We start from the raw sequence: 256254 nt of genomic DNA, 5'->3' as shown, positions 1-256254 counted from the left end.
TCAGTACCACACAGACCAACAGCTGCTTCTGTACTCAGAACTAAAACATCACCACTGGCTCAAATGTGCAGTGCCAGGAGAGGTGCAGTGGCTCACTGTGAATCTCACTGCAATCTCCTGTCCTGCACATTCCACAATCCAATTTTGTTATAAGGGATTTCAGAACCATTTCCTCCAGCACTGACAGCTGTTACCCTCTCCTTCCTGTCTCAAATGAAAGCTTTGGGACAAAACCAGTAAAAATAGAAAAAGGTTATGCCTTCAGTGATCTTGGGAAACAAGTTGCTACATTTAGAGAGTTAAAATTCTCATTTAGTTGTGACAAAATGGAGCTGCACCATCAGAAGTGGTGCAGCAGCCTCAGCTCCCTGTGCAGCAGCTCTGGGAAAGCAGCAGGACAGCAGTGAACAATTCACCTGACACTTTCACATCACCTTAAAATCTACTTCTGCTCTTTAATTTGCAACATCCAGCAAGGAACTGACTCTTCTCACATTAATCTTAAGAAAACATAACAAAGACTTCTGAACTACAAATGAAAACTTGAGTGGATTACTCAGTAATCCAGCAGTAATTTATACCCCACTTTGATATGCAAAACTCCTGAAATCAATACTGGTTAAGAAAAAAATGTTTCCCAGGAAGGTCAAAGCCCTGGCACTGCCCTGGGGAGAAGCTACAGCTGTGGACAGAGTTCTGGGTGTTGCCCAAATGCCACTGCTCTGCTGCAGCAACCACAGCCTGATAAACAGGTAAAAAATAATCTAAAGAACAGGGATAAAAACATTCCCACCTGTGTGAAGTGTGGCATCAACGTTACCAACACAGTCCTTTGTGTTCCAGTGCCTGGCCAGGTTTGAAGAAGCTGCTTATCTGGCAGGAAGAATGAAGCAGAAATTGAAAAAAGATGTCTGTGTGTGTGAAACACGTTCTGGAGAAACACCCTGGATTTCCCCCCTTCATTTCAGTGCTCAGCAATGATTTTCTTAGCACACTTCTGCTGGGTTGAGTTAGGAAACAGCCACTTTGGCAGGAATTGCAGGAATGAGAATTCTTTAACCACATCTTTTTTTCCCTCAGAGCAGGAGGAACCACACAGAATGAAAAACTCCAAGAACACATTTAGCAACAGGAGACACACAAACCTGTATTTTGGGATTTGAGGCAGAATGCTACAATCCACTGTGTTCATTTTCCAGTCCATTGTTCTGACCACAGGTCCAGGTTGTTAGAGATGAATTATGAGGCTGATTCTCCTGAATTTGGAAGCCTTTCCCTGGGCCAGATGCAAACACACCCCTCCAGGGAGCACAGCACAACACCCGCTCACTCCGCCAGGCGATGATGAAGGGAAAATTCCAAAGATAATTAAATGTATTTTTCAACACAAAACTGACTCAAAACCAGCACAAACAAAAACCATGGAGGGGCTGCCAACACCGAAACCGTTTCCAGTAAAGCTTTATCAGAGATAATTCAGCATATTTCCATTATTTTATACTAAAATATATCAGGTCCTCCATAACATTTTCATAACATGAAAAATCCATTATGTTTACATATTTATTATAATCTACATATTTTTCATAGCAGCTTTTTCACAATAAGATTAAATATATGCACCAAATAATCAGTTAAGTCCAATAAAAAGACTTGTTATAAGATTAAATAAATGAATTTATTTATGGTACTGCAGATCTTATATTGCCAACGACAGAGCAACCAAATCCTACAAATCCTAAACAGATGCACAAGTGCTGATCAGGGTCCCTTAGGGCAGAGGAGGAATCAAAGAAGGCAACAGGGAGAAGAAGTTTGATCTCCCAACACACAGATCCATTAATAACCCTCCTTTATCCATCAGGCTTTTTCATAAACCCCCTTAATAAACACTTCATCTCTAAATGGGAACGCTCCCAAATCAACCAAATAATCACCCTTTATTTCAGTTTTACATGTCTTAATTCCAATCCCAATGGTAGGATGGCTGATTAAAAGCCCTTGTTGACTTTTTAGCACAGGGTTATTAAGTCTGCAAAGAAGCCTTTAAATCCAGACATTTTGGGTGTAACAGTGTGGATTTGCACACCACACAAGTCTCTATTCCCTCCAACTCACAGGCACTATAAAATGAAGTAAAAAATTGCGTCCGTCCCGCTGGACTCTGTTCCAGAGGAGAACCTGGAGACTGTGTGACATTTGTGGGTGATGGAATACATGGAATCTGATAGGAGCACTCTAAGTGGATTGTGAAAAGAGTTAATCAAGTTCTTAAAAAGGTATTTCAGTGCTAAGGCTTGAATTTATTGGCTTATGATATGACAGGTGGAAAAGTGCTGTTGAAAGAGCAGAAAAAATCTGTGATCTGGGAAGCTGCAGTATCAAAGCCACTGCAGATTTCAGCTTTGTTTACAAACAACAGGGTTCTTTTTGCCTGTCCAGACCAAGAAAAAGCTTTCCCCCCCACAGATAATGGCAAATAACATTTATATCACTATTCATACAGTCAGCTCTTTGCTAGGAGTTATGTCTAACACCTTTTCCTCAGCTATAAACCACCATTATTTTCATTTCGAATCAACAGTTTAGATCATTTCCTTCTTACCTGCACTATCAGAATAACCTCACCTAAATTACAGTATAGGCTTTGTAAACTGCTTAAAGATCTTTCTGATGCCAGCCAAAATGAGAGTGTGTGCACCCAAAAGATTCCTTCAGGTGAATTCATGTTTGGTCACTTTTCAGATGACTGAACACTTGAGTAAACAGCTGCTGAGACACTGTGCTCCCTTTTTACACAGTGGGACTTTGTTAGTCCCTTTAAAGCCACAAGAAATCTTATGATCTCCCTCAGAGGATACTTTTATATTCATGTTCTGTACAAAAAGTGAATGGAAACCCCCTTTTTTTTTGTTAACTTTGAGGAATTTGTGTGAAGCACAGTTTTCACAGCATGAATTATGCAGAAATAACTAAAATCTCAACCAGGAGTTAAGAAGAATTACAGAACATGTATTTAGTAGTAAAGCAACCTGAAGGCTTAAAGCTGCAGTATTCATCTCTCAGGGTGAAATTCAGTACTGGGCTGGGATTAGAGGGAAAAGCCTTCCTGCTGAGCTTCCACACAAGGCAAACTTAATCCTCTCCCTCTCCCCAGCCAGCACCAAACCTCCCCAGCACTGCTGAGCACTGGAACTCTTCCTCCAGTTCTGGTTAAACATCCCACGGGCACTTACCTTGCAGTGAGAAAGGGAATTAAAGACAAACAAATCCCACCAAATTTAACCCAAAGGAAGGTGAACAGCAGGGGAGGAGAAACACTGCAGCTTGAGCCCAAGCCCAGTGTCAGTGTCTACCACCAGAAGCTGCAGACATCATGCTGACAGCCCCAGCCACGAGCAGGCTGTGCAAGTCTGATGCTTCCCCCAGTCACTTCTCCTTGGCTGGGAGGAGGGAAGGTGGTGATGAGGTTTAGCAGAGTCCAGGGGGAAGCAGCCATCAATGGAAAGCGTAGAGGAGCAGCAGGATGGTGCAGACGCCGATGACGCCGCCCAGAATGAAGGAATCCCGTCGCTTCCGGAGGTTGATCCTTTGGATCAGGCTGTTCACTGCTGGAAAACGGTCTTGGAGGGCTCTGAGTCAAGGTCATAGCACAAGGAGGGATTCACCAACAAGCCCCAAAGCCTGGATGGGGAAATGTCAACACTGGAACTACTCCCAAGCTGGAGGAAGCAGGAGCAGTAAACGCTGATGGACAGGGAGCAGGATTACAGCTGCACTTCACTGATTGCAGACCAGCAGAGAAAAGGGAACAGAATTCACCACCTGATCACCTCAATTACCAGCATTTTAATCTCCAGTATGTGAGGCTTAGTTACTTTTACTAATTGTGTTTAAATGAGAATGAAAAAAAAAAAAAATGGGGTGGTTATATAAAATATCTGTGGAATTTCTTCAGTGGGATTCTATTACCAGTGAAGAGAACAACCAAAGGCATTTGACTGAGAAAATCCTGCACATTGCATGACCCACACACTGTGCAAAGTCTGTAAAACCACAAGGGTGTAAATCTATCTCTTAATGTACAAAATACAACTGCCAACAAGACAATCAGCTTCAGAGCTTCATGTCTTCGGAATCCAATCTTCTTAAGGCCAAAGTTTATTGAAATGTTATTGGAATGTTCTTGCCAAATGCTAAGAACTGTAATGAAGTTTCTGGGTTACCAAGATGCATCTTTCCATGTCATGTGTCTGGTCAAACAGTGCTGACATTGTCCATTGACAGAAGGGAAGGAATAAGTGGGAAAACAACAAACGTGCCTGACTCGACAACGTGGCACAATCTTTAGCCCCGAGACAGAAATGCACAGAAACCAAAAGCCAAAATCTTACAAGAGTGTGACAGACAGGATACTCAGGCCCTGACTACTAAACCACAGAGAGCAGTGATGAACACCAAGCTTCAGCTTTTCTGAAAGCAAAAAGCAGGACCTGAAATGAAATTGTGCTTCTATAAAAACATACAGCAGGGAAGGGCATGAAACGCTGTTGCAGACCTCTACCTGAAAATTAAATTCTCTTAATTTATATGCAGTGTCCAAATTTGACCAAACCCAACTTGCTCACCACATTTACAATTAAGATGCTTCAGTCAGGTTATCAGGTGAGCCTGATAAAAACCTGTTTGTCACTGCTGACAGTACATGTCACAGAGCCACTGACACTGCTGATGACAGAGTGACAAATTGTACCATAACTCTTCTTAGGCACAGGCAGCACCGATTTTTAGGAAAAAGGATACTTGCCAAGGTATTCATCTTGCTTTGTATTGACTTCAACATCCCTCTCTGTGAAGTCATATTTTCTTTTGTTGCCATGGCAATGCTGGGGAAAGAAAGAAGATCAAGTTGTTGGTGCTAAGAATAATCCACAGCTCACACAAGAGGAGAACAAGCAGGCAACGCTTCTTCAGAGGACAATGAATGGGGTGAAGCAACATGAATGAAACCACAATTTTCTCATTAATCTCTCTCTTTTACAGTCAAATGATTTCAGTTTCATATAAAGTGATAACCGTGTGTAACACTGAGATTTCTTGAAACAGGCAGGGCTTGACTTTTCTCCTCCAGCCTCAATGAAAACTGGTTTTACTGGTATTATAAGCAACCTAAGAATTATGCTCTCATGGCTTAAGCTTTAAATTTAGAAGTTTGTATCATCTCAAATGATGCTTCTATCACAGCACAGAAAAAATCAGTTTCTGAGATCTGGTCCTAATTAATATCCCCTAATATCCCCCATGGTATGTAAGTTTTCATTTTCTTTGTTTCTTTACCAATACAAAACTGAATTTCCCATTTAAAATTTAATAAGTTTTGGAGGTCAGAAAAAAAGCAGCTCTGATCTTAAAAACAAGATATTAAATGAAGATGATGAAGAATTGCTCAGTTGACAAAGCTTGAAGACACAGTGCCTGAGAAAGAAAAATATGGCATATACTGCTCTCCTTGCTGGCACATGTTTCAAAAACACATAAAGCAGGACAGAAATACAATAAGGCTGCATAATAACTCAGAAAAGTCACCTTTACTGCTGTTGACTTCATCTACAGGAATAACAATGATTAAAATAAGTTCTTGGATGAGTTTATGAGCCTTAAATATGGAGGGGAAATGTTCTGGAGGAGTAAAAGTTAAGAGGAAAAACATAAAAGGAAACTAAAGCTGTCATTTCAGAGGTAGGAAAATGTGAAATGCTGCTTTTAACTGATACAAACATACAATTTTTCAATGCAGGTATTTTAGTCCTCTAAAGTAAAAAACAACAAACTCACAAAGCCACTAAAAATTCGCTGTTAAGAAAACACTCAGGGAATCTTGAATTACTAAGAATCAAGTTAGAAAAGAAAAAAATTCCTATCTGTACACAGGAAATTTTGTTCAGTAACCTACAGAATCCCATCTCCCACCCCCACACTGACTTGGTATTTGTCCAGATGAGTTTTTAATACAGTGTCTCTCTAAGTACTTCTGAATTAAGTCCCATATTTTTGTAAGATGCATCCAATGACTCATTAAAACATCCATTCATTTACAGAAGTGAAAACACAAGATGATTGCCAGTATATATAAAGTGTTCCTGAGCCACCTCCAAAATGCCTTTAGAAAGAATTATTCACAGAACACAAGGTTCCTGTTTTAACATCTGGGGAGTGGAACTGTCCATTTCATATAAAAAGGCAGGATATAAAGGGTTAAGAGATTGAAGCCAATTTAATTTTTTTTTTAATCCAGTATTTTCAAGAATTTAGCTCAAAGGGCTGGGTTTTACTGGAGAACTTTGAAGGAAAAAAACTGGGGTAATTACCATTTTTAATATGATACAGTCTAGTAATGAAACACAATTGTGATATTCATGAACAAGAGTTTAACTGGATTCCAGCTACTACTAACAAATCAGAATTCAAGCAAAAAGCCATGTTGCTCACGTATAATTTGATTATTCAACCTTTGAGCTGGTTTATCTGAGCCTTCAGATCTGTAAAGGAGATTATTAAATTTAAGAAGCAGCAGAAAACAGAGTTCCTGGGGATCAACCCAGAGACTGGTCTTGGATCTTGAGCACTGCAGCTTCCTCATATCCTTCATCCGACGATTTTGGTTTCATTCCCATCCCTGACATATGTTCATTGACTTGCTGCTGCCATTGCCTGACTGACAAATGCATATTTTAAAAAATTAATCACATTCTTCCCATTCACAATATTGGCCCCATTTAGTCACTCCCCACCACGGGCTCCCCAGGGCAGCAGGACCCAGCTCCGACGTTCCGGAACCCGCGCGCGACCTTTACGATAAAAGATGAAACATTTCTTCCTGGAATGGAGATGACCCCGATTCCACATTTCACTTGGAAACCAGCAGGAACTATTCTCAGTGCTGCACTGGCTGGAACTACCAGAGCTGGGTGTAAACCAAGTTTCTAAAACCAGATGGTATCTGGCCTGCTCTCTATATTTAATATTAAAGCCCTGCTCAAGCACAATGCTCAGCATTGCTGCACTACTGGAGAAATTTCTCCCAGCTAAGCCCGAGGTCACAGCCATAAAACACCCACCTACCTCTTCTCCAGAGCAGCAGGAGAATCTCAAATTCCTGTGCTTGCAGCCATATTTCCCTCAAAAGTTCTGCCACATTCCAAGTTTGCCCTTGATTGTTCAGCAGTGCCGTGGGTATGCGAGTGGCCAAATTTCCCCCCAAAGCAAACCCAACTGATATTTGTACTTTGTTTGCTCTTTTCACTGGCATAAAACCCTCAGGGTAATAAACACTTCCAGGCATTTATCCTAGATGGATAAGTCTAGCATGCAGAGATACACATTTAATGCTGCCTGACTTGGAAGCAAAGAGTTTTGACTTAAGTAAATGTTTAAGCTGTTATTTCACCCCATACTGCAGCTACATCCATCCAGTGTCAATGAGGGAAATGTACCAAAAAATCAACTGCTGCCTTCACCCGTTGAGACGCATCAGTCAAATCTACACTGCTGGAGAACTAAAACAAAACCCTAAAGAAAGAAGTTGTGTTATTAAAAATCAAATAATTCACGTATTACTGGAACTTCTGCTTCATTTTGCATGCCATGAATCATACCTCCTCATTGAAATTCATGACAAGGTCTATGATTAGGGAATGGACTCTGTGACTGTGCATAGAAATGAAAGCTCTAGGTTTAAATTGGTAAAAATTATGACTGCATCACTTATTCTTTGTCTGAAGATACATTTCTGTATTTGTGTCTCTAAATATACACATATGTGCATGTATCACTGCATACCTACACTACAGCCTGGTAAATTCCTTTATAGATTCCTTTATTCCTTTATTTATTCCATTGTTTCCTTTGATGAAGCCTGAGATGAAAACATAAGAAACATCTCCCCAGGAATGCAAGTGATTTTGCATGGACACTCTGGCAAGGTGGTTGTGAAATGAGAGAATTCTCAAAATGTGGCTCATGCCTTTAAAAATCAACACTAAATGAAGATGAATTTTTCTCTTTTTTAAAATCCTAATTATTACCTAAAGAGATAGCCCAAATACATAAGCAGACAATTAAAAAAAACCCAAAAAACTATGGCTTTGCTCTGGCTTCAGTCCAATCTGCTAATATACAAACACTGATGGATCAGGCCTCAGAAAGAGAATTACAATAAAATCCTAAAAACCTGTCATACTGTACAGGCAAAACTATAAAAAATACTCCAACTGAGCCAACATAAAAACACAAGTTGTTAGAAAACAAGAAATAAATGGTCTGTTATTTTGGAGAAGTGATAATGTTTGAAAATGAAAACCTGAGAACTCCAAACATATTAAGCAAAATCTCTGCTTATATTTAAATCTGGCCAAGAGAAGTGAGTGCTGTTCCAAAAGAGCTGCAGTACAAAGTAGCACATCCCACTCGCTTCTGGAGAGAAATATGCTGCAGTAAGAACTCATGGCATGTAATTCATTTAAAAATTGATTAAAAGTTTAGTAATAACGACACATCTGGAGTGACAGCCCTGCTCACTGCTGTGGTTACTGAGCCACTGCAGCTCAGTGCCCATGAATTCCCTGGCACGGATGTTTGCTCGTGGAGGACCAGGCAAAGGCAGAGGCACACTCCTCACTTCTCTTCCTGACAGAAAATCAGAGCAAGGGCTCACAATTAGTGGCTGTAGCTCATCAACAAAAGCCTCTGCAGACACAAAAATATGCTTTCCAGTGTTTGGAATCAGTGCTTAGTAACAAGCCCTGAGGAAATAGAAGTGTGAAGGAAATAAAACGTGATTTCCTGACTTGCTTAATTAAAAAATGAGTAATGAACTGCAGTAGATGTAAACCTTGAAGACAGAGCAGTAGCCAGAAAAAGCTAATTACATCTCAAGGAATCTCTCATCGAATAGCTTCTTCTGCACAATTCCCTCTTTTATTTGAGTTACAATAGATAAAACAATTGATGAGTTGGGTAAACTCCCATCTGGTAAATCCACTTAGAAGGCAGCAGGATTTACCATCAATTAATGTCACACCCAAACACTACTGGGGACCACAAGGAAAAAAGTGTTCAACAAAAAATTCACCCTGGTTTTAACACAGGCAGAATTCAACTCAGATACAAGTGGAATTACATTTCCTATTCCATGTTGTTACTAAACCAGCTCTTTTTGTACCAAAAAAAAAAAAGTAGAACATTTTTGGCAACAACTCAAGCAAGAATTTACTACAGATAACAAATTGTGCAAGGTTGAGAGCTCTGAGCTCCTCTGATGACACAGAATCGAGAAGCCAGGTCAATGATATAATTAAAAATAATTACATGTAATTTTGCAGGATATTAAGAGTAATAAATCACCATATGCTGCTTAATCTTCTGCTTACTTGGAGTGGCAGCAAAGAAGAAATTCACCAAACACTGAGCACTTTTGAGATGGAAATGTAGGGTTACAAGCATGGCAATAAAGGAGAGGTTTTTACTCAGGAAAGGACTAGAACCCAAAACAAATACAGCTGGAGAAATATTTCTGTGAGGCTGTGGTGAAATTGCAGCCACATTTTCAGGTATTATTGCACTGATCACTTCTGGTTCATCACTGCACACTGATGTGGTTTAACACATTCTTCCTCCATGTTAATTATCCTGAGCCCACTGTGTGTACTTAAGCCAGCCCTTAATGGACACAGCCTTGCTGCACCTCTAATTGTTCTTTTTGGTCATTTATGTCAGCACATGCATTGTCTGAAAGCATATCTTACTTGCTTTCTTACCTTTTTTTTTTCCCCTTTTGTTTTAAAGCAATAATCTAAGATTTCAAACCATTAAATTGGGCATTATTACAGTTTGAGTTATTGGACTGCAAAAGGTTGGCTTGGCAAGGGCACAGATAATAAAATTCGTGTTGCTACAGTTCTAGAATGTCTAGATCAGTTGGAGGAGGTATCATTTAAGTATCCAAACCATGTAAGAACCGCAAAAAATAAATAAATGTACAACAGCAATAACCTTTCAAGCAGTTCTGGTGAAAGCCCTTACCTATATCAGCTGCACACTGGGTGCTGAATATTCTGAACACATTGAAAGGTTACAGAAAACAGGTTTTAGAGAAGTGTCACTGTGAGAAGAAACATCTTGACTACTGGAACAGCCCTCAACAGCTCAGCCTGAGATTCACTCTGCTCCAAAGCTGATTCACCTTTGAGCAGAAACCCATATTTTCTAAGCTAGGGTGAATAAAATATTTAAGCAACATTCTTATGTCAATATTGAATAGAAAAAACCCAAACCAAACCCACCAGCAATTCCCTGTAATACTGCCAAGGAGCTGGAAACAACAGAGTTACTGTATAAATATAGTGACTGATATATTTAGAAACAATTTAATGGACATGCTGATTGTATGGAAAATAATGAAAATTTTTACATTCATTCCTACCTTATTGTTTCTTCTATCAGTCGATCTGAGCTGAAAGCCAAAAGAAAAAAAAAAATCAAGTTAAAGAAAGTAACAAGCACTAAGTACTACTTTAGATCACTAATCAATGATCCCCATCATCATCCTAATAAATTTGCTCTTAGAATGTTTTATTTCTGGATGTTGTCATATTTTGCTACTACACAGGTTTGGTTTACATAGACTTTGGAGAAGAAGCACTGGAGTATCCTCTGGAGCAGCATTCCCTAAGTGTAGCAAGAGCAGCTGCTCAGGAAAACACATAAAACACTGAGAAGACAAGAAAATGGGAACTGCACTGTGATTTATGGAGGACTGTTTGGAAAGGAGTGTTAGAGAAAGGAGTAGCTAATTTTATTGCTTTTTAATCCTGCCCACCCCTTCAAAAAATGTCATTAATGATTAAGAAGCTGAGACTTGGGTCCACCTCAGAGCCCTGCTCAGGATTAGCTCCCCAAGCACTGCTTGATGCTGGCAGAGTCCTGTTGAAATCTGTGATATTTAAATGATTCTGAGATTGTAGAAAGCCTCTGTCTGTCAGCCCCCTGCCAAAGCAGAAGCCATAATTGGTCTGTGCTGGTTTCCAGGTTGTTTATTCTGTTTATCTCTCACATGTTCTGCTGCCCTGCCCAGCTCTGTCCTGCAGGGCAGCGTGTGGGGCTCTGCCCTCAGTGGGATGTGACAAACATTCAATACCAGAAACTCCCTGGGCTGGATTTACAATAACGTGCCAATATCTGTCACCTACGTTGGACAGTGTGTCCCCAGCCTGAACCAACAGAAAAATGCCAACACCACAGTGAAACATGGAGGGCATGAAGAAGGAGAAAAAGGACAAGGCACAATTTCCTCCCTCTTGCCTCCTTTGAACCCTTTATCTAGAATCCTAAAATTTTACTTTTTCACCCGTGCCACACTTAATTATTACTTATATCTAATACTCAGAGCTTGTAATTCATCCTGTAAGATTGAAAACTTTTGCATGGACAGAGATCACAGCCAGTGTCTCTGGGGGCTCTGTACAGAGACACTGTCTGTGATCTCTGTCCATGGATTCCTGACCAGGGCAGCCAGAGAGAAGCTCTGGATTCCCACAGGGTCCAGGAGCTGATGGAACACAACACTCACCATGTGGCACAGAAAAAGGCAAAGGGACACGTGGCCCTGCCCTGCCCTGCCTGCCACACATTGATCCAGCTCTGTGCAGCATCCCTGGGAAAAGGGCAGCCTCCAGCACAGCCCACAGAGGATATTTCATTTAAAAACCCAACACACACCATTAAAGAGAGTAATGAGATCCTTGGATGGGTGCAGCTATTTCTCATTTTCTGTGCTCAGTTTTCACACGGGGTTTTCATCACTGCTTTGCAGGCAGTTGTGAAATGCCAGAAAAACACCTCACGTTACAGCAATCAATATTTCCAATGCAACCCTGACATGGAACAGGTGCCTGCATCATTCCCACAGTGCAGAACCAGCAATGCACCCCTACAACTGCTCTGTTCATCCCACAGATCCACACAAATTCTTGGAGAATAACTGCAAAAAATATTGAATTTGCAATATGAGGAGGAAATCAGCCTGACAGAAAAGTAATTTTATGTTGTACTGGCTACTGCTTTCAGTATTAAATCAGAATTTATTGCTTCCAAGCTCAAAGATGCCAACAGGGCACGGCCATCTCCATCCTCCACCCTCCTCATTCCAAGTGTTTTGCCAGCCCCCAGAGCAGCACAGCTCTGCCTCTGACTCAGCCAGAGCTGCCTGATTTGGAACTTTTCTCCTTCCCACAGGAATTCTGGAGATCCCCCCACAGCTCCAGCTGGAGGAGCGTGCTGGGCCACGTGTGTGACCTGCTGGGGAGGGGGAGAGGCAAACACAATGACTTTATTTCTCTGTGAAGACAAGTGAAAACACCAAGGTTGCTATTTCAGGCTATCCATGGCTTGAAATATAGACACAGAACAGAGCACTAAAAATATTTTGCTCAATTTTAAGCTGCCAGGGACTCAACTGGGGCAGCAAACAGAGCTACGCTCTCTAAGATTCACATCAGCTGTGAGCACGTTGGTTTAAGCAAATAAAACCAGTTTTATTCACTGTGTGGTATTTATTACACAGGCACAGAGAAGGGAAACACCCTAGCTGTGTACACAGAGCAGTCTCACAGCATTTCCAATGACCCCAAGGCTGGCAGAACAGGGAAGCAAAGCATTACAGATTTCTGCAATTGCTGAGTCGCCAAGAGAAACAATCCAGCTGAGAATGTGCCTTTCAAAGACAGTCTCTAACAGACAAGTGTGTTATGTGGGCAAGGCATAATCAGAATGAACTGAAAAACCATTAGAAAACAGCCTCAAAAGCAAGAGCAGTGCACAACAATGAATCATTTCAGAAAAGGTTCAATTATTTTAAAAGAATTTATCAATGAAAAGGTATTAAAAACCTTGCTGGTAACAGGTTACACTTAAAAAAATTCTGTGGAAGAAAATGGTAGAACAGCCCTATTAAAAACCTACCTTAGAAAAATCATTACCAGCTCTTTGTCCATTTAACTGATAAAATTATAGAATTTTTATGCTGATGAACTGAAGATGACAGAGAAGCTGAACACTTTTACAGACCTCAAGTGAACTAGGATGTCATCCAAGGCTTTTAGAGCACCAAAATTAGGCTTGCCAGTTTGCAGCAGGGACACTCACTGCTTTTTATGTCAGAGAAAGCTGTAGATGGGCAATTTTATTACTTAGACACATAAACACAAGAAGTGACTTAAAAGCTTCAATTACATTACACTGCTTTATTTTTCTATGTGTGTTTATGTTTATACACACACAAAAATAAACTCTGGGAAGGTGGCTACCTGTAAAATGATGACAGAAGGTCATAAAAGTGTATAAACCATTAAAAAACCAGTTCTGAACACCAACACACACAGGCATGAGCTGCAAATGCCACCACAGTACATTTAGCAGGCATCTGAAGCCTCAAGTTCAAATGTTTCTCAACTTATGTGGAATCACCTCAAATATTTAAAACAGGCATTTGCTTCAGAATGAAGATGTGTAGGTAAGGGCAGCCTAAAGGAAGCACAGATTTATTAGCACAGCTTCCAGTGTGTTCTTCCCAGCCCAAGAAGAATCAGGTCTTGAGAGGATTTCCAAACTCGTCTCTCCTTGCAAGGTGAGCAAACTCCACAGGAATGGCCATGACATTCCCTGACATTCTGGTAAAGGCAGGCAGGAACATTTCAGGGATTCTGATGTGCAGCTTTGGATTCCTTGGCAAATACAGATTGTAAAGTTCACTCACAGTGACACCCAAACAGAAGCATCTGTTTCATTCATTTTACAGCTCCTAACCATAAAAATAAGTCAGATTTAAGGAAGCTCAAGAACACAAAGTACAACAGGGCCCAGAGACACAAGGGAAGTTTGCAGATCTCTGACTATTAATAACCTGTTCTCCAGAAATAGAAGCTGTTCTCACAATTAAAAATAATGTTCATTTCAACCGTTTCCCAGAATAAGAAATTAACATTGAACGAGGCAATTGTGCTTAACTCACATATTCAAAACACTACAAAAAGAAGCTCTTAAATTAAAATCTATCGACTTTGTTCTTCTGCTGTCCAAGCAAAGACAACAAATCCAGTGAACATTTCCTTATGAACATCCAAGCAAAAGATGGTTCTGGGCATTATTAATCTGACTTGCCATCTATTTCAATAAACTCTGCATTTTCACCTGTCCAGACAGACAAAGCTTTTTAAAAATACTACAGGAAAGAAAGGCTGGAAGCTGCTGAGGCAATCACCTCCTGTAAAGAATGGCACGAGCCCAGCAGCAGCAGCCATGCATATGAAATACCCAGGCCTCTGTGCAACTGCTGCCTGCAGAAGATGGCACAGCTTGTGCTTTAAATATGCAGACAGGTAAATTAATCTGAAGGAGAAATTAAGTGAAATATTGCCTCCTTGATAGAAAAGAGTCCTGCTCACCACATCAGGTTTTTAGAATTAAAAGAAAGCATTTTGTGTTGTTTGTAAGGCAAATCTCTGTGTCTGTACTGAAATAAAATTCATTAATACAGATGAATACTTAGCTGAGGACTGGGCTTCTCCCATATCCATAGATTTTGCTGCTGATACCCAAACTAAGTGGAGAAGAGCAGTAAAACTCATCTGCACACAACTCATCCCACAACATGCTTTAAACCCTTCAGATGAAATTAAGGACAATATCATCACATAGAATAATTTAAAAGGAACAGGGAAAACCCTGTAGAATAAACTAATATAGCACTTGAAAACTATTTTCTTCCTTTCAGAAAGAATAACTTCAGAAATAATAATTTTACTTTGTTCTTTCTCTAACTGCAAGATAAATCACTAAGTCTTTGCTCTCTCAAACTGCCTCCAATAAACTTTTCATATTTTCACAGTCCTGGATCACCAGGCAATGTGGAGCTTCCAGGAATGCAAATACTGCAAAACACACTCTAATACAAACATACAGGTATAAGGCAAATCTGATTTATACACTCAGTTATCTCCATCTTCATAATAACAGAATAATAATGAAAAAAACACTGTGCACACACACAGAGAAAAACCTCCATCTCCAAACTCATTTTTTCTTTTTGCCATCAACATTCCTTACCATATTAAAAATTCATAAGATCATTAAGCTCTTTAAAAACTTAAGTAGAAGAATGTAAAACAGAAGATTTCCTTCCCCCTTCCTGTGATAACAAGATATTCCAGATTTTATAAGACTTGTCCCAAGTTTGATTCAATTTCAAAGTTGCTGAAGACAAGAATTGGTGTAGAAGTGTATCTACTGACTGATATATTTGACCATGAAGCATACATCTTCCACTTCCAGCATGAGAAAACCTGGCTGGCCTAAAACAAAGGCAGGAGGCATTTTCAGGGATGAAGAGTTTCCCCACAGAAACCACTCTAAAAGCAAAGAAAGGTTCAAATACTGATCCAACTGCTCTCTTTTGTTGGTTTTCTTTGAGTGTTAATTCAAGCACAAATCAGGATTCTAAGGAAATGCAATTTTGTCACATTGCCTGTTGCAGAAGGCAATAATCAAACACAAAACCCAGCACAAATGTGAGCATTAATCAATGTATAAATTTGCTCAGCATCATCTCGCCTACAATCTCTGAACACCTCAGCAAGCTTATTTCTGCACATCTCCGAAATAATTTCCAGTAAGAATGAGGAATAGTTGCAAAATTGGAAAAGAAAAAAGTACAATATCATGCCACTTTTCATCAATGCAAGCAATTTGTTAAATCCTGAATGCAAGGCACTGGAACAGAATCCATTGCTCTAGGCAAGAGTAAACCAACGTTGTCTGGTGCTGAATTTCTTTCCAGATGGAAAGAAATTGTACATGAGGGCAAAAAATACACAGAAGGCATCTCTTTTCACTGTAGGGAAAAATCTGCCAAAGGATTTCCAGGAAAAGAATCTGGTGAAACCTCCTCCCTCCAACTGCAATCCTGGAACACAAATTCAGCTAAAAATCCAACTACTAGCTACATCACTAAGTAAATACCTCAACAGCTCATCAATTCCAGCCATTTGGACTTTAGGTACACTAAGAAAAGCACTTTGCAGCTACCACCTATAAACACATCTACTTGTAAAACATGACCAATAAAAAGATTAGTTGCTCTAACTCAGTTTAAAGAGGCAAACAAATACCAAGGGATTTTCTCCCTTAAAACAGGGATCCACCTTCACAGGTTTGAACACCAACAGCTGTTTCTCCTGGATTTCCAAAGGGTTTAGCCTGCTCCTCCACTGAACTCCATGGATTTGCCTGGGAATTACAGAGTGGAAGAACTGTTTCTCTAAAAGAGGAGTTAGCCAAGAAAGCTCTTTGGCATGCAGACGACTGGGAAAGTGCCTGAGAGCCCCAAGAGGGTGAGCAGCAGCAATACTTCTTCCCTTAGAGCAAATCTATAAGGGAATAAGAGCTTCTCAATAACCTGCAGTGCTCAGTCCACCCAAAGAACTCGGGTAAGAACTTTAAAAATGAGAACAGCTCCTGCTGTCCACGTGAAGTGCAGCAGCTGGGTGAGCACAAACCAGTGCCAGGGTGGCACCACCAGGCCTCAAGTCATGCTTGGGAGAAGTTCCTGGAGAGACTGACCCCCATATAATTGCTCCATATTACCCATAGGAACAAAGGGAAATGGACTGAGGAGGGCAGGCCTTACTGTAAGTCATTATCAGCAACCACAACTGTCAGAACAATTCCAGTAACTTCCTAATGGACTCTATAGGCATTTCCTCAAATTCTACATCTGCACGCTCTGCCAGCAGCCAGGGGCAGGGCTGCCTGCATTATTGCTCCTGGTTTAAAACGTGGAATTTGGATGGGACCTTTAACTAAAGGGAAAACCCCTCAAAACCAAGCAGCACAGGCTCTGCTATCTGACACTGACCTCTCCCAGGATAACCTGTCACGGCTGATTTGTTGGGCACACACAGACAGGAGATGCTCAGCTTACAACAAACACAAGCTGTTTGTAATCTGTGCTGTAACAAAATAAGATTGTATCACTTTTCTAGCTCAGTGTTTTTTGACTAAAGCTTGGCAAAGCTAAAGAGCCATTCTATTACTCACACACTCCTAAGTAACCAGGGGAACGTCTTCTGCAAGAGCCCCGTCACAAACAACTTTATAATTAATATCTTTTTAATTTCCAGTCCAGCTAACACAGAAATGAAGTGAGAGTTATCCTTAGGATGACAACCCAACTTTTTAATGTAGTATGAAACCCTAAAATCCACACAGACATGTGCTCTGCTCCCTAACTGCATTTTCACCTGCTGTGGTTTTGAGGGTTTTTTTGGGAGAAGCTCTGTGGCTTTCATGCAGGACTTGGCTGAGGTACCTGATTTACAACTCTCTACCTGCCTGTTAATTAAGTTGCAGAAAATGATTTTTGAAGCTGCATAGTTAATGATGCAACATAACAAACACTTGTGGTTCAAAATGTAAAGTGCATTTCAACCATCCACAAGCCAAACCCAGGATGCAATTCATTAATGGTTAAAGATCTCAGCATTTTCCTTCTGACCCAATTTCCCAGTGTTCTTAGGGCTTTTTATCTGAGGCTGAACAAGATGCATTCTTCCACAAGTGCAAATAAACTTGATATAAACAAGTCTCTCAAGTGAGAGGAAAACACTCTGCATCTTTCAAACCAAAACAGAACTAAGGTCCTTGAAAAGTTCTAAACAGAACTCTATTATTAGGATAAAATAGGGATGCTTTAAGGGTAATTTGGATCTAGTTCTGCTTAGTATCGTGGATTTGATAGAACACAAAGGAATCTGCACAGCAATCATTCAGCAGCCAAGAATGAGAACCTAATTTTGATGCATTAGGAGAGGTTGAAATTAAATAAAACTCAAGAATGACATTTATGCAGTAGTGTGGTAACTTTCCCAGAGATACACTCTGTATATGAGGAAATGGAAATAATCACTATTTAACATATCCATACACATCAAATTGAGTTCAACAGCTTGTTTTTACTGGAGGATCCAATAGCAAATAATGAGCAAGCACTCCTGGCCCTAAAGAATAATGAAGTACACAGCCACACTGACAAAAAAATGACATGCTGCATTAGAATATAAAAGTGATTCTCAGAATGCACAAAGGAATTCTATAAAACTCCACAACTGTTGATTCTGTTGAAAAGCTGCACCTGCTTTTCAGAACCAACCCATGCAGGAAGGATTTCAGCACTCCTGAAAGCCCTGATTTCAATACAGACCTTGGTGGGGGGAAGCTGTCCTAGTTAAGAAACAATGTTGAAAGGAAAGCTAAAAACAAATAAAACATGCATCAGCGACTTGTTTATTTCTGAAAGGAGGAAAAAAACTTCAGAAGAAACCACAGAGCCCTGAAGTTTGAAGTGTGGTTTTATATCCTTCCCCTTCCCCAGATTAAGAGCCAAGTGCTGTTTATAAGGGGAAGCTCAGAATCAAGAACCAAAGCAGAGTTTTTGTCCCAGACACTTTTTTCTTCCTATTATAAATGCAGGTAATCTTTCACTCTGTGAGGGTTTGCTCTTTAGCTTCTGCAGACATTCATAAAGATCTACAAGAGTTTCCACAGCCACTTTCCCTGAGGTACATGGAATTTCATCCATAAGCCTTCAATGAAAAGCAAACAATGAGCTTGAAGCTCATTAATGACAACGTGGCTACAACCTTTGTCACCTGGATAATTCAGTTTTGTACTGGGAGTTACACTGGAAATTCCCAAACTAAGTTTTGTGCTGTGTGGGTTTGATGGTTTTGTCTTTATTTTTCATTTGGTGTCCCCATCACTTCAGACACATTTAGATACAAAAATGTCACAACAGTCATCAGTGTCAGTGAAATTACTGATAACAGTATTGTTAAAGCAAGCCAACTATCAGGAAAGTAGGCAAATAAACATTGAGACATAGAAGCTTTAGTGGTTTGGGGTAGAGGGTTTTTTTAAGCTCTAAATACAGCACAGGAAGATTAAAAGAAATAGTTGATTTTACCCTAATGAAGCTCAAACTATTTTTAGAGGGGAAAAAACCTTCTTAAATCCTGAACTGCTTGGCTGATTTTCATGACCTTTTATTAAGTTATTTATAAATAATAACAATACCCAAGAGAGCATCTTCCTTCATTGCCTGGAAGCTTTGAACCTCCCCAAATTCTCATTAAACTACTTCAATAACTTGCTCATACAGTCATATAATTATATATAGTGAAGTTTCTCCTTTCCCAGAAGACATAAATTGTCTCCCTCTCTAAACATTATTTACTATTAAATAAGCAAACAGCAAATTATTCCCAGCCTGGTGCTGCAGCTGAGTCGATGATGTGCCCAAGTGTCATATTCAGTCTGGGACTGGGACAGGAGAAGCTGATCCAGCCACTTCCAGTGGCCTCGTGTCCCTCTGCCAGGAGTCTTTCAGGAGACAGAGGTTCTGCCAGCAGCCTTGGAGGTAAAACCCATTCAAGCCCAGACAGAGATAAGGCTAAAGGCAAGAATCACTGATGCAATCAAGAAAACTCTGCAGCAATAGAATAGGAGACAGCAGAAAGACAGACTAGAATTGTATTTTGAAACAGGATTACAGGACAAACTGTTGTGCATCCTTAAGTAAGCCTTTGCAACACCAAAAATCCTCCTTTGCTCAAATCCTTTCTTTGAAAAACATTTGCTTTGTGCTGCTGCTCAGACAGAGCACAGAGCCCTGCCCCAAAAGTCTGAGTTATTCACTGCTAAGGCAGTGAGGTGATTACCACAGCCATCCAGCACTGGCACACACTTTTAATGCAGCAATTTCCCAAACTTCCTTATTCCAGAAACAAAGAAAACAAGCCAACAGTGTTTGGGAAAACAGCAGCACACCATTGCCAGAGCTCTTGCAATTAATGGCCAGCAGAGAGATGTTTTAACCTAGATTCCCCAATCCCTCCTTGCACTGTAACTTCCAGTTCAATGGGCAAAGTGCTGCAGCCCTTCTCCAGCAGGGCTGCACCAAACAGCACCAGATGCAAACCCCCAAAGCAGGGCCATGCAGAGCTCCTCTGTCCTCCCAGGCCACAGCTGCTTGGGTTTTTCTCATAACTGCTACAGAGCAAAGATTATTCATTCCCAAGTGCTGCTTCAGTTAAAATCTGCATTCAAATTAAGAGAATGGAACCACAAGAACACTGCATTCTGCTCTGACACGAACAAAAAAAACAGTTTAATTAAGAGGCAAGTTTGGTAATTAAAAAAAAAAAACAAAACAAACAAACAAACAAAAAAAAAAACCACAAACCCTTACTGGGCCTGAGTAAAGTGGAGCTCAGCAGTTCTGAGGCTGCAGAGCAGGCAGGCAGCAGGCACCCAGGGAAGGGCTCATCACTTTCCTCCCTCCCTGCTGCTTCCCCAGCCACCTTGGGATGGAAAAAGGACTTGGTGAATTAGCTGGTTTTTCTGCATTCTCTGTTCCCAAGAGAAGATGAAGAAGATGCAGTGGTAAATTGTGTGTCAGCTGGAACAGTTCCTGCCCAGGCAACTGTGTGTCCTCTGCAACTGGAAATTGGTGAGGAGATGGGAAGGGAGGCAACCTCAGCTCTCTGGTCTTAATCCAACCCTCAAGTTCCACTGAAATCCACAGGAACCTGAGCAGAACTGCACAGTGAATGGAAACCAGGGCATGCAGAACAGAGAACAGGGACAACAAAAGAAAAAGAAATTCTATTCAGGTAGAAAACTGGCAGCTTTCTCCCAAAAGATCACATCGCCTGTAATCAAAAACGCTGCAAGGTGTCTCTGCATTTTGTTGAGTTGATTTCTCTCTGCAGATTAGTGCTGAAGTGAAAATTTGTCAGGAAAGAAAATATTTAGAGGAAGAACAGTCAGTAAGTCTCTCCCTCCATTAAGATCTTGCCTGTACCACCAACAAAGTTTGTAAGCAGTTTTCCTGGTGATTATTCTCTACTCAGTGTGCCCTTTTCTGCCCAAACAACAGCAGGAAATTTGAAACAGTTCTGCTGATAACCAAATACCATAATGAGAGCAATAAAAGTGTTTACTACTCCAGAGTACTCCACATACATGAAGCACTGCACAAACATTAATTTCTCCTCATCATCTCAGGTATGTATTATTAATTAGCACCATTACACAGCTGCTGCAGGTTCCTGTTATTTCTTTTGCTCACTTCTTTTATTCCTCTTTTCTCTTTCCCATGCAGCACACTTCCCTCTGATTTGTTTGCTCTCCTCTTTTTCCTCCTTCAAAAAAAGTTCCTTACCCACCTACTCTGGCAGCCTGGCCCTCTCTGTGCCAGTTTTGAACATTTTAACACACACAGGGGTGTCTGAACACTTGCAGCAGGTTCATCTCACCTAACTGCACCACTCACACACGAGACTCCAACTAGGAGGATTTATAAAAAAATTTACTGGATAGATTCACAGGCTGCATAGCAACACTCAGCAGAAACATGCAGCCACCTGACAACAATTAAAAACACAGCTAATGATATCTGCACCACACAGGCACCTGCTTCACCACCAGCCACTTCTTTTAGAAAGGGAAAAATGACTAATTTTGGAGTGCTGGAGCTGAGTAATAAAGTAATAATCACACAGTTGCCCCACAATGACAGGATTGGTGTGTTTTCACCTCGTTTTACAAGGAATTCATCATAGGTAATAAAATCTGTAATCTAAACTTCTGAAGATTTCAACAATTTTCACACAAACTCACCAGTACCCCCTGGTATCACTCACCTACAAGACAAGGGAGATATTCACTAGTACACACACACAATATAGCAAATTTAATCAAGGACATTAGTTCCTTTTTTGCTGATTTAGACTATAACTCATCAATAACTGCAGAATTTCTCAGGGCAGACTCTAAGTTAACAACAGAATTGTTTCCTCTGAGGCAGCACTTTTCAGAGCAGTTTTTAAAATGCTAAGCTAGAGCTATTCATCAAAATTGTTTTCTTTAGATGGAAAACAGCATTAGAAGAAAAAGGATGACTTGTTTGTACCTCTGGCCAAAAGCACAGAAGATTAAATACCTTTATGGAATGGCAGAGACACAAGAAAACAAGATTTCAGAAATGGACAGCAAACATGACCACGCTAGATTGGGTATTTCTTTAAGCATGTGACATGCCAAGAAATCTGAGGTATCAGGCATCAATGCTCAACAACATCTGTCTGCCAATTTTATTTTAATTAATAGGGTTATTTTTTTATTAAAAAGATAGGTGCTATGGTTCATTTCTCCAGTGGTTGGTAAAGCTATTCTTGAATTACCTGTCTATAACTTAGACAGGAAACTGAGAGACTTGGGAACTTCATGCCTCTTATCCACAGCCAGCAGAATTTCTAGACAAATCTCCTTTCCCAACAAAGAGCTGCTTTATAAAATGGACTGAGCAGCAGTGAAGCTTTTGAGGGGAAAGGAATAGAATGTGTTCTGTCTCACCCTCAGCACAGTGCCCCCTCCCCGAGGGCTGCCCCAGCTCCATGGGGATTCCAAGGTGGGAATCCCCAGTGCTGCCAGCAGCACTGACACAGCAGCCAGCCCCACCCTGCCAAAGGGAGGCCAAATGGATCCAGGATCCTCGTGGCTTAATGGAAAGCCAGGCACAGGCAGGGTTTGCACAGTGCTTTTTGTCACTCCCTTCTGCCTAATGTGTGTTGGAACCTTTCATGCATCAGGATCTGAATGAAAATCACAGATTTCTCATTTCCTCTCCTTTTTGAGGATTACCTACATGTGCAGCATTAAGAGGATCTTCTTTGTGGTGTTCACAATGTGACACAAAAATTAAAGAGGCAGATTGAGGCAAAAAGCAGAAGTTTCTTGTTTCTCTTGTTGCTCCCCAGTGAGATACCCCACAAACAATCCCAAACTGCAGCTTTTTGAAGAGCAAACCCCAGTTTGTGTTAACATCCACTTCAGATTTATGCTGCTGCCTCAGGTCCAGCCTAAGATATCTGGAGAGGTTTTAATTGTTGCAGGTATTTTTTGGAAAGAAATCTGACAAGTTTTTTGTCATCTTGAGATATTTAAAAACATTTTGAGAACGAGATCACAGAGTCACTAAAAGATCTTTATAACCATGTTATTACCTGCTAATAAATGTTTAGAATTTATCCTGTTTCACATGGTTGTGCATGAAGGAAAAGGCTGACAGAAGAGTCTGGCACTCAGCAGTGGGGTAGCAGTTCACACATTCTGTTATCAGACCATGCAATAAATATGTAATAGATTAATATAATAATATATGTAATATATTAAATTAAGCAGGGTCAAGACCAAGTAAATGCGCCAATATCTGACATGAATATGTAAATCCTGTGGCTTTATTACACTGCTTTGGAGAATATATACATGATAAAGTTTATATTCCTGTGTGTGTTTTTCAAGCTTTTTTCATAGATTATACTCCATTGAAAACATTTGGATTTTTACTCCTGTGTCTTCATGTAAATATATTCATCATCTGCTTCTGTCAATTAGTCTGGCACCAGGATTTACTGCACTACAAATATTCAGCATCATGACTCACACAAAGCTTGTCAGTTTATCCTAGGAGCATATTTGGTGTAATTTGCCAGCTCCTGGTGATTTCTTGGGACCCTTTCTTAGCTTTTGCAGCTTTTTGGCATGAATAGCTCATCAACTGCTTTCTCTGAAGACAAATATGTTGAAAGTCTCTAATAATTTCCTCTGCCAGTATCTTTTTCTGAGCTTACTGATTCTCAATTCAAAAGTTTTTCAAGCTTTGATTTCTTGCCAGTGTTGTCTTCTTCTTTTACACTGGATTTTTTCACAGTCCTTCCAGTTATCTCCACCTTGCAGAGTATCCCATGATTAGTTTTGGCCCTTTTTACTAAAGATCCCCAACTCACACTTATTTCTGGTTTTCTTTTCCTCAGTGTTGTGGTGGGTTTTTCTCAAGTCTTAACATTTTCAAATAATCACCCAGATGGTTTTAAACTATTTCTAAAACTGCCTTAACTTTATTTTTCATGCATTTTAATCCTGTAAACATACTGCAGAGTTTAGTATATTTAAAAAACCAAATAATCAATGCTTCAATAAATGTTAGGCTCAAATTCTGAAGACATCAGCCAGAAAATATTTACAAAATGCATAAAGTTTTCTGCTCTTAATTTTTGCAAACTTTTTAAAGTAATGGACTCAGGGTAATATAAGTTTCTTAGAAGGGTATTTTACAACTCCAGAAATATTTAACCATTCTATTTCAAGATCATACTTAATAGAAGTCCTAATTCAAGCTTTCAATCAATTAAGTTTTAAATATATTACAGAAAACTGAGGATAAACCACAACTGAAAAAAAATTATTTAATTTCCTGTAAAAGTCTTTTGTGCTGTTTTGGCTGTAAGTTTCATCATAAGAAAGCCACATGTAATTATTTATTTATTTGGTTTTTTTAAATGCAAGCCTGCCCTCTCGTGTGAGCCTGAGATTTAGCACAACTACAGGCAAGGAGAGAGGCAGGAAGACCAGAGCTATCTCCTGACTCTAAAATCCACAAACCCTCCAGTTCTTGCTCTCACCTGTGCTGTTTTTGCTGAACAAGGACACACAAAGCAGCTACTCAGAACTTTATGCCCTCTCTGCAACAGGAAAAGCAACAAAGTGCTTTCTATTTGGCATGTTATCTGCTAGATAACCTAGAATTAATTTGCAAATATTCAAGTGCATAGGTAATTTAGGAATTAATCTCTTCCATCACTTTTTGTACACATTCAGTAGAGACAAAAGGAGAAAAGGTTTTTCTCTGTCTGAGTGACAAAAGAAAAGGAGAGGGAAACCCAGCCAAATCATGGGAGTTTCTTAGTTTAGTTTCTTAAGCTTTACCCCAGTTAGAGTGAAAGGCATCCACTCCCTTGGGAGGAGGAGGTCTGAGCCACAAGTGATTTGCAAAAGCCCCTGGAAACAACACAAAACTGTCACTGCCAAGATCCTAAAGTCCCAGTCACTGACACTACGATGACTATTACCTACCCCACACAGCTCACACTCAGCACAAGCCATTTAACCAGCTGCATGAAATTCAGATGTTTCACCCCCCAGGAAAGTCAGGCAGCTCCAACACAAGCAAAGGGGAAACAACACCTACTTCCGAAGGTGCTCGTGCTCCTTCAGGAACAGCTCTGTTCTTCTGTTGTTCACGCCTGAGCCGCTTTTGTACGACCTAAAACCCAACAGAGCAGAACCTCAATGAGAACTGTGGATTCAAGGAACTTTTGCTTTATTCAGAGCACAGACACGTGAGCTATGCCAAGCATTCTCTGCACCTTCTCCCTCTGAGGACAGTCCCACACCTTTGCTGTAGCAAACACAACTTACTCAATGTCTTTCCGTACTGATCCCAGCAGATTCTCCCTTTCTCGTATTGCCAAGAAGTTTGCTTTGGTTTTGTGGAATTCGTGTGTGTAATCCTGTAATAATAAACAGTTATCCCAAAATTAGGGACCTGAGGTCAACAGAGCAACACAGTACCCCCACAGGAGATCCACCCACCTTTAAAACTGTCAGCTGTTCTCTCATACAAAATGCAAGACCAACTCAGGAATTTAACATCAAAAATGCTGCAAATTAATCCAAAGTATTCTTAAAACTCACTGCTCTTAGAGTAGTTGCTAAATTTGATGGCTGCAGCTACAGCTGTGGAGGGAAATCCATTGCAATTCCTTCTCCCAGTTTCAGATATCCTCACCTTTCTGATGAATTGGTTTGTGTTGAAATTTCTCATCAGAAGCCCTAATAAAACCTCCTTCTTTGGTGTGGTGAAGACGTTCTTAAGTTTATTCTGTTGTTACACCAGATTAATAAAAAAAGTATTTTCTGAACAATAAAGATGACTGCTATTTTTAAGATGCAATTTTACATTTTAAACCATTTCAGGCAGGTGGTACTTCTCAAAACACAATTTAACTGGCAGCTGGTGTGCATCAAAGCCATTGTAACCATCCATACAATGGTTGCTATTGCTTTTCACAGAGTATGGATTGCACAGATACCAAACAGAAATCAAACGGTACACAACCATGCATTTTAATAGGAGTATACCATGAAACCATGGTTAATTTATAGCACTGACTGGTAGCTTTAACCATCACATTTCCTTCATCTCCCTTGAGAACATTAGGAGCTTTTACAATCATGTTTTCTGAAGTGTGATGTTCCCTTGCACATTGTTACATGACAAGCCACACAGACAAGGTAATTCACTACATTTCCCCTTTTGCTATATAAAACCCACCCACATAAGGCAGCACCCTTTATTGTTCTTTCTCAGCTAAGTTCTAGTCAGCAATGACACAAAAAGCTCAATTTTCTTCAACTCAGAGTTCAGCAGGTGCCTGGAGAGAAGGAAAGCGAGATGGAACCAGTGGCATTCACACCTCCTGGTGAGACACTCCAGCATGCTGTGATACCAGCACAGATAATAATAATTATTTTAGCCCAAGAAAGAACCCAAAGGCAGGGAGGAGGCCCCTTTGTTACCTGCAGGATGTCCCTGTGGCGCTGCAGCGTGTGCATCAGCGCCGCGTTCAGCGATGGCACGCCCGCGCTGTTGGTGTACTCTGCCATCTTGTCATTTATCCCAGTCAGCTGCAGGAGGAAAAAACACCCCAGAAAATGTCAAATGGCTTATTCTTGCAAGAAAACTACAATGCACGAGCTGAAGGAGGCAGCTAGACATGCACACCTTGTCTAACAGCCGCACTGGGATTGCCTAGCATCCGCTGCAGAAATCCGGATTGGGATACTGCCTAAATGCTGCAATAAACCCAAAGTAACTCGAGTTACCTTTCCCAGAAGTTGCTCAATCTCCACAGCCATGGTCTCAAACATTCTGTCCTGGCTTGATCCATTTAATAGAGGAGTTGTGTCAGAGCTAAGGAGAAGAGGACGAGCAGTTACTGAAAAGTTGCATCATTTCATGAGTGCCAGAAATAACACTAGTGACAGGGGTTGGAAAGCTCCACTATACCCAGCTTTGCTAGAGATTAAATAAACTCTGAAAAAACTACATTTTCTGATTCTGTATGCCTTTATCTGAACAGATGATACAGCATCACCTACAGGAAATACCACCTCTCCTGGGAATAAATGCCTGACACTACACACCTGTGTGGTACCAGTGTCCTCCTCCCCCCAACTTTTAAGGTTGATTTATTTATTTACTGACAGGAGAAAGCACTGCACTCTTAGCATGTTACTCCAGCAATATAATCACAGCTTAGTAAAACAGTGTTAGGACAACCCTGTGACCTATTCAGCAATCAATGTCCTACAGAGCAACACAGGCCACACCACTTATCACAATTAGTTTCACACACCTTCCCTATTTGCTTCTAAATTGAAACCACAAGGAAAATCACATGTCAGCCCCGCCTGCAGAACTGTGGCAACTAACACCCCTCAGAGACTACTCAGGGCTCTGGTAATTTGCTTTGAGTAAGAGAAGTAAGCTTGGCACAGGACAGCAAAAATAATGGAAACGATTACATGACAAGTAACAGCACAGAGGCAGAAACAAAAGTGAAATTAGGGATGTTCAGGAGTAACATGATTATTGCTGAGGTGCTCTTAGGCTTCCAGAACTGCCAACTGAGGGAGAGGTACAAAATGGATTCAGTTATTAAATTAAATAAAATAGAAAAATATCCACACATATACCTAAAGCAGCAACATGCACAACGAATGCAGTTAATAAGCAAAGAAAAGTCTGTAAATGGACAGAGAGCTGTGGAACTGCAGGGAAAAGCTCACAAATAGCACACCAGCCCACCTGGGAGGTGTAAAGCTAAATTCAATTCCCCTAGTACTGAAGTCCCTGAAAACCTCCTGTTAGTTTAATACAAGAAAAACTCAAAATGAAGCCAGCATAAAAAGCTCACTGATCCCACACAGAACGAAGTTTAAATCCAGCTTTCCCCAGTGACCTGTCACCCCCAGCCTGACTCACACGCTGACATCACATCAGGAGCAACACCAGCAGCAAGAAGCGCTGAGAGCTTCCCAAGGAGCCAAACCTAAAGAGCCACAGGTGGGAGCAGCACGCAGCAAAAGATAAAACCACACCAAGCACCCCAGGCAGCATTTAAAATATAAAGAAACGGGCTAGTACCTATACCTGTCGCGCCTTCCGTCCCGGCTGCTGCTGTAGCTGGTGCAGAGCTTGCTGAAGGACACCAGCTTCAGGTCCAGCTCGTTCTCCAGCTGCCTCGCCTGCTTCCTGAGATCTGCAGGGCAGGGACAGTTACAGACCCGCACAGGGACCCCGCACCGCCGGGGCGCTTCCCACACAGAGACACCCACAGGGGAGAGGGAACCCCCGTGGCTGGGGTGATTTATTAAAAAATATGGATATTGATCTAGTATCGATATCCAATGACGGACAAAAGCTCTCTAGCAGTTTAAAGTTAGAAAGTGTGTGTGGGATACCTCCCAAATACACACCGCAGCTTCCAGGTGATTACAGAGCCCTTTTATCCATACAAGCATTGAATACCCAAAATACAAATACATGTTCATCATTTTGGTACGTCCCATTCCCTGCTTCGTATGCTGATCATTTCAAAAGCTATTAAGCATGTGTGGTTTGTTCTTTGAAATGGGTCGGTGTCGCTTTCATGGGGAGGGGTCCCAAAATGAGGAAGTCAATGAAGTCATCCTCGTTCTGACCTTTCTGCCTTTTCAATGCAAATATGACAAATGAACTCTTGGTAGAACTCCCATTCCTTGTCTTCAGTTGGTTTCAGAACAGAGGAGGCCCACAATGGTCTTATGTTCCTAAAAGCTATTTGTCAGTTTCTATATTCTTCATTATAAACCCAGCTAACTAAACATTGTGCTGACGAGCAATCAATTATTAGTTAACTACTAACTCTTAACTTCATCAAGGCCTACTCATTTAATTAACTCTAGTATGCCTTATCTCTAACTAAAATCTTAGCTCCCCTAAAATCCCTAAATTTCTCAAAATTCGCGTTTCAGGGGAAGCCCCCACGCCGATGGGAGGGACACCCACAGCCCCTCACCCGCGGCCCCGGGAGGTCCGGCGGGGCCGCGGGGTTCATTCAGCGGGCACCGCTGCCTCACGGCTGACAGGCCGGCGCCGCCCGGGAGAGAGCAGAGGGGTCCCGGCGGCGGTGCCGCCGTGCCGAGCCCGGGCCGTGCCCCGGAGGGCCCCGCACGCCCCGAGCCCGCCGCCCCCCGCCCCACTCGCCTTCCCAGTAGTTGCTGCTCCCCGCCGCCATCTTTGTTGTCCAACGTCAGCGCGGCCCGGGCGGGGCAGAGCGGCCGGGGCGAGCGGGGCAGCCGGGCCGCGCGGGCCTCCCGCGGCAGCGCCGCGCAGCGGCCGGGCGGGGAAACGCCGCTGCCGCTCCCCGTCCCGAGCCCGCTCCCCCAGCCCCGACCCCGACCGCGATCCTGATGCCAGTCCCGCCCCTCCAGCCCCGATCCCCATCCCAATCCCGCTCCTAAAGCCCCGATCCCCATCCAAAACCCGCTCCCCCAGCCCCGATCCCCATCCCAATCCCGCTCCCCCAGCCCCGATCCCCATCCCAATCCCGCCCCTCCAGCCCCGATCCCCATCCCAATCCCGCTCCTCCAGCCCCGATCCCCATCCCAAATCCCGCTCCTCCAGCCCCGATCCCCATCCCAATCCCGCTCCTCCAGCCCCGATCCCCATCCCAATCCCGCTCCTCCAGCCCCGACTGCGATCCCCATCCGAATCCCGCTCTTAAAGCCCCGACCGCGATCCCATCCCAAATCCCGCTCTTCCAGCCCTGCTCCAGATCCCAAACCTCCCTCCTCCAGCCCTACTCCCCAGCCCAATCCCGATCCCGCTCCCCCAGCCCTGATCCCCATCCCAATCCCGCCCCTCTAGCCCCGATCCCCATCCCAATCCCGCTCCTCCAGCCCTGACTGCGATCCCCATCCGAATCCCGCTCCTAAAGCCCCGACCGCGATCCCCATCCCAAATCCCGCTCCTAAAGCCCCGATCCCCATCCCAATCCCGCTCTTCCAGCCCAGCTCCAGATCCCAAATCTCCCTCCTCCAGTCCTACTCCCCATCCCAATCCCGATCCCGCTCCTCCAGCCCCGACCCCGATCCCCATCCAAAACCCGCTCCCCCAGCCCTGATCCCCATCCCAATCCCGCTCCCCCAGCCCCGACTGCGATCCCCATCCGAATCCCGCTCCCCCAGCCCCGATCCCCATCCCAATCCCGCTCCCCCAGCCCCGATCCCCATCCCAATCCCGCTCCTCCAGCCCCGATCCCCATCCCAATCCCGCTCCCCCAGCCCTGATCCCAATCCCAATCCCAATCCCGCTCCCCCAGCCCCGACCCCGGTTCCGACCCCGCTCTCTCGGTCCCGCCCTCCCCGTTGTAAGGAAGAACGGGAGAACCGCACGTGGACATCAAAATAGTTTTATACAGATTATTGATCTCGGTATACAGGTAAAAAACAGGCGGCGCGGCTGAGGGCAGAGCCAGGCGCAGCCCCGCGCCGCCCCCGCCCCTCCCGCTGCCAGCGAACGGCGATTCAAGTCCCTTGGAAAATGTACATTTATTTGAAGGCACAAGTGCACGGAGCGACAGCGACAGCGCCCAGGGGACCGGCTCCTCTCGGCCCGGGGCACGGATGGACGGACAGACGGACGGAGCGTGGGCACGGGAGCCGCTCCTGCCTTCCCAAGTGCCCAGGAACAGCCCCAGGGCTGGCCAAGCTCCAGGCACAGATCTGGAGCCAGAGCCAGGCACCTCCCTTGGTCCTGCTGTGTAGAAAAGTCTCACACGTTTGCAAAATATTTCAAATCCACTCACCTTAAATATACACACCTACTCCCACAGCTAATTCCAAAATGCATTCTGAGGGAAAGGGCCAGTTCCTAACAGGACTTATTGCTACAGGGACAAAGCAGGGCCAGCTCTGTCCATTACCTGCTGCCAGAGCAAAACAAAGCCCAAACACAGCCCTAAGAGCCATTTGCAAACTCGACTTTAAATAAAACCTGTGTTTCTTGTTAAAGGAGGAACAGTTCAGAGATGAGGCAGGATTAATGCTACTGTGTGCTGGTGCCCTGCAGCCCATTGCACGTGGAAAAGGGACAAAAAGGGACAAAAGCCCATTTCTTGCTCAGCACAATGAGCTGGGAACAGGCACAGAGATGTTCATGGCTCCTGCACAAGGCAACCAGAGCAGTTCCTTCACAGCAGATGTGGGACAGGAGCACGGGGAGTGCTCAGCATCATCTCCCAGCTCCCAGACCACCTCCCCAGCCACACCTTGTGTTTCCTGCAATGGAATTCCCTGTGGAACAGGGAAGGTGTCTGAGGGCTCTCTCTGTCCCTGCACAGAACCAGTTGAGATGATGGCCATGGCAGCACAGGTGCAGCCATGTGGTTCTGGAAGGGCATTTCCACAGGTAGGGGTGAAGAACAGCTTCTGGCCCAGGTGACAAGGCCCATGAGACTTCAGTGGGGCTGTTCCCCCAGAGGAGACCAGGTCAGAGCCCTGCAGAGAAGACTCCAAATAGAATTTTGGGTGCAACTCCTCCACCCACAGACACCACGTGCAGGTTTCACCAGTGGACAGCCCCACGTCTCTGGAGGACAGAGCAGCTCAGGGCAAACTCGAGGCCTAAGGCTCCTGCACCCCAAAAATCGGGTCAGTAGGGAAAAAAAATAAAGAAAATGAGCAAGAAAGGTAGTGCCTATTCTAACCCCAGCCTTCTACTTCTGCAGAAAGCACAGGAACATCAGAGATACATAAAGGCTTTGGAAATCAAACATTTCAACCATTCTCTCCTTCTGGACATCCCTTCTATTCCCCACAAATCCCACATGTCCTGGGAATGTGTGCTGCAGCTCCTCTTTCCAACCTCCTGCCAAGTGCAACACAACAAAATTTGGCTGCTTTTCCCTTCTCCCTCAGCACAGCTCAGCCCTTCCTCACTCCCTGCACCACAGCTACAGCCACACACACAGGTGGAGCTCCTGCTCCACACCCAAGGGATGCTGCAGGAGCAGAACGGAGCCAAGTCAGCAGAAAATTTGCTGCCTGCCATCACCAGAGCTCGGTGATTAAATGGTACTAGGTGGACAGTGGCAAATGGTGCAGGTTTTCTTCAGAATTTAGCACCAAAGTTGGGCCATGGATAGTCCCATGACCTCTCCCTGCTGCTCCAGAAATGCTCAAATATAAAGCAGTGGTCAGATTTCACTGTTTCTTCCTGAACAGTAGTGGATTTGAGCAAAATTGATCAGGTTTTCTACAAATCAGTGAATCAATTTGCTTAGAACAACCTTCCAGCTGCTCTTTCAGGCACTGAGCTATTGGAACATGAACATAAGACCCCAAAGCCAAGCCTATGACACAAACAAAACACAACCAGGGTGATGGGGATAAAGCTTCTTTGCTCCCCAGAAGTGAGGAACAGCAGCATGGCAGAGCTGGCAGGCAGTGGAGCTCTGTCAGAGCTCACTGCAGCTCTGACTCTCTCCAGCTCACATCAAGAGCCATGTCATCTCCCCCAGCCTCCAGGAGGCCAAGTCACTCCCTGAAAGCAGTGACACATTAGAGGTGCTCCACAAGCACTGCAGGTCACAGCAACCCATGGTGGGAAAAGGTCCAAGGAAAGAGCAGAGAATCAAAGGCTTTTTTTTTTTTTTTTTTTGGCTTTTCTGAGGGCTGCTCTGCAGAGTGTGGAGTCATGTGAAGGATCTGGCTTCCCCCCAAGCATGTAGTGGAAAACATGAAATCAAAACAGGTAGAGAGACCTTTTTTGGAGTGTTGTGACCATGACCCCATGCAGGTCTTGGGGCACTTCCCCACCATCTGCTCCCTATGCTGAGATGCTGGGGAAATGCTAAGAGCTCTGCTGGCCACCCTGTTAAAACTGTCTTTCAAACCACATCATATAAACCTCCAGATCTTGACCCAGAAATGTAACAAACCACATCCCTATCTCAGAAACAGCCTCCAACACCCACTGAATGCCTGTACACAGGAACAGAGCAAACAGAGGGAAGCTGGGAGCTGCCACCCACCCCTCTGGAGGACACATCCTGAAGCTAACATTTCAAAACTGAACCACAGGGATCGCCCCCCACCACCGAGTCTGGTCCATGGGAACCTCCTTTCCTGCCCTGGAGGTGTCAGTGTTTGCTGGAGTACAGTGTTTCTTCCTCAGTGTCTGTTTCATCCTGGAATTCGTGGCTCAGGAGGGATTTCTTGGAGCCAGTGGACATCATGCGGATTTCGTCCTCGTAGTCGTCCTGGTGCTGCCGGAGGCGGTGGAAGCCATCCTTGTGTCTGTTGGACTTGATGGAGCACACACACCAGATGATGCAGGCAGTGAGCACCAGGGCAGACATGCTGGCACCTGCCAGAGAGAGGACACCAAAGTTAATGCCATGTTCCCCCCATGCCAGAGGCTCCCAGGCTTGCCAGCATCTCTCCTCCCCCTCCTGCAGTCATAACCACTTTCTTCACTTCTTTGTGACCCTGCTCTTTCCTCCTAGGCCATGGAGGACAGGAGAGCTGCTTCCAGAACAGGACACACTCGATTTTCTGTGCTTGAAATCTAGGAGATTATCACCAAGCTCCACTACAGACCACTGGGTCTAAACTCCCACACACCCCTCCCCAGCAGCTGCCACCTTGAGAAAATAATCTCTTCATGCTTACCTGATGTCACAACCCCTAAAAAAGCCTTGAAGAAGCAAGATCTCCTATGCACACAAGCTCTCCCCATTCCAGATATCTGAAAGTACATTTTGGACCCTCCAAATCCCTGCAAAACACTCTACTTCTTCCCTCCCTCCTACAAGCAGAACCAAGGGCTGTTGGACAAGTTTGCAAGGACAAGAGTGTGCTCAGAAGGGAAAACTGGAGATGGCTTAGGCCTGCAGGCTGCTTTCCCAGTTCAGTGGAGGGTCAGCATGAACTGGTACAGAAAGCACAGCTCAAAGCTTTGATAAAAAGTATCACTGTACCTGCCACAGTTATAACCAGCTCTCTTGGCAGTCCAAAAATCCTGTTTTCTGTGTCAAACACTATGAACACAGAGCTGGGTGCATCATCACGTACAAAGACCTGCAGAAAGACATGAGAGGTTAGATCATCTCAGAGCTTAGGGATCCAGACAAAAGAAACATTTGTCATCTGCCTGGTCCTGCCCTGATCAAAGAAAAGTGCCATGAAAAGAAAAGGTACTCCCAAAATCGCCCCGCTGTGCTGGAAAGTTGTTCGCCATCCATTCTGTCAAGGCAGAAAACAGCTCCTGATTTCACCTAATCAGCAGCTAAACACAGGCACAACCAGGCAGAGCCCAAACAGGGAAGATTTGATGTGACAGGGAATGGGGGAACGTCTCCAACATGGACATTCATGTACCTTGACATGTTTCTGCTGGTACCCGCTGGCTGTTGCATCAATGCTGTGAAAACCTGGAGCCAGGAGCACGTGGAAATAGCCACCTTCTTTAGTGTACACCCTCAAGCCTTCATTCAGAACAATGACAGCTTTAGAAATTGCCCTGCCACTCTTGTCTTGGACAATGCCATGAACTCCTTTGTGCACCTGAAACAAAGCATTTTGAACACTTCACGTTCAGATATGAGCTTACAGTGCATTTGTAACTAAAATGAAATCTCTAAAATACAGCCCACTTGCCATCCCTGACCCTCATAATAAATAACAGTGCAAGGCAACACGGCACAGATGTTTAATTCTTGTGTCAACATGTGCCCTGGTCACTTGCTGCCTTCCTCATACAGCCTAAGTCATGAACATCTGTAATTACACAGCACCAACAAAACCACAAAGACTCTCCATGCTGTTCTCTTCCTGTCCCCCTCTCCACCACTTCACTCCCTGCCAGATTTTCCTCCCACAGACTGCAGCTCACCTCCACAAGCATGCTAAGGAGAGATTTCCTGTGGTCTGCCCACAGGCCAGGAAGCTGTCCAGCACTGGGGAAGTAGCAGCAGCCCGTATAAACAGTGATCTCAGGACACTGACCAAATGTCACACTGAAATCCTGCAAAAAATAAAACCACAGTTACAAGGAAAGAAGTAATAAAAAATCTTTGCAAAGTGCAGCTGGAGGGGGAGAAGCTTTGCCCAGACATCAGGACAAACATGCTTTTTATTGGTTGTTTAGCAGAGATGAGAAGCTTTGTGCCATGTAGCAGTACCTTCATACTTCCGAGGTGACTGTGCCATTCGGAGCCACGGATCACTCCACCAGGAATATTCTCATCTGTGAGAGCAAAAACACAGCTGTCAGCCAGAGCCTGCCCAGCAGAGTCTGCCACAAGCTGACAGGAGGGTTAAAGGACTCAACCAAACATACCTGACTTATTTGGACAGCCTGGCTGACCCAAATGCATCACTGGGTGGTTGTTTGCATACACAGATGCCAAATGCTTTAGTGTTTCTTTGTTCTCCACTGCAACGGGAAAAGTGAGACTTTGAACATGCAACTCTCGTTTCCTGCATGGGCAAATTCCCATTTTAACCCCATAATTCTGTACTAAACAGAGACACATACTGTTTCAGGAGCATTCCTATTTCCTCTAACAGTAAGGGGCATAATCAAAAGCAGATTTTATATTGGTTCTGGCAGAGCAAAGGTTGAAATATTGATGTAGGCATAGAAATTGTAAATGTTCTGATCCCTAGCTGAACCCTGTGAGGTTTTATAGACTTACAGACTGTCAACTCCGCACACAAAGGGTTGAACACAAAGGAGGCTACAGAACACCATGAGCACAAAAAGCCCTTACAGCAGCACGTGGTCACATGAGCCTCTGCAGAGGCAGCCTGAGGGGAACCAGGCAGTTGGTCACACCTGACTGTGTTGGCTTGTCATAGGGATAAGTGACAAGCAGAGATCCTCCATCCAGAGCAACAGAGAGGCTGAAATCATGTTTCAGTATCAAGTTCTCCACGATGGCTTTGGTCTCAGGCTCTCGTGCTGCTGAGTACCGGGTGTAATTGCCTATAAATCAGAACAACAAATAGAAAAAGAGAACTAAGAACAGTTTCCTCTGCTGTTTGAGAGGCCAGAAGTACATCCTTTATGTCTGAAATTAAGTCTGCTGCAGGTATGAAAAGGCCTCTGTTAGACCTCAGCAGATGCAGCTGACTGATCAAGTAAAGCACCCAGACCACACCATGCACGGGGGAGGTTTATCTGCAAAGTTAAACAAATGTGCAACATCACAATTTCCCCAAGCTATTTCCTTTTGTGTTGCAGAAGGTATTTCATGTGTGTCTGCTCACAACAATGTCACAGAATTGATATTTTCTTAAGGAAGGAGTTAGGATGATCCCAGCCAAACTCGGGCAGAGAATATTTCCTCCTCAGGAAGGGTGGGCTGATACAGTGCTATGGATACAGTTACATGGAAACCAGAAAAACATGAATAAAGGAGACTTTCTGGAGAGCATGAACAGAGGGCATTTTTTCAGAGATCAAAGAAATCCATTAATTGTAAGAATACATCAGGTATTATCTGACCTCTCCTATTCCTGAATAACTCTGCTTTGTCTCTTGCAAATAAGAGACTGCAAATTGCTGTCTGTAAAGAAGATCCAAGCTCTGGAAGCTTCCCAGCAGCTGTGCTGCCTGGAGGACTGCCTTCTTTACAGGCAGACCCTGTAACCCAGCAACTCCATCCAACCATGGGGCAGTTTTATAAGGGCTTTACTTGTGAAATCTGTGTCCAGATCTCTGCCATGAGCGTTGGTCTGGCCTATCTTCGAGGTGCAGCCTCTCTCCTGGGCGATCTCGCGTCCATCTGGGTTCAGGGAAGGCACAATCACAATTCGTGTCCGGTCAATCAGCTGTGCAAAAGGAGAAACAGCACAAAGTGCAATCAGTAGGGTTCACTTCCCTGGATCTTAAGCTAGGAGTTGCAGTTTCGGGTTCTTGTCCTGTAGATCTCACACCTCCCCATTACACACGGAATTACCGCAAAGCCCCAAGCCAGTTTTGGCAGAAAGAGTCTCCTCCAGTGAGCATTGTCATCTCAGGCTACAGCTGGAAGGCTCCAAGGAGGTCTTTGGATTAGACTCTCACCTTTGTGATAGCATCATTCTTCTTGTAGTTCATGCAAAGAAATTCTGCCAGTGTCAGAAGCAGCTCTGTCCCAACGGGAGCATTTCCGTGAATCCCGGCAACAAAGCGGATCTTGGGCTCCTCGGGCTCGGACTCGTTGGGCTTGTTGGAGATTTCAAGGGACCAGATCTGGCGGAACTCCACACTCTGACCCAAACTGCCAAGAGATGGGAAATGGAAGTGTCAGCTCAGCAAGAGAGCTGCAACTCCAGCCTGACCTCATGGAGAAATCCCAGTGTGGAAAGGAACTGCTGCCAGCCTCCAGCGGGAGGCTGCAAAGGCAAGAGAAACACATCCAGATCATGGGGGCAGATTTGCAGCAGCACTGAACAGAATTCACACTGAACATCAGTTTGAACACCAGCATCTGGGTAAGGGTGTATCCACATCCACATGCACAGAATATCCAATGCTCCATTACAGCCTAGGAGTTCACAGTGAACATGGAACTGCTGGATCCTCTGTACTGCCAGTGGTGGTTTTTGTTTTCTTTTTTCCCTTCAGAGCAGGATACATCTGGACATCAAACTAATTTATAAAGCAGGACAAAAGAGGCCTGTTCACAGCAATGCAGGAGCTGTTGCTACAGCCATGCTGCTAAGTTGGCAAACTGAGTGCAGGGAAAGCAGGGAACAGGCTCAGGGCTGATGCAACTGCAGGGACAATAGAGGCTACAGATCAGCAAAGCAGCCTTGGCACCAGCAGGGACAGCACATGAGCACATTGTGCCTGGTTACAACAAGCAAATGAGGCCCTGGGACAAAGGGATTTGTGCTTTCTAAAGCTGACAGAGGGTAAGCGTTACCAGTCACAAAGGAAAGCAGAGCATGGCAGCAGCTGGTCTCCTGCAGGAGGGCACAGACCTTGGCCCAGGGCAAGCTCACACAAAAGTGTCTTGCACTACTGAAATAAAATCTGGAGGCAGACAATGAAAAAAAGGCCATCTAAGATTTTAAGTCAAATCTGGTCATTTTTGCTGGTGACTCTTCAGCAGGGTGGATGTTAGAAAGGATTTAAAGAACAGACAAAATACTAAGGAACAGAGATATTTGCACAAGTCTGGGATATCAGTGCTGGGAATATTGCCAGTCCCAAGCATCCCTGGGGAACAAAGTCAGGGAAAAGCACATGGCTGCATCTGTGAGGCCCAGCAGCCATTGCTCTGCTGCCATGTCCTTACAGGTGGGGTTCCCTCTGTCTCAGAGAACACAGGGAAGGGAGAGGCAAGCTCCCCATCTCTGCACTGTGCTCATGACTAACAACATCACAACATCCCTAGCCCAGGTTGCTCCTCTGTTTTCACCTGGTGAGATTTGTGATGTGTGGGTAGTTGAGGTAGAGGCCTCGGAGGAACTCGGAGAGGTCCTTGTAGGGCCGGTATCTGTAGGGAGTCACATCCCTGGAGGAGGTGAGCAGGAGCCGCTCCAGACCATTCTCAGCAGAGAGATCTTTGATCAGAGTCTCAAACTCCTTCTCATTGGGGTTGGTGGTGTCTGGGGTGTTCAAGACCAGCATCTTCCCCTCTTCCACTTTGCTGTCTGTCCGTGAAAGAGTGAAGTTGACCTGCACCCCACCTTTGCTGTCAACTTCCACCATCTTACTGAGTGGATCGTACCTGCCCAGGGAAGAGAAGGTACAAGAAAACATCAGGCATTTGAAACCTTGGACAACAAGCCAGCCCAGTTCCTGACTACACACCCACATGGGACTGCTACTGCTGCCCTGCCCTCAGTGAGAGGTATAGAAATGAGGAGCAAGAACAGCTCAAAGGGATGTGGGAATGGCAGGAGGACAGGAAACAACTCAGGCCCCAACATGGCATTGAGCTGCTTTTGGCTCAGGTGTTGCAGGGTTACATGGCAGACTGGCAAGACAACAAGTCAGGCTGTTTTAACGTACAATTTTGGCAGCACTGAAGCAATCAAGACACTTCTGTGATCAGCTGCCCGGAGAAGAATTTCTCCTAAAGACACCAAAGTTATCCACTCCTAACAAGGGAAGATTGGGATTCTACCCCAGTGCCAGGTGAGCAGTCTGACACCAGAGCAGTCTCACACTGCTATCTCTGCACAGGTCAGAGGGCAGGAGAAACACCCATGCCTATGTGTGCTGCAGGCAGGCAGAGGTGATGGAATACTCCTGAGTGGGAAGTCAGTCATGAAGCTGCTTGCTCCTTGTCTGGGGCTTGCTCACCCTCGGGCAGATGCTGTGATTTTGTACGTCCCTGGGACCAGGAGGCGCCAGAAGTCTCCATCCTTGTAGGTGGTCACCGGGTGGTTGATGTCAGCCACGCTGATGGTGGCATTGAGGATGCCCCTCTTGTCCACAGCATCCAGCACAAAGCCCCAGACACCCTGGTGAACCTGCACAAAGGAGCTCTGCTGAGTGCCAGCCCTCGCTCTGCCTCCCACCCCTCATGTTTTCAGCATTCCCAGAAAAGCAAAATGTTGGAAAAGGGTTCAGGTTGGACTGGCCAGCAGCTGGCGTAGACAAAGATCACCTGATGAGTACAATGAGCAATTGTTTGGCTCAGGGTGTCAGCACGGCACTTTCTGTTCCACACCTTTGTTTGCACACCCCAGGTGTGCAGCACCAGCCCCACTCAAATAGGAAGGTAATATAAGGGACATTCCAGCCTCAGGAAACCCAAGGTGGTGGTACATAAAAAGCCCCCACCTGCATCGTCTGGATGCTATTTTCATTCAGATTTTTGGTATGTTAAGAAGAGACAGTAGTTGAGACAGGTTCAGATGGGGCTGATTTCTGTAGAGCAGGTAGCCAGTCTGGCCAGGAAGCTGGCCAGATCACCCTGTTCATTCTGACTTGTCTAAAGCAAACCCCAGAGGGAGCTGACCTTGCCTGAGGTCAAAGCACCTCACCTGTTTCATGAACTGCAGCAGTGAGCGCCGGTTCTGTGCCCAGTACTTTGGCAGCTCCTCAGCCTTTGGGTATTTCACACAGCCCAGCTCAATGGTCACTTCAAAGCAGTTTGTATGTAAGTAATTCCAGTCTTGCATCCCACCTACAACAAAAATGTAAAAGGAGTTTTGACTTCTGAAGTACCACAGCAAAAAAAAAAAAAAAAAATCAGATACCAGAGAAAGATGAAGTACAGACTTGAAGGGAAAAGGCTTTTACACAGGGCAGGATCAAAGGGATGCCAAAAGAGCAGACAAATAACCTTCCTTCTTGTAAATACCTTTCATGATAATAAAGTGCTGTAAAATTTTATGAAACCATTTTGCTAATAGCCAGAGAAACTACACTATAAATTCCTTCCCCCAGGAATAACTTTATTAGGGTACATTATTTAAGAGGTTATAAAAGAAACCTGAGTCCCATTAATCTGAGCTGACCACTGCAGAGTTCCCAACTGATCAGACTAAATTATTTAAGCTGCACATGCATTAACCTGAAGATAAACAGTGCAGGAGATTTAAGGTGTACTTTACCTGGAACATTGTACCACTGAGCCCCATTGGTGATGCCATGTGGGAAGTACTCAGTGGGGTACATATCCTTACAAGGGCTTCCCTGGTACATCTTTGCATTTTCCTATAAAACAAGATGCAACATTTGAAGGTGAGCCTGCACTCCACAGCCATGGGCGCTCTTGCTCTACCCTTAGTCAAGCATTCAGGGTTACCAAACACAGATGTGTATCTATCACTGCAGCACTGACTGCACCCACACCCAATCCCAGCCCAGATATCCTTGCTCACTCCTCCCAGCCCATGAGCAGCATTTTCCACAGTCTTTGAAAGTGCCTGCACAGAACTCTCCTCCCTCACTGCCTGCAGAGAGAGCATGCTGGGCATCACTCATGGAATGGGAGCCTCCAGTAGGATCCTCTTGCTGTGCCTGCAACACCAGGGGCTCAGCCACAGTGCCTGCACCCACCTCTACCAGCTGCTCAGGAGGTTCCCTGGAAGCTGAAGAGGAGTTTCCCACAAGTCAACCTAGCAAGATGTGCCCATTTTCCTGTTAGAGCTTTACCTTGGAGTAGGCAAGTGCCAGCTTCTGGAATACAGCATCATCTGGGGATTTACTGTATATGGCTATTCCTTGTTCATCATCATCGAAGGGGTAATTAACCACCAGGGAACCTGCAGGCAAAACAAGCTTTGGCTCATATTTGTGTGCTTTCCCAGTGATCCCTCAGCATAACAGTGGAAATTTTTCTCCAGCAAGTGCCAAGCCTTCTGTTTCTCAAGACTTGGCATTAAACAAAGCATTAAGGCCAGTGGACAGAAGAGACAGAAGCACAGGAAGAGATAACACCACACCTAGTTAGGAAGGAGAACCAAAGCCACAACAACATCAAAGTTTTGGCTCTTACATGAAGGAGGGCTGAACACAACCACATAATTGCTTCCACAGAGAAGTGGAAGCAAGGGGAAGAATTTCCCAGAACATGCATGATCTTTTGACCCAAATGATGCAGTTTTTCAGCTTTCTGGAGTTTATTGCTGAAGGTTTCCCCAAGGAGGCTGTACTAATAGCACCACAAAACCCCAGACACCACTGCAGCTGGAGACCTGCCAGCCCCCTCACACCCACACATGACACTTCTGCACTACTAACCAAACATGCTGGCAACAAAGCCTCCACCTGCAAATTACCACAGCTACAAGCCAGCTGACAAACTGTCTAGGGAGTAAGCTGTATTACACAGAGAATTAATTTAGAACACTCCAAAAGGATAATTCAATTACTGCAAATTTCATGGTTCCGCCATGTGATTCAAGGCAGGGAACCCTCAGGATTGCATTCACTCTATAAATGCTGTGAAGCCCTGAACAGCCACAGCTCCATACCCCATTCCCAGACCATCTGCTGAGGAACTGCTGACAAGGGAGTCCATCCCCATCTCCCAGATTCTCCCTTCAGAGAAGTGGTTGGGATCTTCCCAGCAGCTGCCTCAACTCCCTATAAATATGTTTGGGGACACAATTTTCACCGTTTCCACTTTCTGCTCCATCTTGTAGCACAACAGCTCCCCAGTGCACACCTAGAACACTGTGGAGATATCCCTGCACACTCCCATCCCACAAAGCCCAGCACAGAGGAAGGAGCTTGGTTTGGATGTGGTACCTCCGTGCAGGTTTGCTGAGAGCACAAACGGGTAAGACTTGAGCCAGGCCATGACAGCATGAGTTTCTGGCTGTGTAGGGTCTGTCACATGGACAAACTGATCTGGAAAGTTCCTGTTCAGGTCGTAGTTGTTGCTGTTGTTTCTGCCAACAGTACCTCCTTTGTCTCCTGAAAATGAAACACAAGTTCAAGCTCATGCTCTGTGAAGAGGTTTCAACCTCTTATTACAGAGTTTCCTAGTAGTAGTTAGTGAAGAGAGCAGAGAGCACAGCAGTGCTGGCCCCCTGCACCCAGAAAGGGGCACCCTCCTCACCAAGTCTGCTCTGTGCAGCAATGCCTGTGGGCCCTTCCAGTGGGTGTTTGCTCAGGCTCTCAGGGCAGATAGACCAGGAGAATGGCACTGGACCATGAAAAATCTCTGCAGCCGGATGTCACGACCACAGAAACCTCAGAGCTCACCTTCTCAAACCAGCCAGACAAGTTCTTGTTAAACCCAAGCAGAGCTCTGCTTCCAGAAAGTGATTCTGGAGAGTCTCTGTTCTGCCAATCTGCAAGAGCCACATAGTTGTAAGACTTCCCTGAAGGATGTTTTTGCCAGTTTCAACCTCATGATAAAAGTCTATGTTATCCTTGGACAAGTGCTCTGCAGACAGCCTGGCTCCCACACTGCATTTACTACGAGAATGGACCAAAGCACAGCAAGTAAGAGCTGTGTCAAAGAAATGTCTTTTTTCCAAAAAAGCCCTGGATTCTGGATTAGCCACAAACCATCAGGGGACCCAAACAGGGGCAGCTCACAGCACTGCTGAAGCATAAGAGCTCTTCCCAACAGCTTCCAGCATCCATCAATCAGGGTCCACCCACTCATCCCACAGCACAAACCAAGTCCCCTCCCAGCCTCCCTGTGTGGAGAGCACTCCTTCTCCAGCAAGGCTTCCAGATTCCCCAGGGATTCCACAAACCCAAAGGCTTGTTCTGAGAGCTAGGAACCCCACAGATTCTGGCACAGACAGCAATACCTTCCTGGGACTTCTCATAGCCATCAGGGTTCATAGATGGCATGATGTGGATCCGTGTGCTCTGGACCAAGTCAGTCACTTCAGGATCTGTGCCAAAGTTCTTGCAGAGGTACTCAATGAGGTTCAGCAGAAGCTCTCGCCCCACAACTTCATTCCCATGCATGTTGCCAATGTACTTGAACTCTGGCTCACCTGCACACACATGGGTACACCACATAGACAATTATAACCACTATGGTACAGCTTGGAGACACCTCACCACCCTGAACATTGCTCTTGCAAGCTCTGCTGGAGGGCATTTATCTAAAATTCACATTTCTGCTCCCACAATCCCAAAAAGGGCAATGTCTCATGGAAGTCTCTTTATCCTTCTTCCCTAGAGCTCCATGACCAGCATAGATGTAGAGCAACACTCTAACACTCACTGCACTCTCACTTTTTACAAAGGATACTACAAGGAGCAGCTCAGTCTCTCAGGAGAGGTGCCAGCTCTGCACGCCTTTCCACTCTGCCTCTCCCAGTGTAAAAGGTCTGTCACACCTTGCTAAAGAGGATTTCCCACATCACCTGCTTCGTGGACACCGGGGTTGTCAGAGATCTCCATGACGTAGAGCTCCCGCAGCTCCACGGACTTGCCCACGGAGTAGAGGCGGGTGATGCTGGGGTACTCGTTGGCGTAGCGCCGCAGGAAGATCTCCATGTCCGAGAAGTGGTGGTGGCGGAAGTCCACGGGTTGGATGGGTTCATGGACAGAGGTTGGATGTGGGGCCTCAGCCTGCGCAGGGGTGGGGGTGATGGCAGTGACAGGGGTAGGCGCTGCTGTGGGCTGTGTGGCATTAGGAGCTGGCGGCATCACAGTCGGCTGCAAGGAGAAGTTCACTTCTGTTGCATCTCCCTCCTTCACCTCGATGTTCTCTTTGGTCACTGGTGTGTAACTGTGGAATAAACAACTGGCTTCAGCATGAAGGCTCTGAAGAGGAGGGGCCAAAACACCCTGCAGTCTCCATCACTCCAGCCTACTTCCCCCAGCCTAAATGCACCAGGATGTTAATGACCAAGACATTCACATGGACACTGATGGGACTCATCCCACTGCCACCAAACCCAGCCCCACTGCTGTCCTTGCAAGAGTCCACAGGCTCAGCAGGGAAGAAGCCCCAGGTGTGTCACAGAATTAGCCAAGGGGCAAGTTACACATTCACACCCAGGCTTGGGACAACACAAACCCCTGTTGGAGTAACCCTACTCCACTTCCTCCTTTGCACAGAAGTTGCAATTTGATACGAGCAGTCAAACAAAAGTTGACAGAAATTCTGTGCACCCTGCTGCAGGAGCAAACACAGCAGCAGCTCTGAGCTGGAACCATTTACTGCTGCAGCTTCCAGCCAAGCCCTTTAAATACATAAATGGGGGGAAATAAAGAGAAGGAATGGGAGCAGTTGGCAGTGTGGGCACAGGCTGCCACAGACATTACCCCATCACAAAAGCAGTCACATTGTAGGTCCCAGGCACCAGCAGGCGGTGGTAATCACCAAATCTCCCTGCTGTGATGTTATGAGCGATACCGGCAACGGCGATGGTCGCATTGTCCAGGCCAGCTCCTGTGACTGCATCCCTCACAAAGCCCTTCACACCAATGTGCACCTGAGGAAAACAATGCAAGGGCCTGGCTGAAGACAGGCAACATCAGAGGAACCTGACAGGAGATGTCCTAAGGTAAGGATGTCCTCACCCTTCCCCAAACGCAGCAGAGCAGGGCAGCTGCCAGGCAAAGGCACCCAAGGACTCAGTGCTCAGCTAGACAGGAAGGACAGGAATCCCAGCATGGACTGGGAAGGCAGCAGGATCTCAGAACTGACCCTCCCTGACAAACTCTCCAATTCACCAACATGGGCAAATTACAATATGAACATAGCAGGGTTACAGGCTAAATACAGCTGCCTCTGGTCCAAGTCTAAACTGTCACTGACCCAACCCATCCACAGCATCTGGAGACAGCCTGGCAGAGGGCTCTGCAAGCCAGGGTCTCAGTAGTGTTGATGTTTGTGAACATCACTGGAGATTCATGGCACTGAGACCAGCCAGTACTTTACATGACTTAGGGAGACCTGTCCCCTAACACTGTACCCCACAAGAAGCTCTGCTATCATGGGGCATGTGGGAGCTGTGGCAGAAGCACAGAGAAACACAGCAGCTTTGTAGCCACTGCCCTCCAAACAAAGCTGCAGCACCTGCATTACCTCACACAGCAAACAAAGCCACAAGGGCACCTGAACACGGTGCTCCCAGCCCACCATGGACACACAGGCTTCACAGCTGCCATCCCCACACCCAGCCCAGCCCTCACTACCTTCTCAATGAAAGCCAGGAGAGATTCCCGATTGTTCTCCCACTCCTTTGGAAGCTCAGAAGTTGGTGGGTATTTGCAGCAGGACAGCTCCAATGTGATCTCAAAGCAGTTGGCCCACACGTAGTTGTAATCCTGCATCCCACCTGAGGAAAGGAGGCAAAGATGTCCCAAGAGCAATGCACACACACACCACCACAGGATGCTACTTCTCCTTGTCCTTTAGCCCCACACATCTCCCCAGGATGCTGCCCCAGCTCCAGAGCGAGCAGCCTAAGGAGAAAAGTCAGGTCACATTATCAAGACACCCTCTGCTGGAACACTGGGCCATTCAAATCAGCCACAGCCAGCTCAAAGTGACAGCCATTTTGTCTCATTGCGCCATTAGCACAGCTCTTGGGAATTCATACAGGTTCATTTTACATTTCCAGACATGACAAACCCAGTGTGCCAGGGCAGGCACACCAGATTCTGAGCATTCCAGCTGCCAAGTCCTTCCCTGAGCATTCTAAGTTACCTCAAGATTTGTGAGGTCTGCCTGCAAGGGAGGTCAACTTCACTCAAAATAAGTTTGAGGCCTTTGATAGAAAAGAAAAGCAGACTATCAACTTGAGAGCAGGCAGCTCAAATCTGCACACTAGAATCAGTTTCAAGGATAACTGTTCTCCAAAAAGCCTCTTAGCAAATCTACACATCTGTGAAACAGGTGTCAGAATCACCCTGCTAAACTCCACTACATGACAGTAGCCAGATGACCACATGAAAGAATTGCTCCCACTACCCACTCAGGCAGCTGTGTCAGTAAGGAAGACACACAACACTATGTTTCTTGTATGCTGACAAAGTCTTCTGGCTTACACAAACTTATTTAGTTATAACACAGGCAGACTGGTGAGTCACAGCCTTGGCCACCACTTCCTTCCAACCCAACCTGTAGAGCAGCACCTGCAACCAGAGACCTCCACACCAACAGAATGACTCCCAGCAGGGTCACCTGCACACAGGGACCCAGAGTCTCTTCTGGATGAGCTGAGGGAGTTGAACTGACTCTCAAAGTCCCTCTCTCAGAGAACAGCAATGCATGTTCTCCACAGGAGGTAGATGTCAAGTCCAGGAGAAGGAAGGCAGAGAGCAGTGACAGATATCACGGCACCAGCCTGCAGAGCCCCAGCAGGAAGGTCTGTTAGAAATGCAGATTTTGTGCACCCATCCTTTGCTTGGCCCACTGGAGCACTGCATTAGTGCTCTGCCAAAAAACCTCATTTACTTTGGGCAGTTTCCTAATCATTCACAAACTCCTTGAAGTGAGGGGCCCTCTGTGGCCCTGGCCAATTAACCAGCCAAAATGGATCAATATCCTGATGCAAATGCACTGCCTGGCATTGGCAGGGGCTGTGTTAATGCCTGGTCAGGAAGAGGGAAAAACAGCAGCACTTGACCAAGCAGAGGAGGCTTCTACCAGAGGTGGTGGCCCAGAAGGTCACAGTCCACTGCTTTGAATTCAACAGCCCCACTGCAGCTGGGTAAAGCAGGGATGGACTAACAGAATAATCAAGTAGGATTTAGAACAGGTCCTTGGGAAGATGTGTGGGATGTCCCAGTTCCTCTCAGTTCTCCTGGGAGTGTGCTGCGAGGGGAACATGGAGCTTTCATTGTAACAAATCAAATGTCCCTTGCAGCCAGAAGGAGAGCACTGCAGCTTGTGCACGGGCTGACATAAAAACAGGAAAGAGACTTTTCTGTCCCATCACAGGAGGCCACAACGTGCTGGAGGACTTTCTAACTCTCAAATTCAGTTCAAGGGGTTAGAGAAACAAGGGCTGTGGGTCTGATCCACCCTCAGCTTCATTCAGCTCCTGTCACCAGGCTCAGAACAGGCATGCACAGCAGGCTGCTCTCTCACCAGTAAACACCACGCCGAGCGAAACGATTTGCCAGCCCATAGCCATCTGCTCCTAGCAGGACGTTAATGCATTTGAAAACATCCAAAATGTAAACCAGAGCCATTATGCAACATATTTAGTGCTTCATCTGCCATTCAAGCAAATTTAGGACAGATGCTCACCCATAATAGAGCAGTAACGGACTAAATTAGAGCTTGCTACATCAATTCTGGTAAAACTGTCTCTTGGAGAAAGTAGTACACTGCATTCTTGAAAATTTGGATTGTATCCACTGCACAGATTTGGCCTTCACATGGCTCTGTTGCAGAGCAGGACAGTTATTTTTACAGCATGTGGAATTACATATTTTCCCACATACCATCTGCACAGCCTCCCCTGACTATGCAGAGACCCAGAGAGGTAAAGAGAGATCTGTTCTCAGCCTGCCATGAGCAGGGCACTACATTCATGGAGCAGAGCAGAAAATACACAACTGAGGGAGAAAACTGCCAGACTACAGTGCTTCTACTCTGTTTGGGTAATACCTGGGATAACCCGTTGGATTTACTTTAGCATTTTTGTCACAGGGTGTCTTTTAGCCTATACTGTCAAAAGTTTCAGCCTCCATGAAGCACCATTGCCCTTTTTATCAGTGAGCAGCTTAGTGGCACAGCAAGTCAGCCCCTGGCTGGCAGTAGGGCACAGAAATGCTCAGAACAAACTTCCCTCCTGCTCTGACCCACTCCCTGAGCATCAGAACTGTGCTTCAGGCAGGGATCCCAGGTCTCCTGCAGCACAAACACTGCACAACTCACATTGACGGGGGGGCTCTGCTCCCTGCCAAGCTCAAACCAGGAGAATGCAGCTCTCCAGAGTAGAGCCTGAGGATCCAGATACCATAAATACTCCACGTGCCTGGAGAAGCCTGCCAGGCCAGCCAAGAAGGACTCTATTTTCAAACTGCACTATGCAGAAAACTAATTCCAGCTCTCACTGGAACAGACATCAGCAGACAAGGAACCTGCAGCTAAGTTAAAGCAGAGAAATGGTTATGTCTGCTCTGCAGAGGGAGCAGATGGAGCCAAGCAAGCTGGAGAAGTGATTCAATATGTGGCACAAGTTGCTGACTCTGCTGAGAATTGATTATCTCATAGCATGGGACTGAGTGAGCACCAGCTGCAGCACCAAGCAGTCAGAAGAATGTTCTGGTCCACTAGTCTGCAATCATTAAAACTCAGAGGAGGTGAGGTTTGGGCCTCCAAATGCATGACCCAGAGCAGCCCAGCCCAGCAGCCTTTCCTCAAAGACAAGGGCAGAGTCCTTCCAAGAGCTGCACCAGCACAGCATTGCCCAGCAGCTCATGATAGATGTGAAAAGAGGCTTTAAGACATTCAAACAACCAAGCCAATACTTCTCTGAAGAAAAATAACTGCAGCAAGACTCCCATGAAAATACAAGCACATAAGTGCAGCAAATTGTGCATATTTCCAGAAAGACAAGGCTGAGAGCTTCTACAAGAGCTCACTCTGTGCAAGCACCCTCTGCCATGCCCAGGAAAGAGAGGCCACCACAGTAATGCCACACTGTTCTCAGCACTTATTTTAACTGCACCGAGCTGGATGCCACTGAAAGCTGGTTGGCAACTCAGTTTGGCTGTTAACCACAATCAACACAACCCAGTAAGCACACAGGTAATCAAAATCCACTTTCAACCTAAGAGTCTCCCAGTAGACACCAGAAACATCTCAAAGAGCTGGACATGAGTGAGTAAAAACATCAAGAAAATATATTTTAGAAAGGGACTGCATGTAAAAACAAACCTTCCAAAGCTGCCCACAACATATGCTCATGCTGAATTTAGTTTCTAATCTGAATCTCTTAACAACACAAAGGCAAAGCACATCCTGCCCACAGCTAAGATGAGAGATTCTCAACTCCTATCCATACCCCAGCTCAACTTTGCATGCATTCCCTTGATCTGAACCAGTCACTTGGTAGTTAAAACCCTCAAAGGTTAAAAAGGAAGAGAAAAAGAGCATGCACAGCAGAGATAGCTACTAAAAAGCATCCCAGTCACCAATGTGCTTATCTACAGCAGCTGGAATGCAGGAGCCAAATTCAGCTGTCTGGCAGAGATCCATCTTCCTCTGTGCACACTTGACCTTAGCAATTACTCTCATGGTTTGTACTTGCCACCTCGATCTGACACATGTAAGAGGCTGTTTGCAAACTCAAATGGAAGTTAATGGAGTTTGGCAGGAGCATAAAATTGAACTGGTAACTCTGGGACAATGAATCCCGTGGCAGTTTGCTCTCCAGCATGTTTGATTTCACATGATAAAATGAGGCAGGAAAATTTCCACCTGTTGAAACACTATGTTCTCATTTCTTTGTTTTTCCTGGCTTTAGTTCACTTGGAGCCTGCAGGAGTCTCTCCTGGCACAACCTGATCTGGAGGCCTCAAGCACATGCCCTGCACTGCTCACAGAACCAGGAGCTCTGGTTATCTACCTCTAGAGTTTAGCTCAGGGACTGGGCTTTCCCCAGCCTCATTTCACCATACATTTCAATTCTGCAATCCCCGGGAAAGGCCTCCTGATCCAAGCACAAGCCTCTGCAGTCCTTGGCACAGATCTGAGCAACTCAGATGATTCAAAATAGCGTCTCTGATGGTTTTGCTGCTTCTGTCACACCATTTACAACTGACTCCCCTCTGCCTGCTCTTCGTCCACTACTAAAAATAGACATTAAAACCTGCAACCCCAAAGGGGTGAATTGACACAACATCAAATTACATGCATGGTATTGGCCAGCTCACTCATGCTCTCCCTGGGTTACATTTTACATGAATGCCTTGGCTCTGAGGGAACTGCTGCTGTCACCCTCAGCAATGTTCCAGCCTCAGAGCCCACGTCAGTGCATCCTCCCTGCAATCTCTGCCCATGAGTCGCCTACTGCCATCAGTGCTGAGCCCAAGCCTGTGGCTTGTCTCAGAGAAAGGGTTTCTTCCTGCAGAGACTGGGTGCTGGAGGCTATTGGATAGATATAAACCACAGTGACAGCAGCACAGAGAAGTCTGGTCTGCAGTTCACACCTTTTATTTCCTGTGAAAGGAAAATGATGCCATTTCTTTGTCCGGATGGCAAAGCAAAGGCAGCCTGCAAGGTTCACACATCAGTGCCACAGACACCAACCAGCCTCACAGCCAAGAAGGATGATGAAAAAGGCATCCCTGCAGTGGAAAATGTAGCTCTCTGGGGTCAGGGGAACACAGACCCAAAGCTCAGGAATAACTTTCCTTTCAGAGCACACCCTCCCCACTTCATTACAAGGACAGAAGATCTCAGAGCTACAGTTAAGGAACTTCCCATCTGAGGTATTTGCCAGTAACAACAGCCACCACAACAAGGCAGCACAGCTCATCCAGGATATCCTGCTCCCTCACAAGCCAAGTCACCAGATTACACAAACTTTCCTCCTGCTGGACTTCTCACAGCAGCAGAATGAACCTTGAGCCTGCAAACACCAGGGCTAGTGTGCTCAGCAGGGTAGAGGGAAAGAAACAGCTGGTAGAGAAAGAGATCAAACCACATCTTATTTGAACACAGTATCTTTTTGCCCAGTGATATCCTGGGGGATGATTCAACCACTGCTAGAAATCAAGCCTTCCTCTTCCAGCTCAGAGATGATGTGCTCAGGCCCTATAATGGATCCCTCTCCAGCCTTCCCAGGCAAGCTGGATGCAGAATTAACACAGGACTCTGCTTGCAAAGCCAGTTCCAGAAAGACACTGTCTTCCCAGAAATCATTAAGCTGTAAGCTCTGAAGGATAAACAACATTGGCTGTTACTGCTTGCTCAGCACTTCTGACATCATCCCTCAGCCACAGCAGAAGGGAAAGAAGCAGAGCAGCACAGTAACACAACTTCTTGAGATCATTCCTGCAACTTTTTTGCTGTGTTCTCACCACAGAAGTTCCTGCCCTGCCCGGCGAGGTCGTGGCTGTACAACATCCACCAAGGAGCCACAGCAATGGGGTAATTGGGAGCTCTCTTTCCCATGAGAGCTTCTCCTCACATTAATTATTATTTAAATTTTCAACCAAACCAACACACACAGCAACCCACTGCATGGCTGAGCCAGGCTAGTAACCTCCAGCTGCACAGGCAGAGTGGTGGCACCAGGAGGCAATTTGCTCACTTTGTTCAGCTCACTTCCATGTGCAGCTGCATTATGGAGGGATCAGGAGCTCTCCTAGAAGCTCCTGCAGGGCAAATCTCAGATGCCTTCTAGATCTCCCACACTGGTGGATAAGAACAGGTCATGCAGGTTGTCACCTCCCACACAGGTCTAAGAGCAGAGTAGGCCATGGAAAAGCTGCAAACCCCATTTCCAGCAAGAACTCTTTGGTTAGCTCAGAACATGTATCTAAATTTCACACAGTTTTACAGCAGTTTATTCTATAATCACAAAATTACAAGCTCAGAGGTTAAAAGACCTCACAGAACACTGGCATTTGTTTAATACCGTTACGAATCACTTCCTCCTTCCTGTATCAAAATTTAGCAACTGTCAAGAGACCAAAAAGAATTCACTTGGCAAATGGAGCCTCCCACGTGCAGGACAACCCTCTACTACATAAGGGGGTCAGGGAGAACCCTTCAGTTTGTGACCTCTTCCCTACAAACACCTCCCAAGCTGTTTCTCATCAGCTGGTGTTCCCACAATGCCACCTCCCTTCATTTCAAGCTGCTAGAACACATTCAAGGCTAAAAATATCAGTTAACCCCCAGTCCTCTCCTCTGTGATAATCACCACTGGTCTGGATGGGAGCTCTTAGGTGAGCACAGCTTACCTTCCACATCATACCACTGGGCACCATTGGTGATGCCATCTGGGAAGGTCTCTCCCTCCTCTCCAGGGCAGTTGGGTTTGCCAGTTCTCATGATGGGGTGATGTGAAGCATAAGCTTTTGCCAAATATTTGAAGACTTCATCATCAGCTGATTTGCTGTAAACTCCTGTGAGCCTGTGTGTGGGCGAGTCATCGTAGGGGTAGCTTGCCACCACAGAGCCACCATGGAGATTGCCAGAGAGCAGAAACCTGGGGTTGGGAAGGGAGAAAAAGTCAGACTGGAAACCTTGCATCAGGAAGCTGCTACAGCCAACCAACCAGTTATTCTGCTGCTTCCCCACCCAAATCATGCTCTCTGGAGCTCCCAAACTCTTTTTTGGATTAATGAGGCAAAATGCACATGCTAGAAGTGGAATCAGTTCTGGAGATGGAACAGGTTTTTTTTTTTGCAGCCTAAGACCAAGCCCCAAAACTCACTGACAGACAAAGCAACGTACTCTTGTCAAGCTCTGAGTACACCTGATATGTGCAACAGAATTAATAAACAAATAAATTAATAAACAAATAAAATCCAGATGCGAGACAGATTTTTTAAAATCTCAAGTCAGAAAATATAGCAGGGCATGCCCCATATCCTCCTTCAGTCTGATCACAGGCTGCACAAGCATTTCAATGAATCCCAAAGGTAATTTTGTCTGTTCTCCTCTACCAAACACAGCACTACAGGGAAAAAGAGCTCTCCTGTGTATTTGCTCAAATGGGATTTGGTTTCCAAGCAGAGGTAACATGACCAATACCTCTACCTTGCTTATAATAGTGCACACAAATTGCATTACACCCACTATCTCCCTTTTTAATCAAACAGTTCTGTTTACCCACTCATTTTTCTATCAGCAGTTATGTTAGTCTAACAATTACACCAGTATGAACTGGTGCTGCCAGGCAGAGGGATACACAAAGCACCACGTTCTTCCTGTTTCACCCTGGCTGATAGCAAATCCCACCTCATATACTGAAAGATAAAAATAAAACAAAAAGCTCAAGGCATTTTCAAAATTATATAAAGAATGCACATGAGTTTCTCCAGTATCTAATTTGGAGCTGAACCAAAAAGCACTAAAATCTGGAGGGATTTTAGTGCAAAGTGCTGCACCAGAACTGTCCTAAAGGATTCTTAGGACAAGCAGTTACTTCTGAAGTTTCTGCAGTTCCTCTGGAGTACCATCTCCATGGGCACTGCCATGCACCAAGTTTTAATCATTTGTTCATGTAAATTTGTTTGCTAAACATGAGCAAACCCTATAGGATGCTTAATGTTTTGTGTGTTGGTTGGAGTCAACCAACAGCCTTAGAGTGCACTGTGACCCCCCTCTTTATCTCCTTCTTCCCCAGCTTTAGGAAGAGGGCCATAGCTTGCTGCAGTGCTATAAAACTATTGCTGTTTTCTCTGCACAATTTCCCACAGTTGGTTGCATTGACCTTTGTAATCTGGACCTTATAGAGCTCTCTGAAGAGCACATGGCAAATGAAGAATCAGTGCCCAGCTTGGCCACTGCATTTTCTGGGACTGTCCCAGACCCCCACACCAGAGCTGGGCTTTAAAGGTTCCCATTCCCCCTCCTGGGCTGCTGCACTCCAGGCACAGCAGCTTCCCCCTGGGACTGAGGAGAGGCAAACAGGTCAGCATGGATGCTCGTTGGAAATACTGCTGCACAGAACATTATTGATAAATCCAGGGAATTTCCTATGAACACAAGGATGAGGGGAAGAAGCCCCGTCCAACACAACTTTGTTAGCATGGTTGTACACAGACACTTAAACCCAAATATTTCCAGCATCCCATAGCTTGTGGAGTAAGCATAATCGGCCCTAAGAGCAAGACTCAGAGTGAAGCAGGTGAGAAGTTGCCAGCCACAAACTCGGAGAGATGGGAGACATGCAGGTGCCCCTGGAGGCCAGAACACCTGGGTGTGTGCAGGGCACACGGGGCTGCTGCAGCTCCCTGGCAGCTGCACAAAAACTGGGGCCACCAAATGCTCTCCCCAGCGCAGGATGATCCCGGCTACAGGGAGGCAAGCTGGGGATAAACAGGTGGGAAAATTACTTCTCCATTCCCCCCAGGCCCTGCTGGGAAGCACCGGGGAGGGCTGGAAGCTGGCAGACTCCCTCGGGGAGCGAATCTCAGGGTCTCCCACTGCCCTGAGCGGCGCACCGGCCGGAGCGGACCGGGCAGCACTCACCTGTTGCGGCGCATCCATTCGATGAGCGCCTTCACCTCGGGCACGGGCTCCAGGTTGGGCTCGGCGTCCCCGAACTGGTCGGGGAAGCTGCGGTTGAGGTCGCGGCCGCGGCTGTTCTCCCGCCCGCCCTCGGCGCCGCCGCCGCCGCAATCGCCTTCCTGGGCGCGCTCGAAGCCGTCGGGGTTGAGGCTGGGCAGCAGGTACAGGTCGGTGGTGTTGAGCAGGCGGACGATGCGCTCGTCGCCGCCGGCCCAGCCCAGCAGCAGCTCCCAGGCCAGGCGCAGCAGCAGCGGCCGCGCCAGCGGCTCGTCCCCGTGCATGTTCCCCACGAGCTTCACCTGCGGCCGCCCGGGCAGGGCCGCGCCGCCGGGCGGCTCCTCGGGCCGCTCGGGGCCCAGCCCGGCCGTGAGGCGCAGCACCCACAGCGGCCGCTTCTCCACCGACTGCCCGATGCTGAAGAGCCGCACCAGGCCCGGCGGGGCCGTGGCCTCCAGCGCCCGCAGCGCCTCGCCCAGCTCGGCCGAGTGCAGGTACCGCAGCGCCTCGCCGGGCGCCGCCGCCGCCGCCTCCGCTTTCTTGATGTGGGGGGCACGGGCCGGGCCCTGCAGCGAGGGCAGCGGCAGCAGCAGCGCGCAGAAGAGCGGCAGCAGCCGCGGCATCGCCCGCGGCATCGCCCGCAGCCCCCGCGCCGCGCTCGCCATGGCCCCGCGCACGCCCCGGTCCCGCGGCGCCGCTCCGGGTCCGGGCCGAGGGGGCGGTGGCGCTGCCAGGGGGCGGGACCTGCTCCCGCATTCGCCAATCAGCGGCGGCCGTGGGGGAGGAGCCGCCCGGGCGGGGCGGTGATGGACCAATGAGAAGCGGCGGAGGCGATACGTCACGGGGTGGGTGTTCCCGTGCGCCGCGGCGCCCCCTGCGGGCCCCGGCGCGGGGCTCAGCGGGAGCGGAGCGGGGCCGCTCGGGCTCCGAGGGGCTCCGAGGGCAGCGGGGGTTGTGTCCTCCCCCAGCACGCTGCGGCCTTTCGCTCTTCGCGCTCGCTGCTTGCCCTCACGAACGCCCCTGCATGAGCGCTCACCGCTGCGGGAGAGGCGGATCACCCAACACGGAGTTACTGCGCTCAGGGGCACAAACCCCAGCACCGGGCCATGCCCCGGTGCCTTGGAGGGATCACGACCTCTCCAACGGATAAAGCCAGAACACAAATCAGGAGCTGGAGAGGAAGGACGGGGGTGGCCTTTGCCTGGGCACGGTGACAAGTTGTGGCTCATGGGGCACAAGGTGTTGCTCCTGGTGCCTCTGTCTTCCCCAGCCCTGAGCGAGCTGCATGCTCAGATGGGACCTCTGGGGATTAAATACATTCTAACAGTGTGATTTGCATTGCATGTGGCTGCGACTGCACAGCCATGAGCCTCAGAAGATACATAAACAGTACTTTGAGGCTTCATCAAATTCTGTCTGTGAGGCAGGTTAGATGGTAAGAACTAAAGGCAGGACACCTTACTCTGCAAGCGTCACTTTGCAGTCCATAAAACAATGGCAGTGTCCCTCTCCAACAGCAGTTTCCTGCCAATTCCTGTTTAACTTTCCAGTAGTATCTCATGTACACATCTGCTTCCCAGCTCTGGCATTTCCTGTTGGAGACACAAGCCCCAAGTCTAGCACATAAAACTGATTTTCAGGGGAACCATCAGTGGTGTGACTCCTTCATCTTATGGCATTCCAGCATCCTTTGCGCAAGAGATCAGATGATGCAAACTTGTGCGTGAACCAAGCATGGTACAGCATCAGAAGGGCACCGAGGAAAGGGAGAGTAAATTGGCTTCTCTTTCTTGGGGCTCATCTATTGTGCACAATCATTAGGAGAGGAACAAGCAGGAAACGGGTTATCCATCAAAAAGATACCCCAGATAAAATTAAATTGGAAAAGCCAAAAGACCTCAGTCATCAGGATGTTCTTAAACCAAAAGGGAGAAGGAATGTCAAGAATTTGGCTCTCTTGGAAGTGATCACCATTATATAGCATTATGACCTCAGTCTACAAATGGATTGCTCTAGATTTACCCAGAGTAACTGAGCTCATTTCCCTTTTTAGCTGATAAAAGCCCAGTTGTCTGGAACCCCAGCAGGCCAATTGTAAAAGCAGCATGTGGCAAAGGCTGATGAGTCACCAGCTCATTTGCTCAGCAGCCAGTAACATCAAACTCTTCACATTTCCTTGGGCCAGCCCAGGAGAGCTCTGACTTCCACATCCCTGAGTGAGCAAATACGCAGGACGGGGACTGATCTGCCTCCTCCTTCTCTTCCTTCTCCCTTTCCTCTTCCTCTCCCTCCTCCTCATCATCTCTGCCTTGTGCCAGTGCTGTGGCACTCAAAAAGGTGGTTACTCAGGAGCTGGGGCTTTTGCCTCACCACACTCGACAGTGCTTCCAATCATGGAGCAGGAATGTGATTTTCTCCTGAAGATCGGCAGCAAATGGTCCCCCATGAACTGGAAAGATGGAGCAGCTCAGTCCTTGCAGATTCCTCACAGAGGGAGCGAGGGATGGCCCCACAGCAGGGAAGTTAAAACTGCTAATATTGTTTGGCAGCACTTCACAAGATCCAATCACCACTTGGTTTTCCAGCAGAGAGCACTTCCAAGAAATCCCACTAGTGATGAAAGTTCCTAGGTAGACAAAAATATCTGAAGTCCAGGCTGTAGAGCAGCCACGGCAGAATAGTCTTGAAAGAGAAGGAGCTCTGGGAATTCTGCTCGGGAATGTCCTGTACTTGCCATCAGCATGAAGCAGGCACCAGGTTTAACATCCTCCCCAGTCATGAGCGTGGCTTCAGCTTTCTACAGGATTTTCTGCCTTTGAACTCCTGCCAAGGCGATCACAGGGATCTCAGCCGGTTCCCATTGCTCCCAGGTGACTTTGCTCCCCTCCAGCTTCCATGGGTGGGTACCCAGCAGGTGGCATCCACGTCCAACACTTGTGCTGGAGCCTCACCTTCCTGAGGGCTTCTCTTCCACTTTATTCATCCCAGGATCTGTTTCTTCATTAATGCCTATTTTTCATTTGAATTTATTTTAAAATTTCACAATATTCACTGGTTTAGTGCTTCTTTAACTATTTTTATTCCTTCCCAAGGATAAAGTTCATTCATCATTCCTCTGTGTTCAGTGGCACGGCATGTGAACCTTTATATAAAGATCATCAGAAAATAGATTTACTAAGAAATTTATGAAAAAAATACTTGAGATCTGTCCATCTCATCAGTGAGAAATATGCTGTATCTAGGCTGGGAAAAATCAGGGCACATCACACCTCCATAATGTTTTATAAAAACATTGGAAAAATAGGTTTTGTTGGAGGGAACAGGAGTGCTGAGTAAGTTCAAGCAGCATTCCCGGACAGCCTCAGTTTCCATCCCAGTTATCTGGCAAGGAGAGGCGCTGCATTTGGTGTTACGGTAATCCTCCAACAATGGAAATGTTGCAAAATATGTAGCACCACATATTAAGAAGGGATTAGATGTGGGGAGCCACAAGGAGTAGGAAGACAGGAGCAGCCTTAGAGCAGAGCCTCAGGCACTATTGCAGAAACGTGTTTTCTGGAGGAGGATTACAGCCACGTTACAGCCTTTGTTTGCTTGACAAAACCATAGATACAACCCTGGATTTCCACATGTCTGTGCAGATCCTGCCATGCCCCTGACTCCAAGAGCGACCATCAATCCTCACAACTGCTGAGTATAAATCAAGATCTCATCTGCCAGTGAGAGTGTGGAGGATTAGGAACTGTGCTCCCTGCTCCTGCAGGCACTGAGGAGATCCACGCAGAACCCAACTGCTGGGAAGTTGAAGTTGGAGGTTAAGAGACTCGATGGAAAAAAAAACTTCTGCTCAATCTCTATCATGTTCTAAATCTTCTCTGCTCAGGTTTCTAAGGCTTGGATTACACCCAGGAATAGACCGGTGCTTATTAATTAATTCCTTTGAGGCTGTTCAGAGTCATATTTAACAACAGTCTTATTCTGGGTTTGTTGGTGCAGTGTTGCCATGAGGATGACAAGCAGGAACCGGTGTGGATTACTGACACTAGCCCATGGTCTGTCTGATCCAGCCTTGGCAGTGCAGATCCAAGTACCTCAAATGTGAGGGTTGGATCCCTTGCTTTGGAGAGTTATGGATATCTCGCCTCCCTGAAGAGGTTCCTCCCAGTCTGAGTCATTAGTGACTGCTTTGTATTCTGGAACATGAGGTTTACGTCCCTCCAAAACGTAATGGAAAGGTGGAGAACGCAGCCCACAAAACTCTAGACCTCAGTAATTAGACACCCACAAGATTAATTACACCCTGTATGAAAAGAAAAGTGTAAAAAGCCATTGCGAAAGTAATTCTTACCTGGTCTAAACAGCTGCCTTTCAGTGCCTCTGGCCAGGTAACACCTTGATTTTCCAGTCCCTCTTCCTTCAGCAGATCCTGAGTCCATTGCAAAAGAGGACGCTGCCATTGCTGCAGATGAACCTCAGCTCACCTCACTGCCTGTCATGGACCTGCTGGGACAGAATCTGACCCAGGTCCCAGCTGGTGCTGGGCCTCAAATCATAACAAAGCCCCCCCAGAACAGCTGTTGCCTGGCAATCTTTTCCCCTGCTGTCATTTCTACATTAAAACTCCCAAAACCCACCCTTTCCTTCTATACATCATACTTAGTCCAAGCCACCTCCTTCTTCTCCAGAGTGTCAATCAGTGCAGTGCAGTGACCAGAGGGAGCACAGGATTCACTTTCCTGCCCTTGGCTCACGTTGTGGTGGGAGAATATGAGCCATTTCCCAGTCCATTCCTTTGAATCCTTTTCTATTTCAACTCAGCTTAATTCCAAACCACAGGAATCACTTTACTCCTAGGAAGAGCATTTGGATTAAAATTTGAACTGAATCGTAAGTCAACATTTAATTGAATTCTACAAGGACAGGACAGTTTTCTAGAAGGGAGACTGAGAACTCTCTCTTCAAGGGAGTTTTGTGCACGTATACTTTTTAAACCAAGAATGATTCCCTGTTGGTTTTAAGGGTAAACCAATAAACACAGAAAGAATTCTATTAAGAAACACTCAAAGGTGACCCTTGTTTGAAATAAGCAGTGCTGTGTGCTCCTGTGCTGTGTGTGCAGGCAGCAGCCCCAGAGCAGGAGCCTTCCCTGCCCACCTCTGTGTCACTGAGCTGGGACACGGCGTCCACAGGCCAAGAAAACACCAAGGACACATCCCGGGCTCCTCCTGCTCGTGAAATGCACTTTATGGCTCTGCTGAGCCCATTCCTGATGAGTGATGAGCCTGCAGGGACACTGGCAGCAGTGACAACACGTTTGAAGGCTGCGAGGACCCCGTGCTTTGTGACCACGTCAGTCACCCTGCTGAGGTGCAAACAGCAATCTCAGACAGATTTCCACATAGCCAAACTATGGACACGGCCTGGGCACAGATGTCCCAGCAGAGGGGACAGCTAGGACAGACCCCCTTGCTCTGTGCTGGGGGGTGCCCAGGGCTGAGCTAAGCACAAGAGCAACCTGGGGGTACACATTGGTGAGCTCTCTCCTCTGCCAACATGCAGTTCAAAGTCTGAATCAGTGAATTTTCTCATTTTCCACTCAAAGGAGGAAATGGCAGTGGAGCTTTGGGCAGAAAGGGACAAATGGGAGTCTGCTCCTGCTCTAGGATAATCTAGGATAAAATCCCTGTGGCTTGAAATAGTGCTGTGAACACAAAGAAAGCTGGGGGAAAAAAGGTATTATTTTTGGCTGAAAGTCTTTATGGCTGATGCAGGAACTCTCTCATTAGTTACTCATTGCCTCAGAAAGTCTCATAAAACAGCCAGCAGAGCCCAGCAAATACTTCAGTCTTGTGGGAGCTCAGAAATCCAGGAATTGAACGAGGCCTTGAACCCATTTTATAGGCTCACTTCTTACTGAAAGATCATAAAATATTAAAATTCAGACCCTATAAATAAGGAGGGGAAAGAACTGTGCATTTCCCAGAAGAAACAGCCTCTCCAGGGACTCTTCCCAAGGTAAGTCCAATGCTACCTGATCCAAAGAGGGTTCCCCAAACTGACAGGTGATCAGGGACAACAAACTCATGTAATGGAGATTAGAGACATAAAAACCCCTTGAATCTGCTCTGAACTGAAAAATGCCCTGCAACAATGGACTCAGTTTATTTCCTGGTGACCCTGTGCCCGCTGTGGGGGCTCTCCCTGGGGTGTCTGGTGGCTGCAGGGATTAACCCCTGCGAGCCCTGAGCAGAGGCAGCAGTGCTGTGACCCTCTCTCCAACAGAGCCAGCTCTGCTCCGAGATGGCGCAGAGACGCAGCCTCACCATCCCCTACGGAGCGCCTGTCCTTGCTGTTTCCTTCTTGGCATGTGTGGCCACAGGTAAGCAATGGAAAAATCCATCCTGGCTTCGTTCAAGCCCCATCACACCAATTACTGAAACTGCCCAGGGCTGTGTGAAGTGCCACAGCAGCATTTTGAGTGTTCTGGAGGTCATCCTCACAGGACTGTCTGAAAACTGACCTCTGGTTTGAGAGTAGCAGAGAAAGGAATGGGGAGGCATCAGTGTTTTCCAGCATTATTGCAGCAGGGATGATGAGGCCACAGTTTCCAAGCCTGCTCTAAGCAGTGAGAATTGTGATAGGTTTGGCCACCAGGGAACACCTTCAGACAGGGACCTTCAGACTTCTTTATAGTCACAGGACCTTAATACCTTTATAATCTGAGCTATATTTTTCATTCATTATCCTATGGCCCAAGCTGCAGTAGCGAGTTTAATCCCATTACAATAATTTATTTCCCATACTGGCTGCTCATTTAGTATGTCCTGAGGTTTGTACCTTTGACAAACTGCAGCTCTGCGACAGTCAGGATACAGCTGAGGGGCTGATTAACTCATTTATACTCCCAAGGGCATCCTGCTCCAACTGAAAATCAGAATATCAAACAGTGAGCACGGTGGTGCTGCAGCAGTGATTGGCAGCAGGAGGGTGATGGGATGGGAATGGCCTTTTGTTGGGTGTCCTGGCTTCATTTTGTTGTCCCAGGTCAGGCTTTGGTGTTCTGGCAGTCAGCTGCAAAAGCCTGATTTTTATTTTAAATAACTGTGGAGGGAGCTTTGAGATGAAGACAGGTTCTTGTCTCAAAAACTAACATTCCACCTGAAAATAGCTGTTAAATTGAAACCTGAAAGTCTCATCCCTCCTCCAAGGTGGAGGCCCGGAGAAGTGAGCAGGGCAGATTTTTGTGGGAAGAATATGCCTTAGGATGCTTAAATGTTCTTGTCCTGCTTCTTCTGCAGGTTTGGAACTGTCTGTAAATAACCACGCTGCTGACTTCACCCTGTCTACAGGGCTCAGCCCTGCCATCTCCCTCTCGTGCCTCGTACACAACAGCAGCCAGGCCGAGGAGCTGCTCTGGTACCGCGGAGATGGGCAAGTGGGTCTGAAAGAGGGCAATAAAGTGAACATCAGCAACATCTGCATATCCCCCGTCAACGAGTCTGACAACGGAGTCACCTTCACATGCAGGCTGGCACGGGACAAGTCCGTGAAGGTGTCTGTGATCCTGGATGTGCAGTGTGAGTGGCCGTGGTAGATTCCTGTGTGGAATGCCTGGGGTGGGAGTCGTGGGCCGAGCTGCTCTGTCTGGGCGGTGTTTTGCACCCTTGTACGCTGTCTTCACCCAGAAAAAATGCGTTTAGGAGGAGATAACTCACGTGATAAGACACTCCCTTCCCACAGTGGTGCTTATGGCTGATCTAAGGCCTCTTTTATAGGAGTGGGTGGGCCCTTAAGGAAGATACTCTGGATATGTCCCTGCCTCCACCTAGATTATTTCCCAAGGATACAAGTCAGGGCAGAGGAAATACTGGAGTGACAGTCTCTGCCACTGACTGCCCTCCTCATTCCAAGGGACCAGGAAGGGCTGCACTACTGTGATGTGTTAGACCACTGAACAAGGAGCATGAGGGATGTGTGAAAGGAACTTAAATGTGGGCATTCTATGAGGTTGGAGCAAGGTGGGGTCAGTCTCTTCTCCCAGGTAAAAAGTGGTAAGAGGAAATAGCCTTAAGTTGTACTAGAGGAGGCTTAGATTGGGTATTAAAGAAAATTCCTTTCCTGAAAGAGTCATCAAGTCCTGGCATAGGCTGACCGGGGCAGCAGTGCAGACAGCATCCCTGCAGGGATTTAAAAGATGTGTAGATGTGGCACATGGGGACATGGTTTTGTGGTGGCCCTGGCAGTGCTGGGTTAACAGCTGGACTCAATTTGAGAAGACTTTTCCAACCTAAATGGTTCTGTGATTCTATGAGCAGCATTATTAATGACCCGTTGAACTGCATTCCTGTGCACAGTCCCTCCCCAGCTGAGTGGAGAGGAGACCCTCCACGTGGAAGAAGAGAAAGATGTTACTCTGACCTGCAACTCCAAATCCAACCCTCAAGCCCAAAGCACCTGGTTAAAGGACAACCAGAGCTTGACCCTGCAGCAAAGTCACCACGAGCTGTACCAGACCAGTGAGGTCTTTCAGCTCTCCATCAGAAAAGTGCAGAAGTCTGACAACGGGACCTACACCTGCGTGGTGGAATCACGCCTGGGGAATGGGACAAGGGATTTCCACCTCATAGTTGAAGGTAACAAGGCTGCTGCTGATAAAAAAAGCTTTACAAATAATTCTCTGTTATCTTTTATGACAATCCATTTGTATTACGAAGTGTAAGTGGAGTGTGGTAAATTCCCTGTATGGATTTCTGAGGGCACAGCAACAGCTAGGAGCTCCAGGAAGGGCCTGCCCTGCTCTACCTGTTGTTCAAAAGCATTTGGCAAGTGTGACCCGGGGCAGGCTCATCCCACTGCTGCTCTTTCCACGCTGACAAGGCACATTCAAGTGTGGTTTAAAGCACCTCAGGTCTTGAAGCATTTACTGTGACCACAGGATTCTGTCATGCCCAAAGAGCTGCTTAAGGCAAGAGAAGTTGTGCTCCAGAGGTGGCTACAGGGGCTGAGTGCTCAGGGCTCAGACAGGTGACACTAAATCACCTCTGTCCAGACCCCTTTCATTTCTGTCCTCCTGGCCCAGGGAGGGAAGCAATGTTACCTGTGTCAGTGGTACCTCTGGACAGCCTTATTTCTGAGCACAACAGTGCCTGGGGAATCTTCTTCAGGAGCTGATGTTTCAATCCTTCTTCAGTTCACTAAAATACAGGCTCCCTCTTCTCCAGGGGACTAACACACAGAGTCAGTATGCAGACAGCAGGGAGAGCAACAGTTAACTCAGCAGTGACAGCTGTGGGAAAAGAAATATCTTTCCACAGTCCTGTGAAATATTCTAGGTTATATGACTGCATGAATTTCTCACATATCGAACTTCTTTTTTCCTGACAGATAAAAAACCTGTTTTTCCCAAGGAGGCTGTTATTGCTGCTGTTGTGGTGGTTACAATCACAGTACTTTTTGGAATTGTGGCTCGAAAAGATAAATTTTTTAAGGTATGTAAAGTTCTAATTTCATAGGAAAAAAATAGTATTGTTGGCTGCAGTGACCTGTTTTTTTTCTACCTTTCTATTCTATTTCATAATATTGCTTTTCACTGTTAGAAAACGTCTACAAACTACCTCCTGCTTTAGAATTACCAGTAGATAAATCAAGTGTTAGATATTTCATGTGGAAGGCATTACGTACTTGCAATATTTGTAACAATATCCCCACAGCCAGGAAACATGAACGCTAACAGGACTGCTTTTTTTCTTTTCTTTTCTTTTCTTTTCAGTGCTTCAAGAAATCAAGAGAAACATCTCTGTAAGTATTTGCTTATTCACACTTATTCCAAATGAATTCCATCTTTAAAATTAGCAGAACCTGAAAAAGTTCACTCAGCATGATAAACCTGCCCAGATCTCGCTCTGGCTGGTGAACATCAGCCCACACCTCCTGTCCCAGCAGAGAGGGGACCCTGGGAACATGACAGGACACAGATAAATCCTGCCCTTCCCTGGCCATCCCAGGGCTCTGGCTACCCCTGCATGTAACCACTGGAAGGCAAAGAACCCAGATATCCTATCCTCAGCCTGCTTTCCGGGAGATGAACACAGCCCAGATGAATTCAACTTACTTGTGGTTTTTTTCTTCTAGGAGGTGATTTTTCGTTTCTTCTGTTCATTTTGCTGCAGGTAAAGAACACGCAGAAAATGTAATTTCTAATGGTCAACCAAAGCCATTTTGTGAGATGATGAGATAAAGCACTGAAACAGTTTTTCTGGGATCAAGTTTATATGTTTTTCAAAATATAAGTGGTTCTTTGCATCTGTTGATCCTAAGCTGCTGCTTAGAGGATCAGAACTGTTAGAACTGGTCACTGGGAACCTTTCCTTGGAGCACCATTGAGGCAGGTGGGCTGCATGAGATGATGTCTCCTTTCCCTCCATGCTTATTCCAACAAGGAATGCATGTGCAGTCAGGCATGTGGGTTGTGGATCAGTCTACAGAGGAATCTCTACTGCATTGTGATGCTGATGCACACAAATAAAGTGAGGTGCTGGGCTGACAGCTGCTTTCTGTCCTGCAGTGCCTTTCCACAGGGCATTGGGGTGGTGGCCACTCAACTCTCTGTCCCTTCCCAATGATCCTGTGGGCATCTCAGCTTCTCCTGCCAGGGCAAAAGCTGCCTGGCACTCGGCACTGCTGCTGCACCTCCGGTCTCCATGGCTCACCAGGGCTTGGGGCAGCTCCAAGTGCTCAATGACACACAGTGAAGGTCCAGTGTGATTGCTCCAGCGCCATGATGGGTGGAAAACACCTCCATCCATCCCTTCCCCCAACAAATGTGCCACTCAAGCACTTTTCTCAAGGTCCTGGCAAGCTCTTGAGGCTTCATCATGCCTTGGAATAGTCCATTACTAATACTATCAATAAACACTGTGTGCTGTAAATCAATTTGAGACACCAGTGTTCTTCTCAGAGGAGCGGGCGGCTCCCGAAGAGGAGAATTCTGCAGCCTGATCTGAAGTGTGATCCAGAGCATGTCCTTGACCCACCAGCGCTCAGGGAAGTCCCTCAAGGTGCCATAGTGGTGCCACCTCATGTTCCTGGGCACTTGGTCTCAACACCAGCAGCTGTGGAGAGCTGTCCCAAACCCTCCTGTTGCTCTGCAGCACAGGGAATGCAGATAGAGCTGGGGACAGCAGGATGGGGGTGCTCCGGATGGGTGCCACTCACCCAGGGTGACACCAGAGCCTGTGCCCCTGGCACTGACACGAGCTTGTGCCACAAACAGCCCCTGGCACTGATGCTCCTCGGGGCGGGGGGGGCAAGGACTGCAGACAGAGTGGAATGTTCTGGAGCTGGGGTTGTGTGGGTGTGAGGGGTGTGAGGGGGGAATGTTCTGGAGCCGGGGTTGTGTGGGTGTGAGGGGTCCCTGTGAAGGGCTGGCAAGTGGGGCCGGTGAGAGGGGTTTGTGTGAGGGGCCAGTGTGAGGATCTGTGCAAGAGGTCCCTGTGAGGGGTCCCTGTGAGGGGCCGGTTTAAGGGATCCATGTGAGGGGATCGGTGTGAGGGGCTGCTGAGAGGGATTCTTGTGAGAAGGGTCCATGTGAGGGGTCCCTGTGAAGGGTCCATATGAGGGGATCGGTGTGAGGGCTCTCTGTGAGGGCGTCCGTGTGAGGGGCCGCCGAGAGGGGATTCTGTGAAAGGGGTCCGTGTGAGGGGCTGGATAAGGGGTCCATGTAAAGGGTCCCTGTGAGGGGTCCCTGTGAGGGGCCGGCTTAAGGGGTCCCCGTGAGGGGATCAGTGTGAGGGGCCGCCGAGAGGGGTCCCTGTGAGAAGGGTCCGTGTGAGGGGTCGCTGTCAGGGACTGATGTGAGGCGCCATGGTGAGGGGCTCTCTGTGAGGGGCCGTCCCACCGGCTCCCCCGCACCAAACGTGTCCCTCGCTTCTCGCCGTCCGCCCTCCCGCCGCCGCTCCCCCCCTCGCCCCCGGCCGCGGCCCCGGGCCCCTCTTCCGGCTTCCGGTGCCGGCGCTATAAGAGCCGCTTCCGCCTGGGGATCGTGCTGCCGGTGCCGCCATGAACGCCCGCGGTGAGGGGCGGCCGGGGGGTCCGTCCGTGAGGGCTACGGCGGTACCTCGGATGGGGGGCGGTGACCGGGGAAAGGGGGGTGGTGCTCATCGGTGCCTTAGCAGTGGGTCAGGGGACGGTAATTCCCGGGGTAGGGAGGCGGCTACCGGCCCGTGCGGGGGCTGGGAGATTGGTGGTTACCTCAGCAATAAGTTGGGTAGGGGGGGAATTACTGAGGGGGAGGCGAGGCGTTACCGGGACCTTACGGGGGCTATGGGCAGGGATAACGGGGCGGGACGGGAGCCTCCCCGTTAGCTCCGCGGTGGCTGGCAGCGGCTGTGTGTGTGTCTGTGTGTCTGTGTGTATGTGTGTGTGTCTGTGTGTGTGAGTGCCAGCGGGGTGGGTGGCCGTGCCCCGGCGCTGACCGTGCCCCGCTGTCCCGCAGGGCTGAGCACGGAGAAGGCCGTCGCCTTCACTCGGCGGCTGCGGGCCGAGCCGCAGTTCCTGCTGGCCCAGAACGTGGCGACATGCAACGACCCGCTGGAGGTGTGCCTGCAGCGGCAGGTGGTGCAGGACACCGTGCAGGTGTTCCAGCACGCCGTGCCCGCCGAGGGCAAGCCCGTCACCAACCAGAAGAACTCCGGTAAGAGCAGGGGGGCTGACTCCTAACACTGATGGAGCTCCTGGGAGCTGCTCCACAGCCCTTTGTCCGGGCTTTGGGGAAAAGTCGAATTCCTGCAGCATCCTCCTGAGTTAGCATCGCACATCAGACCTGCAGCGTTTGCGTCTTTTCCCTTCTGCGTGGCGTAACTGAGAGATGTGCTCGCAATAAAAGATTTCAGAACACCTTCAGAGGGTTTTGGTGTTGCAAGAAGCCCAGCCAAAGGCTCGAGGCAGAACTGTGTCATGAATCTCGTGGTAAAAGGAATTGTTGTGCAGCTCCCGAGCACAGGTGTTCCAGTTTAATTCGTGTTCCTTTGATCTCTCAGGGAGATGCTGGATCTTTTCCTGCCTCAACGCAATGCGTCTTCCTTTCATGAAGAAATACAACATTGAAGAGTTTGAGTTCAGCCAGTCCTATCTCTTTTTCTGGGATAAGGTACAGTCATGTAGATTGTTGTAGGGTTGCTTATGCAATCAGGTGTTAGTGTTGGGACAGAGCTTCTTTTAGGCTGCATTGTTTTAGTGTGTGTGAGAAGAAACTTCAAAAGTTCCTTAAAAATGTGTTTTAAATGCAGGTGGTTAAGCAAAGTGGCACTTTCAGCTTGAGAAAAAAGTTTTCAAGATGTTGATGTTTTGGAGCAGTAGAAGTCATTTTTTTTCAAGAGTTCTGTATGTTTCAGAAGTTACCTTTGGGTGCTTCAGGGGAAACATGACTGTAGCTCTGAGGTTTCAGTTGTGCTTGTGACCTGATGGGTGAGCTGTGTGCCTGCTTCTCCCCTCTAAGGGAAATTAAGCATATCTAGTGCTAGTTTGGGTCAGGCTTTATGCATAACTTCTGTTTCCTGTTCCCCTATCCTCAAACTCTTGTGTGAAGTCACTCCTAAACATTTGGTCTAACAAAGAATTTTATAGGGATGCTAGAGGGGAAAATGAGAACTTCATTGTATGAGCAGAAAATTGCTTCATCTGTTCTGTAATTGCAAAGAACTGAATACTCAGCAATTCATGAATGCATAATATATCAGACTTGAAAGGGTTGTGGTTTTTTTGTCTGTGTGTTTCAGGTTGAACGTTGTTACTACTTTTTAAATGCCTTTGTGGAAACAGCTCAGAAAAAGGAGCCAGTGGAAGGAAGACTGGTGCAATTCCTGCTCTCCAACCCCACGAATGATGGTGGACAGTGGGATATGCTGGTCAACATTATTGGTGAGAGAACTGGTCATAAGGAGCCCTTCCTGAAACTGCAGTCTGCTTTGAGAAATGGGGGATGGAATAGAATAAAAAAATTGCTCTTGAGGCCTGGGAAATGGCTAAGGCACATGATGCCATTAACCACCGTATTTTTTTTTATCAAAGACTTTTTGGGAGCCAGATTATAAATATTTGGTTTAAATCTTGTCTGGCATCCCTCCTGCATAGTCCTCTTGATGATAAAAGCTCAGAAGATCAGCAAATAATTAGATAGCCCTGGCTTTCAATTTAATGAAAGGGTTCAATACCCTTTTCCTCCAGTCATCAACTCATCCTCATTTATTTACAGCCATGTACAGTCTTTAGGGCACTGCTGGACCCAGGTGTGTTTACAAAGGAAAACTACTTGGAATTACAGCCTGAAGTTGGTATAAAGATCAGTGAGAAGGAATTGGTGTGGAATGTGGCACTGCTGGTCTTACAAAGCTTAATTACACCAGCACTTGCTCTCATTTGTGTTGTGAAACAATGTGCACCTTTGTAAATCAACAAGGCAATAATACAAATTTAGAATCACAAAAGGAATTTGTTTCTTTGAAGCCTGGAGGTTCCTTTTTTCCTCATCCCATTACTATAAATACTTAATCAGGGCAGAGATTTTTGGCTGCTGCTGGTACATCCAGAGCCTTGCACAGTGAGTGGTACTCTCATGTAGGAAGCCATTAAGCTGCTGCTGGTGTTTTATAAATGTTGAGGAAAGGAGACTGGGAAGTCAGTTTTAACCTTAGATAATTTACATGGTGTGATTCACAGGAGGCCCAGTTCTTTAGAAGGTGTTTCAGGAGATTAATTTTAAAGTAATCAAGGTTTTTTTTTTCCTGGTGAACAGGACTTCCTAAAGCACTAATTAATTCAGAACTTTTAAGTGTTCAGTTAAATAATACTGAGTAGTTCAGGGATTTCACGTTCTGGGATCCCTGTGGAATGCGATCAGAGGTCAAGATTCAGTCACAAATTAAAAAGTAAACTTTGGGTACTTGTAACCATTAAATAAGAGCCTTTCTGTTATAATCTTTGCACAAACCTAAACTCTCTTTATCTTCATATGGGTATGAGCAGTAGGAGCATCTATTGTGTGAAAAAGCCAGTTGTTAACTTGTAGTTTTATTTATTTTAGAGAAGTATGGTGTTGTCCCCAAGAAATACTTCCCAGAGTCTCACACCACAGAGGCTACCAGAAGAATGAACGAGATCTTGAATCATAAGGTAAAATTGATTTAGATGATAAAACTTATGGGAGGGGATGGGAATGACCCTGCTCCAAATGTTTCAAACCACTTTATCCTTATTGACCAAAGTTTTAATTACATCTCAGCAACTTAAATTTATTTACAAGCAGCCTAAAGTCTCAGCAAAGTCTGATGTTAATCTTGAAACATGGAGCAGGAAGGTGAGATTATGGAAGATGTCCATTGTCAGGCTTCAGTAGCTTGAAAGTACCTTTTGTGCTTTTAATAGCAGTTATTCCTAATCCTCAGATTTCCAGAGATTTCTTGGCATGTGGCTGCTTAAATCTGTTTCTGCAAAACCAGCACATGGTGTCTAAGTGTCTCTTTCCCACCCTTTCAGTATCTCTTCTCCCTGTGTGCCAAGGTTTCTAGAGATGACTGCCAAATGTGGTGAAAAAGATGGAGGAAAAAATGTGTTTTAAAAACACTGCATATTAAAAATGAGCTTTCGGTATAGAAGTGCACAGCTTTGTCTGAAGGAAGGTGTTAACTCTCTCCCTGAACTGCAGAAATGAATTAGCCTGGGAAGAGGCTGGCGTAGGTAGCTAGATGAAAGAGGCAATTCAGACATTTTTTACAGTTTGCTACATTTCCAGTTCATATGCTGCATGCTTGGGGAAAACTGCCTCCTGAAATCCACATAAAAAATGCAAAATACGTGGTGGAATGAGCTTGGACATTTTAAATGTTGTTAATGTTCTAATCCTGGGCATGGCAAAGCAGCTGGTCCTGAGGGAGCCCCATCACTATTCTTGGCCTTATGGATGGTGACACTAATGGGAAGCTTGTGCTGCTCTGACTGCAGCTGTGCATGCAGTGGGGAAATGCCCCTTTCTTTTCATCAGCCAAGAGATCAATTATGCATTAGAATTGCAAAATAAAAGTGTCAGTATGAGGAAAGTGTGTTCTGTGAGTCACAGATGTGCTGGTGTGTGTGGATGTTGTGGCATCACTTACGGGACTGAGAGAAATCAAGCTTTAACAGCTTAATGGCTGCAAGCCTCACATCATGGTTGGAAATGGTAATTGAATTGTGACTATTTGTTAATTTTTTGGTTGTATTTTACTTTAACAGCATTCAATTATTGTGTTATTTTTTTAATGACTCAATCTCTAACAAAGCTTCTGGAAGATATTTTCATTTTGAAAACACGTTATGAAGCATAAAATAGATGCTAGAAACAAGCAGGTAGGAAGCCCTGCAAATAATCAGGTGACACCCTTCACACCTTTCATAACAAAGTGGCTTTCTCTTTAAACAGATGAGAGAATACTGTTTGAGGCTAAGAAATATGGTGGAAAGTGGAGGAAGCAAAGGAGAAATTTGTGCTGCCATGGACATGATGATAGAAGAGGTAAATAAACTGGTGTGACATGAAACTTGGAACACAAGGCTGGAACTTACTTTTGTTATGTAGCTGTTAGATCAGCCAAAACAAGTGCCTCTTGTTGCTTAACAAAGTCTTCTTGGAGCTGTTCAAGTGAATTTGTTTTGCAGTGGCTTATTGCTTACTTCATCCTGAGTTTTTCTAAATATTTTGACTCCATAGGTTTCAGAATTATGTTTTACAGATATTTGCTCCTTGCTGTGGGAAAAGCATCATTTTGTCCCTTGAGAGATTAAAAGAGTGGCCTGTCAGGCTCTTAGAAATAACAGGAAAGGTTGAAATTTGCATTCTGATGGCTTTGAATGCAAATCTTGTAGCACAAGTGTTGTGCAAGGATTCCCCACAAGAGAGCAGAAAAGAACCACAGAAGGGAGGTGTCTGCACAAGGCTGAGCCCAGCTGAGGGCTGATCCTGGGGGGCAGCAGAGGAATGAATTACAGCATGGTTTTGGCTGTGAATTGGCTCCATCACTGTCAGTGTATCTGCAGTGCCTGAACCTCCTCCTGCTCACACAAAAACCCACATCATTTGTCTCATCCTGTGCTGCTCATACTTGATTCTTAAACTGCCAAAAATAACTTAAACTGGGGCTGTTTTGGTGTGACTGAGTCCATGCACTTTAGAAAAAATATGTATTTAATTTATTTCTCAAACATATAATGCCAAGTGACCCAGTGGTTAAATGTATGTCTTTAGATGAATCGAGAAATCAAATGTTTTGGTGTTGTGTGTTAGCTTTTTCTGCAATCCACTGAACATCACTTTTAGGCCGAATCTGCCTTGGGCTATCTCTGTAGAGTTTTAGTTCCATATTAAACTGTGTTGGTTTGGGTTTTGGAAATTCATCTTTGCACTTCATGTAAACTTGTGTAGCTTCTTTTTATCCAGTTTTAAGGTTAGGGTAAAAGAAGAAAACTGATTTGTGTTCCTTGGGTTTCATCAAAACTGTTGTGAAATTCATGCCTTAAGAATGCTGTGCTTTGAGCCTACCCCAGAATGTTGTCAATCTGCACTTAGTTCAAAGGTGAATTAATGTAATTTACATGCACTGTGTGTCCAAAAGGCCTTGGGGATTCTGCAGCAAACATCAAAAGCTTCCTAGAGATGGTCATTCTTAGGGCAGGGACACACGGTTCACTGTTAAATGTTTCTTCGTTTATTTAGCGCTTCTTGCCCTCTGACAAGAGATCTGGAACTGACATGAAAGGTTCTTAACTGCAGTTTCTGTTCTGTAAATGGTTCTGCTTAATTCTCCGAGGTAAACACAGCATTTTCTCCTGCAGTAGTAAAGGTGACTTGCATGTGTTTAGATGAGTGTGAGTGGCATTGCCTCTGTATTTTTGTGGCAAAGCAGAGCTTGGTTTTTTCTGGGAGGTTCTATTTGCATAGAAAATCTTGGTTTGCTTCGGCTGGGAGCAGCACTCAAACTGAAATGGGGCAATTGTTGTGGAACATGGGATTAAATATTCACTCCAGAACTGTATAAACATTCTTATCAAAGCAGTGCACAGCGGGTCAGAAGCTGAAATCTGTTGTAGTTCATAGGATTTTTCTTCCTTTGCTGTTCTCCTTTGCAGACTCTTCCTTATCAGGAGTGTCCTCCTTTTCCCCTCCTCATTTATTCTGGGGTTTAGCACAAGCCACTCTATCATTGCTTTATCTTGCTTCTAGTTGTCACTAGGGCAATGTAAATCACCTTTTAGTTTAAATATGCTTATTTTATTTATTAGTAGAGGAAGCTTGTGAGATATGAAGAGAGGGCCTATATTGGGTGTGGTGGCAAAACAATTGAGGGAGGCAATTCCAGGCTCCAGTGCCTCTGTTCACTGGAGACTTCTGTCTCCATCATTTTCCTTCCTCTGGCTGGAGCCCATTTGGTTTCTGCTCTCCTTTTAGGCAAGGAAAGCCTTTTTTTCTCTTTTTTTTTTTTTCCTTAATTTGTGTTCATGTCCTCATCTCTCAGCGCTTGCGGTTATCTGAGGTAATGTGGGTGTAGCCACAGCAAATGGTACCTTTTGTGCAGTCTGTGCAAAATTAAATATTTATAGTAGTTCAGGGGTTTATGTTTGCTTTTTACCATATTTATTGAGAAATGTGTGAGCTCCTGCAGTAGAAGCCTTATGCCCACACCCTTGTTTCAACCTGTAATTAATCTTTTCACTTATTTTCTTAAATTGCTCGAAGCAAGAACACTTTTATTTAGCAGGAGCATTGCACTCCTTTTGCTGCCAGCACAAAGAGCACATTAACATACAGCTAGTTCTTATGGAACCTTAGGATCAGCTCCAGAAAGAGTTAAATCAGCTTTGGGAAAGGTATTGTGTCTACTCCGCTGTGTAAGTGTGAAGTCTGCCAGGCTGGGAAGGCTGGCACAGACCACAGGAGCTGGATCCCAGTGGAGAAGGTGCAGCTCAGATTTTACTCCCTCTCTTATTTTAAATAACCTGATGGTTCCTTGCAAGGAAGAGACCTGTGCTCAGGACATGGACAGAGCTGAAGATCAAAGTCAGCTGAAATAAAACAGATTTGAACCTGTTTAACTGTGATTAAATTCCTTGTCCCCAGAGTACCTGTGACAGGTCCTGCTCTGTATCTTTAAAGACACTCATGTGGTTTCACTGCCAGTGTTGGCACATTTTCTGATAAGCCCTGTGAGAAAGTACAGTAGTGGTTCTGAAATGCAGTTTTATATTCTGACTTGCAGGGAGGCTGATGACTTGAAATCTGGTCAACTTTTTGTGCTAAAAATCCAAAGATAGCTGCCAGCTGCAAAGGATGTCACAGGCAGCAGGCAGGGAGATGGAATGGAATTGCATAAGATGTTGTTAAATGTATTAAAAGAGATGAGGGGGTTATTCTAGGGTTTTGAAAAGAAGCAAAGGCCCATCTTTGAAATCCAAATGAACATTACAATAAAAATGAATTAGTACAGGGGAAACACCACTGGGATAAAATGCCCACATTAAAAGGTTGGTTTGTCTCTGCTTGGGGTAAGCCACCTGGTGCAACAGGTGATGCTGTTCTCAAGCCTTTAGAGAATCATTTTGATAAAGTTTCTCTGGCAGTGTTGGAGGAGCTTCAGAATTACTTATGAAATGTTGTAACAAGGCTGGGAAGTGCCCTGTATTTTGCTTTGGGCTGCTGCATTCCTAGGATAACCTGGAATCAGTGAGTTTCTGTTTTGCCTGAGAACAGGAAGTGTGAGAGTGGAGAAAGAAGCTCTGTTGATTTTCCTGAGGCCTTTCACACTGGTTTTGAACTGCTGAAACACCAAGATTTCAGGAGCTGAATGCAGATAATCGATGTGTGTGTTTCTTCATGTGCTCAAAAGCGACCGTTAAGATCCCATTTCTCCAGCTGGCTCTCATGTGGAGAAATCCATGCTCCAGTGGCATTGCTGTGGTAGGAGAGGCACAGCTGCATGTTCCAGCAGGCTCACAGCTGTTTGCTTCTCTGGGCAGGTATTCAGAATAGTGAGCACTTGCCTGGGCAGCCCTCCGGAGACTTTCTGCTGGGAGTTCCGGGATAAGGAGAAGAACTACCACAAATACGGCCCCATGACCCCGGTGCAGTTCTACAACGAGCATGTGAAGCCTTACTTCAACATGGAGGATAAGGTTGGGGATGCTGAAAACTTTCCAAGGCCTTCTTTTTTGCTGCTAAGCCATTTATTTTCCACTGTTGCCACTATGTGTCTGCTCTGTAGCTGCAGCACCTGGAATGGGCACAGCTGGCCCAAGTCAGAGTGTTTATTCTCCTGTTGTGCTGTTTGTGTTTTACCCTTCAATTATCTGGGATCTTGTGTTGCAGTCCACGGTGGTTTTGTAATGATAAAATATGCAATGACCTAATCAGTTGTAGTAGGTCATAAGGCAGACATCAGAGAAGGAATAACATGCAAAGCTGCTCTGCCACAGTTACGAGGTGAACTTGTAAAAGCAAAGCAAAAAAAGCCCCAACAAACAACCTTAAGAAACCTCTTATTTCAGCCAACTGACTTGTTTGCTAATGGGGCAGACAGCTGGCTGGGAGAAAAGCCATTCCCTGAAATCCTTCTAGTTTCAATCTTCAAAGATTTCAGTTAATATTGCACCTTATTTTATGACATCTTGGTTTTTTGGCAGATTTGTCTAGTGAACGATCCTCGACCCCAGAATCCCTACAACAGGCTCTACACAGTGGAGTACTTGGGCAACATGGCTGGAGGAAGGAAAACTCTCTACAACAACCAGCCTGTGGAGGTCCTGAAGAAATTGGCTGCAGCCTCTATTAAGGATGGCGAGGTGGGTTTGGTTTCTTTTTGTGGGTGGCACAGTGCAGCCCATGCCATGTAAAACTCCTGGGGATTTGGCCCAGACGTGACCCTTCCTTCTCTTTGCAGGCTGTGTGGTTTGGCTGTGATGTGGCAAAGCACTTCTGTGGCAAGCTGGGAATCAATGACCTGAATATGTGAGTAGAGAATCCAAGCAGGCTGTCATTTGGGATACTCAGTGAGGACATGAACAGTCTAGCTGCTCAAAGAACTGATTTGTACATACTTTAGATTATATACCCCAAAAGAGGAAATGTAAGTAATTCAGCAGTAGCAGAATTTTTTTTACTTGTTAGTTTAATCTGAATCCTTTCAAGATACTCTGTGAGTAGTTGTTAAATATTCTTACTTATTTAAATGTTTGATATATGGTGAGAGAGATTCCTAAAGGGATCAGGTTTTGCACTTATTCTGACATTAAAATTGGTTGTGCAGTGGCTCCCAGCACAGGGCAGTCTCCTGATTCCCTTTGTCAGAGCTCCCCCTGCATCCTTTCTCATGTGGCTTATTTGTCTTTCTGCTAGATTTAATCACGAGCTGGTGTTTGGTGTCTCCATCAAGAACATGAACAAAGCAGAACGACTGATCTTTGGAGAATCCCTGATGACCCATGCCATGGTCCTGACGGCTGTCACTGAGAAGGTAGAGTCTCCCTCCTGGAGTTCTGGTGCTGGCAGGCATGTGTTGGAATATCCTGGGAGCTTCTTTGTGTCCTGGGCTCACTCAGAGTGTGCCACAGCCCCCTGGTGCACAAGGCCTGGTTGTTTATTCCCTTTGTGTTGTTTGTGTCTGAGTGTTCAGGACTACAAATATTTAACAAGGAGGGGAGAATTTTAGACATGTCAAAGGACTTTTCCTTTTACCCACAAACTTTGATTGGACAACCACTGCATGGTTAGTCCAGTCTGGCTTAGAGCCTGAAGGTCCTGTTAAAATGCTGGTAGGAGGCATTTTGCAGCAGGATTAACCTCCTGCAGCTCCCTGGCATGTGATCTCTGACCTCTAATTAGAGAAGGGAAATGGTGTCCAGCATAGCTCTGTGGCAAGCAGGCTGAGATGAATCCACAGCTAGATCTGCTCCTGGCACCATAACAAAGCACATAATGACGTAAAAAGAAGCATGCAAAAACTTACAACTCAGGGTTATCTGCAAAGTTGATGTTTCCATTTATTTCCAGAAGCTGTCATTATTAAAGATTCTTTGAAGTGATCTCTTCCTGTCCAGCTTGACCTTGGCTTGAGAAATAACAGCTTGCACAGCACTGAACAAGTTTGCCTGAGCTGTGGAGTTCTGAGACTTGAGATGGAACTGCTGAATCACAAGAATGTTCCGAGTTACTTTTTACAACTCAATATAATTTTTTCCTGTTTTCTGCATTCTGAACTCTTAACACTTTCATTGTATATCAGCTTGCACGAACACTTCCGTAAATATCTAACTGAAAAACAAGGAAAACTTTGTAGTTGGTACTTAGAAATCTTAATCTGAAGGGGCTTTGAGAAACTGAGTTGTAAAATGTAATATTTTGGGTTGACTTTTTTTATAAGAAGGCTTTGAAGATAAAAAAAAATACCATTTTCTAACATCAAAAATTGATGTGGATTAAATGTACCTTTTGGTTAAAAAGTTACTGTATGTGAATGTGCTCTTCCTAGTTTCTCTCTGAGAGCATCCAGAGTTGATATCCTTGATCTGGGAGCTCTCGAGTGTCCCATCTTAAGGACTGTTCTCTCTTTTCAAGGGAGAATAGAAGCATTACAGCAATATTCCATTCAATATTAAAAATGGATTTATGGGGTGTTTTTCAGGTTATTTTTTTGTATTAAAATATTTTAAGTGCACAGCACCAGACTTGGAGCTGTGTCCTTCAGCTGGATTCTTGAAGGGTTTCACTTGCTCTTACCAATGCTGTTCTGAATTCTGACAGTTCCTTGTTCTTTTCCTCTGATTCCCAGTTCAGGCAAGTTGTGCAGGCTGTGTTTAATTTCCCCCATGCCCTGATGTGGGACAGGGACAGCAGCTTAAATTCTGTGAGTCAGTTCAATCCAAACTAGAATTTAGTTAAATTTCAGCTTTCTGATGAAATAAGTATTGATTGCAGACTCTCTTTTTCACCACATTTTATCTAAGTAGGTAGGTGAGTATTTTATAAAATGGCATTTCTCCAGCCATTAGCAAGAAACCTCTGGGACTCTCAGGAGTGGAGCTCTGTGTTTTCCTAGTGCTGGATTTGGATGTGGAAGGGGTTGCCTGCTCAGGCCTCTCCTTCAGCACTGAATGTCATGGGCTTGTTTTGGCACAGGATGGGCAAGAAGATGCATTTGAAAAATGGAGAGTGGAAAACTCCTGGGGTGAAGACCGTGGCAATAAAGGTAATCTATAGTCATGAGAGCAGCAAGCTGAATGTTTGGAAATAAGGATGTGGCAAAGACAAATCAGGCAGATTTTCCTACGGGGAGTGGAGGAGAACTCCATGATTTTTATTATCTCCTGAGTAAGGCCAGATGTGGGCTCAGCCATGGCACAGCCTCAGTGAGAGTGTGCCAGGCCAGACTCTGTCCCCAGGAATAAGTCACTGTAGGCCACATTTTTCTGCTGCACATTAATCCCAAATGTCATGCTTGTAAGATTTGATGTGGCAAAACTTTCCCAGGATGTCTTGGCTTTCTTTTGAGAATAGACTATTTTTGGAGAACTCTGTTTTAGGATGTGGTCTTATTTATAAGCTTTTCAATAACATCAACAACTCAGAGGAAAACATAGAATATTCTTGGAAGTGTCCTAATTTATGTTGTGGTTTCTTGGTCTTGCAGTAGTTTCTGTTCTGAGTTAACTGTATCCATTCACAGCAAAGTATTCCAATAAAAATCTTCAGACTTCACAAAACAATGAAACTGTTGACGCTCAGCCTTCAAGGCTCAGCAATATGTCAGTAGTGAAATGTTCTTTGGAATGTTAGATTAAATAAAGAAGCCAAATCGATGCTGAGGTAACATCAATGGCACAGGGCAGCAGCTGAACCCTGACACTGCTACAAGTGGTGCCTGCTGGGCTGGGACTGAGCTGTGGCACTTGTGTGCTGCAGCATCCAGACCCACACTCTCCTCTCAAGAATGAGCTGTGTAAGAGGAGCTGGTCGTTCCTTTGAAATAAAATGGGAGCCCAGAGTGACTTGAATAAACCCTGCTCTGTCTTGTCCCCATGGCATCTGTGTGGACTTTGCAGGGTGAATCACTGTCCTTTATCTGCCTTGTACCGGGGGACACCACAGTCTCTGGGAAGTCTTGCTCCCTGACTAGGCTTTGTTTTGCTTAGGGAGTTCCCTGGAGAAATGCCTTGACAGAAAATCCCATCAGAATTAGGAAGCTTGACTCTTATTTCAGACTGCTTTTTTATCAGGGAGCTTAAATCCCCGAGTGATTTTCTTGGGTATGACCAAATGAGCTGCTCTGGAGCAAAAGGCAATTGGACATGTCCTCCAGGGCACTGGGGGAGGTAACTGAGAGCCACAGAATCATTTAGGTTGGAAAAACCCTTTTAATTTCCAAAAGAGTCCAACTGTTCACCCAGCACTGCCAAGTCCCCACTGAACCATGGTCCCCAAATGTCCCATCTACACATCACTTAAATCCCTTCAGGGACTGTGACTCAACTTGATGAGGTTTCTTCTCCTTCCTGCCCTTACTTTCCATTCTTCAGTGTCCAGTAGTAGCTGTGTAGGAGGGTGAGGACTCAAGAGTTTGCCTGAGCTGTCTTGCAGTGCCACTGAGTCTGTGTCTCACTGTTGATAAGAGTTAAGATTTTTATCTTATCTGCCTTGTTAAGGAATTGGAAAGCTGTGCTTGGGCAAGTCCAGCACAAGAAACCAGAGTCCACATCAGTGAAGAGTCAGCCAGGAATGATGCTAAACTTGGCACAATCCAGCTGGGTGTGGGGATAGGAGTAAGCCTCAGCTCCCAGGATTTCTTGGACAGGGTGATCGAGGGTCCAGCCTGCAGCAAAACACCAGGGACTGCACTTGAGTCATTAAACAATGAGCAAAGAAATTACTTTCTTGTGAGGAAAGAGCATGTGGGATTCCCTGTTCTTCCAGGTACAGTCCAGGGTGCCAGGTGCCACCTGTTTCCCCTGACAGGAATGGTGCAAGACTGGAAAGACTTGGACTCCTGTTTTGGGAATTATGGGATGGAGTCAGTTATATGTTCACACTCCAGAGTGGGCAGAACTGAAATCTTGTGGTACTGCTTGTCCTGGAGAAAGGGAACCCCTGTGAACCAGCCCAGCTTTGCCTCTCCTAAGTATTTAGGAATTACATTTATATCTCTAGTATAAGTGTTTCTGGAGCCCTGTGTGTTTTTCCTCAAGGAATGAACACAGCTGCTGACAAACACTGTTTGTTTTCTAAGGTAAAAAAGTCACTTCTCAATCAAATATTTCCTCTCTGTTTTATTGGCTCTTTTTCAGCCACGCTGGCAAGTTTTAATGATTGTGAGTAGTCTTTTGTTCTGGGGACACACAGGATGTTATTACCTAACTTTGAACCCAGCTTATCCCATTGGATATCTTTTTTGAAAAGCAAGGAAGAGAGGAGTACTAAATCACACTGTGGAGAGGGGTCCATCTGCTTGTTTTGGCATGAAAGGAGTTTTTTTAGGATGCACCTCCAGCTTGAAGTCAGCAACCTTTGGGCTTTTCATGTCTTGTATTGAGTGTTGCTCTCCTGCAGGAAGGTATTTCAAGGATTTAACTGTAGGCACCCTGTGTCTGTCTGTGCATCTCATCCCAAAAGTGCTCTGGCACAGGGGCACTGTTTGTTTGCTCTCCCCAGGCAGGAGTTACAGCAGAAGCACAATGTGGCTTCTCCAAAGCCCTTGGGGACTTCCAGGGCGCTCCCAGGTGTGTGTAGGGTGTGTGTGTGGGTCTGCACTGCCCAGGCCTCCCCAAACCTGGGTTATTTGCATGTTCTGGAGCCGTGCTCGGCGCTTCCTCCCCGCTCAGACGCCGCGATCCCAATCGGCTCCGAGGGACAGGATGTCAGAGGCAGAGTTCATTAATCCTCTCAAGGGTGCAATTACTTGTTGGCTCTTGGGAGGGAGAGGTTTTTGTGTGTCCCAAGAACTCATATCCTGAAGAGAGGATAATCAAGGCAGCTCCCTTTAGCAGTGTTTCCAAAATGGCTTCTAGCTCGGGTTACAGTTGATAGGGGTTTTAATTTATGGGATTATCTGATCTCTTGCTTTAGAAACAAGATGGTGGCGATAGATGCATTTATTGTCCATATTCTTTGGACATTTTCTTGTTTCATTTGATTGTGTGATGATACAATATAAGGACACAAGGAACTTTATTACATAAAGCCTTCTCATCTCTCTCCTAAATGCTTCCTTTCTCACAGCCACTCTTATTCCTATTTCACCTGGAATAGCTTGTCTCCAGTGGTAGCTCTCTGCTAAAATTCCTGAAGTGACTTCCCTCACTCCCAGTTCAAGGGGTGTTCACTGTTATTTTCACATTAAGGGAGATAATTAGGATTTGCTTCAGCCAAAGTGTGATTTAAATGACTTTGAGGAAAGCAGTGGCTGCCTCTTACTGCAAAAACTAAACCAAGAACATTTTCTTAGAAACCCGAAAAATTCTAAAGCCTCAAATAGATTCAAATAATTTTACACTCTGCCTTAAAGGCTTTGTAATTCCCTTGAATATTCTCAATGCCCATTTTAACAGAGCAAGCATAAATTATGGATCTTCTGGCTCTTGTTTTTCCTGCTGGGCTTCTTGCCTGGCCTTTCAGTGCACACAAAGTACATCCTGTATGTTAACTTCCAGATATTTTTTTGCTGTGTTTTGAGAGATAGCCAGCATGACCAGGACCTGTGTAATGCATCATCCATAGGTGAGGCTTGTCTGTGGCTGCTTTCCTGCAGTGGCTCTGTGCTGTGATGCTGTTTTCCCCCCAGGTTACCTGATCATGACCGATGACTGGTTCTCCGAGTACGTGTACGAGGTGGTGGTGGACAAGAAGCACGTGCCCGAGGAGATCCTGGCCGTGATGCAGCAGGAGCCCATTGTTCTGCCAGCCTGGGACCCCATGGGGGCTTTGGCCAAGTGAAACACGGAGCATTTGCCTCCCCATGGCCATCAGAAGTAGCTGCAATAGAGAATTCCAGTGGTCGGAAGCCATAGCCAAACAATAACGAGACCGAGCCCTCGGCCTGGTCCCTATTCCTGAAATGTAACTTAAGGATCCTTGGGAAATAGCGCTTCACTGATCCCAGCTCTCAGACAGGCTGCTCCAAAACTCAAAGGGAAAAGGAAAAAAACCTCAGAATGAAAGCAGATAAGTGCTGTCAATGGCAGTTTGATTTTTATCTTAAATTTTTAATGCAAATCAACATAGTAATGTGGTAAAATTATCTTAACTGATGTTTTCCCTAGGAAAAAATGGGCATTAAAGGCCCTTTAGAATTTAATAGTTAGGTGATTGTTAGAGCAAACATCTTGAGATAATTAACTAATTATGGTCTGGCTTATCCTATAAAAGAACTCCCCAAAAATATTTTATATATTTACGTTTTTAGTTTTGCTGAAGTTTTGGAGGCGGACATATGAATTAAAACTGTAAAAATGACCTTTAGAAAATTTTCTCTTCCGGCAGAATTGGGGAAGGGGAACGGTTTCCTTGAGGTATCCAGTTCCACTTGGTTTTATTCTTCCATTATTGAGCTGGGACTGGATAACCCCCCAGGGGCCAGTGCTGTCTGTGTGCACAGGAGCGCTATTTTTCAGTTATTTTAGCAAGAACAACCATAAATATGTTCACAGGTGGAGTTAGTGTCATGCTCAACAGAAAAACCAACGTTTTAATTGCTGCATTTTATTTGGTTGTTTTAAAAAACAAGATGGTGCTATGAAGCTTTTGAATAAACACTTTCTAAAGTGACTGGGACATTCTGGTTTCTCTTTTAAAGAGGTGCATGGAGCTGATGGGATGGGAAGATGCTGGTGAGCTGCAGTGAGGGTGTGGTGCCTCCATCACAGACCTCGTACAGAAATGTCAGAAATGGCACTGGTGGAGCTGATCCTCCTTTGAGTAGGGGGATGGAGCAGATGATCCTCCAGGGACCCTTTTGGGGTCTCATGCGCAGCCCCCACTTTGTGCTGTCACCTGAGTGAAGGCAAGCAAACAGTTCTTTTACTCCCTGGTGGCTCTGACACAGAGCCAGATCTCTTGGAAAGCTGTGCTATGCACAATATTTTCATTATGACTAATGCATGGGTTGTTTTGGGGCTTTTTCCTCTTCCAAAAGGTCAGTAATTTTAGTCCTTCAAGATCTTTCTACTTATGACTTTAACACCAGTTCTTCCGTTTCCTCTATGCTATCTATGAGTATGATATCAACCATGGAGAATTAACTTTTTCTCCAGAGTTTGATATTTTTGTTGTTGGTGATAGCACTGATGAGGATTGAGCTTGATAAACTCAAAACTGATTCCAAGCCAGTTTTTGTTGGTTTCAGTATTTTAAAGTATTGTCCAGCCCGTGCTTATCTCCCCAGTTCTTGCCCAGATATTTCCCTGTACACTTTATACAATAGTATTGTGGGGTTTTTTTTTCCCTTCAAATAAGCACAGAAAATCCACATGGCTGAAACACGTTATGGGGAACGAAGCCAATCTGGCAGCAACACTTCTGCCTTCATGCCCTACAATTTTAGAAGTAATGCAGATGCCAAGGTGAGATCAAGGATATTCCTCTGCCTGTGGGGGGACAGCCATGGAAACACTGGGTGAGGATTGGTGCCTGCAGGCTCTTCTTATCCACAAACACCTACAGGTGGCTGGGGTTGTCTTTAATGTTTGAAATGTGGGTAAAATCTGTGGATGCAATGATTCCCTGCTGATGTGACTTTTGCTGGGTCACTGCCATTTTGTCCTGAGGCAGAGCTCTCTGATGAGAACAGCAGCCCTGAGATGAGGCTGGAGAGAGCCGAGTGATGATGGAGCTGCCGTGTGCTCCCTCCTGAGCCTGAGGAAGTTCTCAGGGTCCTGCACCACAGCACGAGGCACAGCTGCATCCAAGGACAGCCTCAGTCTCTCCCCAGGTGTGAGGGAGAGAGTTCACAGCCAGGGATTGCTCCCAAGGAATTGCCCCAGCACTTCTCCTGAGGGTGTGCTGGAGGAACAAGCCACTTAACCCCTGTCAGTTCACAGGAAATTGTTCAGAGATGATAAAAAATTACACTTTCCAAGGGACGGAATGGAAGTCATGTGGGAATAAGCCTGGCTTGCTGATTTGTTGTCACTCAGCAAAGAAAGTTCCATGAAATCTAAATCCAGACTATGAAAAAGTTAACATACAACTGCTAAAAAGATGCTTTGGTTAGAATAAAAGGAAACAATTAGTACCCACTGTCTTTCAATGCTGACTTTTTTCCCCTTACTTTATACATACATACATATATATCTCCTTTGCAAAGCTTGATGTTTAGATTGCTGAGGAACCAGCTGACTTAATAGTTTCCTTTTCCAGTTTGTCAACAAAACCATGCAGTTTTCATGTGAGAATTTAAACACAGTTCCCCTGACAGGTGCCAAATATTGACAGATAATTTTATGAAAGTCAACTCTCAGATTTAATCAAGTGGCAGAAAATAACAATTCCTAATGAAGCAACTGAGGAGAGGTGACGTGTAGTGGTGGTTTGTGGGTTCTAGGAATCAGATTTCTCCATTGGAATGTGCTCTTAAAACAGTGGTAGTGGAAATAACAAAACCTCTCCAAAACTCATCCAACTCCCAGATGTGCTTCCCAGCACAGTGTGGAAAATAGCAGGGAAGTGCAATCAGAATTTCTTTTATCCCAAAGCCAATTGTACTAGCTTCTAAATGTAGTCTGATTGCTAAGTAAGGAAAGATGGGAATAAACAAATATTGCAGGATTTGTTTGGTTTGTGTTATTTGGAAAATTGTTCCAACCCTTTTATTGGCAGTGAATCAGAGCCACTTGCAGAGCCATCACTGATCTCACAGTACAGTTGGTACTGCTTTATGAGGTCATTTAGTGATGATTCCCATCCTTGTGCTGGAATCTGCAGCTGCTTTATCTGTGTGTCTTGTGTAAAGTCCATTTTCTTTCTCTTTTTTTCATACTTTCCCTAAATCATCAGAATTTCACCCACCAATGCCCAGATTTCATGAGATTCTGGAGCTGGCTCAGTTACAGCCCCTGAAAGTTTTTCACTTGTGAGATAAATAAGGTGTTACAAGGTTAAGGGCTTTTGCCTGGAGATCTCCAGTCTGTTATTTCGATTATGTCCCAAAGGCTGCAGACTGTTTGGCAAGAAATTCAAAATGAAAAAACCCAACACAACAAAACCAAACCCAGTAACTGCTGCACAAGATAATGAAAAAAACACCTGAACCAAAAGGCATAAAAGAACCTACTCTAAGCAGAGACTGAGATGGAGAAAAACATCAGACAAAGGTCACAATCCCTCTAAAAATGTTTAAAACCCAACATATAATTATGTAATGAGCAGAGGGGCTTTCAGTAGAGAGAATTTATTTCTTGTAAGAAGATAGGAAAAGTGAATTTGGGAAACCACTTCCAGTTTCCCAGCAGTGGTGAGCTGGAAACCTGTTTGGAAAGTAAAGGTGCAGATTCCTTGTGCCACCCATCCTCCCAAGAAACAAAAATTGCTGCTCTCCAGAGCACAGGGTCTGACCCACAGCTGGATATTTGCACATTAAACGCTGTGCTGTGACCTCCAGAAAGGTTTGGTGGGCGAGGCATGGCAGGATCTGTCCTTGCAAACCTTCTGGAATAGGACAAAACAGAGGAAAGGCTGTGGAGAAAAATCACAGGCAAGGACATGAACTCGTGGGGCTTTCCTGGCTGCAGCCAAGTGGAGGTGAGCACCAATCCTGATTATTTTGGAAAGCAGGACACAGGAGGGAAATCCAGCCCAGCAAACAGGAGGTGAGTATTGCTGTTTGCATGAAAAGATCAATGAATTTCTGCAGCGAGTGAAGGAAAAAAAAGCTCCGTTTGACGAAACAGCCTTAAGGCAGCGGCCAGGGGAGTTAATGGGAAATAAAGCTGATTTCAGTGCGTGTCCCTCGTGTGTGGAGCTGCAGTGCCCGAGCTCTCCTTGAGATGGTGCAGGAGCCTCGCCCTGCCCGCCTGGGCTCCGTCAGGGACCGGGGACAGTCGGTGCTGTCAGAGCAAAGTGCAAATTACAGCTCTTCAGTTTTCAGTTTATTTTCTTTTCAATTGTTTGGAAGAAGTCTCCGAAAACTGGAAACAGCTTAAAGCAAAGCAGCTGCTGCTCCAATAATCAACTACTCTTACTCGCCCCTATTCTGCTTTTTCACCTTTTCTTTTTCCTAAATCTGCCACCTAAACTATGGCATTGACCTGTGATTTATGACCTTTTATAAAAAAGTTGTGGAGTGCAGGAATGAAGAAATCCTGGATGAAAAACACTGGAGAAAAAAAAAACCTGTTAGAAATTGAGTGAGGTATTTGAAGTAGTGGTAGGAAGAAAGGAAATTACTTGTTGAGCTTATTGAGGCAGCAAAATGCTTGTAAAGAATTTGTGCTTCAAGCTTTGAAACAAAACTAAACCATATTTCTTCATTAAAATAATGCAACTATTCAGGATTATTGAAAAGAAATTATTCTTTCCAAGCCCTTTTATTGTGATAATATCCCAGTCCTTCCTATCCTCCTGTAATCTACAGAAATTTATAATTCACTGACTCCCTCAAAACTTTATGTGTTCATCCTCATCCCCATCCTGTTATTTATATTTATAACAACATCCAGCAAAGCTGTCCCTTCCCAGGAAAGCTCCCCTTCCTTCTGCCTCTGCCTTCATTGGATCCTGCTTGCCAGAACACATCCGAGCAGGCGAATGTAGCCACCCACCTCTAGGAGGAAAACTGAGCTGCAGCCCTGGTGAAACATAAAGTTTATTTGACCAAAGTGACGCAAAAATTCTTAAAGAGCTCTTTGGCAGCAGATTATCTGGAAATCAGACCATGTGAGGGGGACTGGTGTACAAAAAGCTCCCCAGGATGCTGAGTTGCCCACAGGCTGAGGTAAATGTGGCTGAAGGGGACTCGAGCTCGGATCTCTCCAAGGGCAGCGCTTCGGACCGACGCCGCACGCAGGTACTTTCTCATTTTGTCTTTGCACAGCGATGTCTGAAGCACTTTTATGAAATTCAGACAGGCACAGAGACAGCTGCTCCTCAAAGCTGCCCCCCTGCAGCAGCAGCAGACGCTGGAGTTTCATTAACTTTCCCTCCTCGTTGCACTTCAGTTATAAAATCTGAAATGCGAGTGACAGGCTAAAATCTGCACCCAAGGTTTTGTTTGTTTTTAAACCAGCTTTAAGGTCTTCGACAATTTCTAAAACTTCTTCCATCTAACAAAGCTTTGGGGGCAAAAAAGATACATTTATTTTAGTTTTAGTTTTCTTTGGGTTTTTAAAACTTTCAGTGCCTTTTATTTCTTTTCTGCTGTTCCATGCTCAGCTCTGTCATGTTCAGGCATTTGTCCAGCAGTTATGAATGTTGGGAGTCAAATGCCTGTAGCAGAACATGTTCTGACAATCTAAACTTGAGAGTTTTGGCAGTCCACATAACTGCATTACAGATGTAAAGTTATTTAAAGCTTACAAAAAAGCATTAAACTATAAGGAAAACTGAAGGAAAGCAGCAGAATCCAAAGGAAAAAGAAGAAAAAATAGGCAATTTAGGTTGTTATTTATTTTGAAAGGGTGAAGTGAGCTTTATTAACCATATTAAGTTATATTTTAAAAGGTAAATGGTTCCAGCACAGTAAATTATTGAACTCAATGGGACAGATTTATTGCAAGTAATAAATCTGAAGAGCATGTCCTATATATTCATAGTCAATCACGTTTACTGAAACCAACTGGCTTGCTGGGTTAGTTCCCTAAGAAATATGGAGTTTAATTAAGGAATGCAATGCAACTGAATATATAAATAGGCAAGGAAAACATGTTTTGATATGTTAAGAAAGCCTGAGGGAAAAGGGATCAGGCATTTAATGGATTTGCATTCTTGAAAATGTTGTGGCATATTTTTAATGTGGGTTGTCAGACATTTACCAGGGAAGGGCTCAAACACTTGGGCTGCATCTTCTGATGATTTTGAAGGTGAATTAACCATAATTTTCTTGGAGAATACCTTGCAAACTTCTCATATAGCAAGTGACTGTTGTGACCATTTTCTAATTGAACAGGGTATGATGAATTTCAGATGGTTAAATTAAGAAAAACTACCCCAAAACTAGAATTTAATAACAACCCAAAATTATTCCCATGTGCAGTGTGTTTCACTCTTTCCTGCTTTCCTCCATGGAAATCTAAATTGCTGAGTTTTTATTAGTAACAGCCTAAAGAAATATTAATTCTGTGTCTTGATCTCCTTCCTGATGCTCATGTTTGATCTCTTTTCCCAGCCTGTGTGTCTGCAGCTCTTATAGAATCTGTATAGCTCTTATAGAATCTTATAGCTCAGTATCTTATAGAACTGACAGCACACAAGGAGCCCTCCCTGTGGCACAAATGTTTCATACAGAACTTGAGTAGAACTTGGAGCCTGAATTCAGTGCTTTAATTTGGAGATAGCCATTAACAAATCCCCTTCAGAGAAACATCATCTGTTACCAAGGGATGTGCTCCATTTATTTAGTGATGTGTTATGACCCTTCCTTCAAGTTTATATAAATAATCGGAGGAAGAATACAAAAGCAATATTATCATCCCCTCCAAGCTTATCTGTTTCCTTGCACTGCACACAGACACTCTCAAACCAAAAAAAAATGCATTTCCCCTCCTCCCTGTTCTTTAAATGACTGACACCAGTTTGGCAGCATTCCCACTACAGCACGGTGCCTTGTCTTCTCAACACAATTTTAAAGGTAAAAATCTCTTTTTCCTGATGACTTTTTAATTTCAGACTGAGACAGGGACACGTGAGGTAGAACTCCCAGTGCAGGATTATATTCCCCAAAAAGTGCTGCTTTCAGAGGCACTCTTCTCTTTCCCCATCTCACCCACGTTCAGCCTTATCTGGGAATACAGGAGTTAACCTCTCCCTGTGCCACTCTTTGGGAAGCAGCCTTTGAGGGCTTTGAGGGCCATTGTCTCACCAGCAGGACTTGCTGAGCTCACCCTGCTTTAGTAGGAACGTGAGGGAGCCCTTGGAGCCCTGCAAATATCCATACAAAAGGTCCTTTTTGTCACCTGCATGCTCAAAGTTTCCTCTTAAAATACTCCCAGGTAACAGTGCTGAGCCAAAGTGCCCAACTTTTGTAACATTTAAAATCATTGGCACTGGGAGCCAACCTGTTACAATTCACTGGTCCATCAATTTCAGTGGGTTTTGATCACTCTTTATTTTGCTTCTCTTGAACTAGAAAAGAATTTCTTAAAAAAATCCCCTGAATAAATCAATTTTCAGTTGTGGAGGGATGGTCTAGATATCAGCTTAGATCTGCTTTACACCTAATGCCCCAATTCTGTGGCTCTCAAGTAGTTTTGATTATTAGGTTTTGAAATCTGAAATACAAATTGTCACACTTGCTAATGAGCTAACTGGAAAGGACACTCTGGGTACTCCTTTTTTAAAGAAATCAGTAAAAATGAACACATTCAACGTCAAAAAGCACTAATTCTTTTTAGCATTATGAAACTAAATATGACTTGTGTATGACACACAGCGGGCAAAATTCATCATTATGGAGAGCAATGCAGTTTAATTGGCTGAAATTTTTATTTTTTAACAAGTCCTCACAGTATGGGGACATCTATTCCGTGATACTTTGATTGAAGGGTTGCTCCTGACCTCTGCAAACTCAGAGGAAAATCATGAAACCTCTCTGGCTCATTTGTGGCTCAGAGATGAGAAGGAGTCCAGGCAAACAGCACAGCCTCTCCTGCCTGGGGTGAGTGATTCTATCTTGTCATACAAACTTCTTGCTTGAAATTGAAGATAAAAGTAATATCCCTGGACTCTTTCCATTTATGCACGACCGCCTGGGTGAGCTGCAAGGTGTCGTGTGAGTCAGGCAGCTGTAACTTTAACCATCTCAAATTCTTTGTGAGAAATGTGAGATTTAGGTCAAGTTAACAGGAATCATCCCAGCGTTTGATTTTCTTTGCCAACACCCTGGGCTGACTCTTCTTGAGGCTCAAAGCGCTTCGATTCCCTGCAAGTGCTGCAGGTGAAGGGGGGGAGGCAGGAGGATGGAGGAGCAGCGGGAGGGAAGGTGGGACCTGAGTGCTCCTGCAGCCCAGCGAGTGCTGCTTCCCCACTTCCATGGAATTAGCACATGAAATAAGAAGATCATTTGTGTGAAGTGATATTTGGACAAGGCGATACATTTTGCGGCTGTGAGGGTTAAAATGGGAGGCACGGGGGGTGGGTGAGGGCTGGGGAAGGCTCTGCAGCCCCACCTCAAACTCGACAACCTCCCTTGCAGCATCTGCTCTTCGCTGCACCTCTGCCCCACTGCTTTGCTCTCCCAGACACACGAAAAGCCAATTCCTCCTTTAAAAAGTGCCGAGAGCAGGAAAATCCCGTTGTTGTGGTGCTGGGAAGAGTTGTTTACTCTGTGGCAGAGCATGAAAGGAGAGGGATTCCCGCACTGCCAGGAGAGGTCACTGCGAGCCTCCAGAAACAAACAGGAGATGCTCCAACACTTGAGCAGCAGGAAGCGGGCTCCAGGCCAGGGATGCTCCTCGAGGATTGCTCTGGTACAGCCGAAAGAGCCGCATTTGTGCATCAAGGAATATGCAGGGATTTTACATCTGCAGTGCTGGTTCAAGTTCATCTCCGTGCGGGAGATAATTTAATTAATGTTTGGCTGATGTGAACTGCGTTGGCGGCTGCGGGAACACGTGTGGGAACACATGTTTTCACTGTCCATCCAAATGTTCTCAGCAAAGCTGGGAGAGCTGTGGAGGACTCCAGGGTCACTCCTCTGTAGTCACCCTTTGCTCAGGGAGGGGGACATTCCCAGGGCTGGCACCTTCCACGTGCTCCTGGAGGGAGCTGCCCTGCAGAACAAGCCCAGCTCAGGGCGCCAGGGCCTCGCAGAGGAACAAAGTCACATCTGCCAGGCACACATCAAAAGGAAACGAAAGCACAGAGCTCTGTCTTCTTCCCTTTTTTATCTCCCCCTTTTCTCCTGCAGCTAGTCAGGGCTGATAAGGAGCCAAGGTGCAGTTATGTAACAGCAACCTTTGGGACAGGTCAGGTTGAGAACAGGTAATAAACTGATATTTCTGAGATCACTGCTGTCATCACTCAACCACCTGAAACAGGGATTTGTGCAGAGAAGAAGTGGTGGCTGAGGTGGGCAAAATCCTTCACCACTGGGGTCATTTTCCCCTGGATATCTTCCCTGGTGTGTGAGCACATTTCCCACCCCAAGAGCTCTCTCTGCAGCTCTTTACACTCTTTATAGTCCTCACAGTGACTTCAATTATTTTTTTTCTTGATTTGTAGCAAAGCAAAGAAAAATGTCCATTCTCCCACAACTTTTTATGGTGTAATGAAATAATCTGAAACTGTTCTGTTTGCATGTGCCAATTGTGCCCCTGTGAACTCCACTGTGTAGCCGTGGACTTCATCACTCCAGAGATTTCCCAGAACAGCTGACGAGCTGTAATTCCTCATTCAGAAAGAAATAGTTATAATTTCAGCTGCAGCCTCTGAAAATTCACATGTAATTTTGCACATTTGAGCTCTAACTACTGAAAATTCAACCAAAGTATTTCAAATAATGTGATTTTTTTTTTTTTTTCTGTGGCGTGCAGAAGAAGAGGAGGAGTTTAGATCTGGATGGACAACAATCCTGGTTGCCACAGATCTTGGAAATCAACAATACACTCCTTGACCTCCCCTTAGTAAAGAAAGCAGCAAAAATATGCAGAAATAAAGTGTTTTACAAACACAGTGAGAATATAAGCCTCAGGTATGGAAAAATCAGTCCCATGAGATAATGAAGTTAAATCAACATCCTTTACTGTGTTCCCATTTATGGGTGGGGTGTAAAGTCCAGAAGGGCTCAGGTTACTTTTCCATATTCCTACCTGGTATTTACCATACTCTGTACAAGGGGAGGACTGGCCGTGGCCTTTCCTTGCATTTCTATGAGGCCACCAGGGCTGTTTCCATCTCCAGAACCTCTCTTGGACATTTGGAAGGTTTTGGACTCCAAAGGCATTCAGGTTTTATAGTCCTGCAGGTAAAAGAGAACCTCCTGTTCTTTGCCCTGGTGTTTTTTCTCTGGAACTCTGAAGATGTTTCAGTCTTTGTGGATGATTAATTAACAGCAGCGAGGCACTTGTAAGGATTCACATTAATGATGCACTGTTTGGTGCATGACAAAAAAGAGACTCTTGGGGTAGAGACAGAATGTAAACCTGGAGAACTAAAGATTTCTGAAAATGATATGCAATATTTTCAAGTGAATTTTATCTCAAAACCATCCTCTTGTTTGCTCTGCAGCTCAATAACTTTTCTTCTCTTTCTGCTTGCACTGAGAAATGTTTAGAAAAGGTTTAACAAACTATCTTTGCAAAAGGTGGAAAGCTGGGAAAAACTTGAGTTTTAATAGTTCTGAAATCAGCAAATTCTAGAAATAAGAAAATCATATCCTTTCTCTGCTATAGTTTTTCTTGCAGCTATAAGTGAAATAATGCTTATTTTTTTCTGCTAGGATGTGACAATGACATTTACTACCATGATAAAATATTTTGAAAGGGAAAAATTAGATGTCATTTTAATAATTTAATATTGGCATGGTGTAGATTGTATGATTCTTTGCTAGCAATAAAAAAAGCATTACTGCCCTGGGGAATTTACAGCACAGGGGATCAGCTCCTGTTCCAAGGTTTTCTTGGGTAAAGGCAGCTGGGTGTTTACCTGAACAAATCAGCAGCAAATAAAACATGACTTGCTCACAGAATCACAACTCCTGTTATTTTTGTTCTGCAGGAAGTTAATTGTGTTATACTTTATTTCAGGATGGTTTATTTCCCCTGGGTTCTGTTTTTAGCACATAAGAAGAGGGCAGAGAAGCCAAGGATCCTCCCAGTGCCTGTTGTTTTTTGCTGGCAGTGGGCAGGAGCACAGGAGCAGTGCCCACCATCCTTCCCAGGGCTGAAACGACAGTGGCAGCAGATCCAAATTGAATGAAAGATGCTTTTATTTTCCCAGGGAGTCAGATAAAACCAGGGACAAGTTTTGTCCTTTAGACTCATATGTTAGTTCTTAATGAGAAGAATAAAATTGAAGTTTTTGACTTCTTCTTCTTGTTATTGGTGTTGACTGAGCCTCAAAAGTTAGTTGATGCAAAATCACTGAGATTTAAATATTTTTCTAAAGTTTCATTTAAGTTTTCCACATATGCTGCTAAACAGAACAGACACTGTGGGATTTTTGAAGAAAGGTTGTCATGAAATGTAATTTTTATATCCATGGTTATCTAATATTTGTTTAATGAATTATTTTCCCTTGATACTGGGTGAATCTAGAATTTGCCACAAGATGAGTGGATGAGTTGCAGGATGAACTTAGGAAAATGAAAATAAAAGTCCCACTAAACTCTGCCCTCAGTTTTCAAACTGGGAGTCCAGCAGTGTTGAGAGGAGAAGGTGATGCCAGAAGACAGCAGGACTGTGACTGGGTGTGAGGTGTCCAGCAATGCACAAAGTGCAGCAGATCCTCCTGAGAGGGTGTGATCCAGGTACACCAGGTTCTGCTGTCCAAGAGGTTGATTTCTTCCTGCCACTCTCTGAACAAAATCCCAGATTATCTGCTCCATGATTCACATTGCATGCTGTGATGGTTAATTACCTCTGTATTTTAATCACAGAATCTGCTGGCTGTAACTTGAAAATTACCAGCACCAGCAAAGCTTGTAATGGATTTTCAACTCTTTTTCATTTCTTAGATGGTGCTTGTGCCTTCAATCTGATGGATTTAAGTATGGAAGAGGAATTCTAAAAGTGCTGGGAATAAAGGTGTGGGAAGACAAACCCCAAAGGGACCCTGTGGTGCTGCCTGTCTGCAAGTAACCAGAACAAATCTCAGCAAAAATGGAAAAAAAGACCACAGGCAATGAGAAAGAGCCCCTGACTTCCAAGAAAGATGTCTCAGACTGTAGCAAAGGAGAAGATTGTAAAGAGAACGGACTTCTGGTCAGGAACCCGAAATCTGCCCTACGGCTGGTGGAGGATGGCAACAAAGTCCACCCGAGCCAGGGGGATAAAGGGGAGGCAGCTCAGATCTCCAATGGTTTTTCAGGGGTTCAGAGCTCAGTGCCCTGCAATGGAGAGGTGGAGGATGCCCAGGGCACGGCCCCAGCAGCCACCACCACCACCACCACCACCACGTCCACCACCTGCGGGGCCGAGGCTCAGCAGCAGCTGATGGAGCTGGAGGACAGGGAGACCTGGAGTAAAAAAATTGACTTTCTCCTCTCTGTCATTGGATACGCAGTGGATCTGGGGAATGTGTGGAGATTTCCTTATATCTGCTATCAGAATGGAGGAGGTCAGTGTCCACTCATGTTCATTGTTCCTTAGTGCTGAATTTCTTGGTTTATAAATGGATGATTTTTAGTGGCTTTTAAAATATTATATGTGACAAAAGATCAAGGAGAAATTATTCACTGAAAAACCCAAATATTGGGCTAGGATAATCACAGAAATGCTGTTTTGCACAGCACAACTAGAAGCTGAGGACCAGGTGGGTTCAGACCCACGCTCCAACACCTCAATCCCTTTCCCAAGGAGCATTTTAAAATCTGATAAACTAACGTGTCTAAACCAACTCGTGAGAAGGCTGGGTCTTTGACCCACTGACGTAAGAGACAAAATACAAATCTAAAATCTAATCAAGGAGATCTTAGAGAGGACTTTCGTCTCTCTGATGTAACAAAGGCATTTAATTGGAGAAATGAATAATTTTATCTGTAGCCCATCTCCCAGCTGTGAGAGTCAGTGGAGTCTTGGTGAATCCTGTGTTGCAGAAATGTGAGAAGTTTGGCCTGAGTGCTGCTTCTTGTTCACACTGCTGAGTAGTTGCTCCTATCAGAAATCCCACAGTAATTCAGTGGTGTGCTGGCTAGGGAGGGAATATGCATTTTCCCCGTGGGATAAAACGAACTCTTGTTTATGGAGTGCTGGTGCTGTTGGAAGAGAAGTCTGTGAAGAGTTGCAATCATCTGTTTTCTGTCTTGCAGGAGCATTCCTCATTCCTTACACAATCATGGCCCTCTTTGGAGGGATTCCTCTCTTCTATATGGAATTAGCACTAGGACAGTACCACAGGAATGGCTGTATTTCCATTTGGAGAAAAATATGTCCTATATTCAAAGGTACCAAAGGGAAATGGAACTTTCTGAATAACTGGAAAATTTTCCTAAAAAGGTGACATTTCAGGGGGAAAAAAGAATATTTCATAAAGCCAAGTAAGACTTGTTCTACACAAGATTTTGGCTTTACAAAGAAAGTTTTCCTAAAATTCCAGGTACACCTGCACATGTGTGTGTATTCTTGTATACACATACAGTATGCAACTCAAATTGATTAGACAGAGGCTCACCAAGCCTAAAATTATAAAGAATGAAAGGAACTGTTCTATATCCTCACTAGCTCTGGCTCCCAGTGCTGTAGATCTGATCTTGTCTTTTTGTTTACTGAGGCTGCAAGGTGCCTATTTCTAAATTGCAGAAGTTTAGGGACACATAGAAAATATCTCTTTATAAGAATGTTCTGTCTTGATTAAGGATGCTTTGCTGGAATCAGAGTATTTCTGAAGTCACAAGAAATGCCAGTGTTGTAAACACTTGGGAGGGTGTGTGTTCCTCGTGCAGAGCTGCCTTAGACAAACAGTTGTTGATGTGATAACTAATTATTTTTCTTTTTTATTTTTTTTTTCCTAAAACTTACACTGACTGAATGCAATTATTTCCTGCCTCTCCAGGAATTGGCTATGCCATCTGTATCATAGATCTTTACGTAGCCTCCTACTACAACACCATCATGGCTTGGGCTTTTTACTACCTCATCTCCTCCTTCACGGGGGAGCTGCCCTGGACCAGCTGCACAAACCCCTGGAACACAGCAAACTGCACCAACTACTTCAGCAAGGACAATGTCAGCTGGTCCCTGCACTCCATCTCTCCTGCAGAAGAATTTTATACGTAAGTGCATGTAAGTGAGGATGGTGGTGGTAGCCAGACTGCTGGAACACCAGCAAGGTTTCCCAGAGGGCAGCAGGGCTGCTTGTTGATGGCACCCTCTTCAAATCACTGGACTTTTGTAGGGGAGTGTAACTTAGGGTGCATCCTCTGTGTTTTAAGATTTTCCCAATCAATATCTGCTGTCACTTACCATCAATGGTGTGCTGTTAATATCAAACCTTTAAGTAAAATAAAATCAATCCGAAATGTCATGACTTTGAAGGCTGCTTGCCAAGATCTCAAGATTCCTTGTAATGATCAGACCACAGTATGGGACTGTTAAATGCACATTTAATGTAAGAATTTGTTTAAAAAGTATCTCTACTGTGTTTTTCTTTCCTCTTGCAGCCGCCAGGTTCTGCAGGTGCACAGGTCCAATGGGCTGGATGACCTGGGGGGCATTAGCTGGCAGCTGACCCTCTGCTTGCTGCTAATCTTCACCATTGTGTACTTCAGCATCTGGAAAGGGGTCAAGACATCTGGCAAGGTGAATGCAAAAGCAAGACACATCAACTTGTCTTGAGACTGTTCTGCCTGAGCCAATTAACTGCCAGGGGATCAGCTCAGGTTGTTTTCATGACAGGATTATGGGCTGAGGTATTTGGGGAGCACTTGCTGTACAGTGACAGCTACCCCAAGCAACAAAGAACAAAAATAAGTGACACCACTGTTCTCTGTTTACAGACCTTCATGTGAAGACGCTATAAATGCTAAGATATACAATATGATTCACTAATTCTTATTATCCCTGCAAACTTTCTCCCCATGGCAAACGCTCTCACCATGTTCCCTCACAGGTGGTTTGGGTGACTGCCACGTTCCCTTACATCATCCTCTTCATCCTGCTCGTGAGAGGTGCAACTTTGCCTGGGGCTTGGAGAGGTGTCCTCTACTACTTGAAACCTGACTGGCAGAAACTGCTGGCCACTGAGGTAAAGAACTTTATAACAGGGAGATTTGCTTTCAGCCTGGCCATGTGTGTATCACCATAGATGCATAGAGCATGACTAAACAGATGTCTTAGCATGGACTTAAAAGCCAGAGTTCATGCTCTTTCCATAATTATAAAGAATTTTAAAGATTAGAGTCCACCCTCAATTTATCTTGAACTATAGGCAGAGCTCCCATACAGTGGTTGAACAGAATGAGTGGTCTGATTAAAAGAAAACAAGTGACCAAACACTTTTTCACTGGGAAAATAGTGACCAGGCTGACACTGAATGAGAAACTGTGAGTGCTCCTACACTGCAACAAAATCCTTCCCCTGTGAGAGTCACACTGAGAAAAGCAAATTTTTTAAACCCTAACAAGTGGTGGAGCTGCAGATTTTTGGCTTAAGGGGATGAGTACAGCCCTACAGGGTCCACAGCTGCCACTATTTAAATAGTGCAGGTTACTGGAGCAGAAACTTCTGTCTCCATCCTGTAACAAGCTTTGGCAGATGAACCCATGGACACCAACTAAACCCTGGGCCAGGAACTCATGTGAGTGCCTGTGGAGGAGGAATAAATCAGTCAGGCCTGCATACACCACCAAAATTTGACAGGAAAGCAGGAATGAAGACAAACTGAGCTAACAAACAAACCCTAGGCCCTCCAGTGTCTGATCCAGCCTTGAACTCTGTGGATGACAAGCAATTCATCAGGCCCAAGGCTGTGCTCACTTCACTACTTGTGAAAGTGTCTGGTGAGGAGGGTGATGGAAAAACCCCAAAGCAATAAATACTACAAACATGAAGATTAAAAATTTCCAATGTTTGCAAGTCTGCTGCTGCCCAGCTGATATGGAGAGTTTTGAATGAAGAGGAAATGAAAAGACACCAGTCTCTGATAAAGCAGCATCTCCAATAAGGAGCCACATCTTCTGAAAAAGCAATAAAGGGCATTGATATTGTATTGGATGTATCTGGAGTGAGGACAGCAGATTGCAATCTGTGTGCTGGGTGATGACAGAGCTCTGTCTGGGTGATACAGGACGGCCTCACATGATGGGAGAGAATATTAGAAATGAGTTGTAATGAACTCCATGTTTCAATCAAAAGAGAATAAATGAATGAGGACTTTCACCTTCAGAAAGAGAGCTGATATTGTACTTTAGAACATTACTCATTAGGGCTGTGGCCACTTTTCAAGTACAACATGCTTTTCATAACAAGATCATCACACTTGCATCTGTCACAGCTACAGCAAAGCTGAATTGAGCCCCAAGAATCAGAACTGCATCCACACAGTCAAATGGATTTTGCATAAATCTAGGAAAAATCTACATAGCCTGGAGAACACATTGCCAAGCACAGGGCTATTCCACAGCACACAGAATTTGGAGGAAGATTTGGAAGGCTTCAAAATCATGGGTATAAAGTTCTCTACACACTGCAAAACTTGTGTTAAATTGATTACAGGCAATTGACTGAATTAATCTAAGATGCTGTCAGAAGTGCAACAGCTACAACAGTTCTACACCAAACATTCATATTTCAACAGCTCTCTCAACAGAGAGAGCAGCTGGTCTGTTAGACCAGGACTAGGACATAGGCAGACCAGTGAAACACCCTTTTGTAGACCTAAGTGATATTGTGAATATGCCAAACTCATTCAATCTGTTTCAAGTAATTTTTTTCTTGGCCTTTTCAGGTTTGGGTGGATGCAGCAGCTCAGATTTTTTTCTCCCTGGGACCAGGTTTTGGGGTCCTGTTGGCTTATTCCAGCTACAACAAATTCCACAACAACTGCTACCAGTGAGTTCTACCTTATTCTATAAGTAAAATGGAGTTAAAAAAATATAACTGTGGGTATTTATGTAAAAGGAACAGGGTATTGGTGAAAGGCACTAAATTGTCAGACCTGTGTACACAGAAATCAGAAGTGTAATAGAGAACCTGCAATCTCAAGCATTTCTCCTCTGTTGCCTACCTTAAAATAAGATAATTTTTACTAATTTTACAGCAAGAGGTCTAAAATGTAGAAACCTGCCACAACAAAATGTACTAAACCCCTGCCAAACCATCACATTGTAGTTATTTGATCTCAGCAGTCAGTTAGGAAATAACTTCATAGTCTCAAGCAGAAAGGCAATTTATGTTTTTTCCTTGTTGCCTGAAAAAAAAATCTATTTCTAACTTCTAAAATAAAATTCTCGATTCTTCAATATTCACATAGTAGTTCCTAGTCTTTTAAAACATCAGGATACAGCCAGCATTCAATCCAGTGTCAGACTGATGTTACAGCACCTGTATGGATTTGAGAAGAAAAAGTAGCCATGGGTTGTTGGGTTTTTTCCCTCTTTCTTTCAGATCTGCTGTTTGTTCTTTCCTTGTACTCCCCTATTTTTCTAGGAGTCTGTCTAGATTGTGCACCAAGGGGTTGTAAACCCTTTCTACAGGTGCAGATTCCCTGATGAGAGTTAGGTCTTCTGTTGCAGAGATGCTCTGGTCACCAGCACCGTGAACTGCTTGACCAGCTTTGTGTCTGGGTTTGTCATCTTCACCGTGCTGGGGTACATGGCTGAGATGAGGAATGAAGATGTCTCAGAGGTTGCCAAGGACACTGGTAGGTTAACATTTCATACACATCTCAAACTGCTTCAAAGATAGAATATATTTGTATATGTACTTCTAGATCGAGAGCAGCCCAAGTGATGAGAAATATTTAGTATATTATTCAGGTTGCTGACTTTATTGGGCACTGTTACACAGTACAGCTAAAAAAAATTAGCCTGTAAATGCCACATATAAAAGCCAGATTGCAGTTTCACAGATGTGGTGGTAGCTGCACATGGCAAAGCAGCCTGGGGGGAGGAGTTTTCCCCTGGGAGACAGCGTGCACAGCATGTCCTAACAGTGATCCCAATTCCTCTGCTCCAGGACCCAGCCTGCTCTTCATCACCTACGCTGAGGCCATTGCCAACATGCCAGCTTCCACCTTCTTTGCCATCATCTTCTTCCTCATGCTGCTCACACTGGGGTTGGACAGCACGGTGAGTAGCCAGCAGGGGACACAGCCTGAGCCCCTCAGGCATCACAGAAATAGAATTACAAACACTGCACTGGCACTGAGGGGTTTGTAATTGCAGTGCCAGGTGCCTTCTGTAAGACAGCAACTGTTACTCCAATTTTTATCTGAATATAATCATTATTTGTCACTTAATCAGTTATTTGTGACAATTAAGACCCTGAAACACAAGCAAAGCACCTGATTTATACATGCCTAGTTGATTGTAGCCTCCAGCTCCTTTCTTGCTTGTAAACTTAGAAAGCAATTATGAAAATCTGGAATTTTTTCACACAATTTGGATTTAAAAGGTGAGAACTGGAGATATGCTAAAAAATTGTCATGTGAGTCTAGTTTTACAGGTGGAGAATCAGCTCCTTCCAGCAGGGCTGAACTCAGCTGATTTCACAGTCTTGGTCCTACTGAACCACCTCTCATTTCTGCACATCCTGGTTCCTGTAGCACAGGACTGCCTTTGGATGACAGTGCATCCCCACAGATACCTGAACACTAAATCCCCACCCTGAAGAGTTTTAAAAAGTAAAGAGGAAAGACTTGTCTAAAAACCTCACACCAACTCTATAGCAGAACAAAGCACCGATGTTTCAATGCTCCTTTAAACACTCAAACGTACTTTCAAGCAGGTAACACTGCCCTCTACTTTCCAGTGATTTTTCCATGCTTTTCAGTTTGCAGGACTAGAGGGAGTGATTACTGGAGTCCTGGATGAATTCCCACACGTCTGGGGCAAACGCAGGGAATTGTTTGTCCTTGGTCTGACCATCGTTTGCTTTTTGGGGTCGCTGGCAACCCTGACATTTGTGAGTATTTCACCCACCCTCAGCCTCCCTCACTGGCATTTTCCTGCCAATGACACCTTGGAGAGCATAGTAATTTTTTGAAGAGAGTTTCAAGAAATCAAATTAAACCTCCAGGCTGTTTTCTTTATGCATTAGAAATCTATTACTTGGAATAAATGTGAATGTTATTTCACTAGGAAATATGTTGCAAAATGATCCTACTGCAACTCATGATGTGCAACACATCGTAAATTATGCTTCTCATCAGTCAGCAGGCAACCAGCCAATTTTTTACATGGTTTACTTCTTGTTCCCAAAAGCTCCATGTTTAAAAATAACATGAATAGTTATTATAATCTTCACAATGTGTAAAATGTATTTTGAATTTAAAAAAATCTAGTAATGGATTTCCTGGATCTTCCTCATTGTTTCAAGGCAGAAATTATCATTAGTCACATCCAATAGTTCCCATGGGGCTTGTAGATTTCATTCCCACAACAAGCAATTTTTGAATAATGAGTGTAATGATCATAAGAGAAATAGAAAAATACTTGGCTTTCCCGTCACGTTTCACTCCACTTGCTCATTTATGCGTAACTTCCTTCTTCTGTGAAGTGTTTGCTGTACAAGGATGCTGAGTTCCTCTGCAAGAGGTCTCCTGCCTCGTGGTTCTAGATCCCAAATGGAAAGAAAGCAAAGTAGCACTTTATTAATTTGCTGTTCAGTAGCTATGATCCCTGGTGGAGAAAGAAGAGGGCGTGCAAAAAGCCATCCTGTAAAATTCCCTTTTTTCACTAAAATCCAGCCAGAAGTGCCAGCAGATTTTAGCTTCTCTTCATGTCAGCCCTCCAGGTGAGGGGTGGCCACAGAGGGTGAGCTGCTCACCTGGGTGTCCCTGGCAGAAACAGCCACAGAGTGACAGAGCTGGGTGAATTCCCCACTCGTGAACGTTCTGCTCCAGCCAAAGGCAGCACCAGCCAGCAGCAGGGCAGGATCCTGGGCACACTGACAGTTTGATCTCTTTTCCAGGGAGGAGCATATGTGGTGAAGCTGTTTGAGGAATATGCCACGGGTCCAGCTGTCCTGACCGTCGTGTTCCTGGAGGCAGTGGCTGTGTCCTGGTTCTATGGTACCTCCAAACACCCCAGTCCAAACTCCTGAGCTCCTGCAGCTCAGCATTGCCTCAGTTGCTGCAGACAAGATCACCCATGTCTCCAGAAAATAAAATTTACAAAAGCTTTTTACAAATTCACTGGTAACTAAAGCAGTGAGAATTAGCGTTAATTGCTCTCTGACAGAAGTACACAAGCACCTAAAAGTAACAGGAGGTATAATTCAGAATAATTAAGGCTTTCGTAAAATTAAAGGTTATAGGAACAAGATAGTCTTCTGGGATAGATTCTGAATTTATTTGCTGGGCATAAAAAAGTGTTGAGCATCTACTTAAGAAAGTCTTAGATCTGCTGTCATCCCTCTCCTCCCATTTATCTCCACAGGCATCACCCAGTTTTGCAACGATGTGAAAGAAATGCTGGGCTCTGCCCCAGGCTGGTACTGGCGAGTTTGCTGGGTTGCAATTAGTCCCCTTTTCCTTCTGGTGAGTTTTCTTTAGAGCTTTTTCTTTCCAGCACCAAGAAAATCACCAATGAACAATGCAGCTCCTTCTAAAAGCTTAATTCCAGAATACTCTTGTGAAGTTCTTTAGTAACAATTTTTCTTAAACTAAAAAGGCTCAATTAGTGAAAAACCCAATACAACGCTGCAAGGTCTTGTAACCAAATTACAGTTTTAAGGATTTTTGTAGTTGAATGAGCTGAATAAGTCTGGATTCTGAATAACTCCCCCTCTGCCCTCTGCTAAACAAATTTACTTTGTTTTGTTGCCTTATGTTTACCTCAGCAAAATGTAGCAATAAAAGTTGATGAAACATACTGTCAGAGGAGGAAAACCAAGATAAGTAAATACACTGTCTCAGCAAGTGCTGATGGACAACTTTAGAATATTCCACTTAAAATTTCCAGCAGTTAATTACAACCATTATAAATCTATAATTCAGAATTGGAAATACTATCCCAGTGTTTGGCTTGGCAGTGTTATTAATAACATTTGAACATAAAGTGTTCATTTCCTGATTCAAAATTAGTCCACGCTATCTTTTATTCTGACTGGCCTTAGTGGGAGCAGAGCAGGTCAAGATGGAGTTTATGAAGCACACAATGTAGATTTAAGACCTACAGAGTGAATTCAAAACACTTGTAATGATGAAGGCATAATTAACAGACTTTGATTTTATTACCCCTAGAAAGAGAAGTCTATAAATTAAAATGTCACAGCACTGTAATTTTTATATTTCTGTCCTCTTTGTAATCCTAAACCAGCAACACAGAGAGGCACAGGCCTCTGGGGATGTGGTTACCAGGCAGAACTGTTTGTATTCCCTGTGGAAACCCACCTTAAATAAGGAAAGCTCAGGATGTGGGATGTCATTTCGGGAAGTTTTGCTGGTAAATCCTGAGCTTCTGATGATACTCTGGAGAAAACAGTCAGAGATCCTTCTCAGGACAGACACAAATACTATTTCTGTAATATTCAACTAAAGTGTTTGTTGTTTCCTAAGGAATTTTACAGTCATGAATGATATGCTCAGGAAAATCATCCAACAGCAGTAACTGAGCTGACATTTTTTCCTTTTCCTGTTCTGACAGAGAGCAGTGTAGAGTGGAGAACTTCTGCTTCGGGAAGGATCATTTTGGTCTTTGTTTTGTAATTTGTTGTTGATTTGTTTTAAATCTACACTCATGTAATTTAGAACTTTTTTCAGTGTCAACACATTTTTAATCTTGAGTCCTACTAATTTTCTCTTTATTTCAGTGCTATGCTGGAACACAGAGCGTGTGCCATGAAAATCCACATATTCACACTTTGCCCTTTTTCTCTTCCAGTTTGTCACTTGCAGCTTTCTGTCCAACCCTCCTGAGCTGAAGCTTTTTGATTATGATTATCCCTACTGGACCACAGTTGTGGGTTACTGCATAGGAACCTCCTCCATCATCTTCATTCCCATCTACATGGTCTATCGCTTGGTCATCACCCCAGGGACACTTAAGGAGGTATCCCTGATGCTCTCTTGCTTCTGTTTGACTGTTAGGAAGGAGGTGATTCCTAGAAATATCATGACTGGCTGTTCTGTTCCCAAATTCTCACAAATCTCCCCAGTTCTTACTGAGGCCGCTGATAATTTTTAATAAAATGTTACAGCAAGTAATTTTTTAAGCTCTGATGAACTGGAGAGTTTTCCCAAAATTCAACCCAGACACTCAAAATCCCCTAGTCAAGCAAATGAGGCAGTGAAAGACTGGTCTCCTGGTATGTATCTGAAAGAAAAACTTGTCTTTCTTTCACACATTTAGTAAGATTTCTCTGCCATAAATCTGTAATGACAATACTGAGATTTCTTCTAAGTTCAAATAAATACCAGTTCATAAAGAATATATTTAATTGGCTCAGGGTATCCCAGTAAACTGCAAAGTCCTAAAGCATTAATATGACACCTGCCAAGCTTTGATTCCAATTGTGTTACAAATTATATTTAAAATACTGCTGTGTACTTCTATAACACTTTCCATCTTCATAGTGCTAACAGAGGCCTGAAACACTCTTAAGTAATTCAAGAGGTGCAACTCAAATAATAATCTCTTTCTAACTGGCTGACATGATATGTATTGTCTCTAAATCAATCAATTTCTAATACCAGTTTCATTCCAACAGCGTATTCTGAAAAGCATTACCCCAGAAACAGCTACAGAAATTCCCTTTGGAGACATCCGCATGAACGCAGTATAAGCTGGCCTGGTTCTGGGGGAGGGCAGAGGAGCACAAAACGTCACTTTCCCCCCCTCTCCCCCAAAGAACCACCTTTCCAGCTGAGACAACAAACAGAGCTTGCCACGGAGGCTGCACCACTGGCACCATTGGGAAAGTGATGCCTCCAGCACATGAATCCAAGCAATTCAATGCCATCTACTGTGCACTTCCAAGCAGGCTGAACGGAGCACTGGCTGTGGAACACGAGGGAATGCCCCTGCTCCGGGAGTGCCTGCAGCAGCCCCTCCAGGACAGGCAAGGCACGGCAGGATTAGGTGTAGACCCCCAGTGTGTGGCAGTGCTCCTGTGTCTCCTCCCTCCGTGTGATCGTTCGTACCGGGCAATGTCGTATTCGCTTCTAAGGTTCTCTACTTGCTTCAACTACATGGGAAAATGCACAAATATTTCTGATAGCCATACATTACTCGAGTAACGCAGGGGTTTATACACTAGGAAAACAAAAACAGGAAGTTCTTTAGGTTTGTGGTGGAGTAGACAGAGGGAGAGGAAAAATGCTGAGCAGCACAGCTCTGCACACATCAGCCAGCAAACACAGCTGGTAGCACCGGACTCATTCTCATTTCCTCTGGTTTGTAGGTGGTAACAATTTCTACTGTTTCTTGCATTAAAAAAAAAATACAAATAATACTTTTTGTGATGTTTGAGGCTTCACTTTCCTTTAGACCCAATCAAGCCACAAAAACTCATCATGAGTTACTTGACAAGCACTTAAGTTGCCAGCACTTACTGTACTGTTTCCATAACCAATCATTGTTCTGGCAGAGCTACAGAAACTACACATGAATCTTTTTGAGTTCTACTGCCAAAAAGTGCAATCTTAGAGATCTCTTTCTCTGCTTCACTTCCCTTTTTTTTACAGTTAATTTCACACCTAAAATTTGCTGGAGCCTGTGGGGTTTTCCTCCTCTTTCCTAGTACAGAAGTAAAATTTAGAATAATTCTTTTGGCTGGCTGACAAAAGTATATTTTCAACTATTCAAACCTACTTTGAAGGTTTAGTAGCTCATACTCTGATGTGACTGCATTGGGTTTTCAAGTTGAAGAAGAAAAGGAGAGGATTTTTTTTTTCTTAGCAAGAAGCTGAGTAGAGTTCAGCAGGATTGATTCTCATCAGAACACTTTATATTAAATTCCAAGGCACTGGCACACAAATTAAACCAACCCCATGTCCATAGTAAGCTCTTTAAATGACATGCACATGCTCCCCAAATGCAGCTACCCTTCAGCCTGGCTGCACCTGCCCTGGCCCTTGGAGGACACGAGTTCTGCAGTGGAAGTACAGACAAACCCAGGAAGGCATCATTCCTGTACAAACTTGCATTGTATTTTTACTCTGGCACACAGATCATGATGAAAATAAAATAAAATAGAGGATAAAAGTCTCCTTTGTATCCCTTTGCTAAAGCTGCCAAGGCTCTCTGTGCAGCCAGAGCAGGGGGCATTAAGGAACCTGTTGGAGTTGATCTGGGTATGAAGCACTTGCCAGGGAGAGGAAAGCAGGGATGCTGTGTTTGCCTTCTGAAAACATTTCCATCACCTCTGCCAAAGTTTTCCACCTTTGTGTACCTGGAGAAAGCCTCTTCCACTTCCTCTTCCACTCTGGATAATGACTTCTGAGTTCATGTAAGTCTCAATCCCAACTTCCAATGAGGAAATAACTTAAGAGGGACAAGGACCATTCTTTCAGAACTAGACTCCTGAGCTATTTTTAAAAAGGGAATATGTTTAATTGCCACTAGAAAAACAAATAAATCTGTCTTACTGGACAGTTACTCATGTGAAAGTTTTGTAGCTTATGCCTCAAGTGTATTTGAAATCTACTTCCAAAAATTAAATTTTCTGAGTTCATTAACTGAAAAAACACACATGAAATGTCAATGTAAGGTGAATGAGGTATTTGCACACATCCAACAGCAAAGTGTGGGAAACAAAGGAGAAAACCCTACCCCGTTTCTTTCCTCTTCAGACAGGGGTTCAGCTAACAAAAAAAAAAAAGTGCAATTTTTAAGACATAGGATAGACATTGGCTCTCTGGGAGGTTTCAGAGAGATTTCCCAAGAAATATCACATTTGCTAGTGAATTAAGTCAGCCAGGAAGCTCTGATAGTAACACAAGCCCTGCAACAGCTGAAATGTGAGACCCATGCGCTCCAAGTCCTGAGACACAGAGGATGAAAAGTCTTAGAATTATTTGAAGATACAAAAAGCAATGTAGATTAAAAAGGCTTTTCTCTTCCTGAATAATACAGAGATAAAATACTTCCATGTTTTCATTCTATAAATGTTGAACTTGAAAGGCAGTTTAGTTATTACTTTTTCCCCATTATTAGCTTTCCTCATTACTTTTTTGTTATATGGTGTACTGGTTCAAATATCTTATTATGGTAAGTTCATTTTTTAGTATTTCTATTTAGCTGAGTGGTTGAATATTAAGAAATTGATTTTCTTATACAATTCATTTTTTCCCCTTTTACATACCCATCTGAAAACATGTAAAGCAACCAATATTTATCAGGTAGCTCAGCAAGTAGCCATACCTTAAACACTGGTTTTGTACAAAAACTACTTATATTGATAACAAATGAACTGCACTGCAGTTACAAAGTGTCTTAAAGCAAAAAAATTCCTTCTCTTCAGCTCATCTTCCACTCATCTACCAGAGTATATCCTACCCTCTGTTCTGAACAGTGAAAAGGAAGTAATGAAACTGGTAAATTAGGACCATCTTTGCCTTTTAAAGAGAATTAAACTGGAGTTTTAGCTGTACAGAACTAAGTATTCCCTCCAACTTGTACATGATGCACCTGTATTAATTTATGCAGCTGTTTAGTTACAAGTGTTGCAAGCTGATTGTAAGTCATCAGTATGTGCCTTGTACTGTAAACTGTTACTGTAATAAATTTAATATTCATAAACCATCGCAGACATCTCTTGTGCTTCTCTCTTCTGGGAAGAGCAAAGATACAAATCTCAATTCTAAGTAATAGCAGAGTATCTAGTCCAGTTTACAATGCTAGCAAGGTCTCTGACAAAAAGCAGAGGATTTCCCTCAGTGTTTGAACCCTGGCCCACTGCTAAACACTTTCATTGCATTCCAACACAAGCACCAAAGCTCATTACAGAACAGCAAAACCAAACTGCTCCACACTGGAGCATGTGCTTAACTACTTGATTAGCTGACACATACAACTGATTCTAAGCCTTTATAAAATGGCATCATTTGCATTTAATTTTACTCACACTTTGTTTCATTGCTCAGTCTGCTGAACAAATCATTAGGGAAACGCCAATCTCAAAACCTTTTTTTTAAATACAGAAGTATGCCTCACTCTAGCATAAAAGTGATAAACTTACAACAAAACAAAAGTCAAAGAAACAATTATAAAAGTGTTGAAAATGTATTCTAAAAGCTATGACCCACTGTCAGACATCCTACTTACCTAGTTGGAAGATAACCTTATTCTTTAATATGAACCTCTGAATGGAAGGTTCATATGACAAATCTAAAATATCACTTAACAAGTTGATACAACTGTAATAAATGAAAACAGACTCAGCTACCTTTTTCCATGCAAAAAAGATGCAGTAAAATAACCTACATATGAAAAAAGACCCACACATTTGATCCAATATGTATCTTACACTTTATTAACTGTTTCTGTACATCAGGTCCCCAGACCAAAACCCACACATAATACAAAATTCATACCTCAATATGCATATATCTTACAAACTCCACTCTACATACAAAAATCTCCAAGATCATTATTGAGGCTGGTTTTCTTGCTTGTCCACCCACTTTTACAGGTTTGCTTCCCATTTTTGAGAGCAGTAGTGGGCAACACATCCTCCTATGGGCTGAGAACACCTTTGTTTCACTGTTTTGGCTACTGAAAGGAGCAGAGGGATGCATTCTCACCTTACATTGTTTAACACTCCCAGGTCTGTCCAAAATCTTCATGTACCAAGGGTACATGTACTGAAGGGCAGGGTGGACAGTCAGCCACATTAACATTTTCATTTACAGACAGACTAAGGGTGTGTGTCAAGAGACCCACTGACCCATTCCAAAAGTTGTTCTCTTAAGGGACACACAACTTCTCAAAGGAAAACCAGGAATAAATAGGTAGGATAACCTTTTCTGTATAAGGATCTGCACAGCAGTGGCCTTTCCTCTTGGCTGACAGCCCAGTGTTTGTGCCCAGCCCAGGGCCATCAATCCTCCTCCTTCTCAATGTAGGGTTTGCTGCTGACCCGGGCCATCTGCCGGGCCAGGTACCGGTCCCGTGCTGACATCACCGTCTCCTCGTTGCTCCTTTTGGCAAATTTGCTCAGGGTCTCAGGTGCTTTCTGTGCTTGTTCCTTCTCATCTTTCTCCCCTTCTTCTCCAGCTTTACGTTTCTGCTCAGACACTCCAGAGCTGGTGCTTCCCTTCTCATCCACCTCTCTGTCTTTTCCCTTTCTCTCTTTTCCCAGATCACTCTCCCCATCTTTTTCTGAAGATGTAGGAGTACTTTCTCTCCTCTCTCTGTATTTCTTTTCCTCACTGCCATATTTCTCTCTCCTCTCCTTTGCATGATCTTCCCTTTCTCTGTATTTCTCTCCCCTCTCCTTCTCTCTGTCATTATATCTATCTTTATCATTTCTTGTTCTTTCTTTCTCTCGTTCCTTCTCTGAGCCCTTCTCCTCTCTCTCCTTTGCCCTCTTCCATTCTCTGGCATGCCCCTCCCTCTCTTTTCTTTCCCCCTCCCTCTCTTTTCTTTCCTTCCCCCTTTGTTTATCATCTTGATCTTCCCTCCTCCTGTAGTGATCTCTATTAGTGTGATCCCCATGCCTGTGTCGCTCTTCCCTTTCCCTCTGGTGATCCTTTTCATGGGTCCTACTTCTCTCATAATCCTTTTCCCTGTACTGTTCATCACTTCCCCTTCTGCTTGGCCTGCTCTCTCCCCTCTGATGACTTGTTTGGGCTTTGGTGCGTGGCTCTTCCTCCACACTGGATGAGCTTGGTGATCTGGAATGCCTCTGGCTTTTGTGATGTTTAACCTCCTCTTCACTGCTCACAGAGTTCTCCCTTCTTTTCTTCTTTTTCAAATTTACTGTACTATGCTTGTGTCTCTTGTCATCATCACTACTATCAGTTCCTAGGTCGGTATCAGCATCTGGATTATTTTCTTTCTTAGAGGGCTTCACTCTTTGTCTTTCCGACAAGCATTTGTTCCTTTCATTGGGTTCATCCTGACTGTCAGGTTTTTCTTCCTTTATCCTACATTTTTTACATTAGAAAAGAAAAGTAACGTTAAAAAGCCTGAAATCTTGGACTTTTCTACAAACTGACTTCTGATCAGGACTTAGGCAAAAGATGCTGCTGAAAAGTCTAAGAAAGCAAATCTGTCTGTGACTCAGGCTCCAGGATTCCAGCACAAGGTATCCAGATCTAGCTCACTGGTGAATGTAAGCTGAGGAATTTATCTAAATGAGTATGACTATGGTAAAGTATGTGCAGCCTCCATCTAAGGGAAAAACACTCATTTGAGTTCCTGTGTAAGCCTGCTGGCAAGTTACAGGTTTTCCAATGTGTTTGGTCCTCTATTCACATCAAATAATTATCCAGAGAAGAAGCAGGTTGTGTGTTTTGTGGACAGAGAGAGGAACATGGGTTTTTTGATCCAGTATTTCTGAAGATCTCACTTCTGGCTAGACAGAAATTAGTAACTTTTTACAGCTCAAATATTCTTACATGCAGCTGACCCATAGATGGGGTTATGCTTTGCCATTCCCTTCAGGCTGATGAGGAAATCCATGTTCACTCACACAAGCCACGTGTCTTCCATTTAATCACAGCTCCAGAACAGCCTGTGGGGCCCTCTCATGAGTCAGCACACCACCAGAGAGATTCTGTGTCTGCTGAATGCTTGAAGGCATGGACAGCCTATGAACAACGACTAAAAATTACACTGAAGTTTGGTAATTTAATGAGTAATCCAACTCAAAGGTGGGACTCACTTCAGGGACACTTCTGTGATCTAAAAATGGAGCTGTTTTCTCTCTGTATCCTGTTGTATCACCATGAATAAGAATAAAATCAAAATATACACTTGAGCTTATTTGCAAGCCTTGCTGGAAACACCATCAACAGGACAATTTCTTTCCCTTGAATTAATTTTATGTGCCACGAAAGGAAATTTCCTTAATTTGCAAGATTAAAAAACCATAATTTCACATGCTCTCTACACAGTACAAAACCACATCACCCTGAAGACTTCATGGAGAATTCCCTTTCTTCAGGCAGCTGAGAAACTTCAGTGATTGCTTTCTTCACTTGGGCTAAGTTACTTTCTAACAATACAATCTCAGATCTAGAAGATCTCTTGATGAAAGCTGTATTTTATTTGTGATAGCAAACACTTAACTAGTGACATCCATGCTTTAAACCTCTATCAAACAAGGTTTAACCTGACTTACTTGTCTCAAATTATCAACTGCTGCATACAAAAAAATATCCCCTTCATCAAATTTATCCACAGGGCAGAATGTCACCATTTTAAATACCTAAATAACTCAGTCTCATTAGTTTGCTTTGGAATGTTCATATATTCGGATTTCAAAATACTCCCACTGGATTTCCCATATATTTGATTAATTTCCTTTTACCACAATATAAACACTCAATTTGGTTTTTATGCAACTAAATGTAGAGTAAGTACAAAGTGAAGAAACACATTCTTTACAGGATATTCATAGCATATTCATTTCCTATGACTTACTGCTATGCTCACTATTTTACCTCTTGTCTTCCTCATGATTCAAAATGTGTAATTTATACAGATTGCTAAATATTATGTGAATCAAAGAAAATGTAGGTTAGAATAATACCAAGAAGGATTAAAATTATAACTGTCCTCTTGATACCTTTCAGACAGCGTCTCTGTCCTGCCTGTTTCATTTTTGTGTCACTGATGATCATTAGTTATTTACCAAGTAATTCAGTTAATCAGCTGTATGAAATTACCAGTTTACCTTACCACTGTTTTAGTGCTCTTTGTCTCATTTTCCAGTGAACACAAAACCACAAACAGCCAGATGCTGGTTTTCATACCTGAAACCCTGTTGGAATCACATCCTACCTGGCTTCACGGAAGCTGCATTTAGGCATCTCTTCTTCCCCCACACGCTGGTTTAAAAGATGTCTGTAGAATCCACTGAGATCCCTCTGTTTGGTCACATCCAGGTACGCTGAGAGAAAGAAAGGGAGGTTGGAATTACGGTGCCACAAATACTCATCACACAACTCACAACTGGTACACACCACCACAACTGCAATTTCCATCCTGGAGGTTTTCAGATACAAAGTGGAAAAAGCTCAGAGTAACCTGACCTGGCCTCCCAGCAGACCATGCTTGGAGCAGGCAGCTGGAACAGATGAATTTCAGAGGCTCACTCCAGCCCAATCTATCTAATGATCCTACATCCTGTGCTTTACATCTACTCCTGATCCTGACCAGAATATCTGAGGTAAGGACTGGAAACATCACTGCACCCCAGGATTACGAGTCTTCCTTCAACAGCTGACCCTCCCTCAAAAATTAAAGCACCAACCCAAGTAGTACCAACACACAAACAGAGGAGCTTCCTCTGTTCCATCTGTAACACGTGCAAAGGAAAGTAACAGACCAATGTTGATCTGATTCAGTATCTGCTGATCTGGTACTCTTTGATTATTTCAAGCCTCACACAGAGACCACCAGATGAATATATTGTAAATCATGTACAAAGCCCTACTTCTTTTTCAGGACAGTTATTTCACTACAAATCTCACCCTCAAGAGCTGATTCTCTTCTTTCTCTCTCCTCCTCCTCAGCTCTTTCTTGCAGCTTCTTCTTGTAAGCTGAAGTCACAAAAGCCTCTTTGTCTGCAAACTCTCCTCCTTCCATTTCACGCTCTTTCTGAATTTTTCTTTCCATTCGTCTTTCTTGTTCCTTCTTTCTAATCTCGGCTGCTTTGAGGATATTGTGGATGTATCTGGGCTGAGGTAGAAGGGAAAAACGTTACCATGCTGAGAGGTAATTGTGGTGGCTGAGAAAACACAAATTGGGATTGATGGAGATGTTGAATTAAGTTGGTAATGAAAGAAAACTGTCAGGAGTTACTCTAATGTGTTCTCCATCTGATTGACAGCTATCCAAAACAAACTGCCATTCCTTTCAGGCCCCTAACACACCACATTTCCCAGTACCAAGAGAGGCTGCTGTACTCAATCAAAACTGTCACCCCATCTTTGTCTAGGAGGATTTTTATTCTAAATGAAAATAAATGTTTTTTTTTTCTTTTTCATCCCTCTGTCTTCTTAAGTGTAACAGCCTTACCCTTCTTTTAAAGAATAGGAGGCTTCCTTTCATCTCCAGAACCTGACAAGGGCCTTCAAATGAACTAGAATAAGTAACAATGGAAGTATCACTCCAGCATGCTTTGTAGTTTACAAGCTAACCAGTCATGGCTACCCCAAGGAGACAGACTTGAACAGACAGGATACATTCTCAGGTATTGACCTTTTTGTCATCATTTCCAGCTAACATTTTGGCACTGCTTTCTTTCTTCTTTTGCTGCATTTCATCGTAAATACTGTCATATTCATATACTGTAGCATCTTCTTCTAAAGCCTTCTGAATCTCCAGTTTAGTCTAAAACAAAAACAGGCAGGAGGAGAAGAAGAAAAGATATCAAAATAATAACAACGAAATCTTTACTATTTTCAAATATTTGATTCCTATATTATAATTTAAACAGATCTATAGTACAAACTTACCCATCAGAATATTGAGAGTAAATTAAAAATAGTCCCTTACCTGTTTCATTGCTTGCTTTTTCAATGCCTCTTTTTGAAGACTCTCCCCAACAGTTGGCTGTAGGAAGGATACATTGCAGAAATGAAATTAATTACATTGACACAAATTCTCATTCTACCATTCTAACAAACAACTATATAATAATCCAATTACACACAGGTGTGATTCAGAAAATACTGACTTCTTCCTATATGTCCATCGAGATGTAGCATTCACAAGAGATACTGATAATCACATAAAAAAAAAAAACCACATTCATAGTTAAATATAAAATTCTGCAAGGATCTGGTATTTATTTTAAGTCTAATATGTATCGTTAGCTGTGTATTTTCAGAAATAAGAACACAGCTAAACAGCATGTACTTCAAATGTTATTGTTTAATTTCTCAAGATTAACATGCTACAAAATAGCAATACTAATCTTTCTAAGAAGAAACAGATCCCTACTGAAAATGTTTTCTAATCATACTGTCTTTTACAAAAATGCTTTTATTTACTTTTTTCTTTTAATTAGTTTTGACCTAAACTAATATCTATCTTTTCTCAACCAATAGATAATAGTGTTTATTTAACAGATCCACTATAATGGCAGGACTTGTATCCTTGTTTATATAATTAAATATCTCTTAATCTTAAAAAGCAGAACTAGGAAGGAAAAATCCTTTTGTGTTTTGGCAGCTTCCCAAGTTTTGCAAGTTTGACTAATACATGCTCTGTGTCACATTTAAAAAAGGCAAAGAGATTCTGTAATTTTGTTGCTAATAAAATACAAAAATGAAAAAATGGAAACCAAGTAGCAGGGAGCTTGGCAGCAGGAACTAAGATCTTCTGAAATCAAACATAATTAGCACCATCTAAATTCAAACAGATCCCCTGCATGAAGGCTTTTAAATTCATTTGATGTTTAAAATAAAATAGTAACATGCTGAATCTAGAGTTACTTAGTACTCCTCCTCGGCACTGGGAAAGACTAAAATCACAAATTCTCATCCATTTCTGTCCCTTTACCCAGCTGGCTTTTTCACAAAGACCACAGGAACACCTGCTATCTTTGGGGCCTCTGTCACCCATCCAAGATGGGACTAATGAACAGGTACAGTCAGTGATCACTTCTAAGGGATTTTTTTCCTGCTATGGAAACCATAAATAATAAAAGTACTTGCAAATTTCTCTGTGGCTTTTATTTATTTATTTATTTTTTTAATGCCAGAAAGGTTGTATCTCAGAGGAGTACTAAGTAACTCTAGATTCAGCAAGAGAAGATGCTAAGGTAACACTGTCATTATTTGGAAGAATACATATGGTATCATACAAGAGAATCCACTGACCTCTAGATACTGTACACCTTTGCTCACCTCCCACAAACACATGACTTTCATAAGTAACACTACAATCAAAACCCCCTGAAACACAGAACATTCAAAATATTTCTTCCTAGCTCACTCAAAGGAAAGGACACACACAAGGAAAAAGGGGAACTAAACAGGACACATACTCCCATTTTTTCTGGTGCTATAATTGCTAAATGCAGACTTCTATTAAATCCATCTCTGCTTTCAAAATGCTAAACCCTGTGGCTAATAAAGAGAAAATGTGATGTGCACTCTATGGAAGAAAAGCCCTGCACTGATTCTGTGCTCATCACTAAGAAGCAGCTGCTTTCTATTACCCAGGTGCAGACAGGCAGGTAAGGAAGCAGCCCAGGCTTCAGGAAGCTGAGCCTGGCAGACATGAGCTGACTCTGGTATCAGCACCCTGCTTGCTGCAGCTTGCTGATTATCTGGACTAGAATTGGACACAGACCCTTATTTATTTATGTAGTTGGTTGCTTGGTTGGTTGACTGGGGGAAGTAGATAGTGGATTATTTAGTTTAAAACATACAAGAATCCTGGCTTCATGCATCTCATGTTTATGTCTGCTTTCAACACTGAAGAACTCTTAAGTTCTGAAGACCTGATGTTCAGAAATAGTTTATAACACTGTACTTAATTTTATGACATACACCTTCTTTTGAAAAGGCTAGAAATGAGTCAGTATAAACCATAAACATCCATTTTAAATTAGCATAGAACACACATCAGCATTACACAGAAAACCTCAATTTCCTCCTGGCTCTTGAGAAAAAAGATAGTTCTTTGACACACTGAGGGTCAGCCTGGAGGTTTCCTCTGTGGGAAACTCTTACACTGGTTTATCAGAAAGGTACCTCAAAAGCGAAGAATCTCCCCTGAACTATTCCAGAAAGCAGGGGCTCAGTGAAAACCAAAACAGATTCTGCAGTCAAATTTACAGAATAAGCTCTATTTCACCAAAATACATGAAACTCTGCTTAGAATGCTTTCCTTGTCTGCCTACATGGAATAAATGCACTGATCTACAAAGATTAAGTAAATACTAACATAATACATAATCCTCATTATTGGACATATGATGGTAAAGAAGTCCATCTGCCATTTCTCCAGAGTGGCAGTAAGTTTACTGAAAACAAACACCTTCCCCAATGGTTTATGGTGGACAATTTCCTGTTGTGCTGTGAGCTCTGACAGATGAGAACTTCCCGTCCTTTTGTATTGTTTTACTTATCAACTGCCCATTTATTAAAGGCCCTATAAGCTCAGCAATCTGTCTCATACTATTTCCCTCCCTCTAGTCAAGCTATTCTTCTGAAGCACAAAGCTTATAGTTCAATATTTTCTGAAAGGAGAAAATGTTTTAACCCTATCCTGTGAAAAGACATAGAATCCATGCAAATCAAGGAATTCTGAGAAATTAGGCTCTCCAGTCTACCACTGCTACCAGACCATGGAAGACAGCTTGTACACAACTGAAAGGTTATTTAAAAAAAAAGAAAAAAAAGCAATTAATTACCCCAATCTGCTAACATTTCTCATGGTTCCCTCCATTTCTTAGCTCCTTCTCACTCTAAAATAAGCTACTTACACCCTCATGTACATGGATTTAGAAGTGAATCTTTATGGCCCATCCTCACAGAGAACTGTACAATGCAAGTACAACCTGTACATGAGACTCCAGGCTTCATGGAGTAAAAAAACAAAAATCACATCAGGCAACAGATTCCTCTCAATTTATACACAATATGAGTCATGGCTACTAGCAGAAGATCAAGAGAATGAACATGGAAAACAAGTCATGTATACAGAATTAGCTTTTCTCAGCACTCCATCCTAGTTTCCAGAAACCAGATCAAGGAACTTCCTGTACTAGAGGAAACACCTGAACTATTACTTGGCACCAAGAGCATCCCTTAATTTGACTAATCCATTTCTGAATTCATGTGTATTTCTGGCCATGCCACAGTATCCTGTGGCAAGGAGTTCCCTTAACTACACAACTTCCTTTTGTTTAGATTAAACCAGTTACTTGGTAATTCCATAACACATACTGCTCATATTATGAGAAATGGCAACGTCACCCTACTTCTCTGAATTATTCTTGATTTTACATACATCATCTTGATTCTTTTCCACTTCTTCATTCTCAGAAAATTCTTTTCTAGGAGCCCTTTTACTCTACCCAGTCTTACTTTGCATGGAAACTGTTGCAAAACCTCTGGTCAGCAACAGCATCAATTACTCAGCAAATCCTTTCAGTCAGACTTTTCCTTTGAAAAGTTGTGAAGAGGATGGAAGGATCCATAAGCAAAGCCAAAAATCTGAGCCTATAAGAATATAAGAGTTTTCTGCTTATTTTCAGCTTCTGCCTGCTTAAACACTTCATTTATCTTTTAGGTGGTCACTGAAAAACCCACCAAATCCAGCTGATACATTCACAGAACCGTTCACACTGGCTCCACAAATTCCCTCCCAAATTTAGCATCTATTGAATGCTAAATGCTAAAAAAGTTTTGTTGTTTTTTTTTTTCATCCTGTATTAACAAATCAGTTTTGAAAGCCTGGTACAGTACAGGAACATACATTGGGTAATACTGGTGCAATCACAAACCAGAAATTTTATCTACTGTACCACAGAGATGATTTCAACTAAACTCCAAAGGTAACAATGAGCATCACACAGACTGACAAGCACCTTTTCCCAGGCAACACTGTATTTCCAGAAAATTTCCACCCCAGATGCTCTGTTCCTTATGAATTAACACAAAGACCATCTTCAGCAACTAACAGCCATTAATGTACTTAATCACAAGGAAGAAAAGTCCAAATTCCTTCAGCAAGAGTAGAGGCAAAATCTGAGTGAAAAATGCATAGTAACATTAAAAAAAACAGGGAGCAAAAGTTTGGTATCTAATATATAATCATAGACAAGTCAGGTCTGCAGATTGCCCAGCACAAACTTTATTAGAGTTCAGTTAAAAATACATAATCTCCAGACATTTGAGATGTAGTTCTGACTGATAAGGCAGCAGACAGGAAATGAAACCCCTCCCAAATGCTGCTCCTTATCTTGAAAAGCTCTGAAATCATTACTGAACTAATAAAGTAATTCTGATTTAAAAAAAAAAAGAAATCTTCTTTGATAAAGGCAGTCATGAGATTATTACTTTTTGCTTGTTATGTACCATACTGATGAGTACAACAACTTTTAAGAGCTTTTATAACAGACTTTGACAGTGAATCTGTCAGCTTTTCTTAAAGGGAGGATGCTTGAGATGTTCAGCTAAAAGCTGGCAGACAGCATCATGTATTATTTTTATTAAAATTACTAACATTCATTCTTTTGTTTCAATGTTTAAGATATTAAGAAAAAATTAAGAAGTGAAAAAATACAAGACAGCCCCTAGGGAGGTTCCCAAACCTACCACACAACATTTAATGACAACAGATTAAATGAAGTTTATTCCTGGAATCTGGAAAATGTGGGGTCAGATCCTTAATGCAGAGATAGACACCAAATCCCATCGAAGAGGGGAAGTGCTCCATAACCATCTCCAGCAGCTGTTTCTAAAGGAAAGCCTCTCTTTACAGCCACAGTGGAGGGATGCACCTCTGAGGATGACAGCTAAGTGAGGAGAGAGATGGGATTTAAAGCACATTAGAGTCCTGTTTCCTGTAAGCTGCACTGAGGCAGTTCCATGCTGAGGGTTGAGTGGACACCACTAAAAAGGTCCTCAGCCCTTTCATGCTCTGTAAAACAGGAGCCCACAAACCTTCAACAGCAACATTCCATATTTTCTAATGGAATCAGGTACACACGGGCTGGGAATTGCTAAATTCAGGCGTTCTGTGACATAAAATTTAACAACTGCTAGTTCATTAAAGTAAAAACAGATTTTAAAAGTAAATATTTGATGAGTCAGAAACTGATCAAAATCATTTCATGCTTTATTAGCACTGTTTTTCTTGACCACACAAAAGAGCAAGTGTAGACTGAAGCTCTAGGGAGGAAAGAACAGATTTGTAGCCCAGGGTTATACAAGGGCCCCATATCCCAGCCTGTTCCTGAACACTTCCCGTGTCTCCAGCAGCACATCCAGGTGGGATTTACACAGCACACAGTGCCCTCTGCTGGGGCAGGTACGGAGAGAGTATTTTGAACCTAATGCTCCAAAAGAAATTAAAAATTAAGGATTATAGAAAACAACACTCTCACACAATATCATACATCTTCTCTTGCTGTAGAACCTTTGGGTTGTACAGCTTTGCTTTTGTTCCCAGTATGAACATCATAAAATCAATTACATCAAATTTGGGCGGAATGAGCTAAAGGATAAAACACACATAACTACCACACTTAGTATTTGAGTGAGAGCTGTTGATTACTACTGGTCTTTCTATTCACAGGCATTCACCAGTGACAGCCAACAAATTTCTTTACAAGCTAGTTAACTCTGGCAAACAGGTTGTCACATGTGCTGAATTTCTGGAAGAGTTGACAGAAAGTAACAAAAAATCATCACTTCCATGTAACATGTACTAAAAAAAATACAGATCATATTTCACACCCAAATCCAAAATGATGACACATATCCTAATGACACTGCCAAAACCTGCTGCAGCCATTAAGGGTTGGACACAAATAAATTCACTGAATACAGGGCAAGTTTCAGAAGAAAATTGTTGAACTGACCTCTTCATCTGATTCATCTGCAAACACCGAGAGCTTCTTTGAAACAAGATTTTTCTGTGGCAACTTTTTGGGCATAATAAGCCCATATCTAGAGGAAAAAAAAAATTACCTTTAGCATCACTTAAAACATAGCACGTTCCAAATAAAAATTCTGCCATTTACCATTTGAGAAGTAAAAAGTGAGAATCAACACAATGTATTTAAATTATATACGAGGAGCCTTTGCAGCAGAGCACACCAGCCAGCTTCTGCCAGAGCTACTGCTGTCTTTTGGTATGCAAAGTTTCTGGATGCAATGATTGTCCTAAATTAGGACACAAATCCCTCTTCAGAGTTTTCCAAGTAATTTTCTTTTCTCTCTCAGAGAAATACGAATTTTTTTTAAATGACAACTGTTTAATCTGAAGGGATTTAGTTTTAGTCTATACCAAGCACTACTCCATGCCTATGTTTGCAGTGCTTTAATTTCATATTTTGCTGGAAATGTAACCACAGGTGCTATGGCAAAGGACAAGTTTTACAGTCAGATTATGTCGCACTGAGACTAATTAACCACACACAAGCAACTCTTGTGCTGACAAAGTCCATCTCTATGCTAAACCCACTTCCTTTTGGTGCTGAGCAACTTCTAAACTGGGGGTTTCTCACCCACGTGCCTTTCCCTGAGTCCATCACTGAGTCAATAGCTCCTCTCAGGGTGTAAGGTTGAACTGCCTGGAACACCCCCATTCTGGGGTACTACAGCATCCCACAGGGTGTATGCACCCCCTGTTCTGGGGTACCACACCATCCCACAGGTGTATGGCTGAACTGCCTGGAACACCCCCATTCTGGGGTACCACAGCATCCCACAGCTGTATGGCTGAATGCTTGGAACACCCCCATTCTAGGGTACCGCACCATCCCACAGGTGTATGCACCCCCTGTTCTGAGGTACCACAGCATCCCACAGGTGTATGGCTGAACTGCCTGGAACACCCCCATTATGGGGTACCACAGCATCCCACAGCTGTATGGCTGAATGCCTGGCACATCCCCGTTCTGGGGTACTACTCCATCCCACAGGCTGAATGCCTGGAACACCCCCATTATGGGGTACCACAGCATCCCACAGCTGTATGGCTGAATGCCTGGCACACCCCCGTTCTGGGGTACCACAGCATCGCACAGGCTGAATGCCTGGCACATCCCTGTTCTGAGGTACCACTCCATCCCACAGGCTGAATGCCTGGCACACCCCCGTTCTGGGGTACCACAGCATCCCACAGCTGTATGGCTGAATGCCTGGCACACCCCCGTTCTGGGGTACCACAGCATCCCTGCGGCCGCCGTTTGTCCCCTGGGCCCTGCACCCGCCCTCGGTCCCGTCCGACCCGGCCGGGAGGCCGAGCAGGAGCCGCGGCTGCCGGGGCCAGTGCCCGAGGGTGGGAGGTGTGAGGGAACATTGAGGAGATTCTCCTCCCTAAGAGTGAAAAACACGCCTGGGCAACACCACCGCACACTTAAGCGCCTGCCCGCTGTTTTGAGTTCTGCTTGTTTTTTAATAAACACTGTGTTAAAGTCAGGCCAACACAGCGAGGCCGTGCGGCGGACACCTGGGACAAGCGAGCCCCTGGGCAGGAGTTTTCCGGCGCTCGCCCCTGCCCTCAGCGCCGGCCCCAAACCCCCCCGAGCGCTGCCCCCGGCCCGGCGGGGCCCGCCCGCCCCGGCCCTGCCGGCACTCACTGCTTGCCCAGCGCCGCCATCTTGTCCGGCCGCCTCCCCGCGCAGCCGCTGCCGTTCCGCGGCCGCGGATTCCTCGCGGCCGAGTCCTCCCCACGCAATTTTCACCGACTCTCACGGCACCGTGCCGCGGTCCCGCTCCGGGGGGGGGAAAGAGGAGACCGGGCGGAGGGGGCTGGAGGCGGCGGGGGATTTTTTAACAGCTCGTTGTCGAGGGGCGAAAGTGCTGATGAGGGAGGGAAGATGGCGGGCGCTCGCTGAGGGCAGCGGCGCGCGGAGCCGGGGGCGCCTCAGGGCAGCGGCGGGAAAGGTCCCTGAGGAGGGAGAGCCCTGAGGGGGAAAAGCCCCGAGACGCTCCCGGGGGCGAGGCTGAGACACGCTGGTACCTCGCCCCCATCACCGGCCTGTCTCTTGTTTCGCACTAAAGACTGAAAGAGGAGTTTTAATTTCCCAAAATGTTATTAAAAAAGTGTTTCTGCCGAAAGGGACGTTATTGGAAAGATTAAATCTCACTGTAGGCAGTGCAGTTGCTGTAATCTCAAGCTTTATCCCAATAAAAAAAAACTTTTTGTGTTTTATTAATAGCGTTGGGCTTTTCTGCAACGTGTCCAGAAGAACGTTACAAAATGCTGATTAACAGCCTTTATTTAAAATTATTCCTAAAAGGTCCTTTAAGGATACAGAACCTTGAAAATTAATGCTGTATCATTTATGAGCCTTGTAGCTTGGGAGTCATAAAGATGTCCCTGCCTCTTGTTTTCCCATCAGAATTAATTTAAAAAACCCATAAAACTTTTATTAAGCCTTTAAAATTCAGTACCTATACTGGCAAAATTCTTCCCTTTAATGTTTCCATTGCTTTTTCTTGGTAATCCTTAACAGACTCCCTATCATCTTAACTAAAAATCCCTAATAGATGTAAGCCATCTTAACAACAAATACTAGTGCCTATGAATAAAAAAGAGAAAATCAACAGTTAATTTAATAAAAGATGTGAAACACCAGAATCACAACGGTTATATGAGAAATTAAGATATTTTAATGGAGGCATATTAGAACTGGATGCCAAAAGGGGCTAAAGATGTTTTTTTCCAGTCTGTTGGCTTTTTGTGATCTCTGCGAGTGCCAGGCAGGTGTGAAGCCACTGGTACAGGTATTGGGCTGGAGCAGAGTCCTGCTGCCACACTGCTGCTTGAGGGACATCTGGAACAAAAAAAAACCCCAAACAAAACAAACAAAAAAACCCAGCTGAAAATACAACAGGGAAAGAGGGAAAGTCAAAACCATGAGCAGTGTTGCCACAAGAACAGAAGATCATCCCCTCAGCAGAGTTTACCCCGAATCCAGTAATTTCAGGAAGGGTGATGGTTTGAAAAGCACAAAGCTACATTGTGACAGTGACCTGTCAGGTGCTGACTTTCCACTATAATTTATCTTATTTTGTGGTGGGTGGACTGTTGTACAAAGTGCTCTGCTATATTTTAATGCTAAACCAGCACTTCTATTTGGAATGTATGGACATTACCTGATGTTAATTTTAAAGGAATTCCCGTAACTGTGGGTTATACCTGCATTCATACCCCTGATGTGACACTGCTCCCTCAGAATAGGTTCCATCCTGGGAAAACAACCTCTCCTAGCACATCTGCAGTTTCTAAAGCTACATTCTTTAATTAATTACATCAGTATCCCTAACTGTTGGAAAACTGGATGCTTTAGGCCTGTTTTGTTCTTTCCAGTGAATTAGTTTAATATATATGAGGAGAACACATAAAAAGGAACTATCACTGCCTCAAGTGTTTTCTCTTTATCAGCAGGCAGGGTACTGTTGATAAATATCCCCAGCTAAAGTAGTAACTCTTGTCCACGTTTGGCTTTTAACAGGCCTCTCAGACTGGTATTAGATCATAAAGAGAGAGATCTCAACAAGAGCAAGTAATTTCTCTTACAAAGATATTGCAAATAATAATAACAGCCTCTTGACTGCTGTGGCACCAAAAAAAACTCACAGACAGACTGACAAAGAGCTCCTGTCTATGGCCTGTGAGTACATTGAGCACTTGGCAGATGGTGTTTATGAAGAGGAGGGCTCAACACTGTGTGTTCCTGTTTGGGGATGGGTCAGTCCTTAGGGCAGGGCACAGGGGTCTGAAGCAGACTTGCTTGCCAAAAGAATCATCATTCTTCATATGCCTTTACATATTACTTGCCAGAAGAACCCTCATTCTTCATGCTTATCAGGAGGTTTACAATGAGATCACTTGTTCTGGAAGGTTTCAAAGCTGATCTGCTCCCCCTTTCCTGAAGGTAGTGAATTCTGAGTCTAAATTTAACAGGTTCATTTCTATTGACCAAAAAAGATTGCTGATATTTAGGACCCATTATCTGTTGTTTAATCTAATGTGAAATCAAAGTTAATTTCTGAAGTAAGGCCTGTAAAAAACACGCAGCTGAACATTGCCATTGACACAGTTTTGTTGTTGAACCATGCCTGGTAACCTCCCAGTGAGTTTATGATATTTACCAGTGATGAGGTCCAGCAGCAGCTCTGCTTGAACTTGCACAGATGAAGCAGTTGGATCAAAGCAATAAATCTCCTGAATCAATTTGTCATCAAGTTTCTGCAATGCGGGAACAAAAAGATTAGGGGTTTGTGAAAATCTTACAGAATTAAAGATAGATGAGAAACATATAGGAAATCTATAGGTAATTAATTATTTCACTGCCATTACCCCCTTGGCTGATCCCACTGTGTCTTTTTAGAGGAGGAAGAATAGAAAACAAACACTCAACAATTTGAATTCTTACCAGTTTACACTGACTCCAGCTCTCAGTCTCCTCTGAGTCCTTCCAGTCTGGATGCAAAAGCAGCAGCACAGCCTTAACTACATCCTGTACCAGAGCTGGGGGCTCTGCACAGCTCTTTATTCTAGCAAAGCTCTCAGCACCGAGTTTCAGGACACACTCACGCAGCTCCTGCAGCATGAACCGGTGGAACAGAATCCATGCATGCCTCCTATTTGTCACACGTTCTGCCTCTGCAATCAAAACCACACCTCTCAAGAAGCTGCTCAGAAACATCTGCTACTCAGGACTTACATTACTGACTAACAGTCTTTGTGCTAGATCCCTGAGGGCAACAAGGTGTCTGCTTCACACCTTTGATTTCAGCAGGATGTACCCTGTGAGCCAGAGTCAAAATCTGCCCATTCTGTTTAACTCCACTCTGCTAAACTCTGAGACTTGCTTGGGAGTAGTTTATATATACCAAGGATTTGTATTTGTCTTTCCATACTTGTAGGAATGATACTTTTAATATAGTTTTTCACCCCAAAAACACATCTCACATCTGTATGCACAATACCCAGCAATTTTGTCGGTTCCCTTTCCTCTAGAAACCTCTGCAGGATCTCTGAGCAGGCAGCTTGGACCATCTTTAGCATTTTCTGCAGGTCTTTCTGTTCCTCAGGTGGTAATTTCTTGTGCTGTCCGATGCTGATATCAAATATGCCGAGAGTTTGTCTTGATAGGTCATGGAGAGGTACTGCAATATGGTGTTCTCCATAGACAGAAGTGAGAGTGACCTCTGAACTGTCTGTGCACTTGAACAGGTAATCTCTGAAATGAAATGTGCTAGGGTTTTCAATCCTGGTTTGTTTTGGTGATTTACTTAGCATAATTAAGGTGCCATTCATCTCTTGTTAAAATAAAAATATTACATTACTAAATCATAGTTTGTTTCCTTGAACTGAAGTTTGCAAAGCTCTAAGTATCATTCATGGCATATACACAAAGGAAAAAATAGCATTGGGACATGATATTTCTTAGTCAAGGTGATTGCTGAAAATCATGAGAATTTAACAAATCTTGCTTTAAAAGCAGTTTGCTGTTTCTAACTGCATTGACTTTTGTTCTAGACAGTTTTATAAAAAGTAAAACCAGCTGCTGGAATAAGCAACATTGAAAACAAGGATGATATGCCTAAAGACAAGTCTGTAAGGATCTTGGCAGTGGAAGGAAGCAGAGAATTGAAGGAAATGAGACTAATGTGGCCAGGAAAAAATACAGATTATTCTAAAGAGCAAAATGGTTCTGTGTAGGCTGCAATCCTGCAAACCTTGGCAGCTCAGCTGGTAAACATTAAATTTTTGCAGCCTAAAGTCAAAGAGAAAACACTTCTCAGCCCTTCACAGTTCAGTGCCCTCTGCATACACACCAGAAGCCTTGATAGTGAGAGAGCTGCAGCCAGACATTCCCAGGGCTGCTCTGCCAGGGGTTTCATGTAATGTGGATCATCCCGATGCAGGTTGAGTCAGGAGCAGAGGGGACCAGTCCCATTGCAGGTGCTGGAGCCTACCTGAGGAGGTTTTCCTCTCTGAAGAGAACAATAGGAGACCTGTGGATTTCCTTTTGTCCTGTGTTATCTGTAGTGATCACCTTGCACAGAACATAGTTCTGCCAGAGAGAAAATAAAGGTTTAGCTGCATCCAAGAAAGAAACAGATATTTTGAGGATTGGAGGGGGAGGAAATGGTTTCTTATAGGAAACTCCCATGTACATTCAAGAGCAATGGGATTGTTTAAAGACATCTCCCAACACTACTTTGTTTTATTCCCAGAGATGGGTGAAGAATGTGCCCTGGACCTCCCTCAGCCAGACTATTTAATCCACCCCAGACTCTACACTGAGGAACACCCACAGGCCTAGATGTTTCCATTCTTTTTTCCATCGTCTTGCAGTCCTTTCTCATGTCATGTTTGTGTCAGTGTGTCTTAACACATAGAAAGCACAGAGGGGAGTGACTGACCTGGCTATCAGCAGTTAACAAGGGAACAGTGCTGAGCCTGGAATGACAACAGAACACTGCCAACATAAACCATGCTTATCAGAGGAAGCAGATGAATTATGACTGCAGCAGATGTCATACAGACTTTGGGATGACACGGGATCAGTCCTAAATATTGCATATAGTTTTTGTCTTCTCAGCTCACTAGTACACGAAGTGACAAGCTTCCCAGGGCCCAAGTGCCTGCTGCACAACTGGAAATGATCTGCATGGAGCAGGGCTGCCTTTGCAAGCTGGCTAATTGTGAACCAGTCACTTCCTGAGATGTATTTACATCTTGGCTGCTGACATAAGTTCAGAACAAAGAGCTAATATATTAACTGTAACATTCTCTTATTAAATACCATAATTTTGACATGCAGAGGATCTCCAAAGAGAAGCATTTCCCTTAGTGGAAGTCCCAGATAGCAAAGCTATGGATGGATAGATGATGGGATGGATGGGTATGGGGTTCTGCTCTATTGGTTGCAGCAGTGAGCACTAAAGTAGGAGAATACTCCCTTTTCATATGGAGAAAGGGTTATGCTAGCAATGCTCTTGAATTCTTTTACATGGGAGGATGAAAAAACTGAAGAGGGGTCTCCTTTACAGAGGGAGTCTTGCCTCTCTACCTTTTGTTGCAGCAGGCACAAGAATCTTGTGCAGGCTTCAGCTTTAATGATAAAACCACTGGAAAAATACAGGGAGCTGGAGATGGCACTTCCTCTTTGAAGCAGCCTTTCAGCCCCTGATGATTACAGACCTTTTCTCTGCAGTACCTTGTCTTTGCCAGGTGCCACCAGATAGGTTGTGACAGCATGGATGCTGGGTGTCCTGGGATACAACCAGTCCAGAGCAGTGACAGCCACTTGTAGGACATTTTCCCGCATGCAGATGTGGTGGTAGGCTTTGCTGAATGCATGACAAACTCCCTGTGAAAGCAGAATCCTCCAAGTGAGCCAGACAATTTCACACAATTTTGGAGAAAAAAGCTGGAGAAATATTCGTGTTGTAACAAATTGCTTTAATCAGAATTTGTAAAGCAGAAAAGTAGCTGTGAAATGTCCCTTATCAAATAATGCCCTGAAGTACTCAGTACCCAGTCACGGCCAAGTCCTTAAACAGACAGAGCTGATTTTTAGTGGAAATAGCCAAATGGACCGGTAAGGTTGGCTTGCTGCGCTCCCTGCTGCCCAGATTATGCATCCACAGTGAGCCTAATCCCAAAGAGCATCCCAAAGAAATTCGGACAGCTGTCACTTTTAATTATTCCACCATGTAAAAAAGTACAGTTTTTAATGGAAATTAACAGAAATATGAGATGGAAAGCTTCAAGAAATAAAAGCTGATTTCTTTGGACTTTGCACAAAAGGTCAATTAACATTCTAGTCAGGAGAAGATTAAATAAATTATTGATGAAGTGATACCTCATAATAAATTTCAGATAAGATACCAATCAGGAGGATACTGATAAGGTGCTCTCCTCACACCACTTTCACCATATACTGCAGAAGGGGACCCACAGATACTTTTTTAGTTGCGCATCTTACATTTACTCAGAACAAACATGTAAAATTCACAAGTTTTTTGGCAGCTGAAGTAACAAACTATGTTCTGATGGTGCTCACCTCGTAGAAAGTGATCTCATGTGTCAGGAAGATGGATTTGTGACTCTGATCCCGAAGAGTGTCAAGTCCTAGAATGCCAAAAACTTTCCAATGAGCATCATACAGAGGCAGCACCAGAAGTGAACCTTTCTTCTCCTCCACAGGGTCGTCAGAGTTCCAGAAGTGAATGTTTCCATGGTGCTGAACTCTTGGAACATAGATTGGCTTTCCCTGGTCAATGGCTGCAAAGCTGAAATATAAATTTATGACGAGGTTTGTCAGGAGGAGCAAAAAACCTGTAGCTAACAGTAAATACTGCAGCTTTGGTCTCTTCCTGTTTTCTGGCATCAGAGAATGAAGGTGTGAGCTCCATACCCTGACCACACTCAGCAATACCACATTTACCACTTGCATCCCAAAGGCAGTGGTAATACAGAGGCACTTTTCATCCTTAGGACATTTAAAAACATCAGCTAATGAATGGAATGAAAAGGATTACAGAAGCAAGCAGCAGTTACATTTACTAGGTTAGAGGCAGGAATGTTTAAAGAGACAAATATGTCTGGCTTTTGGAAATGACAAGTGAAGAAGCATGAAAGCTGTTTATAGCATAAACACTAGGGAAGGAAAGACATTGTTCTCAAAAATATCCTGTGGATGTAAACTGGCATAAGGGAATTAATTTTTAAAGAAGGAAATGTAGGCCCAATGCCATAGACATTTGCTAAAGGATGAGATTTATTAGACTGTGAGCTAATCTCCCCAGGGAGAGGAGTGAAATCCCAAACAGAGCAGTTCTAAACAGACCATATGGAGTATAAGGACATGTATGGGATATTGGATCATCCCACAACAGTCTCTCTCAGTTTCCAGAGCATCCCAAACACTGCCCCATACATTCCAAGCAGTTTAGAGGAAAAGGAACAGGTATTTGCAGCTTTTCTTACCTGACCCCTTTCATGTCTCTGTGCAGTACTCGGTTTAGGAGGTAGGGAGCATCGTCTGGGGTACAGGCCATGTAGCGCAGGAGGACCTGGCCCTGCTCTGGGGAGAGCTGGTTCTCTTCCAAAAGGGCAATATATGCACTGATCCTCTTGTTATTCCCATGGGCTTCCATGTCCTAGCAACCAAATGTTCCCCATCACAGTCTGTACATTAGCCACTGGCACTTAATTAATGGACTTAGCACTTGTTTAATTTTTGCTGAGATGATGCTCTGGGTCACCGAGTTTGTGTGTCACCAACCCCATGACGTGGCTGTGTGTCTCTGCCCAGTGCACTCCGTGACAAGCACAAACACTTGGTATTTTGATTGGCAAGTGAAACTGATTTCCTTTTTCCTGTTGCTAATGGGGAGGAATAAATAGAAAAATAATCCCTAACTATAATCTGTGCCTAAGAAAAAGTCCTAAAAATTTCTTCTTGAATAGGAGATTCCTTTAAGAAAACAAACAAACAAACAAACAACAACAACAAAAAAAAAAAATTAAAAAAAACCAGAAAAACCCCAACAAGTACCAGAGTTGCCATATTTACAAACCTAGACAATACTGCAAGAACACTTCAGCTACACTGAGAGAAGTTTGGCTTTGAGGAGGGCTTTAATAGTGAGGAAAAACAGCTGAAGTTGCAGCTGTAAATTAAAAATGAAACTCTTTCCACTACAAATTAACCATCTTTGTCCCAAACCGATTCTGGTGTGTTTCATTTCATAAGCTACAAAACTATAACTATGGATCTCCAGCTCTGACCTGAGTCAGCTTTTCCATAAGTGAGGCAAAATAATCCCTGACATTCCTTCGGTACTGGCAGAGCAAAGATGCCTACCTCAGACAGGGCCTTGATCACTGCTCTGTACACTGGTTCCATGTTTGTTCCACTGGTCTCAGCTGCTTTTTGGATATCCTGCAGCCATTTCCTCCTGGTTGAGCTCTGCAAGCTCTTGGTGTGACTTTTTTCCACACTTGTGGTCAGGAATCTCACCAAGTTATCAATTGTTTCATCCTCATTGCCAGTGAAGTAGGAAGCAATTAACTCAAGGAAAATCTGGAATGCCTTTGGGGATAGCTTCCCCACTTTACTGAGCTGTGGGTATCGGGAGCAAAGCTGTTCCTTTGCTAGTAGGAAAAAAAATAGAAAATAAGACAGGGAAAATTTAGTTATTAATCAGTTTTGCAAAATACGAAACAAGACCTAAACAGACTTTGGGTGGAGTCCATCCAGCCCGTCCTTCTAGGTTGCTTTCAGCTGTCTCCTAGATGGAAGTGGCCACACTGGCAGGTAATGTCCAGTGTCCAGACTGTACGCATCCTTTTACTAGATGCCGGCTTCCCTCTTGTGAGAAGGAATCCGGCGCAGCCCTGGTTTCTCTCCTGGTGCTGCTTAACTCCGCGGCCGGTCTGGCAGAGCTGTCCCAGCGCGGCGCAGGCTCTGCGCTCACGGGGGTGCTCTTGCACAGCCTGAGCAATGTGCGGGCGCTGCCTGGCTCCGCAGCCCGGGCTTCAGTCTCTGACTGATGCTTCCATCATTCTTTCTGCATCCTGTTTTCAAATCCCGTTGGGCCTGAAGATGTCCCTGCTCACGGCAGGGTGTTGGACTAGATGATCTTTACAGGTTTCTTCCAATCCAAACCGTTTTATCATCATTATCACAGATTTTAGCTGAAGAAGTAGCAAGTACTAACGTGGCCTCAATCATGGTGGGGCCATGATGCTTAATGCTGTCTTATCCAGCCCATAGTCTAAGGAACAATCAGTATTCTAATTTAATTTGTGATTTTCTGTCAGAACTAGGATGGAGAAATTTTTTTATCATATAAAATATTTGGATTTTTTCCTCCACTTTCTCCTTACTTTGAAGAAAGGGATGCAGAAAAAAATACACAGGAAGTTGAATATGTTATGATCACTTCCTTCACTACTGAGCCACAGCATAATGAATTATTTTCCCCTTTATAGCTAATGTTACACTTTTCACTTGCAAGGACAATCAAAATATTGTACTCACTTTTTACTCTGTGTTTCCATCCAGGAGAAGACCAATGAACCCTTCCCCCAAGCCTGCTTGTCCTACATCCTTGAGAGATTAAGTTGAGGCTGCTAGAAATAATTCATATTGCTGGTAGGTGGTATTGATTTTGCTATGCTCTCTTTCTAAAATTTACTTGTCCTTTATTTTATGAGCCCTTCATGGAAGGGACTGTGTCCTTCCATATTTCCATGGTATGTTCTGGCATGCTTTGAATACAAGAGAGCAGTGAACGGCCAGTTTCTCCTGGCTGGACATCCTGGAGATTATTAACAGTGACATACTGGTGTGCTCTCCACCCCACCAGCTGCCTTCATGAGCTAAAGGATAAAGAGATTTTGGTGGTTGCCAAAGTGAGCCATTTTTAGTGATTTGCAGCAGAAGAAACAACATGAAGATGAGCATGGAGATGAAAAAAACAGTCTCTTCCACCCAAGCACACATGGAGACATGTTCTTAATTGCTAATACAGTGTTTCAGAGCACCTTATGCCCACATGTTAATATGTACAAGGCTGCCAGACAGCAGGTTCAGGTGAACCTGCAGCACTTCTGCTGGACTAAAGTCTTTTCTATCAAGGACCAAATTTGCTAAGTTTATGCAGTGAAATAACCAACAGAGAAGTGATACTCAAAGCTGCTCTGTAATTCATGAGAGCTGTGTGACAGTGTGGATAACTACAGGCAATTTGAGATCTATAAGGAAAGCTGTTCTTTCCTGTGAGGTACATTCTTGCTGGAAGCACTGCAAAATGTATCTATTAAAAATAGCTGGATAATACAGATGGACTGGACTAAAAGTGCAAACATGTCCTCAGGCTTTGTGTGCTTTTTCACTGCCATATCACATGTATACATTGCATATTACAGCTGAAATAAATTTTCAACTCATCCCAGTGTCATTAAAACATTGAGCTACTTCTCTGCCTGGGAATCTTGCACAGGAGGAGGGGATGGAGCAATGCATTAACAAATAGGTCTGGGTAACAGTTCCTTTCCATTTTACACCTCATACTGTGAATGCTTATGACTTCTTGCAAAACCAAACTGGTGCTTGCAACAGCCTCATTAGCTCTGTCACTGAATGGTTGAAGGCCTCCTGTGTTGTTTTCCCAGAGCAGAGATTTTTCCTTACCCTCCATCAAGGCCTCTTTTCCCATGAATTCCTTGAATGTGCTCAGAACAGCAATCACCTCTTCCAGGTCCAGAGACCCACATGCTTTGCTGTCCCACTTTTCAAAAAGTGCCTCCAAAAGCTGCTTCCTTTGGGCCACCTGAGACATGCGGTGAACCTGCAACAGAGGAACAGCTGGTGTTTGGTAACTCTTGGACACTGATGCTGGACACCACACAAATGGGGACACTACACAAGGGTGGACACACTCTGCAAGTGGTTGTGCCAATCACATCATTCCTATGGGCCAGGCCAAATCTGTACATACATGGTTCAAACCTAGAGATGAATTGTTAAACCTGGGAGATAACTTAGAAGCACTAAACACAGGGGACAGTTCAGTTTACTAGCAGGACCAGCACTGCAGAGTTATTTCAAAGTGAACAAATTAAGCCTGTGCTGGATTTAAGGTGATGTCAGCTCAGGTGCAAGTTTCGGGACCTAACCACAGCCTTGCCAGTGACACCCCAAGATGGGACAGTTCATATTTCTGTACACTGTTATTTTGCTGGTGCTGCCCTGAAGTGTGTGGGCTCCAAGTAAATACATGTTACCATTTGTCCTCTAAACCCAGCACAGAGGGATAACTGGCTGGAGTGGAATTCACTCAAAGGCCAAACTACTGGCAGTGTGTGCTGTGTTCAGTGAGGACTATGGAGCCGTCAGATCCAATATCTCATTCAAATTAGGTCAGCAGCACAGAGGGAAACCAGAAGGAGGTCTGAAGAAAACACAGCTAGAGAAATGCACCACAAAAGAGACCTGTAGTGATATGAGGCATACTGATGCTGGCCATGAGGAAGGAGAATATTTTTTTTTTACACATGGCAAGAGCATCTGGTAACTTAAAACTAAATAAGCCTGTGCACATTCACATCCAGCCATGCACATAGCAAACCCAAACACACTTGTTCTAAAATCCTCCCCAAACATCCACAACCTCCTATGTACATACCAGTGCAGTAGGTCAGAGATCAGGTTCTTGGCTATTATAAAGGTGAATAAGCAGAATGGAATGTTTTGGACTCTTTCACAATTAACTATCAACTATTGTCTCACTGAGTCCGGCTCTAGGATAGACAGACAACCTCTAACAGAATGAGTCTGTCATCACTTCCAGAGCTGAGGGCTAGGGAGGGAGCATCTGTATGAAAACAAAGGGGTAAAAGGTCTCCTGAAGGAAAAGGGGATGCAAGACTGCAAGTGGAAGAGCTCTGCCAGCATCAGATTAACAGCTGACTTTGCAAAGTGCTTGTGGGCATTTGCTTGGTTTTTGTTTGGACATGGGATCAGCAAAACTTATCAATATTTACTTTTTCTCGTTGTTTCATTTTTTCCTCTTCTGTCTGTTTGTATTCTCCTTTGATAAATGCAGTAAGCCTCTTCACAGTAGGCAGAGAAATGTCTTCACCAACAAAATTGTCCATGAGCTGTACAAACTGTGGCAGGGTGAGGCAGCTCACAGCAAAGCTCTTAATATAAGAATCCTGACAGCTCTGAATCTCTGCCACGCTGGGGCTGGGACCTGAGTATGAAAGACAGAAAGCACAGTGTGTCACAGGAAGCCAAATGCTACCCTAAAGCCAACCACGTGGCAGCTATCAACACAGCCCTCAATCCTGCACTTCCTATCCAGGGAAATTACGGCTGAATGCAGACTGACTCCATGCTGAGTAAAGGCCTTAATCTGCTTATACTCTTCTAATAGCAGCTCTGCAGATCCAGTCTGGCATGGATGCCATCCTACAGCCAGGTCAAACCCTGACTACAGGTGAGCTGGAATTGCTCTTACTCAGCAGGGGGCTGTCTGAGACAAAGACCTCATTGAGGGACTGCTGTCCCAGACAAACAGGATGCACATCCACGGACTGACTGAAGGGCAGGGTAGTGCTGTGCACTGGAAGTTACCACAGAAAGCTGTAGGTACCAGGGGGCTGTACCATCAGCTTTACATAATGAGCCTGTCATTGGATTGTTCAGACAATGCAGACCCAGTCCTTGCAGTGCTCTAATCCATGAGACACAAGAGTGTTCACAGAGTGCTAGCAAGGAGGTTGGCCCTTCTAAGATGTTTAAGAAAATACCTCTTTGAAAGACAGTTGTCTGATCACAGCCTTCCTAGAACAAAGGCCTTTGTAGAAAATTAAGTAGGATCATCCTTTGGAAACACAGCGAGAGATTAAAATAAAAGGTTCCTGCTAGATGATCTCATAGCACATCTTCCTATAGGCAGTCACAGTCTAAAAGTTATTTAAGTAATTTCTAGATTTAATGTGCTCAGGTTCCTGTCTTGCTATGATAATATTACAGAGTGAAACAGAACATAAAGTATCTCCTTATTATAAAAATGCTGCTGCTTCACAAAATCCCTACTTGAATTAAAGTGTCTGCTCAGGGCCTTGAATACAGATCACCAGCAAAGTGACTCACCTGCCATCCTGTGAGAGGAATAAGCTCTGAAATCTTTGCAGGAAACACCATGCTGCGAAGATAGCAAAGCTTATGGTCTTCTCTACTCAGAAATCACTCACATGGTTTTGAAATGGATTTAAAACACCCTGTAGTTAAACCAATCCAAATATATACACTGAAAATTATTAAGGTCTGTCAGAAAAAAAAAAAACAACACTTTACCTTTACCCTGGTCATGCATACCCTCATCTTGCAGTCTTGTCTCTGAGCTTGTCTGTTGGTCAGACTGGCTCTCGTTGCTTGCAGAGGTTTCGTTCACAGCCTCTGCAGCTGGAGTGTCCTGCTGGGACTCAGTGACATGCGTGTCTGTCACACCTCTGTCTCCTGAGGCTGTGCTTGTAGCTTCAGGTGCTGTCTCTGTAACTCCACTGTCCTCTTGACTAACTTGCTCTTCTGATCCAGGTTCTCTGTTTGAGGTATGATCTCCTTCTGGTTTTGTTTCTGTCTCAGGCTCGCTGCCCAGGATGGAGTCCTCTGGTTTTCCAGATCCAGGTTCTTCATCCAAATCAGTAGCTTCAAGGCCAGTGCTTTCCACAGCTGACATGGCATCCTCACCTTCCTTGCTCACTTCAGAAGCACTTGGCTCTGCTTCTTCAGTTTCCTCCTTGGAAATTCCTCCAGTCTCAGCTTCACTCATGCCCATTTCTTCAACAACTCCTTCTGTAGCACTGGTGCTCATTCTGTCAGTCTCTTCCCTATCATCATCTACAGGTTCATTTCCTAAAATCTGTCCCTCAGAAATTTCTGTTTGAGACAAGACCAAATTTTCACTGAGTTCCTCACAAACTTCCTGGTCACCAAGGCTTCCCCAGAAATTCATAAGATGAATATCTTGCAGCTCAATTATTGGCCCTAAAACAGAAAAAATATGTGCAAGCTGATAGTGTGCCCTGGTTTTATGTTTTCTAGTGTTGCATAAGAAAATTCAAAGAAAAAAGGTAATGCCAAGTAAATACAAACTACCAGAAAGTATCTTCTACCAAGACACATCTCAAGAACACAAAGCTTCAGAATAATGTCTTTGCCTGCAGAGATCTGCTCTTCTGGCTATGTATTACACCACTTCTCCTTTGAAATAAATATTTCATCATCCTCTACACTAAGAAGGAGAGATGTAATTCACCTTGCATTTGATCTCAGCAATTAATTAATGTCCAATATCTTTAAAATATTTTAATTTCATGCAGATGATTCCCTCCATTTTTACTTTTTCTTTCTGGAGGTATTTTAGTGCAAACACAAAATTAACTTCTAATATTGCCCAGTAATAAAGAACAATTGTTTCAGAAAGAATCTTTCTTTAATTCTATTTCCCAAAAGGTACTTCAGAATTCTGTAGTAAGGAAAACGTTTGGATGCTGAAGCATTTCTGAACATTGCATCACAATTTGCCAAACGTGCTTGCAAATTCTGGTGTATAGATCATAGCAGTTATTTGGATCCTTTTTTTGGGCTCTGCTCATTTCTGGTAACACTTATAAAACATAACTGAACCATCCAGCCTTGTGTGGACTCACAATGTTTTAACCACAACTGAAACATCCCATGTGCTCACATTCTCTGGGGTTCCAGAGTTCCCACTCATCAGTCTTGGGCATTCTGTCATAGAAGTCTCTCAGCAGGGCCAGTATTTTTTGTCTATCCAAGACACCAACCTAGACAAAGAAATTAAAATTACTGGGCTTTTCCTGTGGTTCTTGTGACTTACATCAACATTTGCAGCACTACAAAGGCACCATCAGCCAAGAATTACCTGTGGCTGATAATTACCCATTACCAGAACATCACTATAAATTCCAAAGAAGTGAATTTATTTCATAGATGCAAAAATTTCTTCTGGGCTTTGCCGGCACTCCCCATATATATTACTTTGCAGGCTCTTCCTTTGCCATGTCCTTGATAAATTACAGTGAGATAATTGTAACTGTTCTGCCAAAGGAGTTCTTCGTGTAAAGATCAAAGCTTTAACACTTCATACTCTCAGGACAGATATTGATTGCCTGACAGTACCATGGAAGAATTTCCATGTATTATGGGCTGTGCTGTGTTACCTTAGTGACTGCACATTGTAGTTTGGTTTTGTGCCCCATCATCTCCTTTGAAGTGTGATGTATTGGCCTGGAAACATAATTAGTCCAAAAGCTAAGCTATTATGACAATCTCCCTAATTTCCTTTAAAAATTCATAGGCATTTGACCACAGAGGTGAGAGAGGTATCAGCAGTTCCAGTGCAGAGGAAGGTGCAGAGTTTATGAAATCCTTATTGCTCAGGAGTGTACACAGATGATAAACCCAGGAAAAGGCAATGATATGGGTCATTTCCAATCAGGAAATTGTGGGGTTTAAAAAGTAAAGCAAACCTAAACGATTGCAAGTTTTCCATTTTATTATGTATTCCTGTTGTCATTATTTAAGTCCTGCCACCTTTGTAATCTCCCTCCCATTTAATGAAATAAAGTAGTTAATTAGGAAACTATTTACTCAAGTTCATTATTTGTAGTGAGTAGCTTTCCATCTGAATTATTGATTTCCTTTTCACATTTTGTTGTTAGATTAAAAACTGAAAAATGTAAAATTCACCAGGCTTTTAATTCCTTGTGAACTTTTCCTGTCCTTAGACTAAAGAAATAAAGGAAGAACTTTGCTGTTCTTTTCTGGAAATTAGCTCAAGATGACTGCATTGTTTATAACCTGAAACTGTAATTATTGGCACCAGTAGTTAAAAACAGAGGATATGGAAACAGCCCTACTGGTGAAGTTAGTGCTGGAACTAAGTGAACACATCACATTTGCTGGTACTGCAGCACCTTCCTTTACAGGGAAGGGGCTTTGCCAGTTCTGCAGAAAGGACCAGAACTGAAATGTAAGAAGCCATCTGGTACAATTTTAGTGCTTCAGTATCTGGTAATTTAATTCCTGCTGGTAAAAAAATGCTGGAAGTCAGGGTTGAATTTCAGCTCAGGGTGGGTTTGGAACAAGAAATGTCATCACAGAATTTTGTCCCTAAATTTACAAGATGTAGGTCCTGATTCCCAATATCTTCTGACATTAACATGCAGATACCTTGCACACCCCTGTGAAAACATTTCTTGTTATTTGTCTTTCAGCTGAATATATCAGATTGTGTTCTGATCCATTTAGGAGATGCACAAACACACATTTTAAAGGTGTTCCCAGATCACTGTGAATATTTGGACCCTCCATTCAGTATTTCCATTACACACACTCAATTTTCCATTCAAATTTCCTCAGCTGTTACTCATCACAATCATCTGCTGGTTGCCCTGAACTTTGCAGTACTAATGCATAATTTTACTTAATTAAAATGGGAATAGATTAATGAAGTATTATTAAAAAGAAAATAAGGATGTTGTTTTGGGATTTGGTTACCTTTTTTTCCTATTAAAATAATATATTTGGAGGATTTAGATAACTCAAAATCTTGAAGAATTTTTTGTTATTTGGATCCAAAACCTTTATTTTTATATAAAAATAGGTACATATATAAAAATAGATTAAATATCTGAAATTATCAAATATTAATAGGGGTTTATTTACTTATTTAAACATTTACAATTTACACAGATTTGCCATTTTAGCAGGGGTTCCTGTTATTTCAGGACACTTTTCCTTACAATTTACCCTGGGAGGAACATGTCACAGTACAGCCACCTACAGAAGAAAAGAGCACTACAACAAGAAACCATTTCCAACTCCTCTCCCCAGCTGTGCTATTTTTCCCAGTTCCTAAATTTAGTAGAAAAGGTGACTTTTCTTTGCACTTGGTGTGTGACTAAGGAGGCTGATGACAGATTCCTGCCCACCTGCCCTTCGTGCTGCACCTTATGAGCAGGACAGGTACAGCCTCTCCTCTCCACAACAGAAAAACATCTGTGTTTGTACAGCTGCCCAAAACTCGGGGCAGCTTTAATGCCCAGGGAGTTGAAACACGTTGACCCAATTTTTTTGTCACCTAGATATTGGCAGGTGATGATTCTCAGCTGTGACCTGTGAGTAATTCCTTTGGCAACACAGACTAAACCAGACTTGCCATTTAATCAGGGATAGGTCAGTGTTTAAACACTTGATTGTTTTTTTGGAAATGTGATGTGTGTATCCTGAACCCTACAATGAGCTTGTTAGTGAGCAAGAGGGAAGAACAGACACTGAGAAAAGGTCATGAGAAAGCAGACTTTGTTGTTGCTGTATGGCAAGAAAGATAATAAGGAGTGTCTCAAACTACATTGGCTTGAAAACTAATCTCTTACTAAATTAAATTTCATTTTAAAACGCCTTGTTTAAAACATCCCTTGAAATTAATGAAGAGTTATAAAATAAACTGATACAAGTGAGCACAGGGACAATAAGCTAAAAATTCACAGAGCCATTGCCTTTTGGGATATTATAGCAGTGATCCAACTGTGTTCTGGGATTGTCTTGGGAAGTTTCTGTTGCAGTGGATAGTCCAGGCTGTCCTTCTGAGCTGCCATCCTTCTGGATGCATGCATTTGAAATCATAATAATGATCATGTGCATACCTTCTAATTTGACTGTAATTTAAACACTGCTTTCTCAGCTCCCTGGCCCTAACTGCAGCTCACTGAGGCAGCCAGCCACACTCACCATGCAGACTGGAATAACTGCCTGCTACCAAACAAATGGAAATTAGGAACTGAAACAAGTGCTTTGCTGTGCTTTGCAGAATGGGGTCTACAGGTAATGGATCACATTCAAGTGGTAGAAGTCCTTGGGTTACTTTGCATTTTATCTCTCCTGTGGGTACAGTAGAACTTTACAAAAGAAACCAGGCCAAGTTTAAGAGAGCTGCGTGGTCCACAGAACACTTTAGTGAACTCAGTTTGCAGGGCAGGGTTACCTTGGAACCTGGAAAACACAACTCTGTGCTCTGATAATTTTTTTTCAGCAGCAGTGGCGTCATTGCTGATAGCTGCTCACTCCTGTTGTGTTAGTATTTTTGGCTCCTTGCCTCTGAGATTCCACTGGGATTAGCAGCATGGAGATGGTGATTACTGCCACAGAAATAATAGGAAGAAAGTCACTTTATAACATGAAAGGAAAGAAGGGATCCTTTGGAAATCTGTGGCAAAGACAGGACTCTGGTTTCCATATCCTTGTAGCCAGGAGGATCCATCACAGCCCTTCTTAACAGAGCCTTAGGAAAGTCAAACGTCTCCTAGCAGGGAAGCAGACACATTTCTTCCTTCATCCCTGAAACAGCAGCTTGCCTGCTATTCTCTAGAACACACTATTGGTGTTGAAATGAGCCCTGTAATTCCTTTCTCTTGGCGGTAATGACATTATTAGCATGACATTGTAGAGCACAGTTCACTCTGGGTAGGCTCTGCAAGCATAGCTGGAGGAGTGCTGGGTAGAATATAAAATTTATGTAGGGGAGAAAACTAAGGTTAGGGCAACTGCTTGCTCTGTAGTAGCCAGCAACTGCCAAACTGAGGGTACTCATAACAAGTACCACACTTTTTGGATGAAGCCCAAGCTTTTAGCAATAGTTTATGCCATTGATTCTTCAGTTCCTACTATTTACTGGTTTTCTAATGAGTCTAGCACTTTTTTGTTTGCTTTTTAGTGGAGATGCAGGTGCATTGTGAGGATGATTGATAGAGTTTAAAGCTGCTGAAAACCAAATTATGGCTTTTGAGTTTCATTTCCAGCTCTGTAACTGACTTACTGTATTTTAATTTCCTGTCTATAAACTGTGGCTGAAGTTCACAGTGCTGTTCTCAGAGAGGCTGTAAAGGTGGATTACTTTGCATTTTAAATTTTAACTATGAGATTTATTGAGAGAAGCCCTTCAGATCTATAAAGTAATGCAACATAATTAATGCAATATATGTAATTATTGAAGTAATGTGCACATTTGTTAAAGTCAACCTTCATCAGATTAGCTTTGCTGAATAGATAAATTAGCACTCAAATATTCTGAACTGTGCTGTGGAAGCAGGTAATTTTTTAGAATTAAAGGCCATGGTTAATTTCTTCTCCAGAATCACCAAACTTCAGTCCCAAGTCATCAGTTTAGGTAATTCAGTTTCTAATTAGCCCTCAGTTAACAGGCTATTGGATATTTCTGTGTCTTAGAACTATGAATTTGACAACAGTGCAGCAGCTATTGTTCTCTAAAATACTGCTGAGTAAGCACAAAGAGAGGATCCAGAGTTGAGAAAAAGAAAAAGCAAGCAGTGACCCAGAGAAATACCAAACTGGGAACATTGAAATTAGGCTCAGCTGCTTTGCCTACCTTTCCATAATCACAAGCTTGGAAGAGGTCAATAAAAATTTGCCTCCGCGTCTCATGTTTTGTTGCTTCTTGGAAGTCCTCAGCACACTTATGGAGATATTCCATGATTTTTTGGAACTTGTCACTTGAAACATGTTCAGTGTAGGAGAGGACAAGCTATAGAGAGAAATCAGCAGTGGACATGGTTATCTTTCTTCAAGCATTTTCACCTTTAGTTGAACTCCTAAAAATCTATTGCATGCAATCAAATATTTAGGAATTTGTAATTTAAGCTGCCAACACAACACAGACTTGGTGCCTACTTCATTCTCCCCTTCAGAAGAAACAATATTCTCCAAACAAGCATGGGACACTGCAGAAATGTATCCTGATCAGTTCCTTTCCTGGTCCAGAGGTCACTTATCAAGCTCAAGCAGAGATGCTGGATCAGATCCCTCCTATGAAAAGCTGTGGCTTAAGCTTCATTTTCTTGTGGAGGATTTAAGTTCTCCATGGTTTTCTGCAGCATTTAGTATTCTTGACTTCACCTCCAAGGAGGCATTTTGAGCCACTACATTCTGCAGGAGTGACAGTCACTCAACTCTCAAATGCCACAAAAGGAGCATTGCCTACAATTTCAGTGTTTAGAGGAGCAGTTGGATACAATAAAAAAAAAAGGACTATCCTTTTGAAAATGAGCCTGCTGTCACCCAAGTCCTCTGACACTGGGAATACTACTGACTTGAGATTGATTTTATGTTCCAGCCTTGGAGACACCTTAACACTTTGGATTTATAGCCATGTGGCTTTTATGAGCAAAAGCAATATGGTTCTAAAAATGTGGTGTGCATGACATAAATAATAATGGCCATCAGAACAAACCACAATCCCAGAGCCTGGGCTGAATTATTACAGTAGGTATCTGGAGCTAGCCACACTAACAGGGAGCCCATACAGTTAAAAGGAGAAATTTCCAAAGCACAGAATGTTTCCCATTATCCCATTTTGAGACTATGGATACCTGACATAAGTGCTAAAATATCTTGGGCTTGTTGAAATGCCACACAGGCAATAACCAGCTGAAATATTAATATATGTTATTATTATTATTATTATTATTATTATTATTATTATTATTATTATTATTATTATTATTAATGTCTTTATTGCATAATTTCCAAATATATGGGACAAGTGGAAAAGAGAGGAAGAGCAGAAAAAAAGCAATGGCCTGAGGGGTGACTGGTAGAAAAAAGAGCTCCTAATGCAATGTTGGTTTTATCTTCATTTCAGCATAAAAAGAGAATGTAGGTTGGAGAGAAGGTGGCACATGTGGGGCTATGGCTATCCACCAGCTTCTTGGGGTTATTAAACCCCAGAGCCTTGTGACAGAGGAACCGTAAAGGTGACGCTGTTGGGATCAGGCAGGTTGGACAAGCAAGCAGTTTGTTATTCTGGATGTCACCTTGATGACACATCCAAAGGCTCCTGCACTAATCCTGTGTCTAACAGCTTCACCAGGACAGTGTTTACAAGCACCATGTGGGCAGGAGGCACCATCACAGGCTTAAGCCTTTCTTAGCTGATGTGCAAGTTACTGTACACATAATTAACATACATTAATTTGTTATTAACTGAGAGATTTTGACACCTCTCCAAAGAAAGCTGGCACGCCTCCTTCTTGCTAGCCAGAGTCCTTGGTATAGTTTGTGACCACATTATCATCAAAAACAATGGAACTGTTCTTGTTCCTACTGATCTCACTAGAAATGGAGAAAGCCTCATGCAATCGTGGAAAATAATCTCCCTTAAAGCCTGATTCTGATCCTGCAAAGACAATATGAGCAATTCCCTTGGTGTCAATAGCTTTGTGCCAGACTGCTGGGGGTTCTGTGTGTTAGAGCACAAAGCTTGTGAAATAAACCATTAAGGGCTGTTCTCGAGGATTTAAATGTTTTTCATATAAAAGACCCCACCAGGTTGTCACAAAGGATTTAAGAATACAACAGCCACGGTTCTGCATTTCTGAAAAAACACCCCAAACCTGAAAAGCAATGATGTGTGAGGTCTCTCTACTGAGTTTCTAACAGCCTTTAAGTAACCCAAAACTGCACTAAATTCAGGGGAAAAAAAAAAGGTGCCTTTTAATTTTAAGGTCCATTAAAAGCAATGCTTTCCACATGGGAAGGGGCCGTGATCAGTGTGGAGGAAGATCATCTCTGGGTTTGGTGGATGATGGAAAGGGGTGAACAAAGGTAAATTGTAGCTGAAGATTAGAAGCAGCCCTGTCCTGATGATGGAACAGTTCCCAAGGGAAGAGATGAAAGCCTCATCATTTGATTCAATTAAAACTGGACTGGAAAAAGAATCAGAGAATGTGTTCTAAGAGAACATTCCTGGCAAATCAGACAGCCTGACAATCCATGTCTTTTGTGCTTCTGATCCCTGTTGTCATATCTTTAACTGAGTTAAAATAAAGAGTACACAAAGTATATTTTGAACAGTTTTCTAATGCTAATGGAGTGTGAATTCATTCAGTGATTATATATATGTACCATAGAGGTTGTGGTCTAATGCTTCATTGCAGTGACAAAAGCAATTCTCTGGGCTCTCATTATCCACAATAGTCTTCTTAATTAGATGCAATAATTCTGAGGTTAAATTCAAAAATATCTCATTTCATGCTTAAAAAAACCTTCAACAAGTTACCATAAAAATGCATCTCTGTGCAAAATACCAAACATGTGAGTCTCCTGAGAGGGAAGAAGGCACAAAAAATCACACATGGTTGCTTGGAATTAGTCTCTGCACAGCTGCTTTATACTCTGGTTTTAATTATTATAACAGCACCCACTAGCATTGCTGCAATGAGAGTCTGCCATTATTCCTATCCTAAACACCCCTCTTTACAGGTTTAATTACCCAGCCTTAAAATCCAGCTCTGTCACAGGTAGAAATTGCTGGCAAAGCCTTAGCCTGGACAGCTTTCAATATCGTTTGGACCAATTTGGTTGCTTTCAGCTTGAGGAACAGCAGAGTAATGGGGTGAAACTTCCAACTACATTTATGATTTTTATGAGTTAAAACTACACTTCTGATGTTTTCCAATGGCAGCTTCTGAGTTTAAAATTACTTGGTTATGTTTCATTTATGAGATTTGTTGCAGTTTGTTTATGGTTCAGACCAGTAATAGTTCAGGACAAAGGCTTCTCATCCCAGGTCTTCATGGCTTGGTTCATCCTGGTTAATGGAACTTAGTCAGAAATAAAAATACTGTGAGGTTGTTATTAATTACCCCAGGCTAATGGTTGTAGTGAGACCCTCCTGTCAGCAGCCAATCAAAGTCTGAATTGACAAGTGATTCAGGGTTTTGAAATTTTTAGAAAGGGATGGGGAGGGGTGTCCTAAAAACCACTGCCCCAGGAGTAACTTCCCAAAGAGCAGCAAGGAAGTGTTGTGAGAGCAGAGGATGGAAATGGAATGTGAAATTCCAGATACAGCCAGTTACCTGGGATGATGGAGAAGGGAAGCCCTTCACTTACCCCTCTGGGCTGTCCCCAGGGAAATGCTGACACTTTGTAATAAACTCCACATTCTGAACCAAATGCTCTTATTTAATTTCTCACCTTTGTGAACTCAACTAGGTATACTGTTTTTTCCAATGTGTTTAAGATTTTCAGCTTCCTGTCACGGGTTGCTGGTAAAAAAATGAAGGGATATTGGTTTAGAAAGCAACAGTTGTGATTTTGCATATTGTACACATATTTTTGCACAATGTGCTGTTACATTAATTTTCTTCTCATGTTGGATGACATTTATTTGAGGTTATCCCACAGTAGCTGAAGCATCTGACTGTACAGAGACCATCTAAATCTGCTTGCATTTCTCTTGCTGAGAATCTCCATTTAGCTATTCAGAACTGTAGAGTCATATTTATTCTTGACGTAAGTTAGTGCAAATTGCGATGATTTTAACAGCACTTACAACTAATTATGTGAGGGAGGAAATGATTTTTGATTTAACAAACAGATAAAACTGCCTTAGAACTCTGGAGACAGGGATTCTGCTTTGCAAGAGAAAAATCTGAAAATCATAGTAATTTTCTCAAGAATATGAGAATATTTTTACTGATTATCATATTCAAAAGTATGTTTTGGTCAGCTTCTGGGTTGCTATAATGGAACTGAGAAGAGACATCAAACATCTATATAGGTTTCTAAATGAGTTCTTTGAGAACAGACATGCTATTTCTGTTAGCATTGTTTTTCTGTTCTTTCTTCTAAATACATCAGGAGTAATGAGAAAATCCATCATAGAATGCATTTCTCTCTTGTTGGTTAATATGTTCCTAAACTGTACATTATCTTTATTGACGTATAAAACAGAGTGTAATGTTCTGTTAATGTACATTGAATGCTATTAAGTGAAAAAAATTAAGAAATTGAGCCTATTAGAGAAATAGTAGAGAGAGCACCTCCAGCATCTGGAGAGCAAATATCTGAGCAGGAAATTCCTTCACAATCTCATATCCCAGGGTCTGTTTGCACTAGGGAACCACATCCCCACAGCAGGAGCACAGGGGCTGTGTTTGGCAGTCACACAACATCCTACCAATATTGGATGATTACTCAGAGGAACAATTCTGTAATACAGACAGGGCTGACCAAGGATGAGCTCCAGGCAGAGGTGACTCTAGCAGCAACAAAAACACTCTGGAGTGTCCTGTTTATCATCCCAAGCCATCAAAGACACATTTGTTATCACTGATGATCATTACAGGACTAGCAGCAGGCTTGTGTTGCCACTTCAGTGTTCCTGGTTCTATTAAATTATCATCATCTGGGGAGGTCAAGTGTGAGCTATATAAAGTGGACAGGAGTTATGGAAATCTTCCTGAGCTGAGTGCTCTGGTACAGAGGCCCTGGGCTGTGTGTCACTGGATGCCAGGGATTAGCCAAGGGAATGGCTTGATTAGATGAGCTATTGGGTGGAGCATTAGGTAAACCTCAGCAATTCCCCTGAAACCAAAACAGGTAACAACACTGTCAGACTTTGTTGATCCCATCTTTGTTCCATATCTCCCAGTATGCCAGCATTTCCAAGACCTCCCATGAGGAGGAGGTTGGTATAGTGATTCTTAAAAACAGCAGTAAGCACATGGCAATGTCTGGCTAATAAGGGATGTAAGTGGATAAAGTCTGCATCTGGTCTTTCTATCTAGCTGAAAGATTTTTTTTAAAACATTTTCCCATACTTTTCAGGATCATATGAATGAATTACATGGTGGTTCAATCTCTTTCCAATCTATCTCAAGATTCATGGTTGATATCCTAGTGTAACTACCCTTAGAGACTCTTTCTCTGTTATCAAATCCATTTTCTGTTTGCTCACAGTTCATATCAGAATTCAGATCACAGCAATAAAACTAAGGAAGATACATTGAGAACTTGCCTTTTCGCATATCTTCAGGAAGAGAATCAGTGACATCTGGAAAAAACCTTATGGCACTCTGAACCTAAAAATCAAGGGAATAGTCAAAGGCCTGTGTCACATAGACAACAGTAGACTGTTACTAAAATAAATCACCCAGAAAAATCAGACATATGGGCCAGTCATGGGTCTTACACATAGGTAAGATTTGTGAACAATGCCCTGTCCTCTGATCCTGTGGTGGCAGAGCCATCACCCATGCTGCCATGCCAGGGCACATAGCACTAGCACAAATGTCCTTTTCATCCTGTTTGCAACAACCACAGCAGGATGTCCCCTAGTTACCAGTGCTGCTGGGATTCTGTCATGGCTATCCACTGTCCACTCCTTGAACAGAGCTGCCAACACCTCCTTTCTCCTTGCTGTCTCCTCAGCATTCTGTCTTTCCATCTCCTCCCTTTTCTCACGTCTGTTCTTTACCTCAGCCTTCATCTCAGCTAGCCTGTAGGACATGGGAACATGGATTAGAAAGAGACCATCATAAGCATACTTAAGATTGATTAAGCCTACCCTAAAGAACAAAACAAAACGAAGCAACTCTTTGCTGAAATCCCTGTCTATGAGGAAGACATTTAATGGAAAATCATCTGTGCAGCTCTCCTAGTTTTGTGTCATTTCAACAGTGACACATTTTTACCTTCACATTTATAATGACATTCATCATTTATTGTGTAGATGTCCTTCAATTTCCTTTCTATTCCAGCAGGGAGACAGGTGCATAATTTTGCTACAGTTGATTTACCAACAAAATTGCATCAGTCTTCATTGTCTCCAAACCCAAGTACCTTTTCACACAAGCACTTCACTGGCAAAGAACAATGTTCAAAAAAATTTCTGAAGCAGCCTCACACAATAGAGCCCTCACTGCCTTAGCACAGGGATAATACCTCATCCTCTCCATCATTTTGAACATATAGAGTTTGCAGATTTGGACTGCCAGCCAGCTCCCTTTCTTCCTGCTTTTCTTTGCTTCTCGAAACACCCAGCCATGTTTTTCCCAATCCTCCATTTCACACAACAAAAGAAGTGAATAAAATTGACCCTCAACTCATCTGCTTTGATTTTGACCTTGTTAATTTATGAAATGGGGAAAAAACCCTTTAGGAAGGTCAACATGCTTAGAGCCAAATGATCAGTTCATATGGAGAGAACAGCTCCTGTTCATGGAGGGTGCTGGATTCTCTCTGCACTGAGGCAGCTACTCATCTTCATGGCCTTCACACCCTCTGCAGCTACTCAGAGAAAGGAGAATTGCTCCACTTCTGTATCTCAGAATTCCAAAACTGTATTTTAGCTAACAATTCCTGCTCCCTTCTTCCCCCTGTGTTTCACATGCTGTGAAATGGGCTGATCCTGTCCCTGCCCTCTTCCGGGGCAGTTCCTCCAGGGTCATCCTACAAATTATAACCCATCAATATTTTCTTTAATGAACAGAAAGACCTGTTTTACATGTCACAGCAATACACTTTGATCAGTCAGTTTTGTCACAAGGTCCTTGTTCTTCATGGCCATTTATCACAGAGTTTTCTTAATGAATCATTTGGTTCCTTAATCGATGGTGGGTATTGCACAAGTGCTGCTGAGGCAGCTCAGCCTCGGGCACTTTGATAGCAGGGGGAGGGTAAAATATTTTCCCATCTTCTGACTCCTTCTCAGAGTTGGAGACAAAATGCAGCAGGTGGACAAACAGATTTTTCTCCAATGTATGCTGCAGCAGAAAGAGAAAACCAGACTATTTGTAGAGGTGGCTCCTCCTCTGGAGCTGTCTACAAACTGGAAGCAGAGCCTGGGCTGTGCTCAGAGCTGCCAAGGTGCTCTGGTGGTTAATTTGGGTAGTGTCCAGCACAAGTTACATTCTGTGCTGCACTGGGCTGCAGTTTTGCATTCATTTCTAGGGTCCTAAAACTGGGCAGCTGCATCCTCTGCCTGGTGTCCCACAGACAATAATGGCAAATCAGGGGTAACAGTACTGGGCACCACCCATTGCAAAGTGAGCTCTTTTTGGATCAGATATTTCCAGAAAAATGAGATGGCAGCGAGGTGACTTTTCCCTGCAGAACCAAACATGTTTCCTCAGGAAGAGAGCTGCCTGCCTCCCACACAGGGATGAGTGACTCAGCCTGAAGGACTCCCATCCCTGGACAAAGGCTGTTTCAGGTATCAGTCTATGTGCATAAGGAATTTCTCCCATCTGTTCTCCTTCCTGCCTTGACTCCCAGTCAGGCAGCAGTTAAGGAAAAACTGGAGGAGGTCCAAGAGAGCTCACTGAGGATGGAAAAGTGTTAAATGGGAACCTGTGATGAGTCCTGCCTTGCCTGAAGGTAATGCCAAGGCTCCCAGGACCTTCATTTAGGCCAGAATTTTATTCCTCACCTTTCTGGTGCTTATGTGAGAGGTGTTAAGCACAGACTGGCATTGCTCTTGTAACAATTCTGGCCTGTTTGAAATCTAGTGACTCACATGAGGAGTCTCACTGCTGTGCGGTGTTGTTAAAATCCTGTGTTGCTGTGATTTAAGAATCCCATGCAAATCCCACAATACAGTCATCACAAATATGTAAATCCTGAGCTGCTGTGAATGCAAATCCCATTATACTACTACCAGTGGATATGCAAAACCTGCTGCAGCCATGATTACAGAACCCCCCTGGCAATGCTGTCTATGGAGATATTTATTTCTGTAAGCCTTGACAGTCACTTCCTTTGACTCAGCTCTGAGAGCTACAAATGGAGAACCTGTCTCCAAATGTAAAGATGGGCTTAACAGCCAAGGTCAAGATAACAGGTCATGGGTAGCCAACACTTTGTATTCAATAGGAAAATCTGTCCTCTCCAGAAACAAGCTCTGATTCACAATGAAAGCCAAGAGTATTTTAGGAGGGGAAAATAAGCCCATAAAACAGAACCAAGCAAAAGCCCAATCCAAAACCCCAGGAAATTGTATGTATTTTAGTTCAATCACTTTTTCAAAATAAAACTGAGATGTGGTCCTGTATCCAGGTGTCCCTCTGTGAAGCAACAGGAATAATAAAACTGTTCCCAAAGCAAAGGTGTGGCAAGGCTAACATCCTAAAAATCCCCCCAGAACAGCCTGTGCTTGAGTGAAAACTGAAAGACATATTTCCCCAGCTCATTTGTTTCATGGACCAACATTTAAAAATAGAAAATGAAACTGAAATTCTTTTATCAGTGACTGTATGAAATTCCCTTTCACACTGCTTTGTTGTATTCACGTCAGGCATGTTCCTACAAACTGCAGCAGTATGTTTAATGGAAATGTGGAGACAGAAGTCAGATAGAGAGACTTAACATATCCTTTTAAGCATTATAATACTGGGAACTTCAATTATCTTCAGTTAGGGTTTTTGCATAAGACATGTCAACATTTTACTTCCCTAATTCCTGACACTGAAACCAATTTTCAAGGTGTATGAACTATTTATGCAAATAGACAGTCATTCAAACAGATGTTATTATTCTACAAACACTGGTACAGAATAAAGTGATCTAGTAGTGAATGAGTAATTTTGACATTAATCGCAATCACCTCTGGATCATCTATGAACTGAAAAGCTCACATCTATATTTTCCTGAATAGAGCAATGAAAATAAAGTATTGTTGTTCCCCTAATGCTCTCACATTTTAACCTTAGTATTTTTTAAGGTGCCATGGAACCTTGTTCCAATACTCATTAAGTACTATACTAAAGCAAACAGCCCAGAAATAAGCAACAGAACAAAAAGAAAACAGTTTGTACTTTAAAAGGAAAAAAAGAATATAAAAGGAAAGCCTAAATAAAAATCCCAGAAGGATTTTCTACAGCAAACATGTCAGGACAATGTTGTTGGCTTGGTCAAGAGAAAACATACTGAAGGAAGAAAGAAAGTTCATGCTTTTATTAAGTTTGGAAGACTAAAGAAACTATCTGAAGAATCTCCAGACCTTTGATACTAACACCTGCCCCAAAGAGATGCTGCCACTAAGCTAGACCAGTTTGGAAGCATTTTGCATTGCTCATGTGTAATTGAGACAGAGTCTAAAGAGGAATTATATCCTTGTGAAGGGCAGAATATTGCCTTAAACAGGAATAACTAGTGTTTCATTCTGTGTGCCATGTTCTGGTATTTGTCCTGCTTCTCAAGTTTTTATGAGACAAATATCATCCCTGGCACTGGTCACAAAGTGTGTTTTGCTCAAGATTCTGCCAGCCAGGCTGCAGGGACACCATTCCTTATGTAAACCAGAGACCAAGACACCAGCTCTGGCCTTGTGAGCAGCCACACTGTCAGTGCTCTCACCTGTGTGATGCTGTACCTTGCCTCAAAGATTTGAGCTCCTCCGAGACCACCTTCATTTCTCTCAGGTATGGGCCTGGTTTTGTAGGAACACTGTACTGAGGGTTATGCCTCATCAGATATTCTCCAAGATAATTAATGGGGTTAAATCTGGTTGGTTCTTGGTCTGACACAAGCACATGGTTTCTTTCCACTGCCATTAACAAATTTTCTGCTCCTTGGATTAATGTAGGGAGGAGGTTGTCGAGCAAATAGGTGCGAGTATCGAGTGTCTCCTTCTCCTCATTGTACCACTCTCTGGCCAGCCAGTCCCCAGGTTCTCTCCTCCTCTCCTTTGCTTCTTCTGCCTTTAGTGCTTGAACCAGCCTCATCTTTGTCTCCTGCAGATTAAGACATCTTTGTTGTACCTTTTCATGAAAACACTCTTTCCACGAAGTGTAATTGCTAGGACATGGCAGTTCATCACCCCCCTGATTGCTTTCCATCTCTGCTGCAGTCCTATCCTCATGTCCAAGTTCAGGATCTTGTGGATCTGCAGATTGGGCTGATTCTTCTGGCTGAGCAGCCATACCTCAATCACTGTGACACAGAAAAAAAGGAGCTGTTATGTAATGCCAAAAGATGCAGCAGTGCCCTAACAGGTGACACAATAATAGTCCATTGTTAGGCATTAAATAATATTTTTTCTATGTTTCTTCTTTATTCTGTTACTGCTGCTTTATGCTCTTAAATAAATACAGACCCTTTACTTCAAAGATCAGTAAATGATTTATAAAGATTAATTATGTATCTCAACAGCCCTTGGAGACAGAGTAACTAAATTAATGTTTTCCTTTCTTAGGGCAGAAGAAACTGAGACACAAAAGGGGAATGATTAATTCCAGGTCACTTAGAGACTCAGAAACCAAGCAGTGAGCAGTGCTTGGAACTTGTCCCCCCAGTTCCAACCAGTGGAATCCTCTTACCCCCAGCACATAATTTCTGTTTATGTCCATTCCCTGCCTCCAGGAAATCCAGTGGATTATGAGACAAAGGAAGCAAGTAATGGAAAAATCCAGATACCCAGGAGCAAGATTCCTCTACATGCTTTCTCCACTTCAGCTTTTCTGAGACTGTGACGAACAGTGAGGAAGCTCGTCCCACAAACTACTTAATTTCAACTGTGGCAACTATTTTTTGCTCTGGACATTTTTGTTAAGGTAACAAGGCCACAAGTGCATGGATCAGCAGAACTTCTACAGAAAGGAGAAACCTATACCATTTTTTCTGTGATTAAGTTGCTCACAAGCATTTTATGTTGTAGATCACTCTGTAAAAGAATAATCCCTTAAGAATTTCAAGAACTTTACTGCTTAAAATGTTCATTATGTGAAATGTCAGGAAGAAACTGAGCTGCTCACAAGGCACAGTTTGAAAAATGTTCCTATATATCTCCATGCATAACTGTCTGAATCTGGAATGGTATTAACAGACACAGAACGGAGCAGAAGACTGGCTACCACTTGATTCAAAGCATGAAAAATCAACAGCATGCTGAAAATCCCCCAGCTCAGTGTTCAACAACAGCAAGGGAAGGGTGATATTAAAAAATAATCTAACACCATTCCAAATTAGAGATGAAACTCCACTCTGAACTTGTTGCCACTCTACCCTCTTCAAGCTTTTATTTAAAAATGCTTTTCACTGAGGCCTTTCAGTATCCATAGCAATAGCACTGCTTTTGATATGTATTGCTCTTCCTATTTAAGCATTTGTAGCTGTTCTGAAGCAGTTCAGCCTCCCAGGAAATGCATAGATATGATCTACAGCCCTCCTGGCGCACAAATTTAATTATGAATATGTTGACCTTCTGGTTCATTAACACTGTTGGAGTACAAATGCTGCCTGGATGGGTGGGATGCTCACAGCATTAAATTTCTAGGGTTTTTTTCTCAATGGGCTTGTTGGCATCTAGTAAATTTTTTCCAAAGGTGCGTTCCTGCTGGGAATGGGATGGCTTTAGCTGCCTACCTGACCCACATGGAGAGTTTTAGGTTGGCAGTTGGCTTTGCCACCAAAGGCATGAGCTGGAAATGAGTCTGGATTTACAATGGTAGAAGGGAAACCTGCCCACCCTAAGGAATTGTCCCTTGCTTAGGTGAGTTCATTTCAACAAGCTGTAAAACCAGACTCCTTGGTTCAAAGCAGGGTGTTAACCAAATGTTCTGGTCACATTCCAAATCAGCTGGTTTTTTGATGCCAAAATAAACTGTTCTTATAGTTTCAAATACTTATGTTATTTCTTAAACATCCTTTATGAAACCCTCTGCAGTTTCTGTGGAATGTTAAAGTGACAACTGCACTCTGCTTTATGAGGTGGCTGATTCTGAAAGATGACGAATATGTTTTCTACACTGTTCTCAACCTTTTGTTAGGATGGTTTTGAGGATTAGTAAATGTTTATAAAGGATCTCCATGTCTCTGACCAAAACAAAACACGAAACAACCAGTGTGACTGTTCTGTCTCAATTCCATGGCATCCACGTAACTCCAGGAATGGAAGCAGAGTGTGGAGAACTGTGCCCAGTGCTTTAATGCAGTACAGATGAAGAAGACTAAGAGGGTATGGAAGAACAAACTAAAAAATAAACCACAAAGGAATGCTACAATCAGTACATGAAACTTGGGATTTGTGAAGGATTATAAGACTCCATTGGCTCATAACCTTCAGTGATTCTCTTAGTTGAGAATTTGGCCCATAAGGAAGAATTTCTGCACTGAAAGGGTGCTCGGGCATTGAAAGGGATGGAGCCATCACCATCCCTGGAAGTGTTCAAGAAACAACTGGACGTGTTCACTCAGTGCCATGGTCACATTGACAACATGGTGTTTGATCAAATGTTAGATTCAATGATCCTGGAGGTCTTTCCCAAACGGAATAATTCTACGAGTCTATGATTTAACAGTGATATTGAGACCTCTTAGGGCCTGTGGCATTCCCAAATGGAGACCAAATAACAGCAAGCATGGAGCACAGAGGCAAGCTCTAGAAACACCCAGGGAATTTGAAGTGTGATATAAAGTTTCCTGTAAGCCTTTGTTCAAGCTGAAGGCAAGAGAAGCTTTCCATTATTTAGTAGGATGCCACTTCCCTGGCTCCTTTTCTGTAAGAAAAATATTCTTGCTGGAATCCCTGCAGGTATAAAAATATTATCTCAGTGTTTTCTGTAGAAAACCCAAATGTGCTCATAAGCAATATTCTTATGGTTTCATTCTTATTCTGTTAGAGAGTTTTGATGGGATAAAGCCAGGAACAACTAAAGTTTGTTTAGGTAAATATTTTCTAGGTGTTTGAGTTATAAAAGTCCTTTCAAAAACAAAGTTCAATCTCTTTGACATTCTATTCCTCAGAAATAATTTTGCCTTTCCGTCATGTGTTTCATAGAGCATATTTATCCCATCAAAAAAAGCCCAATATCCTTTTCATACATGATCTTTTCAATACAATCAACATTTAAAAATATTTCCTCATTTGCTTTCTGAATCTTTGAAGAACTGTTTTTCTTACCTTTGGAGCAGGTATCAAAACAGATCTTATTCCTCTTGCATTCAAAGTGGCTTTGCAAATCAACAGGGATTTAATATATGCCCATGAACCATTAAAAATCTTGAAGTGAATTAGGAATTTCTCAGACATGCAGTGGAGCTGGGCTGTGAGTTTTACTCCTCTGTGTGTTTGCAGTTGCTAAGCAATAATCCCAAAGGTTGCTATGTCTTTCCACATTCAAAATTGCTGTAGGTTGTCTTTTGGCTTTGGCACAGCCCAACAGACTCTTCTGTACTGAACTTAGAACATTGCATCACATGACTGAAAAGAAAATAAAATCAAGAACGAACTATGAATAGCAACAGAGAACATTATGGGCACAAATAGAGAATCCACAGGTGCCAGTGACAGGTTACCTTCACATTCAAGGTTCACAAAGTCCAGAACTGTCTCAAGTGCATTACCAGCTGAAGGGAGAACAGTGTAAACCAGATATGAGGATCTCAGACATAAAAATAAATTAATTACAAACTCAATTTAAACATTTTCATGCTTGCTTTCTTGTGTTGCTTTGAAGCAGCCTTGCAGGAAAGGCACACAAGCATTAATGAGGGGGGAGAACATGGTGCCATTTTGTCAGACTGCTTTTAAACCTGAATCTAAAGGAATCTGATTAATCCCCTTTCATAATCTCTCCTATATTCTTTGAAGAATAATATGACAGGGAAAGGAGAAGGCAAAAGACAAAAACATCTACAACAGGCATTCTCCACTCATTTACACAAATGTAAATCAGGTGCCTGTTCAGCAATTCCCTTGGGTTAGGCAGGACTTCCAACTGAGAAACTTATGACAATTTCTGCCAGGAAATGAGGTTTATCTAATGCTGCTTCTTTCTTTGTATTTTATACTGGAAATGGAAAAATCTTTAGATTGCCTACTTGCAGGAAAACTGAACTGTGACTTTATCTATGGTTTTTTGTCATTGGAACAGCTGCAAGGTGCCCTGCCCTCTATTAGACTCCATTTCATGGGATAGCCTGTAAGAAACCTTGAAATAGAGGAGGTCAACTTTCATGTGAAAAATACACTGTAATAAATTATCATTTCTTTGCTATTTATTTGGAGAAATGTATCAGAAGGCAATATGCTCACTGCAGTGCATTTCCAAGATGTGTTGAAGTCTAGCATCAATTATGTTAACAAAATGAAGCAGAAAATTAGTGCTCAGGAGTAATTTAAAATGAGGATTTAAACTGGATTGTGCACTTTTTCCTCAAAGCAGTTTGCACATGATTAATTCCTGTTATCTCTTCTCCCAGGTGGGCTTGGTTTTTCCCTTTGCAATTCAGAATTCTGTTGTTATTATGATTAACTTACAAAACTTCTGGAGAATGAAACATAAATTTAAAAATAATTTAAAAAGTGAATTGTTTTCAACTCCTGAACAAGAATATACAGCTATAACTTAGAAGGATGGATCAAACCAGCTATATTTTTATTTTTCTGGAAGTGGAATCCCATGGGTTAAGCAAACTTTTAATTGTACCATATCTAACTTGGCTGTTATCCCTTAATGTTTTTGTTAAGCAAAGTGTATCCTTTTATTATGCCACCAAATACTTGCACTGTTGACAAAATAATGAGCTGAATATGTCATCACAGATGTTTTCCTGGAATTGCCTCTTCTATCTTTTTTTTTTTGTTTTCTCTGTAAGATACATTTTGGGAGCTCTCTGTTGTCTTTTGCAGCTGATGCCAAGATTATGCAATAAAAGCCCTAACATGTAGTAATAATAAGTTGTGTTAGCCAGGGAAATGTTTGCAGTGTATTAAATAGTCAGTTTTGGAAATGTGTACAAAACCAGCTCATGTACAGCTCTATTTCTTTGAAATGCTACTCTGGGCTGAAGCAGCAGGTGTTGACCACAGTGCTGCCAGCACAGGAAAGAATAAGGCCACAAGCTTCCAGTCTGTTTTTTGTACCAACCCTGATGCTGTGACCACAGCCTGCCCTCTAATTCCTCTTTTCAATCCCAATACATCTGCCTTATACCTTCCTCCTCCACATTTAAATTCTGCTGCTAAAAAAAAACATTGCACATGCAAATTACACCTTCCTAGAGGCTGGAGAACTGTCACAAATTGTGGTTGTTGTAGCTAATAACTGATATGTCAGACTTTTAGTGAACTGTAGATAGCAACTCCATTGTTTACCTGTGGTAAATGTTTTTTAAGAGTGTTTGCTGTTCAAATACCTGGAAGATCTACAGGGTATATGAAAATTACACAAAAGTCTACTTTGGAACCTGGTTTAAATAATAATTTCTTGATAGCAATCCCTGCATGACTTGATCAAAATCCAGAATGAAACACCAGTGTCAGGTGAGGGAACTGCTACAATACTCTGGGAACTTTAGTCTTCTATCAACGCAGACATATCTGAACATGAGCTATGGGCCTGAAAGCAGCCCTGTATTTGCACATTCAAGACCCTGGCTTGATGTGCAGCCACTCTAAACTCAGTTTAGTCCAGTTTAGGAAGTCTGTCCTCCATCCTCACCCGTCCACCAGGAGGCAAAATGCTCCATTAGCAAGGCTGACTTCTCCATTGCAGCCAAGCCCAGCTACAGGAGCCTCTCGGATCTTTATTTTAACTGGGGAATAACCTAAAGAGAGACCACTTGGCTTCTCCAGTTCTTAAATTTACAGGGAAAAAGTGCTGTCAGCCTGAGGAACAGATCGAAGGAGCATCAGTCATGTGCTTAAATGGAATCTGTGGGTTGATACACACTCCTGACAGAGAGTTTGCTCTGTTTAACGTTTAGAACAGTTTCTGGTTATCATATGTAATGTTGTCATTCGATGCCCAAGACAATTCTTGATCCCAAGTCACCTCCTTCCCATGAATTTTGTAGATTCTTGATCCAAATTACCTCCTTCTGATGAATTCGGTGGCACCAGGCTGAAACTGCAAAGCAAATGAAGTTTTATAGCACTTGACCCTTTGTTTCAGACCCCCAAACGCCCAACAGTTCTGCATCTGGGAATGTTTGAATGCTTAAAATATAATCATTAGACACAGTTTTTGGTGTTTGGGCATGTGCATTGATGAATGAAGAGGTGTTACATGCTGCTTTCATTATGGAGTTACTATTGCTGCCTAATCCAAGGAAAAGCTCCATTATGTGACCATTAATGCCAACTTTCACCAGGGGTTGCCATACCCACCATCACGGCTCCCAGTGGGATGGGATTCCACAAACCATCACCAGCCAGGAGGAACACTGAGGGTGCCCTGCTGACACAAATTAATAAAAACCACCCATGAGGCTGAGGGACCCGTGGGGCGATGCCGAAACCCCTTCAGCAACCGCGGGGAGAATGCTGGAGCAGTACAGGTCCCTCAGGGACGGGGTGGGGATGGCGGGACCCTCCTGCCCATCGCAGCCCCCTCAGGGATTGGGGTGGGGATGTCGAGCCCCTCCAGTTTATCACAGCCCTTTCACGGGCCGGGGCGAGGTTGTCGAGACCCCTCCAGCCCATCGCAGCCCTCTGACGGGCCGGGGTGAGGATGTCGAGCCCCCCAAGCCATCGCCGCCCCCTCAGGGACCGAGACTGGGAGCGCCGGGAGCGCTGAGGAGCCGCCGGCGCCGCGGGGGTTAACGCGGCGCGGCCGCCAGGGGGCGGCGCCGCGCGCGCGCTGACAGCCGGCGCGTGCGCGCTGGCGTCTCATTGTGCCCGGCCGGCCCGGCCCCGCCGCGCCTCAGTCGGCGAGAGGCCGCGGGCGCGCGCGGAGCTGCTGCCGCTGCCGCCCCCTGCGGCCGCCGCTGCCGCGCCACCATCCGCTCTGCTCCCCTCCCCTGTCCCCGCCATGGAGTGAGGCCCCCGCCGGCCGGCCGGACGGGGGGGCCCCGCCGCGCCTCGATGGCTCTGGTCACGGTGCAGCGCTCGCCTACCCCCAGCGCCACTTCCAGCCCCTGCGCCTCGGTGAGTCCCGGCGGGCACTGAGGGCAGCGCGGCGCTCGGCGGCCGTTGGGGTCCGGCGCGCGGCGCTGCGCATGCGCCGCACCCCCTCCGCCTCAGCCCCCGGTGCCGCCGGTGGCCGGGCCGGGGGCGATGCGGGCCGCGCTGCCCGGGAGCGGGGCTCGCACACCGCTGGGCTGTGGCCTGCTGGCAGCCGAGGGGACGGGCGGGGGTCCCGGTGCCCATCAGCAGGCGCGGGCCGGGGTAGGGCAGCTCCCTCCCGGCCCTCATGGTATCGCAGGGTCCCGGTCGTACCCAGCCGCTCTGTGAAGGATGGGGCGGTGTAGCGCTGTTTCCATAAATCCGCTCGGTTTATCCTGTGTTCATTGTGGTAGGAGAGGCGGGAAGCGTGTGTGGAAGCGACCTGACATGGTTGGGGCTCCGGCCGTGCTCAGCTGATCTCATCTGACAGCACCCTCTGGGTATCCCCACTGCCCGGCTCTGCCTTCGCGGGCAGCTAAGGTGGTTTTCTCCCCCTTTTTGTAGAACGGTGCATATAATCTTCACACAGCTGTGTCAAGTCCAGGAGAGACACAGAACGGCCGGATTCCAAATCCCTGAGTGAGATGTGCGGCAGGACAGATGTTCCCGTCGTTGCCCTGGGTTGGGCAGGCGGCTCTGAAGGCTTCTGCCTTTCTATGCTCCTTAAATTTGGGACAGGCTGTTGTTTTGTTTGTTATTTGTATTTCTCTATTACAAACCCCTGCATGTTAACCCCTTAAGCTGCTGCCTACCCCCCCATGTGCCGTTTCTGATGTAGTCAGGGATGAGAATGAAAATAGCTTTGCTTTCACTTCTGTACGCTTCGTTCTAAGTTAGCATTTATCCTTAAAAAACCTCATGCATTATCACACTGCTGTTATGCCTGATTTGGAGGAAGCGAATAGTTGAAATCCCAGTTGCTTCCATCCTCAGTGGGGGGGGGGGAATGAAAAAGCCAGCTACTCTGAAAATATTTCTTGTTGTGTTAGGTAACCTCTTCTGAAACAAGATCAGCTGCTTGACAGGTCTTGCCTGCCCCAATGGCATTTTAGCTGTCAGAACACTTACCTCTTTTTTCCCCCTCTTTCATTCCCATGTCTCTCCTAAGGTATGTTTACTTAGCAACACAGATTAATTTCGCTTATACTTACCTGCTATAAATATTAATGTGCTGCATTACTTCAGAGATTTCTTCTCCCTCTGACTTCTTTACCCTTTCCACTATTCCTTTTCCCATACATTTATAGCATTAAATGCATCTAGTGAGAATAAAAAGGTCTCTCTTGGCATCTTCCTTCTTTCTCCCGTTTGGTTGCATCTTCCTTCTTTCTCCCACTTGGATGCATAGACCCTCTCTTTGTTAAATATTTTATATACATATGAACAATTAGTTGTATTCTCTAAAGCTTTTCCATCTGCAACAGCCAGGCTGTTTCCCAACCAATTAAATGAAATTGAAATCATGCTGATATCTGGATACTACTTAGTTGTTAAATATAAAAACGACCCCCTGTGGAGCCTGATAAATCCAGAGGATGCAGCCTTGGGTTTATGTGTCTATATTTTCTTTCTCCCATGACATGATATGGAGGTGTATTCTGTACCAGAAATAAGTGTGTGGTATATTCCTGGCCTGGTTTTGGGCTTTGCAATTACTTCTCCTTTCTCAGACTTCTCTTGCAGTGTAAAGTGAACTTGATTTTCGTCACTATCTTAATTGCTATTGTTTGAACACTTCACGTTTCCTGTTGCAACTTCCTACCACACTTCAGGTTTGGGCTGCCCTTTTAGCCTCTTCAATATCTGGGGTGGGTTGTTTTCACCCTCTTTCTGTTAGAGCTCATGTGTGTTCCTCCTTTGCCACAAACTTCTTGTTTCTTAATCAAAACTTTGTCATTTCAGATTATTTTCCTTCCTCAGCTGCTGAGGGTTTGTAAGCAGGGCAGACACATTTTTAGTCCTTAGGAAGGCTTTGGTCCTGAACCTGCCACACTTGCCATTCTCCTGGATTTGTGTCAGCTGCAGCAGGAGGACTTGGCTCTTTCAGTTTTAAGTCAAATTGTTTCAAGCAATCTGTAATAAACTGATGATGGCTTCCTTTGACTGTCTCCAGGTTACCTCTTTAAATGAAAGCTCATTTTGCTCAATAATTTTGTCAGTAGGATAAGGGTCTGTCTTTGCTGTTTCTGGGCAAAGATTATCTGGTAACTGCTTCAACTTGTGGGCAAGGGAGAAGCATGTCAGTGTGCAAGCATATGGCTATGTCTAATTCTGTTTCCAGGTCACTCTAGAATTTTGAGGACAGAAATGGATTCTCTTTTAAAACTGCTTGATGTCTTTTTGCTTCAGAGATAAACTTCTCAGACAAGGAGAAAGGGTGAAATTAGTGTCCTCAAACTGGATTTTTTGCATTAAGTGTGCCCTATAAACTTATAATTGGCTCTTACAGATTCAGGGGAATAGCTGATCTGAATCACTCTGAAATTGGACGGCTTTTATTTATAGGTTTTTATCTTGATCTCATTGCCACAGAGCATCTCATGAGCATTCATTTCAGGGTAGTTCATGCAAAGTGTTCATTATACATTTACAGCCCTCTGGTTGCTTGATGACTTGTAAAATTCCTTTAATTGTCTGTCCAGACTTTTGCTGTTTGTTTTGGCCTTTGGTTATGCAGTCACTCTTGAGAAATAAGACTGCAATCTTCAATCCTTACAGCAGAACAGTTGTCTTCTGATGTGCCATGTTAGCAGAAAGTGGTGCCAGACAGGACCATGCTACAATACAAAGATGCCATGAGGTTTTTGGTGCTAATGCTGTGGTATTGTTCAGTGCAGTTCTTGGCTGCTAAGAAAACCTGTATGGGAGATAATCTATTGATTCTTGTCCTTTTAAAGTATTTTTGATGCACAGTTACCAAAAAATGGTATCTGTAATTTCTGGAAAATACTATTTTCCTTTTGTTTGTTAGATCTGCTTCCTGAGAAGTGAAGAAGCTGGGCAGGCAATCTGGCCCTGGCTGCTCTCACAGTTCACTTGTCTTCCCTGCCCTGAGGGAGACAATATGCTTTTATTGGAAGGGACCGACTGACCCAAAAAGAGAGGATACGCTGGGTATATATTGTTCTAAAATGCACAGTTTGGGAAAAAATATTCTAAAGCAAAGTAAAACCTAAAATATTGGACTTTCTCTCCTTAGTCCCAGGAGAACAGCTTGAGCAGAAAGTAGAGTCCTGGAAATGTGTTTGGGAGTGTCTGTCATGTTGTGCTTGGAAGCTCCTTGCTGGTTGAATGTACAGGAAATTTTTTCCCCACTTCTTTATGGGGAAACTAAATATAACATTTTTCTACCCCTGGTTCTGTAATTGCTGTTAAAGAACGTGGTAATTGTGATTTTACTTAATCATTGATAAGTCCAGTCTATTTCACATAGAACTTATTTTTCTGTTTTCCCTTTTTTAAATAAATAAATTAATCTTTTGATTGCTGCTGCATGGATAAGGTTATGGATAATTAATTTTTGGAGGGAACTAAAATGTAGCTGGGTGATCAGAAGCTTCTTATGAAATATTTAGTCAAGTTAGGAATGCCTAATATTTAAAGATGCTCTGATCAGTAAAGATCATTTATTGTTTCTTGGTTTTGTCCAGCTGATGTGTTTCAGGTATAGCCAGAGCTCATTCTGAAAACTGAAGTATTTGGAGGCAGTGGCCCAGAAGAATGAGCTGATTCCTGCTTTAGGCAAACCTTGTAGTGCCCTACAAGTACCTGTTTCCTCTGGTGCCAGCTGTCACCATTTGGGAGATAAAACTGTTTCAGTGAGGTGATCTGTAACTTCCTTTCTTTGAAACTTCTTCTGCTGAAAGACCTGTGAGGGAACCAGGAGGCCTCCACCTCTAGCTGGGTGTGATATTGTGTTATTAAAAGGTGATTTCTCTCCAGCTGGACAAGACCAGGCTGTTGGAGAACAGATAATTTTTGTGTGTGCAAATGCAGTCATGTGTGATGAGCCTCTCCTGTTCCTAAAGCAGTCTGATGGTTAAACTGTGACAGAAGACCTGTCCTTCTCTGCAGAATCTGCTGCCTCTTGTACACACTTAGCAGGTTTCCTCTAGGATCTGCATGAAGTGCAATATCCTCTTAGAGGTGAGAACAGTATTTGCAGCTGAGGATGGTGACAGTGGAATTGGGGCCTCACTGAGAACCATAGAGAAACATTCTTAAAACTTGCAGAGCGCATGAAAAAAAATCTTCATCTTTTTTTAAGAGATCTAACTCCTTCTGTTGCATATCTCAATGATAGCTTGGTTTCAGTTTTCACCTCTTGAGTTCCAGTGGCACATAAATTCTTGTGTTTTGAAAAGGAGCTTGTAAATTTGAAAATGCAAATAGCTTGTGATGCTGTAATGAGTCATTATCTGACCAGTATTGATTCTTGCTGTTTAAGAAATGAAAATAAGTTGAAAAGGGCAGGGTACAGTAGCATCTACAGTCATTCTGGGAGTAATGACATGTTTATTTAAGTGGAAAATACTATTTTGAGCAGAGACTGCCATCCACAAAGCAGTCTGATGGAAATATTTTAGTGTAAGAGAGCTGGCTTTATGCAGGGGTAATGCCTGAGGATTTCCAGTTACTGGAAAAAATCCTGAAAGATCTAAAGCTGCAACTCTTCTGTCTTGGGAAATGGAAAAAAAAAAAAGGGAAATAGCCTTTGGGCAGCTTAGCTCACTTAGCTGCTCACAGCCTGCAGCTCAAGGTTTCATTCTTCAGTCACAAGAAGCCACATCCTCCCAGGACCAGCTGAAGCCAGGGGGCTCTTTGTAGTCTTCATGTCTGATTCTTGCTGATGCCATTAGCAAGAAATACAAATGGAGCTGCTGGTTTGTGACCAGTGCTGCCTTCATGTGAACTGGCCCTGCCACTCAAGAGCACTTAGGCTGGTCAGCTGCCTGCTCCAGGTGTTCCAGTTGTTCAGTTCAGCCTCTGAATTAAAATTATTTCCACTCTGTGCCATTGATTTCCTTGAGTGTCCTTTTAATTTGATTATTAAGTAGTGACAATGAAGCTCATATCTTTTGCATAAAAGGGGAGCCTTGGAAGCAGGAGAAGAAAGAGATGATACCTACTGGAAATAGTGATTTAAGCAAGGCACACACTGTTTCTTACCTTCTGGCTGGCAGCTGTTCATCTGGAGTGCTCTTTAAAGGGATAAAAACTGATAAGGCCTAAAAGCCATTTTTGCATTTCTGAGTTGGGCCATATAAATGGATGAAATTACTGTCAACCAAACCATCTGCAAAATGTCTTATCACAATACTGCAATATTGCAGTGCATGTATTCATGTGTTTTAGTCAGCATTTGGGCAGGCTTCTGTATATAGGGGTTTGAATGTGTCAATAGCTTTTTGCCCAAATAGAATTCCTCTGAATATGCATCTTATCAGCGTTGCTCATTGCAGGCTGCTCTCCTCTCGGAAGGCAGAAAACGTTGCTGTGAGATGAGTCACACCGTTTAACAGCTTGTTGCTTCCACGGTGAGACGCGCCCTTGCTGTGCATGCCAGTGATCATGGAACTCCTGGCAAATGCCCGCTGACGTGAACTCCTTGTGGCCCCGGTTAATGGAACGCCCCTGGCACTCGCTGAAACGCCTTGTGCTTGTGGCTCCTCGCTGCTGTTGGGGTGCGCTGCTCCTCCTCCCAAGACACTCCTAAACTTCAGGCTTCATGGAAATAATGAAGTTACTGCATTGGTGAGGGCTGTTTCAGGGTGAAATTACTAGGGAATCAAGGCCGCAGTGTAAACTTCTTGTATTGAAGTAATCTAAGACATTAGAGTATTTCATCTGAGCTGTTTTGTGTTTTATCAGAGATCATACTGTCCTTGTACTGAGCTCGTACCAAAGCTCAGGAGGTGGTTTTGAGACTTGAGCTTTCCACTGCTCTGCCAATGCAGAAGCACAGGAAATCTTGAAGAAGTAAATTCCAGAGATGTTGTCTCAGGAGTTGGACTGCAACTTGTAACTGAATTAAATATGTGAAAAGTGAATTTTAATTTGGAAAGGCAGTCCTGTCCCAGGAAACTGTGGCTGTCCTATTCTCATTGGCTGCTACCATGTCCTTCTGTTCTGATGTACAGAACTATCATATTTAAAATTGCAGCAAGAACTTTTAAGACTTGTTCAACTGGCTTGGTTTAGCTTCAACAGCTGACATCTGAGAATTGTGTACATTAGGATTCTTCAGAAAAAACCCTGAAACAAAACATGTCATGCTTTTAATCTTTTCATTTCACAGGATGATGAGAGGGAGGGAGGCATGTGCCTTGCATGCGTAAAGTGCTTTGCTTTCCAAAGGAGAGCTGGTTGGTAGTTAGTCTGACTCTTCTGAGTGGTGCATGACCAACCCTTTCACTCAGTCCATCTAAAAATTGAGTTTCCCACAAGTCTCTGAAGCTCCAGAATAGACTGCAGAGAGTCTGCACAGCTAATGTCTGTGAGCTTCTTGTATAGTAGCAGGTATCCTTTGGAGCCTGCTGTTGCCTTGGAGTAGTTCTGATTTCTGGAGCCTCTTCAATAGGAAACAGGGTGTCACACTGGAAATTTAGCTCATGAGTTGCTGTGGGGCAGGCAGGGAAGTGACTCAGCTCTCTGACTTAGGGACAGGAGCTAAACCTAGGTACAAGAGGAAGTGCTAGGTGATGAGATAAAGGTGTTTCTGGAATAAGGATTGATTCTTTTTTTGTTCTTTGTTTCTGTTGTTGTCTTTCTTTTTTGTTTTCCTTTCTGCAGTCCTCAACAGTTTTAAATAGTTTAAAGACAAACAGCTCTGGGCATGTTCTTCAGAGATGCTGTAACCACTGTATTTAAATACACTGCTTCAAGATGTGGTAGGAAACAACTACCTAGGTGCTGTATTGTCTTCCTGAGTGAGGTGCAAATCTTGAAATGACAGCCCTCCCCTTTGCCCTTTCACATTGCAGAATGGTTAACAACTATTTAATTCACTCTCTAACCAAATACTTTTCTTGTGTAACATCTAGTGTCATTACTTCGAGTTTGCTCTGGTGTCGTTTTCAGCTGAGTTGTGCTTACATAGGGGAGCAAGCTTGTGACTTCAAAACGTGAAGTGAAACAGGACAACTTAGACCTTTTTGTTCTTTGTGGTATTTCTTCCTCCTTGGCAGTATTTTTGTTCAGCGGCAATTATTAGAATGTGTAAGCCTGAATTCCACCTCTCAATGAATCTTGAAGACAGTAGCTACCCCTGTAGTGTCGGTCGAGTTTAATATTGCATAAATTTGTCAGTACAGTTGCATATGGGAATCAAATATTAATATTTGATCTCTTGCTTGTAGTGTTTGCCTGCCACTGTGTCCCTCAGCTCTGTGGCTGCCTTGGTGCTGGGAGGGAATTGTCCTTCAGTGTTTCTTCTGCTCTGCTCCTGAATCACAAATAAGAGATTATCAGGGAAAACCGATATGAGCAGAGCATATTTTCAACCCCCTTCCCAAAAGCTGGGCATAGTTATAGGATACTTTAAGGCAAGGGAGGTATTACTAGTTAACATTTATAGTATGACTGGAATAGAGTTTGCACACTCTCAGTGGGTGAAATGAATATTTTTCACATAGACTTTACAGATCCCTGGTTTCAACTTGTGCATCATGCTGCAAAGGTAACAGCTGTGCCACATGCTTCTGCAACCCACACTTCTGGTCCTTGAGGTGGGATTTTTCTCCTTTACACGTGACCCAGAAACTGCTCTGGTGGGGAGGAAGCTCTGTTTAACTTAGATCTGTTTATGTTGACCATACATGGCTGAGACGGTTATTTTGGGGTAGTTTCTATCTGCTTCTCATATGACTGAGAAAGTTCAAACTTGACATTGCCTTGAGAAGAAGGGAAAAGTTTGAGAATGTTTTTTTTTAGTATTTGAGGAGAAGATGGCATGAGCCAAAAATAAATTTTTAAGCTTGAGCACTTGCTCACATCTTGGTCCTGAATTTAAGAAGTGCCCCATTTAAAAAGTAAAGTAATAAAAAACCCAACAAAACCAAAACTAAACAGACCCTCCCTACAAACAGCCCCACAAAACCCAACACAAAATTACTCAGCTTGTTTAAAATTTAAACTTGCAAGTTTGATTTCAGGACAGGTGACCACAGAATCCCTTGAGCTGAAGGGAGTACAAGACAGAGACAGCTTAAGGTGAGGAGTCTGTGCGTGTCAGGATTTCATTAGCTTGCTGGGAAGTGGGACATCCTGGACATCTTCCACCCTCCCTAAACTTCACTGGTGGTGAACATGCTCTGCATATACTGTGGGAGATGCTGAGGAACCCTGAAGGGTGAGAGATACCAGCAGGGTTTTAGTGCAGACTCTTTTCTGAGGGCAGATGGGGAGCAGTTTCCTGGCTGAGTGCTGGTAGTTTGTCTAACGTGCAGCGTTGCTCTCTGTGGCTTGGCACAGGTTCAGTGCTCTGTGTGGTGTGGAAGCACACTGTGTAAAACGTGAGAACTTCCTGCTGTGATAAGGAACCAACAGTTCTTCCAACAGGTGCAGTCTTTAGCTGCAGTCCTGAAGATGTAACAGAAATGTTTGCTGTCATGGGCCTTCAGTGTTGTGAATCTCAAACTGAGTCTGGCCTGAACAGTTCAGAAGGCCAAGCTTTGCTTTTTGCCTTGGACTGCTATGATAAGAGAATTAGGAGGGGAAGCTGTGTTCAAGAATCTCTAATCCATTATGGTGGCTGTGACCGAAATGAATAATCTTATTTTAAAGGGTGCTCTAAACCACTAAAGCTTTATAAATATTAATTTTGTTCATTTGTTTCCTAATAAAAGGCTTTTATTCATTAAATCACTATTTATTTATTAACCTGACAAACTAATAGCAAGCTCTCTTCTTTCAGTGTATGCATGTGCCATATCACAATTCTGCTTGTCACCGTAATAAGAACTTCATTCATCTGTCTTAAAATGTCATTGATAACAACCTGGCAGTGGCCCAGCTTGGAGCAAGTTAACTACAAAAGGCTGCATTGTAAACCTTTCTGAGAGTACATGCTACATTAAGTCTAAAATGAAAAAAAAAAAGAGAGAAATGTGCAGGCTGGTCCGAGTGTCATACAACTGCCAAATAACTTCAAACCTCTGAAAAAAAAAATGGAATCCTGTACAGAGGAATTCTGGCTGAGATGGATTAGTTTGGAATGAAGGATGCATTCTGCTCACTTACACTGAATTTATAAGCCTCATCTTAAAATGAGAGGGAATGCCTTGCTGAACCACAAGCAGCTAAATGAGAGCTTGAACATGTAAGGATCTTGTTATTTCCTTTAGTCTCGTCTTTCTGCGACTGGGATAAAAGCTACAATCTGAAAATAGTCACATGCCTCTGGAGTTAACTGCTAGGAATACTGTGAGTTTGTCTTGGTTATAGAAACCTTCCCTGACCCCATCTGCAGGCTGTGCACCAAACATATTTATCCTCTCATAAGTTCACAGAGTGCAGGGAGGGTCTGTCACACACTGAAGTTCAAATATCTGGTCTCTGCCAGCCCCTCTGGAGGGACCTGAGCTGCTCCTTGGTCTGCAATGCTGTGTATGGTGCTTCACGTTAACAGAGGTTTAGGGCTTCCTGCCTGTGACTCTCCTGTTCTTAAAAGTATTACAAATTAAATTAGTAGCCTGGGTGAGGGTGAACTGATCTGTCCATAAAACTGATAGAGAGTTTGTGAACTTTATGGACAAAAGCTTCCAGGGATCTTTAGAATGGGCCGTGTCCTGTGCTGCATGTGAGGGCTGTGGGGTTTGGTACAGCCCCTGACTGACCTAGGCAGTCCCGCTGAACAATTCAACAGCTGAGTTGACCATGAAGCTTTAACACATTTTCATCCAAGGTCTTCTGGAAGCACTCTAAGCATGCATTAAACACCATGGTTCTCATCCTACACCTCAGACATGGCAAAGGCTCAGGCAGCGTGGGGAAGGGCTTGCTCACAACTGATGGGTTTACAGTCGGATTTCTTAACTGGAACAAGGACTGCAAGAGTCTTTAAAAACTAAAAACCCAAACCCTGCAATTTCATGCTTCTTCACTTCTGTGGTTTTTGTTTTGTCTCTTTCTTAAGTATAGCGTATGGACAGCGCCATGGGTTAGGGAACACTTCAGCTTCATCCTCAGAGACTTTTCGTATGTAGCCTTCTGCTGAAGTCAATGGGTGTGGAGGTAAGCGGTGCCGAGTGCTTTCTGACAACATCACTGCCACCCACTCTGCAGCCTGATGCACACAGCACTCCTTTGAGCATTGTTTTTCTCCAAAAAAGTCGCATGCGGTTGCACAATAAAGACACAGCTTATTTGTGTAATGCAAATCTGTTCCTGCTTGTTGGTACAAAGTGCAAGCAGCGAGCATCAAAGTGCGGAGACTTCACAGATCCTGCATGAACACTTGCCACTGAACTTCAGTGACATCCTGCATTATGTCAGAATAAAAGATGACATCACAGTTGGTCTGTGAGTGAATGGGATTTGAACTCGGGGTTGAATGTTGCTGCCTGGAGCATTTGTGCTGCTGATGCTCAACACCCTTTGCTCTGCTACTGTTTGTTTGTTTATGTATTTTATAGCTGCTGAGTTTAGTTTCTCAAAGGTTAATTATTTTATCAGGAGCCAGTCAGAATTGGAGTTTCCTGTTTCCTTGTCTTCTGTTGATTTCCTTTTCTGTTGAAACACAACTTTCTCTGTTGAAACAACTCAGTTCCTGCACTCTTCAGTTTCTGTGTAGTGACTTGAAGTGTCTGAAATGGCCTGATATTCTCACAAAGATATTGACACTGGAGTCTGGTGACTAAATTGTTGTGATAAAACAAAAATTCATTGGTTGATGCTGTTGAAATCCGCTGACTTTTCTATGCTCCTAATAGAAGGCTTTAAAATATCCAGCTGCAGACTGATCCTCTCCAAGCATGTGACGCTGACATCAGTCCTAGAAGTGAGGCGTTGAACTGCCTCCAAAAATTAGCTCATTGGGGAATATTCAATGCACTGATTTAGCAAAATATTAAATTAATTTGATTACATGATCACCTGTACATACTGTTTGAAAGATGGTAATTCATTCCAATTTTAGTTGCTACTGTTCCAGATACCAGTGTTATAAAGATTGTGTTGATAGGACTCTGTGCTCCCACTGTATGCTGGGACCTGGGTTTGGCAGAGCCTATCTCTAATTGCCACTAATTTGCTGTTACACTTGGCAGTTTCTTGACTTTTCTTCTCCCTGCATCTCTCCAAATAAGCTGCAGAGAATAAGACAAGATTCTGTTGTCAAGCCATCTGTCTAAAGCCACTCATAAAACTTGCCTAATTTTCTTGTGGCTCCCTTGACTTTTTTAAATGGCTGTAAAAACACAGCCATGTGCTTTCCCAGAAGTTTGGGTAGTGGTCCATCTTCATCTTGACCTGCCTGATGTCAAAGCTGAGTGACCATACTGGGATTAAACCCTGGCCCTGGAGGCTTCCTCCCCTCCTGTAGCTTGAGGTCAGCTACAGTAATTGCAGACTTCCTCTTTCAGCCCACACAAAGACCATGGATTCAGGCAACACTGGACTCATGGTGACCCCAAATACTTGCCTATTATTTTATAAACTTGAAGAAATTTTGTATTTTCCTTTAATTACAGTAGTAGCATATTCTAGATGCAACTGTCCAAGCACATCAAGACATGTCTTTTATTTAAAACATGGGCATAGGAGAAACAGAAGGGTTAGAAGGGTTCATGTGCATTTGTGCAGAAACAATTTTGTCTTCCTCCTTCCACCCAGTATTTTCTGCCTGTTACTGCACATTGCAGGATTGTTAGTTTTGGATTCTGTTTCTCTCTGAATACAAGTCTTTATGGAGCTGCCCATAATGTTGCTCTTTTCTTTCAAGAAACACTGCTGCTAACTTAAGACAGAGGAAGATGCTGTGTGTTACAGGGCTGTAACAATGCCTGAATTGCAAACTGTTGTGCAACTAAAGAATGGTATTGTGCAAAACATAGTGGAAAAACGGCTGCTGATGAGCAAAGAGAGTTGAAGCAACAAGAAGCCCTACTTAGAGAGCAAGAGGAGAAGCTGGGTTTGAAGAACAAGCAGCAGAAAGCAAGATAGGAAGGCTCCGCTCCTGCAAGAGTAAATGATCCCTTAGAGCAGCCAAGGAGGCTGTTTGATGTGAACTCTGTGCAAAGTTCAGTGGAGAGTGCACTCCAGTGTCCCAGGCGATGCTGCTTCTTCCTCCTTCTTGTTTACAAGAAATTGGCATGATTTCAGAATCAACTACTAAAACATCCCTGGTGGGAGAAGAATTGGGATGATAAAATACTTCTTTGCATCTAGAAAGTTATTGCTGCAGCAGTAGCTGTTGAAGCTGGCTGAGTGGCTGCTGCCTGGTTTTGGTTAATGTCAGGAATGGTGCTGTTGGGAGGTGAGTCCTGAGGTGGGACTGTGCAGTCCCCATTGTGCCTCAGCACAGTTCTCAGCATACTTCAGATGCTGCCTCTGCAAAACGATGGAATAAACTTCCTCTTCTCCCAGTAAAATGCCTGTGGTACACACATCATGGGGTTGTTTTTGTCCATCCTTATTTAACAATAACAAGGGTTGTGCAGAAAACATGTAGGGCATGGAAATGAAGAGCTGAGCCCCATCTATCTTCTGCTGCTGAAGGGTGGGAGGAGGTTGGGAAGCATGGAAAAGAGGAAAACAGCTTTGCCTGTGCCTGTTTTGATACTGAAGAGCTCTTCCCAGTGATCCGAGAAGGGGGTGGGGAGAGAACCAGATGCTCTTAGGAAGTTCATACCATTGTTAATAATGTAATTCACAGATGGTGGTGAAGGCCTTGAAGAGGCTTTCATGCAGTCCTTACACTCTGTAACAGATCATCACATAAGGGCTCACAAATAGAGATGACTTAATCCCAAGGATGAGTCTACAGTGATCTGTTTGATGGTAGGCCTGCAGATCACTGCAACCTTTTTAAACTGTTAAGAGCCTTCAGGATCCCTGGATGTTGAGCACTAGAATCAGACCAATCCCTAATTAAGTTGTCAGGATAAAATGTTCGTATAGCTTTGAGACTTTTCCAATGAAAATGGCTCTTGGAATTAAAAAACAAGTTCCTCTGTCCTGGTACAGAAATCAATACAGGTAAAGCATGAACATCAGTTTGTACAATGACATCTTGTTAAGAGGCAGTTGTGCTTTTGTTTCCATTTTTTCTGATTGAAGCTGGAAGCAGAGCTTGTTTGCGTTCTGAATAGCTGTCAATACTTTGTAGCAGCTAAAGAGGATTGTGCCTTGCATGTCCTCCTGTTGAAAAAGAAGTCACTCATACCTACCAGCTTTACAGCAAATGAACAGGCTGCTGGTTTTCAGACATGTAGAATCAGGAAAGATTTAGCTCAAATGCTTGCAATAAAATTCAATATTTGTATGTGTGTGAGACGGTTATTGATAAAATCTTCACTGGCTGCTGGTCAGCTTTTGCTGTAAGCTGTGTAACTACAAGTATTTATCAGGGACTTGTAAGCAATACTGGCTTGCATGTCTAGCACTAGAAATCAAAAGTTTCAAATAACATGAGAACTGATCTTGGCTTTGTTGTTTGTTGCTGTCTTTTCAAGTGCAGCTTCTCATTTTCTAAGAGACATGCCCATTGTGGGTTTGATTATTATTAACTTCAAGTTTAAATTGAGTTTAGTAAATTGACTTCTTGTGATGTTTGTCATGTGATGGTTTATGAGCTCTCAAGAATGTGCTCCTGTGACTTCAGCCATGTATTTGCCTGTACCATGCAGGCTGTATCATGTGTTCTTGTTGGTCTTTCATTTTGAGCTAAGTAGTGGAGGGGGTTGGGAGAAAAAAAAAACAAAAACAGGGGAGAACTAATTCAGGGCTAAGCTACCAGAAATTCTCAGACTGCTTAATTTGTGACATTGTTCCCTAGTAAAATGCAACCCAGGGTTTTCTACTTCTTCCATAGTTTCAGAGGAGTGTTTTCTGCATTAAAAATTGTGTTTTTTCTCTTACTATCCTCGTTGAAAACCAGGAAAACCCATTGCTTTAGTAAAATACCGTGACATCTTGGGGGAAAAGATTTTTTTAGTCCATGGTGGGTGGGTGTGCTTTAACTGAGAAAGTTGGAAACTGTCTTTCTGATCCACATTTTTTGCATCTATCAACTGTAGCATCTGTAAAGCGATATCTTTATTACTGCAGTAAAATGAACAAAGTTGAAATTACTGCATCTGTGCCAAGAATTTTTGGTTTCTCCATGATGACCAAAGATTTGGAGCACTGAAAGTGCTATCAGTGAGTCTCCAGCTCCTTGTCCCAGTGCCTGCCTGTGATGTCTGTGTCCAGTGGAAGCAGAGCCCTCGCAGGACTGAGGACTCACAAGGTTTGTTTTAAGCAGCACTTTCCAGACTTGGGTGTCCTTCTATGTATTTTCCTGACACTATGTAATGCTGTTTCTCATTTATATAGACACATACATACACATACATGTTACTGCTGTTCAATCCTCTGCATTTCCCCCTCTGCATTTATGTACATCATGTTTCAGCAGAGCTGTACCTTATACAGTTTCCATACTAGGAAGGTTTTTTTGTAGTTTTTATGTCTGCGTGGGCTAAGCATTTCTTTAGATTTGAATCCAACATCAAAGTAACATTGGTTTAATACAATGTTTTTATATCACCTTTTTTCCTCCAAGCTGGATTTTATTTTCAGCTCTGTCTTTATTTTTGCTGCATATTTTGAGACTTTTTGCTTGCTCTTCACATTATTTAAAAAAAAAAAAAAACAACCCACACACAAAACTCTGTTTTCCTTAGCTCATACAGTATTTCCACTTGGCTCAAAAGATGTGGATTTGTGACCTGAGGGAATCCTCGTTTGGCTGGTCACCCAAGCTTTCTTCAAGAGTATTAGAAGGATCTACAGCTTAAGTTCATCAGAGGGATGACCTGCTCTGGTTTTAATGAGATTTATTATACCTGTTCCTGTTGGATTCTATGGTTTTGATCTTCAAAATGATCTGAATAAACCTGTTAGTGAAAGCAAAACTATTGACAGAAAACTGACTCTACTCAATCTGCCCTGTGTTAAGATTATTGATTTTTGGAATTAAATAATGTCTGTTGTGGCATTGGCATGGAACTTCTGTGTGATGTTTGGCAAAATGCTTGTATCCATGCTTCCCTTCTCAACTCCTCCAATCCCCCTCTCAGAAAACCACACTGATCAAATTCTGATATCGCAGTCCAGGCTTGGAAAGGGTGGAAGAAACAAATCTGGATGTAGGAGTTATGGATGATTGTGTGTGGATGTTATGGATACAGCTGCATTCCTAACACATGCAGGAGAGATTGGGAGGGGTTGGTCTTGGCCAAACAAAAATATGTATTTTCCCTAAAACTGCCTTTGTTTTGAAAACTCAACAGCATTTAGCAATTCAAGTTTTGTTAGCTGAAAGAACCTGAGAGAGTTCTCAAAATGAGTTTCTGTGAACTTTCAGCTTGTCAAATATCTGTGGTCCTCCAGGGCCTGGAAGGGGATCAGAGGCACTGGAGGGTTATAGATGTGCACTGGATATGGTTGAGTGAAGGCAGTGCTGGGGAGCAACACGAGCAGGGAAAGTGGTGTCTGGAATGAGAATATCTGGGTCAGCCTCCTCCAGAGCTGCAGGACACGTGAGATGCTGCTCTAGTCTGGTTTAACTTCTTTCAGTTTGGTGACTTCCACGGAGGTTTAACACAGCTCTAGAAGATTCAGGTTGACAGGCCTGCAGCAGAGGTGGCCAGTGAACACAGAGATTTGACTTGTTCCATCAAGATTTGGCAAGCCTGATGGCTGGGTGATCTCTGGAGCTGTAAAGAGGGATGTGGCCTGTCAATAACAGAACTCATCAACTTTCCTGTGCTGGTGCTGGGAGTTTGGACACGCAGCACTCAAGTCTGAGACAAATGCATTGCTGGGTGTAACGCCTTTCCTTTTTTTTATTTGTACCTATTAATGGAAGCAGAGAGCATAATGTAATCTTAAAATAGCTCCTCCGTGAATGCAGAAACATTCCACTTCTGACTAATTGGCCATTCAGAATGAGCATTTAAATATGCACCAGGGACTGAGCGGCGGCTTTCCATATCCACATGAATGGAGCTGGAAACGTGCTGCACTGCAGAGCTGTGCAGGCTCCTTGCTTTGTCCTCGTACCCCACACTCCTCCCTCAGTGTTGACTGCTCTACCCTGGGAGGCAGAATGCATGTCCTGCTTGCTGTCTCTTTGGTTAGGCAGCAAGCTGAGGGGGCTGTTCATTTTCTCTGCTCTCGAGACTGAGCTTCTTGGAAGCACTAGGCTGATAAACAGTCCTCAAAACCAGATTTCTCTTTCTCTTGGTTGTGAATGACCAGGAACACAAAGAGCTTATGGTCCGAGTCCTGGCTCCAGTGCATGCTTGGAGAGCTTGGCACGCACCAGGGAGCCCATGTGCAGTGTTTTGACTCTGGCAGGCGCCCTGCTGCCCCAGAGCATCTGGCCCAGCTTCACAGTGAGAGTAAGACACACAGATACATGTAGGGGCAGGATCCATGTGGTCAGTTGTGTCACTGACCTAAAACCTGTCCCAGCTCAAGGACTTTTCTAGCACCCGCTCGCCACTTGCTCAGGGGATGGTGCCACACAGGGCTCTCTGCCAGGGGACAAGTGCCACTGCAAGTGGGTAGGGTCTCACCTGTCAGAAGAGGGCACATTTTCCTTCACCCACTTGTCCTGGCTTTCTCTGCTCTATAGGAGTCAAATTCCTATGTGCCTTCACTGGGTGTGTTTTGTTTTTCTGCTGAGCAAATACACATCGTTGCTGGGTCAGACTGTTGATGTTTTGTGCGTAGTGAGACTGTCCTCATGGTCTGCATGTGCCGGACCATGCATGGCACTGGCCCCTCCTGGCAGGCTCAGGGTGAGGGCTCGCTCCCTGTCCTAGTTGTACTTTCACTCTCCTGCCCATGGGCTCAGTGCCAAGGGAGCTGCCTGGGCCAGACCAGCCAGGCAGAGTCTACAGAGGTGATTTTCTTTCACTGATCTGTGTTGCTTTTCCAAATCCCATATGGCCTATATGGCTGTAATTGTAGCTCATTTAGAGCTGACCTCAAAGGCAAGTTCTCCTTTCCTCCCAAAAAAGAGAGGTTTTCACATAAGGGCTTACTCTGGTTTAAGGCTGCTTTATCTTAGTATAACATAAACCTGTTTCTAGTTATCTTAAGGCAGAAAGCAACTAGAGGATTTGGATTGGACTGGATGATTGATTCCTTGTGATTTAAGCAATCCATAAGGAGTGCCTTTTGCCCTTACCTGGCTAATCTTGATTTCCTTTTCTGGCATAGGCAGCAACAAGAACTTTACTCTGACTCTTGCAGTGGGACAGTTCTGGGAAGTGCCATACTCTGAGCATTGGCTTCTGCTGCTCTGCTCTTCAGGTGGTTATTTATGCAAGGCACTAGCCAAAGGGAAAGGAGAGTTTTAACTGGATTAACCTCAAGAAGAGAGTGTGGGGATTTAGGGATTAGGGAACCAAAAGCAGCCAGCAATCAGTGACTTAAAATCTGCAGTAAGAGAGCCAGTCTCTATAGATGGGGAATAGTCTTAACTGCACAGCATTGAGATGGGGGCAGTGTTTTACCTCTGAGATCTTGGAGAAGATGGTCTTAAGGGTGCAGGGTTTGTGTAGGGTGTTTTCTCTGAAGACTTGTGTATTGATGGGAAATTATTCACCATTGGCAACTCTTTAAGAAAAAAAATTGTAAAGGACTGAGTGCTCAGATGAGATCTCAAACCAGGCACTGGGAAGGTATGTTGGTGGCTTGCTCCAATATAATGAGAACATCTGGTTTCCATAGACTTGCAACTCTTGTAGCTTCATGCACTCCCCTTGTACACCTTCTACCCTTGCCTTTAAAGTGTTTCTGTTGTCCCATATATTTTTTTTTCTACTGATGCTGTTATGTATCCCCTGCAGGGAAAATCCTGCTAGATTACCGGATTGATAGAAAGATTTGGAGGCGTGGGGGAGATCAACAAAAACCTGTTACTAAGGAGACACGAGTTTTAGCATTGAGTCTCTAATGGCCAGTCTGCCGAAGGGGAAACAGATGGCACAAAGGAGACTGGGATTATACAGACAAGTACCACAGGGCTGCAAATCTGATACATCCATTGAACTTCCTGGGGTCAGGCAAATCCAGCCTTGTGCCAAGACTAATGTGGTTCCTTTGCCTTTGGCACTGTGTTTGTGTCCTTCTGTTAAAGGCTGTTCTGGACAGTGGGCTTCTGCCTCAAACGTTCCTGCCCCAGGGAACAGCAAGGTTTGGCACAGAATGAGGGCAGGTGGCTGGTATGGAAGTGTGTCCCTTTTGACAGGTCAAGATGTACCCACTTCCAGTGGTTCTCCCTTCCTGAGAGGGGGAAATAACCAAACATAACCCTGCATTCTGCTTGAGTACAGCTTTTCTTCTGTTACTGATGCACTCGTGTAGAAAAGTGACTTCTGTCCTGGGAGAATGGGAGGATGGATGGTGGCCGCAGTCACTCCTTGCTTTTGACACAGCCTGGCCTTTATTCCAATATAATGTTTTGCAGAGGCTTAAATTTCAAGAGTGATGCTCCCAGCTGCGTGCTGCTTGCTGGGCTGCAGCTTCCCCAGCTCCTGCCTGCTCTGGAGAGACATGACATGGCACTGCTGGTCTGGACAGAGCAGTGGGTAAATAAGCAAAGGCAGAATTCATCCTGGCTGAGGAGAAACAGTGCTGGAGTCGCTTTTGCAAGAAGCTAATTAACATCTGGTTTTGTATTTAACTTTCAGGCTGGCTCTAGAGAGTGTTGCAGTAAACAGGACACTGATTTGTTAATAGTGGGAGAGTGCTAAATGACTACAGTGCTAGAATTAATAGCTTGACAGCATATCCTCTTCTCTTCTCTCCTCCCACAGCAATTTGGACTGATACCCAAATAAACAATAACAAATAGATTTTTGGAGGAGCTGGCTAGGAGAAATAACAAAAGTCAAGGGGCACTCGTTATGCAACATTGTTCTGCTAGTATTTGACTCATCCAGAAAACCCTGTTCTACTCCCTAGCTTCATTTTCCATTTTCTTTTTTTGCCTTCAGCCTCTGTTGAGGAGGTATTATATTTGCTGCTTTGCTTTTTGTCCCTCAGAAACTCCCTATACCTTTGGATCTCCAGTTACTGTAGGCATGGAATGCTGGAAGAGTGTAGGCAGAACCCTACTGTAGAGAAATAGCATGTGAGAGCCTATAAAACCAGCTTGGGTTGGGCAAGAAAATTGCCCTGGCTTTAATTCCAACCACATGAGACTAACACCTGGGTGTATTTTGTGAAGAAGTGAGTGAATCTGAGTAGTTTATAAGTGTTATGTCCCACTTCTAGCAGCAGTAGTCCCCTGCCAGAAGCAGGGCAGCTGGGAGGCTGCAGTGCACCCTGGGGATGGCGGGTGTGAACAAGGAGTACGCTGTGTACCTTGTGATTCTCTCTGCAGTGTCTTGCCAGGGAATATCTTCAGGCGTTCCTTTCCCTCTGCTCTCCACAGGCTCTGCTTTGTGTCCTGCATGCACAGAAAGCTGTCCCAGCAATTCTTTTTGAAGTTTCGTCTGAAACACTTGGGGGTTTTCCTTACCCAAATGGAGGCTAGAGGTGAAGGGACTTTGCTGCCAATTCCTGTTCTGATCTAGAGTCTAAACTCCTGCTGTTAAAGCTCTACCAGCCACTTCTGTTCTAGATATGTCACTGCAATAGAGCAGAGGCTCCCCGGCTGTGCTCCTGCTTGAATCCAGGGTTACGCAATAGCAGCCTGCGAGTGCCAACGCAGATGCTGCTGCATCCAGACACGCTGTACAATGTAGTTGCTTGGATACCCCTTTTTTTTTTCTGTTCTTTTTCTCACAAGTGCTAGGTAACAATTTGCAACTCGTAATTATAACGTTGAACACAGATTCAGGTTAAGCAATGTAAAGAATTAGAAATATTAATGATTTCCTCTCTGCTTTTTAAAGGTTGAGCATTGTGGAATTTGCAAAGACTGAGTGTTGCTCTGTTCTCTTTTCAGAGTCTTTATTTCATCTTCATAAGTGTTAAATAACTTCCCCCTTTGAGAATATCTTTCATCCAGAAAATCATCTCTTAATTATTGATGCAATATGCCAAGATCCCTGAGTGGCCTGTCTGCTGGAGCTTTTATTTTGGGTAGGTCACAAAGATATCTGCGCTGCTCCTAATTCTCTGCGTTGTGTGTTCCTTACGTCAAGAGGAGATTTGACAGGGACTTGCAGGGATTGGATCTCAGAGGAGCTGAGTGGGTGAGAGTCTCCTGTAGCATTCTGGCAGGGAGAAGGATGCCTTTGTGTTAACAGGCAGCCCCTGGGCTCTATGAGCTGGTGTGGGGTGAGGGTGCAGCTGAAACGTGTCTCAGGGATGGCTGTGTGTGCTTCAATCTGGGGAATTTGAGGCAAGCTATCAAAATGAAAAAACTCTGCCTGGTTATGCTGATGCTAACCAGGAATTAGACTTAACAAGAGGGCTGTGCGGTCACAGCTTCATTTTATGGACACAGCTATGACATAAGTAGGAGTGGTATCCAAATAGCTCTATTCTTGTTCCATTATGGGAATAATATATTTCATGTATGTTGCAGGTGGATTAGCATTGTTTTAATGACCCTACTGTACATTCTGGAAGAGTCAAAGCTCTGGAGTTACAACTTGATCAGAGCCCTAGAATAACACCCTGATTTCTAATTGAGATAACTCCTGCAGGGATACAAATGAGTGTGCACCAAGGTAAACTAGATGCTAACAGGAAGATGGCTGATTGCAAGACAAAGACCCTTCCCTTTGCCGTGTACCTCCCTTCCTTCCACCCTCCTCCTCCTAAAATAGCCTTTCAGCATGAGTGAAAACCAAATATTTTCCTCTCTAAAAAACAATTTTAAATGCTTGTTCGTGTCAATGGGAAAGTAATTTAACCCAGAAGCTGGTGTGTGTCTCATCTATGTCCTTATTCCTTGTAATGCTTTCCTGTTGCTCATGGATGGTAAAAGAGTATCAGCTGCAGTTCCAGGTCTCCAACTTCCCTGCATATGGCTCATTAGCCAGTTTGCTTTTCAGGCTCCTTCAATCTTGTTTAATTCTAGCTGCCACATTTTAATGCAACAGTTGAGGAGAGTGTCTCTCTCTCTTTCTGTCTTCAGCTGGAAACAGGCCCAGCTTCTGAGGCGAAGATGTCAGCCCCGTGGGTGAGGAGGTGCATGGCCAGGGCTGCTCTGGGTGCTCTGGAGGGCACTGGGAGGTTGAGTAAGGTCTGTGTTTTAACAGGCAGTGACTGGAGAGGGTCTGAGGTGTGGGTGTCCATCCTGCATAATTGCAGAGGGACAATTTCACGCATGTAAATGTGTCAGCCTGCATGAGTGGTGCTCATTGTGGCAACCTGTGGAGCTGGGATTTCACTTTAATCACAGACTGTTGGCAGTGTAGAAGCCCTGCCCTGAGATTCACCAGTGTACACATGCATATCTTTGACTTGGTCTTAGTCAAACTATACCCTTGATGTCAGCAGCAGTTTCCAGTATGAAAACTGGAGTTCCAGTGCCTCTGTTTATACAGCCAGTGAGTCTTCTCACACTTGGCCCATTACCATGAGCATTTGTTACTGTTCTATGGAAACAAATGCTCCTAGATTCTAAGATTTTTCAGTGGACAATGTCACTAGCTTTGCCTAAAAGGAGATTAAGCAGGTACCTTTAGGGTTCTTGTAGGCATTAAATCCAGCAAAGCATCATAATTACATTAAATACCTGTCTTTTCTGCCATACTTGCAGGGTGCTGAAGGGCCTTCTGAAAGTCGTGGGGAAGGTCTATTCAGGGAGACAGTAGTTCTGCTGGGTTTTTTTCTTTAGTGTCTGTAAGTGGCTAGAGATGATGTGCTACTACAGTTTTAGAAAGAGAAATTATATTAATGTACATTTAAGGTAGGGATATTTAAAGTTAATATATATCTGGAATGTATGGGTTTTTTTTCCTTCCCCTTAGGTGGGTCTCTGATTAAGGCAAGAGCTGTTATACTCCTTATCAGGCAAGTTGGTTTCTCTGCAGAAATTCAGTTGACAGTAATCTGCTTTTTAATCTGTTCTTGTGGTGTAGTGTAGCAGGCTGTCACACTGTATTTCTCATCCTAAGTCTTGTTGTACCAGTTGAAGGCTTGTAATTTTGTCTTGAAGTGTCTGAGTTTTAGTTCTGCAGTTTTTAGTGAGTGCTAATCTAAACAAGGTTTGCATAAATCTCTTCGCTCCAGCGGGAAGATGAAAGCTTTGATAAGGAACTTGTTTTTTTCTCTCTCTCAAGCAGGAGCACAATGTCTCTGACCTAAATATACCAATTACTGACATAGCAAAGTGATACAGAAAACAATCCAGAAGGAGTGCCAACCTCTGAATGAACACTTGGCTGCAGAAAGCTACTGCTTATGTGGAACCTCAAATCCAGAAGACATGTGAGGAGGAAAACAGCATTCATTCAAAATATTTCATGCAAATAGTGAGGGGTGAGACAACAGCTGGAGAAATGCTTCTTTATCCTTTATCCCTATGGCTCAGGAGAGGTAAAAGCTCTATGCAAAACAGTGCAGTCCTCCCCTTTCTCGTTTGTGGCCTGGTTTGCTCAGCTTTTTTGAAGAACTTTTATGTCAAACTTAAAGGCTTACTGGTAGCAGCTTCTCCTTTAAAATGTGTTTGATGGCAGATATAAGTATTTCAAAAAGTAGCAATAAGCTTCCTCTCTAGAGCATGCTAGGTGACTTTATTAATTAGTTTCATAATTTTTATTCATGATTAAGGTTACCCACCTCCAGAGACTGATGGAGTCTGAAGTGAACTGGTTTTCAGTTCAGCTTTGAGACCTATCCTCTATTAGTGAGTACTTGCACGTTGCAACCACACTGATGGTTTCCAAAATACACTGAGTAAATTGGTTCACACAAACTGCCACAGATTTCTGATTCTCTGTGTTGCAGCTGTGGAACTTGCAGACTCTGGATGCCCTTTTCTTGGTGGCCAAGTGACCCTTTTTAGTACCAAACTGCTACTAGACTTGGTCAGACTGGAAGTGGTACCTGGTATGGTTCTGCATCTCCCCTCAAACCCCAGTGGATTTATGTGTAGTCTTGGGCTTCTTGCAAGAAAAAGGGAACCTTTTATCAACCCAGGTTTTGGAATCAGCCCTTGTTTCGTTTTCCCAGGCAGTGTTGTTGCTGGCACTTCAGCCATACTGCAAATGCAGCATGTGTGGGCTTTTTGCTCACATAGTTTATTTAAGAGATTGATACAACTCAGACTACTGCAGAAAAGACCCTCTGCTACAGAAATGTGTAATAGATATTTGGCAGTGCGACTCAAACATTTGTCTTGCTTTGTTCCAGCAAATGATTTGAGACTCTTGATAGGACCAGGTTTGTGCACGGTCTGCTGTTGAACAGGAATCTATCAAATATTTCATCTTGGAAGGCATTAAACTTCAGTTCTGTCTGATGTCCATGCACAGATCCTCATTCCTTGGACTTCATAAGTCTGCACTGAGTTGCTTCCTTGGGCATCTGGTGCCAGTCCCATGCAGATATTGGGTACCCCAGGGCATCTCCACTGTCACCACGTGTCTGTGTCAGTAGTTGAGTTGAGCCCTAAGGAATCTGATCATCCAGTGGATGCTCTTATCTCTGTGTGCTTTGTGTTGCATTAGAGGAGAGTCTGTGGCTGCAGCAGTGGCACCCTCTGCAAGACTTGACCAGACTGGGTTATCCATGTGTTGGGAAATAGTTGTGGGAGGGTGGCTTTTGTACTGACTTGCTTAATATTTGCTGGCACACAAGGAGAGCTCCCATATGAAGAAGCATGCACTGCTCTGTATGGCTGCAGCCCAAACAAAGGGACACTGGACACTGGTGGATGCTGTGAAAGGAGCATTTGCATGGTTTAATGAATGGATCAGTGCCTGCTTGCACAGCCTCTGATTTGACTGAAGCAGCTGCCTTCTTCCCAGCAAAGGTCATGTTCATCTCAGAGACACTTTGTGTGTGTCTGAGCAGCTAGGTGGTATGTAGGCAAAGAGTAGAGCTGGGAGAGTGCTCATTTAATTACAGTCCTTTGCTTTGTAGTTCCTCCTTTGAGACTGAGTCCAAAGCTGTCCACATGGTGGACGTTTGACCATGTTCAGTGGAAAGCCCCTCTGATGGCATGGATACATCTGGATGTTGCTGTGGGTTTGGGGGGAATCTATATTAACTAGTCTTCTGTAGTGTCTGAAGTGTTTACCTCACAGGTACAAGTAAGATGTTGACTTAAGGGGTCAGTAGACTCTCTAAATTGTTGGTGCTGTTTTGATATTTGCTGGCTGTGACCACTCACTCCTGATAAAAACACTTCCCAGGCATTGTCTATACGGTCAGGTATGTTGGCATAAAATCATACATAGCCAGCAGTTATTAAATGGGAATCCTTTTAAGCTTTGAAAGATGTTTTTTTAGGGTGTAGTCTGTGTGAAATGTTCCTTGGTTAATAGAAATGTAGTGATTATTAGGCGCATGACTTAGACTAATAATCGTATCTTACAGTACAGGAACTTGCTGTGATGATGTTCCTGATGTTAAATCCAGGCAGACAGCTCCAGTCCCCGTACGTAAGAGTGGAGATTGAATCTTGTTTATCATTACATCAGTCTGCAAAAAGGAGATTTATAAGAGCAGAATTGTTTGCATGACATGGAGTGACTCCCATTGTATAGAGCAGAGCAGCACTCCAAAATTTCTCTCCTCTCCCTTGCCCTTTTGATGACAGATAGCTGGCAGTGGATCAAAGCACAAACAGGATTAATGCTTTGCATATTCTGTCCTACATGGCCTGAAAGGAGCAGAGATGGAATTTTTCATCTTTCACTTTAAACTGCATTTAATATCGTGGCCTAGTTTAGAGCTATGCGACTCATTCCTTCCATTTCCCCTGAGGCCTCTGTTTCTGGTCAAGGAAAGCAGGACATGACTCCCTCTGGAGCTCATCAGTGCTGCTCAGCTTCCTCCTCCATGCAGGCTGGTGGAGGAGGCTGGTTTGAGGCTGGAGCAATCCAGCATTAGGAATCTCCAAGGAGCATTTGTGGCAGCTGCCATTTCTTGGGTCTGTTGCTCTGGTCACATCACTGGTGCTGCAGGGCACAGGGAACCCAGAGCTGGGGCAGCATCCAAAGTTCTTGCCACCACCTGTGCAAAGGCAGCTGTGGAAGCTGGAGTGGTGTGGAAGGTCACACCTCCAAATGGCTGCGTTCACTTTCCAAGGATGCTGTCCGAGCACGATCCTTCTCAAAGGTGTCCTCAGAAAAGAATGTTTGAGCCTCATCTTGGCTGATGAATTGTTGTGCTGACAGCAATAGTCCTTCACCTTTGGAAATAGGCTGGAAATGGCGAGACGGCGTGCAGGTGCTGGCTTTAGGGGCCGTGTCAGCGCTGGAGCCGCGTCCCCTTGGAGCCCGTGGCGCTGGAGCGGCGCCGGGGCGGGCGCAGGCTGTCCTGCCCTCCCCTCTAGCGGGGACAGCCCTCACTGCAGGCTCCCGGCGGGCGCCCGGGGTGTTCCGTGCCCGCCGCGCTTCGCACCGACCGCCGCGCAGCGGGAGCAGTGTGTGAAACACGGGAGCATTGCCTGTATCTCCGACACCCTCTGTCCAGGGATGCGTTTGCAGACGGGACAAGTGGATTGGGTGAAGGTGGTTCCGATACCTGGATCTGACCACTCTGTAAATCCAGGATGAAACATAAGGTCCAGGGAAGGCATAGGCTGCAGGCTGGTCAGAGTTGCTGATGAGAAGAGGAGGAGGCTGCTGAAGGTTAGTTTTGTTCCAGACAGCATCCCAGGTACTGGCAATGGGTCTCTTGCTCAAATCATGCTTGTCTACAGTTCTGTTTTCGTAGTCAGTTATATTCTGAGTGAATATGCTCCTCACACAAACCTGCTACATCTATGTCTGGTATCAAAGAGATGCAAGAGTTTCAGCAGAGACAGATGGTGATTAATTGGGCCATGTCTGGCCTCCTCCACACTGAGCTCCTTAGGGTTGAATTTTGAGGGGAGCTAAGATAATGATCTACATATTTCACGATCTTCTCCTGTCATTTGTGGGACTTTTGGCTATGGCACACCAGGCTTGCCAATTGCTGTGACAAGGATTTTTCTTGGCAGGTAGAAATGGCTATTCATTATAATACTAAAAATGTTTGCATAGCTTGAGTTCCTGAGCAGTACAAACGAGACTTCAAGGGCTCTTTCAGTTGTTTTGCCTTGCTGTGGAGTTTGAGGAACTTGTTCTCTAGCTAAATACACACTTTTTCTTCAAAAACCCCATCATGTCTTTAGCAATTCTGCATGTAATGAAACATCTTCCCCTCCCTTCTGACCTCTTTCTTTTGCTTCCCCAATTCAACTTCTTGTAAACCCACAGGAAACTCAATTGGAACTTGTGTTCTGGCAGGATTGCCAAAGGAGAGCTGCAGGAGGGAAGCCCAGAGCAACCAAGAACAAAATTATCTTTTTCCTTCCTCTATCTGAGCTCTGGTTTTCATGGGATCCCCTGCCCTGACAAAACCCTTGGCATGTTTTAAAATGCTTTTTCCCTGTGGACCTGCACAAACATAGTGAGTTCTCACTAATACAACAGATCCTGTACCCCATCTCCAGTGCCTGGCAGGGCGTATGTAAATGTACTGTGAAGCAGAAGTAATTGCTGAGATCTCTCTGCTGAGGTATTGCTTTGGGCTGTAGTAGATAGGCCTAGTAAAATTCCACAGCACATTAGAGATTGTGCATATTAATATCTCATCTAAAGCAGCATAATATGTCAAATTTCTCCTTTCTGGTCATATCTGTGCTCACTCAGTCTGATTTGTCAGGTTTATTACGTGCTGGTTTTGTGGATTTTTACACTTGATTGCTGACACTGGACTATGAATTAATATGATCTCCATAAAGGTAATAAAAACCCAGAGATTTTTGCCCAGAAATGAACTATGTGTTTGGCTCTTGGCCTGCCATATTTGGCAGGGGTCACTGGAAGTCCATGCAAAAGCATGCAAAATCCTGCAGGGGCAAAAATTCCTGTAACACTGAGTTTTTAAAAGGCTTTTGAGAGAACATGAAGTGACAGCTGAGCAGAAAGTGAGTTCCTCTCTAGTGACAGCTGCATGCAGGAGCAGGGAGAGTTCCCCTTGCCTTACACAACCAGACCAGTGAAATGCAAGCCTTTGCTTTCTGCATGTTTTAAAATATATTAATGTTTTTCTCCTTTCCTTATGCATGCAGGAGGCAGACAGCGGGGAGGAAGAATGCCGGTCCCAGCCCAGAAGGTAAGATTGTCACTCCAGGCTCACAGGAGTCCTCCAGGATGCCTTGCTGTGTGGAATGTTCCACAGGGCTTTTGCTGTTCCTCTGACATGTCCTGCAAACACACTTCACTTTCTGCCTGTTGTTGATGGTGCACAACCATCTTAAATTGACCTTGCTGAAAAATGGGTTCTAGCAAAGGGCTTGCTGCAGCAGGAAATGGGAAAAGTCAGACTGCACACTAAAAAATAAATATGGGGAACAGTTGGCGAAGATGTCAGTGAATATATTCTCCAAACTGCTGTTTCTGTAGCTCCCTCCAGTGTCCTGTTTTGCTTCTCAGGATTTAGTCCGCCATCAGAGTATTCTGAGAGGTATAACCAGACTAATAAACTCCCGTTCTCTGGTTAAAAAGTCCTTGTTGCCATCAAGGGTGATCCTCATCCATACAGACACCTGCTGCTTAAATAGCACGTTCAGTGGATTTGTGGATATTTGCTGCTTATACAGGTAGTCAAATTTATGCTCCAAAATTAGGAGACACTGAGAAATTGCAGGGGATTTTTTTTTTTTTTTAATAATTGGGATTGTTTTGCAGGGAGGTGTTCACCTCTTGTAAATGCTGATTTCAGTTGCTTCAGGAAGAACTTTTTTTGGTAAATGTTATTTGCTAAAAAATAAACATTGAAACTCAGCTGACTGAATTGTGACAAGTAATGGTGATTTTTATAATGTAGGTATACTCTGCAGGGTAAGACTTCTTGGGGTGTTGTAAGCTTTATCTCCTTTCCTCTAAGCCATCAAAAAAATATTTCAGCTGAACCTAAAAAAGCAAAAATTGTATATATCAGGTGACTTCTCCAATGGCAGGAACACTTTCTTGGCTTAAAATGTTGCAGCCAGATTTTGGGAAAGGCTTCAGATTCCCTCCAGAGGGAGTAAAGGGGAAGTGAAGGTGAAATGGTTCTCCCTTTATGAGCTCTCTGGCTGTTACGGTTCTTTGCTTAATGGTGTTTGTGTGAGTAGGTAGCAACAGAAGCCATAATATCTAGTATTTCAAATACTTGAACGAGATCTGGGCTTTGTGTTTTGGAGCCAACTTGGATAAATCTGCAAAAGAAAAAGCTTTCCCGGTTCCACATTCCCATGATTCCACTGTAGTTCTGTGATTTTGTGGCTCAGGGAAGATGCCTGCCCTGTTTACTTCAGTCTTCTAGCCCTAAATGATGATTTAAGAATTGCTGTTTCTTCATTTTACAGTTTTCATGAGTGAGAGGAAAGCTGGAAAACACAATTCCCGAAGGCTTAAATTGAACTCAGCTAAACTCCAATTTTTCATTTCACTCTTGGCCTTCCAGCAGTCACAAGATCAACTCATGACTTGATCTCAGTATACATAATGTATTGGAAGGGATGGGAGGTATTTAATTGTTGTGGGCACTTAGCAACCATTGTAGGTTAGGTCTGAAATGAGCATTTTTTTAATATATTTGAAATAACTTCCTGGGGTAGGAAATGACAACCTGCTGTTGATGTGGTGATCTGAGCTCTGTGACTCCTGTTACTGAGGTCACAGAGCTAACTAAAACCAAACTCCTTCTGGGGGAAAACAAGGGGGTGGGTGTTAAATCTGTTTGATTACAGTAGGATAAAAATAATAGAGTCAAATGGGGTAAGTAGTGAACCTGGAGTCCTGCTGTGGAGGAGCAGCAGATGTCCATAAACAGTTCCTGAGTATATCTAATCCCCAGTTTTCACAAGAACATAGCAAGTAGCAGCTATTAAAAATCCAGGCAGTAAAAAGGCTACAGATTGAGTTAGGCTTAAAAGGAAAAGTGTGTTTCCAGCTGCAGTGTCACTCAGGTAGTGCTCTGCAGTAGCCTGACATTCCTCACTGCCTGCCTGGGCAGGGCCCAGTGCTCCTGGGGCTTCATTCAGGTGACCTGGCTGCAGCTCCAGGCTGTGGTCACTGTTTGGGGTGGGATTTTTTTTTTTGCCGATTGTAAAATTCTGATGAGGAGACCTTTTGTCTCCTGCGGTGATGGAAAACGTGTTCACGTGCTACCTCAGCACTCAGGCATCAGGCATGTCCAAACTCACCCTGGTAACTGGACACTGAAGCCAGGAGTACTGCTGTGGGAGGACTAAATGTGTGTTTGCATAAATAAAATAACTTTTCAAAGGTTATTAAATAGGATCCTAGTGCACAAAGGTTTTAATGCTTGCAGGGGTGTTAGTGAAGACCTCAGCATAAGCACATGGACTTGTTTGGTGTCAGAAGATTTCTGCAGTGGTCAGTCTCAACAATTATTGGGTAGAGCCTTCATTTCCATTCCTGTGTCCCCACATCTCTGCACAGCCTGGGGATTGCTGTCTCAGAAGAAATGTTACACTCAGATCCAGCTCAAGAGCACTGCTAATCCTGTGGTTAGCAAAATCTAGATAGCTTCTTGTGTTAGGTTTCTGCTGTTTATCTTTCCTCCCTGATGAGGTGTGGGATATCTATTGAGGTGAGGGGAGCATGCAGGAAAGCCTGGCAGCAGGACAGCAGGAGGGACAGTGTTTGTTGAGCAGACACTATGAAGAGCAGCAGACTAAAATGTCTCCCAAAGAAGCAGAGAAATAAGTTACAAACAGAAGCTTAAACTTGTAGGTGATCACCATACTTAAACAAAATGATCTGTCTGTTTGCTGACCTGTGTTTTTTAAGATCTAACACCAGAGAGGCCTGTGATTGCCTGGACTGGGTCTCACAGAGAAGGGAGAACTGTGTGAAAATGCTGTTTAAACATAAACCTGCTCTACAGAGCATTCAAATGACCTGACAAGTCTGCACTCGACAGCACCTTCATGGACTGAGGAGCTTTCTGCTTTGGAATTTAGCAGAATCTGCTTAAACTTTTGTCCAAAAGATGGAAAGAGCTATCAGAGTGCAGAAAGAGAGTTCCTGTGTGCTCTGCAGTCATCCTTGGAAGGTGCTTGAAATGGCATTTCCTGTCGAAGAACTCTTTTGTGTTGGTGCAAAGAAGAATGATTTGTTTTCCTACTGAGGCAAGTACTTGAGTATAGTGAACATAGATCTGACTTCTACAAATATTTCTATCCATTATTAAAAACCCCAGCAAGTTAATGCTGCCAATACCTGAAGCTAAACAAATAGGTGAAACCAGCTTGGCTTCTGCAATATTTTTTCTCACACCCAAGCCCTGCTCTGTGTCCAGCAGTGACCATTCATGCAGTTTATGGATGAGATCCCCAAAGCCCCGACACAGATCCAGGCTCTTGCTCTGGAGTGCCTGATCAAGCCAGTCCCTGTCACTCTTGGCTAGTAGAACTGAGGCAGTGCTGCATAAGCAGATGTCCTGAACAACCTATTTATTATGTTTATTACCTTCATAGCTATGTTCTGACATTTTTATTAGGCTGTCTGGAGGCTGTGGAGCTAAACTGGCCTGCACATCCCTCCTGTCCCCAGACATACTGAATACAGTCTTAATGAAGCATCTGTGTTAACAAGCTCTTTGCAGCATCCCAAAATTGGTTGTTAAAATCTACCTAAAACACACATATATTGAGCTGTGAGTTGTATTTACACCTGCTGAGGTATTGACATTCAGGTTTTGTGTGCTCTGTGCCAAGGTTGAAAGGATTCAGCATCTTTGTTTTGCTGACAAATGACATCTCTGGGGCCTGGGGCAGCAGCGGTGCTGCAGCTGCATTGGATTTGCTGTCAGGATCTGCCTCTTGATTTTTGGGTTTTATGTCTTAAATGGTGCCTCTGTTTCCACACCATCATGATTCTACCACTTCTGTGTGCCTTGAAACCACTCTGGTTGCTGAAATGCAGCATTTGAGGCAGCTCAGTAACTGAGCATATAAAATTGGGTGAGCTGTATTGCCTAGTGAGGCTGCCAGGGACTTCAGAGGGATTCTTTGAACTTTTATGGCCTGGCAGTGGGTCAGACTAAAGTCCATTTGCTCAGGTAGAGCTGAGGAGCCTGTCCTTCCCTTCAGGTGCCACAGAAATTACATCCTGTTTGAAATCTGAAACTTGTTACCTGAAAATATTCTCAGAAAGTGCTTGTCCTACCCTCTTCAAGTGGAGGCAAGAGTGTGGTGTTAAATTATAATTTAAAAAGAAAAAAAAAAAAAAAACACACCTTCTGCAGCACAAGTATGGTTACCTTCTTTGGTTTTTTTTTTAGTTAAAACAGTTCCTTCCAGGAGTGAACTGGGAAGGAAAGCAAATCAGATTATTGGCATGATAACAGCTGGATGTGCCAAGTTGCCTCAAGGTCTCAAGCTGTGAGTAAATACCTTTGTTTTAGGAGCAGAAGACCACAGTCTGATGCAGGAGCTGATGGTTTATAGCAGTGTAAAAGTTGCTTTTCAAAGAGTAAGTGGAATAAGTACATGTGCTTTTTTTTACAGGGCAGCAGCTCAATAAACTGTAAGCCACTGTGTTTGATTTTTAAACTGAGACCTGTTGTACAATATTTGTTAATCCCTGCGAGAAATGGGGGGTGATTGTGTGATACTGAATTGCCTGCACTTCCAAAGGCTCATTCACACTCCACACTGAGGTGTGTGGGTCTGCAGCGTCCTGTGACAGCTGTGACTTTTGCAGATGTGTGTCATCACCATTTGGTGCTCCTGTGGCAGGCTCCTGCTGCTCCTGGTTATCCTTAAAACCTACCTGGTGTTACAGGAGACACTTCCAAAAGCCATGTGCTGAGAGTTCTGGCAACTAAACCTTTCTTGTGCTGCCTTTGCTTGCTGCTGCAGCTGCCAAACAATTATTCTGTTGGTATTTGAACAGTAGCTGGATCTTTATTGGGTGTGCAAGACAGTTTGTTAAGTCCTGTCTTTAGTAAGACAGGGCTGTGTGTGTGCTGTACAGGAAAACGTGTGTTTATCCATGCTGGAGATTACTAAGCTCTTGTAGTATGAACCTTATCTTTAGAATGTATTTCCTGAATTCATCTTTCTGTCTTTCCTTTCAGTGACAGCTCAGCCTCTCTCTGGCATTTACTACAGCTGCTTGGGGAGAGTGTAATGCTGAGATAAAGAACAGTTCTGGTCATTTGCCAGCTCTGCTGACCACCAGAAAAAGTTCTGTGGGCCAGATTCATTACAGTAGCCTTCATTTTTGAATACCAGTTATTTTATCACCAAACTGCAAGCAAAAGTATTGAACTGGCAGTAAAATTTGGGTTTATTAGATTAGTAACAGGTATCTGCAGGGCTGATTAACTTCAAGATCTGTGTTTGTGGTTGCGACGTGTTCAGTCCAGTCCGATGACATACCTGTGGATCACAATACTGTGTGAGATGATTTCAGGTGTGATCTTCAGGCTGAAGGATCAAGCAGAGTAATATCATTGCCTTGCCAAATTACCAGGTAAACACAGGGAGCTAGCTCAAAATCTGAATGCATATGAAAAGTGGTTTTGAACTTACCATTCCAAGTGTGTGAATGGAGGAGAATGAGGAACAGGGCAAGGACATGCTGGGAAGTAAAAGGAATGAAGGTGGGTCAGATCCTTCAGCTACCAAAAGGAGTCCAGAGCAGCTGCTCCCATGCACTTGTGCTCTTTCAGAGGGTCACAGAAGAGGGGCTGACCAGGAGGTGCCTTAAGGATTCCATACGTACTTCTGTCTCCTGCTGAGCATGAACCAGGTGCTCTAAACTAGAGGATTTTTATTCCTTTAGAATAGAAACTGAAATTCCCTTTCCTGGTGAGACACCTTCACAAGACTTCAAAGTTAAACATGAATCTTCAGAGCTTTCAGCATTTTGGGGATTTCAGACACTTAAATGTATTTTGATAATCTGAGCCAGGGTTTCTGGACTCATTGCCATTCAGCTCTTTGGTGTCTTTGCATCAAAAACATTCCTTTATAAAATTGGGTGAGTAGATGGTTTGACAGTTGGGAGGATTTAGATCTTTCTTTTCCACAGGTCACTGAAATAATACATTACCTACCTGGTGTTGCTTGTTGAGAGCAGACATTGCTGCCTGTGCCCTTTTTCCTGCCCGGGTCCCTTCAGTCATCTTTGCTTCAGGCTCTGTAAAAAAGGTGTAATTGAGCATTGACCTCTCTGTGTCAGACCCTCGAAGATTTAATGATAAGTAAACTACACAGTGATTGGATGTTCAGCTGGTGAGGGAAGGGTTTAATGAACTGATAATATTGCAAAATAGGTGTTGAATTCTCAGCTGGGTAGCCTAATCATCGATCATGATGGGCAGCTGACCAAAGGGCTTTAAAAGCAGGGGTTTGTTCTTTCAGTGATGCTTATCTCCCTGCCCCTGTACTTGGCTGATTTCTTTGCTCAAGAACTGGAAACAGAAATACTCTTTGACAGCTTAAATAACCAAATTTAGAATGTGGCTTCCTGTTCTGACTGGTTCTTCAGGATTAAAGTACAGTAGTTTTGCGTGCTTTCCCTGTTCCTGCCTCCCCCTGCCTTTTTTTTTTTTTTTTCTGTTTTTTGGGTTTTTTTGTTTGTTTGTTTTAACTAGATATGGGCTCCTTTATAATTACTTGGTTAAGTTCCCCTGGCTGTGTGTAATCCAGCTGGTGTATGTAAGCCCTGCCTTGGTGGGTGGTATGTCTGTTATCACTGGGAGAGCTTTGTGTCTGTGCTGTACTCTATCTCCTTCTGCCCTGCGTGCATTGGCTTGTTTATGATGGCTGCTACTGAAATCACTTCATGTTTTCCTGATAAATTGGACTGCAGAACACAGAAGTCTTCATCTCCCATGCCAGAACCATCCAGAAGGCTTCTGACAGCTCAGCTTCTCCTCTGAGGCAGAGGCAGCACTAGGAGATGAGTGCATGAGGTGCTGCTCTCAGCCAGTCGGGCTCTACCTATTTACAGGTTTGCTGCCCTAATTTGAAGCTCTTCCCAAATAAATCATCTATTTGGACCATTAATCCACTCACACTCATCTGTCAACTCTGTTTAGTGCTTAAAGCCACATGTCCTCACAGCAAAAGGATGATTTAACTGACTTCCCACCAAAAACGCAAGGTCATCAGGTCCTGTGACCCTCAAAGAGCTCAGTGTGGCAGCAAGTTTTTCAAGGCTACCCCTTAGGACCCTTTTCCCATCAGAGCTGAATGCAGACACGGCTGCTTTGTGGACAAAGACTGAGTGTGGCTGCCGGTGAGAACAAAAAAGGACTTGGCCCCACCTCTGCACACGGAAATGAACTTGCTACCTCTGTTCCCCAGCAGTGCCTGTGCAAGACTCCCGTGCTTGGCTGTGGGCAGGGACGTGTTGTTTTTCAAATTCTGTGACTTTTCATAAATATCACCGGAAGCAGCTGTTAAACAGTACAGAATAAACTTTCCACATGTGCAGTAAAGGTGGCTGAGCAGACACGGCCGTAGCACTTCGCTCGGCAGGGAGAGGATGTGCTGGGGATGAGGGGGAGGTTTGTTTGTCACAGCAGTTTCACGAGTTTTTTCATAATCCCCTGAAAACATGGGTCTGGGTTCTGCATTGTCTTTTCTGTGATACTGATAATAATGATTATGGGCAAAATTCCAATGTGTGATAGCCTCCCACTGTCCCCTTTACCTTGAAAATGACCAGTGTTACAGCTGTAGCACTTTCCATGTTTGTAGGAACAGAACATTCCTTGCTTTTGCAGAGAGTACCTGGACTTCAGACCAAACAGGCATAATAATACCCAACCCTTGACACCCACTGGAGTTAGAAAGACTATGACAGTATATTGTGTTCATTAGGGTTCTTCAAAAAGAGAGAACTGAGGGGACCGGAGAAAATGTCACTGGTTGGTGTACTGTAAAATGAAAAGAGGTCATCAGGTCCCCCTTTATATAGACTAAAAATTGAAGATGCCTAATAAAACAATCATGCTCCAAATTTAATCATGTTAACACGTGAGCAAACACTCAGCAAACCCCTGTGGGATAGGAGTGGGTGGAACACGATGACACCCACACCTTTGTGTGGTCTGACAAGAAGCAGCGATTCAGCCTGAAGCTGTTGATCTTGGATGGAAACAGAAGCTTGATGAATGCCCTGTTTGCATGTGGACTATGTGCACTGACAGGACTGGGTGTCCAGCTCTGAGCATACCTCCTGCAAGTGTCAAATCTGGCCGTGCCAGTGCCAAGCCTGAACTAAGCACCAGGGACTGAGTTGACAAGTGCTAGTCCTGTGTAGGACACAGGATTACTCTGTTACACCACTGTGAGTTCAAAAACTGCTAAAATGCACCAGCAAGGTGAAACAGCTGAAGGTACTGTGTAAGCTGCTGTGATCGTGGAGTTTTGCAATGCAGACACCAAGGAAAATGATGACTGTATGAATAAACAATATGTTGTCAGCCTTGTCTGCCAGACGGAACACTACAAGTCAATAGGAGAGATTTGTGTATGCATGTTCTCCTTCCAGCCCTTGAAACTTCTTTCCAGAGGCAGCTCTGGTAGCATTCCTTCTGCTCCCCCCTCCTGAAGTGTTTGCTCAGACACCACTCACACTCTTTATTTTTTTTTCCATTGTGCTTCCATAACTGGTTCTAGCTGCTGCCTTATTGTAGCAAAGGTTTGGGGATGGGTGTTTTTATGGTGTGTCTCACGTGCTGTATATAACTCCATTTATTAGTTTGTGTGGTGTTCAAAGGTTAAATGGGATCCTGCTGCCCCACAGCAGGATGGTGTCACGGTGCCTTGTGGGGTTTGCTGCCTGCCCTGTTGGGCCCCGCTGGTCCTGGGGCCTCCTGGGGAGTGGGAACTGCTGAACAGAACTCAGACAAGCAGTGCCCTTTCCCCTGCAGCAAAGTGTCATTTCGTGCACTGGGCTTGAGACCCCAGACAGGCGTATTTACATCTTGTCATGCAGTGATTAATGGCCCTGCTCACATGCTCTGTTGCAGCACGGCGGTGATTTAGGCTGCTACCTGTCATCACTGCAATTTTGTGCACTTTAAATTCTTCGTGTATTTGTCCCAGCAGAGTGCACCTGCTTCCAGCCAGGAGCAGTTTCTTGGCTGTCTTATGACTTGCTGCCTAAACTCCATCTCATGCATCCCTTTCTTTTTGCCTGCACCTTGCTCCTGCATGCTGAGAGATCAATTTACTGGGTCTAAACTTTTACTCCTGTTTAAACATAGGGGCAACTTTGACAAAGAAACAGAGTTATTCTTTAAGTCTGATGTTAAAAGCAAAATATGAAAATAACACAGTACTTATTGCTGTTGACTAGTTGATAGCGTGGTGATGGGTCAAAGATTGGATTTGATCTTGGAGGTCTTTTCCAACCTTAATGATTCTCTGAGTCTCCACAAATCGACATGGGAACTGAAAGGCTGATCTCACTAATATGTACCTGAAATCAGTGGCATTTTCAGGCTGGGGTTTCAATCTTTATGGCAACAAATCCAAGTTCCAGCAGCTGTTATTAGTGCAGATTTCAAGATACGAACTTATTTGAGAATTTCCTATTTCTGTTCTCTATAGGTTTGAAAAGAAAACAAATGGGATATTTCTGTCATCATTTAGTTCCCTGGCAGGTAAAGATGCAGTGCATGGTTGTATCAATCCAGGACTAACTAATTAATTTACAAATCTATTATCTATATGTTATGAGTAGCTGCTTGTAGTTAATCACTGCACTTGTTTTCAGCAGGGTTTAAGGGCTTGCCTTGTAATGGTAGTTATGTGTAAGAAATCTGACGTGTCCGGACAGTATCTAAGTACATTTAGTTTTCTACACTGTTTGAATAAAGCCCTTAAGTTATTAATTAGAATAGAACAGAAGTTCTGGGCTTGTTTTTCAGTCTGTGAATGTGTGGTATGTGTTACTACTGCATATGAGGTTCTTGCCAGTCTCTTGACCTCTGGAAGGATTGAGTTACCCTCCATTTCTTAATCCCGATTTTTCCATTGCTTCTTGCAACTGACTTCATTTCTGCCTAACAAAATGATTTTTTTTGGCATTGCAGCAAGCTGGCACTGCATTTTCTTTACAGCTGCGAGGCACCATTACCAGAGCTGTGCTCCTGGCTATATAGGATGACATTGCTTAAATTGTTGCAACCAAACAATACCCTAGTAAAACTTGCAGAATCACAAGTTCCACTGCTTTGCCCTTTTCTCTGCCCATCCCTGAAGTGGAGATGGTCAAGACCTTTCAGACAAGTGTCTTCTTGCTCCTGTCAAGTCTTCTATCAAGATCTGAAGCAGCTGCCATCACACTGTGTTGATTTTTTCAACTTCTCTCTGCTTCTCTGAAACTTTTAGTTAATAATTGGAAATAAAGCTGATGAAGCTTTTGGCTTCCAGCTCTGCTGCTAGATCATAGGGGCAGCTCTGCAGTTGATGCCTTGGTATTTTTTGCTCTTGAGTAGATGTCATTGACAAGTAGTTGTGTTTAAACTCACATCTTCCCCTGCCAGCTCACTTGTGCCTCCTTGCTGGGCATGTGCCACCTGGAGCAGATGACTTAAGACTGGTATATCGTGTTCCTCTGTGGTGGGATGTCATGCATTCCTATGGGAAACACAAAACTTGAGTTTGCTTCCAATCCAAGGCTCCTTGGTTGTTCGCCCGCGCTGCTTGCTGGGTGTAAGGGCTGGAGAATGCCGGTCTGGGATGGGCAGTGCAGGGTGGGATCGAGCTGCCCCCGCTCTCCCCAGTGGAAAACCGGATTGTTTCCCTCGCACTGTAACATCTGAATTCCCAGCAGCCAAACGACAGGACTTTTGTTCTAAATAACTTCCTTTCTTCCTCTTCTCGAGGGGCTATGGAGCTAAAGATTAAACAGCACTGAAAGGCAGCTGCTTCTCTTCTCCTTTGGCAGAAAGCAAGTTGTCGCGTCTCTGCATATGAAAGTTACTGCCAAGAACTCTTCCCCTCATATCCTGCAGAAGAGAAATTAAGGTCGTTTCCTAAGCACCCGAGTTGTCGCTGCCTGCCTTTTGCAAAACATCGTTTGATGTGCTGCATCAAACCCGTTTGCAGGGCGTGCAGCCTCGCTGCTAGATCAGAGAGAGAATAAAGGAGCGGGGGGAAAGGGAAGGGAAAGGAGAAGCTGGGCGCACCCACGGGCGGTGCTGTGCCCCGTCCGCGCTGCCGCTCGCCGGGTGAACCGGCAGCTGAACCCGGCCCGTGAGCGGCCTGTCCCTGACCCATGTGTCCCGGTGCCGCCTGTCCCTGATCCATGTGTCCCGGTCCCGCGGGTCCCTGATCCATGTGGCCCGGTTCTGCCTGTCCCTGTTCCATGTATCCCGGTTCCCGCCTGTCCCTGATCCATGTGTCCCGGTTCCGCCTGTCCCGGTCCCGCGGGTCCCTGATCCATGTGTCCCGGTTCCGCCTGTCCCGGTCCCGCCTATCCCTGATCTATGTGTCCCGGTCCCTAATCTATGTGTCCCGGTTCCGCCTGTCCCGGTCCCGCCTGTCCCTGATCCATGTGTCCCGGTCCCTGTTCCATGTGTCCCGGTCCCGCCTGTCCCTGATCCATGTGTCCCGGTCCCTGATCTATGTGTCCCGGTTCCGCCTGTCCCGGTCCCGCGGGTCCCTGATCCATGTGTCCCGGTTCCGCCTGTCCCGGTCCCGCGGGTCCCTGATCCATGTGTCCCGGTCCCTGTTCCATGTGTCCCGGTCCCGCGGGTCCCTGATCCATGTGTCCCGGTCCCTGTTCCATGTCTCCCGGTCCCGCCTGTCCCTGTTCCATGTCTCCCGGCCCCGCCTGTCTCTGTTCCATGTGTCCCGGTCCCGCGTGTCCCGGTCCCGCGTGTCCCGGTCCCGCGTGTCCCGGTCCCGCGTGTCCCCTCCCTTTCCCGCAGCCCCGCGCCGCCACGTGCGGGGTGGGCGGGGCAGGGGCGGGGCTGCCCGGCCCCGCCCTCGGGCCGCGCCTGCGCGGCGGGGGCGGCGCGGCGGGCGCGGGGCAGAGCGGCGGTGCCGATGCCGCGGGGCAGGGCGGCCGCCGCGGCGGGGAGCGATGATCCCCTACTTCTCCGACAACGCCGTCATCTCCCAGGGCGCCATCGCCCAGCTGTGAGTACCGGTACACGCCGCCGAGACTCCCCTTCGCGGTACCGCTCCGCCTGCCCCGGCTCCCGGCGGCTCCCGGCGGCTCCCCGTGCTCGGGCGTGCGCTGCGCTCGCTCCGCTCTCCCCTCTCTCCCCTCCTGCCCCGTTTCCCGTAGTTCACTCCGCCGCCGGTTGCCTCCGGGCAAACTTTCCCCTGGCCGGCACCGCAGTGTGTAAGTGCTGATAAGCGCCGGCAGCGCCCGGCGGCTGCTGCTCCCTCACTTCCCTGATTATTCTTTTTTTTCACCGCGAGTTCTCCGAGTCCCGTCCGAGCGCTTCTCTCGGTGTGACGCGGGAGCTGCCCGGGCAGTCAGGGCTGCGCTTCCTGCCGCCGGAGCCGCCGGTTCCCCGTGCGGGGCCGGTGCGGGACCGCCGGCAGGCTGGGCGCTGGCAGCGGGGTACAGATCCCTGCCCGCATACTTTCAGCCGTCTTTTTTGCTCCAAGCAGAGATTAGCTGCTTGATCTGATCTCTTGGGTTATCGCAGAGCGGCAGAGGGGCTGGGGTGTCCCAGGTGGGAGCCACAGGAGCAGGTCTGAGACATTAAACTCAGCACCTGCGGGTCACAAGGCAGAGACGTGCGCTCTGCCAGTTGTTCAGTACTGTCAGTCTTGGGCAGCTCTGAAGTGCAGAGTGTCTCCGTGTCCCAAACTAAGCCGCATGGAAAATCAGTCTCTCCAGCTGCACACACCCCCCCACCCCCGCCTTTGATATGCAGATACGAATAATCATTTAATTTATAAACAGTTAATAGCCACTGCCTGGGTCGTGGGGTTTGGCTGGAAGGATTAAGGAGGGAAGTGGCAGCTATGGGGTGGTAGATAAGGCGTTCAGAGAGATAGTCGCCGTGGTCTAGCCATGCTTGATACTTCTTTAAAGAAGCCAACAGATTGTTTTATCTCTTGAAAGCATCATGAAAGGCTTACAGATAAAGTGCTGCGTCCCACCTGGAACTGTGTTGTCTCAAGAAGCTCCTGCTAGAACTGCAGCTGCCTTGCATTTACAAAGTCTTTAATAGATACCTCTGCTTATGCTTCATATGGAAATGAGTCCCCGGACTCTGTGCCTTCTTTTGTAAGCGCTAGCAATCACTGCTGCAGTTGGTAATCGCTTCAGCTAAGTCTCTGTGAGCCTTTCATACTCAGCCCAAAATGTTCGTAATTAGTAATTTTTTCCATTCACAGTGTTGCCTGTAAACATCAGAGCTTCCCCTGCGGTTGCTGATAATGTAGGTTTAACAGAGGTGTACCTAAACTGTTCTTCCAAAGCAGTGATGCAAACTGGATGTGCCCTGGGCTTTGGGAAGTTGCAGTAATTCTGGAGTTGTGGCGAAAACCCCAATATACATTTCCTTGGAGCTCCAGATGATTTACTGAGCTAGAGTAGGTAGCCAGGTAACAGTTTAAGTGCTTTTAAGGTGTTTGTTTTATCCACTGCTCAAACACTTAACCCCCAGGAGTGGAGACTGTACGGAAAGGGATCAAAAGAAAGGGGAAATGCTGTTCATCTCTGCTCCGTCCATCACATGTCACATGGATCCCTGCAGCAAAGTGCCTCGTGGTGGTTTAAATGGCCACTTGGTTGGAAGGACCACCCTTTCCTTTTCTGGGGAGAGAGATAACAGAGTTATCAGTGGAGCTTACGCTGTCTTTTGCCTCCTGTGAGGGAAGATTAATAAGCATGAGAATGACAGAGCTTTTGGCCCACGAAGAAATGTTCTCACAGGGATGAGTATTGGATTAATATTTTGCTAGTGTTCTCAGTCAGGATGGTGCTGTGGCTCTTGGGCTGGCCTACTAAAGGCCAGCATTTAAAGTTTGTGCTCCTAATTACAATTTCACAAAGGCTGATTAATACTGGATGTCCTTATTTGATCATGGGCAAGACCTAAAAATCCAGATTTAGTTGTTTTCTATGCTAAAAATGTGTTATCTGTGGAATGGGAAGGGCAGTGGTGAACCAAACATGATCAGAAACTTCTGTTTCAGTGTATTCTTTAGTAGATGTATTTGGCTGATCAGCTCTGACTTTCAGAGATCAGCAGAAATTACTCTTGTGTTGACGGTTTTAGTCAGTAATGTAGTCAGCTGGTCTGGGTCTAATTCATTTCAGGTTCACAAGGATTCAAATAATGTCCGGGAGACTTGTGTTTATCAAAATGCTCAGAATTTATAGTTGTAACTTGTTCCAGAAAGTCTTGCTACTCTCACTGAACCTAGGGGGAATTCTGCTGATTTGCTAGTTTATTTGTGTGTAGGATTCAAAAACTTTGGTCTACTAAAACTTTAAGGCAGCTGATAGGAAAGATAGAAAAAAGCAAAGCTTCAGATAGTCTGCAAATATCAAAGAGTTTTTAACAAGAAACCTGGAGGAATTGCCATGGATCAGTTCTTCCTGCCTGCAGTTGCTTCCTTTGCCTCTGGCCAAGTTGAGTTATTCAGTTCATTGCTGGTGTCACTGAAGTGGCTTTTTCAAGTTTCTCTGATAATGCCAGATTCCTCTGTCACCCAGTTTTCATGTTTATCTCAGGATGACCCAGCCATCAGGGTGCTCACTTGGGGTTTGAGAAAACCCAACTCTTGCTTTCACTGTGCCACATCCTTCCTGTGAGTCTTACCAGGCTGTGCTCAGGAAGGTGCAGAGGGATGCCCAGCCTTTGTTCACAACCTGAGGATTGACCACCTCCCTTTGGTGCTGGCATCCCTCTGGCATTTTGAAACATTTTTTGTTGTGTTTAAATACTTTTGACTCTGCTTTGGCTTCTTTTCTGCCAGGCAGCAGTGGGAGCCCTCCCTGGGCATAGTTGAGCACATATTGAAGCACTCCTGCCCTGTTTACTCCTTCATCTGCCAGCACTCGTCTTTTTTATGGATCTAAAAGCACGGATACATTCACTGCTTTCCATGGTTCTCATGCTTGCCTCATACCAGTCTATTTTCTATTATAAGATGTTAACTCAGTTTTTATATGTAATTTAAACTTTGAGGGGGGAAAAAGAATGAGCAGGAGTAGACGCTTTCTTCACTGCATTGTGAGTTTATGGTGTAGCTCTTAAGGGGAAAAGAATAAACCCAAGAAGTTAAAGTGAATTCTTGTCAGTGATAGGTAGACACAAAATGTCCTTTCAGACCTGACTTAGCAGTTTCAGACCTGAGTTGCTCTCTCCTGTAATCAGTTTTCTTCTGACAACCCTTGTGTGCAGAGTGTGAAGAAACAACACTTCACAGTGTAAGAGGAAGTTCTGAGGCTGTGCAGGTAATTACAAACTGTACAGTAAATGACAGCAGTGGGTAATTCAGGCTCATTGTGTTGCCACCTCTGTGCTGTAACCTCTCTTTGTGCCCAGCCTGCTTGGTCCTTTGTCCTCCCCCACCCCTTTCATTTTCCTCTGTCACACGGCCATGGCTTTTATGGTGGGAAATTTCATGACCCCCTAATCTTAAATTGTGCCAAGCCAAGTCAGGAACTTGGATAGGTGTGCGGCTGCTGTTGCCATCCATTGGAGAGCTGTTTATTTATTTATTTCTTGTATGGGAAGCCTTACAACCTTTTTATCTCCTTACGATGTTGTTGCTGCCAAAACCCTTGACCGTTCAGCAATTAGACTGCAATCCTCTGAGTAGCATGTTATTGGAAATCTTTAATTGCTTCTGTGCCATTGTAAAGCATTTTTTGTGCGTATTTTAGCATTGTGCTGAGAGTCACTGATATTTAAGAGTTGAGGAGGAGATGCTTGGAAACTGCTGCAAAAAAAGCCTGGAAGATCAGCAGAGTCATTCCAGTTAGCACTGTCAACTCTGACTGAAGTCGCCTTATGAGCTGAGGGTTGCTCTGGTTGGAAGTGTTTGACATACAGAAAGTGGTTGACCAGCCCTTCATGTCTTGTAGAGCCTGGTAGCATCAGGGCAGAGTGCAGGAGTTGTTTTCTCCATTCAAGCGTGCACTGTGTGCTCCAGGTTTGTAGGGCTGCAGAAGACAGCCTCCTACCCCGTCAGGGATGTGATGGGAATGTGCAGGCAGGGGAACCTGACCCCTTACCCTTCCTGCCCACCCCTCCACGCAGCTGAGCTCACCCTGCACAGTGGACGGGCTTCCTGTTGACAGAGCAGAGTCGTCGGGGATTTCTCATCTTTTTTATTTTTTTACTGCTTGTGATGAAGCAAATGTGATGTTTAAGAGGCCTCTTACTACCCACTGATTACTAAAAACTGTTCAAATAGGTTGTGGTATTTGCATAAAATTAGTATAGTCTAATCATTAAGTTAATCATTAACCAAAGTTAATCATTAACCAAGCCAGGGCTGTATTGTTCATAACTACTTTTCCTGTTTGGCTTTTTCTTTTATTCCCCTGGAAGCTGTGGGTATTTGTCTCACTGATCCTTCCTGGTAAGGGCTGGAAGAGACACAGAGATGGTTATCGGACATCAAATCAAAACCTGAGCCACAAACCAGTGTTTCAAGGACAAACCCCCTACGCCACCACTCTTTTTGAGCAATATGTTTTAGTTAGGAAGCCCACGCTGCTGGGCTGCCAAATTAATGTTTTAAAATGATTTAAATGGTAAAGTTGACTCTGAGATTGTGTTGTCTTGAAACATCTGCAGATGTTCCTGTTTCTGGAAATGCTTGGGATTTTTCTAAAGACCACAAAGCAGAAGGACCCCAGTGAGATTATCAGCAGAAAAAGACCTTTTGGGGCCAGTTAATAGCTGGCTGGGATTTTTTTTCAGGACTCCACGTCCTTGCACCTTTATCACAGAGCCCCTGGTTAAAATACTGCTTCATTGTTTTTAAAACAACTTCAAGCTAACTTTCAAGCTAACAGTTCCTTCTGACTAGTGTTTGTGGGGTCAGAGAAAGTTGAAAACTCTGCATCCTGTTCTGCAGTAGGCTCTGAAGGGCTGTTGTCTCCCCTGTATTGGTTTGACAAACAGCATTTAAATTATCAGCTTGTATGGGCTTAAAACTAATTCAGCAACTATTTTTCTCCAGTGTAACATATGTAATGTGTACAGAGCAAATTTGCAACTTGAGTTTCCAGCCATGGTGTTTCATAGCAGCTGGTTGAAGACTGAAATTTTCACAAACACATGGAGCAAGACTCACTCCTGTCCTTAGCAGTAAACACTTGTGCTTTTGCTGAAGTATTCCAACACCACCCCTTTGCTTTCTATGTGCAGCTTGGCCCGAGCTTGAATCCAGCAACTTGTGAAGGAACTTCAGACTGGCAAGAGCTGTTTTGCAGCCACCTATTGCTGGGTTGTGTGGGATTAACCAAGTGTTTTGTGACAGACAGCAGCTTTCTGGTTCAAGGACATCAGCCTGTGGATGAGGGAGGGTGGGGAAAAGAAAAGCCTATAGAGGTAAACTTAAAAGACAAGTCACAGAGTTGCTGAAGGCTGGGAGTGGCATAGGAATCCAACCTGGAAGATCTCAGTGTAGGATTGACATTTTTTGATGCTGGCAAGTTGATAAATTTGGGCACTTCTATTATATTGAGGTGACAGACTCCTTGTTCGGTACATTTTCCTGTTTATCCAGTACTTATCTGCCCCTCATCAACATCGTGTTCAGCTCTTTGGGCTCTCTGATTTACTTGCAATAAGCCATTTAAGCAGAATGCTTTTCCTCAAAACACCTTTGTTATGAATAGGCTAAATCCAGGCTGCTGAACCAGAAATGATTTAGTCCTTTCTTTTAAACAAATGATCTTTGTCACTTATTAGCGAACTCTTTCATTTGTTCACACACTTCTCACAATGGCTTAATGAGCTCCGTGCTGTCCCACCAGGCAGGGCTGGCTCCTGCCTGGGATCTCCTCGGGAACGCTGCAGGTCGGGGTTGGGGTTGCACTGTTAAACTTCCAGCTTTTCCCTGAAAGAGCAGAGATCTGTGACATCTGACTGTGGAGGCACCCAGGTGGATCAGAGCGAGTTCACCCCAAGGTCCAGAGCTGTCTGGAGGTGCCCAGGGACCCCTGTTGAGATGAGCTTGGAGTTGTCTGTACTGTGGTGTTATGGTGCATACTGTGCTGGATTTCCTCACTCCTTGTGATTTGTTTGCCAGCATGAATAGAATAAATTTGCTTCTCTGAGGCTCTTGTTGCCCTGCAGCTTCTTTTTGTACAGAATCCCAGCTGGGTGCTTTGGAGTGGGCTGTTACCTGTCTTGGCTCAGGCACCTGCAGCTGACAGACTGGCATGGGCAGCCAGTTCTGTGTGTACTGCTGATGTTTTGTGAGACTCCAAATGGCAGGTGGGACTGGAGTAGGGTCATTTTGATTAGCAAATGAGAAATTTACCTTGATCAGGTTACAGTGTAAGGGGGAATCCCATTTGCACAAAGGTGTAAAGAGCTATCACGAGTCTTAACCACTGTCCTCCTATTAGTTTCCTACTTGCTTTCTGCAACTCGATACTGAATTAAAATGAATCCAAGTTGTGGGAGGAGTTTTACTGGGGGTTTTTGTTTGTTTGTTTAGTTTGTTTGGGTTTTTTTAAGGGCTCATTGCGTGGTGGTGTGTGAAGAGCTTGTCACTGGCTTTGTTGTTGTTATTGTTAGGGTTGGTTTGTTGGTTTTTTTTCCCTTTATTTGCTTTGTAAAAGAGATGGAGAAATCAAAAAACAAATGCAAAGTGGAACAGCCACATTCCTCTGTGGCGCAAAGACTGAAAGACAGTCTAAATAAAAACAAACAGTTTGTCAGCACCATTTCTAGCCTTCCTGTTGGTTTGCCATGATGAGAAAATTTCAGGAAAGCAAAAGAGGAATATCCATGTGCCTTGATAGCAAGCGGGGGTGACAAAAATACCCACCGCAGCAGTGGGTGAGGCTGTGTCCAGTGTGTGTGAACAAGACTGGTATGTGGGGGTGTCTGAGCCAGCCCAGAAGCTGCATTTTGGGAAGTGAGGTCAGGAGATGGACCAGGACATCACCCAGATTTCCAGCACAGTCCCCAGCAAAACTTTGACACTGCTGTAATCTTCCTGACTCTTTTGTCCTTAGTTCCTTCAAGTACATAATGAAATGTTCGATGAGAGGCTCTCTAGCTTGAAATTAAGCAAATATCTATTCTGGAGCCTTTTAAAAAGCTGTTTAAGAGCCTTTTCCCTAAAGTACACTGTGTTCTTGTTAGAGACTTTGCTGGTTCTGTGGTACATAGCAGTGTTTAGTATTCTGATGGTCTTTCTACTTTAATGTGTGCTTTTTAAAGGGGTTTCTATGCTTTTAGGAAATACGAAGACCTGAGTTAACCACAGAAAATTTGCTGCCAAACTGCTTAAAGTGCTAATTCTGCTGAAATTTAGCACCTGACTTTAGCAGGGATAAACACATCTGGAATCTCTACTCTTTTGAGTTCAAACTGCTGTAAAATAAAACTTTTATTTAATGTGTTTCCAGTCTGAGTCTTAGTCAGCAAAACTTTGCAGGGTTTTTATGTTGAGTTAAAAACTCCTTTATATGCATTTTGAAGTAAAGCATTGACATCCCCCTGAAAGTCTCATGAAGGTGCTAAAAGAGTTGTTTCATTTGCAGCTGTGCTGAGAAATCACAAATGCAAAACTGCACAGTGATGTTTCAGAATGAAGCGCTTCACTGTTTTTCCTTTAATTTACTTTTTTTGTGAGCAGATCCCATGAGGAGTGGATGGTTCACAATACTGCTTCCCTGCTTGTATTTAAAGTAGCTGTATAAAAACATTTCAATTCATAGGAACATTTTGAAGAAGTTTTCTTGTCTCCTATTTAGAGATCTCCCAGTTCCTTTTGCCTCTTAGAGTGCCCTTCGTGTCAGCTTTTATTTAAGTTGGGAGATGCTGTGCTGGTGTTAGACATCCCACAGTCTCTCAGCTTCTGTTTAAAGTGGTGTATGGTGAGTGATTAATGGAAATTATTTCGGGAATAAAGGACTCCTGGTAAGCTGATCCCTATTCAGAGCACCAAAAGAAAAAGCAGAGTCACAAGGGATGTTGTCTCCAGGAAGAACTTGTAACATCCGCGGGGGGAAGAGTTGGATTGGAAAGTGATGCTGAGCTTGCATTTTGAAATGGATCATAATTATATCTCATGGTCTGATTTGGAGAGCTTTTCCTGATGGCTCCGGAGGCTGATTGTCACTTACACCAGCAGGATGTTGGAGTGGTTTTTGTGGCTGCTGTCAGGGTAGGTGTGCTGTGCTGGGGGTGCATGCTCTGAGCTTCTGGGGACAAGCAGCCTTGTCTCTCTAGGCTCCCTCAGTGCTGGGTCCCTGAACCCAAAGTTTCTTCTTTGACTTGCAGCTTGAAGTCGAATCTGAGATTTGTATTGACCTTGCTTCGTGCAAGGAACTGTCCTTCTAAGTGTTGCCCTGGATTGAAGAATCCTTTAAACTATTCCAACTATAAAATGTTTCTGATCCTTTGTCTTTGATGATACTTTACTTCTAGCTGATTAAAATTTCAAGGTATTAGTTGCAGCCACATTTAAGTTTGTATTCCCTTAATTGTAACTTCTCTGTTCCCTAAAATAAAGTCCCTGGCATATTTGCAAGGGGGAGCAGATCAATGGCCCAATTACTGGCTGTATCATCACAGCAGGTAAAGCTCCCTGTGACTTCCAGTTTCAAATCAAAACCTATTGAAAGAAACCTGGCACGTGGCAGTTCTGTGAAACAGCCCACAAACCATCTCACATCAGTGGCTACTGCTGACTGTTCTTTTTGTTAATCTAAAGGGACAGTCGTTCCTAAACCAATTTTACTGTTCCTGCTGGAAACTGTCATTCAGGGATCAAATACCATAGCATGGGGAGGATGCAGTGCGAATGAGAGAAAATTGAAAGTGCTGAGTGATGCAGAAGTTAAAATACTGAACAAATAACTTCCTTCTATATTTTTATGAGTCAAATCCAACAGCCTCTTGATGATTTTTGATGCTTTTGGTAAACAAGCATCTGCTTCTTCTTAGCAAGAGGAAAAGGCTTATTATTCAGCATTGATTTCTTTGTGTGGAGACAGAGTGGTCCTTGTTTTGGTGCTCTATTTACAGGGGTCTGTTAATGTATTTACTGAGGGCAGCCAACAAGGCTGTGATCAGAGCCAGGCAGCTTCCCCAGCGTAATTCCTCCATGCCATGCCCTGGTAGGGTGGTTGCAGAGCCAAGTCCTGGCACAGTTCTGCTTCTGAAGGCAGCAGGAGCTCTGCACCCTGGTTGACCACAGGAGCTCTGCTCCTTGGCTGACCACAGCCATGCTCAGTGCTGGCCACATCCACTGAGACCAGAAGAAGACAGAGCAGCATCCTCCTGCACCAGTCACATCCTGGGCCTGTGCCTGGCAGAGCTGTGGCCGCTGGGGAGGGAGTGGGGGACGCAGGGGACCCTGCCTGGAGCAGGTGCTGGGATTTGTCAGCTCCTGGTCACACCCATCTCGGGGAGTGGGCCAGCCCTGGCTGTGCTTCAGGCAAGTCAGTGATCTCCTTCCATCTGTAAAGTGCTGGACATACTTTGTCTAAATATAGGGGACCCTGGACTTGGCTGTGGCAGGGAGGGACAGTAAGTTGACCTCGGGGTGTCTCCTGTCACTTGTGTTACAGTTGTATTTAAAGCAGACCTTCTTGCAGGATGCTGCTAGTCAGGCCAAACATGGTCAGGTCTGTGACAGTGACATGCAGGGAGATTTGCTTTATAATGTATTAAAAAATATCCCATCTTAAATGCATTTAATCGTAGTGGGGAGAGACCAGGTTGTTAATTAACTGCTGGAGTGTCTGTCAGCTGTCATTTAAGGTTTAAAAAGAAATGTGCTGTGTATGAAGGCAATGCTTTCAAACTGGTGGCTAAGGAGATTACTGTGTGGTTTAAAGATAATAAACATGGACTGTGTTAATTAGGAGAGAAAAAAAGATAAGGATGTGTCAATCAGAGGGGTGTTCTTCCTGAGGATTATCTAATCAAAAAGCTGGTGGTTATTTTTCTGTGTTCCTTGATGCAATAGATTATCCTTCAGAAGTTTTCTCATGTTGATTAAAGTGTTTCTTAAGAACATATTTGTGAAAGCGTTTTCTTGGTACCACAGCAGCTGGCTCACTTTGGGCAGGCTGAGCTGGTCGGAGCACAGCATGTGGTGGTAAAACACTGTGGAGTGTTATCCTGGGTATTGCTGTCCTGCTCTGTGAACCCAGTGGTATGCATTAAAAATGCCCAAAGATGTTTAAACACTATATGGCACAAGAAGAATGTCATGTACAGCTTTCATCTGGGAATGTCTTGACTTGGAGACCTGGAAGCCTTTAGGGACTATCATGTAAAACAAATTCCTTTCATGGTCTCTCTTCCGGTCTGGGTCTCTTGCTTTAAAAAGTGCAGAGAATCAGATTTCTTCTGTAAACACAAAGTGCCCGGATTTCTTAATCAGCATCCTAATTGTGTTAGCCCCTCGCTTCCTAGTCCGTGAACTGCCGTGCACGACTGCAGGAAGAATGATTTCGTGCATATCTTCAGTCTCAAATTCCAGAGACATCAGGGCTTTGTTTGCACAACTTGTTTTGCTGTTGCGTTTTGGAATCTTTTTTCTTTTTCTCTGGATGGATTCTCTGAAGCTGCCTTGGAGGCTGAACATGGGCCATCAACGTGTGCCTTGCTGGGACGCCCTCTGTGCTGCATAGCCAGAGAGATGGGCAGTAAAGCTTTTTGCTCTTTGTGCTGCATGGAAAATGGGTCCTTTGAGTCTGTGATAACTTAAGTCGTCCCTGCTTTATTCCCTTCTTCATTACCATAGTGATCTTACAGTCTGTGCCCAGGTTTGTATTCCTTGAAATAAATCATTACCTGATGATCTGTCATCAGCAGGGTGTCCCCCAAGTCTGCACTGCTTCTCGCTGGTGACACCATCCACAGCTCAGCTCAGCACCAGGACATTCCCTCCCTTCCGAGGCTGCAGCGATGGGGACAGGCTCGGCAGCGAGGTGGCACAGGGAGGGCCGTGTCAGGGTTACTGTAGGAGCACACGCTCAGCAGCAGCCCAGTGAAACCCAATCTGGAGATGCCAGCAGCAGGCTGGGCACGGGGCTGGGTGCTGAGGAGGCAGCTGATGTCCATGCCAGGGCTCTGCCTGCATTGCCTGGGCTTCAGGAGTTTGTGGTGGTTCATCTGTAGGCCAAGAGTATGTGAGGGGAACAGGAAACCCACGAGGACTTTCGCTTCCATCAGACACCATAAAATGCTGTCCAGCTTAAAACAAAACTGAGTCTGCTTTGCTTTGCCTGTAAGGAATAAATCCCAGCCCTGCCTGTGAGGGAATGCATTGGATGTGAGTGTGAAACTCAGCCCTGCAGAGCAAGGCTGGGGCATCGGGAGGCAGAGGAATGCTGCAGGTGCTTGGGGCTGTCTCAGCACAGCGCAGCCCTGTCGCAGCTGCGTGGGCTGAAAACTTGGGCTGCAAACAGCAGCTGTTGTTGCTCCCTTCGCCGGCAGCGAGGCAGGGATGAGTTTCTCAGCCCAGAGCTGTTGTCTGCCATGCAGTCTCTAAAGGAATCCACTGTTCTCTCCTGCATACCCAGGCTGCTCAAGTTTACAGAGTTGTTTCTGAGCTCAGTTCAAATGATCTGATGGCAGAGGAGCTCTGATGGCATGTTGTGGTTGGTTCCAGCAGTGGGTGTGATTTGCTGACTGGTCACTAGGTTGTTGAGTGGGTTTCAAAACTCCCCACAGCCTGGTGGGATGACCCGAGGCTGGTTTGATCCTGTCTCTAAAACTGTGTCTAAGTGTGGTTGTTTCGTGCACCTGAAGCAGTTGTTCTTCACTTGCACACACAGTGGTGGTCTTCAGAGTTCCCTTTGGCAAGTTGTACCCTCCCTGAATTCAGCAGAAATTCACTTCTTGCTTGGAGCAAGGTAAAGGAATTAGTCCTTTGAATTCAGATTCACACCCATCCACCCTCACCTTTGACTGTCTTCTGGCAAAGTGTTGTCTTAGTTTGGCTTCAGAAGTTGTCTATGTTGGAGCCCAAAACAAGGGAAAAGGTGATCTGGTGCTGGTGAGAAGGGATCAGTGGGTAAGTTCATGTGGGTGAGTAACAGTTGGCATTGCAGATTCTCTCTGTGATGATGCCTGTCTGTGTCATGGAAGCTGAGTTCTCTCTCCAGGGAGCCCCACCTTGGAGCAGAGGAAGTGCCTGCAGACAGTTCCTTTTTGGAAAAAAAAAGGCACAAATGCAGATGTTGCTAAAAATGCAGTTTGCGTCAAACCTCTGAGCCCAAGTGAGTTCCCACGCTCAGTTTGTTTTTCTCCTTGAGCTGTTTCTTAAGTTGCAAAAGTGCTGAGTGGTGAGAGATGGCCTTTGGTGGAGAACCACTTCCCTTTTCTCTCCCTACCCTCAGTGGTGTCACCCCTGCTGACAGTGTGATTGACCCCTTTTCGGTAAGTTGTGGCCCTTGTTTTGCTCGGCACTGGGTTTGTTTCTGTTTTGGGTATCAGAGAAACCTGTGCTTGTCTGTGTTTGCTGCCAGCTGACCCTGTTAATACAGATGTCAGTGCAGGGCAATCCTGAGTAATCCTTGCCTTTTCATTTTCCCTGTAGGGTTTTGATGGGTTTTCTTTATTAGTACCTTGTATTGTGCTTTACACAGCTCTGAGATCTGCCCTCTGTGTGAAGAGAATCATGCACCTTAATCCCTTGCCTAGGAGCAAAGGTTTAAACTGGAAGCCAAATATTGCTTCCCTCTATTTAATTCATTAATACTGCAGGCAGTTATTAAACCAGGTGCTTTAAAAAGTAAACAAGGGAAGTAGGGATGTTGTTTATTGAACAACAAACTACAGTGAAGGTGAAAGAGGCACTTCCCTGGGGAGGGATGCTGGAGGAATGCAATGCTTTTATCTGGTGTTTGAGGAAGAAGTGCCCTGGGCTGCCAGGCCAGGCATAATCCAGCTGTGCACCCAGCTGCTGGTGCACCCTTGGCTAGGGGACTGATGCTTTATTAACCAGGACTTCTCTTGTGGGCAGGTAAAGGGGTGGGAGGCTGGCAGTGAGAGCTGCCCCCGGAGCTGGTGTGATGGCAGGCCCCGGGCCTGCCTGTGGAGAAGGGGAAACAGCCAGTTTGGGAAGGGGAGCAGGAAGAGGGAGGGAAGCGGCTTGATGTGCTGAAAAAATCAGCAGGCTGCTGTGCCTGCCCTCGTGTTACTTCTCCCATGGCAGGCCCAGCAGGCTGCAGGGAATTGCTGCTCTTGCAGTCCTGGCAGCTCCAGAGCTCGCTCACATGTCCCCGGCTGCCCTCTCTCCCTCCTTCCACACCTCGGGAATGAGCTAAGTATTGACGCCTGCTGTGCCACTCCTGCCAGCCTTGGAATTTCAGTCTTTTTGTTTGGTTTGAGTTTTGCAGCTGCTGGATTGAGGGAAGATGATGGAGCTGAGCTGGCAGCTGAGGTGTGCAAGGCAGCACTGGCTGCTCATATTAGAGCAAAATCTGGGGGGCTGTTGAGGGACTGCACAGCTCTGTTCATGGGGAGCTACAGCTGGAGCCAGGCTTGGCATTGAAATCCCATTGTAGCTGCTTCAGAGCTCTTTTCTGCAGGGCTCTGGTTAATAAATACCCACTAAGAGAAACTGTATTTCCCTTAAATCATACAGGTAGCGGACTTCTATTCAAATGTGAAGTACCTTGATATCCTCATTTCCCCTACCACCACTTTTCAATCTCCCATTTCATCGAAGGATTAGGGTGAGCAGCGTGGGAGGATGTGACCACATGCAGTGCCCATGTGCTTTGGGCATGGCTGCGAGGAGGTGACAGCACAAGGAGGTTTTGGCCTTTGCCACACTGACCTGTCCTGTACGTTGTGTGGGAGGATGTGCATGGAAGGACTTCTCCTGCCGAGCCCGTCAGGGAGTGGTGCCAAATTTCTGCTTGTGCTACTTGGCAAGTGCCCGACCAAGGGCTGGGCTGGACAGGACAGAGCCTGCTGTAAAGGAGCTGCTCCGATGAGTGAGGAAAGCAGACTTTTGGAAAGTCATCCTCAGGCTCGCAATAACTTAATTAAGTGTTTATTAGGATAAAACATTGCCAGCAGCAGTTCAGGTGCCTTCTTGCCTTATTCCTAAAAAGGTTTTCATTGTGAAGCATTTCAAGAGAAAACAACGTGGTTCCTTTTTGAGTATTTTACTGAGGACTGAGGGTTTCTCATTGAAATCAGAGGGTTGTGCAGATTCACCTGGCTCCTGGCTGGGAGCTGGAAGTCATTTTCCAGGGGGTCATGACAATGCATGCAGTGATTTATCTTTGGCACAGCCCTTAAACCAGTAACACTTTCTCTTTTGTGTCCTCAAACCGGTGTGTTTGGTGTTTGTGCTTGCAGTTTATGAACGGAGCTATGCAATGTAACATCTGGGAATGCATTTATTATTTGTCATCTATAAGTTCTGTGTGGATCTCATTTTGTAGCATAATGAGAATTTAGTTTGAACCGTGCAGCGATTTCCTTGTGCAGGAGGAGCTCAGCCCTGGGCAGCACCTCAGGGAGCACAGGAATCACTTCTGTTGCCTGATATTACTGCTGGTTAGAAACAGAGTCTTCTAAGGGCAGTGTCTGTGCTTTTTGTGCAAAAGGCTTTAAATAGTTCTGATGTGACTTGTACAATTTCTACAAAATCTTTTCTGCCTGGGAGAAAAATTGGTACAAGTAGTGATTTCTGTAGGAGTTAAGTCCTCTGCTTGCATTGATTCTCTTCCCAGTGAGCAGGGAATTACAAATAGCACATCACTGGTGGCCTTGAGGCTGCTGCTTCACTGCAGAGGTGAACATGGAACAGAAGGGGTTTTTCCTCTAGCTGTAGTGCTGAGGATTGTGATACCTCTTTCATAGGTATGTCCTGAGTAAGTCTTCTCCTGAAAAAACCTGCTGTGCAGTACAGACGACTGATGACAAGCCTGGGGTGCTGATAAAACACAGCTCAGCTTTGTTACCTGTGCCAAGTTGGCTTCTTGTCTTCTGCTGTCCTGGACTCAACTTCTCCCTAACCACGTTGAGTGTCTTTTAACACCAGTCTGTTCCAGGAGAGTGTTTGAAAGAGTCCTGAAGCTCCCGTAGGCTCTGGCAAGCCAGATTTTGTGAAGTATTTCAAAGCCCACGTTATGCTTGGAAGCCATCAAGCTGTCAGCAGGGTGAAATCAGTAGTGGATGGCAACACTTGTTTAGAGCCTTAATTGCCCTTTTCACTGACATCTTTTCTACCTATTGTGGTTTTGACGTGTCACAGATTAGGGCCTTCTGTTAGTGTCCCACCAGAGGAATCCTTTTCCTTTTTAGATCAGGGACAGTATCCAAAGGTGATCTTACCCTGAAATATGATGCTTTAGGTGAAGATCATTTCAGGGACTGTCCAAACAGGATGGACCCAAATGGAGCAGCCATCTGAGTGTGGCACAGAGGATGTCAGGCCAGTGATTGCCTTTTTTTTGTCCGTGTAGTGCATCACAGGCACCAAAATCAGAATCTGCTGAATTTAGTATTAAAGCTACTCTTGGACTTTCCCGTGAATTTGTTGCCGTTCCTCCCAGAGGAAAGGCATTTTCTTTACTGCTTGAATCTCAAAGCAAGAGCTTTGTTTTCTGTGTGTGTGTGTGTATTATGGGTTTCTTTTCTGGACACTGATGCACTTAGGGCTAGAATTCAGAGCAGGTGATGCCAGGGGTGCCAGTAGTGTGCCTTGTCTGTACAGGGAGTGTCCCCACAGCTGGATTTGGCACAAGGCTCTTGTCTCCACGGAGCTGCTGTTCTCCCAGCAGTGCTGATGGCCATCTCCTGCCCTGCGGGAGGTGCTGCCCTCCCTGCCTGACCTCCTTGTTCCACAAGAACCATCTGCTTTGCCACATTCTTCAGCTGTTCCAGCCCTTTGCATGGGAAATTACTTTCCCTTTCCCTAGTCCTACCAAGTTACATTTAAAGCCTGTGGTTAATGGCCCAAAACAAGGCTCCCCTGGCCTAAGGAGGGAAGGATGCACCTGATGGGAATCTCTTCAGTTCGGCTCCTCTTTCCTTTCCAGGCTGGTGGCTGAGAGCTGGTGATAAGGGAAAGTGATGGAATTGAGAAGATTTTTAACCTCCTGGCCCTCTTAGCTACATGCTACATTATCCACTAAAAATAGTTGCTAATTCCACCTTCTGGGGGAACCTCAAGCACAGGCTAAAGGATTGCTAATATTAGTGGTTGGCTTTGCTGATAAAATTAACAGTGTGAAAGCTGTCTGTGAGTGCTGAATTCTTTCTCCACCTCTGCAGCCTAACATCTTCTAACAGTTTTCTTCTGTGGCGAAATTATAATGGGAGGAGGAGAATTAATTTTTATCATTAATAATACTATTATTATTTTTTTAAGTGTTGTTAAGGTAACTTGGTGTTTCTCTAGTTCAGGCTGTAAGAAGTTGTATAGCTTGAGAACTTTGAGAGGATTTATTTGTCAACAAAAGCTATAAAGGCTCAGTAAAATTTTTTAATGCAAGAATGGTCTAAGGAAATATGTTCAATGTGCCAAATGAACTTGCTGTTTTTTGATTTTAGCTTTAATGTAAGTAGAGAACTCTCTGATCCATTTTAATTTAAGATGAATGATTTTGTCCTTTTCAAAATTCTGTTTTTATTGAAACATCCAGAGTATGTTTGACATCTGGTTCAATTTTAGGAAGAAAGTTCTGGGAGAAACTTTGTCACTCAGGAGTGCTGAGGGTATGACAGCACAGTCTAAACATTGGGATGTGCTGCAACCTTGAGAAAAGTCTTTCTGACTCTGTGCATCTACTTTTCTGGAGCTTGGAAAACTTCAATTTTTTATATCCCTGGCAGCAAAATGGAGAGGTGCCCAGAAATGTGCTTCAGCTTAGGGGGAAATCCAACTTTAACGCAAGCTTTTCCAATTATTTTACTTCTAAAAATGTAGTCAGAAAATGCTTTGCTAAAGCAGTCAACCCGAAATAATGCAGGGCTTTTTACTCTATTAATTTCCCAGTCTTCATCCCTTAGAGGAAGGGAATAACTAACTAGGTTTGATATTTGTTTAAGTGGAGAAAGGAATAATAAAGTTCCTAACCTCCTGCTCATGACAGGAGTTGTCTTGAAGGACAAGCCAACATCTTTTTCAAAGCATGGAGCTGTTGGGATGCACGATGGCAGAGACTCTCCCATCCTGTCTTACCAAATTCATCAGCCGTCCTGTTGACTAGACAATTGTTTCTGGCTTTCTTCAAAGCCTCTAGGACTGTCTTATCAATTTTGAGAAAAGAAGGAACCCTCGAGTATGCAACAGAATGGCTTCATTGCAGAATCTGGAGCATGTCTGGCTTTTTCCACAAACCACAGCATCTGCAATAAAAGGGCTGGAAGATGTGCTTAAAATACCAGCTGTTCCTCAGTACCTGAGGAAAAGACCCTTTTTACAAACTTCTCTCCTCATGTGACTTCAGAAAGGGTAAAATCGAGTGATGGCCAATTTCAACAGCATTGCAGTTTCTTGCTTTTGTGATTTATAGGTCTTTGAGAGTTAATCATCGTGCAACTCATAGAGAGTAGCTTTATGATTTCTTAATCTTTTGTGTACACTAATTTTCTTTTGGCTAACTGCTGAAGGGAGACATTTGTTTCTGCAGGGCATCAGCTGTGTCTGAACCACAAAGCTCAGGGTTAACAGAGTCCATAATTACCCAGATGCGTGGGCTTGTTCTATTCATCACCATTTAGAAATGTGGATCTGTCATCTTGACTTTCAAATCGAAAATTTAGCCATAGGTTAATCCCCTCTGCCTGCTCAGGTTGCACCTCTGCAGGCAGAGTGGCACCAGCATATGTTCTGCTTTTCAGTGTTTCTCTGTGTTGTTTTGCTTTGAATGTTTGCAGTACTTACATGGAGGGAAAAGTTCTTTACTAGCAGAACGATTTGGTCTAAATCACTTCATTGCAAAAGAACAGAGCTTGCTTTCAGTGCTTTTAACCTGTCTTGTTCATTCCTTTTTTCCTTTTTGAAGACCAGACACTTTTCCTCACTCCCTTTTTGTCTTTTCCCTTGCAGCATCAGCGAAAGCTTCCTCACTGTGAAAGGTGCAGCTCTCTTCCTGCCACGAGGAAATGGGTCATCCACTCCCCGCATCAGTCACAGGCGCAACAAACATGCAGGTAAGTGTGGTATCGATGGCTGGGGCTTGTCTGCTCCCTCTGGTTTCAGAGTCCACCTTTCTTGAGCTCATTCTCACCTGATGACACATGTTTGTCTGGCCCACCTGTTTATTAAAGCCTGACCTGCCAGTCTCAATGCTGACAGGAAAGAAAGGTTTCAAAACTCACCTGTTCAAACAGGATCATCAAATGAGTGACATTAGGGCAGCAGTCATGATGTGGTGGAGGCTTGAGAGTGAGTGCCCCCCAAAATGTCATCCTGTAATTTCAGTATGAGAGAGAGAGAGGGGAAGATTGCCTTCCAAACCTTTGTGCGCTGCAGGGGGAAACCCGAGTTTGTGATACAGGGTGAGTAATGGTCCTTCCTAATCTGAAAGGAACTGGTTATGATGGAGGAGAGGGAGGAGGCTTACCTCCACGTGGGGATGAGGAAACCTCTGAGCAAAGTCAGTGTGACTTCTCAGCGGTGTCGGCAGAGTGAGTAATACAGAGTCGGTTATAATTCCACCTCCTTTATCTGCTGGAATTTGATGGGTGTTTTTGCTTGGACTCTTCTTTGAAAAGTTGCTCTGAATATCATAACTCAAACATTTCAGGGTAAGATTTTTTCGTTTGCTATATGGTCCTTAATCACTGGCATCAGATAGTGTAGGGATTTTTCCCTTCCATAAAGCAGGAAACAAAAATAAATTGAGACCTTCAGATATTTGCACATGGGACAGAGAGAGAAACAGCAACAGGAGTCAACGTGCTTTGCTAGAAGGTGACCAGGAAAAATGTGATTTGGTTTGGTTCCAGGTGTATAACCCTTTGTACTTTGACACCATCAGACTGTCATCCACCTCTGCATCTGTCAGAGTTATGTATGTGATGACTGGTCACCTCAAAATCTGTTTGCAAACATATTTATGGAAAAAGTTTAAGTCAGAAGGCATTTAATTATATACTTCCACTCAAACATAGCACAAGCAGTACCCAAATTGCTTTGGTGAGATGCATTAATTACCAGTTGTCAAAAGAAGACGTTCTGAAACTTAAATTAAAGCTGGCCTTTCTGGTCGAGAATGAAGTGAAATGTCCTTTAGTGTGAAAGTAGCGTCAGCAGTCTTTAAAAAGTTTCTCTTGGCCTCTCTTGGTTTTTAATCTCTCCAAAGTCCATTGCTGAAGCCCAGGTCTCCCCCTGGCACTGCTGCTTTGGCTTTGCCTCGCTGAGGAAAGCCACAGATTTCCCTGCAGAGCCCCTGCAAGGCAGCACAAACAGCTGTTGAGTCTCTCTGCTTGCCTCATGTACTCGCTCCAGCTGATTTGCATGAGGTCTGGAGACCTTGGTGGAAAATAATTGCTTGTCTAATCGGCCCAGGGCACTTGGAAGCCAGATTGCCAAGGAAGCAAATCCAGTGTGTTGTAATTGCTTATAGCAAGATGTTTGGTATTGCCGAGGCTGGCTTGCCTAAGGGGTGGGTTTTTTGTTCTTAGAAGAGTTATTTTATTCCTGTCTCTTCAGTTTACGGGGTGAGATTTAATGAGGCATCAGTGCTTGTCCTTTCCTCAGTTTCCCTGTCTGTCAAGTCATGGGAATGCTCTAGTGTTTTTTTTTATGGTGCTTGGAGGTTTCACTGAAGAGAGTCTCTTGTCTGAGTGTGCACCAGATTTCTATGAATTTTTCTAGTATCAGCAAACCAAGGCACCAGGGAATCAGTGTGTCACCTTCCTGAGCAAAACATCTGTGCCACCAGAATAAACTCAGTGATGTGGAGAGTGGGGCTGGCACAGTGTGTGCAGCTGCCTCCTTCTGGGACACTGATAATCCTTGCTCAGCTTCCATCCCCACGTATGTCGTGACTTATCTCTGGCACAAAAAATTAGAAGGGGGTAGGGAGCAGACAAAACTTTCCAGTTGAAATTGCTGCCTATAGATGCAATAGTATTTCAAGTGGCTCTGAGAGCATTTTCTAGGAAGGCTGACTGACCTTGCTGACCTGCCTTTTTAATTCATCAGAGGTGCTGGAATCCAGTGCAAAGAGTGAATGGGTAGCAGGAAATAATGCTCACACCCATTTCTCTAATCACAACTCCATCAATGGGAATCATTGGCAGATTGACTAGATATGGTACCAGCTGTCCATATTCCTCTCCCTGGGTGGTCCTGTGCCACCTGGCAAACTTCTGTGGGATGGTGGGCTTGCTTTTCCACAACAAACAACGCCGGAGGAGGCCAGAAAGGGATGTAACTTCCCTGGGGCTTTTGCCATCTCTGGAATACTGTGAATCACTTTTCAGATCCCACCCTTGCCTATGCTTTGCACCTTGCCTGCCAGCTCGAGGAAACAAAAGCATCTGCTCGGTGCAGGACAATGTGATAGGAAGCAGCAGCCCTGCCATGGCTGCCAGCAAAGCCAGCTCTTCACAGGACAGGATGTGATATCTTTGTGCTGATTCTGGCATGTTAAAGCCTTTCCTTTGGTTTTTCTTAATCCAGGAAGTTTACAAAATGCCTTGTGTGTTTGGGGCTGAAAACCCTGCAAGTTGATTAAAGCTGGCCAAGGAAGCAATCCTTTACTTTCCAGCTCTGGAGATCCCAAGGCTGGCAGAGCAACAGGGAAGAGTGTGGTAAACTTTCTGAGGATGAAGGATAATGGAGTTCCTTTCTAGGCCTTGCAGAAAGGGTTGTCATAGAAACTTCCTTTCTTTAAGTATTGAGATGAACCAATAGTCCAGGTGATCTTTATTTTTTTTAACTCTGGAAACTTTGGATCTTAAGAGGTCCCTGAATTACTGGCAGCAATAAGTGGGAACTGCTGTGTTTTGGAGAGGGGAAAAGGCTGACATGAAGCATCTCTCATTTCAGACTAAGACGTGTGGAAGCTTCATGAGTCAAATACTTGCTGAGCTCTTCCAAGCTGTGGGCAGGAGGTGCAGGGGGACCTTTGCTTGTTGACTGACAGTTCTCAGCAATTCCCACTGTGTTATTAGCTGGAACTTGCTGGAACTGAGCCGTGTTGTCAGGATTTTGCACTGGTATTGACGTGGGGAGATCCTGTCATGGCACTCCTGGCAGAAGAAGCACCTGATGGATGACTTGGCCTTCCTGAGTACCCTAGCTCCATAAATAATTTCTCTTTAGGGAGGCTCGTGCCAGCCCCTCCCGTGCTGGGAACAATGTCCATGGGCAGGAAGCAGCTTCAGGTGCTTGTCGCCGGTGATACTGTGACTTCCCTGGCACTGCTGAGTGCCTCAGTTTTCCCACCCCCCAGTTAAATTTGCATTCTCAGAGCATTGAGTCATTCTCCATATGCTGAAATGTGGTTCAAGGAGGAAGAAGAGGAGAGCAGGGATTGCAGTGTCCTGTGTAACCTACTCCATGCGAGGTTGTCTCTGTCCCATCCAGAGAGGGGCTGCACAGCCCTGCAGCCTTGCTCTTCCACCAGCTCTAAAAATCATTTGGAAACCAGGTACTCTCACTGGGCAGCCTTTCCGTTCTTCTCCTTCCATTTCTTGGTATTTTTGGATGCTGCTCCATGTCCAAGCTTTCCTTATTTCTGAGAGCCTTTGAAATAACATGGATTCTAGCACCACTGGTGAATCAGAAAAGGAGGTCGGGGGATTGACCAGCCTTCCTAGAAAAGGTTCTTGTAGCTGATCCTGCTGAATATTTGCTCCTTGCAGTGTGGCCTAAACTCAGCTTCCTGGCTGTGGGGGAATGGGAGAGGGTGGAAGGGTAAAGGCTTTTCTTCTTGCTGATCTATGCCACCCACCTGGCAGCCCTGCACTCTCCTTTGTGGGAATGTAGATTAATTTTCCATGTAATGATTGAAAAAACAGTTCCTTACTGGAGATGTTGCTGCTGGCCAGTTCTCAGGGGGTGATGTTGGCTCTCTACATGCCAGGAGTAGTGCTGAGAAGTCAGTGCAGAAGTGCTGACAGAAAATCATCTCACTTGTCTTTGAAATGCTTGTTGTTTTAGGAAGCTGTGACACTTGCCTCTTCTTAATAAGACTTAAAATCACAGTCATGCACTAAATATAATTTTCCTTTTTTTTTTCCTCAGCTTTATCAAGAAAGGTGTTGCAAGTGTTTTCTAGGAAAAAATTATAGGTGTTTGATTTTTCAGGTGGCAGTTTTTAGATGTTTTGGGTGGGGTTGGTACACAACTATAGGTGGGCACATGCTGCTCTAAAGCAGGACTAAATCTCACTCCAAGGAGAGTATACTTTTTCCTGGGTAGTATTTCTGCACTGAGTAATAAGCTAGTGTAAAACAAATGGCAAATTTCTGGCTTGGCGCACATGGTAGAATGAGATGTTGAACCACAGGGTGGGGTCCATTTCTAACTAGGTTGACTTGTCTGTCAAATGAACAAATGTACTGAAACACTGTTTATTTCTGTAAAAAAAGTACCAGAATTTAGCAGGAGAGAACATGGTAACACAAGAACAGGTGAGCACACGGAGCAAAGAGCAGCTGATTAAGAGATGACAAAACTCCCGTCTCTGAGCAGGTGGGAGTGACAGTGACGCCACTCCTGGTGACGTGTCAGGTTTCTTGGTGGACATTTGCTCTGGCTGGACAGCCAGGAACTTGCATGTGATTTAAAACTATTTTTGTGCATTCACCTTGCCCTCTTGCCCGCAGGGGATCTCCAGCAGCACCTGCAGGCCATGTTCATCCTGCTCCGCCCAGAAGACAGCATCAGACTGGTAGGTTGGCTTTCTGCTTATCTCCTGTGAACCGATGCAAAGGTTAAGCAGCACTTGACAAATACACCTGTGTAGCTCAGGGAAGCAGTGGGGTGTGTGTGTGTGTGTTGGAGTGGTTTTGTCAGCAGGTTTGGGGAGTCTTTGCAACCACAAAGGTAGGAAAGCAGCTAGTTGTGAAAGGCCTGCTTTGGTTGTCCAGTGAGACAAATTGTATGGCTAGAAGGTTGTCTTTGAATCAAGTACTGAGTATCTGTGCTCCCAAAAATTATCGTAACAATTGTCAGAGAGGATGGGTAAATTATCATGGTGTCCTGTTTAAATCAAGTGTAGGTGACTTAGATCTGACCAGTGTGACTGAATCTGCCCTTCTGTGAGAATTCAGTTGTGTTCCTCACTCTGCTATCCTGACTTGTGGCATCCCAAAAGGCCATGGCTGAGCAGGTGGGAGCGTGCAGGGTCCCTACATAGCCATGCACCTGCACTGAACCTTGGCCTTCTGGTTTCCTGGCCTGTTGCCTGCTATAATGATGTAAAATGAGGCATTTCTGCTCATAGCATTGATGCACAGTCCTGAAGAGCTCCAAAAGCCAAGTGTGAGCAGTGAGGAATTTGCCTGGGACATGTTGAAGTGCTCTGCAAGGCCAGGCATGACTGCAGTGAGTCTGCACCTTTCAGCACTCAGTAGCCTCTGAAGTTTGTTTCCTGTGTTTTCTTGGTGCATCTTAGCAACGTCTGCCCAAAGAAGGACTGCCAGCATCCCAAGTGTTATTCCAACACCTCTGGTTTTCTGAATCCTCCTGAGCTGTGCTGGATATGGGCTGATTGGATGAGTATAGCTAGGAAACAGCCAAGGTTACTATGGGATGCTTTAGCTTCCTGAATGACCACCAAAAATCATTTGCCATAAGCAAGCCAAAGGACCTACTCCCCTAAATTTTGCCGGACACACCTTGCTGTCACTAAAACTTCAGTGAAAGTGATGGGAATGGGGATTCTCAATGCTTTTCAGAATTCAAGCCAGGGTTAGAACATTGGAAACTATTGAACAAGGCATTGTTTAGCAGTATCACTGGCTACATTGTGTGATTTGGGACAAATTAGCCTTAACAGCTGAATAAGGACTTTGTGGGCTGAGACATAAACCCTTTTGTCCAGAGCTACATTTGGAATGCTGAAATCTTGCATGAGGTTAAGTTCGATAGTCTACTTGAATTTAATTGATTCTTGACGAACGAAGGGTGTGCAGGGCTGCAATGGACTCTCTCATAAAACAGCAGATACAAATGAGATTTGAAATATAAACAGTACTGAGAGAAATGCATTCTCTTCGTTTTCTTGGCTGCTCTCATTCAGAGGGCCGGCTTCACAGCTCAGGGGGCAGCAGAGGAATCTAATCCTCTAAAAACCTAAACTTAAAATGTGGAACAACTCTTGTTTCTTGGAGCTGTTGGCAGAGGTTTTTAGCCTTCTGTGAGAGCAGGATTAGAGCCATGGTACCAGTGTTAGATCAGTAGGAAGGAGGAAAAGGAGTTAAGAATGCAAAGTGCTTAAACGTGTTCCTGTAGCTTAGCAGAGCTGGGAACTTTAAAGTTGGACAGACTTTTTTCATCTTCAAATCATTTATCTCCATGAGAAATGTGTTCTTGTATGAAACACCTACTATCACAGAGCATGAAAGGTCAGTATGAACTTCTCGGAATGTGCTGTTCATAATGGCTGGTGAAATATCACATCATACTTCTGATGATACAAGAATGCAGAAGATAAAGTTGGCTTGTGTTCAGGTGAGCCTAAAACTTAAGAAGAATGTGGCTGGCCCTGAAAGGACTACAGGGGATGACTTGTTTTGATCAGACTATACAAAAAACCTTCCCAAACTGAGGAGAAAGCCAGCTCTGTATAGATGAGCTGCTTGAGAAAGAACTTTCCATCTCATCACAGTCCCTGAAGCCAGGCAATCCTCCCTAGAGTAACTGGGATTTCAAATATTTTCATTTAAAAGGCATCAGAGCACTTGGTGTGCTCCTGCTGGCAGGTAAGCATGTGAACTAGCACTTCATGGAAAGGTCAGAGCTTAATTTGTGGTTTGATAGGCCCATTGGGGCTCTAATAGTAACTTTTGAAGTTGGCTGGTTTATAATGTCAATTCTGCTGTTTTAATACTCCAGTAATTTTAGCAAAACACGTTGTCTGCCCAATCACAGTTCTTCACTCTGTGCTGAGGGTGTAAGTGTTGAACCCAGAGAGTCACACTAAGCCATGCCCTATTTCTCTTAACTGGCCTCTGAAAATCCCACCCTACCAGCATGTAGTTATGTGACCTTTGCTCACTGTTTGCTTTGCCTTGTTCTAAAGGGTCTTGCATCAAGACTTCCCATTACTGCTGGCCAAATTGGTTTAGCAAAGTAAGTTAGATTTTGTTAATCCTCTTGCTGCTGGACTGTCCTCAGGAGAAGCAGAACAGAAACTCCTGTGTGGATGCCCCAGACATGGGGCAGCTGGGTCTGTCTGCTCCCATTTTAGGCAAGTCTGTGCTGATTGTTGAGGTTTGGTTCCCAATGTAGATAATTACTTTAACCACCAAGACTGGTGATTACTTGCTTTTCTAGGTTGAAGAGCGCCTTTCTGTTTTCCCACAAGTTAGTTCTAGAAACAACCTGGTTAGTTCTGGTTAGTTCTATAAACAACCATTTTGGGGAGAATTTGCACCTTGAAGGACTGACCACTTTGATCCTCTGTGTTTCCAAAGGAATCCCAGTGACTCAAGAAGCAAGAAGGAAAATAAGGCTGGTTTTAGCATGAATTATCCTAAGGAGATGGGGTGGGGCACAGTCTCTGGCTGTACAGAGCACAGCTGTCTGCTGGCACCAGCATTTGGGTAGTTTCTGCTGGTCTTTGGTCCAACTGGGCAAGTCTGGAAGACTCTGTCAACACTGTCTCCTGCCTGCACTTGCTGTTCCACCCCATCACCAGAGCTGCTGCTCCCTGCAATGCCACTGGGAAGCTCTCCCTGCTGCGCTCAGCATTCCCTGCCACAGAGCACTCTGCTGGGTTGGTGAGCTCTGTTCAGCTGCCATGCACTGGTTTAACCTTTGTAGACTCCACAACATGCTGTGGTCAAGATTTCCCAGATGGTGGACAGGAGAGCTCTGAGATGACAGGGGGCTTCCTCTAAGCTGGAAGGTGCTGCTCTGACCTCAAGACCAAGTTGTGAACAACTAAAGGAGCATATTGGGAATGGCAGCCTGCTTCTGAGAGATCTCACACAATAGTTAATTTCTTAGCTTTTGAAGGATAATTGTTTTAACTGAGCCATGACCTCCTATGAGGGCCACCAAGAGGCATCTGCACAAGCTGTGGCTCAGGAGTTTGAGGAGTTTGGGTTCAGTTTGCGGAGGATGTCAAACACTACTTCAGACTTCAACCACTGGGTTGCAGGGAATTCAGGAACCAAGTCCTGTTGCAGCAGGCAGGGATCTGTCCACAGCACAATGCAAGGCTGGGCTGAGATGGCTCCTTCTCCCCCTGTTTGCTCTTTGCAGGCCCTGCTCAAAGTTCAAGCAGCAGTTTAACAATACGGTAAACACTGAGGCCAGACAGAGTCTTGGGGTTGGACTGGGCCATCCAAAGTTAAGGTTTAGTATACAGAATTAAGACACTTCCTTTCTAGGGATGTCCTAGTTTCTCTGGTTGGGATCTTGTGACTAAAATAGCTGCAAACAGCTTGGAATTGAGTCCAAAAAGTGTTGCAAGTGAAGGCTGCTTGCTGCAAGTGTTGATAAGCAAAACTTTTGGTGCTGGCTCCCTTCCCCAGACTCATCATTTACCAGCAGTCTCTCTGCAAGACTTCCCGGAGTCCTTTCAGGTCTGACATTCACAGTTTAAGTTCCACTGCTCCCTCAGTAGTATTTGATTTGGGGGATTTTGGGCTGAACACCAGTCTTCCTACAGCTCTTTTGGCACTGGGGTACAAGTGAATGTGGCAGCAGCAATGAGGCACGATGACTTTCACCTTTCCTGGGCAATCGGAACCAGTGAAGGATACAGCTTAGTCATAGGGATATCTTTTCCTGCCAGGTGTAAGGCAGTACGATTGCTTCTGCACTGGGGAAGTTGCCAGAAGAATTCAAAGGGCCAGCAGGAAATCATGTATGAATTAAGTCCTGGTTGTCTGTCCAGCTGCCTGGGAAGCTGGTGCAAAGAGATTCATGGGAGCTGTTGTAGCACACAGTAGTTTAAAGGAGAGCTCTGGTTTTTGGGGCAAAGCCCTATGAAGGTTCAATACCCATCTGTGTCACTAATTGTCCACAAAGCTCCCTGGGCTGGGACCAGTCAGAGAGCTGTAGGTTGTTCAAAATCAGCCTTGGTGGCACAGAGCAGGGCCTGCAGCCAGGTGTGCAGAGTGCACCAGGACTGTGCCAGCTGTTGAGGAGGGCACTGTGTGGGAGTAAAGCACTTCTTACCCAGCTGGGGAGCGTGGGACATCCCTACCAGTCCAGACTGCATCACTGCTTCTGCGCCTGTCACTCAGCATGAAAAAGTGGCCTGAAAGGTAATAATGTGTGTTTTGTTGACTGCACTGCTGATCTCTTCCCCTTCTTTTCTTCAGGCTGTAAGACTGGAAAGTACCTACCAGAACCGCACTAGATACATGGTGGTGGTGTCCACCAATGGCAGACAGGACACGGAGGAGAGCATCGTCCTAGGAATGGATTTCTCTTCCAATGACAGGTACTCAGAGTGTCGAGATGGGGAAGTCCTTGTGCTCACCCCCACACAAGTTAACTGTAGAAATCCCTGTTTGGTGTCCTGTGTTTTCTGGGTATAGACTGCTTCAGCTTTTCTAGCCTAACATTTTTCTTGAGCTCTAGAATTGCCTTTTTTTATTTCTTAAGAGGAGGTGGTAAATGTGAAGGCAACAGTGCAGGTCAGCATTTTCCTCATTCCTACAAGCATCAGGCTGCTGTGAGGATGTTCAGTGCCTCTGAATGGTAAGGTCCCCAAGCCGTGCATCTGCACACCAGAGACAGGGACAATCTTCATGCAGAGAAAGAAAAAGCTACAATTAGAGGAGCTGGACCTCACCATTCAGGAGAACAGGTCATAGGAAAGGGACTGTCAGGCAGTCCCTTGCCAAGGTCATGGCACAAAGGTCTGATGGCAGTGTCAGGGTTGGTGATGGCAGATCTTGCACACCATGTGCTGTCCCCAGGCAGCAGTGTGTCATCAGGGTTTAGTGCTTCTGCTTCATTCATTTAAATTCCTGCTGACCTTTCCACAAGGCTGCAGACTGTGGCTGGGAAGCAGCTTTTACTGCTGGAGGGCTGTAAGCCAGGTGACAGCAGCCCAGCAGCTTCAGGGGCAGAAGCTTCACATTTAGAAGGGAACGGTGGGCACTTCAGAGAGGGCATGTTGGCACATGACTCTCTTAAAGAGAGTTTTAAGTAAATCTTGGCCTCTGTTGGAGGACAGTCAGCTGGATATTCCATTTTGGAAGGTTTCATATTCATGCTTATTTCCAGCACAGCTGCTACAAGAATAATTCTTGTTTTTGACAGTAGTTGAAATAAATTCCAGGTAGTTAGTAGGATCACTAGAAAATATTTTTTAATTATTTTGGCTAAGAAATTGCCTTCCAAATATTGCCCGCTGGTCACAACAACCACCGTGCTTGGTTTGGATGCTGAACTTGTGTGATGCCTACTAAACTGGGGGACCAGCTTAATGTTGCCCCTGGCTCCTGTCTCTGCACATGTGTGCACAGCTGTGATTTAGAGATGCTCTTGCCTTGGGGCAAGAATAACTTGTCCTTGCACAGGTTGCTGTGAGCTTGGAACTCGCTGTGTGCTGTGATATACCAGCGCAGCCACCTTTGATAACTGAGAGCTCACTGGTATTCAGTCTCTTATAACATGGCAGGGTCGTTTTAGCTTTCTGCTGGAGTTCCTGGGGTTCTGGATGGTCACTGTGATCTGCCCTCCCCGAGCCCACTTGGTATTTATAACTCCATGTAGACTTGTTGCTATGGTCTCTGATAAGCGCTCGCTGAACAGGATCACTAAAAATACCCCGGCCACCTTGGGAAGCCTTTTAAAAACACATCTTTCCATGAGCTCATCTCGTGTTGTCAACAGAAATAGCTGCATGCTGCAGTGTCTCCTGGTGCTGGGCACCAGGCATGTGCATTTCCAGGGCTCCCTGTCTGACCCTCCAAAGCCTGGTCTCTCCCTCTTCCCACTATTCTCTTAGGCTGGAGACTGGCGGGTGTGCTGGAACTGGTAGAAATCTGGGAGCACCTGGTGCAAAGCATAAGAGCAGGAGACAGCTGAATTCAGTTCTTCAAAATGCTGCTTTGATTATGGGGCAGTTTTGCAGCTTTATGAGATTCAGCTCTTTTCATTTAATGACGTGGAGGAGGTTGTGTTGGGTTTCCCTGCCTCTGCCTTTTTTCCATCACTTGGTTTGTGCTTTTAACTTGGCTTTTTGCTCAGCCTTGTAGAAAACTTGGGGGACTGTGAGGGCAAAGAGAGCAAAGCAGCTGAGAGAGGAGTGGGATTGCCAGGAGGTGTCTGTATGGGATGACTGTTGGCTCATTCTTGAGGGCACAGAAGGGTCAGGAGGCAGCCACAGGTGATAGGCTGAGATTGCCAACTTGCCATGCTGCCAGTCATCCTACTATTGCACTGCTCTGCTCCCAGTCCCCAGCAGCTGTGGCTGAGGGACAAACAAGAAAATAAAGCTGTGGATTGCAAAATCAGAGCTAGAACCAAACCTTTTGAGCCTGAGAGGGATTAATCTGTAAAGAAAGCCTTGAGCTGACCAAAGACTGTGAGCCCCCTCTTACCTTCTTCACAAAGTTCAGTGGTTTTGGAACCTGTTTGCTCTTCTGGGTGTGTTAACCCTTCAAGCTTGCTTGAAAGAATAGTGCTGCGCCCTGAATCTGGTTAGTGATCCTTGCCAGGCTCCTGTAGAACAACACTGGCCCTGTTTGTCTCTGAAGCAACAGTGGGATTTTTCTTTTTCCTAATGAATACAAAATATGCAACTATTGGCAAGAAATTAGAATAATAACATGATGCTGTAGTAGATAGACTGACTTTCTCTTTCTCACTGCAGTAGCACTTGTACCATGGGCTTGGTGCTGCCACTCTGGAGTGACACCTTGATCCACCTGGATGGGGATGGGTGAGTACCATTGTGTGTTCTGTGTTAATAGAACTTAGAGCAAGGTGTATGGGGAAGGATTCTTGTGCTTGCAGAGCCCTCACAGGTCCAGCAGCCCTCCTCTGCTGACCTGTATCGGGTTAGTAGGCTCAAAGGCCCTCAATCACAGTGCTTGTGGCAGGGAACACCAGTAATTGACTTATCTGTGAATAAACACGCTCTGAGACGGTGGCTTATGTGTGTGTTTAAGCTGGAGTAAAGGAGCTTTTGCTGGAGAGTGGGTGTGTAGTGAAAGCTCCTTAAAGGGATCCTATTATGTGTTCCTCCATCATGCTTGCAGCAGGCAGCACTCAGCCCAACATAAAGCAAGAATTATGTTTCTCTGCCAAATAGACACCTGACTTACAGACTCCTCTTTGTGCCAGTTACTCAGGCTGTCCAGTGCAGTGCATGGAATGACTTTTCTTTCCTTGGTAGCTGCCCCAGGATCTCTTTAGCTGAACTCTGTTGCTCCCGGCTGTGGCACTGAATTTGTGTTGCCAAGGTAAACAGCACAGCCCAGCACTGTCCCACTGTCTTAGTTTCGTTCCCAAACAGCAGCTGCTTACAGAAGTTATCTTAGAGCTTTTAGTGTGCTATTTTGATCTGTTTCCTAGCTGAACTCAGCAGTGTATGCATAGGGCTAGACCTTTGCTGTTCCAATGTGCTAAGACTATCAGTTATTAACCAAAAAGTGACTTTTGGGAGATATTTTTATGTGCCTTTTTTCTTCTCACCAGAGGGTTCAGCGTGTCAACAGATAACAGGGTGCACATATTCAAGCCTGTGTCTGTACAGGCAATGTGGTAAGTACTTACTACAAGCTGTCCCAGTGATCCTTTTTCCAGGTGTTTGGCTGCTTAAGCTCTTAAAACCCAGGTGCTGCTTTATGTTACTGTGATCTTGAGACCTACTTGAGCAGCCAAAAGTTTCCTTCACAGACAGGGAAGGAAGTTTGGTACCAAAGGAAAAAAGACATAAGTGCTGGTGTACAGCAGCTTTGTTTCAGCTGAGGGCAGGAAGGAATAGGGTAATTTTCCTTGCAAAAGGCTGCTGCTTTGAGCCCAAAGTCACTTTGCTTTGAGTATATGTTTGAAATATTTTGAGATAAGTCCATTGTGATAGAGGAAAAAGAAGCTGCTTGCATTTTTCTTTCCTTTTAGGGTGGTTCATGTAGTGATCATGAAAGTATTTCTGGCTTGAGCTTCTTTGCATTGCAAAAATACATCGCTTGTCAGCAATGCTGCTGTCACCCCAGTGATTTTGACCTGGATCCTTCTGATCCCAGTCAAAGATTTAAAATAAGCTAAAAATAGGAGAGGGGGATTTGTTTCCCAGCAGCAGCTGAAGAAACTTCTGACATCCCTCGTGCAGTGAGAGAGGGCAGATACCTAAACATCTCAGTGCAGTCCTGAGCCCTTGGCTGTGCATGTCTGATTCCTGGGTGTCCCTGCCCTGCACACAGGATAGCTGATGGCACAGTAGGAGCTGTCAGCACCCTGTCTTGGACACAAACTCTGTGCATCTTATTTAGGGCTTGAGTATTTGTAGCAGATTTTGGAGCCAGAGACACAGGTCTGCCCTCTGAATTGTGGGCACCTTCACTGCTATCCAGGCTTCTTTTGGCATGCTCTAATTAAGACATGCAAGCTTTGGCAGCATGTGGGAATCCACAGCCTTGCAGGACAGCCTCGTGCACAGTGCCAGGGGTTTGTACCAACTGATGGGACATGAGCAGCATCCTGGACTTGGCTGCTGCTTAGTGCTTGATACCAGCCCGAGGAGGAAATGATAAACCTACAAGTGTTGTTGCCTTGCTAGGTCTGCTCTGCAGAGTTTGCATAAGGCTTGTGAAGTGGCACGGAGCAACAACTACTATCCTGGGAGCCTCTTCCTCACGTGGGTCAGTTACTATGAGAGCCACATCAACTCGGACCAGTCGTCGGTCAACGAATGGAATGCCATGCAAGATGTCCAGTCCCACCGGCCCGACTCGCCCGCCCTCTTCACAGATGTGTAAGTGGGGCTGGCTCTGCTGAGACACTGTTTGTTCCCAAATGAGGAGAGAGTTTCCACAAGAGATCGCTTTTAATTAGGTATTAATGAGGAGAGGCTTCCTGTTCCATGTAATAAGTGGACTCATGGTTAGGTAAACACCAGCACTGGAAGTTCAGCCCTCCTGGGGCTCCCTTGCATCTCCTCCTCTGTTTTCAGTTTAGTTGTTTACCTTGAGCTTTGCTTGCAGACCTTTGCTTTTGCAAGGTAAGTCCCATATTACTGGTGAGAGAGGTGTGGTGTACCTCAGCCTTGTCTCTGCTGGTTTTGTCCTCTTGTTCCAGGCCTGGAAGGAACAGGTTTCTCTGGACTTTGTTCTTACACTGGCACGTGTCTGAGCACGTTCAGGCTAACATGGTCTTTTTATCCTTACTCAATTAATTTTGCGGTAAAATGAAGTGTTTATGTATGGACTTCTGAGCCTGTAAGCTCAGAAACATCCTCATCTCATCCATCTGAAACACCTAAGAATGGGGTCAAAGAGCAGTGCAGGTTTTTGTCATTCTGAGGAGCTTAGCAAGTGTGGAACAGGACAATGTATAGGTTCCAAGATGCCTCCAGTTAAATGCTTGGGTATCAGGTGATAGATGGTCCAAAACAGTGACTGAGGTAAATGGGTAGACAATTCAGAAAGGCAAAATTTATAGGCTGTATCAACATTCAAGGTTTACTACCTCTGTCTTGTAACTGCTGGTGGTACTGATACCATATAACCTGAAAGGTATTCTGCGACCAGATGTGGTGCCAATGTGAGGGTTTTCACTTGCCCATTTTGTAATTACTTCACTGGCCCAGCTACTTTCCCAGAATAATAGTGCCTTTGGTTGATTTATGCTCCCAGATATTTCCTGTTGCTGGAGTCTAGTGAGTGAATAATGATTCTAAGCAGTTGCTCAGCTGTGAACAAGTCTTCACACTTGATTGTTTTTTAATGTAAAAGGCGGGTGGCTGAAAAGTTTTGGCAGGCTGACAGATTAATATTTTCTTGTAGCTTTTCATATATAAATTTTATCTAACCCACCCTTTCCCTGGTGGCACCTTGAAATTGAATTATTTCCTTGGGACACTTAAGCAGCATTCTCTTAATGGAATCCTGAAATAATGCATAAGGTTAAAAGAACCAGGAACTTCCATGATTTTTATTTGTGAACCACCAGTTGAACACTTGTCCATGCCCTCTCCAACCTGGCAGCCTTCCAGAGAAAGGGAAAGGTGGTTGGGAGATGTCACTGCTGGGTCCCTTCTAAAGATGCTGGGTGAGCCAGCTCCATGCTGCTGCTCTGCTGCAGCTTCCCCTGGTGTTACTCAGGCTATTTTTGCAGCTGGTGATAAGGCCCCTGGCAGCAGAGGCGGGAGGAATGCAGAGGCTTAGCTGCCCTCGTCTCTCCATGTAAGGAGTTTTGGAGCTGTTACCTTTCCAAGAAAGGTAGGGAGAGGCTTGGATATTGCTCCAGAGGGTATAATGCAGCCTTCCCAATTTAAATTTTACCAAATACCAGGGGTTCTCTGGATGACTACAATGGATTAGGAGCATTCAGTTGATGGCTTTCATATACAACTGTGAATCTAAACTGGGCTTTACTGTCACCTGAATTCCCTCCAGCTGAGGACATGCCTGGGGGAAGTAGTGTGAGATTCTGAGACTCTACAGGGTATGCAGTCTATACCTATTTTAAAAGTGTCATGAATCCAGTTTGTTTTCCCTCCCAGTGACTCTCTTGCTTTCTTCTGACAGCCCAACTGAGCGGGAACGCACGGAACGGCTGATTAAGACCAAACTAAGGGAGATCATGATGCAGAAAGATTTGGAGAACATCACCTCAAAAGAGGTGAGTGGTTAGGGTGCAACACTGGAAATGCTGTCATGCAAACTAAAGAGCTCTGTGCTTCAGGCTATGAAGAAAGGCCAGAACAAGAGCTTGACATGACTTCCCTGTGTCCCTCCCACCCATGCAGATACGCACGGAGCTGGAGATGCAGATGGTGTGTAACCTGCGGGAGTTCAAAGAATTCATTGACAATGAAATGATAGTGATCCTCGGGCAGATGGACAGCCCCACACAGATATTTGATCATGTCTTTTTGGTGAGTCTAACAGTCAATGCAAAAGTCAACACTCCTAACACTTTTCACTATGGGCTGGTTGACACAGGGACCTCTGGAGGAAATTAAAGGAATTCTGAAGGAAAGGTTGGTTGATCCTGGGATCACATACTCTTAAGACAGCAATGAACAAGGGCAGCTTGGCTTTTTGGCTGTACTAAACTTTGCCACGTAGCACCAAGCTGTAGACCCTGTTACCTAGAGGATGGAAGGGACAAGATCTTAATTCTAACAGTTTCTCAGGGCTGTTTCCATTCATGTAAGACCAGTTTTGTGGCTTTGGCTTTAACTGTCGAGGGTACCCACATGCTAAATTCTTGTGTTTGGGGAAGACATAACATAGCAAAGAAGGAGGGGAGCTGCGTGACATCATGTGGACTGACACTCTTTTAACATGGAAAGCTCTGAGTTTGTGTGATCCAGGAGGAACAGAGTAACATAACAAAGAGTCCTGGAGATAAGTGACTTAAGGAAACATCAACGTTTTGCTGTTTAATGTTTTGCTTGCTTAGTTGCTGCTGGGGCCTGTCTTAATTACTGCAGCTCCTTCTGGTGAGTCAGCGCTCCGCTGGATTTCCCAGCCCCGGAGCCACGGACACAGGTTTGGTTGGGCTGTCTAGCCTGTGAGGTTGGCTCAGCTTTAAACAAAGCTGTTCCTCTTGGACCAGCTGGTCTTTTCCAAATGGAGAGGGCCTCTCCCAGTCTCCAGCTCAGAAGGGATGGTCCCTGTTAATGTGAGCACTCCCAGGATATCATGTTGGGGTAGAGCCAGGAAACTTGGAAGTACCTACGATGTAATGGATTTTTTTTTTTTGTAGACTATATGTTTTAAGCAGAGAGAGGGACCTGTTACAGGCTTACAGTGATGGCCAAAAGCTGTTAGAGGCAGCTGGATGCACTGCAGGGCTTGGAGTCTTGGCTCTGAGTGCATTTAATGGGGAGAAAACCTTTCAAACAAGGCTTGCAGGCAGCACTAAGAAGAGCTGTGGTTAATGTGTGGAATAAAAGTGTTTGCAGAGCAGCTGCTGTGGTGAGGAGCAGTGCTGCTGGGGTTGAGCACCAGAGGAGCACATGTGCTGCAAGGCAGGGTTTGTGTGGTGAGGGCTCAAAGGGGCAAGGAGCTGTTTCCTTCCAGGTGGAGGCAAGAGCCCTGTGGGATCCCCATTTAAGGAGTGTAAAAGAACTAAGCAGGAAATAAGAGAACTGATGATGTTGGTAATTGTGGATCAAAGGACAGGAGAAAAGGATTTCACCCCTGCAGCATTGTTCTCCCTACCTGTGGGAACTGATGGTTCCCAGGCCTGAATTTAATTGTTCTTCCTTGACTGAAAGAGACAGCATTAAACTGAGTCTGGACCTTGGTAAATGTAATCAATCATCTTCATCTGGATCATCTTTCCATTTGGGAACCATTTTAGTGCAGGGAAGCAGACAGTTTGTACACCTTAAATTTTGAAGGAAGCCTTTGAGTAGTTTTGTCCTCAGTCAGGTTTGTGTTTGAGCAGGAAGCAAGCAGCTTGGAGGCCCTGTGTGTGCTGCAGAGGAAAGGGTTGGTTACCTAGCTGGGGTTGGTTAAGTGTCTTCATTTCTCTGCTCACACAGGCTTTGAACATGGGGAGAAGAGGTGTAACCTAAGTGAGCTTAGGTGTTGCTGCCTTTGATGTTTGAGATGGGTGTTTCATGTATAAACAGCATCTGGATGGTTCTTAAATGCAGGCAGATTCTCCTCTGTGGGGCAGAACTGGCAGCAGCCTCCAGGGAAAGGGTGGAGTGGTCCTGTCTTGCTGAGGTTGGTTTGTCAGCAGTTTGCAGGAAGTGACAACACACAGTGCTGGGCTCTTGTTGGCAGAGCTGCTTCTTGTTTCAGAAGGGACCTGGTTAATGGGGTGAGAGAAGGTGCTGAGCATCACTCATGGTTACCCCTTGTGTACCCCTGTGCTCAAAGGACACCCAGCTCTCCAACCCTTGGCTGGTCAGCTTCCTCCTCTGGTTCAGTGGTGACTATCCTTCCCTCCAGCAGTTGCCTGGCCATGCCTTCCTTCAGCCTGATGTGTCCCTTTGCATGTTTTCCCTGCAGGGCTCAGAATGGAATGCCTCCAATTTGGAAGATTTGCAGAACAGAGGGTGAGTAGCTTCAGGCCATCAGCTTAAAAGCAAAAGCCTGGCCACACTTTTCTGTGCAACAAACTATTCCATACCTGCTGTGTTACCTGAATCTTATTTAAGGGATTGCAAATCCAAACAAACTCTTGCTTCCTCCAAACTCCTTGTCCCACAAACAGGCACCTTAAAGTAAAACAATCTTACCCTGACCTTGACTAATCTCCCCAAGGCAAACAAAGGAAGGCAGCAAGCTCATAGCTATAAGTAGTAAAAAGCTGCAATTACTGAACTGGATGCTGCATAGTTGGCTCTGTGCCCTCAGCCCCAGCCCATAGTTCTGGACTGATTACAGAGGCACTTCAGACCTCCAGGCTGTGCAGGAAGGAAAATGTGGAGAAGAGCATTTGTTCCTCTGAGTGGGGCCCAGTAGGAAATAAAATCCTGTAGGAGCACCACTGATGAGTTCCTCTGTTTCCTGCCCTTTCTACTTTTCAGGTTTAGATTGTCCTTTCTCTAGACCAGGTGGTTATAAGCACCAAGATTGTGCAATTAAATAATTATTCATAGGTTTGGCTTATTTTTGCCAAATCAGTGGAAAAAACTAATCATGCTGGTGAACTGATAGTGTAATTCTGTACCTCAGAAATTCAGCCTGGCAAAATTGACTCTTCCTGGTGAGCTCAGGGTCTGCTGTGATTTCTTGAGTCCGACAGGTCCTACTTGATTGGCAGTTATCTCACACCTGCTTGGAAAAAGGGATGTCACTCTCTTGCAGCTCCCTTGTTCTGCCTGATATCCCAGCATGAGTGCATTTCATAAGCATCTTGCAAGTAACCCTCAGGGCTAAAAATACTGAGTGCTGTGTACATAAATACCACACCCTTTCTCTAGCCATTTCCTTTCCAGAAAATTTAGGGATAAGAAATAAATCCTCCCCAGTGGCTCATTGTCTGTTACATCTCTCTGTAGTTGTTTTATGTGTTTGTTTAGCTCTGGTGTTACTGGGAGGCTTAGTCTTCCATCTTTTGTGGTTTTGGTGCAGCAGGAGGAGAGATTCACAAAGGGGCTTGGAGAAGGTGTGCAAACACTAATTGCAGGAGCTCTTGTGGCACAAGAGTTGCTGACATGTAGAGGTGGTGGGCAGTGTGGCCTGACATTGTGCAGAGGAAGTTTCTATCCATAGATCTCTGGTATCAGGCTCTGAACTGCCCAGCAAATCCTATTGTCTGTGTTAGCTGCTGCTCCCTTGCATTAATTCCTGGTTTCCCAGGAATTTTGTTCAAGAGTGCATTTCCAAATGCCCTTGGCAAAGCAAGGCAAGGCTGCAGTGTAGCAGTGGGACATCTCTTTGAACTGGCTGTTTCTCTGTGCTGTTCCCATGCAGGGTACGGTACATTTTGAATGTGACTCGAGAAATAGATAATTTCTTCCCTGGGCTCTTTGAATACCACAATATCCGTGTTTATGATGAAGAAGCTACAGATCTTCTGGCATACTGGAATGATACCTACAAATTCATCTCCAAGGCAAAGTAAGTCTTTTCAGAAAACACACACATTTAGAAGACAAATACTAAGCATTTTGTTTTCCTGCTGATTTTCTTAACTGCTTTTCCTCCTTGCCTACCTAGCATCACAGCATTTTCATGTTGTGGTTTGCAGCAGAAGAGCATCTCTGTGCTAGAGGCTGCCCTGAACTGCTTAATATCTTTCTGGGATGTGTTTCGAAATTGTGACGCCACATTTGTGGTACAGGTTCTCTTTTCACTTGGAATATGGCTGGATGCCAGTGGGCCATTTGGGCTGAGCTCAAGGGTGCCACATTAGTCTGCAGAGGTTTTCCTGTATCTCTGTGTTACTCCACTTTGCAATAACAGCTTCAGAAGAGCTGTTGTAACAAAATATCTTAGGAATATTAGTAAGACCCTGTTCTTTAGTTTCTTTGTGTGTCTTGTTCAGTTTGTAAATTGCATTATTAGATCACATCCCAGACTCCAGCTGTGGCCACAGTGTTGAAAATATGTTTGATAATTCTCTGGTAAAGAAGTTGTTTTCTTAAGCTTGTCAGACGTTTTCTGTTTAGTGATCCTCTTTTATTCTTTCTCCCACTTCAGGAAAAATGGTTCTAAGTGCCTGGTGCACTGCAAGATGGGCGTGAGCCGCTCAGCATCCACGGTGATTGCCTATGCCATGAAGGAATATGGCTGGAACCTGGACAGGGCTTACGACTACGTGAAGGAACGGCGCACGGTCACCAAGCCCAACCCCAGCTTCATGCGGCAGCTGGAGGAGTACCAGGGGATCCTGCTGGCCAGGTGAGTGGGAGAATTGATCCTGATTATCTGTGTCGAGGTGTAACACTTCAGTGGTTGACTCCATTCTTTCAGTCAGAGCTTGTCTCTGTGTTGCACTGAGCTTGCACTGTGTTGTGCAGGCTCGGGTTCTTAGGAAAGGTAGCGCTCTGTTTTCAGGGTTAACTCAGCCTGGGAAAATGGGTGTAACCAGGAGCTGTCAGGGAGCTGTTTCACTTCTAGGATGTTTGGTTTTTGGAAAGTAGCATCCCATGAAGTGTTATCTGAGTGCAGCATTCAGAGCTCTGCAGGCTCCAGCAGAGATAAATGATGTCCCTGTAGCTTGTAACATCACTTGGCAGGGAACTCGCTTTGTCTCCTCACAGTTCCCTGTTGAACATGCCCCTCCTCAGCAGCTGGTCTGGTTTTATTTAGATCCCTTTGGTAAGTGTTGGTGTGAGGGGAGGGGACAGGATGTTCTGTGCATTGCAACAGTGGTGTTTATTCCTGCCTGGAGTCCTGAGGCTGGTCTGGAGCTGGGCCTGGGTATGGGCAAGTGTGTTGTAATCCCAAGCCAATCACCTCACTAGCAAAAAGACATGTTTCTAGTCTGTGTTAAGCAATGTCTTCACGTGATCAGCAGGAAGGAGGTAGTGATACTCTGTTTTGCCAGGTTATGGTATTTTGTTTGGAATCCTGGTGTGCTTTGCCTGGGAGCAGATCTGCAGCAAACAGAGTTACCCAATCTGAGCCTCCTGCCACAGGAGGTGGATCTTAGCAGGTTTGGACCAAAGTAAATAGTAAATTTCAAAGCTTTTTGGTGCAATTGGGAGATGTCTGCTTTTTGTAAAATCATTTAGATTGGAAAACAGCTTTAAGGATGAGTCCAGACATTGTTTTATATACTGTCATTTACAGCAGCTCTGTCACTCATGTACTGCCTTTAGGGCACACTTCTTACCTCTGTGCCCTGCTGGATTCTGTCTCTTCATGTCTGTTCTATCCACTTGCAAAGACCTCCATTCCCTTTCATTGTACTAACTTTTTCTTCCTCCTTTCTTCTCCACCTGTTTCCAGCAGCTTGACTGTATTTGTTGCTGGGCCAGGCCTGAATTCTCATTTTTTACACCAAACCCTTGGTCTGAGCTCCCCTGTCACTGGGGTGTGCTTCCTCTTTCCCTCTCTGCACAAGTAAACAACCTCAGGGCTCCTCCCAACTTATTCCGGGACCAGGTGCACCCACAAGATCTTCATACACCAGCTCTTCCCATCCTTCCTCTCCCTTGAACCCCAAACCCTGCCTGCCATAGTGACCCTTTTTCTTTCTAAAAAGCAGCCAAGTAGTATTGAGTCTCAGGACAGATCACATGGAATAGACAATTTTAAAAAATAGTTCCCTGCTGAACTGAAACCCTTTAAAACAGACACCACACCTGCCTTGGGTGCCTCATGTGACACCAAACATGCAGCTGGCACCAGTTAGTAAAGGTCAGTGCTTAACTCTGGGCCAGAGATGACCTGACCAGTGTACTGTGCATTGAGCAGACTGGGAAATTAGATCACATTGGTGTAGATTGGATGGAGAAAAATAAGTTTTTTAGGTGTGAAAAATGCACCAACAGGTTGGTGAACACCTGTGAGGAGCTCTGGTGTGGGAGCAGCTGGTGTCTCGCATCTTCCAGCCCTGAGCCTGGCAGTTGGTTTGGGTAATCTGCCAGTCTGGTAGCTGGTGACATGCCTGTAAAGCCACCCTGTACAAACATTTTGGTTATGGATTATTTTTCCCTGTCTTTTAGTAATTTATTTTTTGGAGGTATATTTTTCCTGCTGCCACCATTTATAGCATGTGGCCTCCCTTCCACTGAAGCCCTACCCTGCTCGGCAAGTCCCTGCACAATGGCACAAACAGGATTACTTGTGAGGCTTTAAAAAATGCAAGAGCACTGTGTTACATCTGTGTAGGATGAAAATGCCTGCATAAAAGAAGCTTCACTGAAGCAAGGAATGGCCCCTCCATGCTGCAGAAGCTGTCCTTCTTTATCCACTTCCTCTCTCAGCTGCAAACTGCTTTTTTTTCCTCTTTCTTTGTGTTATTTAGCTTTGCCCTCTGGCTTCATTGTTTATTGCTGCAGTATTGCAGGACAGGTAAAAAAAAACAAAAACAAAACAAAAAAAAAAAAGCCCCAACAGATTGACACTCATGTGACTGCTCCAATTTCAGGGGGAAGATATGTGAGGGCAGCCATGTGCTCGCACTATCCAGTTACGGTTTTGTGCTGGGGTTATAGCAACTGGGATATGTTTTCCAGCTGTAAAATGAAAACCCCCTGTCTGCTTTTAGTCACAACAACAAGTGTGTTTTGCTCTTTGGGACTGTCATACTTCCTGGGGTTAGTTAAACTGTCCCCTCCCTCTGTTGATAAACACAGCAAGGCTGAGCCCGGCCTGTTTCTGTTATTAGTTATAGATAAGTTACAGGAAAACAATGTTTGGGATCTCCTGTGCCTTGTGCAGCTTGTGAATCAACAGCATTTTTATACCCAAGCCTGGAGAGCTGGTGAGAGGTGTGGGAGGGCTACTGGTCCAAAGCTGGTGTGGGTACAAGCACCAGGAATGTTGCCCAGAAAGGTCAAGAGGTGACTGTGGGCTCTGGGAAGGGAACCTTCAAAATGAAATGTGCAGCAGAGAGCTGGATTTGGGCACTGAAGTGCCCTCAGAAAACACCAGCAGCTCCCCAGGTTCCATGAGCAGAGATGTCAGATGACATTCCATACAGAGCTCAAGCAAGAACCTGCCTCAGGGACAAGCCTGTTCCTGCTGCCAGTGTCAAACTGCTCCAAAACCCACTGGAGATGGAGCATGTGCAGCCCAGGACCGTGTCTTTGGCCTCTGACCGTGACTCTCCTGTGACAGGACCTGATTCTGCCCTGTGTCACACGAGAAGGTTGTCACTGATTATAGGGTTGGAAAGCTAAATCTGCCATGGATTATTTTCCTTAGCTGTTGGGCACCCACAACTGAACTGGCACATGGTAATTAGCTCAGCACCATCTGTTAATTAACTTAACCATGGCCACTGGATGTATCTGGGAGTGCCTGCTCATGCTAGCAAGGGACTGAAGGGTTTTTGCAAGATCTGCAGCTCCAAGGAGGTTTCTGTGGTTTCTGTGTTCCTCCTAGGGGCAATGGGTGGAAACACATCCCTGTGGCCGTGGCCACTCAGCAAACCCTGGCAGCCTGGGCTAGCTCTGACATTTCATGGCAAGAAGTTGCCTGCAGTGCTGTCTGTAAGCCCAGGTGCATGGGTTGGGGTTTTTGGCAGGTGAAGTTGAGGAAGGTGATGCAATGCCACTGGCAGTTATTTGGCCTTTTGATGGCTCAGACTTTCCTAAAGGGGCTTTCCAGGAGCTGGAGGAGTTCTGAGCTTCCTTCCTGTGGAAGGTGGGTGGTAATGTGGGCTGTGTGTTTACTGTTGAGGAAGTCTTTGTGTGTTTTTGCACACACCCACCTCTACTTATCCCACTCTATCCCTCAGTTACAAGAGCCAGTTATTGATAACTGAAGCTATTTCAGAGAAGGAACCACGAGGGAAATTGGACTTTATTTGGTGTCCACCACCTGGTTGTGTCCAGCACAAGGGGTTTCTCTCTCTTCTGGTCACCACTCACCTGCTAGCAAATGGAAAAGTGCTGGCTGAGAAAGGAGGACCAAATTGTGCAGTCAGTTAAACATTGCATTTGTTGAGTGGATGGATCCAACATTGCTGAGAAATAGGGAGGGGTGTGTGGAGCAGAATGGTGCCATGGAATTTAGCTCCTGGAAAGTGGCTCATTACTGGATGGACTTCTCCAGCAGCAGGTCTGGCCCTGAACTGTTCAGGTGAAGCCGCAGCTGTGGTCAGTGACTCCAGCATTTGGCACGGTTTCTGTTGTAGGTTGTGTCCTCTTACAACAAGCTGGATGTGGCTGTGGGATGTAGAAATTACTCACTGTTTTCCTTTGCTCTCCTTCCCTGCAGCAAACAGCGGCACAACAAACTGTGGCGCTCGCACTCGGACAGCGACCTCTCGGATCACCACGAGCCCATCTGCAAGGCTGGGCTGGAGCTGAACAAAAAAGAGATCACCACCTCAGCTGACCAGATCTCAGAGGCCAAGACTAATGACAACCAGCAACCCATGTCTCCCATCTACTCAGCTGACCTGGACAGGGAGCAGCAGCTCCCAGAAGACACAAACATGATTGAGGACGTGTGTGTGAAGGAGAGAAGGATCCACTTAGAGTTTACTTGTAGAGATTTCCACACTGAGCAGATGGAGGACAAGCTGAACCTGAACAATATCAATGGCTGTACAGCAGGGTGTTGTGTAGACTCTGTCCCCCCTGACAACTGCCGTGCTTCTGAGGCCTTAATGCAGCTCCAGCACCCCTTGGAAATAACGAAGTTTCCTGATCTGACGGTGGACGATCTAGAAAAAGATGCCCTTAAGCCTGATGTGAACGTGCACTTGGTTCCCATGGAAGAATTCACTTCATGCTTAAAAGACTTCCCCCAGTCCCCAAACCAAAATTCCCTAGGTCTCCAACAGAACCCTCAGCCCGAAGTGACAGACCTCAGCACAGACAGGATTGATTTCTTCAGCGCTTTGGAGAAATTCGTGGAGCTCTCCCAGGAGAGCCGGTCACGCACCTGCTCCCATTCCAGGCCAGAGGAGCAAGGCACTGGGAGGAACGGGATCTCCAGGGTGCCCGTGCTGGAAGGGCCACCTGCTGCAGATGGAGGTGCAGATGCTCGAAGGAACAGCCCTGGAAACTCTCCTCAGCCATCTGATGACTCTTCCACAGATGAAGAGCAGCAAAAGGTTAAAATAACTTGCTCAGTTTTTTTAGGAACTGCTACTCAACCCTATCTGTGGGATGTTTTCTGCTGTGGGGTGGCTGTGGATGGGATTTTCTAGCCCTGCTTTTACTGGGCACGGTGTTTGGGGAGGGACTGCTAGATGCTTCTCCCTTCCTTCCCTTTTAGATACTTGCCCTTTACTCCACTTTTTCCTTAAACATCAGTTTGCTGGCATTGGCAAGGCCATGAGCCGACCTTGACCTGACCTGCTGTGCTGTTCTCATGAGAAACTTATTTTTGAGTTTTGCATCAGGAGAGCAGAAAGGTGGGACTTGACCCACTAATATAGCCAGACCCTGTGCCCAGCCAACATCCCAAATCTGCACGGATATTTATCTGACTTGAGGAATCCACTAAAGAACAGGGCAAAACTGGCTCTTTTCCCTGCTTGGGAAGCACCAGCACTGGGGTAGTAAATCAAAGCAGGTGTAGAGCTTCCAGTGCTGGAGGAAGAAATTAACCTGTCCAGGTCTGGAGTGATGGGATAGGGCACGTCATGGCTCACTTCTCCTGGGCAGAGAGATGATCTTGACAAAATTTAGTAACCTCTAAATTTAGGTACCTTTTTCTCATAATTGCTTTTCAGCCTCCAGGACTCTCACAGAGATTGATGATGTCCGGGGCCATCACTTTCTGGGAGCTTCTCTTATTTAAATTCCATCCTGCATTGCTTGAATCTTTTCCATCTCCATGTGAGGCAGTAAGGCTCTTCCAAATATAATAGGCCAGTGCTCTCTCCTGTGATTTGGCGGAGAGTGTCTGTGGGGACTGGGAGTCCCCCTGGTTATTTTCCTCTGGGAAACCAGAGCATTTCAGTGCTTAGTCATTCTTTTTTATGTACTTCTGTCTGTTCAATACATGAGCAGATATTGTCATGTTTTCAGTTCAAAATGGTGCTTTTAGCAGTACTAGGATTCTTTTTATTTGTCAGACTTTCCTTCATTTAGAAAAATGGAAAAGCTACCTTTTCCTTGGAGTTTGTTGCAATTAAGATTATTAGATCTTAGTCTATGTGAAAATTCACCCTGGAGTGTGTTAAATTCAGTCTCAGAGACAGTAAAATACCTATGTTAGTGGTCACTGCTCTTGTGATCTCTCTCCACACATTGCCACATGATTTTTTGTTCCTTTGGGGATGTGCACCGTATTTTCTCTAACCTGCTGCTGTTTGTTCTGTGTCAGCACTTCGTAATTCTCCTGTTTGTGTGTTGCAGGAGGTCCCTGAGCTGCCTGGTGCAGGTCATCTCACGAGATCCCACTCGGAAAATGCCATTTCTGTGAAGGAAATTATCACAGAGATCGAGTCAATCAACCAGGGAACAGGACCTGCCCAGCAGAAAGAGGGTTCAGCCAACCTCAGCCAGACACCAAAGAGGAACACGGTGCATGACCTGCCAGTGGAGGTGATTTGGGCATCAGAAAAGTTAGAACAGAGTGAAGGAGCCTGTGCTGGACACCAGGAGAAGGAGAAGGACCCTCTGCCAACTGAGCAGGAAGAAGCCCCATCTCTGCAGCTGTATTCTGGTAGGTCAGACCTGGAGGAATGCAGCTCTGGTGGGGAGCAGCAGGAGCCTCGTGGCTCCATCAGGCCCGAGCCCAAGTGGTGCCCCGGCTCCGTCCGGCGAGCCACGCTGGAGTTCGAGGAGCGCTTGAGGCAGGAGCAGGAGCACCAGCACACGGCCCCAGCCTGCACTTTACCCACCCGCAAGAACTCCAGGAACGACTCTCCTGCTGCCGAGCTCCTGCCGCGGGGGAAGAGCGAGGAGCCGCCCCTGGAGCTGGCTCCGGAGGGGGACAAGGCGCCGGCTCCGGGCGCTGAGGAGCCGCTGCCGCCTCGCGGGGCACAGCAGCCTGTGGGCAGACACCTGCCTGCACCCCTGGGCCCCCCTGCCCAGGAGTGCCTGCCCGCAGAGCCCAGCCCGGGGCAGGAGGGAGCGGCGCAAGAGCGCAGGACAGTGGTGTCATTTGACGGGACGGAGGAGCCATCCCTGTCCTCCCTCCTCCCAAAGAGAATCGAAATCATCGAATACACCCTCACGGTCAAGCCTGCGGAGCAGCACCCCGATACAAGCTGTGAGCAGGGCGGGCTGGCCACGGCCACCCCGTCTTTAGATGAAAACTTGAACCCCTCGATGTGCTTGGAGAAGGCTCCAGCGGATCCCTCCCCACCGGAGCACGCGGTACGCAAGCAGGCCACCTTCACCATGGGCAGCCCCAGCGGGGAAGGCAGTGGGATGTCTGCTCACCTCGGTGCTGCTTCTCCCTCTGCCCTGGTGACCTGTCCACCTTCAGCCAGCCTCGAGCACTCTCCTTACCCCTCCTGCATCATTCACCTGGAAGGTGTCACCGAGCAGAGCACGGGTACAGACGATGAGCCGGTCACACCGTGTGGCACCGAGGGAGATGCGACTCTGCCGTTCAGGGACAGTCCCAGACCTCTCTGCGGGGGCGGTGCTGGCCTCTCGAGGCAGCTGAGCAGCGAGGACTTCAGCAGGCAGCGTGCTGAAAACATGGACCTTCTGGACATCTCATTCCTGTGTTACAGCCTCCCTCACAGCTCCAGCAGCCTCAGCGTGGAGGAGCGCTCCAGCAGCCCCGGGCCGGTCAAGCAGCGGGCGATGGAAATAGAGGCTCGGATCCGACATGCAGGGCTCACCAGACCCTCCCACATGAAGCGCTCGGCATCCCTGGCCAAACTGGACTGCCTGGACCTCTCCAAGGACGACTTACACGACAGGGAGTCAGCCTCTTCCAATGCCAACCCGGTGCTTCTCACCTGCGTTGCCCTCGGTCGGGGCTTTTGTGGGGGGAGGTTGGAGAGGGACTCGGAGAGCACGTGTGGGAAGCATCGCCTCTCCTCCCCGGAGCCCACTAAGCATTTTGTGGAACAGCTCAGAACAGCCGAGTGCATTGCCCAGAGCATGCCGGTGGAGAGGCCGCTGGCTCAGTACGCCAAAGAGTGCAGCTCCAGCCAGCAGAGTTTGTGTTCCAGCGCAGATCCGACGTGGACTAGCTCCGGGGAGGGCCCTCCGCTGCTCCAGGTGCAGGTCCTGGACTCCTTGTCTCCATCTCAAGCTCTGGCTGTTGCCCCACGGCAGCAGCACGGGAGAACTCACCCTCTGAGGAGGCTCAAAAAGACCAATGACAAAAAGCGGACAACCAATCCCCTCTACAACACGATGTGATCCTGGGCCCTTGGCTGTGATTTCTTACCCAGAACCTGTGGTGTTGCTTTCACACAAGGGGCAGGTGTAATATATGGAACATGCACTTTATTGGTTAATTTTATATATATTGTCATTTTACTGTTCCTGGCGCATGTAGGTGTGGGTTGGTTCTTCTGTGTGTGATTCTGACTGCAGGACTGTTTGGGTTTTTTTTAAGTTTAACTCAGATAACCTCAAATGTTCTTTTTTTTTGTTGTTGTCAGTTTGTTTTAAAAGAACACCTTTATCTTGAGAAAATTGATTGTTGGCTTGCTTTGGCAAGGTGGAGTTTTGCTTACAACCAGATCCTAGTTCCTAACTTGAATTTTCCCCATGCCTTGAAATGGTGCTGGGCAGTTGGTGGGGTGAGAGCCCCTGAAAATGTGAAGGTTGTGCCAAGGTCCCTTTGTTTGGCCTTTCTTTTATTCTGCAAACTGGAACTCCACCATGCTGGCAGATCCCTCACAAAGCTGCTTCAGGACAAACGCCCAGGGCTCAGTTCAGCTGGTGCTTCCCCATAAGGAGCGCTCAGGGGTAAATCTTCCCAATGGACGGGCTCTAATAATCCTGGGCAGCACCAAGACCAGCTCTCCCATCTGCCATGGGGCACACAGAGCTCTCTGCTCTGTCCTGAGGTGGGGCAGAGCTCCTCCAGGAGCTGCTGGGTTCACCTCTACCCCCAGAGCCAGTGTTCTTTTAAAACAAACGCCTCATTAGGGTTTTAACCCTCCCATTACTTGAATACTGCTGTGGGCCTTCCAAGTTCATGGCCATATCATCTGTCCTCTGCCCCAAAGCTGTTCTTGTGCTGCCTGAGTTTCCCTCTCTCTTCTGCCATGCTCACAGATGTTTCTGGTGGCTCCCAAAACTTGAGCTGTTTTTGTTACATGACATACTGCCCTTAATGCATAGCTTTGTCCTCTCTGCTGTCACTCCTGACTTTAGACCCAGAGGGAAAATATTTTCTGGAAGTTTTTTCTTTCTTTTTATTTTTTCTTTTTTTTCCCCTTTTTTTTTTTTTTTTTTGCCTAAATTGTATATATGATATTTATATGATTTTTTTTGTCTTTTCTATGTTTTTTTTTTTTTTTAAAAAAAAGAAGGGCAAGACTGCATTCTGTAAACTGGAAAACAAACCCACTTGACTCAAACTCAGTGCTGTTCTTTGTGATCTGCACAGACATGGGAGTGGATTTGACATTATTAGCTGTCTTCCCTTTCCAAAAGTGAGCCTGGATGCCAAATGTGTCCCTTCTCCTCCAGTCCTGTGTGAACCCCCGTTGTCCCGCTGTGGGAGGGGCACTGTGTGTCTGCCCATCTCCTTCCTGCTGGAAGCTGGGTTCCAGGAGTGCCAGTTGGACATGGAAAGCCTTTGAGATGCTCCGAGCCATTCTGCAGGTTCTTGCTTCCCTGGAGAAACTGTGTGAAGGCTCTGCTCCAAATTTCAGCAAATTGTTTTGTGGTTTCTGAGCAGTTTGGCTAAATCAAAGCTGCTCATTTCTAGCTGTGTGGATCAGCAAGTTGTCCCTGTGCTGTAGGAGCAGAGGGAAAGGCCAAGGGGAGCTCTGGGTCCTGTCCACAGTCCCGTGGCAGCCGTGTCAGAGCTGGTGCTTGGCTGGGGCCCAGACCTGCCCTCTGGGGAGGAGCAAAGCAAAGAGAAGATGCAGAATGGCTCAGGCTGCTGAAGCCTGGCATGGAGAGGATGTGGTGTGGGAGGAGCTGCAGCCAAGCCCGTGCCTAGAAAGCAGCCCTAAAGCTGCAGAGCCTTGCAGGCTCAGATGGAACAAACTCCTCTTGAGCTGGAGAGGAACACACGGCACTGGAGTATTGGGAAGCAGCATCTGCCTGCCCTGGGGAAGGGCTGTGGGGTATCCTCAGCCCACAACTGGTTGGCAAGGTAGTGCCACCTTGCTGCCCTCCTGTAGCCCCCAGGGTCCTCCTGTGCTGCCTTGCAGCCTGGGCAAAGCCTGTGGGTCTGTCTGTGCTCCAGCAGCCACGAGCACTGTCGCTCCCTTTCCTGAGCTCTGGCAGGGGGTTGCTAGCTGTGCTGGAGCACAGCCCTGTCCTGGGTCCAGCAGCACGTCTTCCCAGGCCATTTCAGTCACTAGAAGTCACCCAAGCCCCTGGCCCAGGAGGCCAGATATTTCTTTGGGACACCAAAAGACATGTGGCTTCTCCTAGCCCGCTCCAGCTGGCTCCGGAGCAGGGCAGGCAGTGTGGAAAGGCCAAGTGGCTCATGTCATCTGGAGAAAGGAACAGGTTCAGTCCTTGCCTCCCCCACAGCCTTCATCAGGCCCCACTGCCCACCGATCTGACCCCAAGGACATGCCTGCCTGCCTCTCCACGAGGGGAAGGGACTGGTTGCCAGCAGCCTGCCTTGCATTGGAGGGTGCATGCTTGGCTGGCAGCATGTCCTGGTGACAAGGATCTGCTCAGGAGGGAAAAGCCCTGTGTAGAATTTATTTCTCTTGAGAAGGCAGGAGGAGAACGAAAAGGATCTGATTCTTTGCCCAGCTTGATCTCAGGAGAAATGCCCTCTGGGCAGGGTCTTTGATGCAGACCAGAAATGCTGTTTCCTTCCAATATTCAGCTGCTCTCCGGGTGCTTCAGCTGGGGAGAGCAGCAGAGGGGCAGAGGCCCCTGCAGGGAGGTGCTTTGCTGTCCCTTTGTCCTTGGCTCTGGCCCAGCACAACTGGTTTTTCTCTGAGAAGGCTGTGGGCAGGCAGAGGGACTCAGGAAAGGTGGTTCTCTTGCAGAGTGATGAAGGCCTTGGAGGTCTGGAGGCTCTGAGCAGGATAGCAGGAAGGGGACAGACTGGAGAGGTATGGACCTCCTTTTCCAGTGTCTGGACAATGAAGCCACCAAGCCCCTGGCATCGGAGGTCACTGCTGGGGACAATTGTCCCTCTCAATGCTGGTGGCTTGTGGGAGGCGATGACTCTCTCCTGGTTCCTTAGCCACCCCACAAGAGCTTCTTGTGACCTGCTGAGCACAACAGGGAGCAGCAGCACCTCCAGGGTGCTCAGCAGCTGACAAGCCTCGCGGGTTGAGGGGGTTTGGGAGAAACGTGTTGTTTTAAGGGCATTTTTGTACAAAGCAACTGTTCTTTGGTCTCTGGCGGAGCCTCTCGGAGGACGCTTTATTGTTTACATTGACTCCTATACAACGTCCCAGCCATCGCTGCCCCGTCCCAGCCGTACTGTACCGTGTGAGCCTTGCACAAACGGACTGTGTGTGCGTGAAACTGGTTTTACACTGCGTTCATTGCACTCGGTGGTGTGTGTGTGTGTGTGTGTGTGTGTGTGTGTGTCCGGTCTGCTTGAGAAGTTGTGACCTGTACAAATCTCTCCCCCCTCGGCCCTTTCCTGGGGGGCACAGTCCCAGCGGGTGGCAGGAGGTGACGCCCTTCTGGCTCACTTGGATGTTCAAACTGAGCAGGGATTAGCTCCGTGTCCCTCTTCCAGCAAAGGCCTGGTGGAAGGGATCCCACCCCACCTCCGGCTGCTCCGGGGACCTCCTGGGAGCAGCGAGCTGGGAATCCGTGGCCACAGGGGCACAGCACCTGCCAGAGGCTCCGGGAGCCCCACAGCTCTGGCAGGAGGAAGCCATACCCAGCACAGGGCCCTGCTCCCCGCACGGTGCGTCCTGCCTTAATCGGGTCCTGGCTCCACACAGACACCCCCACTTCTCCCCCAGGGAGTGGGGCAGAGCAGGCGCTGGCCTGGCGCAGGAGGGCTCGGGGCCTGTCCAGCAGTGCTGCCAGAGGTGCTAACAGCCTGCCCACGCTGCAACATCTCTGTTGGCACGAGAGAAGGTGCCAGTGCCTTTTATTTTCCTTTCTGGAGATGTGACGTCCGTGCGCTGGCTGGTAGGGATCATCCAGGGCCGAGCAGCTCGCAGTGGGGTTGCGAATCAGGGAGGGGAGCACTTCTGTCTGCCCCTCCTGGATCTTCCTTGGTGGCTGGGATCGTCCCCTTTTCCCCTAAAGACTTTATGACCGATGTGCTCAGCTGTTTTTAAATGTGAACTTGTGCACTGATGTGCAGATTCAATGTTCTTGTTACCGAATGAATAAAAGTTTTATTTTGGAAGATGACAAAGGTGTGTGGTTTCCTGTTTGGGATCGGGGCTGGGGCTGAGGGAGTGATCTGTGCTGCTCTCAGAACATGGGGTGTCAGTGGGGGTCTGGAAAGCCAGAGTGGGGATGTTCACTCTCGTGAATGGCCCCGTCCTGTCCCAAGTGATGGAGCTGTGCTTCCAAGCAAGAGCTACTTCCAGACCACGCTGCAGTTGCAGGGGAGATTCCAGGGGTGAAGTATTTAAGACTGTCAGGATGCTGCAGGTGCCCTCCTTGCACTGCTGCAGACACAGAAGTTCTGAGGAAGATTGTCCTTACAGCCCTTAAACCCCTTGGATTTAAGCTCCAGGGGGGATGTGAGGTTTTACCTGGGCACTGGACAACTTGTCTCTGGTTTGGGTTTTGCTCTACTGTGGCAAGAAAGGCAGTGCAAGGGTCTCTGTGGTCTTGCTGTGAGCAAAGGATTTGAGGAGAAAGCCAGGGCTCAGCCTCACCATCCATGCAGGAGCTTCCCACCAGGCCAGAACTGGGTGGGCAGCAGGGTGTGGGGCCAGGGCAGCAGGGCTGTCGCTGTGGGTCTGGCAGTGTCTGGGGTGCCCCATCCCTTCCTCCTGCCCCCAGCACCAGCTGGGGAAAGGCTTCCCAGGGCCTTTTCTTCACTTGCTGGGGATGTGTCTTGGAGTTAAGGACACAGAGTGAGCCAAGGCTGTGGTGGGACAGGGAGAGCAAGGGGTGCCTCTGCAGCCCCCTCCCTCCCTGCCACCCCTTTGGCCGGGCAAACAAGGATGTCACCTCTTCCCTGCCTTTTTGCCAGCTGCCCCCTCCTGCCCGCTCAGCCAATGCTCGTCCAGCTCCACATGGTGCCCTTGTAGGGTCCAGGGCTTTGCTGCCTTTCCAGGAACCACCGCTCCCCTCCCTCTGGTCCCTGAGCCCTACAATCCCTTAATCCCCTTGGGCCAGGGCATCCCTGCAGGGCTGGACTTCACTAAATCCCAAATCTGATTTCTGGATGTGCCCGTAACCATCCTGCTGAGCTGGGGCTGAGGTGGGCTTGCAGACCCTTTTTTCCTGGGGGAGGTGGGGACCCGTGGGGTGCCGTGATTGTTGGGGCAGCCCACGGCCACGATCCCTGTGGGGCCGGGGTGGCCCCGGGCTGCGGTGGGACCCACGGCAGGGTCACCGCCCTGTGCAGAAGTGACCCCCGGGGTGATGCCCCGCCCCTTGGTTTCTCCCAGTACTTCAGAAAGGCTCGGGGGGCTTCTCCTGCCTCCCATCTCCCACGCACCGCGCCGGGGGGCTGCGGGCAGCCGTGGGACCCTCCCCGCTCTCAGGGGAGGAGCGGGGGCGGCCGTGCCGGGGCTGCCCCGACCCGCGGGCAGCGCGGGGGGCCGGGCAGGGCGCGGGGCAGGCGGGGCCGGCCGGGCCCCCCCTCCCCTCCCGGTGCCCGGCTCGGCTCAGCTGTTCTCTGCGGCAGCGGCACCGCGCGGGGCCGGGCCGAGCCCAGCCGAGCGGGGCCGGGCGGAGCGGAGCCGAGCGGGGCCGGGCCGGGCCGGGCCGGGGGGAGCGGGCGCGGCGGGGCCGGAGCGGCCGGAGCGGGCGGAGCGGAGCCGAGCGGGGCGCAGCGCGGAGCCGGGCGCGCCCGGGCGCGGAGGAGCCGCGGAGCGCAGGTGGGAGCCGGGCGCGGGGCGGGGGCGGTGGGCAGGCACGGGGGGCCGCGGGCAGCGGGGCTGAGCCCCCCGGGCCCCGGCCCCTCGCCGCCCGCCGGCGGGGATGGCTATATTTGGACAGTGACCTCTGGTCGTTCCCGAGCAGCCGCTGCGGATTCAATTGTGGCAACGTAATGGCACGGCCGGGGAGCGGGGAGCGGGGCTGTCCTGCCCGTATCCTGCCCGTATCCTGCCCGCACCCTGCCCGTATCCCCTGCACCCCACCTGCACCCCACCCCGCTTTGCCAGCATCCCACCCGACCCCGCTTTGCGCCCTGCCTGCACCCCACCCAGCTCTCACGCCTGCACCCCACACCTGCACCCTATTCAGCCCTGCCTGCACCTTGCCAGCACCCCACCTGCTCCTACCGACCCCTCCTGCACCCTACACGTTGCCTGCACCCTGCTCAACTCCACCTGCACCGCATCTGCCCCCCACCTGCACCCCACCCGCTGCCTGCACCCTGCCCAGCCAGCCAGGCCGTCCCTTCCTTCCCCGCATGCTGACACCCCGGACTCTGCTCCCACTGGCAATGGTTGAGGTGCTGGTAGAGCGTCCCCACGGAGCCCACTCGCTCCTCCCCGGGGCTGGGGAGCATGCTTGAGAGCGGGGGGTGACACCAGCAGTGCCGCGGTCCAGCCGCGCTTGGCAGCCAGGCTCTGGGTCCCTTAGCACCCAGCTCCAACCCGTTCACCTAGCCAGAGATGATGCTGAAGTGCCGTGAGGGCTCTGGGGACGCTCAGGGACTGGGCAGATGTGGTTTGGCAGGGCGCTGCAGGTGCCCTAGACAAAATCCACCGGCTGGGACATGGAGGAGCAGACCTGCTCCTGCCTCTGCCCGCGCTGCCTCTGTGGGCTGGGACAGGGGTGCCTGGCCATGGTTTGGTGGCTGGATGTGGCTCCTGACAATGGCTGGTACCCAGAAGAGCACAGGGATTCCCCAGGGTAGCCAGCGGCTCATGGGTGCTGCAGAGCCCCAGCTCCAAGGGTTTTGATGTTCTGGGTGTCTCAGTCTCCCCCTGGGGCAGGTCGCAGGAGCAGCACAGGCTGGGGGATGAGACGGGTGACTGTGGGCATCGTGCCCAGCTGTGGCTGAGGGCTGGGGACCCCACTGAGGCCCCGGGGGGGCTCCTCCACACCCCAGTGTGCCCATGGGGTTGTGTGTCTGTGCCAGGTCCAGCCTTTACCCGGGTGGGCATGCAGAGTGGGTGGCAGGGATCTGTGGCACGGGACAGGGATCCATGGAAGGAGGCGTGAGCCACCAGCAGGCAGCTCTGGAGGCACAGCCCTCCTCCTGGGTGCTGGGTCAAGCCAGGCAGCCTCAGGCCACTGATGCAGGATGGGATGCAAGGGGACAAGCTGTGACCTGGTGCATGGCACCTTTATGTCCACCGGAAAGTCCCCTCCACCCTGCTCCTCTGCTGCAGCAGCTCCTGTGCCAACCCCAGTGCCAGCCACGGGGTATAGCAGAGCTGTGGGGTATGGCACAGCCACAGGACATGGCACAGCTTTGGGACATGGCACAGCTGTGGGGCATGGCACATCTGTGGGACATGGCACAGCTGTGGGGTGTAGCACATCTGTGGGACATGGCACAGCTCTTTGTTACGGCATGGCCATGTCCCTGCCCAGTACCAAGTGGCTCTGGCCACCACTGACAGCCCCCACCACCTGCAGCACCCCCACATCCCTGCACGAGGGCTGCCCCTTCTCCCTGATGTGGGGTCAGGGCAACACCATCTCACATCTCACATCTCATTCCCCACCACCTCAGCGTTCCCAGGCTTCCCGCTGTGCCCAGAATAGGAGAAGTCTCTTGGAGCACGAGGCCTGAGGGGACAGAAACCCCTCCAGGGTGGGGAGGTGGTGGCCTGACCGTGTCCCCCCAGCCATGAGCCGCCGCGTGGTGCGCCAGAGCAAGTTCCGGCACGTGTTCGGGCAGCCGGTGAAGGCAGACCAGATGTACGAGGACATCCGTGTCTCCAAGGTGACATGTGACAGCTCCTTCTGCGCTGTCAACCCCAAGTTTGTGGCCATCATTGTGGAGTCCGGAGGTGGCGGGGCCTTCATTGTCCTGCCCCTTGCCAAGGTGAGTGGGGAGGATGCTGGGGTTTGGTCACGCTGCTGAGATGTGTTGGGGGGAACGTGCTGCTGATGGATTTTGCTTTTGGGGACCTGCTGTGGCCCCAAAGCCCCCCAGTTTTCCCCCAGCATCCCCTCCTCATGTGGGGGTTCAGGGTAGGAAGAACCTGGGGGATCATTGGCATCTGCCAAGGGTGACATCCCTGGGGCAACCAAGATGACTGGAAAACCCCCAGCTGCCTTCTCCCCAGCCCCAATTCCCTGGGGGCACAGCATGCTCAGGGAGCAGCACCCAGTGGAGTGGGGACCTGCCCTGCCAACCCTGGCAGAGAGACTGGGAGAGGGTCCCCAACCCCTCCTTGCCATCAGAGCAGACACAAATCAGCCTCTCACGGGTCACATCATTCCCTCTGTGTCCCTATGAGGCCTTGTGCCAGGTGAACCCCATTTGCCCCATGTGCCTCAGTTTCCCCCTTCAAACCAGGTGCAAACCTCCGGCCACTGCCGGAATCCCCTGCATGTCCCCATTTGTGCCACAACCCACGTGGCGGCCAGGCTGAGCTTTGGGGGGGACCCTGGCGGGGTCTCTCCCAGGGGACTCATCCTGGCGCCTCGCCGTTGCAGACAGGACGGGTGGACAAGAACCACCCGCTGGTCACGGGACACACGGCGCCCGTGCTGGACATCGACTGGTGTCCCCACAACGACAACGTCATCGCCAGCGCCTCGGAGGACACCACCGTCATGGTGAGGGGCTGGACGCCGCGTGGGAGGGGTGGCGGGCGCTGGGGGAGCGGTGCAGAGCATCCCCCCCTCCCCTCGCCGCCTGTGAAGTGTCACTGGCCTATTTTTAGCCCCGGTGCCATGCGTTCGCGCTGGCGGCGGCTGCTCGCTCCATGATGCAGCAGTTTGTGCTAAATTTACCCTCCCTGGCGACTCAGCACGCCGGAACAGCTGGGGGGGGCTGGGGGCTGCACCCCGGCCGTGCCCCCCTCCCTGTGCACCCCGATGCTGGTGATGCACTCCAGGCTGGAGGCGCTGCTGGCATCCCCTCGCCACCCTCCTTGCAGGCTGAGCTGGGATTAATGATGAGGTTAATTGGCTGCCAGGCCCTCATCTGCTTAGTGCTCACACACAGGGTGGTCCCCAACGCCCCGCTCTCCGTCCCCCTCCAGGTGTGGCAGATCCCCGACTATGTCCCCGTGCGCAACATCACGGAGCCCGTGGTGACACTGGAGGGACACTCCAAGCGGGTGAGCATCATCTCCTGGCACCCCACCGCCCGCAACGTCCTGCTCAGCGCAGGTAAGGGGGTCCCGGGTCACCCTCCCCGGGGTCACGGGAGATCCGTGGGGTGACAGCACCTGCCCCCTCGGTCCTCTGCAGGCTGTGACAACCTGGTGATCCTCTGGAACGTGGGGACTGGGGAGATGCTGCTGGCTCTGGACGACATGCACACTGACCTCATCTACAACGTGGGCTGGAACCGCAACGGCAGCCTCCTCGTCACCACCTGCAAGGACAAGAAGGTCCGCGTCATCGACCCCCGCAAGCAGCGGATCATAGCGGTGAGCGCCCCTGCCGTGTCCCCCCGTGCCACCGCGGGGTCCCCCCAGTGCCTGCCTGACCCTACTAACCCCGCACCGCACGTCTCTGTGTTTGGTTTAACCCGCTAACGCCGGCGCAGGAGAAAACCAAACCGCACGACGGCACCCGCCCCATCCGCGCCATCTTCGTGGCCGATGGCAAGATCTTCACCACGGGCTTCAGCAGGATGAGCGAGCGGCAGCTGGGCCTCTGGGACCTGGTACGACGGCGGCTCCGGCCCGGCCAGCGCCGATCCCGCGGATCTCAGCCCAGCCGGGAACGCGCCGGGGCCGGGGATGCGCTCTGGCAGCACGCGCTCAGGGGCATGGTGGAATAGGACTCGGCGGCTGTTCTGGGGGACAGATCCGGACCCCCTCCGTTTTCCCCCCTTCCCGTGCCCCGTGCTGACTGTCTCCCCCTCCCCCCAGGAGAGGTTTGCCCCTCACGAAGGGCTGAGGCCCGTGCGGGCCATCTTCACACGGGAAGGACACATCTTTACCACGGGCTTTACCAGAATGAGCCAGCGGGAGCTGGGCTTGTGGGACCCGGTAACGAGGCCGCATGGAGTGCTGCCCTGGGAACTTGGCCCCCCGGACCCCTTGCTAACCCCCCCCTGCCCCAGGATGCCATGTCTGCTGCATCCCCTTCCCAAAAGATGCCAAGTTCCCAAGTGTGCCGTGCTGTGCTGGGGTGGGGAGGGGGCTGGAGGCTGGGGAAGGGGGGTACAGCCAGGCTGGGGGGTACCCAGCCATGCGGGTAAACAGGAGTGGGGCTGGGGGCATGCCAAGCCGCCTGCCTCAGGGGTTGTGTACCCTGGAGGGGACAAGCCCTGTCCCCCAGTGTGCCGTGGCTAATGTGTGTGACTAACAAGGGTTGGGTGGGGGTTTTGGGGTCACTGCTCACACCCCTCCACCACTGCTCCGGCCCCCCAGAATAACTTTGAGGAGCCCATTGCCCTGCAAGAGATGGACACGAGCAACGGGGTCCTGCTGCCCTTCTACGACGCCGATTCCAGCATCGTCTACCTCTGTGGGAAGGTAAGCCCCTTCCCCGGGGTGCACCCCCCATGCCACCCTGTCCCTGAGGCTGCCAGGGCTGGCTAACGCCTGTCCCCACGCCTGCAGGGTGACAGCAGCATCCGGTATTTCGAGATCACGGACGAGGCGCCCTACGTGCACTACCTGAACACCTACAGCAGCAAGGAGCCCCAGCGGGGCATGGGCTTCATGCCCAAGCGTGGGCTGGATGTCAGCAAGTGTGAGATCGCCAGGTGAGAGCCAAGGGGGCTGGGGGGAGCCAGGGGGATCAGGGGGGCCAGCAGGGCCCTGACTGCCTGTGCCCCACGCAGGTTCTTCAAGCTGCACGAGCGCAAGTGCGAGCCCATCGTCATGACGGTGCCGCGCAAGGTGAGCCTGGGGGGGGTCCCAGGGGAGATGGGGGCCTGGGGGGAGACACCCCAATCTCACCATGGTCTCTCTCCCTCCCGCAGTCAGACCTCTTCCAGGATGACCTCTACCCCGACACGCCAGGCCCCGAGCCGGCCCTGGAGGCAGATGAGTGGCTGTCGGGGAAGGACGCGGAGCCCATCCTCATCTCGCTGCGGGATGGGTACGTCCCCATCAAGAACCGCGAGCTGAAGGTGGTCAAGAAGAACATCCTGGACAGCAAACCCCCGCCAGGCCCCCGACGCAGGCACTCCACCTGCGACTCAGACTTCTCGGTGAGTGTCCGGGCATAGGGATGGGTGGCAGCGGGGCTGTCCCCTGCCCTGGGGTGGCATGGGAGGGGCCAGAGTGGTCGGTGACCCTGTGTTCCCCCTCCCTGCAGCAGCCAGCCTTGGAGGAGGTGCTGGAGGAGATCCGTGCCCTGAAGGAGACGGTCCAAGCGCAGGAGAAGCGCATCTCCGACCTGGAGAACAAACTCTGCCAGTTCACCAACGGCACGGACTAGCGCGGTGGCCACGACCAGGGCAGGGCCAGGACTGCCCCGGCCTGCCGGGGATCAACGCCGAGTCCCCAGCGTGGGCAGGAGCCCGGAGCCGTGTTCTTTCCCCAGAGGAGCCGAGGGGGCAGGGAGGGGTCGGACCCTGACCCCTCCTCCACTGGCATCATTGGCATCCTGCTCGCGGGGTGTCCTGGCACAGGGGCACCCCGCTGCAGCACCGCAGGCTGGGGCTGCCGAGCATCCCAGCATGGAGCCCTGCACGCTGGGCACCAGCAGCCTCCCAGGACAGGGAGCTGCCGGGCCCCCCAGCCAGGATGTGCTTGTGTTCGGTGCTACACCCCCACCCCAGCACCCCCTCACCTCCCCTGCCCCATCGGCCCCTCGGCGGGTGCTCCCAACCGGCTCTTTGCTCCTGGACCCCTTTAATAAAGGGCTCAGCCACCCTTGGCTGCGTGGCAGGTACCGGGGATGAGGGACCAGCGTGCCAGGGGTGCTGCCTGCACCCCTCTGCCAGCACCCCCTGCCTGCAGAGCCCCGGCCCAGGCAGAGGGAGGCCGAGAGAGACAAACATTAAAGAGCATTTATTGGTGTTGGCCGCGGTCGGAGCTGCTCGGGCTCCCCCGGCCCTGGCCCAGATGTTGCTGTGGGGTGCACGGGTGGGTGGAGGGAGGGGCACCAGCTCTGAAAAGTCCCAGGGGAGCGAGCCCAGCCCCCCCCTCACCCCGCAGCCCCCGGCCCCCCGTGTGCAAAGGGGGAGCAGCCGGGGCAGGGGGCTGGG

General features: G+C 45.3%; 9 protein-coding genes across 17 annotated transcripts; 5 read left to right on the top strand and 4 right to left on the bottom strand.

Moving 5' to 3' along the window:
• Positions 1-1121: 1121 nt before the first annotated feature.
• Positions 1122-29375, bottom strand: GOSR1 (golgi SNAP receptor complex member 1). 2 transcript variants are annotated; one of them, XM_021524956.2, is made up of 9 exons: positions 29321-29375; positions 28220-28334; positions 26896-26983; positions 26590-26697; positions 25429-25520; positions 25199-25273; positions 10481-10510; positions 4804-4886; positions 1122-3623 (listed from the first exon to the last, which is right to left on the bottom strand). In XM_021524956.2, exons 1-9 carry the CDS (start codon positions 29349-29351, stop codon positions 3499-3501), a joined length of 747 nt encoding a protein of 248 aa, XP_021380631.1. In that variant the 5' UTR covers positions 29352-29375; the 3' UTR covers positions 1122-3498. The 2 variants fall into 2 exon arrangements, with proteins under 2 accessions (XP_021380631.1, XP_021380632.1); XM_021524957.2 differs by having other exon boundaries at positions 28226-28334.
• Positions 29376-30511: 1136 nt separating this feature from the next.
• CPD (carboxypeptidase D) lies at positions 30512-55366 on the bottom strand. The gene is made up of 21 exons (XM_031506436.2): positions 54666-55366; positions 52427-52674; positions 45692-45834; positions 44816-44985; positions 43909-44276; positions 43342-43533; positions 42323-42490; positions 41225-41334; positions 40681-40783; positions 40108-40250; positions 39422-39591; positions 38532-38843; positions 37190-37385; positions 36819-36954; positions 35957-36106; positions 35459-35554; positions 35301-35365; positions 35012-35143; positions 34498-34683; positions 34098-34197; positions 30512-33484 (listed from the first exon to the last, which is right to left on the bottom strand). The coding sequence occupies exons 1-21, from the start codon at positions 55364-55366 to the stop codon at positions 33258-33260; spliced, it is 4116 nt and encodes a 1371-aa protein (XP_031362296.2). The 3' UTR covers positions 30512-33257.
• A 5635-nt stretch (positions 55367-61001) lies between these two features.
• Positions 61002-64503, top strand: TMIGD1 (transmembrane and immunoglobulin domain containing 1). The gene is made up of 5 exons (XM_021524991.3): positions 61002-61080; positions 62000-62278; positions 63056-63334; positions 64086-64189; positions 64471-64503. The coding sequence occupies exons 1-5, from the start codon at positions 61002-61004 to the stop codon at positions 64501-64503; spliced, it is 774 nt and encodes a 257-aa protein (XP_021380666.1).
• A 2198-nt stretch (positions 64504-66701) lies between these two features.
• Positions 66702-82539, top strand: BLMH (bleomycin hydrolase). Of its 2 annotated transcripts, none has more exons than XM_021524960.3 (12): positions 66702-66771; positions 67195-67392; positions 67739-67848; positions 68477-68618; positions 69781-69869; positions 71155-71247; positions 74742-74897; positions 75405-75563; positions 75662-75729; positions 76117-76234; positions 77896-77965; positions 81551-82539. In XM_021524960.3, the coding sequence occupies exons 1-12, from the start codon at positions 66759-66761 to the stop codon at positions 81700-81702; spliced, it is 1368 nt and encodes a 455-aa protein (XP_021380635.1). In that variant the 5' UTR covers positions 66702-66758; the 3' UTR covers positions 81703-82539. The 2 variants fall into 2 exon arrangements, with proteins under 2 accessions (XP_021380635.1, XP_021380634.1); XM_021524959.2 differs by having other exon boundaries at positions 66707-66789.
• A 3905-nt stretch (positions 82540-86444) lies between these two features.
• Positions 86445-107476, top strand: SLC6A4 (solute carrier family 6 member 4). The gene is made up of 14 exons (XM_021524961.2): positions 86445-86767; positions 93590-94191; positions 94883-95017; positions 95626-95845; positions 96233-96371; positions 96682-96816; positions 98518-98621; positions 99305-99432; positions 99747-99859; positions 100563-100694; positions 101703-101802; positions 102170-102270; positions 103616-103783; positions 104442-107476. Exons 2-14 carry the CDS (start codon positions 93735-93737, stop codon positions 104514-104516), a joined length of 2007 nt encoding a protein of 668 aa, XP_021380636.2. The 5' UTR covers positions 86445-86767; positions 93590-93734; the 3' UTR covers positions 104517-107476.
• Positions 107477-108178: 702 nt separating this feature from the next.
• On the bottom strand, positions 108179-121277 carry NSRP1 (nuclear speckle splicing regulatory protein 1). The gene is made up of 7 exons (XM_021524962.2): positions 121173-121277; positions 119448-119535; positions 113402-113458; positions 113105-113236; positions 112375-112582; positions 111683-111791; positions 108179-109821 (listed from the first exon to the last, which is right to left on the bottom strand). The coding sequence occupies exons 1-7, from the start codon at positions 121190-121192 to the stop codon at positions 108774-108776; spliced, it is 1662 nt and encodes a 553-aa protein (XP_021380637.2). The 5' UTR covers positions 121193-121277; the 3' UTR covers positions 108179-108773.
• Positions 121278-122185: 908 nt separating this feature from the next.
• On the bottom strand, positions 122186-157841 carry EFCAB5 (EF-hand calcium binding domain 5). The gene is made up of 21 exons (XM_031506472.2): positions 157800-157841; positions 156777-156811; positions 153862-154161; positions 150318-150893; positions 146305-146461; positions 145981-146044; positions 144156-144226; positions 140551-140706; positions 135829-135928; positions 134436-135125; positions 133115-133326; positions 131763-131919; positions 129429-129718; positions 128549-128721; positions 127623-127851; positions 126774-126926; positions 125527-125624; positions 124534-124787; positions 123978-124207; positions 123694-123790; positions 122186-122372 (listed from the first exon to the last, which is right to left on the bottom strand). The coding sequence occupies exons 4-21, from the start codon at positions 150881-150883 to the stop codon at positions 122245-122247; spliced, it is 3825 nt and encodes a 1274-aa protein (XP_031362332.2). The 5' UTR covers positions 150884-150893; positions 153862-154161; positions 156777-156811; positions 157800-157841; the 3' UTR covers positions 122186-122244.
• SSH2 (slingshot protein phosphatase 2) lies at positions 157672-245166 on the top strand. 3 transcript variants are annotated; one of them, XM_031506470.2, is made up of 15 exons: positions 157672-157830; positions 185297-185340; positions 215420-215523; positions 220156-220220; positions 224830-224951; positions 227340-227405; positions 228164-228229; positions 229245-229439; positions 231214-231307; positions 231435-231563; positions 233659-233705; positions 235069-235215; positions 235798-235998; positions 239992-240835; positions 242088-245166. In XM_031506470.2, the coding sequence occupies exons 1-15, from the start codon at positions 157768-157770 to the stop codon at positions 244056-244058; spliced, it is 4158 nt and encodes a 1385-aa protein (XP_031362330.2). In that variant the 5' UTR covers positions 157672-157767; the 3' UTR covers positions 244059-245166. The 3 variants fall into 3 exon arrangements, with proteins under 3 accessions (XP_031362330.2, XP_031362329.2, XP_021406722.2); XM_031506469.2 differs by having other exon boundaries at positions 157674-157830; positions 227337-227405; XM_021551047.3 differs by lacking the exons at positions 157672-157830; positions 185297-185340 and adding an exon at positions 197239-197353 and having other exon boundaries at positions 227337-227405.
• Positions 245167-249743: 4577 nt separating this feature from the next.
• Positions 249744-255923, top strand: CORO6 (coronin 6). 5 transcript variants are annotated; one of them, XM_077787529.1, is made up of 12 exons: positions 249744-249823; positions 251638-251952; positions 252570-252692; positions 253121-253250; positions 253332-253513; positions 253633-253752; positions 253961-254080; positions 254465-254569; positions 254657-254802; positions 254881-254938; positions 255022-255252; positions 255363-255923. In XM_077787529.1, exons 2-12 carry the CDS (start codon positions 251755-251757, stop codon positions 255480-255482), a joined length of 1533 nt encoding a protein of 510 aa, XP_077643655.1. In that variant the 5' UTR covers positions 249744-249823; positions 251638-251754; the 3' UTR covers positions 255483-255923. The 5 variants fall into 5 exon arrangements, with proteins under 5 accessions (XP_077643655.1, XP_077643652.1, XP_077643656.1 ...); XM_077787526.1 differs by having other exon boundaries at positions 255360-255923; XM_077787528.1 differs by having other exon boundaries at positions 249745-249823; positions 251753-251952; positions 255360-255923.
• The last annotated feature ends 331 nt before the right edge of the window (positions 255924-256254 follow it).

The sequence above is a fragment of the Lonchura striata genome, chromosome 20, assembly GCF_046129695.1.
Source record: "Lonchura striata isolate bLonStr1 chromosome 20, bLonStr1.mat, whole genome shotgun sequence".
Lineage (NCBI taxonomy): Eukaryota > Metazoa > Chordata > Aves > Passeriformes > Estrildidae > Lonchura > Lonchura striata.
This window is presented reverse-complemented; position numbering and strand designations above follow the sequence as displayed.

Excerpts from the sequence above, each read along its gene's own strand:
- GOSR1 (XM_021524956.2), bottom strand. The coding sequence starts at position 29,351 with ATGGCGGCGGGGAGCAGCAACTACTGGGAAG. Across the intron at positions 25,521-26,589 it reads GCCACAGGGACATCCTGCAG|GATTACACACACGAATTCCA; the intron begins GTAACAAAGGGG and ends TTATTATTACAG. Across the intron at positions 10,511-25,198 it reads GAGCACGAGCACCTTCGGAA|CTCAGATCGACTGATAGAAG; the intron begins GTAGGTGTTGTT and ends TTTGGCTTTCAG.
- CPD (XM_031506436.2), bottom strand. The coding sequence starts at position 55,366 with ATGGCGAGCGCGGCGCGGGGGCTGCGGGCGATGCCGCGGGCGATGCCG. Across the intron at positions 36,955-37,189 it reads AGAATGATGCTATCACAAAG|CTGATTGACCGGACACGAAT; the intron begins GTGAGAGTCTAA and ends CCTTTTGCACAG. Across the intron at positions 36,107-36,818 it reads TCTGGACACAGATTTCACAA|GCAATTACACCCGGTACTCA; the intron begins GTAAAGCCCTTA and ends TCTGATTTATAG.
- TMIGD1 (XM_021524991.3), top strand. The coding sequence starts at position 61,002 with ATGGCGCAGAGACGCAGCCTCACCATCCCCTACGGAGCGCCTGTCCTT. Across the intron at positions 61,081-61,999 it reads CTTGGCATGTGTGGCCACAG|GTTTGGAACTGTCTGTAAAT; the intron begins GTAAGCAATGGA and ends CTTCTTCTGCAG. Across the intron at positions 64,190-64,470 it reads GAAAAGATAAATTTTTTAAG|TGCTTCAAGAAATCAAGAGA; the intron begins GTATGTAAAGTT and ends TTTTCTTTTCAG.
- BLMH (XM_021524959.2), top strand. The coding sequence starts at position 66,759 with ATGAACGCCCGCGGTGAGGGGCGGCCGGGGG. Across the intron at positions 67,849-68,476 it reads ATCTCTTTTTCTGGGATAAG|GTTGAACGTTGTTACTACTT; the intron begins GTACAGTCATGT and ends TGTGTGTTTCAG. Across the intron at positions 69,870-71,154 it reads ACGAGATCTTGAATCATAAG|ATGAGAGAATACTGTTTGAG; the intron begins GTAAAATTGATT and ends CTCTTTAAACAG.
- SLC6A4 (XM_021524961.2), top strand. The coding sequence starts at position 93,735 with ATGGAAAAAAAGACCACAGGCAATGAGAAAGAGCCCCTGACTTCCAAG. Across the intron at positions 96,372-96,681 it reads GGGTCAAGACATCTGGCAAG|GTGGTTTGGGTGACTGCCAC; the intron begins GTGAATGCAAAA and ends GTTCCCTCACAG. Across the intron at positions 99,433-99,746 it reads AGAGGTTGCCAAGGACACTG|GACCCAGCCTGCTCTTCATC; the intron begins GTAGGTTAACAT and ends CCTCTGCTCCAG.
- NSRP1 (XM_021524962.2), bottom strand. The coding sequence starts at position 121,192 with ATGGCGGCGCTGGGCAAGCA. Across the intron at positions 113,237-113,401 it reads AAAAGCAAGCAATGAAACAG|ACTAAACTGGAGATTCAGAA; the intron begins GTAAGGGACTAT and ends TTTTTGTTTTAG. Across the intron at positions 109,822-111,682 it reads TGCAGCTTCCGTGAAGCCAG|GATAAAGGAAGAAAAACCTG; the intron begins GTAGGATGTGAT and ends TAAAAAATGTAG.
- EFCAB5 (XM_031506472.2), bottom strand. The coding sequence starts at position 150,883 with ATGGCTGCTCAGCCAGAAGAATCAGCCCAATCTGCAGATCCACAAGAT. Across the intron at positions 135,126-135,828 it reads ACTCTGGAACCCCAGAGAAT|GGCCAATAATTGAGCTGCAA; the intron begins GTGAGCACATGG and ends TTTCTGTTTTAG. Across the intron at positions 127,852-128,548 it reads AGAGACATGAAAGGGGTCAG|CTTTGCAGCCATTGACCAGG; the intron begins GTAAGAAAAGCT and ends TTTATATTTCAG.
- SSH2 (XM_031506469.2), top strand. The coding sequence starts at position 157,768 with ATGGCTCTGGTCACGGTGCAGCGCTCGCCTACCCCCAGCGCCACTTCC. Across the intron at positions 229,440-231,213 it reads CCCGCCCTCTTCACAGATGT|CCCAACTGAGCGGGAACGCA; the intron begins GTAAGTGGGGCT and ends TTCTTCTGACAG. Across the intron at positions 235,216-235,797 it reads AAATTCATCTCCAAGGCAAA|GAAAAATGGTTCTAAGTGCC; the intron begins GTAAGTCTTTTC and ends CTCCCACTTCAG.
- CORO6 (XM_077787526.1), top strand. The coding sequence starts at position 251,755 with ATGAGCCGCCGCGTGGTGCGCCAGAGCAAGTTCCGGCACGTGTTCGGG. Across the intron at positions 253,251-253,331 it reads CAACGTCCTGCTCAGCGCAG|GCTGTGACAACCTGGTGATC; the intron begins GTAAGGGGGTCC and ends GGTCCTCTGCAG. Across the intron at positions 255,253-255,359 it reads CCTGCGACTCAGACTTCTCG|CAGCCAGCCTTGGAGGAGGT; the intron begins GTGAGTGTCCGG and ends CCCTCCCTGCAG.